Source organism: Hippopotamus amphibius, chromosome 11 (genome assembly GCF_030028045.1).
Source record: "Hippopotamus amphibius kiboko isolate mHipAmp2 chromosome 11, mHipAmp2.hap2, whole genome shotgun sequence".
In the NCBI taxonomy this organism is placed as follows: Eukaryota; Metazoa; Chordata; class Mammalia; order Artiodactyla; family Hippopotamidae; genus Hippopotamus; species Hippopotamus amphibius.
The window spans coordinates 75,674,636-75,962,993 of NC_080196.1; the positions used below are offsets into that span (position 1 = coordinate 75,674,636).

At 38.0% G+C, this 288,358-nt stretch overlaps 3 protein-coding genes and 1 non-coding gene across 15 annotated transcripts; 2 read left to right on the forward strand and 2 right to left on the reverse strand.

The window, feature by feature from the left end:
- Positions 1-1,732: 1,732 nt before the first annotated feature.
- On the reverse strand, positions 1,733-15,057 carry SNRPD1 (small nuclear ribonucleoprotein D1 polypeptide). Of its 6 annotated transcripts, XM_057698567.1 has the most exons (6): positions 12,422-12,523; positions 7,721-7,802; positions 7,126-7,202; positions 5,054-5,245; positions 2,127-2,235; positions 1,733-1,947 (listed from the first exon to the last, which is right to left on the reverse strand). In XM_057698567.1, the coding sequence occupies exons 3-5, from the start codon at positions 7,193-7,195 to the stop codon at positions 2,159-2,161; spliced, it is 339 nt and encodes a 112-aa protein (XP_057554550.1). In that variant the 5' UTR covers positions 7,196-7,202; positions 7,721-7,802; positions 12,422-12,523; the 3' UTR covers positions 1,733-1,947; positions 2,127-2,158. The 6 variants fall into 6 exon arrangements, with proteins under 6 accessions (XP_057554550.1, XP_057554547.1, XP_057554551.1 ...); XM_057698564.1 differs by lacking the exons at positions 7,721-7,802; positions 12,422-12,523 and adding an exon at positions 15,029-15,057; XM_057698568.1 differs by lacking the exons at positions 7,721-7,802; positions 12,422-12,523 and adding an exon at positions 12,531-12,677.
- A 1,171-nt stretch (positions 15,058-16,228) lies between these two features.
- ESCO1 (establishment of sister chromatid cohesion N-acetyltransferase 1) lies at positions 16,229-81,860 on the forward strand. 5 transcript variants are annotated; one of them, XM_057698559.1, is made up of 13 exons: positions 16,263-16,367; positions 18,644-18,762; positions 37,724-37,826; positions 41,584-41,686; positions 41,923-44,046; positions 48,520-48,634; positions 49,910-49,970; positions 50,868-50,982; positions 53,801-53,932; positions 69,461-69,550; positions 72,081-72,224; positions 74,953-75,140; positions 80,706-81,860. In XM_057698559.1, exons 5-13 carry the CDS (start codon positions 42,502-42,504, stop codon positions 80,851-80,853), a joined length of 2,538 nt encoding a protein of 845 aa, XP_057554542.1. In that variant the 5' UTR covers positions 16,263-16,367; positions 18,644-18,762; positions 37,724-37,826; positions 41,584-41,686; positions 41,923-42,501; the 3' UTR covers positions 80,854-81,860. The 5 variants fall into 5 exon arrangements, 4 of the variants coding, with proteins under 4 accessions (XP_057554541.1, XP_057554545.1, XP_057554542.1 ...); XM_057698558.1 differs by lacking the exon at positions 18,644-18,762 and having other exon boundaries at positions 16,229-16,367; XM_057698561.1 differs by lacking the exons at positions 16,263-16,367; positions 18,644-18,762 and adding an exon at positions 16,558-16,656.
- Positions 81,861-85,168: 3,308 nt separating this feature from the next.
- Positions 85,169-215,585, reverse strand: GREB1L (GREB1 like retinoic acid receptor coactivator). 3 transcript variants are annotated; one of them, XM_057699869.1, is made up of 32 exons: positions 215,429-215,585; positions 215,015-215,212; positions 205,185-205,361; positions 190,356-190,532; positions 188,039-188,161; positions 159,159-159,287; positions 156,074-156,190; positions 155,346-155,465; positions 154,189-154,326; positions 152,383-152,568; positions 147,697-148,023; positions 146,537-146,665; positions 145,867-146,001; positions 143,267-143,464; positions 123,600-123,780; positions 121,676-121,868; positions 114,680-114,813; positions 111,342-111,681; positions 107,453-107,568; positions 106,538-106,782; positions 103,621-104,192; positions 103,398-103,500; positions 100,341-100,496; positions 99,926-100,065; positions 97,925-98,086; positions 97,590-97,794; positions 92,730-92,895; positions 91,520-91,747; positions 90,452-90,593; positions 89,391-89,591; positions 88,928-89,066; positions 85,169-87,931 (listed from the first exon to the last, which is right to left on the reverse strand). In XM_057699869.1, the coding sequence occupies exons 1-32, from the start codon at positions 215,583-215,585 to the stop codon at positions 87,768-87,770; spliced, it is 5,898 nt and encodes a 1,965-aa protein (XP_057555852.1). In that variant the 3' UTR covers positions 85,169-87,767. The 3 variants fall into 3 exon arrangements, with proteins under 3 accessions (XP_057555852.1, XP_057555853.1, XP_057555854.1); XM_057699870.1 differs by lacking the exon at positions 159,159-159,287; XM_057699871.1 differs by lacking the exons at positions 147,697-148,023; positions 159,159-159,287.
- On the forward strand, positions 207,550-207,655 carry LOC130832195 (U6 spliceosomal RNA). Its single transcript, XR_009048267.1, has one exon. It is a non-coding gene; the product is annotated as a U6 spliceosomal RNA (small nuclear RNA).
- Positions 215,586-288,358: the final 72,773 nt, after the last annotated feature.

The window sequence follows — 288,358 nt, forward strand, 5'->3', positions numbered from 1 at the left end:
AGCCCGTGTGCCAAAAAAAAAAAAAAAAAAAAGCCTGTTATTGCCATTTGACTTAAAACCAATATGAGCTTCCATTGCTTTTAAAACAGACAATACAAAGTATTCTTTATGACTACTCACAATGTGCAATTACGTATCAATGTATATGTAGCTCTGTTTCCCTTTTAGCCTGTAAGCCTGTAAACTCCCTTTCTCATGAGGCAGGAGTCAACTTGTTTATTCACTGCTTGTGCTTTTTCGTCTATCCCCTTCAAATTTCTTCACCTTGATGTATCACTGGGTTCCCTTGCCTTCTACTTGCATTTAATTAATAGGAGCACCAAAAGAGGATGGGAAAGAATGAGACACACACACACCACACACAAATGCTCTTGTTATCTCAATTTACCTACCTTCCCTATGAGATCTAAACTTCCTTTTTCAATAACAATCTTTGCAGAACATTTCCTCATTATACAGACAAACCCACATACATGATTAAATGAAAATACAGATCTAGTTCACGCCAATCCTCAGGGTTTTTTCCTTAGTATATAAACAAACAGTAGTAAGCTTTATAAGAAACTATATACTGAGAGGCATTTTTCTCTAAATCTAACCAATTAAAACAATTTAAATAAAACCTTATTGGGACTTCCCTGGTAGCGCAGTGGTTAAGGATCTGCCTGCCAGTGCAAGGGACACAGGTTCGATCCCTGGCCCAGCAAGATTCCCACATGCTGCAGAGCAACTAAGCCCATGCGCCTCAATCAGAGCCTCTGCCCTAGAGCCCATGAGTCACAACTACTGAACTTGCATGCCTAGAGCCCATGCTCTGCAACAAGAGAAGCCCCTGCAATAAGCCCACGCACCGCAAGAAAGAGTAGTCCCCACTTGCTGCAACTAGAGAAAGCCTGTCTGCAGCAAAGACCCCAACACAGCCAACAAATTAATTAAAAATTCCTTATTAATGATCAGAAAGAATCCAGTTTTGTTGGCAAATAAGTAGGTCTTCTTCCTTTTCTTCTTAAAGGAGTACTGGTAAAAGTATTTGTTAAAGGAGCCAATGATAGGTACATTTCACTTTTATAGGTTTCAAAACTGCTCACAACAAATAATCTAGTGAACTTTATTCAGTTTCAACTTGGGAGAATGTAAAACTATATTCTATTCAGAACCTATTAAAAAAGTAAAACGGGGACTTCCCTTGTGGTCCAGTGGTTAAGACTCCATGCTTCGAATACATGGGCCATAGGTTTGATCCCTGGTTGGGGAACTAGGAATCCCACATGCTGTGTGGCACAGCCAAAAAAAAGTAAAACAAAACCATAAAAACCATTAAGAATGACAACAAAATCAACAACTCCTTAATTTAGAAGATGATCATCCCCTTTTACTAAGAACCTAAGTCTCCATGGAACAAAACTCAGGAAAGGAGAATCAATTTTAGACCTCATTCCACACGACTTTAGTTTCTGAAGTACTAAAAAGAACTTATTTTGCTTGCAGGAAGGTTCCACAGAACGGAGTCAAAGTAAAACAATAAAATGCATAGTCAGTGCATGTGAAAAAAAAGTGTACAATCTATATATATTCATAAAAGAAATATTTTAGTTCAAAAAAATTAAAAGCCTGATCTAAGATTGGAATTATTCTGGGACTACCTAGTAGTAATGCTTAGCTCTTATTGTGTTGATATCATGAATATATACATGAACTATTAAAATTTAATATGATATAGTCAATAGACAACTCTGTTCTATATTTATGTTTATTAAAAACTGCCAGAAACAAAGAAAGCCTGTACAAAAAACCCCAACATCCTCAGTTTGAGACAGTAATTTCCACCCTTTATCCGCTAAAGCTGCATAGCCGTATAATTGCTGAAGTAGTTCCATGCTGTGTCTCCTGTTGCCATGTCCTCAGTGTTGTATTTATTCTCCATCCGCCATGTCTTCTCCTTCTTCCCTACCTGCCATAAACAAACAAAACCTGTAAAAAAAAATTCTATAATACCTATTACTCTGAAACAGTATTCTTTAGAGACATTATCGTTTAGGACCCCCCCCACTCCGTGGCCATGTCCTCTTCCTCTGCCTCGCCGGCCATAAACAAATAAAATCTGTTCAAAAAATAACCCATAATACCTACTACTTTGAAATAGTAGTCTTCAGAGACATTATCGCCTAGGACCCCCTCTTCCTCTGCCTCGGCCACGTCCTCTTCCCCTTCCTCGGCCTCGGCCTCTTCCTGCAACTGAGGGAAAAGAAAAACAAAGTAAGGTAAATTCTCTTCTATGATGATGTTACCTGGCCACCACAAACAGCACCTGCAGTAAAGAAAACATTCATTCAGCTTCTCTCAAATGTAACTTCAGAGTCACCCTTTACAACAGTTTATCATGCAGAACAAAGAATTGCTGGCCTACTAATACCTTAATATTTATTTCATTTGACTTTATTTACTGAGAAATTTCATCAAGTTTAAAAATAACCTTTCTTTGTATTGTGCCTCAAATTCACCACAAAATGAAATACAAGTGATCTGAACCTCACACAAGATGAAAGAGATATACTAATGGAACAGAACACAAACACTATGTGCCACATTTTTTTGTTACTGAATAGAATCCAAGGAAGTTAATTCATGCCAAGAACGTTTAAAACATATTCTCATATCAGGGGCTTCCTATGTGGCTCAGTGGTTAAGAATCCACCTGCCAATGCAGGGGACACGGGTTCTATCCCTGCTACAGGAAGATCCCACATGCTGAGGAGCAACTAAGCCCGTGTGCCACAACTACTGAGCCCATGTGCCGCAAATACTGAAGCCCACGCACGTAGAGCCCGTACTCCACAAGAGAAGCCACGGCAATAAAGAACACCCGTACCACAATGAAGAGCAGCCCCTGCTTGCTGCAACTAGAGAAAGACCGTGTGCAGCAACGAAGACCCAACACAGCCAATAAATAAATAAATAAATAAATAATAAAATATATTACATCAAATAATAACTTAATGACTTTTCAGAATCTTAAGTCATCTGATCCAATCATAATCTAGTACTTTAATCCAGTTGTAATATCCCTGTTACTTGGTCATCCTAGCTTTGAATTTTACATTTGCAGACACCTATGAATATTTAGAAAATCCTGACGTTTCTACTCACTGTTCCTAGTCTTATCTTCAAAGCAGTAGAGTAAGTCTGGCAATTCTCTTAAAATAAGGCAGATTAACCACAATTACATCCAATTCCTTCCAAAGTACTATTCACGATAGAAAAGGAATAAAAATGGCAAATACCCATAAGATGGGGAAAAAATGCAGAGAAAACAAAGTAATTGAAAGAGTTCAACAAATTTTTAAGTCAGAAAATAGACTGAGAACTACAAATGCTTAGTAAAGGAAGAATAACTTTTAAAAGACCTAGGACCTTGGAAGCCAGGGGTGAGATGATGAGGCAGGGGCGTGAAAACAAGGGTGGGGAGGGGGGTGACTGTTGACAATCCCTTGTGTTGAGCAGTAGACCAGCTAGTCCTCTTCCACACCTTCCAATGCTAATGATTATCTCCCTGACAGGTAGGTAGGAGAGAAAAGATAAAAGTGACCTCAAGACCTTGAAGCAGAAAGGCTTTGGATTGAAAACTCGTGAAGTGGATGGCAGCAGAAGTCACAGAGCTGGAGGGAAGGAAGAGGGGGATCAAGTCAGTGTTTTTCAGGCTATGTGTTGTGTCACAACCTGAATTTTTTTAACTCAAAGAGAATAAGATAGGAAACTTCAGGGCGTCTATAACGTATTAAGACTAAATAATTCTTCCTGAAACTTTTGCTTCATTTATATATATGAATGTCAGGTCATGACGTGAAGTACAATGTATTTCTTAGTATGGGTGGAAGGAAAAGTCTCAAAATCATTGTGTTAAGTTTAATATCCACCCCGTTCACCCACCCTTCTCTATAATGCTGGCTGCCAGACATATGTCTCCCATGGTAGGTGACTAGAGTCTTTTTCTGAGAAAATCAGCTCCAGAAAAGACTTCCGGATCCTGAAATTTTGGGTCCCTTCGAGAAGCCAACTTACTTTGAACCCACCAGTTAAGGAGTCCAGCCTCCCTTCCCAGTTCTCTTTTCATGGTCCTTCTTAAGCAATAGATGGCCAAAGTGCAAGATACTACAGTAAAACCTTCAACATAAAGACCAAGAGATCAAATAAAAAGAGAAACCAGAGAAAACAACACCAAGTACAGAATAAAAGACAAAGAGAACAATAAGAAAAAAGACTCAGAAAGAATCAGTCAAAAGACCCAATTACTTAGAATTCCAAGAAGAACAGAACAAGCAAAACAGAAGAAATTTATCAAAATTATGTAAGTAAATTTCTTAGCTCTAAAAGGCAAGACTATCTATACTGAAAGGGTCCACCAAATTACCCAGAATAACAAAATGGACAAAATGCTAAGTCATTAAGAAATTTCAGAATAGCAAGAATAAAGAGTTAATGTCCAAATCTTCCAAAGTTTGCAGGGATTGGGGGGACCAGGCCATGCACAATGGGACAGGAAGTAAGAATGACATCAGTCTTTTGAATAACAACAACAGGAACTATAAGAAACACTATAGGGACTTCCCTGGTGGCACAGTGGTTAAGAATCTGCCTGCCAATGCAGGGGACGCCAGTCTGATCCCTGGTCTGGGAAGAACCCACATGGAGTGGAGGAACTAAGCCCGTGTGCCACAACTACTGAGCCTGCACGCCACAACTACTGAAGCCCACATGCCCTAAACCCCATGCTCCGCAACAAGAGAAGCCACTACAATGAGAAGCCTAAGCACTGCAATGAAGAACAGCCCCTGCTCACCACAACTAGAGAAAGCTCACACGCAGCAATGAAGACACAACGCAGCCCAAAAAAAAAGGAAAAGAAAAGAAAAAAGAAACACTGGAAGTACTCATGGCAAGTATAGGAAATTAAAACAAACCAACCAACATATGTTGTCTGCAAATATAAATATATATAGTGGATTAGGGTATAAATACGCTATACACAAAAATGTTTATAATCCTTCAAACTTACCAGCTTCCCTTTTCTTAGACTTCACCTTCGGTTCAACATCCACGAGTAGTGTATCCAGAGGTAAGCTGTCTGGCAGAATAAAATATCGAATGTTATTTCCTCGAATACTCAATGTTTCCAGCTGTACAGGTTCTCTGTTCTTCAGGGTCATTTTCACAGCTTTCAGATGTGTATTCATGCTGACATCTACACCTGGAGGGAAAAAAGAGGGCAATTATTAGGAAGGCAGCCAATTAATCTATCAAGCCACTGCTAGTACCATATCACTGAACAGTTCTGCTACAATGCAAGTTTCTATGACATAATTTAGTACAATTTATTACAACAGGTAATGATGTCAGTATAAACCAGAAGTCTTTCCTTCCTATCTAGCTTGTTTACTAATCTTTTGTACAATTTATTACAACTGGTACTGATGTCCAGTATAAACCAGAAATCTTTCCTTCCTACCTAGCTTGTTGTTTACTAATCTTTTGTCCTCTTCTTTCCCCAAATTAATATACTCTTGATACATTCCATCTCGTTGGGGAACTTGATACGATGAGGGACAGGGAGAAAGAAATAAGATTTATGAGCTCTTTCTATGTTCCAGGAGCTGCATGCTAAGGCATTTTACTTTACTCCTCAATGTCCCTATAGTATATAGTATGATTATCCCTATTGTGAAGACTAAAATATACCCAGGATATAAGAAATTTGAAACAGTGGTTGTCAGTGGGGGAGGGAATTGTATTTTTACTAGATTTTGCTCCCCCAATTTACTAAATTGTCCTCCTGGGACATCATTTATTAAATGCCTACTGTATGTGAGGCAAACTTTTATGAGTGTCTTCCATCACTAGATTTTGAATTCCTAAAAAGCAGGAATATTCTCTTCCTCTACAACATGTAACAGAGCTCAGAAGACAGCAGACTAAATCACTGTTATAAATCATGGAATTTTAACAGGACAGAAATTACATTTCCTCAGACACAATCAGACTGTATCAAAACCTTATATTATACAGATTTCCTTTCATAGCAATTGTTGCAAAGTTCTAGCACACTCACAAATATTATCAGTTTAATACTACATATTCCTCTTGTTTACTCAGATGCCGGATCTGCATGTTAAAGAATTATTTATAAATTTACAATTTAAATATTTTAGACAGCAGAATGGGACCATATGCTAAGATAGCATTTTCTTCCATCAGTTCTTTTAAAAATTTGCCCTTTTCGGGGGGAGTAGCTACTATAGTGAAGAATCACACTGGCTACAAATATAAAACTACATATCATACATATATCATCAAAGAATTAGACATTAAGAAAAATGACAAAGAAAATACTCTAAAATGTTATGCTTAGGTAAAATTATGGTCCTCACCACCCTCTCCCCATTTCCCACATATTTTTACCCAAGATAATCAGACATGGAAACCTCACTCTCTATCTTCAAGGACTTTACAATCCAACAGGAGACACAAAATTCCTTTTTTTTTCTTTTCCGTTTTTTAAATTTTTGGCTGCACTGGCTCTTCACTGCTGCACACGGGCTTTCTCTAGTTGTGGCGAGTGGGGGCTATTCTTCATTGTGGTGCTCGGGCTTCTCAGTACAGTGGCTTCTCTAGTTGTGGAGCACAGGCTCTAGGCAAGCAGGCTTCAGTAGTTGCAGCACATGGACTCAGTAGTTGTGGCTCACGGGCTTAAGTTGCTCCGTGGCATATGCGATCTTCCCTGACCTGGGATCAAACCTATCTCCCCTGCATTGGCAGGCGAATTCTTAACCACTGCACCACCAGGAAGTCCCAGGGACACAAAATTCTAATAAAAGTAGTATGTGTTTTGGAAGATGCAACATTCCAGGGGACACGTACAGGCAAAAGTAGAGAAGGCATAAAGCAGGAAAACAGTGGTCACACATAGGATAAACTGGGGAATGCAGTCTGGTCTTAGCACAAGAACTTAAGGTGAGGCTTAAATAAGAAGGTCAATGAAATAATGCAGACAAAAGGAACAAAGAATCCTGGCCTGCAGGTGAAAGAGATAAGAAAAAAAGAAGTGTTATAAATACAGTCCAACCTCCATACCTGTGATTGTTCCATGGACCTGGGTTCCGTTCTTTAATTCAATGGTTACAGTTTCGTGACTCAATTTCATCAAAAATCTATAAAGACGATAGTAATAAAATGATAAATTTTCACTTTTAACACTTCAAAAACATGTTTACTAAGCCAAAGGGTGAAATTTCTAGGTGCTAAAAACCTACTATGGATGCTATTTGCACCAATTCCTGTTAATAGTTTGCATAACAATCGCAGCTTTCCCTGAATGATACCCTTAACATTAATGAGAAATTGTCACCTGGACATTTTTGATTCTCTAATCCATTATACAGCTTAACGTCTGATCCATGCATATAGATCCTGAAGTCAGTATAAGGCACAAAATTGAAATCAAGAAATTATACGAATAAAGATGCTCAAAAAATACAAGTTTCTAGTTATAAGACAATAAGTATTGGGGATGTAATGTACAACATGATGGCTGTAGTTAATACTGCTGTATGGTATATTTGAACACTGCTAAGAGACTTGATCCTAAAAGTTCTCATCATGAGGAAAAAAAACCCCCATTTTTTTCTTTTCTTTTGTATACATATGAGATGATGGATGTTAAACTTACTGTGCTAATCATTTCACAGCATATGTAACTCAAGTCATTATGCTGTATACCTTAAACTTACAGTGTTGTACGTCAATTATATCTGAATGAAACAAAAAAAATGACAAATTATAATTGGTATTAAAAGATCATATACTTATCATATGTGTATAAATAAGGTAAAAGTCTCCTTTTCTAACCTTCCTCCATACATGTGGGAATATTCTAGACTATTTTGTATGCAAACGAGCATTTACATAAAATTTACTTTTACAGAAACTGGGCCATACTTTAATGGCTTCTGTTCTCATTCAGCAGTTTAGAGACATTTATGCAACCCCCACCAAATTCATTTATGCAAATCCTCACCAACACTAATTGTCAGCAATCTTGTTTTGGTCAATTTGATAGGGGGAAAAAGACAATTTGCTTTTCCCTATTGCTTACTGAATAACTCTTCATGAATACAGGAAATCCATTTCTTCTGTTAATTTCCTATTCACGTTATTCACAACTCCAATTAGGTCAAATTCTTCTTTTATTTTCTATCAGTTTGCCACAGCAATTCAAGTTCATGGTTTTCTTTAGTCATACACTCTTTTCATTTTTATGTTGTTAAATTGATGAATCCTTCTTGGCTATGTAATTTGTTTAGAGAGATGATTCCCATCCCAAGATTATAAAAAACCTCTTATTTTCTTTTATTTTTATATTTAGAGTTTTAATCCACCTGGAATTCATCTCTTTTCTGTGCAATGTGAGGTAGGAATCTGCATTTATGATTTCCCCTAGTTGGATAGCCAGGTGCCACAATAATGTTTACTTAATAGTCATCCACTCCCCACTTCACACATTGCTCTGTTTTCCAACTTTTTATTATGAAATATTGCAGAGGAAGTTGAAGGGTTCACAAAGTATTAAAATGTTACCATTTGTGTGCATCTCCCCCCAACTTACACTTTCACCATATTATCTGAAAGTAAACTGCAGTCCTTCAGCATGCATTTTCTCATGAGGACATTCTCCCACATAACCATAACATCAAAATCACATCTAGGAAAATGAACAATAATTCTACAATATGATCTAATATACAACTCATATTCAAAATTTCTCATCTATAGTATGTACTTTGTATACCCTACCATAGCATCTATCACACTAAATGTAGGAATACCTACTTCCCCTCCCCAACTAGTCTACTGTTGAAGGTAAGGATTATGAGCTTTATATCTAGTCCTGAATTGTACCAGGCACTGAATAAGAGCTGGCTAAAATGTTTCAATGATTAAAGGGAAGTCAGCCTTAAAATATCACTTTTTAAGTGGTATAGACAGCTATCAAAAAAGGGGAAATTACTTGGTCTTGCATAAAGCAAGTCCCAAACTTGTTCTCATATAAAGAAAAAATCACGTGTTGAGTCCCTTCCCTTTCCATATGTGCTGTCAAGGAAAAAAGTCTCTCTTACAAGAATTCTTGAACTTAGCTCAAACTTAATAATCATGTATAACTACATAAGCACAGAATTTTCACCTAATGGTTTCTTCCCATTATCAATTAAAAAAAATCTTTAACTGTCCCATCCAGTAATAACTTTTACTTTTATAAAATCTCTCAAATCATTTTTAGAAAGAGATATGACTTAAGTAAAAATAAAATACTTTATTAATCAAGCAGTCTACCATACAGAAATAAAAGGAAAACCAGTAAGTAAGAAAACCTCTGAAACAATCAAAATACACTTTATCAAGTCCAAGGGTTTTTTTTTTGATAAATAATATTTATCATTATGTATTCTCTAGTAGTCCTTGTCCCTGGCGATGAGGATTAAAAATTAGCAAGATTAGGCCCCCAAGGAGCTCAAACTCCAGAAGGAAGAAGAGACACATGAAAGATTTTTTAAAAATATTTACGTAAATTTAAATCACAATAGAGATAGGCGCACGTTTTTACCGTGACTATAATGTAGCACGGATAGGAAGGAGTCAGATCTTAGTGGACTTCTAGTAAGAAGCTTGAAAAGTTGGAAATATGAAGCAAAGAGAGACAAGAGCAAAGATATAGTAACAAACAGCACAATGTACACAGAAATTATAGGTATTACTGATGTAATATTAAGTCCAAGAAAATGAGTAAGGAAGAGGTTCCTTTCACGGAACGCCCAAGCGCTGTTAAAGAATTCCCCTAGGAGAACTACTGAAAGGTTTTCATTAGTGGAGTGGAGTGTCATATTGGAAGACAAATTAAGTGGCTAGAGCAATACACAGATTAAAGTAAAAGTAATCAAGACATAGGAACAACAAACAGATCACTGAAACAGAAGAGTCCAGAAGTTCACTATACAGATAGCAGTTTGGGTTTTACAGGTGTGTACATTTTTCAAAATTGGGAAATGCAAACTGAATTTCATTGTATGAGATATTTACCTTAAAAAGTGAGATTAAATAATATGAGTGGGGAAAAAAAGGGGAGCTTGAACAGCTTAGTGGTGTCGACTGGAGTGGCAGGGAGGGTGTATTGAGGGCAGGAGAAAAAAAAACACAAGTTTTCCAGATTATCAAGAGAAAGAGGTCAACGATGACTCCCAGGTTTTTGGTTAGGGTGACAGTAAGATAATAGTGTCACCAACTGAGATATAGAAATAAGAAGGTCAACCGAAACTGCAAACCAGTTAAACACCCATTTTTCCTGGAGCAAAATACATTCTCCAGTTATTAGAAATTTTGTTTCTATAGTCTAAGACACAGAACAGGATTCAGTACAGCCATTAAAATTTACAGGAAAATTCTGTCATGACACGGACTATATTTAAATGAGACAAACTGATTCCAAAGGGTATTATGTAAAACTTAACTACAGATTCAGACTCGTAGGTATTGAGAAATTGAAAAAATAAACTAAATTCTGAGACATTTTTCTCCAAAGTTAAACTTCAAATAAAAATGGACAGTCTTCCAATTATAAGAAAAATAAGTACAAGGGATATAATGTACAACATGATAAATATAATTAACACTGCTGTACATTACATAAGAAAGTTAAGAGAATAAATCTTTTTTTTTGTTTTTTTTAAAAAATTTTTTTTTTGGGGGTACACCAGGTTCAATCATCTGTTTTTATACACATATCCCCGTATTCCCTCCCTTCCTTGACTCCCCCCCCCCGAGTCCCCCCCACCCTCCCCGCCCCAGTCCTCTAAGGCATCTTCCATCCTCGAGTTGGACTCCCTTTGTTATATAACAACTTCCCACTGACTATTTTACAGTTGGTAGTATATATATGTCTGTGCTACAGAGAGTAAATCTTAAAGTCCTCACCACAAGAAAATTTTTTTTGTCTATTTCTTTACTTTTGTATCTATATGAGATGATGGATGTTCACTAAACTTACTCTGATAATCACTTCGTGACCTGTGTAGATCAGATAACTATGCTGTACATCTAAAAGTTAATATTAGTGCCGTAGGCCAATTATATCTCAATAAAACTGGAAGAAAAAAAATGGACAAAAAGTTACCCTTAAATGCCTTCTCTACAAATACCACCCTGAATATAACAATAAGGATTTTATATGTTATTTCAAACATACTAGAAACTATCTACGGGTCTACCTTCACCACAAAACACATAAAGCTCCAACATGGCAGAGACTCTGCCCTTGAAAAAAAAAGAAAAAAATAATCCATTACCAGAGCACAGTGTAACAGGTGCCCAATAATTGGTCGACAATGACAATCCTTGACTGAACAGACAAGAAACTAGCCAATCTAGTTTATAACTACCAGCTGAGTTATCAGAAACCTCTCAGCTACAAGGAAAAACACCAAAACCCAATCAATTTGCAGGTACTTTACAATGAATTACTCCACTCAGTAAACAAGTCTTCAGTAGGCTCAACAAACCAGCCAAATTTAAACACAGAAATAAAGCAGAAGAAATCTCGATTACCTGCGTAATCAGTCAAAAAATACAGAAAAGAGATTCTGTCCCACGTTGGGAGATTTTTTCCTAAATCAAAGGCCTATTTTAAAGGGAAATGTAGGTTGAATAACGTTAAATCTAAGGAGTAAGAACGGGGCGGCGGGGGAGGGAGAGGGAGGAACACACTAAAAAAGAAACGACTTACGGAGCCAGAAGTCCATCCCTGATTTGAAACATTTCGGAACTGGGTTTCATTATTTCCAGATACACTCCTGCAGCTTCTAAGCACTCTTTCAAGCGCTACGGTAGTGTCATCGCGAAAAACGCTTTAATTGAAACTACTTACGCAGTATTATTTTTATGCCTCCCACGTTCTCAGGGAGCGTGGACCTAGTTATATTTGCCGGCTCCTGAGTGCTAAGACGAGCCAGGAAAGTACCCTACACTAGAGTACAACTTCTACTCGAAAAGAAAATCGGTAAGTCACCGAGAGTTAAGAGCTCGTATGCCTTGCGCCGCACCTCTAAGGCCTCTAAGACTCCAGGTGGGAAAACACGGCTCGGCCTTTACTTCCACCTCTTGGAGGCCACGCGGGATCCCCGCGCAACCCACTTTGGAGTCCGGGCCCGAGCGCCTGCGGCAGGACAGCCAAGATGGAGCGGGAGCGGCGGGCGCCGGAGGCCGTTAGCTGACCGCGCGCACACGCGGCTTTCGCGCCTCCAGCATCTGGGGCAGCCCAGCCTCCCGCTCACGGTTCAGACCGTCCCCGTACAGTCCCCACCCTGCTTGGTCACCTCCTCACCTCACGAGCTTCATCTTAGCGGCGCCGCCACCCTCTTGGTGCGATAGCGCACAAACCCCGACAACCGAGCGCCGACCGATTGCGGGTATGAATGGCCGGAAACACTTACGCCCGGGGCTCCGACGTAAGGAGCGCGCGGAGCGCTGCGGACGCACGGCGGAAATGCTGACGCCACGCTTGGGCCACTTTCCCTTCCGGCTGCGAGGAGCGCCATCGCGGCCTCTGGCGGCTGGAGGTGTGCCTTGCAACTGCTGAGAGCGTTCAGGGTTGGTTTAAGAGGAAACTTCCTGTAAGAGGGAGATCTGAGGAGATTAAATCCCATCAGCGGGCATGGCAGGGCTCCGTGTATTACTCAGCACCAAATTTACTCGTTAATGAAAGGAAATTCTAGGAGAAGTTCAGAGGATTATGCTAATTCTGCTCCAACATCAGGAACCTCAACATTACTTAATGCCCCTGAAGAAAATCACACAATTTAACTGATTATTTTCACTTTAAATTCTGGTCACAAATCTCAAGAGTTCCCTACCCTACCCAGAGATCGTGTTATCCTTCTCTAATGGATATTTTCTCCTTTAGCCTAGGTGATCTTCAAAACTACGGCTTTAATTTGCATCTCCAGCTTGGACTTCATTCCTGGTCATCAGAATTCCTAAAGGTTGTGAGGCAATGCTCATCAAACATTAATGTGCATAGGACTCACCTGCAGGAAACTTTAGTATGAAAATTCTAATTCCACTGGTATGAGGTCTGAAATTCTGCACTTCTAACAAGATGTTCGGTTGATGAAGATGCCCCTAGTCCATGGATCTCAATTTGAGTAGCAAGACTGTAATGGACATACGTGTGCTGCCTTCTCAACATCTATCCCCTGTCTTCCCAGCAGTTCCTGATAATCTCCTGGTGATCCGATGTGGACCAAATCGCTATAATTTTTCTTCGTTTTTATTTTCTAGCTTGGAATTTTCTTTTAGGATTTTTACTCTCTCATAGTATAAAACTGTCAAGAGTCCTGAAATAAAGTCAGCGAGAACGGAGCAACAAAGAAAAAGCCTTTATTTGCTGCTAGCAGGAGGGTCAGTCTGAAAGTGAGACTACTCTGTCTTTTTGGAGTTGGCCTAGGTTTTATGTTACAGCCATTTAGATTGGTCATAAGAAAGAAAAGGAACAAGGAAATGAGAAAGCAACATGTGGGGCAATACAACTATTCCATTATTAGTTTTTACAGTATTGCTTCTGTTTTATGTTTTGGCTTTTTGGCCATGGGGCATGTGGGATCTTAGCTCCCCAACTAGCAATTGAATCTGCACCCCCTGCACTGGAAGGCGAAGTCTTAACCACTGGACCGCCAGGGAAGTCTCATTATTAGCTTTTAGAAGTAGATGTCTTAATGATAAACGTGCACAAAAAAGCACATTCTGCAATTTGGACTGAGCAAGGAAAACAAACGATTTAAACAAATCCAGGAGATTACATTCACAATTTTAAGTTTGGCAAAAAGAATTTACAAGTAGGGGCTTATGTTTCTTGCTGTAGGGTTCTGAAAAAGAACTTCACAAATTTACAGAACCATAATATTGAGCACCAAGATGCATCATCTAGGCCGCAGCATTTGTTTTTAGCATGTGCGCATGGCAAAAGATGAACCAATCACAATTCTCCCCCCAGACTTTCTCAGGAGCCCTCAGGAATGGAGGCCTCTCTTTTAACTAGGATAAATTCGCTGTGAGCTTATATGATCTTTGAAAGCTCAGTCAAGCAAGATAATTTATTCAGTGGATCATGATTAGTTTTTAGTAGACAACAAAATCAAATGAACCAACTTTCAAGTGTCTAATACACTATTGTAAAAGCAAACTATATTTTCACAGGGTGCTTAAACATCTGACTATAGTTTTAGAAAATAAAATCTAGAACAAACTGCAGACATAAATTATACATCGAATATGAATTCCTTATGTATCGAAAATAAATATGTATATTTTCATATGGTGTGACATTTGTAAGGATTCCCCTGCTCCTGACTGTGGTGAATACATGCATAGTGGAATAGATCACTCAGAAGCAGAGACCCGGTGACTTCCCTGGCAGTCCAGTGGTTCAGACTCCCGCTCCCAATGCAGGGGGCCCGGGTTCCATCTCTGGCCAGGGTACTAGATCTTGCATGGAGCAACTAAAAGATCACACATGCCGCAACTAAAGATCCCACATGCAGCAAAGAAAAGAAGATCCCATATGCTATAACTAAGACCTGGTGCAAATAAATAAATAAATATTAAAAAAAAAAAGCAGAGGCCCATTTTTGGGGAATGGAAACTTATATGGTTTGTGTATATGTGTATGTCAGAATTGAGTTACTACAGATAAAGTGGTTTACACACAAAAAGAAATCCCATCATCTGACAATCTAAGGTGAAGGCAAATATAGGTCAGATATTCTCTCAATAGCAGATAATCAGCTTTAATCAGGCTGGCAGTCTACTCCTGAGTTTTTCCCCAATTTAAGCCTTTTGTTATATGCCATTCAAGTATATTGTTGACCCTTGAACAACTCTGGTGTTAGGGGCACAGACCCTCTGCTCAGTGGAAAATCCATGCATAACTTACATTCCTCTGTCCATATCGCCAGTCTGATTCAACCAATTGATGATAACTGCTTAGTATCCTAGTATTTACTATTGGAAAAAAAAAATTCCCGTATAAGTGGACTTGTTTAAACTTGTGTTTATCAAGGGACAAATGAATGTATCAGGGACTGGGGATGGGTGTGGGGGGGCGGGCGGTAGACAAGTTTTTGCCAAGTAACACAAGGTATGGTGATGTGGCCAGTGGCTTCACCCACCAATACCTCTTATTTTGGTTTTTAAACCATTGAACGTGCCCAGACTAAACTGACAGGCAGCTCAATAAAGTTTTGTGGAAGATGTATTCTCAGAAAAACATCAGGCTTCACAAAGTTAGAGCACAGTTTGGCTGGACTTGGCTCCCAAAAAAGGAGGGCCGGAAGAGGGGAACTCACCTATATGATCACCTCTCTTCAGATTCTCAAGGGCAAAAGTATCCATTTACCCATTCTCACAGTTCTGCAAATAAGGAAAGAGTAGCACAGAGGGTGTGTTCAAAAGCAGAGTAGAACAAAGAATCCTAGTGAGAGAACCCTGGATTCTATCTTTAGAGGCTTCTAAGAGCCAAAGCTTTATCTGAACACCCGCCACGACTAAACCTGGTGGAACTTTCTACAATTTCTTGTAGACTCCTGTGCTCTGATGCCCAAAGAGGAAAGTGTGCAAGGAGACGCTGAAGCCCTGTATTTTGGGGAGGCGCTGGAATGCAGTGCCGGGAAGGAGAGAGAAGGATCAATCACCTCCCCTTTTCATTACATTAGCCCGCGACGAAGATCAGAGGTATCTGAACTGGAAGTCGCAGAGAGCAGTACCTGCAACCAACAGAGGAACCGGTGGCGAAGGATTTTCAAGACAAACCACCACCGCTGGGGGCGTGGGTGGCTTTATTCCAAGAGACCACCGCGGGAAAGGGAAGCTGCCGCCGCTGTGCGGCGAGGCGCCCACCCGCGGTGTGCGCACGCGAGGCCTCCCACCGCGCCTGCGCTGCGGTCGGATGCTGGCTCGCCTTTCCCCGACGCCCAGCCGTCAGGGCCCGGGTGAAAAACTGCGTGACACGCAGCGAGCGTGGCGGCCATCTTCATCTTCTGGGCGCGTCCTCTGAGAGGGTTCGGATAGAAGAGGAGCGTTGCGCAAGCGCGCCCAACACGGTCCCAGGTAACTCCCATCTGACGGGCGAGGCGTCGCCGTCGTCGCCGGAAGTTTGGCGTTTCTGCGCCGCGGGAGAGGCGGCGGTGGCGGCAGAAGCAGCCGAGTGTCTCCCGATACCCGGATGTGAGGCGGTTTGCTGGTTCGCGTCGGACCCTCGGCCGGGAGCGAGGAAGGTACGCAAGCGTCCCGGCCGCCCGCTGTCGCGTCGGCGGCGTCCTCGTCTCCCTGCTGCTAGCCCCTCCGGAGAGCCGGACGCTTCTCCCCCTTCCTGTCCTCCCCCACCCCCCCGCCCCGGGTCGTGTTGCCTCGCGCGCCCTTCCTAGTCCTCGGGTGCAGGTTCCTGGCGCTCCTGGGAGGGAGTGGGCGTCTCGGAGACACGGTCGCTTGAGGCAGGCAACCAACCTGCGCGGCTTGGCTGCCCGGTCTCTGCGTCACCTGCCGCGGCCCGCTGGGCCGTCAGAGGTAATAAGGAGCCGTGGGCGAGGACGGGGTCCAGCCGGGGCTCCCAGGCGACCGCGCGGGCTTCCGGAGCCCCGAGGTGGCGTGCGGCCATTGCGGCGGCCGGGGTGGTGTCTGCGCCAGCCCGCAGGTAGCCCGGCCTCGTCCCCGCCCCCGGCGTCTTTTCTTCCCCGCGTCTCCCCCGAACCAGCTGCTCCAACCCTGGCGGAGCTGCGGTCCTGCGGCTGGTTCCCCTGCCCTCCGCCACCCGCTGACCCGGCGTGAACCCTGAGGCCTCTGCAGTCCGCAGGGAGGGATGTGGGGATCCTGGCTTCATGGTCCTTAGCCTGGGAGAGGAGCGATGGCCCGGGTCCAAGGTCATAGAGTGATTCTGGTTGGACAGCAGGGTCTGGTCGCAGGCAGGCTGCTCTGGAGTAGAAATTGGGTGCGTTGAGGGCCATAGTGAAGTTTGTAGAGATAGATGCGAGCAGAAGGAAATTGGGTCCTGGATTTTGATCACTATTCCTAAGATTATTTCACAACGCGGGTTTGTTTTCCTCGGGCAAAATGGGAGAGATATCAAGCCCGAAAATTGGAGGCCGTTCCCACTCCCACGCCCTCAACAGCCCCCTTCCCTTCCCCCATCCCCAAGTGTTTTGTTTTGAAAACCTGGCACGTAATGTATTTTCCTGGAGAGGGGGTAGAGGAGGCAGGAGTTGAATCCTTGAGGTTTGAGAAGTACTGTGAATCTTGTTTTCGGGTGGCTTTTGGGTAGCTGGAAAGGGATTCTTTAGCAGAAAGTAATTGCAGCACACAGCACTTGAATAGTATTATCAAATGATGTTTCAGTAAATATCATCTGCAGAAACTAATAAAAGAATGCTACTTAATGGAAGAGTAGGATGTGGGTGTGCTTTTTCCCCCCACCTAAACATTTTTTTAAAAACTGGGTAAAACACGATTTCAATTTAAAACATTTTGGATACCGTGAATTATGCTACGAGGATGAGTCAAAAATTATCCGCACTCCGTTTATAGTAAAACTTCTATAAATTCTCCAACCAGAGTGTGGATTATTTTTGGCTCACTCTCGTATATTCAGCTTCTTCTGATTAGGTCCTTAGTTTCTGTTTTACACAGGGCACCAATACCAATGGAACTTTTTATAATTTAAAAAAGTTAAAAAATCTCACCGTGGAATTAGATATAAGAGAAGGATGAAAAGTGCTTAAAAAGTGCTTAATTTGGAAGCTGCAATTTCAGGCCTAGAGCATGTGCGGAAATGAGAGAGCTGTAACAGAGACACTTCCCCTTTTTAGGCAGAATGCAGTATATGCTCCTTAGGTCAGGTGTGTGACTTTGAAATTACCCTTGTTAGAACAAAACTTGCTCTGCTTTATGAGCTTCTGCCCACCTTACTAATTCCTGGGTAAAGAAACTATGCTGTCATTTTTCATTGATTAGTATTATAATTCTGTAGTGAAAAAGTAATTTTTTTAACATCAGACCCAAACAAGATTTTGTTCTAGGCCTTTAAATCTTTAGATTATGCTTCCAGAAGAACTGAAAAAGGACCCTGATTGATGAATGTCATTAACCTCTTTTGCTGGTTGGCCCTTTTTAGTTTGGTAATTCGTTACAGCACAAAGCTGGCTGTAATTATTCTAATAATGAAGGAGACTAGCATTGCACAATGGATTTTTTAATAGTTAAAAATATTTTTTCATGAGTTTTGTTAGCAGATTTATGTTACATGTTGAATAATTTGAATAACCTTAACTGAAGGTGATCAGAAGTTTAGAAGGTGGTTAGAAACCAACTGCAGTAAGATTGTTACCATACATAAGGACTCTGTTAACCACTCTGAAGCCCAGACTTTAATGTTTTTCTGTGCATCCTTTTTTCTTGGCACAGTGAAAGTTCTTTGCCTCTCTTTCGGCATAAGTTCTGTATATTAGCTTTTAACAACGTCATTCTGTTTACCTGAGCATCCTGTCTTTTTTTTTTTGAGGGCACTACATCTGATGCTTAACTGAATTATAGTTCACCTGAAGAAATCAAGATTTATATCATCTGCTGTCTTCAGCTTACTTTAAAGATTTATGGTTGCATATGTGAAATTCACAAGAGGTAAAACTCAGAATATAAATGAAAAATGGGGTTTTGAGTATTATTTTATTTTTTTAATTTTTGTTTTATTTTTTTATTTTTGGCCTCGAGTCGCAGCTTGCGGGATCTTAGTTGCCTGACCTGGGATTGAACCCTGGCTCTGGCAGTGAAAGGGTGGAGTCTTAACCACTGGACCACCAGGGAATTCTCTTAAGTGTTGCTTTAATATAGTAGTCTCAAACTTTTTGGTCAGGATCCCTTTACATTCTTAAAATTATGTAGGACTCCAAATAGCTTTTGTTTTATGTGAGTTATATCTATTGACAGTTATTGTACTTGAAATTAATTTAAATATATATATTCATTGAAAAATAAATAATAAACTAATCGCAGGTTAATATAAATGACTTTTTAATGGAAAACAACTATTTTCCAAAACAAAAAAAATTAATGAAAGGATGGCAACAGTTTTACATTTTTGTAAATCTCTTTGTTTGGCCTGATAGAAGACAGCTGGATTCTCCTATCAGCTTCTGCATTCAATCTTTATATGTTGTTCTGATTGAAGCATGTGAAGAAAATCCAACTTCACACCAGTGTGTTGGGAGGAGTACTTTAATAACATTTTCAGATAATTGTGATACTCTTCTTTGACTCATAACAAAACTCAAATCATAATTTTTTTTAAGTAAAGGTGATTTTTTAAAAAAATACTTATTTATTTTGGCTGTGCTGGGTCTTAGTTATGGCATGCAGGATCTTCATTGAGGCATTTGGCCTTCTTCATTGTGGCATGGGGACTCTTAGTTGTGGCATGCATGCGGGATCTAGTTCCCCAAGCAGGGATCCAACTCAGGGCTCTTCCATTGGGAGCTCGGAGTCCTATCCACTGGACCACCAGGGAAGTCCCAACAAGTGGTAATTTCTTAAAGGTTAGTTGTAGTGTGGAATCTGAAACCATATCTATATACTTTTCATACCATGTTGCATTAAATTTCATTGGTCTGTTTGCACTTTGAATTGATCTTTTACCTGTGTATGATTTTGGTCTCATGAACCCCCTGAAAGGGTCTCTGGAATCCCCACAATCCCTGTACCACACTTTGAGCACTACTGCTTTAATGTAAATAAGTTAATAGTTTAGAATTAATGTAATTATTGAAGCTGAAAGGGATAGTGGTAATATGGAAATAGAGTTGTTAGGTAGTTAAGTGAAATGAGTAACTGAGGTAAACATTTTCTTTTTCATGTTTTCTTTTCACCAAAAATATATCAGTATATTAATTATTATAGCTAATTATTTTGCGGGTGAGTCAAAAATTATCCGCACTACGGTTATATTAAAACTTATGTAAATTCTGCAGCCAGAGTGCAGGTAATTTTTGACTCACCCTTGTATTACAGCTAATAATTAATAATTGCTTATGATGTGCTAGAAACTGTTCTAAAGACTTTATATTAGGAAGTATTTCTATTGTACCATCTTTAGTGATAGTTAAGAGAAAGACGAATATAATTTAACTTACGTTTTTCCCTGCAGATAGTACAGTCTTTCTGACGTGTTATCTTTTATAATGCAGATATAGGTCCATTTTAGAAGATATATAATACCTAGATAATTTCTCTGTAAGGTATTGGAGATAGGGAATATGCTGATCCCCAGTTTTAGACTGTATTAACTCATCAGAAAATTGAGTTATTGAATAAAAAAATACTAGTAGTTTTTAAGAAGATAATCCTGTTAAAATGGAAATTTGTTTTATTTTGTTAAATCATTTCAACTAGTATTTGAAACTTTGTTGTGACCATGGTCACTAAATGAAATTTTTCTTCAAAAACAAAAATAGATAATTTTCGTAAGACAAATTTAGACTTATATTTAAAAAGCCTGATGCATATTAAAGTCTGTATCATTTGAGATTCACTTTTTTGGTAATAGCTTTATGGAGATACACTCAATCCTTAAAGAATACAACTCTGGGCTTTTCAGTATATTTCAGAGTTGTGCAACCATTACCACTGTCTAATTTTAGCATATTTTCATCATTCCAAAAAAGAAGCCCCATGCCTATACTGACATGTTATTGCTTATTTCCTTTCTTCCCTACCCCCTTACTACTATTAATCTACTTTCTGTTTTTGTAGATTTGTTTGTTCTGGACATTTTAGATAAATGGAATCAAGCAACATTTGGCATTTTGTGACTGGCTTCTTTTACTTAGCATAATGTTTTTATGGTTCAACCATGTTGTAGCATGTATCTGTACTTCATTCCTGTTTATGACTATATATAGTATTCCATTGTGTAGACATACCACGTTTTATTTATCCACTCATTAGGTCATAAACAGTTGGGTTATGCCCACTTCTTGGCTATTATGAATAATGCTGCTTTGCACATTTGTGTGTAGGTTGCTGTGTAGATAGCCAGATTCATTTTTGAGCTTTCCCAATATATTTTACATAGATATAAACACTGTATAGTTATTTATTTCACAACTGATAAGTACATTCTTTTTTGATGTGAAAGATTCAACCATTACATAAATATATAAGTAAAATGGGAAGGTATTTAAAAAAATTCTTTGTATACCCTTTCATCTCCATCTTTTACCACTCTACAGGTAACTACTGCTGATCTTTTAGGGTGTATTCTTTCAGTGTGTTTTCTATGTGTTAGTATACTTATATATGACATGTTAATTTATCTCTTTTTTACAAAATTACTTTATGCAATTTACATACCTCTTATTTCTAATGACTATCAAAATTCTACCTTGGCATTTTGTTTTTTTTCTCTTATGGGCATTTGGGCTGTTTTGGATATTTTTGCTACTATAAATGCTACTGATGTTATTGTTGCTGTCATATAATTTTTTTTTTTGGCTTTATTTTCTTGATGTGGGTGGATGGTAGTATAATAAGTTGTGGAGAACGAACATAGTGGGATGACTTGACTGTTTGACAGTTGAGTTTAAGGTGCCTTTAAGACATCAGGATGGAGATGTCCAGTTTGTTGTTGGATATCTGAGTAGCACTAGGAATGGAAATAGTGTTGGGGATATTCATTTGTATGTTAACGGCGTTACAGGTGGTAATTGGAAGTATTAGTATAGATGAAATCTAGTGTGTGTCTTTTGTGGTAAGAGAACAAACCTTGAGGAATGTTAATTTTTAAGAGGCCAGTGGAGGAAGAGAACTTTAAAAATTAAATTGTCCATGTCTGTCTTTTTTAGAGTTTTAACTAATAATGTTGAGTTTTACTGAATATCTGTTATAAATATAGTGTAATAGAGAGATTTTGTCTTGAATGCTTGAAAAAATTTATTAGGGTCAATACCTTGTATTACTGTGTGTGTGTTTCTGTTGCATTCTCTGTTAATGGTTTAGTTGCTTCAGTTGTGACTTTTTAACATGTCTTTGGTTAGTGGTAGTTTATGTTGTTTAAAATGCTTTTTAATCTCTAAGTATTTATTGGGCATTTTAGAATGTGAGAAATATTTGGATTACCCTAAATAGTGGGTGAATGGATTGGCAGGATACAGAGAAATAAGCAAGAGATGACTCTGTAGAGCCAGATCTTGTGGAAGGAGAAAATAGGAATCACCAAACACTAGGCCTTAGAGAAACCTGAAGTTAGTTGAGGACTCAGAAGGTTGCTGAGAAATAGTGCAGCTCTAGCATTTGGCTTACCTTGTTTTAATTACTCTGGGGGAATTAAAATGAGGTAAGCCAGATGTTCAATCAGGGGTGATTTTTGCCTCCCAGGGGACATTTGGCATTGTCTAAAGATATATTTGATTGTCAGAACTGAGGGCAAGGTGCTACTGGTATCTAGTAGGTATAGATCAGGGATGCTGCTGTTAAACATCCTTCATGCTCAGGACAAACTGCCCCTGCCCCCCAAAGATTTTATTTGCTCCAAAATGTTAATAGTGACGAGACTGGAAACCTTGCATTATAGTGACTTTGTGTTGGCTGCTCTTGGGTCAGTAATCTGTTAGGGAGCACAGGGGCAGGAGAATATAACTATTTATGAACTCCCTAGGACCCCCCCCCCCCCCCCCGGCTTTTTTTTAAAGCAGATACCTGTGGGCATCGTGAATTTTCAGAAACGGGTTATGAACTTGACAAGCCACCAGACTCAGATTTTCAGTGACTATGTTTCTTATCTCTTGAATGTGGCAAAAGGATTGTGTAGTTGAAATGGACTAAGAATTGGTAGGTTATCAGAGTTAAGGAGATTAAGGACCTGTGGTCATTTACATGAATTTTGTAGCCTATGATGTTTGTAATAGTTTGGTTTGAGAAGAAGATTATGCTTGAAGAGTTTTTGGTGATCAGTAGATTACTACTGTGAAGGAAGATAGAAGGTATAAGAGCAGAATGATGTAATCTTTAAGAGAAAAGTAGGAAGAATTTTGCATGTGAGATGAAAAACTGCTGTGCTGGGAACATGGTAGGTCCCTTGATGTGAAACAGCCTGCTTAGGAGGTGTATTAGTTTCCTGTGTCTGCTGTAACAGATTATCACAAACCAAATGGCTTCAAACAACCAAAATTTATTTTCTCACAGTTCTAGATCCCCAGAGTCAGAAAGCAAGGTATAAGCATGGCTATGCTCTCTTTATAGGCTTAGAGGGGAATTTGCGTTTTGCCTTGTCAAACTTCTGGTGGCTGTCCTTGCATTCTTGGGCTTGTGAGCACAGAACTCCAATCTCTGCCTGTTTTCACATTGTTTTCTACTTTCTGTGTTTGTCTCTTTATGAGTGTCTCTTATAAGGATACTTGTCACTGTTTTAGGACCCACCTGAATAATCCATGATGGCCTCAAGATTCATATTTTCACTGGGAAAGGGTTTATGTGGGCTTCCAAAGGAAAGAGTTAAGAAAGAGGGAGCTCAGTAGTGGAAATAGAATCAGAAGGAAGATAATAAAGGAAAGGAAAGCCGATATGAGGAGCTTGCATCTGGTTGGTGGATGTGCATGACTTGTAGGGCCTTTACGACTGGATCTATGCAGATTGAAGGTTTTCAGTGTGAGACTTCTGATGCTATTGGTAGACCTTTTAGTCTGCTTTGTGCCAGGTTCAAACTGAGTATTGCTGAAAAGTTATCCTGTGATCTCAGAAGCAAATCTTTTTCCAGCTGGTTGGATGGCTCTCTGAATTTGCACCAATGTTTTATGGAACTGAAGAGTCTTTTGAAGTAGTTGGGGAAATACACCTTAAGTAAATTAGTTTGGAATTGAGAGGTATACTGAGCTGGATTCTGCAGTAAATATTTTGACAGAATTACTATACCTTGAGATGGCTAGACGTTTCCAGTGTTATATGAAATACCAAAAACACGTTGGTCAAAATACTCCTAGGGTTGTGTAGAAAAAGGCTGTTTGATTTTAAGAAATGTTTTTCTGGTGGGCATGGGGTGGGGGTTACATTGAGGTGATAGGGTAATTGTTTTTATTTGACTGGTTGATGTCATGTTTTAATAGAATCCCTGAAATTCCATCATCTCTGTGTTCCTTTTATCAATTTTGAAAGTGTGTGTATACACGTGTGCACACTAGTTTTGTAATCAAAACAAATTTTGTATTATTTTGGGTAACTTGGTTTTTTGCTGCATTCTGGAACAAAAAAGTTATCAGTTATTTGAAAGTAGAGCTGTTCCCTCTGCCTGGAACACTTTTTAGTCTCAGGTGGGAATATGCTTAATGCATTCATGGAATGGCAAGGGGGCCAAGATAACTGGAACAGGGTGAGAAGGAGAAAACTAGGAAGTAGTTAATAGTTAATATAAGCCTTTGCTTTTTCTCTGATTGAGATGGGAAGTCACTGGAATATTTTGAGCAGAGAAGTAATAGAGCCTGACTTAAATTTTAAAAGGACTACCTTGACTGTTTTGTGTAAGAAGCTTTGAAGGGGGGATGGAGGAGAGGGAGGGACAAGGCTGAAGGCAGAGTTACCAGTTAGGAAGGTGTTGCAAAAATCCAGGTGAGGAATAGTGGTAGCTTGGACCAGGGTGGTAGTGGTAGAGATGCTAAGTGGTCAGATTTTGGACATGGTAGATGGGTTAATGATGGCTTGAGTGGATATGAAGTTTAAGAGAAAAATTGGGGATGACTCTAAGGTTTTGTTCTAAACAATTGATGAATATATCATTTACTGAGATGAGGGGGAAAATCCTTTGGAAGTTTTAGGTTTAGGAGGCAAGATTAGGGTTTCAGTTATTGACATGTTAAAGTTTCAGGTGTTTAGTAGTTCAGTAAAAATCTCTATAAATAGTATTCCTGTGAGTTTAAAGTTTTTGTATCTCAGGTTATATTCTCCTGCATTTCTAGATTCTGTATTCTTTTTGTTCTCATTTTCTTTGACCTATTGAGTCAATTGAGGTAAATAATTTTCAGAACTTCCATTTTGATGAGATTTTAAAATGCATTGTATGTACATTTTAAATTTTAAAAAATGGTTAAAACCTTTATATGCCAGTAAAGCAGACCTGTTGAATGTCAGGATAAATGCACAGAAATGCAATAAAAATGAAGTTTCTCAAAAATGTCAAAGTAATAAATGTGCATTGTTATTATAGTCAAATTGCACTAAAAGCCTTACAGTGATGAATATTATCCTGCTCCTCACCTCACTATTTCTTTAAAAAATCTGTTTTCCCAGGGATAGAACACGGGCCCCCTGCATTGGGAGTGGGGCATCTTAGCCACTGGACCACCAGGGAAGTCCCTGGGCACTCTATTTTGTGTCATTGTTCTGTCCTATTGGTCTATTTGTCTATCCCTGAACCAATATCACACATTACTATGGTTTTATACTGTGTTGATATCTGGTAGGACAGGTTCACCCACCTTGTGGTTTTCTTAAGTGTGATTTCTTATGGCTTATGTAAAATAGGTTTTTTAAATTTCCAAACATCTGGGCATTTTCTACTTAGAGTTTTGTGGGTTTTTCATTTCTAGCATAATTGCATTGTGATCAGAGAGCACTTGTGGTATCATTCCTTAGATGTTTGTGGAGACTTGCTTTAGGTCTTGTATTTAGGGACGCTTTTGTAAATGTTCTGTGTGTGCCTGAGAAGAGTATATTTTGCACTTGTTGGGATAATATTGTGTGTATATTTATTAGGTCAAATTTAAAATTGTCTTGTTCATAATTCTGTATTAGTTCATAATTCTGTATAATGAATTTTTTGTTCGTTTTGTGTTTTGTCCATTTGTTTTGTGTTTTGTCTGTTTGTCCTATCAGTTGCTGAGAGGAGTGTTTCCAGATATCTAAGTTACAATTTTGGATTTATATATTTTTCTTTGTAGTTCTTTTAATTAGAGGACTGTTTATGTCAATTTGGAAATTATGTATTTTCAGACTATGTTTTTAGGTATGTGCAGTTTGGAATTGTTATATCTTCTTGTTGAATTGAAGCTTTTATCATTATGATATGACTCTTTAATATTGCTTTTTGTCTTAAGGTTCTTGTTTTGTTTTGGGGTGTTTGTTTGTTTGTTTGTTTTCCCATACCACATGGCTTGTGGGATCTTAGTTCCCTGACCAGGGATTGAACCCAGGACCTCAGCAGTGAGAGCATGCAGTCTTAACCACTGGACTGCTAGGGAATTCCCATTAAGGTTCTTGTTTGGGTATTAATATAGATGTACCAACTTTCTTTCAGTTAATATTTGTATGGTTTATTTCTTTCCCTCATTGTCCTTTAAATCTTTCTGTATCCTTATGTTCTAAGTGTGTCTCATAATCTTGGCTTATCTAGAGGATTTGATCCATGGATTTTTATCCATTACTCATAATGTAATTTCTGATATATTTGGGATTAAATGTCTTCTTTTGTGCTATTTGTACTGTCTGCTGTACATTTATTTTTCTATTTTTATTGTTAACATCATATCATTGTTAAACATATTGTGGGTATGGGTATGTGTGATTTGAATTCAGTCATTTTTTTCACCTGCAACTTAAAACATTACCACGACCTTTTCCCTTCATACATGGTGGAGCCGGAGGAGCTGCTGGTGGCTATGGGCCTCCCTTCTGCAAGTGGTCATGAAGCCTAAACTAATCATAATGGTTATCTTCTTCATCTACGTAGTTCACGTGGGTTTATGCCAACACTAGACTGGATGAGTTGTTGTTGTTTTGTTTGTTTGTTTTTTGGCCACACTGTGCAGCTTGTGGGATCTTAGTTCCCCAATCAGGGAATCAAACCCATGCCCCTGCAGTGGAAGCACAAAGCCCTAACTACTGGACTGCCAGGGAATTCCCAAGAGTTGTTCTTAATTTGGTGGGGATAGTCATTCTGTGGAATCTGAGTGCTTGGTGGTCCTCTCTTTGTTGTCCATTGACCAAGATACTGGACAGGGGAGCTCCAGAAGATGCCCCAGTGAATCTCCTGAGTCCCAGAAATAGTCCTCCTTGCTGTCATTGTGTAGCAGTAACCTAGGTCTCAGCATGCATGGCTGCCTTCTCTGCCTTTTAGTATAGTGGCTTGAGGAGCCCTAAGTGACCAGGGCTCAGTATCCAGTTATCAGAACCATGATGATGTTTGCAGAACTGCTCAGGAGTATGAGTTAGGGTATGGCTAAGCAGAGTGAATAGAGTAAATTGAATCTAGCAATCCCATCTTCCTAACCTTTTGGACTCCTCCTTCAGTATACCTGGGAAATGTGGACATTTCAGCCTCACTGACTACCCTATTGAGTCTAGGCTCCAATTAACTTAACAGATTATTTATCTTAAATATTTATTTATTTGGCTGTGCTGAGGCTTAGTTGCGGTATGCAGATCCTTGTTGCTGCATGCAGGATCTTTAGTTGTGGTGTGAGGGCTCTTAGTTGCAGCATGTGGGATCTGGTTCCCTGACCAGGTATTGAAACTGGGCCCCCTGCATTGGGACCGTGAAGTCTTAGCCACTGGACCACCAGGGAAGTCCCTTAACAGACTGCTTAATGCTTTGATGTGCTCTAGAACAGTGATAAACTGTCTTGTCCCTTGGGCCAAATTTAGTCAGTTCTGCTCCCTTCCTTCTTTCCTCAAAATGGTTTTACATTTTTTTAAGGGTTGCAAAAAATAAAAAATAAACAAAAAACCAAAGAAGAATACGTAAGCATGATTGTATGTGAGCTACAAAGCCTAAAATATTTGCTATTTGGCTCCTTGAAGAAAGAGAATATCATGTGAGTCCACCCATGACAATAAATGGTCTTATCAAGCCTTATATTCCATCTTTGTTGGTTTATTACCTTTAGAATTCACTCTTGTTCTCCAGACTCCTGTTGATGGTTAGTACAGAGACTGTTTGCTCCTAGGCCTGGTCTCTTATTTCTCTGGACTGTGTTGGGATCTAATTTTCATATGACTGGGGAGAATTGGTACTTTTTTCCTTTTGAGGCACCTGCTTCAGATACAGTAGCTGAAAGGTTTTAACTCAGAAGGCTGGTTGGGGGTGCGTGTACCTTTGCAGGCAAGGGATTTGGGGGTTTATAGAGTTTTCAGTCTCCTGTGTCTGCCCTAGATGTCCCTGCATCTTTGTCTTGAGTTCCCACTTACTATCCACCTTGTCAAAAAATAGGAGCCCACTGGTAGTCCTCAACAGGATGGGAACCTGTATCATTTCTAATCAGAACTAATACTAATTTTTTATTCTAGGGTCCTTAAATTTGCTAATATTTGTTTGTCCTAAAGCTTTGGATGATTTAAGGAACATTCTAGTCTATACATGAATGTAGATGGATGAATGCTGCTGCCCGTTTACTTCCTGCTTTTGAGACCTGTAGCAGAAGTGATCATGGCCCATCAAATGCTGGGCACGAATCCAAGAAGGAGGCTGTCAGTGGAGGACACTAATTTTTTTTTTTCCTACTGTGAAAATTCCACTTCTTTCAGGTGCATCTTGTATTGCATAGGTGTACTGCACTGCCTGGTCTGTGTTCTGCCTGTTTTAAGGATACAGAAATTATAGTTGGATGGTCAAGCATAAAGTTCTCAAAACATTATAAATACAGGTCACTGTGGTTAGAACCCCACCCCAGCCCCCCCTTTTTGTGTATCTGGAGAAACCGAGTAAAAATGAAGAATAAGTGGAAGGCTTGGGTTGATAATCAATTCCTTCTTTGGAAGCTACCCCATATGGGGCAGCTGGTTCACAGAGATTTTGCTTCTCAAGAATGAGAGATGGGATTAGAAGGAAGGAAGCAGCTGCTGCTTAAGGTCAGTGTTTTTCTTGTCTCTGTGTAATTTGGAGCAGTATATAGAATTGACAGTTTGCTATAGAGCAGTTAAAGAAACTTCTGATTTGCTGTTGGCCTAGAAATTAAAGGTAGCCTAGTTTGCTTTTCTCTTATTTTAAAAATAGCTTTAACAAGAAAAAAAGGACTCAGGTTACTAATGTGAGGAATGAAAGGGGATACTACTAACAACCTCACAGAAGTAAAAGAGGATTATAAGGGAATACTGTGAACAACTGAATACTAACAATTTTGATAACCTAGATAAAATGAAGAAATTCCTAGAGGGACATTGAGTCAAGAAAAAAATCTGAATAATAGATTCATAACAAATGAAGAGATTGAATTAGTAATCAAAAAATCATCCAAAAAGAAAAACCGAGGCCCAGATGGCTTTACCGCTGAATTCTATCAAGTGTTTAAAGAAATAATACCAAGCTTTCCTAAACTCTTCCAAAAATAGAAAAGGAGGGAATACTTCTTAGCTAATTCTGTGAGGCCACTATAACCCTGATAACCAAAGTTAGACAAAGACATCACAAGAAAAGAAACTATAGTTCAATATTTTTTGTAAATATACACATAAGGAAGTCCTCAACTAAATACACACAAATTGAATTCAGCAACATGTAAAAAGGATTATACACCATGACCAAATGGGATTTATCCTAGCAGTGCAAAGTTCGTTCAACATATGAAAATTGATCAAGATGATGTACCATGTTAATAGAATAAAGAGGGAAAAATCACACGATCACCTCAATAGATGCAGAAAAAGCATTTAACAAAATTTAACAATTTCCATGGTAAAAACACTCAACAAAGTAGGAATAGAAGGGCATCTGTAAAAAGTCTATATCTAACTTTATGCTTACTGGTGAAGGATTGAAGTCTTTCTTCCTAAGATCAGCAGTAAGACAAGGATATCTGCCTTTGTCACTTCTATTCAATATTGTACTGGAGGTTCTAGCCAGGGCAATTTGACAAGAAAAAGAAATAAAGGCATCCAGATTGGAAAGGAGTAAGTTAAAACTGTATCTGTTTGCAGATGATGTGATTTTATATGGAGAAAATCCTAAGGAATCCACAAAAAAACTGATTAGAACTAGTAATTGAATTCAACAGGGTTATAAGGTACAAAAACAACATAGAAAAAGCAACTGTATTTCTCTCTACTAGTGATGAACCATCCAAAAAAGGAAATTAAGAAAACAATTCCTTTTATAATAGAATAAAAAAGAATAAAGTACTTAAGAATAAATGTAACAAAAGAAGTGCAAGGCTTGTACACTGATAATTACAAAACATTATTTAAAATTATTAAAGATGACCTAAAAAAGTGAAAAAGATAAGTATTCAAGAATTGAAAGACATAAAGATGGCAGTATGCCTCAGATTGATCCTCAGGTTCAGTGCGATTCTTTATCAAAACCCTAGCTGACATTTTGGGCAGAAATTGACAAACTGATCTTAAAATTAATATCAAAAAGCCAAAATAATCTTGAAAAAGAAAAATAAAGTTGGAGTCACATTTCCTCATTTAAAAACTCACCAAAAAAAAGAGCCAGTGGGAGTGCCCTGATGGCCTAATGGTTAGGATTCCAGGCTTTTACAATACTGCGTGGCCCAGGTACTGAGATCCCACAAGCCATGTGGCGTGACCAAAAAAAAAAAGAGATTGGGATTGCCATGTATACATTACTAATAAGAAAAAGTATCAAATTGTACACTTTAAATATATGTAGATCATTGTATGTCAATTACATCTCAATAAAGTTTCTTAAAAAAGAGAGAAAGAGAGCGAGCCAAGAATATACAGGGGAAAGGACAGCCTCTTCAGTAAACGGTATTGGGAAAACTGGACAGCCACATGTAAAAGAATGAAACTGGAACACTATCATACACCATACACAAAAATTAACTCAAAATAGATTAAAAACTTGAACATAAGACCTGAAACCGTAAACTCTTTAGAAGAAAACATAGGCAGTTAGCTCCTAAGTCTTGGTGATGATTTTTTCAGTATGACACTAAAAGCAAAAGCAACAAAAGCAAAAATAAACAAGTGGGACTGTATCAATCTAAACAGCTTCTGCACAGCAAAGGAAACCAACAAAATGAAAAGACAACCTACTGATTGGGAGAAAATATTTGCAAATCACATATCTGAAAATACATGATGAATTCATATAGCTCAATAGGAAAAAAAACAATTCAATTAAAAAATAGGCAGAAAATGTGAATGGAATTTTTCCAAGGAAGACATACAGAGGGCCAACAGGAACATGAAAAGATGCTCAAAATCACTAATCATCAGGGAAGCGCAAATCAAAATTACAATGTGATATCACCTCAAACCTGTTAGAATGGCTGATATAAAAAAGACAAGAAATAAAGTGTTGGCAAGGGTGTGGAGAAAAGGGGGAACCCTTGTGTACTGTTAGTGGGAGTGGAAATTGGTGTAGCTACTATGGAAAACAGTATGGAGTTTCCTTAAAAAAGTTAAAAATAGAACTACCATTTGATCCAGCAATTCCACTTCTAGATACTTACCTGAAGAAAATGAAAAACACGACCTCAGAAAGATATGTGTACCTCCATGTTCACTGCAGTGTTATTTGCAGTAGCCAAGATATGGAAACAATCTAAGTGTTTATCCATGGATGAATGGATAAAGATGTGTTATGTGTACACAATAGAATATTATTCGGCCATACAAAGAATGAAGTTTTGCTGTTTAAGAAAACATGGTTGGACGTGGAGAGCATTATGTTAAGTAAAATAAGGCAGAGTAAGACAAATATCATACAAATTAGGTCCCTGGACCCACTTCTGTGTGTGTGTGTGTGTGTGTAGTGTGTCTCACACAACACCAAGCAATCCTTAAGACACCAGCAGGGTGTAATTCAATTCAGTTCTGACACTATCTGCTTAGAGATACCATCAGGTCCCACAGGTTATGGGTTCAGTCTACAAGACTTCCCCTCCTTCCACCAACACTTTAGAAGCCTGGGTGGTTACTTGGGGTTCTTACTGACCAGCTACAGAAGGTTCCAGCAGTCCCCTCCAATTTGTTACCTGTACTTCCCACCAACTAACTGTAAATCAGAGGTTCCCACGCCCCTTCTCTGATTGTTAATGTGGTAAAGCAGCTCACTAAACTCAGAGAAACATTTTACTTAGATGACTGATTTGTTATAAAAGGATATAACTCAGGAACAGGCAGATGGGAGAGATGCACAGTGCAAGATATGGGAGAAAGGGCTCAGAGCTTCCGTGCTCTGAGTACACCACTCTCACCAAATCTCCATGTGTTCACCAGTCCAGAAGCTCTCCAGAATCGTATCCTTTTGGGTTTTTATGGTGGCCTCATTACATAGGCAGGATTAATGAAATCACTGGAGATTGATTCAACCTCCAGCCCTTCTCTTCTCCCCAGATGTTAGGGGATAGGACTTGAAAGTTCCAACCCTCTAATCCAACCCTCTAGTTGCCAGTGGAGCCAGTCACATGGTTGGCTCCACTGGCAACTAGCTCCTATCCTTAGGTGCTTTCCAAAGCCACTCCATTAACATAACAAAAGACACTTAGATTGCTCTCTACAGTTAATTCTACAAATTCCAAGGGCTTTGTGAGCTGTGAGCCAGGAACCTTGGACGAAGACCAAAGCGTGGTGACTGTAGGTTAATAATGCTATATTGCATGTTTGAAAGTTGCTAAGAGAGATCTTAAAAGTTTTCATCACAAAAAAATTTTTTTGTAACTGTGTAAGGTGACATATATTTAGATTTGTGATAATTTCGCAGTGTATACAAATATCAAAATGATTATGTTGTAAACCAGAAACTAGTAAAATATATCAATTCTACCTCAATAAAAAAACCCCAAACCAGAAGCTGCTGTAATCAAGACTGTGGTACTGGCATAAGATCATCTAGATCAGTGGACCAGAACTTTGAGTCCAGAAATAATCCCATATATTTATGGGCAATTGATTTTCAACAAGAGTGCCAAGGCAATTCAATGAGTAAAGAATGATCTTTTTAACAAGTGGCACTGATTCAATTGGACATCTACGTGCAAAAGAATAAAGGTTTTACTCTTATCTTGCACCAAATAGAACTCAAGATGGATCAAAGATCTAAATGTAAGCTAGAACTGTAAAACTCATAGAAAATATAGGTGTAAATTTTCATGGTCTTGGAATAGATAATAGTTTCTGAGATGTGACACCTAAATCCCAAGCAGCCAAAGAAAGAGATTGATTGGACTTCATCAAAATTAAAAACTTTTGTACATCGAAGGACTCTATCAAAAATGTGAAAAGACAGCCAATAGAATTGGAGAAAAATATTTGTGATTCATACATCTGATGAGAGTCTAATATCCAGGTAAAAAAACTGTTTCAACTCAGTGATAAAAGGAAAAATGACCAAATTTTAAAAATAAGGAAAAGATTCGTAGACATTTTTCCAGAGAAAAAATGTAGGTGACCAATAAGCACATGAAAAGATGCTCAACATAATTAGGCATTAGGAAAATACAAATTAAAACTGCAGTGAGATACTATTTTATACCTAAAAGGATGACTAAAATTTTAAAAATTAATAATAAATTCTAACAAGGATGTAGAGAAATGGGAACTGTCACACACAGCTGGTGGGAATGTAAAATGATGTAGCTGATTTGGATAATAGTCCCTCATAAGTTAAACATAGAGTTTCCATATGGCCCAACAGTTATATTTTTAGGTATATACTCAAGAAACTTATGAAATGTATGTTCACATAAAAACTCATTCAGGATTATTCAGAGCATTATTTATTCATGATAGCCAAAAAGTAGAAACAACCCATCAAACAGTCTATAAACTGATGGATAGGTAAACAAAATGTGATATATTTATACAGTGGAATAGTATTTAGCCATAAAGCACAAAATATTACTGATACATGCTGCAGCCCTATTTGAACCTTGAAAACATTATGTTAAGTAAAAGAAGCCAACCACAAAAGGCCACAACTATTTATCATTTAATTTATATGAAACATCCAGAATGGTGAAATCCATAGAGACAGAAAGTAGATCTGTAATTGCCAGGGGGTGGGGAATAGGGAATGACTCCTAAATGGTTTGGGTGGTGAAAATATTCTGGAGTTAGTGGCAATTGTTGTACAACTTTGAATATACTAAACCCCACTAAATTGTACACTATAAATAGGTGAATTTTATTGTCTTATCTCAAACTATATCTCAATTATAAATTTTTTTTTTCTGGCCATGCCATGTGGCTTGTGGGATTTTAGTTCCCTGACCGGGGGTTGAACCTGGGCCCTCCGGCAATGAGAGCGTGGAATCTTAACCACTGGACTGCCAGGGAATTCCTAATTATAAAATGGTTTTTTTTTTTTTAATTTTTTAATTTTTTTTATTTTTTTACTGAGTAATTTTTTTTTCTTTTTTTTTTTTTTATTATTTTTTGGGGGGTACACCAAGTTCAATCATCTGTTTTTATACATATATCCCCGTATTCCCTCCCTTCCTTGACTCCCCCCCCCTCGAGTCCCCCCCACCCTCCCCGCCCCAGTCCTCTAAGGCATCTTCCATCCTCGAGTTGGACTCCCTTTGTTATACAACAACTTCCCACTGACTATCTATTTTACAGTTGGTAGTATATATATGTCTGTGCTACTCTCTCACCTCGTCTCAGTTTCCCCTTCACCCCCTGCCCCCTCCCATACCTCAAGTTCTCCAGTCCATTCTCTGTACCTGCGTCCTTGTTCTTGTCACTGAGTTCATCAGTACCATTTTTAGATTCCATATATGTGAGTTAGCATACAATATTTGTCCTTCTCTTTCTGACTTACTTCACTCTGTATGACAGACTGTAGTTCTATCCACCTCATTACATATAGCTCCATCTCATCCCTTTTTATAGCTGAGTAATATTCCATTGTGTATATATGCCACATCTTCTTTATCCATTCATTTGTTGATGGGCATTTAGGTTGCTTCCATGTCCTGGCTATTGTAAATAGTGCTGCAATAAACATTATGGTACATGTTTCTTTTGGGATTATGGTTTTCTTTGGGTATATGCCCAGGAGTGGGATTACTGGATCATATGGTAGTTCTACTTGTAGTTTTTTAAGGAACGTCCAAATTGTTTTCCATAGTGGCTGTACCAACTTACAGTCCCACCAACAGTGCAGGAGAGTTCCCTTTTCTCCACACCCTCTCCAACATTTGTTGTTTCCAGATTTTGTGATGATGGCCATTGTGATCGGTGTGAGGTGATACCTCATTGTGGCTTTGACTTGCATTTCTCTGATGATTATGGATGTTGAGCATCTTTTCATGTGTGTGTTGGCCATCTGTATGTCTTCTTTGGAGAAATGTCTGTTTAGGTCTTCTGCCCATTTGTGGATTGGGTTATTTGCTTTTTTGGTATTAAGCTTCATGAGCTGTTTGTATATTTTGGAGGTTAATCTTTTGTCCATTGTTTCATAGGCAACTATGCCATGTGGCTTGTGGGATTTTAGTTCCCTGACCGGGGGTTGAACCTGGGCCCTCCGGCAATGAGAGCGTGGAATCTTAACCACTGGACTGCCAGGGAATTCCTAATTATAAAATGGTTTTTAAAAAATCACTTTAAACTTAAAATATATTGGGTGATTTCAGCTAAATATTTTAATGATTAAAATTTGAGTATATTTTATTATAATGTACTGTTGGGAAGTTGGGTGTACTGTTAAATTCTCAGGTACTTTTTAACCTGTATCTTGTCAATTATCTTTCTATATAAATGTTATTGTGGGTTTTCCAAAGTGATCATTTTATGTTGTTTGATTATTGTTTTTTGACCCCAATATTGATTTTTTAGAATTCTAGTAATAAGCTGGCCTTTGATGGTAGAGGGATCTTGTCAATTTGTTAACAGGTTAGAGAATGCATTTTGGCCCTTGATTGAAAGATTTTATTTACTAGAAAGGAATGTTATTAAGTTGCATAATGCTAGGTTAGTAATGATTTAACATTTAGGGCAAACTAAAGTGAAGTGATCACAGGTGAGTGGCAAGCACTGTAGATTTGTGTATCCATTAAGCTTTTTATTATGATAGGTCCCAGCTGCCAAATGTTAAATTAAAATTAGAATTCTTGGCACTAAAGTGATAAAGGAAATTAAGTGAGTTTTCTGATTTTTCAAGTTATTGTACCTCTGAGGCTTAATCTTGGGTAAATCTGGGGCTCCTCAGAAAATATAACTGCAGTTATGTGTTAGTCAGTTATTGCTGTAATAGAAACTGCCCTACAACTCAGAGGTTTTTTGATTTTTTTGTTTCTTTGCTTTTTAAGTTTTGATACTTTTTAATTTAATTTTTTTGGCAGCCTTGGGTCTTCATTGCTGTGCACGGGCTTTCTCTAGTTGTGGCAAGCGGGGGCTACTCTTTGTTGCAATGTGCAGGCTTCTCATTGTGGTGGCTTCTCTTGTTGCAGAGCAGGGGCTCTAGGCATGCAGGCTTCAGTAGTTGTAGCTCATGGGCTTAGTTGCTCTGAGCCATGTGGGCTCTTCTCAGACCAGGGATTGAACCCGTGTCACCTGCGTTGGCAGGTGGATTCTTAACCACTGTGCCACCAGGGAAGTCCCCAACTCAGTGGTTTAAAACAGCAGTTATTTTTGCTTATACATCTGTAGAGCTGCTGTGGGTAAGGTGACTTAGGTTAGGCTTAGCTATGGGTGTCGGTGGGCTTTACTTCTCACTGTGGGGTGGGCTTGGCACCCCATTTGGGGTTTGGCTCAGTTTTACTGTCTGTGTTTCTTCTGGGGCCTAGGCTAAAGGGGCAGCATCTACCTGCTGAAGCTCTTCTTATGGTGATGGCAGAGGTAACAAGAGGGCAAGACCAACTACACAAAGACATTTCAAATGTCTCTTTGCATCATTTCTGCTAACATCCCTTTGGCCAAATCATCAGATGGCAAGGCTGTGGGAAGTAGGCTTTGTCCACCATGTGGTCAAAGTAAGACATATGGTCAAGCTAAGTATCTGATGGAAAGGAAAACCCGCCTTCCTGGTGGTGGGTTTGGGGTAAAAGGTAGTGGTTATTTTTAAAGAAAAACCAAATCTATTATATGGTATAAAAAAATGAGATGGTGACCATATTGGGTTGCATGGTTTTTGTATGTCAAGTGAAAAATCGTCACTAGGCCATTGTTTAGTTAGTCTAGATTAGTCTAAACTGTTTTAGTAGTTAATAGACAGTTAATAGACAGTACTGTTTTTTGTATTCTTTTTTTTTTATTCAACAAATTTTTATTATGTACCTATGACGTGACAGGCACTTTGCTACATGTTGGGCATACAACATCAACAAAATAAAACATCATCAACAAAATAGAAGTCTGGGCCCTTGTAGAGCTTACATTCTAGTTGATATGTCAAAATACATTTAAAAATTGAGTCCAAAAACCCAATGTGATGTAGTAGTGGAACTGATCACTAGTTGTCTGTCAAAATCTATTTCTTCCTTGTTTCTTTTTTGAGAACTTTTATTGAGGTGTAATTGACATACAATAAACTGCATGTATTTAAAGTGTACAATTTGATATTTTTTTCTTATTAGTAATATATATATGGCAGTCCTAATCTCCCAGTTCATCCCACCCCGACTCCCCCGTATTCTCATGTTTTTTAAGTGATTGTTTTACTTTAGCTATAGAATTCTTTTTTTTTTTCTCTAAGATTAACAACCAGTCACACAGGAAGTTATTGGAAGCATCATTCATTACAAGCATTATCCATCAACTTGAAGAAAAAAGTTATATGTGATTTTCATTTCAGTAAGGTAAGTGTCTTATACTGTTACAATTTAGTGCCTTCAAAAATAATTGGTCAGTATGCCAAATATACTTAATATGTTCAGAGAAATGTAACTTTTTTTGACAAGGTTATATGTTTACATAATAAAATGGAGTATATAGTGAAAAATAAGCTTTTTTTTTTTTCGCACTTCTCACACTTGGTCCTGTAGTTCTCTTTCCCAGAAGTCTTCACTATTACTAGTTTCTTGTGTATCCTTCCATACCTGTTGTGTGCATAAATAGCATATGTTTCTGTACCTTTCCTTCCTCCCACTGTCTCACTTTTTTCTTTTTGCACAAAGGGAAGTACACCCTGTTATGCATCTTGCTTTATTCGGTTTAACAGTGTTTCTCGATTGTAGGTCCATATCAGTTACTTACAGTTCTATTTTTTTAGACAGATTTATTAAAGCAAAATTTATGTATAATAAACTGCACCCTTTTTAAGTGTACAATTTGGTGGATTTTGACAGATTTACACACTCTTAGAACCACCGTCACAATCAAGATAGAGATCATTTCCATTACCCCAAAAGTCTGTCTCTCCCTCCACTCCTGACCCCAGGCAATGGCTCATCTGCTTTCTGTCACCATAGATAAGTTTGCCTTTTCTAGAATTTCAAAAAAGCAGAATCATACTTTATTTGCTCTTTGTGTCTAGCCTTTTTCATTCAGCAGCATGATTGTGAAGTTCATTTATGTGATTCCAGTAGTTTGTTCTTTTTGATTGCTGAGTGTTCTGTTACATTGATACACCACATTTTTGTTTATCATTCACCCGACTTTTGGGTTCTTTTCAAATTTTGGTTATTTATACACTATGCTGCTTTCAAGGTTTTTGGACAAGTTTTTATGTGGAGTGGATAGGATTCCTTCCTAAAAAAATCTTTGTGTACCTCAGAGTCTCAAAGATTTTTGCCTTTTTTTCTTCTAGAGTTTTATAGTTTTACCTTATGTCTGTGATCAGTCTCAAATTATTTTTGTGTGTTGTGTGAAGTAAGGGTTGATTTTTTTTTTTGCTCTTTTTTCTACTTGGATATCCAACACTTTTTTTTTTCCAGACTTTTCTTTTCCCCATGGACATGCTGTAGAGCTTTGACTGAAAATCAACTGACCATAAACGTATGGGTCTGTTTCTGGATTTTCTCCCATTGATCTCTGTGTGCCTTTGTCTTGCTTTCTGTAGCTTTTTAGTAAGTCTTGAAATTGGATAGTGTATTTCAGGTTTTTTTTTAAAGGGCTTTGACTATTGTACGTGATTTTTTTGCTTTTCCATATTGTTTTAAAATCAGGTTGTCAATTTCTGTATAAAAAGCCTGTGGGAGTTTTGCCTGGAATTGAGTTGAATCTCCTCTCTGTTTTGACATGATTGCATGATATCATATGCATGTATCATTAATTATAAAGTAGTTTATAATGATGGATGTTGTGGATTTTCACTCTGTTGATGCAGTGTTCCAATGAATTTTGTACTTACTTGTGTCTTTGTGCACTTGTGCAAGTGTATCTGTAAGATAAAGTCTTGGAAATGAAATTGTTTGAAATTTAGCATTTATAATATATTGATTTATACTGACAAACTGTCCTGCATAGACATTGAGTCACAGGCAATAATGTAAGAGTAACCTGTCACAAATCCTTGCTAAGAATGTGTTGTTAAACTGCTTGATCTTTTGCCAGTCTGATAGGTGAAAAATAGTATTTTGATTTGGCTCTGCAGCATGTGGGATCTTCCTGGCCCAGGGATCAAACTGATTTGGTTCTAATTTATGTTATTCTGCTATTATTTCACCAGCCATCTGTGGTTTATTTCCAGTGAATATATGATGGTGATAAGCTTATGGTATTTCTTGTCAGTATTTCTTCCTCCAGTTTTATCCCTCAAATTTGACTTCTGGATTTTGTGACTAGGCTTGAAAGCCTTTCCCACTCTGAAAACAAATACTAAAATTCTCCCAAATTTTAATTTGTTTTTTTAATGGGATTTTTTTTTTTTTTTTTTTTTGGTTTCACCAAAGCAGCTTATGGGATCTTAGTTCCCCAATCCTCTCCCTCATCAGTGAAAGCTCAGAGTCCTAACCGCTGGACCACCAGGGAGTTCCCATGACAAACTTTTTAAAATCTTTTTTTATTCATGTGCTAGATGCTCTTGACCCTTTTAATCTGGAAACTCGTGTCTTACAATTCTAGGAAAATTCCTTGAATTCTTGATTTTTTTTCAGTGTTTTTTTCTCTGTTTTCTAAAACCCCAATTACTGGGCTGTCTCCATGGATGGTCCTTTTTCTTTTCTTTTGTCTCCTATTTTGCCACCTTGCTGTTTCTGTTCTACTTTATAGCATTTACCTTTATCTTCTGTTGCTTCTATTGACTTTTTAATTTCTTGAATATCATTTTTAATTTTCAAGAGTTCCTTTTTGTACTGTGAATGTTCTTATATATTTGTTTCGTGGATGAATTTAACTTATTTTTAGTTTTTGTCTGTGCATTGTTTTTTTCTTCCAAGCTACTTCTTTCCTGTTTTTTTAAGATTTTCCTTTTGTATGTGGCGATTCTTGTTTATTTGCTCATGATTACAAGTGAGACACTGAAAACTGATTGGAAACTGTGTTTGGGTGGTGGGTGAGCTGGTAGTCTCCTGCCTGTAGGGTGTGAGTAAGTGAGTGAGTAAGCGAACGAGCGTATATGTGTGTGTCTGTGTGTCTATGCTTAATGTCTGTGGGGTACTATCAGCACTTTTTAGGTCTTTTCTCTAGTTTTGTCAAATTCATTAGAAAGTGATCTTTCAGTTTCCTTCCTAGAAGGCATAGGCTAGGCTGCTGTCCTCTGGGAGTCTCTGAGTAGGCAAAGAGGGTTTGAGGTGGAAGGAGTGAATTTCAGCAATCAGTATGTGTACTGCGACTTACTCCCTCTGTTGTCAGTATGATACTTCTTCCCTCAGCTGTGACTGTTGAGCCCACAGGCCAAAGACCTTTTGTTTACTCCTTCCAAAGTTTTATACCAGTCTTTAGGAAGTGATGCAGGATAGTCTTCTGGGAGGTAGTAACTGGAATGTCTGTGTGAAAGTCTTTTCCCTTTTGTGAGTCCCATTTTCCTCCCCATCTCTTGATACTGCCAATTTCTGCTTCTTGAAGGATTCTGTGGTTTACGTAGAGCTGCTTCTCGCTTGGCTTTCCTCAGTTTCCAGTTTAGGATCAGGTTTTTCTTGGGTCTGGAGGTTAGTTATTTGTCCTTCGTAGCATCTGTACTTTTAATTTTTATCATTTACACTTTTGTTCTTTATCCTTAAGGTTTATAGTTTTGTCTCACTTTGTTTTAATCTATTGCTTTTTGATTTTAGTAGGTATTACGTAAGAGTAGAGGTAAATGTTTGTTCAAATCTGCCTTTTTAACTGTCACTGTTATTTATGTGCAGTTTTTCCTCAAAATAGAATTTTACTAGCTTAACCATTGTATGTCTGTTATGAATTTTTTTTGTATTTTAAAACTTTTTCTAAAACATAAAATGGATTTCATCAATGAAATAGAAAAGTTCATTCCATTGGATGCATGTCCTATAGTTTACTTCAGGTTCGAAATACTAAAATTAAGTGCTATGTGTAAATTGAGCTCTGAAGACTAATGGTAGGACAGGATAAAATCATGGAGTATAGACTAATATATTGATTAATGGATTTGATGAGATGTAAATGAAAGATTACATCTTTGTACCTTTTAAACATTTTAAAATATTTTACTTTTAGGTGCTGTGTAATGTGTTAAAAGGAAATTATAAGGAATGATTTTATCAAATTTTTATGAGTTATGGTGGCAGAAAGATCAGTTCTTTCTCGTGGGAAAGGAAATGTAAGTAACCTCAAGGAATAGATTGATTTTCAACTATTCTATGCTTATATAAAACAAGTTTTCAATTATTTTTAAGACTGTACTTGGGATACTTTGTTAGCCTTAAGTATACAGACTAAATAATTCAAAAATAGAAGTTAGAGTTTTTGTGAATCATGTATATTCTGTATATTTCTGTATTGCCAAAAATTTCTTGGATTGTACAAAATTTAATTTTTATTTTTTTATTTTTCCAGAAATGGCAGCACAAAAGAAAATCTATATTAATAGAGTATTTTATTAAACGGAAGTGGCTAGACAAGAACTTTAAACCAACAGACCCAGCAAACAAGGAAAGAAACTTGTTAACTGTAAGACATGTTTCCAGTGAATCAAAGTCCAATAACTGTAGACTTCAGAAGAAAAAAGTTGTCAAAAACTTTGTCAAAACAGACAGGTCAGTGATAAATAACTTCTCCAGTAACAGGGCTAGGCCTGAAAACTAATATTAATTGAAAAATTAACAAAACAGATCAACTTGAATTAAAATTTTTTCATAAAAAGTTCTGAAAATATCAGATTAGATTTAAATTTTCCTCATTTCTATTGCCTTGTCCAAAGTAAAGCAAATATCTTTCAGCCTTCATGCCAGCTTTTCTTATATCATAAGGATGACAGAAATTTTAGCAAAGTAGTATTTTTGTTGAAAATGTATATCAGTATCAGTTGATTTTTAAGACCTGCTGCTTAATAATAATACTGTACATTCAGCATTTACAACTACTGGGAAACAAAAATCTCAAAAGCTACTCAGAAAAGGAGGATCTTACTTAGGAATGATGTCCAGTCAGGAGAAATCAAAAGAAAATTCCTCCAGTGTTATTAAAAAGAGTGAAGATAAGAATCTAGAAACACAAATTCAAGGTTCTCAAAAGAATCTAGCAAAAAAATCAGGTCCAAAGGAAGCTATAAAATCACTGGTTAAATCTTCCAATGAAAGTAAAGCCAATCAGTCTGAATTAGGAACATGCATGAGCACAAGGTCATCATCCAGTGATAAAAAAGGTAGTAAATCTATTAATAAAAACATGGTGACTGTAAAGGGACATTCACAAGAATCTACAAAACAGAAGAAATTATCTCAGAAAAAGTCAGTGCATGAAACCCCCAAATCAAATGAACAGCTTAACCGGAGATCACAAAGACTACAGCAGTTAACAGACGTTTCAACAAGATCTCTGCGTAGTAGAGAAATTCAGGGTCAAGTTCAAGCAGTTAAACAGAGTTTGCCACCAACAAAAAAAGAGCACTGTAACAATACTCAGAATAAATCTAATAAGGTTAAAACAAATCAGAAACATGTGAAAAGAAAAGTACTGGAAATAAAATCTGATTCTAAAGAGGATGAAAATTCTGTAATTAATGAAGTAATAAATTCCCCAAAAGGAAAAAAACGCAAAGTAGAGCTTCAGACAGCTTATACTTGTAGTTCTCAGTGCATGAAAGGATCTGAAAAGTGTCTTCAGAAGAATATTAGAAAAGAGGAAACAAAGTCTGTGCCTGTAACTTCTTCTGAGATAAAAAGATCAAAAGTGGCTACTTCAGTGGTCTCTAAAAAGAATGAGTTGAAGAAGTCAGTTCATACACAAGTGAATACTAGTGCAAAATCCCAAAAAAGTCCACAGCCATCAGTGCCTGAACAAAGTGTAGATAATGAGCTGGAGCAAGCAGGAAAGAGCAAACGAGGGAGTATTCTCCAGCTCTGTGAAGAAATTGCTGGTGAAATTGAGTCAGATACTGTAGAGGTAAAAAAGGAATCTTCACAAGTGGAAAATGTAAAGGAGGAGAAGCCTACAGAAATAAAATTGGAAGAGACTGATATTGAAAGACAAATACTTCATCAGAAGGAAACAAATCAGGATGTTCAGTGTAATCGTTTCTTCCCCAGTAGAAAAACAAAGCCTGTGAAATGTATGCTAAATGGAATAAACAGTTCAACTAAAAAGAACTCCAACTGGACTAAAATTAAACTCTCAAAATTTAACTCTGTGCAGCAAAATAAATTAGACTCTCAATTTCCCCCTAAATTGGGCTTATTACGACCTAGTTTTTCACTACCTGCATTAGAAATGCATCATCCAGTGACTCAAAGTACATTATTAGGGTCAAAACCACCTGATGATAAAAATAGAGCTTGCCAGCAGGAAGAAATGAAAGAAATTAATTCCGAAGAAGTTAAACTTAATGATATTACAGTTGAAATTAATAAAAACCCCCAAAAGGCTCCTGAAAATTGTCATTTGGGTAATCAGATAAAACCACCTCCTGACCAACCATTGGATAACCAGAAGAAAGATTCTTTTGAATCGACACCAGATAAGGTAATCTATTTTCATTATGTACGTAGAGGTGTCTGAGTACTCTCTGATAAGAATGAAGTGTCTACAAGAGATTTTATTTTAGCTTAAGAAGCCGTAAAATGTGAAAGGAATTCTGTTTTATTAACCCAGTCTTGTAATGAGTGATAGAACTTACTGACGCCATTGTTTCCTTATTTTTACCCTTCATTTTTAATTTATGTGGAGCATAAACCTGTTGAATTCTAGCTTTTCTTTTTCATTTAACACAGTTTTGTTTCCTTTTTCTGTTAATTGTAACCAGAGAAACTTATGTTTCATAGTGATTGACTAAAATGTAGAACTTGAAGTTGGGCCCAATTCTGAGTTGTTAAATTTAATTTCAGCTGGCACAAATCAACTTTTCCTCACCTGGTAAAATTTAAAAATTAAACATTTCTAGTAGTAGAGATGCCTTTGTTTTGACTTGTGTGGCCATTTTGAACAATTGGCAAATAAAATGTCTGAAAGATGTGAATAATTCAATCCTCAGGCTAAGAATAAAATTGTAGTGACAAAGAATTTTCAAAATGGAAAAGTAAATTGAAACCCAGAATCTAAATAGCTGGAAGAAACTTGAATGTTTATCTGAGAAGTAGTTTTGAAACTTTATAAGAGCAGCTGAGCCCACTTCTTTCCAAATTAAATCGTAGGTAAAATACCAATATATAAAACCAATAAGCAGAAATTTTATGAGTCGAACTTTAGTGCTCTATAAACTTTTTAGAACTCCACCAATGTGTTTTATTTAATTCTATAATGAGAAAGCTGAGAACAATAGAGGAATGTAGGTTATGTCACATGTTTGGTGGCTAAAATAGATTTGAATTCAGGTGTTCTGATTCTCAGCCCATCATTCTACAGTGACATACTCTGAATATTAGAAGATCATTTGAGGAAAAAAAAATGGATAGAGAAAAAGTCAAGTTATTTAAAGTTTTAGGAGTGATTTAAAGTTCTCTTTCAAGGCATTTGAGTCTAGAAGCAAATTTGAGTAAGTAAGGAGTTAAGGCTTGTGTCAGAAGCCCTGAAAACAGATCATTGTCTGTTCTCGTGGACTAAAATTCAAAGTGAACTTAAAGGGAACAGATACCATGTGGTACTCTTAGATTTTATTTTCTGTGCAAATGGGAGTAAAAGCCTCAATTAGAAGACAGTTATTCAGACTTCCCTGGTGGTGCAGTGGTTAAGAATCTACCTGTCAGTTCAGGGGACATAGGTTTAATCCCTGGTCCGGGAAGATCCCACATGCCGGGGAGCAACTAAGCCCGTGTGCCACAAGTACTGAGCCTGCATGCCACAACTACTGAAGCCCATGTGCCTAGAGCCCATGCTCTGCAACAAGAGAAGCCACTGCAGGGAGAAGCCCGTGCACTGCAACTGGAGAAAACCCACATGCAGCAATGAAGACCCAATGCAGACAAATAAATTATTTATTAAAAAAAGAAATCAACTGTGAAAAAGTTGTAACATTTTAAGAAAAAAAGTTATTCAAATAGTGATAGTAACTTAAGTAGTGAGTGGTAGAATACATGTGTGACATCTTGCAGAGACAGGGTGGCTTTCTTTTCAGGATGTGTATCTTTTAATTCCTTGCTACATAAATGCCTATCAAAGTTCAAAAGGCAGATAGTTTTGAGTTTTTTTGGTTTATTTATTTATTCGCTGCATTGGGTCTTCGTTGCTGTGCACAGGCTTTCTCTAGTTGCGGTGAGCGGGAGCTACTCTTCCTTGTGGTGCACGGGCTTTTCATTGGGGTGGATTCTCTTGCTGCAGAGCACAGGCTGTAGACGCGCAGGCTTCAGTAGTTGTGGCTCACGTGCTTCAGAGCACAGGCTCAGTAGTTGTGGCACATAGGCTTAGTTGCTCCACGGCATGTTGGGATCTTCCTGGACCAGGGATCATACCCATGTCCTCTGCTTTGGCAGGCAGATTCTTAACCACTGCGCCACCAAGGAAGTCCCAAAAGGCAGATAGTTTATGGAGAATACATTGAAAGATAAGAAATCCATTCCTTTGGACTAAACTCCTAGAATAGAGATGTTTAGTTAGATTACATTATTTTGGTCTTCTATAATACTGCTTTTACTGAGATGTGCTTTGGATTAATGCAATACGTCTATTTTGAGGAATGTTATGAGAAACTATCCTATGAAGCTTGTGTTAAAATTTTTATTTACATACAAATTTACATGAAAATTCTTGTTTCAAACATTCAGAGTACTACAGAGAGACCAATATTATACTCGTGTCTACCACCCAAATTTGATAAACATTTTATTGACTTCAGGTCTTTTAAAATAAGAAAAGTACATTACAGATATAAAGACCATACTTGCTTCTACTTTCCATTTACCTCTATCCCCAGAGTTAAACATGGTCCTAAAGTTGGTATGAATCTTTTCTGTTTTTATTTTTGATTTTACTGTGTATGTGTGTATAAAGAATACTTAGGCATTGTTTGTATTTTAAACATTTACATAAGTGCTAGTAACATAGTTTGTGAGTATCTATACATATCTTTTGCAGCTTGATTTTGTGCAGTCAACATATTTTATATTTATTGATACATGGGTATTTTAATAGTTGTAAGGAAATATACCACAGTTTATTTGTTTTCCTCTGTTAAGGTATTTTTAGGTTGTTTCCAGGTTTTTCACTGATACCAACAGTGTGACTACTATCACAGCGTAGTCAGGAGATGTGATGGTGACCACATCATTTCAAGACATATTTGAGTGTCTGCTGCATCCAAGACACTGTGCTAATAAGGCTGTGGAAGATGATCTGTTTCCTGCCTTTAAGGAATTTACATTGTACTAGTCACTTAGAGATTTCTCTTCATCCCATAAACACTAAGATGTTTAGTTCAGCTATCATAATAGCTTTTGTTTAATGAACATTGCCTCTTTGTTAGGCATAGGAGAGCTTCATATAATTATCCCCACATTTTACAGCATGAGTTCTATTATTATCCACTTAACTGCAGGTGAGGAGAGTGAGGCTTAGAGATTTAAGTGAGGCTTAGAGATCTGAGTAACATTTAAGTGGTGGAATCAGGCTTTAAACTGAGATTGTCTGGCTTCAGAATCTAGCTGGATTTACACTTGGGGAAGTAGAAGAATGTAAAAAACAAACCTTACATCATTTGAAAACTTTTTCTGTGGCTGCTTGTAATTTTGCTCTTTTTATTATATGGTGTCAGTCTCAGCAGTACTGAAAAATGATGATGATTGATAAGCCTAAGCATCTGATAGGTCTTCTCTGAATTCTTTGGGCTGAATTTAAATTATTTGGGTTTATGAATTTTAAAGTTCAATTATTTTATGATTTGTTTTTAAAACTAGTAATTTACTAACTTTCTAATGGAGATTAATTAGTAACTTGTCATTGTTACTGTTTTTAATTTTTCTGCTTTTTAATGACAAAAATGTTCATTTTGCAAAAATGTAATGTTCAAAAATAGTTACATATTCTTTGTAGCAATCACAATACAGATATGCACACACATACACACACACAGAAAGTTCATTGTTCTCCTCCTCATTTCCATTTCTCTGAGATAGCTAATATTGATAGTTTGTAGTATTTTCCTTTGGTAGTTATTGAGTATCTGCTTTGACAGAGTTCTGATTTAGGGCTTCTTGGAAATACAGACATAAATATAATAATAGTTTTTGCTCTTAAGAGTTACAGGAGATTAATAAATAACTAATTCAAAGTAGTAAGTGATAAGGGCATGAAGTAGATAGACATGAAGTAGATAGACATCTTGGGGAAGGGGGATGGGAAAACTTGGAAGAGACTTCATGGAAGGGGTTAATATTTAAGTAATAACTTGAGTTTTTACAGGGGGTAAGGTGTTCTAGGTTAGTACTGTCCAGTAGAAATATAATGTGAGCCACATAAATCTTTTAAAAATTCCTGGTAGCCACATTTAAAAAAATTGGTAAAATTAATATATTTTATTTAACTTGTCATATAAAAATACTGTTATTTCAGTATGTCACGAATGTTAAAAATTGAGGTGTTTTACCTTTTTTTGTACTAACGCCTCAAAATCTGGTGTGTAATTTACATTTGTAGTACATCTCAAATCAGTGATACTAACCACATTGTAAGTGCTCAATAGTGAGATGTTGCAGTGGCTATTGTAATGGACAGTGAGGTTTAGGTAGATGGAACTCAGAAAAAGTATGGAGGCAGGCAAATATGGACTGTATCCATGGGAGAGGTAAATTTTTCAGTCTAGCCTGAAGGGAAATAATAGGAGTTGATGCTGAGAAGGTAGCTTGTAGGGAGATCATAAAGAGACTTTTAAGGTGTATCTGTGTGAATTACTCCATCTATTATCCTAAATTTTCTTAGTATAGTGCTAAAATTCACTGAAAGTATTGGGATAAGACCCAAAGGTTGATATAAAAGCAAATATTAACGTTTTGAATTATGTGTGCTTAGAATTGCAGCCTATGTTTGGAATCTAAGCTTGAAAACAATCCAGTGGAAAATACCACTACTGTTTCAACTCTGCTCAGTCAAGCAAAAATTGATACAGGGAAGAGTAAATTTCCAGGTAATACTTTGAAAATATTGTTTGGATTTCACAGTGGTCAGAGACATTTTTGTCAGCATAATGGGCGACTATATCCACTACCAAATAAGCCTGTTAAATTCTTCTTTTAACCATTGCTTATGTTTTTCAAATGTGTCCATTCTTTGAAGAGGGAGAATTGCTTCTGTAGATTGGCTTGTTTATGGTACTTAAGATGATTCTTTAATTCCCTACCAAAATTTTTTTTGATTTTAGATCTTTTGTTTGTGGACTTACTTTCTGGAGAAGAGTCACTTAATGAATTGCTTAAACTAGTGGTAGCAGTTTATTTCTCAAGTATAATGACTCTGCCTTTACCATTTCAGGTTTTTATTTTTAACCCTTAATTACTCAGTTTTTCATCTTAATAATTGTATCGTTGCATTAAGAATTTAATTAACTGCTGAATTTTGTCCACTTATGGCATAAAAAACTTTATTTTTGTAACCTCATGAAAATTTAGGGAGGAATTCCCTGGCGGTCCAGTGGTTAGGACTTGGTGTTTTCACTGCTGGGTCCTGAGTTTAATTTTTAATCCCATGAGCCACATGGCGTGGCCGAAAAAACCATGGCTGTAGAATTTACAGAAGTTTTTAATATAACCGGAGTGTGGATAATTTTTGACTCACCCTTGTATTATTTGAACTCTTAGATGGGGATTTGTTCACCTATATTAGATGAAGCACCAGGAGATACAGAAAAGAAATTCCTGATTTCTGTTGTTTCTCTTTGGTAAAAGAAAGGTATACTTGGAACAAAATATTGAGTTGAGATAATTGCTTCCATTGCATATCATTTAACCTTTTCTTAGTGGGGGAAGGGGAAGTATAATATGAATACGAGAAATGTATTTATTTGTTAGAAAATAGATCATTGCATTATTTGATTAGTAATGTGATTAAAACTCCAGAGACTGCAGGTTTTTTTGAACAGATGTTTTCATTTATTTCCATTTAGAGATTGTATAATTATTCAGGCATTTAAAGTTTCCTTTATTGTTCAGTGCTAGTAATTATTGGTGAAACTAGAGACAAACTATTATTAATCTACCATTAGATCTCTCTGTAGAGCCTTTTTGCCTCTTCTCTGAAGAATAATTTCTAGGAAGGGAGTTCTAATTTTATAAAATGGTGTTCATTAAAAAATAAAGCATTTAGTGCACTGAGGTTTTTGTCTGTCTTTATGATAATTTGTAACCGTTAGGTGGAGAGCTAGTACAAAGGTTAGTACATAACCCATCTTTTGATTAAATCACAGGTTCAGCTCCCAAACAGCACAGTATACTCACTAACCAAACATCTAAGAGCAGTGATAACAGGTAAGGTATTAGTTTAATATAAGTGTAAATATGAGAACTTAAGGATTTTATACTGTAAGTTTTGAGTTGAGGGATTTTTTTACCCTGAAAGTTTCTGCTAGTTAGTAGTAACTCTGTTTTTCACATAGAGGTGATACTCACAAATTCTCGTTCTGTTATACTTTTTTCTGTGTCTGTACATACTGTTTTGTAACTTTTATTTTCTTAGTGTATTATGGTCATCTTTTCTACCTTCCTTCATTCTTTTAAATTCTGCATTAGATTCCATTGTTTTAACAGTTCTCTCTAGAAACTTTGGTTGTTTGTAGTTTATTTCTATCAGAAAAAAACCTCCAATAAACACATGTATCTTTGTCCACTTATATGACTATATCTAGGATAAATTCATACCTATAGGACTTAACCTTCATTGCCAAATTTCCCTGCAAAGTGGTTGTCTTATACTCCCAGCAACAGTGTTTGAGAATGCTCCTTTTTTCCCCAAACCCTCATGATATGAGTATTAGCAACATGTAGAAGTGTTTTCAGTAGATTAAAAGCTTTTTGTTCTGTCTTTATTTTCAAAATTAATATTAGGATCACTTTTTTGCTTTACTGATTACTGAAAACAGTATTTAGGGCAAACTGTAGTGACTCAAATTGCTAAAACTATGAAATTTAAAGCTTACTCATACTATAGTTGGTGGTGCAGTTTTTTGTTTATATGTTGTAAATTAGTTGTTTCTTTGGGTTTCCTTCCCCCTTTTGGTTTTTAAAATGTTATTTTTCCCTCCTTGGAATTGATGTTTGTCTGTGTTATATAGGAAATAAGTTTTTTTTTCTATCAGTGATTTTGAAATGATATGAAGCTATAACATTTAATAGTTTTTGTTTGTTTGGTTGTTTGTTTTTTAAAAGGGAGATACCACCAAATCATTCTTGGCCTGAGTGTAATTCACATTTGGAGATAACAATTCCGAAAGACTTGAAACTAAAAGAAACAGAGAAAGCTGATGAAAAACAGTTGATCATAGTAAGTATACAACTTGACCTTTTTGGTGAAATGTTATCAGCATCTTATTTATGCATGTTATCAAGGAATAAATTCATATTTTCCCCCTAGGAAGCCTTTTTGTCACCGTAAGTCTTCATTATGGAAATATTCTGGGTATTATGATAGCCGCCCCCCCCCCCGCCATGATTCCATCCTGTAACAAATAATAAAAATTTAAATTTCCATACTTCGTTTTATGTACAACAGATTGACACTTTATTTCACATTTGTTATTTTCTTAAATGTGTCATTTGATCACTACCTTCTTTTAGTAGCTGATTTATGAGGGTGTGTCAAAAATTATCCGCACTCTGGCTGTAGAATTTCCAGAAGTTTTAATATAAAACTTCCAGAGTGCGGATAATTTTTGACTTGCCCTCGTAAATATTAAAATAATGTGAAGCTTAATAAATAAGATGATTTTAAATATTTATATTTTAGTATGTGTTATAATTTTAAAACTACATTTTACAGAAAGATAAACCAGTAGGTTATTTGAAATAGAAAATAAATACAATTTGGTGGCAAGGTGGAAAAGAGAAGGAGATATTTTGATTGATTAACGTAGTTCCAGTTGACCTAATTAATAGGATTTTTTGGTACCGGATGATTGATTCCAAGTTTAATATGGAGAATAACTTTGTAAGAATTGTCTAGAAATTTTTGAGAAGGGTTAGTGAGGGGAAAAAGTTGTTTTCATCGAATTTAATAATGTTTCTGTTGTCAAATCAGTATGATAGTGAAACAGGATTAGACAAGTAGAATCCAGAGCTGCACTGTCCAAGATGGTAGCCAGATGTGACTGCTGAGCACTTGAAATGTTACTGGTCAGAATTGAGGTGTGCTCTAAGTGTAAACATACTGCATTTCAAAGATTAATACAAAAAAAGCATGTAAAGTATCTCACTAATTTTTAAAAATATTTAATTCATGTTGAAATTAAAACATTTGGGATATGTTTTGTTAAATAAAATATATTATTAAAATTAATTTTACATTTGCTTCTGTAGTCTTTAATGTGTCTACTAGTAAATTTAAAATTACCTTTGTGGATCACATTTCTTTTGGATAGTGATGGTCAAGAGTTGATGGTAATGATGACGATGTTGATGATCATGATAGCAGCTAATATTTTTGAATGCATTGTTCCCTTTCTTCCCCTTATATTAATTAAACCTTATAAAAAAGTATGAGATAGGTAGTACTATTATTTGCCATTTACCAGTGAGGAAACTGAGGTAGATGCTTACTCATTACCATGAAAACTGCCTGCTTGAAGAGAGAATCTGTACACCTGTGTTCGTCATTCACAGTAGCCAAAAGGTACAAGGAACTAAAGTGTCCAACAGTGGATGAATGGCTGAACAAAATGTGGTGCGTATATATACAGTGGAATACTATTCAGCCTTAAAAGGAAGGAAGGAAATTCTGACACATGCTATATAATATGGTTGAACCTTGAGGACATTATCTGAGTGGAAAAAGTCAATCACAAAAAGACAAATACTGTATGATTCTACTACAAGGTACCTAGAATAGTCACATTCATAGAAGTGAAAGGAGAATGGTGGTTTCCAGGAGCTGGGGAGGAAGGAGGATTGGGGAGCTGTTGTTTAATGGGTATACAATTTCAGGGTTCTTTGTTTTTTTTTGTTGTTTGGCCGCTTGCTCTTCGTGGCAGGCATGTGGGATCTTACTTCCCTGACCAGGGATCAAACCTGTGCCCACTGCAGTGAAAACTCGAAGTCTTAACCACTGGACAACCAAGGAAATCCCTAAAGTTTCAGTTTTGCAAAATAAAAATAGTTCTGTACATTGGTTGCACAACAGTGTGAGTGTACTTAATACTACTGAACTGTAAACTTAAAAATGGTTAAGATGGTAAATACTATGTTTTATGTCTTAACCACAATTAAAAAAATTTTTTTTAAACTCCCTGAAATTTTGGATAACATTTCGTCAAAAGTTTGAATCTTTTAGAATGAACTTCCCTTTAGTTTTATATATAATCTTTTATTTACCATTTGGTTTCTCTTTGATCTATGATGCTGTAAGGCACTAAGATCTAGTTATCTTAGATCCTATTTTTTTTTCCACAATTAGTTGAAATTATACAGTTTTGGAGCAGAAAGAAAGGGATTATGCTTTTTTAGTTAATATATTATTCTTAAAGTTAGATCATATTGCTGTAATTTTTCTTGTTAAATAAGGACAAGAATAGAAAACCTTTTGTAAACCATTACTATTCTATAGCAGAAGTATGAATTACTGGAGTATAGGTGATTATAGTCAGTCTTTCATACTTATTCGATATAAAGAAAATAGAAAATGTTTGGTTTTACCTTTTCTCAAGAGTTTCTGGTGACATCAAATTAATCTTTTTAATATAACTAGAGTAAAACCATTAAAGAGAAAAGATTCTAAAAAGAAGTCTATGAAACACTATTTCTTCTGAACTTTAGCGGTGTAATTATCGCAGATACAAAATACATACTAGTTCTCATTTATGAAGTATTTGCTGTTTGGGGCTTTAGAACTAAGATTGTAGTGTTAAAGATACTTCTCAGTTCTTTTCAGTTGTTATTAAATGCTGTGGAAGTGACTACTAAAATGGAAAACAGTTCTTAATAAAATTACACATGAATTTCAAAGATCAGCGTCTTAGTTTTTGTAATCAACATTGAATATTATTTTACACACTTCTCACTCTGTGTTCATGTTATAGCTTTAGAGGCTGATATTCTGGAATTATTCTTTTAGGGGGAAAAAACCTTCTGTTTGTTTTTTTTATAAATAGGATGCAGGACAAAAAAGATTTGGAGCAGTTTCCTGTAATGTTTGTGGCATGCTTTACACAGCTTCAAATCCAGAAGATGAAACACAGCATCTGCTCTTTCACAACCAGTTTATAAGTGCTGTAAAATATGTGGTAAGTGCCATTCATGACTTCTAAAATGCAGAGTCAGATAATTAGAGATGAATTGCCAAATTTAAGTCATTAAAAAATTTTTGGGTCTAGGAAATGGTAATATATACAAAGCCCTTGTAGTATATATACAGGCTTATTTTAAAACAAAACCCATCATAAAGCCCAGCAAATTTATTCTGGCTGGTGTATGTTGTGGGATTTTTAAATTTAAGTTATATTTTTAGAGTGTTATTGGACCTCTTCTAACAAGTAATACTATTCAACTTGAGTATTTTTAAAATCTCCTTTGATTTTAATAATTATTAACTATTGATAAGCCTGTTTAATATTCAATATAGCTTGACCCAGCTTTTTATTTGGGGATTGATAGTGCTGTATATTATACCAAATAGATTGTTGGGGGATTTCCTTTACCTTCTTTTTGCTAACATGAGAATTTTTCTTAATAAAATTAAAAGAGGAAAATTCTTGATGGTTAAAACCTCAGGATTTGTAGTATACTTAAAAAAAAAAATCCCACAAAGTAAATATGTTTTAGTATATAATTTTTAATGTGTGTGCATTTGAGGCATAATGGGTATTTAATATTTGTTTTTGGGAGTACCAAAATTTTAAATAATTTTGAGCCATTTCAGATATCTTGTGAAAATAGTAATTTAATGTAATTGCTGTTTACCCATATCTGAAATGGAATTTATTTTTGTTTTATACATGTTACCTTCAGTACTGTACACTCAACATTAATAAGACCTCCAGGATATCTGAACTGAGATCACCAATTCATTTCATATAGGCACCAGATGTTGGGTTATTTAAAGATCTTTATTGGCTTCAGTTAAATTTGTATCCTTACCTTTGGTTGAAGCGTTCATATTCATGGTTTTATTTATCCAGTTACTTCTTCCCAAGATAGGTGGGGTTTTATTTTTTTGGTTCCCTTCTGTGGTGATCCTTTATATTCCTTATTTCATCTGCTTTCCCACACATACACCCTTCTACCACTTAACTAAATAAAATGTAAGGTGTGTGGACATAGAATATCTATAGCTAGATACTGATTTGTCATTTGAAATTTGTACTTTTCCAATTTGACTATATTCATATCCTTACAACTTGAAAAATAGTTCTATCAGCTAAATTATAGAATGCTTCTGGGGCAAAAATATTTGTTTATTTTACATATGTGAATCTGGTAGAAGTTAAAATGTGTTCTGCTCAAGTTACCATTGTTTGATTCTTGCAGCCTGTTTCCTAACATTATAAAAAGATTTGCTTTACAAGACTTAATTCTTTATTTTAAGGGACATTCTTAATTTCTGAGACAAACTGTAAAGAAATCAACCAGGAAATAATGTATTCTGCTCTTCTACAATACCAGAGGAAATTAGTTGATGGAACAAGGTGGAATCATCACCTTCTCAACAAATTGTGGCTCTTGCAAAACCGTAGAGCAGTGTATCAACTTAGGGGAGACTGGTTCCTGCCCCAGTCCCCCACCCCCACCCTCCTTGATGGGACAGAGCTATGGGTTATTTTGTTTACTTTTAAAATAAGCTCAAGAGAAGGAATTGAGTTTAGCAGTTGGCCATCCTTTGCTAACATCCAAGTTATTATTAAGTTATTATTATCTTTTGCTGTTTTCAGATGTAGGTATACATAGATTTTAAGGTAGAAACTCCTCCAGAACATTGTAGCATTCTATTCTAGTGAATGAAGAGAGGATAAAAACATACCTATATTAAAGATATTCTGCTGTGATCACAGCCCTGAATTTTGGGTTGTGACATGAATCATTTATTGGGCACCTAGTATTGTGCTTTTGCATTGAGTACTCTTTAAGTGTTTGATGAAACATTAAATTTTTAAAATGCTAGTTTTTTCTGTTGTATATGTTTCTTGGAGAGAAGCACATAGAAAAGAAGTCATTTTGTGATCTGGCTTTTACTTATTTTAAATGGGCAGTGTTCAGGGATTGGAAATAAAGGTTTGTTCTACTTAGAATAAATTAGGATGAGTTTTACTTTTTATATTTTAATCAAACATTCTTTAGAAAATAGGTAGTTTTATTTTAGGGTAAAAATTTTTCCTTAGACATAGTAATAACCTATGACAGGTAAAAATGGTTGAAGTCTTCTTTTCAAAAGATTAAAATATATAAGTTATATAGTCATAGTATCAATAGAAATTGATGCCACAGAGCGTACTTTTGGTGGACTAAAATATTTACTTATCCTCTTTGCTTTGGGGCAGGGGAGAGAGTGATGGTGCTCTCCTTCTCTATTCCTTCCTTGTATCCCATCTGCCTCATTGACTTCATTTGAGGAAATGTGTTTTATCTGACTTATTAGAAACCATTTAGGAAGGAGCCTCTTAAGGCTTCAAGGGGAGCCTGGATTCTGGTTTGGACCTAGGTTCCCTTCAGTTTCCCTTGGTGAACTATGATACTGTTTTCCTAAGGGTGTGAGGAGAAAGTAGGAAAGACTCCCCCAGGAGCATTGAGCTATGTTGCCAGGCAGGGAACCTACCCAGAACTCAGCTGTATTTTGAGCTTTTAGTAATGCAGAAGAGGAATAATGTTTGGATTCTTTGTAGGAAAACTCCTAACTTAATCCTTTTAACCTGTCTTTCCCTTATCTCCTTTGAATTGATTAACATCTAACTGAGTGCTTTGTGGAGGATCTTACTCTCAGGGTATTTGATATGCCCTTGCCTTCAAATATAGGAAGAAAGCCTGAAAGAAATGAAAAGTTAATAATAAAAGATTTAAGTAACTATTAAAGCAATAAATCAACACTAACTCTTTAAGTTATAAATTAGCTTTGCAATTTAGAAGTGCTAATTACTTTGGTAGAGCAGTGATCAGAAGAGGGGTTTGTTTTCATGTCTTAATGACAAGAAAAACTTTGAAGCAAAGATTTGATAGATCCCTGATTGGCTGTACAGCTGCACTATCCAGTATGGTAGCACTAAACTGCAGAAAATGAAAAATGCTGTTCCTCAGTCACACCAGCCATTGCTCAGTAGTCACATGTTGCTAGGGGCTACATGTTAATGTAGATGTAGAATATTTGTATTGTCACAGAAAGCTACAGAAAGCTGAGTCAGGGAAGCCAAGATCCAGTAATCTTCTTTCATGTGAAACTTGAATACATGTGAATTTATTTCTGTATACTTTTTCTGTACTCGTTTTGAAGATAATTAGGACAAAGAGGAAACTAGATGTAGAGCAGGAATAGAGATTTTTAAGTCTCGGGAATGAAATCGTGCACCTCAGATTGGAACTTGAACCGACGAGGCCGGGACTCAAACCCAGCCTATCCCCCACTGGGACTCGAACCCACGAGGCCGGGACTCAAACTGGGCCAAAACCCTGATTGGGACTTGAACCCATGCGGTCTGGACTCAAACCTAGCCAAAACCCAAGGTCTTCCAACTGAGAACACACACACTTGGTTTCAGGACTAAATGAAGCTCAAGTTCTTGATGTCTCATCACAGAAAGAATTCACTGAGAGAGAGTGATAGGTAAGAAGTTTATTCCGAGGTTTAGAGAGAAACACACTGCAGACAGAGTGTAGGCCATCTCAGAAGGTGAGAAAGGCACCAGGGCACGGGGGTTGTCAGTGTTTGTAAGGGTGGATAATTTCATAGGCTAATGAGTGGGAGGAGTATTCCAGACCTGGGCCACCATCCACTTTTTGATCCTTATGGTCCGCCTTGGAATGGTCATGGCACCTGGAAGTTGACTTGTCCGCCATCTTGGACCCATTTGGTTCTAATCAGTTTATGTTATGTCCTCGGGCTATGTCATTCTTTCAAAGGTTGTGCCCTGCCCCCTTCCCTCCTGTTTCAGGAATGGGAAAGGTATCTGAAGCAGAGTAGCCTTGGCTCTTAGAACTGTATTCCGGCATTGTTAGGGAATAGGGAGCACAGGTATATTTGTAGGAGGAACTCAGAGAGCTGAGTCAGAGAATTTGGTCTGAGTTTCATTGCATTTCCCTGCTTAAAGGTTGAAGGTTGAAAGTTAAGAAGTAGTTTCTTTGGAAACAGGAATTTGTTACATAAAAATTACCAAATATCTTATTTCAGGCATCTTATTTCAAGTTTTTGTTTCTCTCTTCCCTGACCCTGATTTTTAGTTTTTCTACTTCATTGCATCTTAAAAACTTAAAATATTGTGGTATATAAATGAAGAATGGGAGCAGTCAGAAAGTAATTTTCCTTTGGGATGTGAAGGCCATATATTGGAGAAACAATACCTTTAGAATGAATGTTACATGCAACAAAATGTTACATTTTTAATAAGTGTTCACAAACTCTGGAGAGGGAGATCACATCTAGTGGCAAATAATAACTTCAGTCTGTTCTTCCTCTACTTTTCTCTATTCCAGAGATGGTGCCACCATTTACTCATATCTGCAAGTGGAAATCTTTGGAACAGCCCTTAAGTTTTCTTTTTATTCTGCTTCTAACTCAATCCGTTAGTAAATTTCACCTTCCAGATAGATTCCAAATCCTCCCACTTTTGTCATGTCTACTGCTCCTGCTCTGAACCAGGCTGCCATCATTTTTTGCCTGGACCACTTGTGTAATCCTTTTTTGTTTTTAATTTTTTTAAAACATTTTTTTAAATTATAATCGCTGTAAACTTTTTTTAATATTTGTTTTAATTGATATACAGTTACATACAGTGAAATGCACAAGTCTTTTTTTTTTTATTTTTTTTATTTTATTGGCTGTGTTGGGTCTCTTTTTTGCAGTGCGCGGGCTTTCTTTAGTTGTAGTGAGTGGGGGCTACTCTTTGTTGTGGTGCACGGGCTCCTCATTTCCGTGGCTTCTCTTGTTGCGGAGCACGGCCTCTAGGCGCACGGACTTCAGTAGTTGCAGCACATGGGCTCAATAGTTGTGGCTCACGGGCTCTAAAGTGCAGGCTCAGTAGTTGTGGCACATGGGCTTAGTTGCTCCGCGGCATGTGGGATCTTCCTGGAGCAGGGATTGAACCCGTGTCACCTGCATTGGCAGGCGGATTCTCAACCACTGAGCCACCTAGGAAGCCCTGTAATGCTTTCTTTACTGGTCTCCCAGCTTCCATTTTTGTTTCCCTGCAGCCTTGAATCATATTATGTCCTTCCTTTCTTTAAAATTCTCCAGTGAATTTGTATCACACATAGAATAAAATTCAGAGTACTTAACTGTGGCATCAAGGCCCTACACACTCCACCTTCTCTCATCTCATCTCCTTACACTCTTGCCTTACTTGCTGTACTCCACTCATGCAGCTCTTCCTTCTGTTCTTAAACCACTTCAGTCACATTCCATTCTTAGTGTACTTGTGCTTACGTTACTTTTTCATGGAGCACTTTTCTCTCAGATCTTCACACACTGGCTCACTTCATTCAGGTCTTACAATCTCACCCTCCCTGACCACCCGGTACACAGTAGCTCCCCCGTCCTTCTTCTATCTGTATTAGTTTTATTTTCTTTAGGTAACTTATCACAGCCTGGATGTTTGTTGTGTATATCCCCCACTGGAGTAGAAACTTTGTCAAAGTCCTTTATAGTCTCTTTATCACGCTAAAGAGGACCTGCCAATGAGTAGTAGGAGCTCAACAAATGCATGGAATTAAAGAACAGATTTTGATTTGAAGCCACAGAATGAGAGTGGTGACTCTGTTTTCTCATTTAAAAATGAGATTAAACCAGAAGATTTCTCTGGACCTTGGCAACTCTGATATTTGTTGATGTTAAATCATTGGGAATTAATAGTATAAATTTATTTGGGGGACATGAAACATATTGTAAGTTAGAGAAAATAAAGTTAATAGTAATGTACTTCAAAATATGTAAAGCAGCCCAAATTTGGATTCGTTGTGGCAGTTAGAGATTTATTAACTAGGTTTGCATATTGAATTATATATCTGACTGAATTTAGGTGCTAAAATGGTTTGTTCTTTGTTTAGAGAAATAGTCAAAGTAATTTAACTTTTTTTTTTTTTAACTAAGATGTAGGAGATCATTATAGATCATTTTGTACCAGTAGTTTTTCTTCAGTTGTACTTAATTATAATTTTCTGTAAAAAAAATTTTCTTTTTATATAAAAATAATGCTTCTAATCCTTCTATCACAGGAATTACATCTTTGAGAGTTCTTGTTTTTCTCCTGAAATTCTTCTTTCACATAGTTTGTCCATCTTTTCCTTTAAAATCTCTAGCATACATATAATAGCAATTTTAAAGTTTTTTTCTGCTAATTCAAACATTTGGATCACACTGGGCCTGTTTCTATCAAGTTTTTCTCTCTTGATCTTGGATCATAATTTCCTGTTTCTGTCCATGGTCTTACTAAACTTTTTTTAAAATAGACTTTATTTTTTTAGAGCAGTTTAGGTTTATAGGGAAATTGAGCCTAAAGCAAAGAGAGTTCCTATATACTCCTGCCCCTACATATGCTTAACCTTCCACACCAGAGTGGTACATTTGTTACAATTGATGAACCTACATTGACACATTATTGACCCCAAATTCTGTAGTTTATATCAGGCTTCACTTTTGGTGTTGTATATTTCATGGGTTTAAAATATATATAATGACATGTATCTACTGATATCATACAATTGGTTTCTCTGTTTTCCACCTCTTCATCCTTGCCTACCCCTGCCCCAGCCCCTGGCAACCACAGATCTTTTTAACTGTTTCCAAAGTTTACCTTTTCCAGAATGTTATATAATTGGAATCATATAGTATGTAGCCTTTTCACATTAACTTCTTTCACTTAGTATGATACATTTTAAGTTATTCTGTATCTTTTCATGATAGCTCATTTCTTTTTAGTGATGAATAATATTTCATTATCCCAACGTATCATAGTTTATTTACCTGTTCAGCCACTAAAGAACATCTTGGTTGCTTCCACATTTTGCCAGTTGTAAATAAAGCTGCTATAAATGTCCATGTGTGGGTTTTTGTGTGGACATACATTTTCAACTCGTTTTTATAAATACTAAGGTAGTGCTAATGTGGGGTCGTGTGGTAGGAGTATGTCTAATTTTGTAAGAAACTGCCAAACTGGTTTTCAGAGTGGCTGTACCATTTTGCATTCCCACCAGCAATGAATGAGATTTCCTGTTGCTCCACGTTCTTGCCAACATTTGGTGTTGTCAGTGTTCTGGGTTTTGGCCATTCTAATAGTTGTATATTGTATCTTGTTTTAATTTGCATTTCCCTGGTGACAGAATAGGGGGCATCTTTTCATATGCTTATTTTCCATCTGTATGTCTTCTTTGGTGAGACATCTGTCTAGGTCTTTGGCCCATTTTTTAACAGGTTGTTTGTTTTCTTATTGTTGAGTTTTAAGAATCCTTTGTATATTTTGGATAACAGCCCTTTATCAGCTAGGTCTTTTGTAAATATCTCCTTGTCTGAGGCTTATCTACTCATTCTCTGGACAGTGTCTTTTGCAGAGCAGAAATTTTTAATTTTAAGTTTAATAAAGTCCATGTTATAAATTCTTTCTTTCATTTGTTGTGCTTTTGGTGTTATATGTAAAGAATTATTGCCATACCCACAGTCATCTGGATTTTTCCCTTTGTTATCTTCTAGGAGTTTTTATAGTTTTGCATTTTACATTTAGGTCTGTGGTCCATTTTGAGTTAATTTTTGTGAAGGGTGTAAGGTCTACGTTTAAATCCTTTTTTTTTTTTTTTTTTTTTTTTTTTTTTTTTGACTTTTGCACGTGGACATATAGTAGTTCCAGCACCTATTTGTTGAAAAGACTGTTTTTTCTCCATTGTATTGCTGTTGCTGTGTTATCAAAGATCAGTTGACTATATGTGGGTCTCTTTCTGGGCTTTTCTTTTTGATGTCCAATAGTGTTGGTTCTCTAACTTTCTTCATTTTCAATATTGTGTTATTCTGGCTTTTTTGCCTCTCTGTATAAACTTTAGAATCAGTTTGTCAATATCGACAAAATAGCTTGCTGGGATTTTGGTTGGGATTGTGTTGAATCTATAGATCAAGTTGGGAAGAACTGACCTGGCTGGCAGTATTGAATCTTCCTGTCTTGCCTTGTAAGTTTTTATTGGGCATTGGACATTGTATGTAAAAGAACATTAGAGACTAAAGTAGATAATCAGATAATATCCCCTCCCCAACCCCCGCCAAAGATTTCCCTTTCTGTTGGCTACTATGTTAAGGGGCTGATCTCTTATATTTAATTAGGAATTGAGTTGGGTTGAAATTTTAGTTAGTTTTTCTATCCATTTGGGTTTTTAATGTCTTAAAGTTGGAATCAGGTGCCTCTCTCCAGCAGAGGCTGAGGATCTAAACTTCACAGTACACAAATCTCTCTGTACCTCCTAGCCCCACTCAGCAGATGTCCCATGGGAGAGAATTGGTGATGAATTATCTCTGTGTTTGAAGCTCCTCCAGATTTCAGACTTCCGTGCCAGCTCACTTGTAACCATTAAGAATTTGATTTTTCCCTGTCCCAGCAGAAGACTCTTCTTGTCCTCTGTGGCAATCCTGCTCCCAGACTTGGTCAGTGTCTAATTGTTAAACAGCTAGTAGTAGCTTAAATCATAAGGATATATGTTTTCTTAACAAGAAGTCTGGAGGTACATAGTCTTGGGGTTGTTCCATTCAGTAGTTCAGTAATCAAAAACATCAAATCAAATTATCCGTCGTGAACACTGGGTATTTCTCCTTCAGTGCTCTCTTAGTGTGTTAACTTTTTAGCTTCATAGCTTAACTTCATGGTCCATAAAGTAGACTCCTGTAGTCCAGATACCATGTTCAGATTTAAAGCAGGAATGTTGGTTGGAGTGGGTATTCTTTTAAAAAGCGTCCTTCAAGTGGTTTTTCCCTTTTCTCAGTGAATAACAGCATTTTTCCAGAAGCTCTTTTGAAGTTCCCTTTGTCTCATGCACCAGAACTGGGCCTGGTAGCTACCCTTAGCTGCAAGAGAGCTGGGAATGCAACATTCTGTTAAAGGAGAAGTAAGATAGTATGATTGGTTTATGCCAGTGCTTATCAAGGTAGGGGAATGGGGTATTTATTACATAACTTCTGTTAGGTAGCATCTGGAAATATGTGGAAAATATTGACATTTAGTGGGCAGGGTTTAGGGGCACTAAACTCTTTGTTAAATTAATTAATTAATTAGGCTGCATTGGGCCTTCATAGTTGTGCGCAGGCTTTCTCTAGTTGCCACGAGCAGGGGCTACTCTTCATTGCTCCTCTTCATCTCTTGTTGTGGGGCACCAGCTCTAGGTGTACGGGCTTCAATAGTTGGGGGCTTCAGTAGTTGTGGCACGTGGGCTCAGTAGTTGTGGCTCAAGGGCTCTAGAGCACGGGCTCAGTAGTTGTGGCACACGAACTTAGTTGTTCTGTGGCATGTGGAAGACCAGGACTCAAACCCATGTCCCCTGCATTGGCAGGCGGATTCTTAACCACTGCACCACCAGGGAAGTCCCTAGATTTTTGTTTTTCTTAATTAGAAGCTGTTAAAGCTCCAAGTAGTTTTAAGATTCTACCATTTTAGTTTGCAAGGCAGAAATAGAGACACAGATGTAGAGAACAAACATATGGACACCAAGTGAGGAAAGCAGGGAGGGTTGGGGGGAATGAATTGGGAGATTGGGATACCAAATTGTACATTCTAAATATATGCAGTTTATTATATGTTAACTGTATCTCAATAAAAGTTCTTTAAAAAAAAAAAAAAAGATTCTGCCATTTTACCCATGAAAATGTTTTGCTATTCAGAGCATATTAAGCTCCTGTCATAAAAACCTATTTCTTAGAGCTCAGATTTTTTCTCAGGGATATGGTGAAAACTGTAATTTTGTAAAAATACATATATACGTCAGAATGTTAGAGAAATGGAAAATAACTGTTGAAAACAGATGTTGCTCTCTGAATCATTGAGTTCCTTCCAAAGTAATTTTAAAAATTATATTTTACAATCAGATGGCCTTTAGTTTTGAAAAGGCATTATTGAAAATTTTTTCTTGTATACCATTATTGTATTACTTGCAAGAAAGAGCATTTAAATACTTCTCTTTTAACATGTGCTTTTAAAAGGGCATTTGTTCTTCAAACCTCCATTGTGGAGAAAATTTTCCTCTCAAATTTTTTCCTTAAAAAGATTTTAATTTAGGTGAATTAAAGGGTGGCCTTGAAGGTTTTTATTCTTAACTGATCTTTTAAAAAAATTTTTATAAAAGCCATATGTGTACCTGGAAATGGAAATTTCCAGAATTGTTAGGTATAAGATGGGGGAAAAAAAGCCCTCTTTTTCCCTACCCTATTTCCAGTCTTATTCTCCACTGGTTAAGTACTTTTGTCTTTTTCAGTGTTTCCAACATAACTTAAACAAATCAAGCTATGTATATATAGCTTATGTGTGTGTGTGTATATATACACACACATATATATATATATACACATATATATATCTTAAGCTGTGTATAAATGTGTTTTAGTAATATCTTCTTTTCCCAGTTTCTGTTAGCTGTATTTTTATGTTTAGTTCTATGAATTGCCTTTAATTTTAATACTTATAAATGGTATTTGACTCCTTGGTGATTGCATTCTCCCCCACTCTACCTTCCAAATTCTGTCAGCTATTACTAAGTTTTGTAAGCGTTCAGTAAGTATTATTTAGTTCACGGGTAACTTAGTGAAGTAGTTTTCATTCCTCTTTTATTAGTTACAAAACTAAGACACAGAGAGGTTAAGTTCTTGATTTTATGAATAGAGGCTTTAATCCTTCAAGCACACTCCAGCCTTTCAAAAATGTGTATTGGATACTTAATTTTCCGTGCTATGGGCTTGGGCTATAGTGTGTGTCAAATGAAGTCTTGGTCCTTTTGGAGCTTATAGTCTATATTTATAGTAAGTCTCATTGTAGGCCTTGGCAGTCTAGTCATCCTAAAACTCCAGATCCCTGTAGCTTCATCCCTGGATCAAAGAAAATTGGTTATAGGGTACAGGATACAGGATTTATCAAAACAAATAGTTTTACTGGAGGAATAGAAGTTTTTAGGGGTTCTAGCTTCTGGTCAGTTCAAATTACAGAGAAGGAGAACAGTACACTGGAGATGCTGCTGTCATAGCATACCTACAAAATGAAAAGTCTGTAAAGCATCTTTAGAATTGTCAGATTTTTCTAAAATAGAACTTAAATTCTTGTGTATATCTTTGATTCCTGACTCACTTAATGATTGAAAAAAACGCTATGTCATGGGACTTTTGTTTTTCTGAATACCTTCTTTAAAACTATGAATAATTAACTTAAACAGGTTGGTTGGCTTTTAGTGGTTAAGTCATTTAAAATGGGAGACTATGAGTCTTGAAATACTCTAGTAATAATAAATATAGCTAACAGATTTGAAGGTTAACTTCAGACAGCATTGTGCTTAATTATGCTTTAATAGACTGATTATATCATTCATGCCTTGTTGACTGAACACGAATCAACATATATAAGATATCTTCATGTTTTTAAATTCCCAGAGGAGTTTTTTAGGGGTAAATAAGTTGATACAAATTAATTTATTTTACCTCTAGGAGGGGGAAAATGACATTAATTAAGGTCTTTCCGTGTACCAGGAAATCCTCTAAGCATTGTACTTATATTAAACTCCTCTTAGTTCTTTTAACAGATCACTAAGTAGTTATAATTAATTTATAACTGAGGAAACAGTAGAAAGAAGGATATGTATTTTGCCTGAAATCACATAGCTAGTAAGTGATGGAGTTGGCTCTAGGGTCTGTGAGTAATAGACTAGATTTTTATTATTTTACTTGAATTTCAACAAAATATATCGTGTGTACAATTAAATTTAGCTCAGAAATAATCGACCCCATCTTTGGTGCTTGTGATATTGTTATTTATAAGAAAAATATTTATTTGGTTCCTGGCTCACAGCTCCCAAAACCCTTGGAATTTCCTAAGTGATGGGAGAAAGTGTCTTGTTACATTAAAGGGATGACCTTTGGAACTTGCCTAAGAGTGGGGGTTGTTTGCCAGGGGAGCCAATTTCAGAGGATTGGAACTTTCAGTTCTCACACCCTGGGGCTGGAGATTGAATTCTGTTACCAATGGCCATTGATTTTACCAATCCTGCCTCTAATGAAGCCTCTAAAAAATCTAGAAGAACAGGGTTCAGAAAGCTTTTGGGTTGGTGAACACATGGAGATTCGGGGAAGGTGGTGTGCCTGGAGGAGGCATGGAAACAAACATCTTTATCAGTATTGTTGTTAATACAAGATTATTTTTTGCAAAGTATCTAAACATGAATTTAAAACCAGCTGCGTGGGGGTAAAGTACATTAATACTTCTATTATACCATTTTATTACAGTAGAAAGAAACAGGAAATACAGATAAGCTAAAAGGGAAAAAATTAAATCACTCAGATAACCTTGTTTATATTTTGGTGTATTATCCTTGCTGACTTTTAAAATATTCATAAGTACATATTTAGGTTTAAAATTCATTTCGACAAAATATTTTTATATATTTCAAGAGTCTATAATTTGTTTCTCTTATGCAGTTTTTCTGCAGTTTTTTTAATGCTTTCTGCCTTGAGTACTATCAAAAAGAGCATGTGACTGAATTTTGAATGAGCAAATTTTAACTTTTTTGTTTCTGAAGACTTAAAATTTTAAAAAGGTGGTATTTAGAATATATTTCAACATATAACAAGTATTAGACTTGCTATTGAACTAAAAATGTCTGTTTTTCACATTCCTTTAGTAATTTTAAGTAAAATTTTCATTGAAATATAACAGTACAATGTAAAGAAAAGTGCTCAGCTTTTGAGAGCTCAGCATAATGGTGTGTTTTTGCAAAGTGAACACCCACATGACAAGAAACAACCACTAGCATCTCAAAAGCTACTTTGTGACCTGCAGTCAGTGCTTTTCTCAACCTCAGGTCTAACTGCTCTGCTGACCAGATTCATTTTACATTCATTTTTTACTCCTGAATAAATGATACTCGAGCAAGCCTTTGGCACAGTTTTGACAATGGGTGATTTGAATTTTCCAAGATAGAGTTTACCCCTTGCCCCCATCAAATAGTGAATCCCCATGTACTCATCACTTAGCTTCAACAATTCACGGAAAATCTTCTTTCATCCAACCCTCCTAATTATTTTAAACTGAAACCCAGGTGTCACATTATCATTTTTGTAAATATTTTTAAATGTGTATTAGCGATGTAAAGCTTTCTGCTTTTCAGCAGCTGGATGGGTGAATTAAGAGTATTTGGGGCTTGGAAAATACTGCTTGCTAGCAGAGGGATATGTGTAGCATGTTAGAGCTAAAGGGAAGGGTATAAATGTTTAGTATCTTATTTGACAGATATCAGCCAACTTGGTTATTTCATCTTTGCCTTGTCCAAGATTTGAATTTATTGTTGTATTTAACTTTGGGGACTTTATTGTGTTTTATTTAAAGTAGTAGGTTGATTTTAGTTTGATACCATTAGGAAGGTAGAGTGGAAATTACTAAGAGTTACTGAGTGGCTACTCTGTGTGAGGAATCATCTTAAATGCAGTCTCTAAACTACTAAGTGATGGTGTGATGACAGCTATTTTGTCCATAGCTTAGGTAAGGAAACAGAATGAAAGCTCCAGTGACTTGCCCAAGACCATATAGCTAGTAACTAGCAAGAAGTGGGATTTAAACCCTGAACTTTTATTCCAGAACTCTTAAAAAGTTTTCGCTTAAATATGCTGTCTTCATGAATGTTAGAAAACTGAGCAGTAATAACTCTGCCCTTTGCAATTCCTGCTGCTTATTCATGTACATGAAAAAACAATCATTTTTAAAACATTTTTAAAAAACTGTATCAGGTCCAATTGTGATAACATTTTCTGCATGGAGATGTAAGTCTCAACTTGTTTCGAAAGAAAGTTTTGTACTAAAAAGTCAGTAAAGCAAAAATAATTTATCTAGTACCCATGGTGCAATATAATGACATTAGACCAGTATTGTTATTTTTAAAGACAGTAGGAAAATAGCTTATCAAATTATCTTTAGATAATTAAGCTCAGGAAGTATGACTTTGTTATGGAGTTAAATTCTAGCTTTTCGTTGAATTTGTAGTTTAGTTTTTAAAATGAGAAGTCTCCATTTTCATTTTATGTAAAATAGATTTATTTTAAAAGCTTTTCTTGAAAATAACATTAATGTAAATTTGTTTTTAAAGAAGGTGATATCTTTTATGCCTTTTAAAAATATTTACCTATATTCAGATCTGGTTATGATTCAGATTTCATTTCTAGTTTGAAAAAAATGACTTCTGTGACTATTGTTTCTGCTCCTTTTTTCTTTTCAAATCTTGGGAACGCATTACCATCATAATTATAATCATCTGAATTTTACTTTATCTGTGGGTGTTCTATTTTTAAATAAATTCTGATTTTAAATACTTTAATCCAAATTGTTTCTTATACCAAGTTTGTTTCTAGACTTTTTGTCCCCAACTAAGTTCCTCCCCTCTCCAAAAAGACCATTCTAGATTGTTTAAGAAAATCAACCTCCTTTCAGACTTGCCATAGTATTTTTAAAAATATAGTTGCCTTTTTCCTTGGTTTCATTGAGCTTTAATATTCTCAAATCTCAGAAAGAAGATGCTGATTTTCTTTAATAGAGGTACATATTGCTTCTCGAAAGGCCTTTTTTATTTAAAGTTGGTTGGGTAAGACAAATGGAACAACCAGTTAAGCTCATTCCTTCTGCACTTATTTTTAACTTCAAAGCTCCTAGTTTTAACCTCTGGTTCAGTCCCATCTTACTAGATTTAAGTGGCTTTTGTTTTGTTTTTTTTTTCATGCAGGTTCTGCTCATTAATCACCACGAGTGTGGATCTGAAGAAGAGTTTATTACCTCTCTTTTTTTGAGTATGTTTAACTTCAGATACACACAACGTAGCCTCTCCTTCCCTATTAGATTCTTAGAAGGTAGTTATATTTTTATAGTATCCTTCTTGTGCTTTGATAGTTGTGATCAATAAGATTAAGAACTACTCCTTACATATTGGGCTACTGCATGCAGATCAGTTCACTTAAAACCTCCTGGAGGTCTTTGGCATGCCAGACATAAAACCATGAGTGTTTGTTTGTGGAGGTAACCATGTTCCAAAGAAATTTAAGACTTTAATTCTCTTATCAAGAAGCTGGGAGAATTATTCTTTAGGTTCTGGGAATCACTGACTTTAAGGGGCTTGCTTTTGGTGTGTGATTTTCAAAATTAATTTAAAATGGGAAATGATAAATTAGAAATGCTCTTGTGGTATTAGATCTCTGAATGAATAGTAGATAGACATTAGCTTGTATTGTACCTATCATATGCTTAACAAATTAGCGGATTTATCATGTCTTATTAAACATTAATGAGCATATACTTTTCCATGTGTGTAAGTTTTAGACAAATTGATATATTTTTCTTATTGTACTTGAATATGATGTATGAAATGTGATAAATAAAATTCATTCCTTTTTTTTAAATGTATATATCTAGGGTTGGAAAAAAGAAAGAATTCTAGCTGAATATCCTGATGGCAGGATCATAATGGTTCTTCCTGAAGATCCAAAGTATGCCCTGAAAAAGGTAAATTTCCAGTGAAATTTCATGCAGAAAGGATAATATAGTTTTGCAGCTAATTTTAAGAGTATAACGTATTATTGGCAGAGCACATTTAAACACCAATTCTGAAAACAAGAAATAATCACTTAGTCATAGTCCAACTGAAAGTTAGTTATGCTTTAACTTTGTAGTGTGTCTAGCATTTGTGAAGTGAACTTTTAGTGGAGTGATTACTGTCTCATATTACCAATAATTTGAGTGATGGTATAGAAGGTCTAGTAATGAATAATGCCACATAAGTGATTTTAAGAATCAAAATTAGAATAAAAATCTGAATCATAATTTATAAAATTAACATTAATAAATGTTTTATTCTGAGAGTAATTTCTAAATAAAAGCTTATTGCAGAAAGGGATCTAGTAGTAGGTCACAGTTATCCTTAAGTTAAACATGAAGTAATCACAATGTTAAGGTAAGAAACAAGATATATTCTGATTTATAAATATAATATAGAAAACTTAAAATCTTCTTTTCTAGTGTGAGCCAGGTTTTAGTCCAATTTAGGGTTCAGAGAAATGAACCAGATAGATAATGAAGTCTGTGGAAACATTTTATAGTATAGAGTTTGCCCTAAAAGTCAGGAAACCATAGGACAAACTTATTTTTAATGAATATGCTAATTACATTTTCAAATATTATATTCAAAATGTTTTTCCTCCAAATGCTTTTTCGGAAGTACCTCATAACGTAAAATAGTGGGTCCAGTTGTTTATTTGAAAAACTTAAACTAGAGTGTTTTCAGCATGTCTAGAGACACAAGGAAAGTAGTTTATTGTATTTTTCTCGGGTTAATGGTTGAACCTCTTTAAATTTAGAAATATTTCACCTGAAAGGGAGGTTAAAGAAAAACACGTCTCTGAACCTGTTATTTGAAAATATAGCTAACGTTTCATTTACAGTACAGTTTATCCTTGAACAACGGTTAGCGGAAGGGGAATTCCGTCTGCTGGTTTCCTCTATATCTTTGAATTCAACCAACCAGGGACCATGTAGTACTGTAGTATTTACTGTTGAAAAATATCCATGTGAATGTGGACCCATCCTCTTCAAACCTGTTGTTCAAGGATCGTTTGTATAAGTTTATCCTATGATTCCTGACTTTTTAGATACCCTGGATATATAACTGAACAATCCCAGGTACTCAAATAACCCCCATACTACCACTGCTGAACAGTATAGACAGTATCATTGAGAATGGCTCATAAACCTGTCTTGTATTTGAAACACTGATCCTTGCACAAAAACAAATACTTGTTGAATTAATGTTGAATTAGTAATTGACTAAATGAAAATTAAATTATGGGAATTTTTGGAATTCCAACGATTATCATTTGGAAGTGCACAGTTGGTATTTTGCTTTACTATGTGGCGTCCAGATATTTCTTACCAAGACTCCTCAGTAAATTTTAATTTCCTTATTTTCATTTCTCAAAGTCTTAGTAACCTACAGTTCAGTATGTTACTGGTTAGTAACCCATAATAGGTTAAAAATTAAAATCTAAGAAATTGTGAGTCCTTTGCCTTTAGGAACTGAGTCAGGTATTGTATTGTGGAATATTGTTCTAGGATTAGGAGGACTCAAGTTTTCATCACTGAAGCAGGGATGTGTTACATGGTATTCTGCATGTCAGAGGTGTGAGTACTTAACCCTCTTAGGTGTTATTTGCACTTTAAACTTAGTGTCACAAATGAATGTTTATTGGACTGAATATTTGCAGGTTATTTTTTAACTGGGGAAGGAACTAATGTTTGAGTGCATACAAAAATCTTGTCCTTGAACACCTACAAAAGTTTGAGCTTACCGTATTTGACCTTGACCACAATTCTAGGAGGTAAACTGGAAGAAGCAGTTTGATGCCATGTTAACACTATGGGTTCAAATCCCAGAAATCCCAGCTCTTTGGTTCTAGATGTCCTATATCTGACATGGGAAAGTTACTTAAACTTTGAATTTTATTTCTTCCATATGCAAAATGAGAAACTATAAGCCTCTAAGAGGTGTTGGATTTAAATGAGATAATGTTCATAAAGCACTTTGCATAATGTCTGGCCTATAAATGGTTGATAAGGAATAAACATTTATGTCTTTCCTCTGCATTCACTTCCATTTTACTGAAGAGAGTACTAATTAACGCTTGTGAAGAAGAAAAGTGTGGCTTGCCTGGCTAAGATTCCAGTGAGGTTCTCTCCAGTGCTCAAACCCATGATCCTTCTAATGGGAAGCCTTAGTGTTCTTACTACCTATTGTAGGAACTCTTACTCCTCTTGTTCACAGACTGCTGGACTTGACATTACTCTCCGTTCTTTCCTCCTTTTGCAAATTGGTCCACAGGGCTTGAAAAATGTTTATTGGTCATGATAGTCATTCAGAAGCACTCTTCAGAGGATGTCCTGCTTGGAATAATATACTCAATTTATTGAACTGAAATAGTATATTTTTACATATATAAAACGCTTTTGTTGTTAAAAAAATATATTGTTCTTTATTTGGCAGGTTGACGAGATTAGAGAGATGGTTGATAATGATTTAGGTTTCCAGCAGGCTCCACTAATGTGCTATTCCAGAACAAAAACACTTCTATTTATTTCTAATGACAAAAAAGTAGTTGGTTGCCTAATTGCGGAGCATATCCAATGGGTAAGTAATTTTTAAAGAGTGGTCCTGTGTAGTATGGTGTTTAAAGAGTTACAAATAACATAATCCTGGTAAATTTTTCAACATTTTATGTAAGGAAGAATGTGAATGCAAGAATTCCTTTGTGTGATTCTTTATTACAGTGGAGTTGTATTTTGCATGGGAATTAGTTTCTCAAGTCAGTATAAAGTATAAGATAAAAATGCTATAAATCAAAAGTACTATTAAATTTTGTTTAGGAAGTTTCCTTGTTGGCTACTAATGTAATGTCTTTCTCAGTCCCTTCAGCACTGGAATAAATCAAGGGTTGGCAAACTATAGCCTGAAGGCAAAATCCAGCCTGTTTTTATTGTTTTATCATAACACAGCCATGCCCATTTGTTTATATATTGTCTGTGGCTGCTTTCACGCTACAAAGACTGAGTTAAGTAGTTGCAAAAGAGGCCAGGTATGCTGCAGTGCCTAAAATACTTATTGCCTGGCCCTTTGTGAAAAGTTGCCCACCCCTGCACTAGATTACCACTTCTTTGGTTGAGCTCTAGATGAGAACTTGGCTTGTACTTAAGAGCCAAATAGTGCAAAAAAATAATAGAACCACAGTAAAAGTATTATGTTCACATTGTAAGAGTTATGTAGAAACCAAGTTAGACCAACTTAAGAGAACAGAAGATTCTGGACTTCTAATCATGCTCATTTTGAGGCATACCCCATGTGAATTCTGCCTTTTTTTTCAGCTGAGTTCTTGCTCATGAATTCAGTGTGCAGTGGATTTGGCTTTTGTTTAGTTAGTATCTTTTAGTTGCCTGCAAGTGTATGCTTCATCATAAAATTTTCTAACAAAGTGCAAAGTCAAAACAAATCTGCATGAGTTCATTTCTGTATGTTAAGCTACATTTAAAAAAATTCAACCTGACGTTGTGTAGTTTATGAACCTTGCTATTTGTAGTTAAAAATTTGATTTAAATAGTTGACAAAGTAGTTTGAAGATATAAATTTGATATAAAATGACTAAGTCACAGAAGCTTGCCCTACTGTAATTGAGTTAATTTTTGCATAGTGCAAATCTTGAGTTTATTTTTTCATTGGATTTATTGTTTACTTTATCATTTATCCACTTGATAGGTCCCTGAGTCTTGATTGTCCCACTTTTAAGAGATATCAACAATGTTCTACTTGATTTACCTGAATGCAAAGTGCTTTCTGTGTGTATTGAATAACTGTGTTGTGTGTTTAAGGATTGTTAGCAACTCACCCCCCCTTAATTTCACTCCAGCCTAGCATGATTTATTACTCCCGAGGCGGGTTAATAGTAAGATATCCACTTGAGGGAAGTATCAATTTTTATGTGGGACATACTTTATATAAAATTGATGATTGAAACAAATGAAGTTTAATTAGATGAGGGAAATTTAATGAGATATTTGAAGTTAGATTTGCATAGAGTGACAAAGATTCGCAAATTTTAGGATAGAGCTTTTTTTTTTTTTTTTTTAGAACTTTTAAGATACAGTTAACATACAATAAACTGCATATGTTTAGAGTGTACAATTTCGTATCCCAATCTCCCAATTCATGAGCATTCTTAAATCTGTTTGGCAAATGACTAAGCGTTAAAAAAAAAAAATTGCAGATATCTGTCTGTTTTTGGCTGTTTCTTACAATGTTTTTTGTTTGGTTGTTTTTGTTTACAGTGAATTTTCTTTGGTAGACCTTTGCGTTTTTTGGGGGGGTGGTTTTTGGCTGCACTGTGTGCTTGTGGGATCTCAGTCCCTGACCAGGGATTGAATCTGGGCCACAGCAGTGAAAGCATTGAGTCCAAACCACTAGACTTACCAGGGAGCTCCCCACCCTTATGTGTTTTAAATTTCTATTCTACCTAGTTCCAAAAATGACTTGTAGTATTGTTTAGGTTAGAACATAGCTGTGTAATATTTGCTTGTTTGTTCTTTGTTAATTCTCAATTGTGTTGTTTAATTGTTTTAGCTTTTGTACCACATCCCATCAGAAGGCTAGCCATGTGCTTTTTGGCCACTAGACTGGCAGAAGAGATGTATGTTTTTTAAAGTATTTATTACTTTTTTTTTTTTAAGAGGAGTGTAGGGAAAGGACCTTTCTAAATTCTTGATTCCTCTGCCATCCCACATCCTAGTTCCTGCACAGCTGTGAGCCCCAGAACTATGGCAGCAATCCCAGAAACAATTGTTGTGACTGCTGAGTTCTTAACGTGTGCTTTTGCTGGCCCTAGAATATGGGAAGTAGAGAAAATTAACATTCAGTTCCTATTATGTGCCAGCCATGATGGCAAGCTGCTTTGTATACAATTTCCTTATTTAATCTCTCAGCAGTTCTCTGAAAGAGGTGGTGGAGAGTTTATAGGTAAGGAACCCAAAGCTTAACTAACTTCATCTCATGGTCACATAACTAGTTAAGTGAGTTAGAATGTAGATCCAGGTCTGTTTATTTCCTAAAATGAGAGTAAAAGCGTAAGTGGTGCCCATTGTTTGTTAAGAAGCCAGAGAAAATTAGTGACTTCCTCACTAAGGTCAGTACTAGACAATTGCTTAATAATATTCTCACTTTAAAATCACCCCCCCCTCCAAGAACATCTTTATGTGTATAGCGGAGTCACTTTGCTGTACAGCAGAGTTTGGCACAACACTGTAAATCAACTATACTTCAATTAAAAAAATAAATAGAATTTAAAATTTTCCTCTGATTTTGCTACCTATAGGGTTACAGAGTTATAGAAGAAAAACTTCCAGTCATCAGATCAGAAGAAGAAAAAGTCAGATTTGAAAGGCAGAAAGCCTGGTGCTGTTCCACACTGCCAGAGCCTGCAATCTGTGGGATCAGCCGCATATGGGTGTTCAGTATGATGCGTCGGAAGAAAATCGCTTCTCGCATGATTGAATGCCTAAGGTAACTTGAGTGTAATTCTTCAAGTCATTTTCAGTAGTTTAGGATTTAAGCAGAGTTTTATATAAAGATTGGCATTTAGTTAACAAATGTGTAACTTTTATATTCATTTAAAATTTGCATAAAATTGTCAGTATGTTTGATCTGTGAGTGCTTCTTATGTGAGGCTAATCTGAGGGGGAAGAAAACACTGCTGGTTAAATATTATTAAACAGTTTTAATTTTTTCATTTGCAACTATGATATAAGGCCAAAATAACCCACTTATTTCCAATTCCGTTCAATATTAGAGCATTTTAAAGAAAACCAAAGAAGTATGGAAAATTTCTTGGGAGTTTAACTTTTAGGAAAATGTGTCTTAATTTAAGAATATTATTTGTAAATAATCTAAATCTCTTAATAGTTTCTTGCTTTTATTGCTTGATTTTTAATCAGAGGTATAGAGAAGATTCAGAAAATTACGTTTGTTTTTTGCTCTTTAAAACATCTTTGCTAAAGGATTAATGAAAGGTTTAAATTCATCATGCAAATGAGATTTTTTTAGGTTGGTCTCTTGTTTTTTTGTTTATTCATAGAATCCCTGTCTACTGCTATTTATAGGTATAGCTTTCAAAGTAATCCATCATTGTTTTAAGTGAAATCCTAAGACTCTTAAGTATCTTAGAGCCTTACTGTGTTTCAGGTCTCTGTCCCTTATTTTTATTTTATCAATGAGTAGTGATCCAGAGGACTTAGATCTACCCACCTCTCTCTTGATAAGAAGCAGGTCTATTTTTAGCTCTTTCAGAACTAAATTTAGAAAATGCAGCTGGTTAAATAATAGCCCTAAGTGAGGATATTGTCCCTCCTTTAAATCTTGTAAAACTTAGGTCTTGTCACAACCATTAGATGATTCTAGTTTATAAAAACATGAAACAGTGTAGTCATTGTGTTTGTTCTGTGTGATAGATTGCCACTCTGAGCTTCCTGTTTAAACCATAGAGGTTTCTAACTAGTTCCTTCATTGTTCCTTTATGTACCCATCCCACCTTGTTAAGATTACAGTATAAAAATTCTACTAATAGTCTATATCCTGGCAAAATTTAAAACATTTAAAAATAACAGCTTTTTTTTAACTTTTTATTTTTTTATTTTTTACAGTAAACTGCATATATTTAGAGTGTACAATTTGGTATTCCAGTCTCCCAATTCGTTCCCCCCCCAACCCTCCCCACTTTCCCCACTTGGTGTCCATATGTTTGTTCTCTACATTTGTGTCTCTGTTTCTGCCTTGCAAACTGGCTGATTTGTACCATTTTTCTGTAATCCACATATATGTGTTAATATACAATATTTGTTTTTCTCTTTCTGACTCACTTCACTCTGTATGACATTCTCTAGGTCCATCCATGTTTCTAAAAATGTCCCAGTTTCATTGCTTTTTACAGCTGAGTAATATTCCATTATATGTATGTACCACATCTTCTTTATCCATTTAAAAATAACAGCTTTATTAGGATATAATTACATAGCACAAAATTTATCGTTTTTAATTAACCATTTTATTTTTTCTTCCAGTTTTATTGAGTTATGATTGACATAAAACACTGTATAAGTTTAAGGTGTACAACAAATGATTTCATTTACATACTTCATGAAATGATTATCAAATTAAGTTCAGTGAACATCCATCATCTCATATAGATAGAAAATTAAAGGAAAAATTTTTTCCTTGTGATGAGAAGATTTTAAGATTTCCTCTCTTAGAAACTTTCATGTATAACATACGGCAATGTTAATTATATTTATCATGTTATACATTACCTCCCTGGTACTTACTTATCTTATAACTGGAAGCTTGTACCTTTTGACTGCCTTCATCCAATTCCCCTTCCCCTCACCCCCCACCTCTGGTAACCACAAATCTGATCTCTTTTTCTATGAGTTTGTTTGTTGATTTGTTTCTGAAGTATAATTGACCTACAAAACTATGTTAGTTCCTGTTATACAACAGTGTTGCCATATTTCTATACATTTCAAAATGGTCACCACAATAGTCTAGATACAGATATATCACCATACAAAGATATTACATAGTTATTGACTATATTCTCCATACTATATTATAATTTCATACCAGTGACTCATTTATTTTACAACTGGAAGTTTGTGCCTTTTACTCTCCTGCACCTATTTCTCCCTCCCAGCTTCCCACCCCGCTCCCCTCTGGCAACCATCTGTTTGTTTTCTGTATCTATAATTATATTTGTTTTGTTATGTTTGTTCATTTGTTTTGCATTTTTATTTCTTTGACTTATTTCACCCTCTAGGTCCATCCGTGTTGTTGCAAATGGCAAGATTTCATTCTTCTTTATGGCTAATATTCCATTGTGTGCGTGTGTTTGTTTCTGTGTGGATGTCTACGTTTGCATGTATACACACCACATCTTTATCCATTTATCTATTGATGATATCTTTCATATCTTGTCTGTTGTAAATAATGCTACAGTGAGCATAGAGGTGCATATATTTTTTCCTAATGTGTATTTTTTTTCCTTTGGGTAAATACGCAGGAGTGGAATTGCTGGGTCATACATTTTTAATTTTTTTGAGGAATCTCCGTACTGTTTTCCATAGTGACTGCACCAGTTTACGTTTCTACCAACCGTGCATGAGTGTTCCCTTTTCTCCACATCCTTACCAACACTTGTTATTTTTTGTCTTTTTGAAATAGCCATTTCGGCAAAAATAGCCATTTTGGCAGGTGTGAGGTGATATCTCATTGTGGTTTTGAGATTGCATTTCCATGATGATTAGTGATGTTGGACATCTTTCCATGTGCCTGTTGGCCATATTTATGTCTTCCTTGGGAAAATGTCATTGCAGATTCTCTGTCCATGTTTTAATCAGGTTGTTTTTTCGATGTTGTTATATGAGTTCTTTGTATATTTTGGGTATTAACTCCTTATTGGATATATCATTTGCAAATATCTTCTCCCATTCAGTAGGTGGCCTTTTTGACCATCTTTTTTAAGTGACACTTCACTGGGTTTTAGTATATTCAAAAAGCTGTATGACCATCACTACTGTCTAATTCTAGGACATTTCCATCCCTCTCCTCAAAACCCAGTACCCAATATAGTCTCTCCACATTTCCTTCTCCCCCAGCTTCTGGTAACCACTAAGTCTACTTTTGTCTCAATAGATTTGCCTATCCTGAACATTTTTTATAAGTTGATGCCTATAATACGTGACCATTTGTGCCTGGTTTCATTCATTTAGCGTGTTTTCAAGGGTCATCCATGTTGTAATATGTATCAGTGTACTCCATTCCTTTTTTATTACCAAGTATGTATGGATATATATACCACACTTGACTTATCCACTTATCAGTTGATGAACATTTGGTTTGTTTCCACTTTTTGGCTATTGTGAATGATAGCGCTGTGAACATTCATGTGCAGATTGTGTATTTTTATTTCTCTTGGTAAATAGAGAAATATTTGCACATGTATATTTCTCTTGGTATATACCTAGGAGTAGAATTGGGCCATATGGTAACTGTATAACATTTTGAAGAACTGTCGAACTATCATCCAGAATGGCTGCACTATTTTACAACTCCATGAGCAATGTTACGAGGGTTGTAATTTCTCCTCATCCCACCAACATTTGTCATTATCTGTCTTTTTATTTTTAGCTATCCTAGGTATAAGGGGGGATTTCATTATGGTTTCGATTTACATTTCCCTAATGGGTAATTATGTGCTTAATTGGCCATTTATATATATCTTTAGGAAATGCCTATTCAATTAGTCCTATGTCCATTTTAAAATTGATTCATTTATCTTTCTCTTGTTGAGTTGTAGTAGTTCTTTATAAATTCTAGAGATGAGTCCTTATCAGATATATGATATGCAGATATTTTCTACCATTTTATGACTGTCTTTTCATCTTCTTAGTATTCTTTAAAGCACAAAAGTTTTTAATTTTTAATTTATTTATTTTATTTATTTATTGGCTGTGTTGGGTCTTCGTTGCTGCACACGGGCTTTCTCTAGTTGCTGCGAGCGGGGGCTGCTCTTCATTGTGGTGCGCAGGCTCCTCATTGTAGTGGTTTCTCCCGTTGTGGAGCACGGGCTCTAGGCGCGTGGGCTTCAGTAGTTGTGGCACATGGGCTCAGTAGCTGTGGCTCACGGGCTCTAGAGCACAGGCTCAATAGTTGTGGCACACGGGCTTAGTTGCTCCGCAGCATGTGGGATCTTCTGGAGCAGGCCTCGAACCCGTGTCCCTCTGCATTGGCAGGCGGATTCTTTACCACTGCGCCACCTAGGAAGTCCGAAAGTTTTTAATTTTGAACTCTAAAATTCATATATATATTTTTTTTCCTTGTCACTTGTGTTTTTAGTGTCACATCTGCAGGAAACAGTTTCCTCACCCAAGGCCACAAAGACTTAGGCCTGTATTTTCTTTTAAGAGTTTATAATTTTAGTCCTTATATTTAGATCTTTGATCCATTTTAAGTAAATTTTTGTGTATAATATGAGGCAGGAACCAACTTCATTCTTTGGAGTGGATATCCAATTGTTCCAGCACCATTTATTAAAAAGACTTTTCTTTCCCATTGAATGGTCTTGCCACCTTTGTCAAAAATGATTGATCATAAACGTGGGGGTTTATATCTGGACTCTAAGTTCTATTCCATTAGTCTCTTCTCATGTCACGGCCCACTGTCTGGCATACTGTAAGATTTGGAGTATGTTTTGAAATAAGGAAATGTGAGTTCTCTAAATTTGTTCTTTTTTAAGATTCTTTTCACTATTTGGTATCTCTTGCATTTTCATGTGAATTTTAGCACCAGCTTGTTAATTTTTGCAGAGAAGCCCACTATAGATCAGTTTGGGGAGTAATGCCGTTTTAGCAATATTAAATCTTATGATTCATAAATGTGGGATGTCTGTTTCCTTAAGTCCCCTTTAATTTCTTTCAACAATGCTCTATAGTTCTCATCTCTTAGGTCTTGCATGTCTTTGTTAAATTTAATCCTAAGTATTTATTCTTTCAGTGTTACTGCAAATGGACTTGTTTTCTAAATTCCATTTTGAATTGTTCATTGCAAGTGTATAGAAATACAATTAATTTTTTATCAACCTTATAGCCTACAAACTTGCTGAACTCATTTCTTATTAGATCTTATAGTTATTTTGTGAATTCCTTAAGATTTTTGTATATGAAAGATAATGTCATCTGTAAAAAGAGAGAATTTTACTTCCTTTCCAGCCTGGTTGCTTCTTAGTTCTTTACTTGTCTAATTGTCCTGTTTTAATAGAAGAGATGTGAGCAGACGTAGCCTTACCCTGTTCCTGATCTCTGAGGAACAGTTTTCAGTCTTTTTTTTTTTTTTAACCATTAACTTTGATGTCTTTTGACACTCTTTAATCAGGTTGAGGAATTAAAGTTTCTAGAGTATACAGCATTACCTACAAAGTGTTTTTATTCAAATTGTATTTGACAGGTTTTTCCAATTTTAATGATTAAAAATAATTACTTTTTTTTACCCTTCTATCCCTGCTCCCCTTTTTTTTAATAGGAGTAACTTTATATATGGCTCATACTTGAGTAAAGAAGAAATTGCTTTCTCAGATCCTACTCCTGATGGAAAACTGTTTGCAACACAGTACTGTGGCACTGGTCAGTTTCTGGTATATAATTTTATTAATGGACAAAATAGCACCTAAAATATGCCTACAGTACCAGAAGACATCTACTGAAGAGAATGGATTGGTTGCTGACTTTAACCAGGAACTAGGGCCATTTTTATTACAGTGAACTCAGGACTGGCAACAACCATAAGGTTGTTCCATTTTCATAAAATTGGAAAAAAAATGCAGTAATTGCTTATTGTTTTTTTGTTTTGTAAAGAAGATATTTTATTATCTTTTACAGAAATTTATGATTGATGTATTTTATCTATAGTTATTTAGACATGTTTACATGCAGCAGATAATTGTTCATAGTGGACTGAAAACTAATGCAAGGACTATGGTCTCAGTGATAAGTATATTTTGAAGTTCTTAATTAAGGAAATATACCAGTGTAGCTTGGTACTGTATTTTTTTATATTGATCTGCTGATACCAATTACAAAGATTGTATTTTCACAGAGTGGAAACCAATGTTTTTGCATTATTATTCAAGGAGGGTGTGATGTTATGTATTTAGGAATTCACAGCTAATTCTTATAATTTAAAAGGAATCTTTACAAAAAAGCAAAGCTCCATTAGCAAGAAGGAATGTGAAATGTTGAGTTTTTTCTTCCATTTCTCTCTTTCCGCTTCTTGATGATAGCAAGAAGAGAAGGTGGAGAAGAACTGAGGCTTTCCTTCTTAGAGAGCTATAAACGACTAGCGTTAGAATGGTACCCTCTCGTGTATTTTATTCTTTCATTCTGGTTTCACTTTTTAAAGTAAATGGCAACTTGGCACACTTCTGCTATTAACAATCCCAAAGAGGTTTATAAAAACTGGTGGAATAGTTGCAAGGTAACTGTGGATGACTCGGTATCTGCTTTGTTATTCCTCAGAAATACTACACTGGGTATATGGCCTCATTATTGGACTTCATTTTGATACTTGTCTATCCTTCATAGTGCCCTCTACTTTTAAAGGGTTTATATGTTGAAAAACTGCTGTGGCCTTTTATGACCTGTATATAATGTAGAATAAAATAATAAAATACTTGATAGCTTTTTCTAAGTGGTGATGATGTGTTGTTATTATGCTTTTTCAGGTAGTTTGTTTTGATACCTTGAAATAAGATTAAAACAGTGGCTTCTTAAAAGGTATTTTTCACCAGTTTGCCAAAGGATCAGTATGTCAGTAACATCTCCAAAAGACAAGATCCTAATGTGAGAATATTCTGGTCTTTCGAAGAAATAAAGAGCCATGGCCCAAGAGTGACACACCACTGTGATTTAACATAGATTAATTTTATGATCTGAAATTAAAACCACCTAAAAATTAGGGCTTTTAAACTAAGATTAACAGGTATATATTTCATCACCCACAGATGTGTGGTTTTAAAATTAATCGAGTGGTGTAAGGCTGTGTACTCTCTGTAGGGTGGGATGATAAAGCAGTATAAATATTTGCCTGTGATTCATCATCATGTCCAACTCTTGACGCTGCTTTTCCCTTTGGGCTTGAGACTCTTCTAGTCATCCCTGGTCTCAATGTTTGCCTGACAGGGACCGTAATTTTTTAAAAACAGGATGAAATTTTTGGGTGTAGTGTAGGTGTTCTAGTAACTGTTAATCTCATAACACAGGCCCAGTGTCCACGTAAGCAATAGTATGCTTCTTTGAGGAGCCAAACTTGATAGTTTCAAGGGGACTTGGGAGTAGAGAGGCTATATTTATTGGTTGGTTTAAGGGTTACCATTACTAGGAAAATGGTATCTTTTCATACTCATCTTAAAGGCACAGCCCCTCAGATGAGTTTCACAATCTAGCTGTTTCTCTTAGAATTAATGATATTTAACATTTGAATGTTTGCCATCTGTCCTACTTTGTGTTTAGTGATGCATCATTTTATTTAATTATCGTGACAACCCTGTGAGGTAGAGTTTACAAGTGAGGATCTACAACTTAGATAATAATTAAGAGCTTACAGTAGCACTCTTTGTGAAAGATGCTGAAAACTGAACTAAAGCTATGATGTGTGGATAAAGATGAGGAGACAGATAAACTGTGAGAAGATAAAATTGAGGAACTGATGGATGGAGTTGATAACTGACCAGAGAAGGATCATGACAGGGGAATCTAGGGTAATTTTGATTTCGGTAATTGAGTAGATGGATTGACTGAGAATGGCATACTGGAGAATTAGGTTGGGAAGACTGGATGGAGAAGGATTTTTGCTCACAATTTTAAGGTGGTTGCAGAGTCTCTAAATGGGGATGTCTATTTGGTATATAACTGAACACGTAGATCTAGAGTTTGGGAAAAGTTTGAACTAAGCAAATTTATTAATTCAGTTATTTGAAGGCTTCAAGAGATCACAACCCTGTTTATAAAATGAGAGGGTAGGAGAGAGTATGGAGGAACACCTGAGAATGCACGTGCAGGGGAAGAACCAGAAGAGAGTGACAGAAACCAAGATTCAAAGAACAGTTGACACTGTCACACCACAGTTGAAGGGTGAAGAGTGACAATAGAAACAGAGGAGCAGTCTCTACGGAGTGGTGGAGGCACTAGTGGACACAGTGAGTAAACACTAATCGCCACAGACATCAAAACAGGTTGATTCTGTAATTGCTGGTTATATAAAGGTACCTATAAATTTTTTCTCAGCTACCCTTGAATAGTTGTTGGTCCATTATAAAAATGTCTAGTATATAGATATTATAGGAACCACCAGTATAGACAGGAACTGTGAGCTCTTAAGGGTTACGCCTTTGTCTGCATGGACGTACAGTGGTTTTATTTCATTTTGTAAGCATTATAAAAATTAGTATTTTACCAGTTCATAATATGCAGGAGTGCATTGGGTATATCTGCTAAAAGCATGACTATCATAAGAACAGTAAGTGCAGTAGACATGCAGTGATATTTTAATTGTGGCATACTTTGCATAGCTGCCCAGCTAGGGCATCTGGGTAGGAACACAGCCACATTCCTGCCTAGCTGTAGTTCACCGGGAGTTAAGAAGGCTAAATTGATTTCTGAGGTAGTGACTGCAGACATACATACATACCTTCTACCTACCCTCATGGCTCTTGAACCTTCTGGCAGATAAAGGGAAGATTCTCTTATAACAACAAAGAAGTGGACAGAAGACTTATTGTTACTGGTTTTTCTTATTATTTATTCCACTTGCTGTCATAATCACTGAAGTACGGTTGATGATCGAACACCGTGGGGGTTAGGGCTGCTAACCCCCACGCAGTTGAAAATCAGGTATAACTTTACAGTTGACTCTTCATATCAGCGGTTTGCGCCTGTAGAGTCAACAAACTGTGGATCGTGTAATACTGTAGTACATGTTTTTTTGAAACAAATTTGTGTACAAGTAGACCCATGCAGTTCAAACCTGTGATGTTGAAGGGTCAACCGTAGATGCTTTCCTGAGCTAAATACTTGTTAAGACATAAGGAATTTATAGTGTGAATGGCTGTTTCCTTGGCCTCAGAGGTCCTTCCTGAAGTCCTCTTCAGTGACTTTTTTTTCCCCCGGGGAAGCCAGGATTTCATTATTTTATCAATATTAAGACCCAGAGGAAGCTTATGGGCCAGTTGCCATGACTGAAGACAAGCCTGAGAAATGTTTGTTCCCTGGATGTTGTTCAGCTCTACATAGTTGAATACAAAGGTACAGCAGTCAGAGTTTCACAGCTGTTAGTCTTTCTAAGGCAGCTGCTTTGGAGTATGTGGTGGAACACTGGCAGTTTCTACTTGATCCTGAATCTGTCATCATACTTAAAATAGTTATTGCCCCTCCTGAGGTAACAGTCAGGGGCCTCTGGCCCTGAAGAATGTTTTTATGGTTCTCTATCAGTCTATTATTTTAGCACTCTTGGTGTAATAGAACTGAAGGGCATTTTTTGCCCCATGGAATAACAAGTTAATTCTCAAAAGTTGGTGAATTTAGAGTTTTAGAAATAAATTGGAGAGTAACACCTTGGATCATACTACACAGTTCTACCAACCCAAAGTCTGCTTCTCAGGACATGAAAGTGAGTATAGTGACCATCTGTAAAATAAAAGATTGGGGATGTACCATGAATATTTCTAACATCTCTTTAATAATCATTTCTAGATCTGTTATTCATAATCATGTGGTACTCTGCAAATGAGCATGGTTTGTAGATACTTTCTATGTATCATCTTTGGATAAGCTACAGATTTTCAGTGAACAAATATTTACTTTCTTGGACTGTTATGCAGAACAGTAAAATCTTAGAATCATCCAACCTATGACATGTGGACTTCCAGCCTTTCTTGGACATTGCCAGAGTTAGCTCATTACATTTTTGAACATACCAGAACATTTAAAGAAAACAAACTTTCTTTTTTTGGGGGGGTGGGTGAGAATTTTAATACATTCACCAATTTAAATGAAAGGACAAGAACATGCTGTAGACACAACTTAAGACAATTCAGAATCATAAACAAAATGTGAGGTAGACTGACTAGTGAAATTCACCAAATTTTGGTTAAAGAAAATTTTACAGTAATAAAGTAACACAGGTGCCTCCTTTTCAAAAAATCACAAAAGGCAGTTGCATAAATTACAGCCCCCCAAAATTGAATACAACAATTCTCATTGTAATTTTAGTTTACATTCAGTATTAGCCTGTGTGAACTGTCATATATGGCAAGGTTCAACAGGTCTGTAGGTCAGTTATGCAGGCCTAGTGAACACACTCACACCACAGTATCCTAAGGGATGGCAGGGCTTGAAGTGGAACACACCAAGGTACGTGTTAACCAGTCATGGTGTCCTGTGCTTGTGCAATTTTATCCTTACAGGAGAACAGCCTAACATTCTCTAAAGAATTATACTGATAAGGTGATTTTAAAAGATCCAAATTTTAGTAAGATAGGCATTGAAAGTAATAGGCCAATTTGAATTCTCCATCATTGGGGTGACAGTCTTTTGGCTTTATTCTGGCCTTTCTCTTCCACAGAGTTAAATCATATTTATGAGATGACAGTCATTTGATTTTTCAGGGTGCAGTCCTAACTAATAGAGTCCCTGCAGCACAAGTTACTGCTTTAAAAAATTTTCCTTCGACTATGAAGCCGTAAAACCAGAGGAAACCCGGAGAGGCCAACTGCCCCAGGTACAACTGTTTTAGGATTATTTCAAGTATTTTATTTGCCCTATACAGTAAATATTACTGGAATATTGCACAAACAGTGGGTTTCTTGATATCATCTACATTAGGCCCTTTGAACAAAACAGGAACAACTGAAATACTTTCACATCTAAATCAACCTGCTTCAGAATGTACCTCTTTGCCAAAAATTCTGCTATACTAAAATTAAGGGGTATTTTTAAAGCATATTTAAGGCAGGTCCTCTTTAAAGGCCAATTAAAAATGGAATTTAAAGGAATTGTTCATTTCAAAACACATTTAAAGCATCATAAGTAGCTATATTAAAACCAAGAGATCTGAAACCATTTTCAGATTAGTACATTCCATCTTTTCACTAGCTGTAAACTCCTGTTATCACACACTAATAAAGCTGGTCAGTTAACACTTTGTTCTAAGTAAATGCAGGCTTCAGGCCATAAATAAGACATCAAGTTAAAAATGGCCATGTAAAGTGGGAATAAAGTGGTACATATGGGCTAATGAGAAACATGTCAAGAGATTGTTTAATGATGAGAATTGGGGTAATTTAGGAGTAAACTTCCAATAGACTTAGTTCTAGAACATTTTCTAAAAATCCATTTTTGATTAAAATATGTGCTAATAAAAGTCTATAGAAACATGCCTCCTACTGTTGATACTGAACAAAGACCCCCTGCTGATTTTAATGAGTCAAAGAGACTTAATGGAATCTTCTTTAACACACACATCACTGGTAGGATTAAGTAAAACAGTCTCTCGTTCTATGGCTCTGTTTCCCATTTCAGCAATTTCTGTAGTGTCAGTATAAGGCAGCTAATATTCAGTGTATCTTTTAAGGGAAACTTTGCTTTAGTCTTTGAAAGGAAACAAACTAGTTCCACTTCACACAGAAGCTTAGCCTGCCTGACATTTAGCTCTGCTGGTGCCAACTGCTTAATTCCAACCAAACAGGGTGGTTGTGGGGTGATTGCTGAAAGCTGCTTAATTGGCTCAACTACTGAATCAGGTTCTCCTTGTACAAGATTAATCACTGTTCATATTCTCACAGGTATGATGTGCTTAAGAGACTGGAAGCGTTTTTAAAGAATGGATAAAGCAAAAGAATTTAAGCCAGGAGAAGCTGCATAAATACACACAGTGCCTGCTCTGCATTTACTAACTTGTTCAGTTTAAATAGTAAACTTTTAACTCCTGTGGAAATTTTGCCGAAAGTTTCAATACATACAAGATTATAAATCTTAAACTAACACTGCACAGAGAAAGACAAAGCTACTTTTTTTTTTAAATACAAATATCTTCTACATTCTATCATTTCAGACCCCTGAGTAATACTGTACCAAAGTACAGATCTGAAGAGAAACTGAGGGTTCAGGCCTCAAACGTTAATCTTCAATTAATTCCACACCAGCCTGAGTCTCACATAACACATTCAGGCTAGCTAATGCTGAGTCAGTTTTCCCCTGACGTAGCGTAGTAGAAAAAACAATGCAGACTCCATGTGGCTTCTCCAAAGCGTATCCTCCTCAGGCTCCCGTGGGCAGACCACGTCTTAAGTAATTGCATAACTACCTAGGGTGGAGTTAACCTGAATTTAAGGTCCTGAAATTGGAACTGAAGGAGAGTGATACCCCCAAAGATCTGGGTCAGATGGGGTGGGGGTGTTCTTTGGAAAACAGACAAGGCTGTTGCACTTTGCTCCACAGTGATTGTACTTTAAAGGAAAAAAAAATCCCAAGTAATTGTTACTGCCCCACCCCACCTAGGCATCCCTTTGCTAGTTTTGGTCTCTTCAAAAGCTCATACATGACGTCCGGTAAGAAAGTAGAGGGGCTTGTCATCACTGCTGTTAGCAGTTTGAAACTCATCCCGGAGGCGGAACTGCCACTCGTCCTCTAGCTCCAAGCGGACAATCGTTTGGCGTAAGGAACTTCTGTCTTGGCAGATGACACAAAGGGTAGCACCTTCAGGAAAAAAGCAGAAATGTGTCTTAGGCTCAGGGATTGAAATGATAAAGAATCTTACTACTTCCCTCTGATGATATCCCCTAAGCTAACACGTGTGAGAACCAACACATAAAAGTAACCTATCAGAATTGTTCATTTTATTATTTACTTTGAATAAAGTAGTTATTGCAAATTCAAAAGTTTAAAGGAGTGTAAAGTGAAAGCCCTCCCAGCCACATCCCCGCTTCCCATGTGGGTAACCAGTTTTAAAACCCACGTCATAACGTTTCACGTGTTCCCCTAGAGCAGATGTTCTCAACCTCGGCACCGTGGGCCAGAGAACCCTATTGCGGGGGCTGTTCTGTTCTTGTAGGATGTTTAGCAGCATGCTTAGCTTCTACCCAGTCTATGACAGCAGCACCCCACCCTGTGACAACATAAAATGTCTCCAGATGTTCCCGAATGTCCCCTGGGACGCTCCCTTCTACCCTAACACACACACAGCTCCAGATGTATTTTATACACATATGAGTAAATATAGTTTCCCTTGTTCTCATAAAAATGCTGTACACATTCTGAACCTTACTTTTCTCACCAACCTCAGAGGTCACCTTATCAGGAGTATTTCTGATGCTCAATCTGCAGTATGTTCTTAGGCAAATCTAACTGTATGGTGGATACCTATTAAAGCAACTTTAGCTTCTATACCAGAACCATAACTCATTAACCTGATTTTTATTAAAATTAGATTATATGAGAAGCATAACTTTTCTTACATTGCATCATTCTAAAATTAATAGTGGCAAACATTTAATATGGTCACAAGCCTGACTATATTTATCTGCATTTAGTCTCACTCTCCCCCGTTTAAAAAATCTGTGGCCCGGTTTAAAAGGAAGGTGTGTAATTCACTGGCAGAATGATTGTTAACATGCTCTTTGATATCTTTCACCTCTGTATTTTGTCCAGTGGGCGCTAACAGCATTCACAAGCAAGATGCTAAATTTGATTTACCTTTTAGAAACTTAAATTTCTTAAGAAGGTCAGCACCTACAAAAGAGTCACAGAGGTACAAGAGGAGTCCACTGAAACACACCCCTTCACAGTTGACATTGCTGGAGTGGGGTCTGGAGCTGACGTAGCACATGGCCACCTGGAATCATCAAGCAGAAGCATTTCAAAAGCAAGCGAAACCTGCATCTTTAGCGAGGAGCCTAGTTCCCCGAGCAAGGATCAAACCTGTGCCCCCTGCAGTGGAAGCACGGAGTCCTAACCACTGAACCGCAGGGAATTCCCATATTTTTTACTGAAACTTCAATGAGCTGGTTAATTACGCTTCGTGTACTCCCTTTATGTTGTGTCAAGTTTCAACTTATTTAAAGCTTCGTTATTTCTCATAGTAAAGGACAGTTAGGAGAGAAATTAATAGAAGCAAAATAAGCCCTCTATCTAAGAGTACCAGCCCCTTCCCCTTTACCTCTGGTCCGACGTTAAGGTAGCAGTCGATGGCCAACACAGGACTCCTGAAGTTATGGATCGCTCTAGGGAAGAGTTTGTATGAGGCGTGCTGAAGGAACTTCTCCAGGAGAAACTGTGCAGGGGCTGCCAGCAGTGTGTGCTCACTGTCGGGAGCACAGACATACTGAAGGGGCAAGATGGGCGCTAAGCTCTCTGACACCTGAAACGAGAGCCAAGGTGATCGTGGGAAATGTGTCTGTCACTATGTGGAAGTGGCAAAGAAAGCACTGCATTGCATCCTAACAGTTTGCAAGTAATGGTAGCACAGGGACAGATGTCAGGCTCAAATATAAGTCTTTCATTCTGGGGTTCTGAAATTTTTTTCCCTTGGAAATAGCACAGTTGGATTTAACGTAATTTATACACAGCAAGGGTAGGAGCAAATGCAAAAGTAGGCTTTGAAAGTTAGTGCATTTAGCATATACACTATAAGGACCAACAGGAAGCCTTTTACAGCACTGCTGGGTGTGGGCGGATTAAATCCCATCCCGTCAGCACCAAAAAATAATAAAAAGCAAAGATGTTTCCAAGCTGCACTGGGGAGTCCACATGATAAAAATGATTAGATACCAGTAAATCTCTTAAACAGAAAAGGGTAGGCCCATGGAATTAACCCTTCACAGGTTTTGATCTGCCCTACTTTAAAAAAAAAAAAAAAGACTGGCAAAGGAGCACACAAGCGGCTTGATTTATATTTCTCTTATGTGGTACACAAAGAATGTAAAAATGTTAACTTTGCCAGTTTAAGCATATAGAATACGTCTGAAACTAAAGCTTTGATGGAGTTAAGCCTTAAATCTAAAGAAAGGTAATTATGTTGAATTTTCAAAACTTATATTTGGCTCTAGATAAGCGCTCAGTAAAGGAAACGAGACTGCAGATTCGACGTTAAGAACGGACTCCCTTGTGTTACCTCACCTTCCAATCAAGTGGCAAGTGTTTAATGCCAGTGCCTGATGACAAGGATATTAATGAGAGATTGTCTTGTTTTCAACAGTAGACTCAAGCTTGCAAACTTACCATGATCTTTGGTTTAATGATAAAGTCCCTTTGCCCTCCAACCTGAACATGTTTCTTCATGAGACTGAAGTTATTAAAGCGGCAGATGAGCAGACCACTACTGTTCGTTCTCAGGTTAAAGTCAACATCTTCACAGAAATACCTAAGTTATAATCACAGTGATAGGTTTCCTTGACCACCTGTCACATCTCAACCATGATAATTACACACAGAGCAAAGTGTGGCAGATGTCAGAAGACAGCCTCAAACAGAATAAACCTTTCCCCCTCGTGGAGCTGGCTCTTTTAACACTGGCCTGTGAACCTCTTGATTTGGGCATTACAGCCATTAAGGAAGGAGGAAGTGAAGTGACTGGTCCCAGACATTCCACAGTGCCTTAGGCATTCCTGAACTGAAACAGGACCATTCATTCTGTATACTCTTGTGGGACAGGAGTGCAGAGAGCTGCTCCTGGTTTTAAAACCTGGCTGCAAACAGGATGAAGCATCTGCGAAATTTAAAACACAGAAGTGAAATAGCTACAGAATATTCTAGTAGCTACAGGGGTGGGGGTTGACATAAGAGGGACTTTATGGTCTCTGACCTTCCTTGGCCATTTCAGTTTTCCAGGATATGGGCATAATTTGTTCAGGAAGCAAGGCCAGGGCTAGCTGGCTTTTACCTACAGGATCCAGCTCTCAGGGTCTTGCTAACACCTGGGGAAGAGATGACCTTCTGAGTTCTGAGGATGAATGAAAGGTTAATCTTGAATAGGTTTATGGGTCCACACACTGATTTCTGTTGATAAAAAGTTCTGTCCCTGTTTCAGTTCTTGTTGAATAATAAGATGGCCAAAATATGTTTTCTAAGCATTTCATGTTGCAGCACCTATTATTAAGGGTCTGGGTCAGTTTGGAGGGTGGTGAAGGGGCACTTCGGGGCTTGTGATCCCCCTTTCTCTGTCCATATAAAGAGAGTCTCAGTTTCTCAAAGACACAGAGACAGGAATAAAAACATTACCGAGGCTAGAGCTGGGCAGAAACAGTCAGTAAATGCTGGGGTTACGTGCGTCCAGGAGGTCTGACTTACCTGTTGAAGTCATACTGCACATTCTGAGTCAAGTCTATGTTGAGGAGAATGAAGTCGTGCACGTGGCATCTCGAGAACGGGGCCTTGAGGCTCTGAGAAGTCAGCTTGCTGCTCCATTTCTGGATGCCCAGGATGGCGTAGTGGATGATTTTCGGTGTCGCTTCAATATGCTGCAAGACACTCTTCAAGGACACATTCTTACTGGAAACTCCTGTTTCCATGGGCTGGCTATGAAATGCAGAGTTAGTTTACATGAGATATCACTTGGTATGACTGAAGAAAGGGTCACTTACGAAGAGCTAACACCGCTGCACAGTATTAATATCTGAAGGATACAATTAGCTGATTGACTTTATATGATCCTGGAATGGAGAAGGATGTCAAGCCCAGTTTTTGTGCTGCCTGTCACTGCCAACCTAGGGAAGCTGCCTTCTGGGGGCGGGGGGTGATCACTTAAAGGCAGAGAATGAAATCCAGCCCATTTCAAAATGAGTAATGAACAGGGAGTCATCAAAGAGAGGTCACCAGAGGTTAGAAGCACACAAGCATACTTTCCAGTTCTGGTAATTATGGAAAAATAAAGGGATACATGAAGGCTTCACTGGCTTCAAATCCACAGGGGAAACAAGGGCACAAAATTACAATGTCTGAACTGGAAGGGCCTAGAGCCCATCTGACACAGCGTTTCTTTGGGGCTGTGAACATTTGGGGCCGTTTACTGCCTAGGACTTCTCCAGGCTTTGGCATTTCATGGTCCCCATGGATCCCTGTCACCACTGCCCCAGGAGGAGAACCACTGATTTTGGCCCAGCCATAATTTTACATGTGATGGAATTGAGACAGAGGTGAAATAACTTTCCCCTTTCATCCAGATAGTTAGGAAGCAGAGCTGGGGCTAAAAAGCAGGTCTCCTGATTCAGAAGCCAGTGGTCTTTCTAAATAAATCTTAGTGTCTTTCAACAGACTTTTATGGCAAACCAAAGCTGTGATGCACAAATGGTCCAGGAATTTAACAGCATGCTGAGTGTCTAACTTAAAAAATTCCTACGCCACCACAAAATGTGCTAGTGAGAGTAGTCTCACGGGTGATTGTTTTGCTCTGGAAAGCTGTACCTTTCTCATTTACTTCCCTATGCAATGACAGCCATGGAAGGTATCTTCTCAATAGCACTGTGTCACACTCCTAGAACTGCGTAGGAAGTACCACTACCTGGTCTGCTCCTGAACACTGTGAATGTTCCACAGGACACACGAGTCGTCCATCACAACGATGAAAGGCCAGACACACTGGCGTTTAACTCCCAGCTCTTCCAGGCGGTTCCTTTCCAGTTCCAGGTTGTGATATGACAGCTCCTTAATGAGAAACCTGGCAGCACCTGGAAGGCAACACAACCAAGGCTTGTACATCCTTCGCTCAGGCTTGGCTGAGGCCCCGCAGACAGCTCACATTCTCTCCATAAGTGTGCGTATTCATGTGGTGACCATGCACGTGGATGGGGGTCAACCAGATGTTCAGAGCAGTGGCTCTCAAACATCAGTGTAGACAAGAATCACCCAGGATGTCTGTTTAAAATGCAGATTCCTGGAACCCACCACCAGAGATTCACTCTAGTAAATCTGATGAGGGGCCAGAAACCAGAGATGTCTTTGCAGGTGATTCATGGGCTACACTTTGAGGAGTACTGCAAGAATCCAGTTTCCCTGATAGGACAAAGGATACCACATAGAGGAAATACTTAATGCTGGTTCCTTAGAGCCATGATTAGAGTTTCAGCAGCAGCATGTCCTGCACTAGGGAGCAGCCAAGGCTGCAACAGTGGGATGCCACTTACACTAATGTGTCCCCTGCTTTAGGTACCTTTAGGATATTAGCAGCAGTGTCTGAAGAAGAACCTGGAAACTGGTATCCTTCCCCTAGGTCTACTTTTTTGTAAGAGGCATATGGTATAGTGAGTAAGAGAAAAGACTGGATCTGAGCTGCTTAGGTTTGAATTCTGATTCCACTACTTTCTAGCTGTGTGACAGTGAATAAGTCAGCTCCCCTGTGCCTAGGCTTCCCCACCTGTAAGAAGGCGATGATAATGTCTACTTCATAGGATTGTTGTATGGTGCTCAGGACAGTGCCTGGCACTTAGTAAGTACTCAGTGAGTGTTAACGATTATTAAGTGATGATCATCAGGAATTAGCCAGGTTTTATGAGTGGGCCACCCTAAAATGAAACAAAATGTAGATGATAATGAAATAAAGAGGCCAAAAAAAACCCATTAAGTCTATGGAGGAACCAGGCAAACAATTTGAATAGATCAAGGGTAATACTAGGATTTAGGAAAATCTACCTTTCAAGAGCACTGTGTATAAGAATTTGCATTTGCAACATAAGGGCCATATATGAAAAGCCCACAGCTAACATACTCAATGGTGAAAGACTGAAAACTTTTCCTTTAAGATCAAAAATAAGGCAAGGATGCCCACCTTTACCCCTTTTATTTATCATAGTACTGGGACTTCCCTGGTGGTGTGGTGGTTAAGACTCTACGCTCCCAATGCAGGGGGCCCAGGTTCGATCCCTGGTCAGGGAACTAGATCCCATGTGCATGCCACAAGTAAAAGAGTTCGCATGCCACAACTAAGGAGCCCATGTGCCACAACTAAGGAGCCATCGAGCTACAACTAAGGAGCCCTCAAACTGCAACTAAGGAGCCTGCCTGCTGCAACTAAGACCTGGTGCAACCAAAGAAATAAATTAATTAAAAAATAAACAAACAACATAGTACTGGAAATCCTAGCCAGAGAAATTACACAAGTAAAGTCACCCAAGTTGGAGAGTAAAATTATCTCTTTGCAAACATGATCCTTTATGTAGAAAACTCTAAAGATAACACACACACTGTTAGAATAAATGAATTCAGTAAAGTTGCAAACACAAAAACAACACAAATCAGTTGTGTTTCTATATACTAACAACAAACAAACAATCTAAAAGGGAAATTAAGAAAATTTCCATTTTGGTTGGGACTTCCCTGGTGGCACAGTGGTTAAGAATCTGCCTGCCATTTCAGGGGACACAGGTTCAAGCCCTGGGCCAGGAAGATTCCACATGCCACGGAGCAACTAAGCCTGTGTGCCACAATTATTGAGCCTGTGATCTAGAGCCTGTGAGCCACAACTATTGAGCCCATGTGCCACAACTACTGAAGCCCGTGCACCTAGGGCCTGTGCTCCGCAATAAGGGAAGCTACCACAATGAGAAGCCAGTGCACCGGAATGAAGAGTAGCCTGCACTCACCACAACTAGAGAAAAGCCCGCGCACAACAACAAAGACCCAATGTGGCCAAAAGTAAATAAATGAGAAGAAAAAAAGTTCCATTTTTAATAGCATCAAAAAAGAGTATAATACTTGGGAATAAATGTTAAACCAAGGAGGCAAAAGACTTGTACACTAAAAAGTACAAAACATTGCTGAAAGAAATAAAAGACACAAATAGATGGGAAGGCATCCCACGTTCATGGATTGGAAGATGTAATACTGTTAAGACATCAGTATCACACAAAGCAATCCACATATTTAATACAATTCCTGTTAAAATATTTTTTTTTTCAGAAATAGAAAAATCCACCTTTAAATTCACATGGAATCTCAAGGGGCTCTGGACAACCAAAACAACCTTGAAAAAGAACAACAAAGTTGGAGGTCTCACACTTGGCTGATTACAAAACTAGAGTAATCAAAACAGTGTAGTAGTGGCATAAAGACAGACATAGACCAATGGAGTAAGAATATAGAATAAGAAACATACCCTTGATATATGATCAAATGATTTTTGACAAGAATGTGAAGACCATTCAATGGATAAAGGATAGTCTCTTCAACAGATAGTGCTGGGAAAACTGGATATCCACATGCAAAAGAATGAAGTTGGACCCTTACCTTATATTAAAAAATCAAAATGGATCAAAGAGCTAAAACTATAAAACCCTTAAAAGAAAACATGAGGGAGAGCTTGATGATGTTGGTTTTGGCAGTGATTTCTTGGATATGACACCAAATGCACAGGCAACAAGAGAAAATAAATTGGACTACATAAAAATTTAAAACTTCTGTGCAAAGGATGCAATCAACAGTGAAAAGGCAACCTATGGAATGGGAGAAAATATTTACAAACCTTATCTGATAAGGGGTTAATATCTAGAATATATAAAGAACTCGTACAAGTCAACAACAGCAAAAACTTTACTAAAAAATAGATTCTCCAAAGAAGATATACAAATGGCCAACGAGCAAATGAAACGATGATCAACATTGCTAATCATTAGGAGAATGCAAATCAAATCACAATAAGAAACTCTCTCACACCCATTAGGATGGCTATAAACAGCAACAGCAAAAATTCCCAGAAAAAACAAGTGTTGGTGAAAACTTGTTAAAGCTGGAACCATTGTGCATTGTTGGTAGGAGTGTAATATTATGAAAGACATTTGAAAAAGAATAGGTCAATTCCTAAAAAATTTTAAATGGAATTACCATGTGATTAAGCAATTCTGCTTTTGGGTATATAGCAGAGTTTTGAAGAGATTTGTGTTCATGTTCACAGCAGCATTATTCCCAGCAGTCAAAGAGAAGCAGCCCAAGTGTCCATCAGTAGGTGAATGGATAACAAAAATGGGGAGTTAGCCTTTAATGGTACTGAGTTTTAGCTTTGCAAGATGAAGAGAGTTCTGGAGACTGGGTTGCACATTAATGTAAATATACTGAACACTACTGAGCCATACACTTAAAAATGGCTAAATTTTGTTTTTTACCACACTAAAAAAAATTTAATTTGCGTTTATTTGCATATATGTTGGCTTCTCTCCCCAGATTACAAAAATGGCAAAACTGGCACTAAACAAATTCAGTTAAATCTGGGATGAGGGAACTTTTCCTCCTAAAGGTCTATCAGGCACAGAAAGATGTAATGTGAGGGTCATATGCATATAAAAAATGATTTTAGTTAGTCTGGAGAAATGTGGTTTTGGGGAGGATAAAGGACCAGAAATATGTGAAAGTCCAAAGTCATTTGATATTGTGATAAACACATGGGAAGTAAAATTGAATTCAAAACAAACCAATTTTGGAAAATATTTTAATCCCATATTAAGGCTAAAGTTTAAGGACATGAAAAGGAGTGGAATGGAGAAAAAGAAAAGAGACCTAAGAAGAAAGAAAGAGACCTAAGAAGAAAGGAAGAGAGAAACCTGGAGAGAAGGCCCTGTGGACTCAGGGCACTACTCAGGTCTCTTCCGTGTTCATTCCAGCTCCGGCTGGATGTTCTTCCTTTAAAGCTCTTGATCCTCAGCCCTTCTGAGACTCTACACTGAGTAAGATACCCATAGAAGCCAGTGGGAAGTGAGTTAGATGCAGGGAGTAACCAGACAGTATAGCTCTAGAATGCTGGATCCAGTGGGAGGTTTCCTGCCTTCAGGAGGTAAATGAAGGAGCTCTAGACCACTCTTTCCCCGGGCTCTGTCAACACACTCAACAATTAGGTGCCCTCTTTGAGAAATCAGCCCATTGCTCTTAAACTCTGGGGAAAAGCAGGAGAGACTTCTCTCGGGCACTCTGACGATGCCTGCCGTAGGCGCTGATGATGCTTCCAGTCCCTAGGTGTACAGAACCCCCGAGAGCTTGCTGTGTGCCTTTAAGATTAGTGATGACCCTCAGAGATCCCTCCAGACTGGAGTGTGAACTACTAACTCCCCTCCTCCTCAGAGTATCCCCCTCGCTGTGACATTCCTGCTGCCAGCCTGCGGCAAGGAACGTTTGCGGCCTATCCTGGGAAGAGTCCTAAGCCTGCCCAGGGTGCTCAATGTACCAGTGACTTCTTTGGTTACCAATCCTCAGAAGTTAAAAATCCTGTAAAACTTCAGATAAAGAGAAACAAAAGCTCATTTAAAGAGGAGTGAAGAGTCCTTTGGTCTGCAGGGCAAGACACTTTCCAGGGGGCAGGGGAACCTTTGAAAGTTCATGCCTGGGGAATGAAGCTGAGTTTATCTTTCCAGCCCTTCCCCCCATCCCGGGGCCCCCTTACCCACGCCTGCATTATTGAACATGCCAGGGAGCACCAGCATGATGTGGTTGGGCCAGTACTTGCGGTACAGCGGCATCTCATACTCTTTGACCACCAGCAGGTGCAGGTGGCTAATGCCCTCCATGGCATGAAAGAGGTTTAAGAGTCCGTGCTCATGGCGTCCACTGGAAGGAGTGAAAATAGGGCTCTTGACTACATTCAAATTCTGCTGAAAAAGGGAAAAAAAGGACCAGAGACCAAAAACAGAAATTAGAACCCTCAGCTATAAGAAGTTTAGAAAACCTGATCTAGTACCTGAGGCCCGTCAGTCCTTGTGTCCAGACGCTATCACCCACCTTGTCTGAAACCAGGGGCAGCCGCATGCTCTCCAGGTGTTTGCCCTGCTTGCTGAAGACAAAATGACTCTCTTTGGATTTGGGAATGATGAAATAGAGCTGCACCTCTTCTCCCAGCATAGAGGAAGAGAATGTGAAGGCATGAAGGGTGGAGTCGGACATCTGCATGTGCAAAGAAGAAAGGGAGGAAGTAAGCTCATGGTTCACAAATTTCCAGGCCACTTGTTAAGGCTGTTATTGAGAGAGGCAGACTAACCTGCACTTCTACCTGCCGCCAGACCTGGCTGTGCGTGCAGTGTCAAAAGGGTCGGGAAGGCAGACACTTCATCTTTTAGTGGCTGCTGCTGACAAGAGAGCCAAGCATCTCTCTCCTACACAGCCTCTCCACAGGTGGAGAAGTACCTGTTGCTGGAAACTGTCCGCATTTCTCACATTCTTAGAACCACTGCTGCTCAGTCCTACAGAGGTCCAATATACCTAGGGGATGTCCTGGTATGTAAACATTCCAAAGATGCCCGGTGATGGGGGAAAACACTTCTGTGTGACAAGTCAGGTCAAATGAATATCATTTTTCTAAGTAAACTGACATTATTAAAATGCCTCTGTGGCTCCATCTTCCCTGGCTACAGCGGAAGCTGAAGATGTCTACACAGTCATTTAGCCTATGGCTTCCAGGAGAGACCTTTGACTCATCCAAGCCAAGTATAAATCTAACCTATTTTTCAAATTGCTGGTAAGTTCACACACTCTCTCAGTAGCCCATCTCAGTGAATAATTAAATAAAGGTCTTTACAATGCAGACAATATTTGGCTTAATGAAAAGATATCATCACTTTTCATCAGCCATTAGAATCCAGGTAGTTTTCCCAAGAGTTTTAACCTAAATACTACATTTCATAGAAAAATAATATTGTAATTTTCCCCTTAAATTCACTTTCATTCTGCTTCACAAGCATCAGAATATGCTACTTAGTGAGTACTGTAATCATACAAACTATTTAAATACAGGTTTTTAATAAATTTTCTAAAAACCAATGCTTTGTAGATCAGGGAACTTGAATCCTCTATATTCTATAAAGCATTGTGAGCTGATTTCAAACTAGTCCACCAAAAGTTTTCAATCACACAAGAAAACAAATGGGGTATTAAAGGTCACTTGTATCAGAAGAGCAGAATCATCAGTATATCCCTCATAGCACCCTGTGGGCAAAGAGTGAAGACCTGGTCCTCAAGAGCAGAAGCAAGTCTGGGGGGTATCCACTCAGCACATCCTATAGGGAGGAAGAGTTGTTCTAGGTGTTCAAAGCCAAGTAACAGAAGTCAAGAAGATAAAGTAGAGGAAAGCAACATGGAGCTTATCCCCCAAACAGGTGCTGGATACAATCATCAGTGGCTGCCTTTCCCATCTTTTGTGCTTAAAGATGCTCTGGCCAATATGAAGCTAAATGCTATGGGGTTATTTGCTCACTTTCTGTGTTGCTACCTCTTCAGTTCTCTCCAAATAAAAAAGCAAACGTTGACTCCTCTTTATGCCTAGTGAGCAAAGCCATCCCTTACTGGAGTAAGAGTGAGACTAGGTCTGTGCAAATCAACAGACTTGTTCACAGCTCAAAGGACATACCCTACAGATTTATAGATAATAGCACCATTTTCACCAATAACCCAAAGGAAGACCCTTTCACCAAACATACTGTAATATCCAGCCTTTTCAGGATCACAGATAAGACATCTCAGCTACTTTGTAATCTAAATATGACACATGTAACCATTCTGATGAAATGACTTAAGACACAAACTCAGTTTTTCTCTCCCGCTCTCCCCTGCCCATAATCCCAATAAACCCAAAGTCATTTTCATCAATGCTTCATGCATTTTGCTCACAAATGATGTGGCTCCATCTTATAAATAAGCCATCCTTTGTCTAGGACTTGAAACTAGGACTTTTCATCTCTTACATACAAAATCCACATTGGGTAACCGGCAAGGGCCAAGGGGCTGCACCTGGGAGGCAGAGGTGAAGTCCATGTACTGGTGGCACTGCTCACAGTGGTGGAAGGTGTTGTAGGCTGCATACTTGGTCAGCATCATGGACACAGTTTCTCGTTTCTGGGGGTCCTCAACTTTGGATTCCTTTATAGCTTCTGTGTATAAAGGGGCAAAAAGAACCTTCCCGTGATATGCCTGAGGCCCCTATGCCTGGGAAGAAAGTCTCCCACTCCCCAGAAGGGCTTTTCCCAGGATTCTGTAACTTAGGCCCTGAGAGGCAGCTATGAAAATTAAAAGATGACATGCATGTGTGTAAAACAAGAGAAAAGCAGAGGAGGATCAATTAAGCTACTCTCAAAGATTAAACTGCCTCAGGCCTCCCGCCCTCATTTAGGTGAACCCTTGACCTTCAGCCTCTGCTTGCACTGACCTTGTTTGACCCCTGCCAGCTTCTCAGTGTATACCAGGCTCATCAAACTGTACTTGGGGTCGTGCACACTGACGTCAAAGGGCATTTTACTGAAGCTCTCGATGTCAGGCCAGGGGTCTCCCTCTGACTGGCTCACTTCACTGCTTTCACTGTGATCTAGGCCAAGAAGAAAGAAAGTGCACAGAGCAGGCAGACCAGACTGACTGGTCTCCCTCCCTCCCTCCCTACCAAGTGTCAGGGATGAAAGGTTGTAGGAACATAAAGCCCAGGTGGGTGGAGAAAGGCCTTGCTGAAAAATGAGCTCCCGTGTCCAGGGTAGAGGGAAGCAGACTGTCCCTTCAGACCCCTGCTGGGTGGGAGGGATGCTTGCCCTCATTGGTCCCTGTCATTAGCCTCTACACACCCGGTCCCACATCTAGATCAGCTAGTCTCCCACCCCAGGCCCTTGAAGTCTTATTTAACTTTGGATGATCTGAATTCTGTCTTAGAGTTTTATTTTATTTTTTATTTATTTTTTGATATATTGGCTGCCTTAGGTCTTCATTGTTGCACTTGGGCTTCCTCTAGTTGATGCTAGCGGGGCTACTCTTTGTTGCAGGGCGTGGGCTTCTCATTGCAGTAGCTTCTCTTTTTGCAGAGCATGGGCTCTAGGCACGCAGGCTTCAGTAGTTGTGGCACACGGGCTTAGTTGCTCCACAGCACGTGGGATCTTCCCGGACCGGGGCTCAAACCCATGTCCCCTGCATTGGCAGGCAGATGCTTAACAACTGCACCACCAGGGAAGTCCCTGTCTTAGAGTTTTAGTTGTGGGGTTTTAAGGTGTTGACAGCTGAAGATTACAGGGGCGCATCAAGCAGGAGTCACTGCAGCTTATTAGAATCACCCAGAGCTTGTAAAATCCCTGTGCTCAGGGCACACTGCCCAGAACCTCTTTCATTACTAAGGTGCCTGTCATGGTGTTTAAAGTTCCTTAAGTAGTTTTAACATGCAGTCCAGCTTGAGAGCCTGGGGCCCTAGGTTTGAGTCCAGGCCCTACACCCCTTGTGACTTCACACCTGCAGGCACCTTCACCTCTCAGGGTCCCCTGATTGCTGTAAGGATTCCAGATGGTATATTGAAAGTGTTAAGACAGTGGCAGGCACATGGTGGGTGGCCAATAGATATGTTAATAATAAAAACTATGAGATCAAGCTTAAGACAACTCTCAAAGAGAGAAAAGAAAAAAACTGCAACAAGAAAGTCTAGAGACTAGAATTATAGCAATTATCTTTTAAACATAATATTGTTTATTTTTATATTCCTGAGCATTTTATTTCAGTTATTTTTCAAGTTAAAAGTATGCATTTTATTTAAAAGTTAAAGCTTATTCTAGTTTTTGTTTGTTTTTTTAAAAATAGCATCCCTGTGCCTCTCCAGAGCACCACTGCATTCACCTGCACTAAAACTGAGGGCCAAGGAATAAAGCCAAACTAACAGTGCTTCTTGTTACAAAGGCCAGCTTTGACTCTCACAGCTCCAGGCACTGTAGTGGGATCTGAGGTGAAAATTAAAGGCATCATTCATTCTCCTGTGGTGCCAAGGAGCTGGGGGAAAGTCAGCTGGGATGACGGCCCCCTCTTCTCCTAGGCTGCTTGGCTCTGCTTTTGCCCCTGTGGCCCAGCCCACTCCACGCAGCCAGGGGTGCTTCTGGTACAGCTCAGCTAGGGACACAAACACAGATGTGGACAGGAAGCAAGGACTCTGTGTGTCTGTGTCCGGAATCATGGATGTGAACTGGTGAAGATGGAAGAAGAGCCAAAAGCCATCATAAAATGATTAAATATGGCTGATTTAATCTGAACAAAACTAGTCCCTTGGGCTGGTCACAGAACGGGTCCAACTATTCAGAGAAAGCAAGTGAGGGGAGGGCTCTAAGGGCTAATTTGATGGAAGATGACAAGGCCTTTGCCTTTTCTGAACTCATCTCTGAGGGGCTTGGGAAGAACTGTGGATTCTCTCTCCTGCCCCCCCTCCTCCCCCTCAGCACATGGTCTCTCTGTTCTGAGATGTGAAGCCATAGTTTGAGGCCACACCCCCCTGGCTGCGGAGCTAATGCTGGCTGACCCCTGCTCACGCCCACTTTCTGGCCTTGCTGGACCGGCTGCAGAGTGGAACTGCCTTCCTCACAGGTAACAGCCGGCGTGGAAGGGCCAAGAAGCGGGGCAGGAAGCACAGGCTGAGGATGATCTGTCTGCATCTTACTGCCAGTAAGAAGGGGTTGTTTATGGCGCCAGGGTTCTGTTCTGCTCCTGGAAGTTTTCGTTTTGTCGCAGTAACCCACATACCTTCACTCGGACCCAGCAGGCAAAATATAAGGTCTACTCTGACAGACCAACAAAGGCTGGTATCCGGAGTATAAAGCATGCCCTGGGAGCTTAAGCAGTTGAACACCACTCGAATTTTAAAAGTGGATAGTTTCACCATCTGAGCAGTGAACCCACCTGACAGGGCTTTATAACATGCCTCTTTGGGGAGTTCCCTCGTGGCGCAGTGGTTAAGAATCCACCTGCCAATGCAGGGAACACGGGTTCCATCCCTGGCCTGGGAAGATCCCACATGCCGCGGAGCAACTAAGCCCGTGAGCCACAGCTACTGAAGCCCGCGTGCCTAGAGCCTGTGCTCGGCAACGAGAAGCCACGGCCAATGAGAAGCCTGGGCACCGCAATGGGGACTAGAGGGAGCCCGCGTGCAGCAACGAAGACCCAATGCAGCCAATAAAAATAAATACGTTTCCAAAGAAAAAAAGGGAAGAAAAAAAAAAAAAAAGAAAAAGAAAAAGATGCCTCTTAGCCAGCGTCTCGAGGGGCACAAATGGAATCGCGGGTCAAAAGTGCGGAAGACCCATCCTGACTTCAGGGAGCTGAATGTGGCCACGGTTGCACGGTTACTTACAACTCTTCGGTGGCTCATGGCCTTTAACCTCTCAAGAACCTGCACACGAGCGGGCGTAGACATCCGGGGGCCGCGGAAAGCCGCGGATGCGGCACTAAGGTGCGTGCTGCGAGGCGTGGAACTCACCGGTGTTGATCTCCGCCTCGTCGTACACGTCCACCTCCAGGAGCCGGATGAGCATGCGGAACAGGAGCCTCAGGAACTGCAGGTAGGAGCCAGTCTTCCCCACCTGGTGGGGAGGTGTTTAGGGAGGGGAGGGGAGGGACGGAAAAGAGAAAAGAGGTTTCACCCCTGGGCTCTTGCGCGTCTCCTCCCACCTCCGAGTGGGCGCCCGAGCCCCGGCCCCTACCTGGGGGGGCCCGGTCAGCAGCAGGCGGCGCGGGTGGCAGGGCCGCGCGCCCGAGGCGGGGTCGGGCTGGTTGCCGTGGTCGGCGTGGTGCGGCCGCGCGGCGGTCCAGCGGCGGTAGTAGAGGGACTGCTCCTCGGCGCTCGCCTGCGCGGGCAGCAGCGGCCGCAGCGGGCTGGCCCAGGCCACGTCGGGGTGCGGCAGCAGGGCCGCGGACGCCGGCAGCCTGCCGCCCCGCCGCGAGCCCAGGAGGCTGTAGGCCGCCTTGGACAGGATCACGACCGGGGGCAGCGCGGCGTGCGCGCCCCGGCAGCCCGGGCCCGGCCGGCCCGGCCACCGCGGCGCCCCGGGCCCCGACGAGGACGACGACGGCTTGGAGGTGGTGCTGCTCGCCATCTGGGGGCCCAGGGAGTCGCACTCCTGCTTCAGGGCCTCTCCGGCTCCCGCCAGGCCCGCCGAGACCCCTTCGTCCAGCCCCACGCTGTTGGCCGGGCTCCGGAAGCTGGGGGTCAGGGGCGGCTTCTGGGACTTGTCGGCCGTGCTGGACGAGCTCACCCCGTTCTCCATAATGGAGCCTGAAAGAGGACGGACACAGCCCGCCGCGCGCCCGCCCTGTCACCGCCGCCCCAGCCACGGGGGGACCGGCCGGGAGGCCCGGGGGCGGGGGGCGGCGGCGGCTGTGCGCGCGCTGCGGGGCGGCCTGCCTCCCTTTCCCCGCTTCTCCACCCCGGCCGCCGTGTGGGGTCGGCCAGCGGAGACAGCACAGGAAACGGGTCGTTTTCCCCCCGCTTCCTCGGGGCGGCCTTTCTCCGCGGCCCATGCCTGCCCCTCCCCGGCGCCTTCAGGCCTCGCGGTGGTCCGTGCGCCCCGGGGTCGACCACGCCACCGCCTACTCCTTTGCTACATCTGCCCGCGCCTTTGTCAGTCGCGGGTTGTTTCGCTCCGCTCAGGTTACCTCGTTTGCATAAGCCATCTGACTCATTCCAGGACCCTGACCGACAGGGGCTCCACATCCAAGTCCTGCTCCAGTGCCGCTCGCCTCCTTCTGGGGTCCCAGGGCCCCAGGCTTCTGGTTGTGGATACCTCCCCAGGGTGCAGTCCCTTCCACGGACGCCCAGACCAGCGTGGGAAGCGTCCGTGGAAAGAGGGGCCTTAATCTCCTCCCAGCCAGGTGATGCTCTTGCCCAGAGATCCCTGCACCTGCGGCCAATTCACTTCAAGCATGTTTTACCCTCTAATTCATCAGCCACTCTTTGGTTTGAGGACAAACCGGAAGCTCATTACATTCAAGATCGAAGTCCCTCTCTGGCTCAGAATGGTGCTTCCCAGGCCTGGGGGTCAAATCCCAACCTTAGAAGATCCTACATGAATAGCCAGTAAACGGAGGCTCGTGACACCGAGTCACTCCACTGCTCATCTGACTTTTGTGTGAGGGTTTTCCTCTCCCTTCACGGCTCTGGAGTCCACAGGCCTACACACCTTGGGCGGTGGGGCCCCCTGAGGAGCCTCAGAGCCAGCCCAAGGCCAGGGTGGTGCAGTGTGTGTGTGTGGGGGGGGGGGGGGAGGGGGCAGCACGAGGGTCCTCAAACGGGGAAACTCTAAACAGCAGAAGGCAAATCATTACCTTTGTGTGAGTTAATCAGAGCGAGGTCAGAATAGTGAGCCTTATGGTGCAGGGGGTGGACGGGGGCTGATTAAAGAGCCACAGGAAGGAAGGTGAACGCTCATCGCTAGCCCCCGCCCCCACCTTCCTCGCCTCTCCCTCACTGATGCTGGTACCCAAAAGCTTCTAGATGTGATAGTCCCCCTCTCTTCTGTTACCCTTTACTCTCCTCCCAACCACTCCCCTTTATTCTGAACTGTTCTAAGAGGCAGAACTGGGGAGCCTGTAGTGGATGGGGTGGAGGAGGTACAGCCCTGACCCTTGACTGAGGGGAGCAGCTGGGCAGAGCCCAAAAGACAGCCTTCATGCTCCTCCAGGCTGAGGGGCACCATGGAAAGTAAGAAAACCTCACAGATACCCACCTCTTCAGTTCCCATAGGGAGCCCATCCAACAGCAGCTGATGGAGTGAATAGAAAGACTGGTACTGCTTTTGGCCACGAAATTGTGTGTGGGTGTTTGCGTGTGTGTGCCAGGGAAGTGAGAGAAGGGAAACACGGGGCAGAAGGAACGTAAATGGTGGTTCCCTCTGTTGTGGGGTTTTCATTTTTCTTCTCTTCTCTATACTTCATTACATTCTCCAAGTTTTCTATATTAAGCTCTATTACAACTTCCACAATCAGGAAAAAAAAATGGAAATAGTGCTGTATTTGCTTAATACTATTTATCAGAAGAAAACTGATGCCAGGCACTGCCATCAGCCACACCGTAACACAATAAGAGAGCAGCTGGCAGGCTGCAGACTGGATCATCCCTGTCATCCAGTGGTCCCAGAGTAGCCTTCAGTACACAAACACTTGCAAGTAAGTAGTTAGAAAAGTCACTTATTCATTCATTCATTCAAACAAACACACACTGTGCCAAGTACTAGGCCAATTAGCACAGACTCACAACTTCAGGGTCTGGAAGGAAGAGATGGCCTTTGTGCAAATAGATGCGTAATATCTATGAGATATTAGGGTTGGAGAGCCTAGGGAAAATGGTGGCAGCTGGGGCTCATGAGATGTATTTATTGTATTTAGCCTACTAGGAAGCTCTTCATTAATGCTTCCCCAGGGAAGTATCTTGTGGCTGCTCACAAGTCATGTTTTCCCAGTATTTCTCCCGGAGTGGGGGGGAATGAAGGTCTGGACAGGATGCCTAAGTCACCCAAGGTTACTCTGGAAGCCTTGATGGGAGTCAGCAGATGCCTCTGCCTTTCATACTCCTAACGCCCTCCTCACTCCTGCCCCTGATCCCTTGAAAGAGAAAGTACTGACCTGAGGTCCCAGTGACGGCACTGCTGTTGCTCTGGGGCCTCTCCAGGTCGATCAGCAGCTCCTCGGCGTCGTTCTCGCTGACCGCGGCTCCCTCCTGCTCCTTGCCGCTAAGGTCCAGGGCAGCAGTGGGCCCCCGGATGACCTCTTTGGAGACGTAGCAGCACGCTAAACCCACCTCCTGCTCCAAGGCCGTACGAGTTAAATAGCTTGAATCAATTAACCGGAGGTCACAGTACTTCAAAGACCTGCACGAAAGTAATGCTGTCTTTGGTGAGTCTGTCCGGCCGTGTGTGCAACGTTTATGTGTGTCTGGGCAGCTGGATGTGACGCAGCGGTCAAAATCGTGAGCTTCGGTGCCAGGCAGTCCTTGATGTGAACCTCAGCTCTGCCACCTCCTAGCTGTTAGGACCTCGGGCTAGTCATTTCATTTTCTCCACATAGAAAATAGAATAACAGTGCCCAGCTGACCCAGTTACTGAAAGGAATGAATGGCATGACACGGGTAAGGCATTTAGGACAATGCCTGACAAGCTGTAAGTGTGCAGTGAATGCTATGATTATTGGTATTGCTGTTGCCTTCCAACCTCCAGGCCCTAGATCCTCGAGGGAACAGCAGACCAACTGAGACACTTCATCCCCAAAACCCCTCAACGGGGGCAGTGCTTTTGCTCCCTCCCTCTCTGGCTGCCCTGCTTTGATGCATAAACAGTTCTCATCTGTGGCTATCTCCCATTCCCCAAATTGCTCGGTGATCTCTGGAAAGTCAAAAGAAAGGCTCAAGGAAGGCTAAATTTCTTACATCCCCGAATAAAACAATTCTCTTCTCACTTGCCAAGTGAATGAATTGGGTGAGCATCAACCATCAGGTCAGGTGGGCAACTCATGGAAAATGAGAACTAATGATTCACAGTGTACCTGGGAAAGGTTTCTCCAAGGGGATCTTTGCCAGTTAATATCACAATACAAGGCAGACCTTCTAGATCTTGGTACGTCCGAGGGGTCCACTCCTCTGCTTCGTTTCCTCTCCAAGTCTGTAGAAAGGGACCCATACAATAAAATTAAAACCACTCATTTAAGTTTCCACCGTCTTAAAGGTTTCTACAGCCAGACTTTATATACATCTGTGCTTCCAAGTGACTCCCAATAAGTGTGTTTGTGTGTGGACATATATTTTAGTTGCTACTAAAAAGCATACCCAAAGCACTCTAGAAGAATGTGGCCTTCTGTTTTATCTCAATAGGATAAAACGGGAGATCTTGGTATATATCATACATTAATCGCAGAGGTCAAAGAAACATACACTGTGAAATATCCCACCAATGGTGCAAGCCTTACAGAAATCCTAAACTACCTGACTCAAGTCTCTTAAGTATACTTTCTTCTTATAATGGACAGACTCTTGGAACCGATTGACTGAAAAAGACTGTTTCACTTGTAAATGACTAATAAAAGAATCTCAACAAAACTCCTCATAGATAATCAACTTTTCATATATATTGACCCATATGTACATATACACACATATGTATATTTTTAATAAATGGAACATCAATCTTGAAAACATGAATATATCAAGAGGAAGAAAATCTCAACTTAAAAGATGTTCAAAAGTGAAAAGATCTTATAGATTGTTCTGTCTGTTTTAGAGCAAAAAGAAAATAAACCATCTCAAGTAGACAAGGTGGTTTCTACTACTTTTTATGAAGTATGTAGCATCTAACTGTGCTTTATATCAGCTTCCTAGCAGGAGTTACAAGAAATGAACTGGCATTTCTGATAATGCTTTTGGGAACAAGGACTAAGAAGTGAGGTATTAAATAATGCATGCAATTTTCTTTTAAAATAGGCTGGTACTTCCTTTGCTAAAGTCAAAATGGGATAAAAAGAAATACAGCAGGCAAGATATGATATGATATAACAGAGTTTGGTTACTGATTTGTTGATGTCTAGAAAAACCAGTCTTTAGAAATAAATATACCCACAATTACTTCAAATAAAATGCATATAATTTGTAAAACTGGAAGAATCACCTGAACCTTGTTGCTCAATCTTTTATCATATATTTGCATGCCAAGAACTCAGTGGATCTACATAACTGTTTACAAGTTTGAGAGACTGTCTTAGAAAATCAATCTGTTAAAATATTTTTTAAGACATTAGAAGAAAGCTTCTCCCCCCAAAGTCAGTTTTCCATATATTTTCATGTCAAAAAGAACCAGAACAGTACCTAATTCAAACCAAATAATTCAGCCAACAGGAATCACTTTACTCATAAGCCTTCACAATTGGACTTCTGATATCCCTGACACTGGGGTCTCTCCGAATATATTTCATGGTTCTAGCAAGAATGAGGTTGGGTTATAATGTATTATGTTTTATAAGGAGATTTATTTTCAAAAGATGATTAAACAAATTCCACTTTTACTCTTGATCAGTCAGAGCTAGCTAAGCCTCCTATAAAATACTCTTCTGTCACATTGTTACTTCTGATGAGTGGTGGCTGCCATTCTTCCATGGATCTACCATGCCCTCGGGATGATTTTCCTGCGGGGGGCAGTTAAGACAACACAAAAGACTGGGCAGGCATTGGCTTCAAGGATACTGTGGGGTTCAAGGCCAAGGAAGCTTCACAGGCCTTCTGGACAAACTGATTTATTTAGATATAAACCTTGTATGCTTCCAAAGCACTTGTTATCACTTATAAGTTAACCACAGTATCTAAAGGATGTCTTATCTAGAGGTGAGCACAAAAATAAGACTAGCTAATGGAAAAAAAGGGACTGAATTTTACCCAAGGCTAGAGAGAAAAGGCACACTTTTCTCTCTGCACACTGGCGAGGTGCTATCTTGTCAGTAGTAAAGTTGGTAACTTAGAAATAAACGGGTGAAACGGAGACCACCTGCCAAGTGGTCGTCTTGCTTAGGATGTGAACATCCCAAAGGGATTTCAAATTTCCACTTCCACCCAAATAGAGAATATAAAAAGGATGGATTGATGTGATTGAGGGGTTTTGAGCACGTGGAAATCTCTTTTGTGGCTGGTGTCTGGCAGCTACTCATGTGAACTGAGATATAACTGTTTTGAGAAGTAGTTAACTTGAGATGCCCTTCATGTACGAAGCTCTTGCAGCAGCCCTCTGGAAGCCCTGCAGGTGACTCTGATGTGCTAGCAGCCAGGCTAGGAACCTCAAGTCTTGTCTCTGGTTTTCAAACTATGGCCCAGAGGGGCAAATTGTTTAGGACTGCTGATTTATACTGACTTAGTGATTGACATATCTAAAGGGTCTGAACAAATGACCTAAGACTCTGCAAGTAGATACACTTGGTCAGGGTCAGTGGAGACCCAGAGAAGACCCTGCAGCCTCACATCCTTTTAGATGCTCTCCCTGCAGTAGGTGTGTGACGCTTCACAGAGCAGGGCTGATGACCTGCCTTTCCAGATTCCTCATCATTAGCATTATTCAAATTGTCTCACAAGCTATGCCTCAATGAGTTATACTGTAAGAAAGGTTTTTGGACTCTCGTTTGTTATTTATCCCAGGAATTCTGCTGTAATGTGGTCTATGACTAATTTAAAATTGTGAACATTATATATTCATATGTAAAATGTAAATGTCACAACTTCTACTAAATATAGGAACTTCTATTTTTAGACAGATTTATTTGTTCCAGCTGTGTATCAAGATAATACAAGACACTTGGTTTGCATTTTGGATTATTCAAGTTAGGTAACAGAATACAATACAAAGGTTTACATTTGCAAAATGCTTTATGAACACTAAATAGATTATAATCCTCAGATTAGAGCTCTTAGAGATCATACAGTCCAACGCTCTCATTTTGCAGATGGTAAACTGCAGCCCAGGATGGGACTGCAAATCCCCTAAGACTACGTGCTTTCTTTTCATACAATTTGTGTCAAACTAGGTTTTTCTCCACTCAGTTTTGCTCAGTGTTTAGTGTGCAAGGTGCAGAAACCATGTTGGTCTACCCCAGACATATAGTACCTAGCTCAGTACCATACCAATGTGTACGCAGGATTTTTTAAAATGCTGTCAAATGGCTACAGCACATTGGATTATAAAAGTCCCCAGAAAAATCGGAGCAGGGCGTGAGGTAGGGATTTAGGTTAGTTGATTAAGAAATTCTCCCCCGCCCCAGCCATGCCTGACAGGAGGGGTTCAAGAAAAGCAGTGCGTCCCTGGCCGTGCAGAGGGGCGGGGGCTTAGCCATGCACAAATCCCTCTGCAGCAGGCTTGGATGAGTCTCAGTCCAGCCCACGCTGTGGGGCCAAAGCAAGTTCAAAGAAACAGCAAACCATTGGGGAATCCACATGCAAGAGGGTGGGGAACAGTTCTCTATGAGCACTGAAGATGAAACAGGATACTTTACCAACTCTGAGTGGACAGATAGGCTGGATGGACAGAAAAGATTCAGTGAACGGATGATACTTAAAGGCGTGCCCCATGGAAGTCCAAGAGAACAACTTACCTTTTTTTCTGAGAAAACAGATGGCCGTGGGCTAGATGCATCTCGAACAAGGTCAATAAACATGGGGTGAAATTGGGTCATCTCATTTTTGCACCTGCAGTTGGAGAGCATGGAAGACCAACTGCATGCATGTGCTAAAAGGGGGGCCCGGACAGAATCTTAATAAACTAGGAAGGTGGTCACGTCCCTTAGTTTAGCCTTAACATTGTCATGAAGACCACATTGACACGTGCAAAACTCTATCAAACTCAGGCCTCTGAGCCACCTACACGGGAGTCCTAGAAAACGGAACAAACGTCTGACCATTGCTAACCTTTAATCTCGCCACAAAGTGCGCTGCAACACTGAGTTCAGAGGCGGGATTCCCGAGGATGATGTCGAAGCGGTACTGCAGCCCCAGCTTGTCGCGCACCTCCTGCAGCCGCTCCCTGGCCAGCATCGCCAGCTGCACAGAGGGCACCCTGAGAATGAGCATGTGTCCCCGCCCACTTTTGTTTTTTCCTGGGCAGTTGAGGAGGTCATCCATGATGCTGAGGGTTTCCGGTGTGCTGTGATCTCGGAGGGACGCCATGGTGGTGAGAGCCATCAGAGCCTCCGAGTACTGCTGGATGAGGAGGTAGCAGCGGACGACCATGCTGTGCAGCCTGGGGTACCTTCGACAGAACACAGGGAGCTAGCATTCGGGTGCGGGGCCCACTGGGACAGCGAGCTCTGTGCCAGTAGGAGTGCAGACCAAGCATGGGGTTGGGGGAAGGGGTTAGTGATGGGAGGTGGGGTGGAACTCTAGAAGGACCTTGGGGCCCACATCACTGGAAGGAAAAGGTGAGCTCACAACACCTGTTGGGATAGGTACAGCGAGTTCAAGAGGTTTAGGGACAGTCTAGCGGCCCTAGCTTCTCTCATTGCAGTCTCTGGACCGTAGCATCACCCAACAGCACCTAGGAGCTTGTTAGAACTGCCAAATCCTCCCACCCCACATGTACTGAATCAGAATCAGTCTGCACAAGGTCCCCAGGTGATTTGTATCACATTGCATTTTGAGAAGCAGTGGGCTGCTCAGATTGTCAACAGTCGTAACAGATCATCCCTAGATCCTAACCTCTTGCTGGTAGCTTGGGGTTAGAATGCTTGTTAGCTTTTTTCTCTGATATTTAAGATTTAAGTTAAGGAAACTGAGACATTAATGTAATGTCTGTGAAGTATCAGGAGTAAAAAGGGTAATTATTATTGCTAATTTGAGGTCAGTTCCACTGTAGCAATAACATTTCATAAACATGGCGAAAACGTGGAGCTGGCTGGAGAAATAGCACCCCCTAGTGGTGTGGCCTCCTATCCACTTGAGCCCCTGCTCAGTGAAGGGAGCCCAGCAAAAAGCAGGGGTGTCCTTGACTCACCCCATTCCCCTCCCTCCACCCTTCACTGGACTGCCAAATTGGTGGTTTTCACAACTACAAAGCAGGCAGAAAATAAATCTCTCATTAATGTGCTAGTCCTCAGAAAGCCAGGCCTGCAGACAGAATGAATACAAATGAGCAAAGAGGACCCACTTGCAGGCATGAAGAGGTGCGGGTCAAGAAACTAGACATGGGCAAAGCAAGGCCCTGGACCTGAGCTTGGCCAAGCCTCTTGCGGAGTCTGCAAAACGATGGCGAGTCTGTAAACTTTCTTTCTGGATGCCAGCTGGTAGCCCATGCAGCCACCTAGCAGCCGCCTAGCAGCTGGGTTGGCTAGTGGGGGATTTCACCTTTGCTCCACTTTATAATTCTATTTAAAGTGAAACAATCATCACCAGCCTTGCACAGAAAAGCCCAGGGTCAAATACCAGTTAGGGTCATCAAATGACTAGTGTGGTTTTGAAGTACTTAAAGCTGGAAAGGACCAAAGATGCCCTGGGTTCTGACGACTCCACCTTCTTTAGAAGGAGACTGAGTTAAGGGCTGGGAGAAGTTCAGCTACTTGCCCAAGATCATCCAACTGATCAGAGACAGAGTGTGAATTGTATTCAAGTCTCTGACAGCGTCTCCTTACGTGATAAGAATTTAGTAGACTGGGAAAAAGTAATGAAATCCTTCAGTTCAATCAATCCTGGGCCAATCCCTTCAAGTGTTCAATAAATCATAGCTATTATTAGCCTTGGGTGACTGGGCTGGAGGAATTGAGCACAGATGATCCAAGCTTAAGGCTTAATATTTTTTGCTGGGCCCTGTAGGAAAGCCAAAGTTAGATCAAAGGGTAACTTTGCCATATAGACATTTAAATTTCACACCAAAAGAGCTATGAATTTAGAAGTGAATAGTTTCCCCAGTTTGTTTTGTTTGTATTTAACTGTAATTGTGGTTCTGTAAGTATTACAAAGGTTGTATAGGAGTTAACGGGATCATCCATTAAAACTCCAAGTGACACCAGAAGAAAAGATAGGTTCCAAGCTGGCAGGTGGAACAGGAGGATGGGAAACAAAGGGGAGACTCATGGGATGATTTTGGAAATCTAAGATCACATGTGCTATGAAAGGATTAACATCACAGTGTCAGTTAAGTCTTCTCAAATCCAACAGCTGCAAAAATATAAAATCCTGCTCCAAGCCTGCTCCTTTTCCCGACACTGCATTATAACCCGCTGGGTAGGATATACCCACTGTCCTCATCTTTATTTCTCTTTCTTTTTTCTTAGCAAAGTTATAGGGCAGCTCGTTAAATAGATGGTTTGTGATCAATAAGAGCCAGTTTTAAGAACTAGAGCTACTAAAAATTAGACTGTGTCTCATCAAGTAGTGCCCAATTGCGCCCATCACTGGATGATCAGACAGAATATTGTAGTGGAGGGCAGGGAGGGACCACTATCAGGTTAAAATCTCTCTCTCTCTCTCTTTTTTTTTTTTGGCCACACCATGCATCTTGTGGGATCTTAGTTCCCCGACCAGGGATTGAACCCGCAGAGTCCTAACCACTGGACTGCCAGGGAATTCCCTATTAGGTTAAATTCTAATGTCTCTACCTATTTTTTGAGTCTGTGATTCAAGATCGGAGAAAAAAACAAACAGAAAAACGCTTTGCTCTTCCAGAGTTTCACCTGGAACTGGGGACAAAAAAGGAGACAGAGGAGTCATGAATCTTAACCCCAAGGTCGGGGACTGGAGGAGGGCCACTTGGAACTGAACTCACTTAAATGATCTGATTGTTCTTTAATTTTCTGCAGTTTACACTCCAAATCTTGCATAGTAAAGTTTTGTTTTTACTGAGGGTACTTGCCTGTGGTGGACAGAGAGAAAAGAGGGGAAAATGTAAAAGTGTAGGATGCATGGTAGGGGAGGCCAGACCTCAGAGGAATGGTCTTTAATAAGCAAATCCCTCTCTGCCCGCATGATCATCTCCGGGTGCAGCAATGAAACCTGCCTGGGAGATGATTCAGAGCATGGAAAGTGGTTCTACCTCCCACTGTGGGTCACTGGTTTCCTTTGTTGGTCTTGGATGATTGCAGAAAACCCGTATGAGTAAAAGGTCATCTTAGGAAAGGCTATTTTTATCCTGCCTTCACGTGTCATTTGCACAGCCTGAGCTCCACCAAAACTCCCTGTGACACTGACACAAAAGACGTTTGGCTATTTCAGACATGCAAGTACAGCTAAAGAAAAGGTTGAAAGTCCTCATTTACCTCTCCAGGAGCGTGTTCACCATTTTTTCAAAAGTCTCATCACATCTCAGAAGGGGGCTCGTGATTCCCCACTGAAGAGATTTACTGTACTCGTTCAGGCCAAAGTATAGCTTCTCCTCACAGCTCATGTCCTCCTGGTTCAAAACACAGAGCAAAACCCAGTGAGGGCAGGATAAAATGTGTCTTATTTTCTGGGGGTTGAGGGAGGAGGGACCTTTAATAAGTTACTGCCTGGAAGGTTAAAAAAATTGTGAATAAGCAAGTAGGACTACATCAAGCTAAAAAGCTTCTACACAGCAAAGGAAACAAAATGAAAAGGCGACCTACTGAATGGGAGAAAATATTTGCAAATCATCTATCTGATAAGGGGTTAATATCTGAAATCTATGAAAAGCTTATACAACTCAATAGCAACCCCCACCCCAGCTGCAATTTAAAAATGGGCAGAGGATCTGAATAGACATTTTTCTAAAGAAGACCTACAGGTAGCCAACAGGTACATGAATATGTGCTCAACGCACTAATTATCAGGGAAATGCAGATCAAAACCACAAGGAGATATCACCTCACACCTGTTAGAATGGCTATCATAAAAAAGATGAGAGAGAATGTGTCGGTAGATGTGGAGAAAAGGGAACCCTTGCGCATTGTTGGTGGGATGTAAACTGGTGTAGCCACTATGGAAAATAGTATGGAGGTTCCTCAAGAAATCACATATGTGTATGTGTGTGTGTGTATATACACATATATTTGGTGATGGAAGTGTTAATTAACTAGATAGAAGGAAACCTCGTCTTTTAAAAATGTATAGATATATCAAATCATCATGATGTATACTTTAAATATCTTTTATCGGTCAATTATACCTCAATAAAGCTGAAAAAAAATGTTTCCTTATATAACCTGATACCAACTCTACAGTCATTTCTGAAGCACTAGCTGAAATTTCTTTTCACTTCAAATGAACTTAATATGTGATTAGTGGAATGTTGATATGCTTTCTTAAGGCAGATTATAACTACATTCGTGGTTTGTTTTCTCTATCTTTTGTTCAGACGTTTTCAGAGGGAGAGCATTTTTTAGGCGGGTACAGTTAGAAGGTTAGGTTTTTTTTTTTCCTTCTCGAAGCAGCTCTGTAAATTGTTACATATGCTCTCTATAGAACTTGGAGACTGAAGAACTCAAAAATGCCTCTATTACAGAAAATTTAATTTTTCTGATGTTATTTAATGATGGTGATTCATAAAAGCTTACCCTTTTACAAACAAAATTTATTTTGAAGGTGGAATATATAGTTTTCTTCCTTATAAAATGGTTTTTAATCTATGCCCCTTCTTGATGATTCACTCATCACTATGAAAATGAATAACTATTTTGGGCTGTGACATTGAGATTTCCTCAGAGGAGCCTGATATGTGACAAACTGCTTGTCCTTTAAGTAGCCCCAGAATAATAAAAATTTTTGAGTTCATGTATCTGGTTTTTTTTTTTTTTTTTCATTTCTTGTGACCTCCTATAGGTAGAGAGAGATTTTTTTTTTATTTTTTTAATGTTTTTTATTTTTTTGGGGGGTACACCAGGTTCAATCATCTGTTTCCATACACACATCCCCGTACTCCCTCCCTTCCCCATAGTTTTTTTTTTTAAGAGTTTTCCTTCCTCTGTTGTATGCTACTTTTTCAGTCATTTCCTCTTGCTGCCATGTTGCCTGTGCATTTTATTCTCACTTTTATTTGTTATTTATTATGTACTGACATTTTTCTTTAAACACACTCCAACTCATAAAGGTTATAAAGCAGCTTAAAATGCTTAGGATAAAATTAGGCAATTAGAGTAAGAAAAAGCAAGGCTAAGAGAAAGGAGATTGGGCTAGGGATGAAGTTAGTACCCTCAAAAATGCATACTAGTACAATTAAAAAAAACTGGCAAATAAAGCAAGAAAACTGCAACATAAAAAAAAATGCATACCAGAAGTTTCTGCTGTTTTGTTAGAAGTGGAATACAAATTTGGTTCTGAGCTTTTAAGTAACCCATCCAAAGAGATGATCAATTGTGTGATTTATAAGGTCCATAAGATAAAAATAAAATACTATAATTGGCAGCTTTTAATTTTTTGAGGGCCCCCAAAACCAGTTGACCCCAAGTATTGGAACAGGGTCTTATTTGAGAGTAAACAGGCTTCAGGGGAGGACTAGAGTATGTTCTAATGCATATCAGAGCCTTACAGAAAAGACTGACATCTATAGTTTGCTTGTTTCTTTCTATATTCTCAGCTGTGTTCTGAATAGCTGTGTCAAATAAGTCATTTCAGGATGAAAGAAGTCATTCATCTGAGTTTCCCTCTTTATCTCAACTTGGCACAGAGTCAGGGGAAAAGCTTTATCTTACATGTATGTGGTTTTCACATTCCTTCTCATCGCAATCATGTTTCTTTGGGAAGATGTAAAATCCTACCCCAGGCCTGCTCCTTTTCCTGACAGCATTATAACCTGCTCAATAGGAGACATCCACCTGTTTTCATTTTTACTTCTCTTTCTTTTTCTTAGCAAAATGGTAGGGCGGCTTGTTAAATAGATGGCTTGTCATCAACTGGAGCCAGTATGATTTAAGAACTAGAGCTACGAAAAATAAGAAGTGAATAGTTTCTCCAATCTGTTATGTTTGCTTTAAACTGTAAGTGTAGTTTTGTAAGTTTTGTAAACAGAAGTTAATGGACACACACTAATATATATAAGACAGATGACCAACAAGGACCTACGGTATAGCACAGGGAACTCTACTCAATATTCTGTGATAACATATCTGAGAAAAGAATTTAAAAAATAACGAATATGTGTATATGAATCACTTTGCTGTACACCTGAAACTAACACACCTTTGTAAATCAACTATAGTCCAGTAAAATTAAAATATTTTAAAAAAGCAAAACAAAAAAAGAAGCTAATGGGATATTAAAATATGAGTTATCAAACTCTGAATGATGTTACTCTAAAGAAACACATCCCCAAATATCACAAATCATAAGTGATATGATTCATGGAATCCTTATATCTTTGGAGAAAATGTCCCTTCTCTTAAGAAAAATATCTCCCCTCACAAAGTCCTGCCCTCTCGGGAACCCGAGCTGCAGCCCTCCCTGTCCTTTTGCTGCTGTCTCTGCTTTTCCTCCAGCCAGACGCTCTGCTCTGTGGACGCTGTTCCCTGGAAGGTCACCAAGGACTCGAGGCCAAACCCTCAGTCCTTGGCCTCACTGCCCTCTCAGTTGTTTTCTTCATTATTTTCTTCCATGACTTTATCTACATCAGCTGCTTCAGTGATCAGCATTTCTGAAAACTATTCCAAATCCTCACTGTAAAGCCCTAATCCCAACTCCCTCTATGCATTTTTGACAGTGCACTCGTTCCCACCCTTAACTCAGTCCAAATTGTCTCATCTGTCCTCCACAGGTCCACCTTCCTCCTGACCTCCCTTTTCACACTAAAGGCATCACCTCAAAGATATCTCCCTCTTCCGTCTTCCCCAATAAACAAATCCTAGAAAATTTACCATTTCTTCCCTCCTTTTTATTGCCAGGACCACTATTCTGATTTAGGTACTTATTCATTCTAACCTGAATTATAAAAAACAGCCAGATGACTCACCTCCCCCTTTCTAATCACTTTGACTTGGCCTCTATGGTTAATAAATTGCCTTAAAATGTAGCCTCTTAGTAGTATCTACTAAAGCTGAACTCAGAACTCAGCAATTTCACTGCCAGATATATACCCAACGAAAATGCTTACATATGTCTACTAAAAGGCACAAGCTAGAATGCTTTAAGCAGCACTATTTGAAATGAGACTAGGGTGAATAAATGAATTGTGGTGAGTCATCCAGTGTAATCTATATACAGCAAAAAGAATTAATGTTTTATGACTCATGCAAAATATAGAAGAATCTCACAAACAATGTTGAGCAAAAGAAGCCAGATATAAGAGAGTGCCTAGTGCGTGATTCCATTTATACAATGTTCAAATGTGGCAAACCAAGACAGATGAGTGCTCCCCTCTGGTGAGAGAGTGCCTGGCTTCTGGGGTGGTGCTAGTGTTCTAGTTCTTCACCTGGGTGCTGGTCCCATGGGTGTGTTCAGTTTGTGAAAATGCATTGAGCTGTACATTAACATTGTGAATATATATACAAAAAAAGAAATATGTATATTCTGCTATTTCTAATAATACTATGCCTTTGCTAAAAAATTGTTCACACCTGTGTAATACCTGTAAGCTTTCCCAGCCTGGTCTCAAAGATTCCATATCTATATTTCCAGGTTTCTTTTCATCCCAGTAAAAAAATGCGATGCCTCCTCCTTCCGTGGCCCTGCCTGAGCTGTCTGCTGCCAGGAGTGCTGCTCCCCTGTCTGTCTGCTCTGTCCTTCCTCACCTTCAAGGCCCATCCTGAGTGCTCTGTCCTCCATGTCACTGTTTCTGATGCTCTCAAATGGGAGGGACATCCCCCTCCTTTCAATCCACAGAGCACTTTGGTTTTTTGTAAGTGTCTTATTCTACTTTGTTTTTATTTTGTTATATATTTTTTGTTTTGACAAATAAAAATTGTATATATTTAAGGTATACAACTTGATTTTTTCTCTTTTTTAAAAAAATTGAGATATAATTGACATATTAGTTTCAGGTGTACAACGTAATGATTAGCTATTTGCATATGTTGTGAAATGATCACCACAATAAGTTTAGTTAACATCCATCCATCACCACACATGGTTATAATTCCTTTTTTCTTATGGTGAGAACTTTTAAGATACACTTTCTTAGCAGCTTTCAAATATACCATGCAGTGTCACCTTGCTGTACATTACTTTCCCAGGACTTGTCTGTTTTATGACTGGAAGTTTATACCTTTTGACCACCTTCACCCATTTTATACACTCTCCAGCCCCCGCCTCTGACAACCACCAACCTGTTTTCTCTCTGTCTTATTCTACTTTGGAATAATACTGACTTTTATACGTACTTTGTTTTCTCCTTAAACACTCTGTGTGTTCTTGGAAGGATCTACCACAAGTCCACAAGTGCTCACTAATATGTTTTGAGTTTATGCTCTTTGCTTTTCCCTATCAGTCCTCCTTGAGGACAGGAGGCTATTCACTAGAGCTTCGCACCTAAATGTGTAAGGTTGTTGTTGTAAATTAGATTCAACGTTTTTACCTTTTCTCCATGTTGATCTCAATGCCATAGGGATGATTTTTTTTAAAACCTTCATTAGAATATAATAACTCCCCACCCCTCAATTATTTTGAATATGATCCTGGGTATTGTATCTCTAATGCATAAATACTTCACTAAGAGACCGCTAAGGTTAGAATCCTTTTAAAAAATATAATCAACAATACCATTATTATATGTAAAAAAATTAACCACAATCATAGGAATGACTTTTAAGAAAATTTATTTTAAGCCTGTTTATTATTTCACATCAGGAGAAGACAAAGGGCAGAAGCTATGAGCCTGTTCTCCTATCACTGTAGTGATTCTCTCTGGAAGAGACTAAACCAAAAGCTAAATTAGGATAGTTCTCATTTTCCCCCCAACAATATAGTAAACTTAACATTTAATAGGAGCACTATCTGTTGGATTAAAAACAATGTTTCCTTTCATCAGTTCTGTCAGCAATCCCATTCCCTCCGTGTCAGGACAACTCCTGGGGTAGCCCCTAGGCACACTATACGGTTTTGTTCAGAGGCAAAGGAACTCTGGCAGCCTCTTGTCTCACCCATAATTTGCCCACCCTATTCATGGACAGAGCTGAGGTGGAGAAGATATCAGCAAAGCAAAAGCTCAAAGCAACCTCTCTGTGACTGTCAACACTGCTGGACAGTTCTCACAAGGAAGGGACTGGTGATGCCCACGTGAGTCAGGGACCTGAGCTTGCCTGACTGCAAAGGACACACCGATACTCAGAGAAGAGCTCCAAGTCTTCTTACCTATTTCATAACAGAGTGAGATACACTGGGTTGAAAAAGAAATAGTTATTCTTATGTAAGACATTTCTGGCCTCTTTTCCTTAAACATGTTTATTTTAAAACATCTCATAGTTCAATATTTCTAAACAAAGGATCTAGTGCTTAATGACTGATCTTTGCTTTTATTAATAAAACTCTCATTTTTTCTTTGCTAATATATTTAGCATACAGTTTATAGGTCAAAGAAAATATCTTTTAAGTAGTAGGGACTGGACCAAAAAATATAAAGACCTGGATACGTACAATGTTGAGCTATTCTCAATGCATTAAATAATACTACTGAGTAATTCAGAGTTTCTGTTTTGTTTTGTCTGCAGAGTCCTAACCACTGGACCACCAGGGAATTCCCATTTAGAGTCTTTTTTTTTTTTTTTTCCTTTTTGGGTGCACCGCGGGGCACATGGAATCTTAGTTCCCTGACCAGGGATGGAACCTGAGCCCCTGCAGTGGAAGCGTGGAGTCTTAACCACTGGACCGCCAGGGAAGTCCCCTGAGTAATTTGGAGTAACAGTACCATCATCCTCTAGAAGTCTGTGAGAATTAAGAGGAAAAATCCAGTTGCTGGGGAAGCATGAGAGTGATTAACATCTAGATATAGATCTAGCTCAATAAGACTAAAACAAGAGGACAATAAAATTTCCAGGTTTTAGATTGGAATGAATCATTTAAAGGCACAAAGCTAATCCAGGATATTGATGATGGTGTCAGATGACATCACATTTTAGGGGGACAAACTATACGGGATGGATAATTTTGTATCTGCATGATAACCTAAAAAAGAACCACTGAATCAAATTTATAGAGGACACTATTCACTAATTTTTAGTGAATAATATTTGTAATTACATGGAACTTCTAGAAGAGAAAGCATTATGTCAGATTATTGAACTCTTTTGCTATGACCATATTTTATTACAAGATTCTGCTCCCCAGGGAACTAAGAACATGACTGTGTATCAGAGGGTAGAACAGAGACTCACTGTGCTGTCCAGCTGTATCCAGTGAACCTCGTTGCTGGCGCTGATTCGGGACTGTTGGGTCTGCAGAGTGTATGGGCAGGAGGTGACCTGGAGCACCAGGAGGTTGAAAGCTTCCAGAACCTCTCTGCAGTTAATGACTCTGTCAGCCAATCCATGGCCAGGTTCACCATGTGACAAAGAGCCCGAAATGACACTGTAGAAATATTGAAAGTCACATTAAAACCTCCTAATTTAACTGACTAGATGCAGAATCAGATATCAACATGGAGGTAATGTTTTAGCTCTTATTTTTCTAGCTCTTATTAACTGGGAGCAGGAGTAGAAGCAACCAACATTTGATTTGGAAGAGCAAGAATGAGCTGCCTTCTTACCCCTTTCAGACAGATTTCAGGGATTTTTTTTTCCTTTTCCAGTTTGTGGATCCTGATCCACCTCAAAGTGTAAACTCAGTTATCCAAGCCAAGGATATCCAAATTCATAGCTGAGGTGGATCAGTTCGGTTTGAAAGCCCACCTGAATGAGGGAGCTCCCCATCAAAATATGATGCTTATAACTGTGCAATCACCTGTACCCCCAGAGAGGCCCCAGAGCTACAAGGAATCCCTGCTGCGGTAATGCACTCTCCTTCCTCCCTTGAGGCTGCTAGACCATGGGGAGGGCTCCTCCCGCCTCCTCCCCATGACCAACACTTTCATATCTCTAAGTCATTTTCAGTTCTGTTCAGGGTGGATGTGTCAGGTTTCCATGTAGCCTCAAAACTACCCCTCTCTCACCCTCTCTCCCCAACACCCCCCCATATACATATTGAAAAAATATATATTCAAAAAGTAATCTCAAAGCCCATGAGAATTAAATGCAGAGAGATCCAATGTGTAATCCTCAGAGCTATTACCCCAAACTTTCAAATATGAGGTATGTAAGGTCAGTGAGCTATTTCTGCTCATAGAACACGAGCAGTAACTGAACAGGATGTGGACAAAATTTCTTTTATCTTTCCTTCCTTCCTTGCAAATCTAACAAGATGCCAGATCTCACTTACACCTACATATAGCTCTGGACTTCAGATTATGGAATACCAAACACATTCTGGCTTCTGAACAAGTGCTTTTGCAATTCTGACATTTTTACCACAGATCAAAAATATTCCAGATGCCTAACCTCAGTGTGTCCTGAGGAAAGAAAATCTATGCATGCTTGATGATGCCTGAAATTTAACTCCCTCTATCTGGTGAGGACAAACCACAATATCTAATATTTGACAACTATTTGCCCTTAAAAAATACTACTTGTTTTTTTCAATCCACAGGAACAAAGGTCCCCCTGCAAGATACTCTGATCTGATCTGACCCCATCACACCACACATACTGTTGTTTCACTAATAAGCCCATAAAGAGACAGGATGGTCTCTTGTTTAAACCGGTAAATTGCAGAAGGTTTTGGATTTGCTCTCAGATAATTGAAGTGGCATTTCTACTGCTGTTAAAGGTAAGAGGGAAGAGAGAAAGGCAAGGAAGAGGAGAAATAGCAGGAGAGGAAGGAAGAGAGGACAAGGAAAAGGAGAAAAGGAGAAGAACCAGGAGGAGGAGAGGTGTGGGCGTGAAAGCTCATGGCCCTTCTGGGAGCCCACCCACCGCAACCTCCTTGTTGCCACACTTTCCCTAAAGCAGTTGAGTTCCACAGTTCTCTTAAGACCAGATTTAAACAGAAATTTGTAAATCCACCCACAGTATAATTAAACAAAACCAGCATTAAAGTGGTAAGAAAAGTTGAGAGAGCAAGGAAAGGGTGGGAATAAGTTAACCATGAGAAGATGCCAACTGGTACGATCCCTGGGCTTTCAAATCTCCACCTTTTAAATAATTTAGTATACAACCATTACTGCTGTAGAAGAAATACTGTATTTGCTCACTCTGAAGCAATCACCTCGTTAGTTCCACATGGGAGTTGTCATGAACTAGCACAAACAGTGTGTATGGGTTCTGTTTCACCCTTCTCATAAAAACTTCAAACTTGGTTTGAATCTCATTGTCTAGACGAACAACATATTTCTCTGCTCTCTGATAGGCTGTCCCATTTTCCTCCAGACCCAAGTCTACAAGGACACCTGCCAAGAAGAAAAAAGAGTTTATCTTTTTTACAAACATATCTATGAGATAAACTTAAGTTCAGTGTCAACTGATATAGTGGGTACTAACCATATACAGAGATTTACGGAGCAGATAACTTTCCTTTTCCATATTCCCCATCACAGTTTTGAGGAGGAAATATCAGATTTCCTCTTCTTTAGAACGCCACACCCCACCTCCCATACCTCATGCAAATGACAACAGGGACTGACGGGATACATTAAGGAGAAGCTTGAATGTATGAGACCTCAGTCTAATTAAACTCTATTTATGGGTGAAGTGCTCTGCTAACAGCTACTGTAGGCCACTTGGAAAAAATGAAGCTTTGTACTACAGCTCTTAGCCAAACTGATATAATCATATAAGTCTTCCTTACCCCAAATTTAGCAACAAAACATATACAAGAAAAAAGAAAAATAAAATTTGATGTCTAAAGATACCACCACTAGATTGTGAGCTTTTTCAGGTAGTATTTTATTCATTTTATACAGTGACAATATTGCACAGTATCTAGAGTATGGGAAGCCCTCAATAAATATTATGTACCAAATTAATAGAGTGAACTGAATTACTCAAGATAATTATATCCTCAAAATGTTAAAAACTGTAAAACTTCAGTACTGTATCATTATCTCTGTCTATACAAAATTATTTCTACATACAAACATCTAAAATAGTTCTAGGCACGTTGCTGGATAATTAAAACACCAAATCCTGCTTTAAAATGAAGAGACAAAGTGGTAATTATGTGAGGTGAAAGATGTGTTAACTAATCTTATTGTGGTGAACATTTCACAATATCTACATGCATTAAAACATCATTGTATACCTTAAACTTACACAATATGTTAATTATAGCTCAATAAAGCTGGGAAAAAACACTGCCCTCAAACAAGGGTGCACAACACCCCTCAGCCCTCTGAGAGGAGAGCCTTGTGGCTCAAGCCCATGACCCTTTAAGCAGAAGGAACCAGAAGACTGATTAGGGTTAGATATGTCACATTTGGGGGTTAGGTATGGTCCTCCAAGGATATCTATTTAACATCCAATATCAGCCACATCCTCCAGCCTCAACTGTGTGGAAAAACAATTTAAATTAAAAAAGATAAACAAGTTAAGTGAAGAGACTTTTATGAATTACGTTGACTTAGTTTTGTTTATCTAGTTTTTCTTTTCATATAAAACCAGCTCAATTAACAACTACATGCAATTAGCATCTAGATGCCACAATACTAATAGCTCTAAATGGTATAAAAGAAAATAGGAAAAATGTTTTACCATATGAAAAATTCATTATACCAGAAGAGATAAACAGAAAGGTAATTTTGCTTTCAAACTTTTTTCATTAGGAGCCTTTACTCAGAGATTGTTTTTAATTTCCACCCACATGTAGTCAAATGCTGTGAATGTTATGAATATTTCCAAAAACAATTAATCAAACATTCAATTTGGCAAGTGGCCTGATTTTTTGGAACATGGATTGCTTATAAAATTTATTCAACATTCGACAGAGATTTACTGAACATCCATCATACATCAGGTCCTATGTCAGGTACTATGTTCAGCCTGGGGAACAAGAGGGCAGGACAAACAAAGATCTTAATCTCATGGAGCCCATGATGGAGAAGATGGATATTTTTGACAAGTATCACGATGAAAGACAAGTCCTTTGGGGTAGAGGAGGTGAGCAGAAGCACAGCAAGAGGACCTATTTAATCTCTGGGGGTTTCTGCTTCCTTATCTGTAAAATGGGGAGAGTAGAACCAGTTGAAAATTAGTCTATATTTCCTAAGTTTATCCTTAGGAAATAAGCAGTGCAAGTTAAGAGTCTCTTTTTTTTTTTTTAATTTTATTTATTTATTTATTATTTTTTTGGGGGTACACCAAGTTCAATCATCTGTTTTTATACACATATCCCCATATTCCCTCCCTCTCTTGACTCCCCCCCTACCCTCCCTCGAGTCCCCCCCACCCTCCCCACCCCAGTCCTCTAAGGCATCTTCCATCCTCGAGTTGAACTCCCTTTGTTATACAACAACTTCCCACTGGCTATTTTACAGTTGGTAGTATATATATGTCTGTGCTACTCTCTCGCTTCGTCTCAGCTTCCCCTTCACCCCCCGCCCCCTCCCAAACCTCGAGTTCTCCAGTCCATTCTCTGCACCTGCGTCCTTGTTCTTGTCACTGAGTTCATCAGTGCCATTTTTAGATTCCGTATATGTGAGTTAGCATACAATATTTGTCTTTCTCTTTCTGACTTACTTCACTCTGTATGACAGACTGTAGGTCTATCCACCTCATGACATATAGCTCCATCTCATCCCTTTTTATAGCTGAGTAATATTCCATTGTATATATATGCCATATCTTCTTTATCCATTCGTTTGTTGATGGGCATTTAGGTTGCTTCCATGTCCTGGCTATTGTAAATAGTGCTGCAATAAACATTATGGTACATGTTTCTTTTGGGATTATGGTTTTCTTTGGGTATATGCCTAGTAGTGGGATTACTGGATCATATGGTAGTTCTATTTGTAGTTTTTTAAGGAACCTCCAAATTGTTTTCCATAGTGGCTGTACCAACTTACATTCCCACCAACAGTGCAGGAAAGAGTCTCTTAATATGATAAGACCATAAATAATTCACAAAGAGGAAAAATATATCTTATTTAACTGAGTTGATCACATTTCAAAACAAACGAAATGAAGACCAATTGTATGCCTTTGACAGGTCAAGTCCATACATGCCCTTAATGGAAAGACAAAGTTCCATGAATCTTAGAGGTCCTGCTCTTAGACATAACATGGTATTTTAGTCTATGCAGCCAGCCGTCTCTGTGGTGTATTTGGGAGGGGAGGAGGCACATCAGAGGTACTTGATTGCTTTATTTCTAACTGGGCATTTTTAGTAGATCATCCTTACCTTTACATTTTGTTTTAGACTTGCTTTTAGTTTTAAATTTTGTTTCTTTCCTGGTTATGAAAGTGATAGATACTCATCTTGGGAAAACTGGAAAGTATAGAGATATATTAAAAAAGAAAAAATTATCCATGATTCTTTAACTCAAAATAAGCCACTGTGAACATTTTTGTGCATTCCTTCCTAGTTTTTTTTTAAATGGATACTCTGCTAACTAGCTCACATTTTATCACTGTATATCCTGACTGTTTTCACCTATAACTGCAAGAAACAAAACTATCCACAACCAGTCTAATGATACAGTATTCATCCTTCCATAGAAGCTGGTGGTCTTACATAGTGTATATTAAAATGTAAACAGAATACAATTTAATATTCCATTTTAATTCCTTTCTCCCTTCACAGCTTCTCTTTAGTAAATGTAAAATAAAAATGGATATGGTCTCTTCCTTCAGAGGGTCTCTTTCAAGAGGTGTTAATGGCATCATTACAAATGTTTTATTTCAACTCAATAAAAATTTCTTATTATATGCGTTTACAATATTTAGAAATAAATGGAACCACCGATTACTTAAAAAAAGAAAGAAACAAAACTATTACTATTTACTAATAATATGTCTTGGTAGAAAACACAATAATCCATAGGAAATCAATTAAATTAATAAGAATTTAGTTAAGTTGATGGATTCAAAGTCCATTTTTAAAAATTAGTTGTATTTCTATATACCAACAGCAAACAGGAAGTATGTTTTTAAAAAACTATTTACAATGACATCAAAAAATATTATCTAGGAATAAATCTTATAAAAGGTGTATAAGATTTTATGGAGAAAATGACAAAACTATTAATGACATTAAAGAAGACTTAAGTAGAACTATATCATAAACATATAGTTAAAATTTTAAATTGTTTTAAAAATGTATATGGCAGAGCAAAGAACCAAGGACAGTCAAGACAGCCCTGAAGTAGAAAAGGTGGGAGAGATCTGCCTTACCAGAGGCTAAGAATTATGCAGCTGTATTAACAAGACAGTGGTTTTGGCATGGAGCAAGCTCTGGAAACGCACCCCCATGCATATAAAACCGTGATTTATGATAAAGCTTGCAATGCAGATTAGTGGTAAAGGATGGGCTCTTCAATAATCAGCACTGAAGAACCAAGAAATTATATTGGATCTTACCTTACCTGATATGCAAAAAAAAAAAAAAAAAATTCAGATGGATTAAAAAATGTAGGGACTTCCCTGGTAGTCCAGTGGTTAAGAATCCACATTCCAATGCAGGGGATGTGGGTTCAATCCCTGGTCAGGGAACTAAGATCCCACATGTCACAGGGCAACTAAGCCCGTTCACCACAACTACTGAGACCGCACACTCTGGAGCCCTCACACCACAACTAGTGAGAAGCCCTCACACCTCACTGACAGATTCCATGTGCCACAACTAAGACCCAATGCAGCCAAGTAAATAAATAAATAAAATATGGAAAAAGAAAAAACCCTAAATGTAAAAGACAAAACTCTAAAACTTTTAGAAGATAATAAAGGAGAATAACTGTGTGATCTCATAGAGGATTTCTTAAACACAAAAGGCCAAAGGACAGATAAATTAAACCTAAGAAGGTCTAGTCATCAAAGATGTTATAAAGTAAAAGATGAGCCTTCCAAATCTGTAACTAGTATTACTAAAAGGATTAGTATTCAGAATACATAAGTTACTCCTACAAATCCAAGAGAAAGTTGGCAAAAAACAAAACCAAACCAAAAAACTTCAGCAGGCATTTCCTAGAAGAAACCCAAATGGCCAATAAACATCTGAAAAGATGTTCAACCTCATTAATAATAAGGGAAATGCAAATAAAAACCATAATAAAATGGAATCATACCACATTAATAACAAAATTAAAAAACGAGATAATTGTAAGAAAGAAGTGAATGAAAGAAAATACTTATGTATCTCATTTCTGCAAAATGAATTTAAGAAGGATAAACCAGAAACTAAAGAGACTGGTTACTAGTGGGGGTGGAGGGGGGGTGGGAAAAGGGTGTAAAGAAGGAAAAATGGGAATGGGTAGGTATGAGGAGGGAGAGATGCTCCTCTGAATATACCATTTTGTATAGCTTTGGCTCTTAGAACCACAGAACAAAGTTAATCAAGAATGGAGTCATGGGACTTCCCTGGTGCTCCAGCAGTTAAGACTCTGTGCTCTCAATGCAGGGGGCCTGGGTTCCATCCCTGGTCAGGGAACTAGATCCTGCATCCTGCAACAAAGATCCTGCATGCCGCAACTAAGACCCAGAGCAGCCAAATAAATAAATATTAAAAAAAAGAAAAGAATGGAGTGGAGCTTGGGGGGTCAGATGGGAGGAGAGGCAGACAACATCCAATCCAAATGGTAACAATGAAACCTAACATAACCATACTGAAGGGGGTGACCATGAAAAGAGCAAACCTCAGTAAAACAAATCAGTGTTTTGGCTGGATACCATAAGACTTAAGACAAAAAGAATTGTAGGGAAACACTTTAGCTGACAATCTGTTTCTCACAGGGGTGTGGGCTAGCAATTGTGTAACATCTAGAAAAAAATGAAAGAACTGAATGTGTACATTGTAGATAATGAGAATCAGATTTCTCCCCAGCAGAGAAAGAAGTTACAAATAAAAAAACAGGACGGACTAAAAGGAAACATGTAGTGTTCATATGGAATTGGAGATATCAGTATATAGAGATAGAGATAGAGATGCATGTGCATATATACACTTGGGTTAATATACATACATATATTTCCTACCTTTGTCTGCTGAGTGAGCCTAAAAGCAATGACACACCAGTAACATTAAATACACTTAACATTCAGATTTTGGTTTCTAAATAATATTCTTCAATAAAGGAATCAGAGTTCCTTGGAGAAGGGGTTAATTCAAAGTTTGAGGCAGGGAAATTAAAAATAATTCCAGAATGTCTTGTGGTTCCAGAAAATAAGGAAGTATGTGAAAAGGGATGGTGACATGTTAACACAAGCAATGCAGATTCATCAGTCATAACAAATGGACCACTCTGGTAGGGAATGTTGATAATGGGATGTGATGCATGTGTGGGGGCATGAAATCTCTGTACCTTACCTTCAATTTTTCTGTGAACTTAAAAATAGTCTTAAAAAAAATAAAGAATACAAGAGCCTACCCAAAGGAGCTCTTAATGGCCAAAGCTGGAAAATTTGAACAACAAAATAAATAATGATGGTGTTGGAAATGCCCACAGAATAAAAGAAGAGTTCGTGAATCCAGGCTGATATAAATAAACAAAGAAGGAGGAATAGCTCTTTCTTACAGAAGGATTCAAATGATAAATTCCTACTAATAAGTGTAGGAAAAATGATGGAAATGCAAAATCACTGTCGTGCAAATACCACAATAAGTTGCAGGTTAGATCCACTGATGGATGCTAAAATTACTGGTTGAAGGTTTAAGGCGAAACAGGATATTAAGCTCAGCCTCAAAGTATTTCCCCCAAGATTTTTATCAACTACAAAGAGGAAAATAGCAGTTTTACAATGGAGAAACCTGGCAGACACCACCTTAATCGAGTGATCAAGGTTAATATCACCAATAATAAGACATATAAACATCATGTACTCCCTGATACCATGCACTGAGAGGGACACAGCATCACTTTTGTGGTCCTCTTGCCAAAACACATAACCTCAATCTAATTGTGAGAAAATATCAGACATTCCCAAATTGAGAGACCTTAGACAAAACTACTGACCAGTATTTTATAAAACTGTTAAGGTCATGAAAAACAAGGTAAAAGTGAAGAATGTCCCAGATTGCAGGAGACTAAGAAGACACAACAACTGAATGCAATGTTTAATCCTAGATTGGATCCTGGAACGAAAAATGACATTAAGGGAAAACTAGTGAGGTCTTTAGTTGGTTAATAGTTTTGTTCCAGAATTGATTTTCTGTTTTAATCATTGTACTATGGTTATATAAGTTCTCAACTTTAAGAAAAGCTGGTGAAGGTTTTATGTGAACTACCTATTTTTTAACAGCCTTATTAAGATATAGCCTACATACATTTCACCCATATAATGTGCAATTCAATAGCTTTTAGTAAATTCACAGAGTTGTACAATAATCACTATAAGCAATTTCAGAACATTTTCATGAACCCCCAGACCCTTTAACCATCAACCCTCAATTCCCTCCTCAGTCCCCCAGCCCTAGACAGTCACCAATATATTTTCTTTCTCTATAGGTTTGCTTGTTCTGGACATTTAATATAAATGGAATCATAACAATATCTGCTCTTCTGTGACTGGCTTCTTTCATTTGGAATGCTGTTTTCAAGTTTCATCCATGTTTTAGCATTCATCAATACTTCATTTCTTTTCATTGCTGAATAATATTCCACTGTATAGATTACCACATTTTATATATCCATTCATTATGGACATGATAGACATTTGAACTGTTTCTACTCTTTGGTTATTATGAATAATGCTGCTATAAACTTTTGTGTACAGGTTTTTTGTGTGGACCTATATTTTCACTTCTCTCTCATTTCATTTGTGTAAGTGGAATGGCTGGATCATATGGTAACTCTTTGTTTAACCATTTGAGGAACTGCTAGACTGTTTTCTAAAGTAGCTAAGCCATTTACATTCCCACCAGCAGTGTATGAGCTTCCGGTTTCTCTACATGTTACTTGTTATTGTCTCTCTTTTTGCTTATAGCAATCTTCCTGGGTATGAAGTAGTATGCATTGTGGTTTCCATTTTTATTTCTCCAGCTGCCTAATGGTATTGAGCATCTTTTCATGTGCTCATTGGTCATCTGTATATCTTCTTTGGATATATGCCCATTCAGATCCTTTACCCATATCTTAATTAGGCTATTTGTCTTTTTATGATTGGGTTATAATAGGTCTGTAAATATAATAGATATAAGTCCCTTATCAGACATATGATTAGCAAATAATTTCTCCTATTCTGTGGGTTCTCTTTTCATTTTCTTGATTGTGTCCTTTGAAGCACAGATGTTTTTAATTTTGATGGTGTCCAGTTTTTTTTGCTATTTGTGGTGGTGGTGGTGGTGCTCTTGGACTTGTATCTAAGAAATCATTGCTTGATCCTCACGAAGATTTACACCTGTGTTTTCTTCTAAGAATTTTATTGTTTTAGGTCTTACATTTAGGTCTTTGATCCATCTTAAGTTACTTTTTGTTTGTGAGGTAAAGGTCCAACTTCATTCTTTTGCATGTGGATACCCAGTTGCTCCAGCACCTTACGTCAAAAAGATTACTTTCCCCATTGAATGGTCTTGGCAACCTGGTGAAAATTTAGTTGACCATAAATAGGAGGGTTTATTTCTGGACTCCCTCAATTCTACCTCATTGATTTATATGTCTGTCTTTATGCCAGTACCACAATGTCTAAATACTGTAGCTTTGTACTGTTTTAAAATGGGGCAGTGAGAGTCTTCCAACTTTGTTCTTCTTTTTAAATACTGTTTTGGGTACTCTGGGCCTCTTGAATTTCCACATGAATTTTAGGATCAGCTTGTTAATTTATGCAAAGAAGTCAGTTGGGCTTTTGATAGGGAATGCATAGAATCTGTAGATCAATTTGGGGAATATTGCCATCTTAAAAATATTAATGTCTTCCAATTCATGAATGTAGAATATCTTTCCATTTATTTAGGTTTTTAAAATTTCTTTCAACAATGTTTTCCAGTTTTCAGACTTTGTTTTACACTTCTTTCATCAATTATATTCCTAAATATTTTATTCCTTTGGATGCTATTATTAATGGAATTATTTTTAAATGTCATATTTGGATCTTTTGTACTGTTTCTGTGACTTTTCTGTAGGTATAAAATTATTTAAAAATTAAAAAAACTTAAAAGAAACATGACCACATCAAATATTTGCAACAGAAACACATACATTGCTGGTGGGAATGTAAATATAATCAACCATCTTGGAAAAAAATTAGCATTATTTAGTAAGGTTGAAAGTGTACATAACCTATGCCCCCACAATTCTACTCCCAGAGAAATTCTTGTACATGTGTACCAGCACTGTTTGAAACAGTAAAAAACTAGAAACAAACTGAATGCCCATCAGTAGTAGAAATGATTTTTTTAAATGTTGTTATATTCATATAATAGAATACTAAAATGCAGTAAAATTAGTGAATTATAGCTACACACAACAGCAGGATTAATCTCAGGAACGTAATGTTGAGTATAAAAAGTAAATTACAGACAAGTGCACTTACAAAAAGGTTTAAAGTATATGAGATTAAACAATGTGTTGTTTAGGAGTTATGCACTATGGCAAAACTATAAATAAAACCAGGGAATAATAAACACAAAATTCAGCGTAATAGTTACCTTTGAAAGAATATGAATGTTAGCATCAGGGAGGGGAACAAGAGTCTTCAGCGTAAATTATTTTGATGGGTACATGGGTGTTCACTATATTGTGATTTTTAATATCTCTTATAAAATCTATAAATTTCACCTATTCAATATTTAAAATTTCTTAAAGAGGGAAGGCAAATATATATCCATGGTTGAGAAACTTTTTAAGGATATTAATAACTACACTAAATTCTATTTGATGGATATAACAACAATGTACAGTGACTATTTTCCTGTCACTTTCCACTTTGAATACTTACAAAAGTTGAAAGACTAGTGCAATAAATACCTGCATACCTTTTAATTAGTTTCACCAATTGTTAATATTTTGCTACATTAGCTGTTTCTCTTTATTACTTTTTATTCATTGCTGTTATTAGAAGTAACATAATATTCACCCCTATATACCTCGATGTATATTTCTTAAGAGCAAAGGGATGCTCCTACAGAACTAAAATACCATTATTACATCCAAGGAATTGAACTAACATTGATATAATATCTCTAGTGCACAGCCTACATTTGTCTTTTTTAAATTAATTTTTATTGGAGTATAGCTGATTTACAATGTTGTGTTAGTTTCTGCTGTACAGCAAAGTGAATTAATTATATATATACATATATACACTCTTTTTTAGATTCTTTTCCCACGTAGGTCATTACAGAGTATTGAGTAGAGTTCCCTGTGCTATACAGTAGGTCCTAATGAGTTATCTATTTTATATATAGTAGTATATATGAGTTTTACTAAGCTGTGTGTTTTTATTTTTTATTTTCAGGTCTAAGATCCAATCAAGAATTAAACATTGCACTTGGTTGTCATGTCTCTTTATTCTGTATAATTAAAATAGCTCCCCTGGTTTTGCTTTTGTTTTTGTTTTGTTTTGGTCTTTTCATCAATACTTTAAAAAATGTAGGCTTGGACTTCCCTGATGGCGCAGTGGTTAAGAATCCACCTGCCAATGCAGGGGACACAAGTTCAATCCCTTGCCCGGGAAGATCCCACATGCCGCACAGCAACAAAGCCTGTGCACCACAACTACTGAGCCTGCGTTCTAGAGCCCATGAGCCACAACTATTGAGCCCACATGCCACAACAACTGAAGCCCCTGTGCCTAGAGCCCATGCTCCACAACAAGAGAAGCCACTGCAATGAGAAGCTCACGCACCGCAATGAAGAGTAGGCCCCACTCTCTGCAGCTAGAGAAAGCCCACATGCAGCAATGAAGACCCAATGCAGCCAATAAGTAAATAAATTAATCAGTTAAAAAAAATGCAGGCTAGTTGTTTTGCAGAATGTCACATAATCTGGATTTTTCTGAGAGTGTCCTTGTGATTAGATTCAGGTTAAACATTTTTGGCAATTATACTTCATAGAGGACATCATGTACTTACCCTTGTTCATAATGTCAATCTGTTCCATAGTGGGAGATGGCAAAGTTTGATTGCATGGATATGGTACTGTCTACTGCCAGATCTCTCCATTATAAAGACACCTTTTCCTCTCTGTAATCTCTAATATGTGGGCTGACACTTTGAGACTGTGAATATTTGTTCCTGAATACATTTTACCCAATGGTTTCAGTATCCATTGATGACAATTGCCAGAATCAATAATTACATTGGTAGTGCAAAACAGGGATTTCCTAATTCTGTCATTTTCTTATGTTGATTAGCTGGTACTCTTTTACAAAGGATAGCTTTCGCCCCACCCCTCACTGCTCCTGCCTTTATTTATTTATTTATTTATTTATTCATAGCATTACCGTGGACTCATGGGCTTTACAAAAATCCAATAGGTTACAATCCATTGTCATCATTCTTTTTGATACCCAAATTACCAAGTTTGGACAGCAAAATCTCCTTCAAGCAGGCTCCACTGATCTTTGAGTACTTTCTCACCGTCTGAAAGCCAAGATCCCAGACTGTTCCCACCTCAGAGCTGGTACAATGAGGAATGGTATTTATAAGCTAAGCTCTAGATGCTAAACTGCATACACACATTTGATACTAAAATATCACCGTTTTTAAAACCTTTCAGTGGCCAGAGCTAAGAGACATTCAATATTTTTCAAGTTATAAGTATATACTTCTATCTCCAATTTAAATCTAAAAGGAATATTTCTCCCTTCTTTCATGTAAGAACACTGGTTTTCAACATTAAAATATTTATCCATTTTCTATGATACACACAGAACAGCTTCTGATTGTCTATCACTTCCAAAAACATACTGATTAAAATTCAAGACTCATTTGCAATTCTTTTTGCCTTTAGGATATCATGTAGCACCTTGAGAATGTTCAATAAGAAAACTGTTTAAAAAAATCCTTGAATTAATTCTTTTTGGTGTGTGGTTATGTTATCAATTTGATATGCAGTTAGGTTCATATATTTCTGTTTGCATTTAATATTAAGTTTTTTCTCATTGTTTTAATTTAATTTTTTGACTATGTAACTCAATTATAAGGATCAAAAGTCAAAACTATATTAAAAGTTATACTCATTCCATCCGTATCTCTTCCACCCCATATAGAATAACTTTTTCATGAATTTCTGGCTTTACCCTCACGTTTTGTTTTGTTTTTCAAAAATATACTCAGAGATGTGGAATCTGAAAGTGGTCAGAAGTGCTGAGAAATGGCTGGTCTGAGAAAAGTGACTTTCTATATTCTTGATTATTTATCACAGTTGTATAGGATTAAATAAAAGTTTATGTTGTAATAAGTCATGAGCAAATCTCACATTTTTCTAACTCCACAATAAAAAATGGACATCAGCAGGGTCCACCTGGGATACTGATGGTAGCACCAAGAGATTCAGGGCCATGTCTACCTAAATAATAAATCTTACTTTTTTAACACGAGTGGGAACTTAGGAGGCATCAGTAACTCTTCTTCTTTTATGCCATTTTGCAACTCATTGAGTCCCAGAACAGAGCCAGTGGTGGTTGGGAATCACAGTGTTCTCCAAAGCTGATTAATCTGAATGTTGGGAGCTGCGATAGGTGGTGCCCCAGTTGTGGACATCTTCCATAGAAATAACCAACTCGAAAGGCCCCTGGAGAGTAATCTTCTTGGACGGCCAATGACTTCAAGCAGCTAGACTGTAGCTACTTGTGCCCCCTTTGGCTTTGCTGAAGGCTATGGAGCCAGATGTGTTTAAGCACTAGCCTGAATTCCCCTCTATGGAATTAGAGAAAAACAACATCCTGTCCTCCAAGGCCACTCCTGAAAAACCTTAAAGGTGAAACAACAATTTTTTGACCATCTAAGGGTCTTGAAGGGGAATAAAACCAAGAACACAGCACCAGGGTCAAAGCCATAGAAGTAGAAAGACTGAATGAGTGACCAGAACGCATCACTAGAAGGAGCTAATCAGCCTGAGTATCAGGTAAAACGGATAATGATCAGGGAAATCTACAATGTCCACGTATCAGTAAAAATGACCCAGTGCTCATCTCAATGCCCCATGGGACTGCCTGTTTATTTGGGGACAACAATGTGGTCTGGCTTGAATGTTATTATCCCTCGGTGTTTTTTTAATAAGGAAATTTATTTCCAAATTTTTAATTTCTAATTTTTTAGTTTTTGCTCTTCCCATCAAGAAGACATCCTAAAGAAAAATAAAACTACTCTCAATTTTAGCTGTTCATCTTCCCTTGGGATTGGATTAATTTCTCTGAAGTTTTGGTATGGATTTGTTGTATCTGCTTTTACTGATATCTCTTCAGATCTCTAATATAAAAAAGTAGACTATAAATAATAAATTGCTATTGTTTTTTTTTAAAAAAGGAAATGAATATCAAGAAACTATTAAATCATTAGAGCATGCTGAATTTTTAAGTATTATAATAATGGACATTCCTTCACCCTGGCTATCTCTTTTCAGCAAATAAATAACCTGGGAATTGAGGGACTTCCCTGGTGGTGCAGTGGTTAAGAGTCCACCTGCCAATGCAGGGGACATGGGTTTGATCCCTGGTCCAGGAAGACCCCACGTGCCATGGAGCAACTAAGCCCATGTGCCACAACTACTGAGCCCATGTGCTGCAACTACTGAAGCTCTCACGCCTACAGCCCATGCTCCGCAACAAGAGGAGCCACCGCAATGAGAAGCCTGCGCACTGCAACGAAGAGTAGACCCCACTTGCCACAACTAGAGAAAGCCCACGTGACAGCAACGAAGACCCAACGTAGCTAAATAACTAAATAAATAAGTAAATAAAAAAGAATGGGTTTCGTAAAAAGCAAAACAAACAAACAAGAAACCAATGCAGCCAAAAAAAAATTAAATTAAATAACCTGGGAATTGGTAATTCCTTCAGTGCCCACTGCATTGGTGGTCCCACTGTCTTCTGGTGGCCCAGCTGGCTCCCTTCTGTCCTCCCAGAGGGAGAGAACTCTCTAATTTGGGTGGTGAGACTTGTCTGTGTGAGTGTATATGACTATACTGTTTGTTTGGGTCAAGGAGGGAGACCGCACTAGATCTGCACAAGAACAGCATTCTGAACACTTCAGAGCCCTGTGTCACTGACAGATACAGCTGATACGTACCCATCTAAGGGATCTACTCTTGGCCAAAGTAGATTTGCAAAACATGGTTTTAATGACTAAAGTTGTTTTTTGCCAGATGACTGCTACATCTTAAATATTAATTACTTCTATGTCTTCCTTCCTTTATTTATTTATTTATTTAGGCTGTGCTGCATGGCTTGTGGGATCTTAGTTCCCCAACCAGGGATTGAACCCAGGACATGGCAGTGAAAGCACCAAGTCCTAACCACTGGATCACCAGGAAAGTCCCTATGTCTTCCTCTTAAAATAGATTTTAACTTAAAATTCAACAGAATGTTACAAAACTTCAGTTCAACACATAATTATTGTGTCTCCTGTACCACAGACAAGACAGATATGTACCCTGAATATCTGCTTTCTAGCTGAAGAGAAAGATCATCAACAAACACACAGGCACTATGCAGCTAGAAAGGGCTGGACCACCACAGTGTGCAGAGTAGCATGACTTGTAGAAGGAAGGCTGGGAAAGGATGTGTCTTGGAAGCCAAAGGAACTGCAGTGCTTAAAGGAAGGAATGGAGGTCACCTGCGCCATCAAGAGTTCAGATAAGGACAGAAAACGTCATTGGTGACATTGGTGAGAGTCCTAAGAGGGTGGGAGTGGGGAGTGGAGGCCAGTTTGCAGGGTGCTGAGTGACTGGGAGATGAGGAAACGGAGGTGACAAAAGACAACATCAGTAAGTTCGTCATTTAAGTCGAGGAGGATGAACTGGAGGGTTAGGTAGGAATAACAGAGGCTGGTTTTGTCTCTGAGAGAGTGGGGCAGGTTAAAACTGATGGAATGAGCTCCAGGAGGGGAGGAAATGGAAGGTGGCAATGAGAGAAGAGAGAATTAATAGTGTGAAGTCCATGAGAGTGAGGTGAGCATGGTGTCCATAGCAAGGTGAGAGAAGCAGGCTTACACAGAGGAGGGCAGCTCTTCATTGATTGGGAAGGAAGGGGGAAAGACGGGTGTGTATTCAGTTAGGTTTCCAGATTTGAAAGGAAGCATTTATGTGAAGTTTTCTTCTTTTGGGGGCAGGGGAGGGGAGAAGCAAGCAGCCTGGTCATTTGCTAAGAGACGGATGAGGTCAGAAGTGTGAGTGAAATGGAGTCTGCAATAGCCAGTTACTGTGGAGAGCAGGAAAGAGAGCCAACTAAAGAACCAGAAAGAATTCATGAGGGAACAATCGGAAAGGTTGATTTTTTCCCCCACAGGGCATGTTGCAAAGGAGTCTGTGGTCTGACGCTGGGGATGTCAGAATTTACAATTCCAGGATCCAGCAGGGTCTGGGATATGACTAGGGAGCAGTGACTGAGGAGGAGTAGAGGTGAAGGTGTTTGTGGATGAGAGCTTAAGGTAGAGAGGCTAAGATTTGGCGGGGTTGTCCACCTGGATGGGAGGTGACGACTGTGAGCCGGGTGCCAACATTGTCTATAAACTAGGAGTGGACACTGGACAGCTACTGCTTAGCCGGCAATTGACTTCACAGATGCTAACTTAGGTACTTGTTCAGTTATATTTGTACAGAGGACTCTCTGGTGTTTCCCCACTCCTCCTCAGGACAGGGTGGTTTCCTTGTACTTTCCTCCCTGGGATCCCATTCCCTGCTGCCTTTCTCATTGCCTTTTAAGGCATAAGGTTGATGAGACCAAGAAAGCATATTTTAGAAAGTGAAAAAAAAAATACAGTGAAATTGCCTTCTCTCTCTTCACCTCCCCTCTGAATCTCTACCACCACCTTAAAACTTCCTCATGTCCTTTCGGAGAGAATGACCTATCTATGTATCAGCAGATCAGACTGTCTCTATGGTTCTTCTATGATCAGGCATGTACTGAGGTGTCAAATTTATGTCATTCCTCTGAGCATAAAACTTCCTTGACTGGACCTCCCAGATCTGCTCCCATTTGCTGAAGCACCATTTTTTTTTTTAAATAAATTTACTTATTGGCTGCATTGGGTCTTTGTTGCTGCACTTGGGCTTTCTCTAGTTGTGGTGAGCGGGGGCTGCTCTTCGTTGTGGTGTGCGGGCTTCTCACTGCGATGGCTTCTCTTGTTGTGGAGCACAGGCTCCAGGATGGCAGGCTTCAGTAGCTGTGGCATGCAGGCTCAATACTTGTGGCTCACGGGGTCTAGTGTGCAGGCTCCGTAGTTGTGGTGCATGGGTTTCATTGCTCTGTGGCATGTGGGATCTTCCCGGACCAGGTATTGAACCCATGTTCCCTGCATTGGCAGGTGGATTCTTAACCATTGCACCACGAGGGAAGTCCCTGGAGCACCATTTAAAAAAGCAGGGAGGAGGAAAATATGGACAGTCAGTAATCCTTCCTGTTTTCATCCTACAAACCTTGAGTTGAAAGTGGCTTGCATTTTGAATGCATTTTGATATCATAGTATTCTAATTTATAGCATTTAGGGCTTCCTGAATTAGAAGAATTATGCTAAACATCAATTTGTAAAAAAAAAAAATGACACTAAAACAAAAGTATTTCCTATGGTCTAAAAATTCATTATGCTGCTTTTCTAATGATCACTGCAGCAGTTGCAAGTCCATTTGGCGCAAACGTAGAAACGTTTAACCCATTTCATTTCTTTTTTTTACCTTCCAATTCTTTCTGTAACATTTTCTTTTGTTTTCTTTTCCTCCCTGCTTCCCTTCCTTAATTAGAAAGTGAGTTGAGGTATCAAATGCTTCGCCTTAGTCCTGAGTCTTCAACAACACGATGGTTTCTATTTTCACCTTTTTCTTTCAGCCACACAAGGGCTGCCAATGATGTGGCCTTTCTGCATGGCCTGGCTGCTTCTTCCTGCCTGGTGCTCTTTTTGGCAGGCTGGCCGCTGAAATGCTTCCTTTAGGGAAAGGCAAATGGAACCAGAGAGCAAAGCACTTGGACACTGGTTCTCCCTCTGTCCATCCCCTCCCCTTCCTCCCTCCAGCCCCAGGTCTCCCTTCGAACCGTAGTTGAGTCTCTACTGGTGCCAGGTTCAAGAGAAGCAGAAATGAGGCATCACACACAGAGATGAGAAAATGGTCTTTGTCCCCAAAGCACTGCTCTCTGGACCTTAGGCAAATGATGCTCTCCTTGATTCACATGGCAAAATATGAGGAAACCAAGTCAGAGGACTTCTTGAGACTCCTTTATATTTTCATAGCAATGACTTTCAAGAGTTGTTTTAGTGGAGAATCTCTGCTCTGGACAATCTCTTTACACCTTAACATGCTTCTGGTCCTTCAGGTTCTATCAACTGTTATGTGTTCTAAGAATATGAAGGTATTCAAATAAAAAGCAAATAAATTTTGGTGTTGTTATGATATGGAATATCATATACATTCATTAAGAATGATTAATGACATGGAAAAATGATATGGAATATCATATACATTCATTAAGAATGATTAATGACATGGAAAAATGTGCCCACTATAATATCAGACACAGGCAGAGAAGAGAGCCTGGAACACTAGGTATTAAGACACTTTAACAGTGATTATTCTTCAGTGGTGGGATTATAAGTGTTTAAAATTTCCTACTTTATTTTTCAAAATAAAACCATAACTTTTTCTATAATAAAAATGAATACAGTTATTTTAAAACATATAGAAGTGACTTTTTGCAGCAAAAATTTTCAGTATGTATGCCAAGGCCAGATGTGAATAATTTTTAAAATATGCTTTGCCTTCAATTTTCTGACTGTCTATAACACTGATTTTCTTGGATTCTAAGCTTATGTAACTAGTCAAATTTCGGTACCTTTCTGAGGAATGATAATCTCAAAATACTCACTTTGGAAAAATCCGAGGGCATAGAGCAGGGACAAGGAAGGTACCAATAGAGTTTCTCTGTCAAAAATGCAGGGTTTTATTTAGGATCTTGCATTGATTAAGAAAGGTGAAAGTACAGGTCATCAAGAGGTAATTTGAGGAAAAGGCTCTGGGGAGAGCACAACTGCTGACCATGGATGATTTCACCTCTTGAAACAGGTGCTAAGATGCCTTGACTGGGTTGGGATATCAGATCACAAATGCAGAAAGGCCACAAATGCCATTTGGTATAAGCAGAAAACCTATAAAAGAAGGTGCTCCCTCCACGGCAAGGAAGTGGAAAAACCACAAGCAGCAGCAGCAAAAATCTGGTTAATGCCTGGTGTGATGAAAGCCCCTCCATTTCCTTCAATGGAGGGGAGGGGGCAGAAAGAAAATGCAGAATGGCCAGTAGCTGAAGATGCCTACTACTCACTCCGGTCTCTGGGAGAGCTGTGAGAGAAGGCATCTGACAGTCTCTGGCTAATTCACCTATAAGTCAGTATTTCCAACAGGCCACTTTGTAACTTGTCATTCAAAATTTTAGAGGCTAAAACGAAGATTGCGCTGTTAACCAGGCACTTGGGTCTTGAGAAGGCAAGGAAAGACTTTACATGACTCAGTCACAGCCACTAAGAGATGATAAAGAGGGAAAAGGCTATTGTTAGTCAGCTCATCTGGCCCGTGGAACTAATAACGGAAGATTTCTTGTAGAGCTGTGTTAATCAACGTGTGGTCCTCTGACCAGCAGCCCGGTTATCCCTTGGGAGCTTGTTGAAAATGCAGAATCTGGAGCCCACCCAGACCTGCTGACGGGGAATATGCATTTTAACAAGATCCCCAGTGATCTGCATGTACACTAAAGTTTAAGGAGCACTGAATGACAGGCATGGAACATATAAACCGTATTTCAAGATCTTGTGAATCTTTCCGCTTCCTACCAGTTTTCAGATATGTTGAAAATAAAATTTTTTACTGTGGCAAAGAGATTTATCCTCCAGTTAAAATCTGTGTGTGTGTGTGTACGTGTACGTGTGTGTGTATGTGTGTGTGTGTGTGTTTGTATGTGTTTTCCCCCAGCTAAGGTACTCAGAAGCAACTTGACATTTATAATTTCCTTCTCAAACCTAGTTTACAAAGGCAGGCATTTTTCAGCAGTCTCAATTTTCTAAATTCCTTATTGCTTCTTGTAATTCTAAGCAAATTTTATGTTTGAGAGGGATGTTATTTACCACAGACTTCTAAAATATTTGCTCCCTACCTTTTTACATTTTCTGGAAATACATTTTTTTTCCCTCTCTACTTATTCTTTTAAGGTTATTAGGAGAAATTCTAACATGAGGGATGGTGTTCTGGTTTCTAGGTTGAAAATCTGCTGCTCATGTGCGAAATGTATGAGAATCCTCCTAAGAGAATATGACTCACTGAGCCACAGAAGGAGTTCAGGTGGCACAGACCCCATCACCCCATGCACGGCTATCTTTGCCTTGAGGACATTTCTCTTCATACACACGAGTGGCCGGTTTCTAATCTACTGATGACATCACAGACTTAACAGAATCAAGCAAACATGCACATCATTTTGCCCTTGACCTAGAAGGGAGAAGGTCAGAGTACTCTGAGGGAATACTTACAGATAAATATGAAGTAATATTTAAGGATGGAATTGTCCAAAAACGTTTGGATTAAGCCAAAGAAAGAGGCAGAGGGAATCTAAGGCTGGGTCTAGGCAGGGCCCTCTCTGAAAGCTCCGTCTTACCTGATTGTCGAATCTGTTGAAGAGTTTGCTGGACCAGCACCTCTGACCTTGGGACAATGATGATGAAGTCCACTTTGCTGAAGTGGCCGAGGTCCAGGCTCTGGCTGCCGCTGTCTGCTATAGCACACACCTGGGACAAGAGTTTTCTGGCAACTGTAAGCTGCGGTTGATAAATCTGGAAGAGTTCATTATCTAAATCTAAAATTTAAAAAAGTCATAAGAACAATATTAATTCACGTCTGTGATGGCCGCTACAAATCCATGCAGGGACAAAGAATACACATGGGGTAAAGTGATGCTCTGGTGCCAAGAATCCTCATGTTCTATCCTCACTCCCTGTTGACTATAACAGATTTGCCCACTTTCCTTGACAACTTGGCTGAAAGGATGTGCTCAAGAGTGAATGTGGTAGTTTTACAAATGTATTATTTTAACATCAATTGTCTCACAAAGCACGAACTCACAAAGCACCCCTCCCCTGCCTAGAAATGAGGGGGACAGACCACACTCTTGCAGCTGGAGCCAGGACTCATATCTGGAAAGGGGAAGAGTTTCCTGGCTTCTTTAGGTCTATCACCACAGGTCAGGTGCCTGAGCCCAGACCCAGTTCAGAGGCAATGCCATAACCACAGTCATGCTGAGTTCCTTTGAGCTTCTCTGGACGGCACTTCAGTAAACATTTCCTCTCCAGCAAGTCAGCTGCAACATGGTTTGAAATTCCCCTCCCCATGACACTAACTTCACCTTTCTTCCCACTTGACTCCACTTTGCCAGTGCTTGTGACCTGGCAGGTCTGGGCGACTGTGGTCAACTCTAGTGCTGACGCCTGTACTATCTGAAGAGACCTGACTCATGACACGGCCTGCTGGCCGCTCAATAGGTGACGTATGAGAAAAACATTGCCCAGATACTCTGAACATGCCAGTAGCTTTTTATTACAAGTTATAACCTAGTGATCAATCTCTCTTACACGTGCATGCGTGCGTGTGCACACACACACACACACACCCCTAATGAGAGATAGCCTTAGTCAGCTAAACACCTGAGCAGGAAACATTTAATGCTTCTTGAAAGGGCTGCTTTTTATCAGGAACACATGTGGAAGTCTGACTGGAACACATAAGGGCCCAATTAACCTGTGCTAATGAATGTTTTCTAAAGTCAAGCTGCAAAGCAGCCCAGGCAAAGGCGGTAGTCACGGGACCCCAGCCACCATGGAACCCTGACAGTGAGTGGAAATTTATACAGGTGGGTCTCCCTACTGGCTGAGACAACCCACTAGAAAAGCCCCAAACTGCAAGTTTTAACAACAGCCCAAATAGTTTTTGGCCCACAAAGATTACCAATCAAAATAAAAATCTGTCTTTGGATAGTTACGCTGTGATTTCATTTCACAGGTTAGATGAATGGGGAGTAACACAGGGGATGGCATAACTTTGTAGAATTGAACTTAGCAAATTTTGAAGTTGAAGGAAACCTAAAAATATCTTTAAGCAATGTTTCTTTTCTTTTTCCTTTTTTTTTTTTTTTTTTTTGGCCACGCTGCACGGCTTGTGGGACCTTAATTCCCCGATCAGGGAACCAGGGATTGAACCCAGGGCCCTGGTAGTGACAGCACCAAGTCCTAACCACTGGAGCAGCAGGGAACTCCCAAGCAATGTGTCTTAAACAGGGAATCAAGGATTTGTATGTGGGCATCTGAGAATTTTAAAATTCTAACTTTGTTCATAAAACACATTTTAGATCATCTGGATGATCACTTTATTGCCATATAATGTCCAGAAGTCAGACTTTTATCACCTTTGAATTTGTTTTTATGCCTGAGCTGGTGCCAAGCCATGCTATTTTTCCAGCTGAGGCCATCCCAATGCATAAAGGATGCCTTCCGGTCAAGTGGAAGCCAAAAGGCTGTCAGCATCCACTCGTATGGATCTGCTTCGTGTCCATCCTGCTCCTGCTCTGTGTTCTGTCCTTTCTTACACTATCCCTATCAAAGAGGGAATTGGGGAAGGATGTGAACTTAAAGGAATCCAATCTAGCAATCTAACTCCTCACCCCTCATCCCACCATCCCCCTTGGCATCCCACAAGCTCGTTGTAGGGCAGATGATGTCAGTGTTTCGGCTCCAGCTGCCAGGAAGGCCTCGTTAACCCTGAGATTATGTGTTTTACATGTTGGAGGGTAATTGCAGGGAGCAGAAAGCCAGGGCCCTATACAGACTGTGGTCTAGATTCCCTCAAGTAGTTCTTTAAAACCCTACATGGGCACCCACAGTGGTGGGCACAACTGGTGGAGCTAAGGAAAGTACACCAAGGACCCCAGAATCTTTAGAGGAAAAAACAACAGGGAGAGGGACTGCTTAAAATAAAGTCTTTGGCTTTGATTTTAATTCTAGGAGACATTTACTAAGAACAAAGGCATTGGACCCAGGCCACAGGGTAAGGCATTGTAAACTTGAGCCAGATTTATCATGTAGATAATAAGGGAAGGCCTGTCACAGTCTGTGACTTGAAGACAAGACCTCAAAACCCTCAGAACGACTTAGCTTCTGTGTCTGTCCTGAGGACTGGCTTCCTCCTTCTGGCCTGAGGTGACATTACCCAGGTTCTGCGTGGGGACCATAGCAGCAGCCTCCTGAGGTGACACACACTCGTTAAGGTCTCCGTTGAAAGGGGTCACCACACTATTTCCTCTTCTCTGTTGCATTTTTTCTAGCAGCTTGTCTAGGTCATCACCTATTACAAAATAAAATGGAGATGAGAAAGTCACAAGGAATGACGTGTTTGTATGAGTCTCGAAGTTGGGCAGCTGAGCTGGGTTCCCGTCGAGATATGTTGGTCATCCCACTTTTCACGTCAGAATTTACACTCGGTCACCCCATAGCGGGATCTTGGTAGCCAGAGCTACCCTCATTTGTATCATGCTTACAGGTTTCATGCTTCCACACTCTCTCTCTCTCGGCCTCTGTAATACTTAGAGCAGGCAGGATGGGATCATTATATCTCCATTTGACATATTAGAAAACTGGGGAGGCAGAATGTTGCCCAAGGTCACACAACAAGGCAGGGGCTGAGCGGAGGCCTCCCATCTTAGTGCCTGGACCCCTTTGCTGTGTCAGTAACAAAATGCTTAAGAGAAACCATTCCAAATGAGGGAAAGACAGCGGGCAAGCTTAAGCTCCACACTCAGCTCCTTGACAGGCTAAGATTTAAATTCAGAAAATCACACAGCCGGGGGCCCCCAGCGCTGCTGAATCTGACAAGCACTCACCTAAGGATGTGGTTTTGAAATGTGATGCCAGGAAACTGACCTTTCCTGTGATGAGCTCATAACTAATTTCTTTCAAAAACTCACTTGTGGTGAGCATGCTCTCTGCCAGAGCTCTGGACTGATGCTGACCTGCAAACAGAGGGAGAGACGATGTGCCAGTGAACAAAGGTTCACCGGGACGTGATTTAGAACAGCAAGAACTGGAAAGACGACGCAAGTATGTAGCTAGAGGGACCTGGCCAAGAAAAGTATGGCACGTCAAACGATGGGTGATTACACAGCATTTGAAATGATGGTTTCAAAATTTCATTTGAAAAGTTTATAATATAAAGTTAGATGCTCGGGGGAAAAAATAACATAACTGTGAAAACATACCATGCATGTGTTTAAAGACTCTGGAGGAATGTGAAAAATCTTTAAAAAATTGTGTCTGCATGGCTATTATGAATATCAGTCTTAAAAATATAAACTTATGTTGTTGTTTTTACAAATGAAAATTAGGAAATGAATGTATTCCACTTTCTGATGAAGCTTTCTGAAAGAAATACATATCACAGAGAGATGAGCAGGTGGGTTTGGTCTAAGCAAGGGGGCTTGGCCACTTTGCTAGGAAGAGGTGAGAGCCATTCACAGAGAGGAGAAAAGCAAAATTTGGTCCAAATGGCAACTCAGGATGGTGCCTGATAGAAAATTAGCACCAGAAACAAAACTCCATCTTGTAATGTACCAACTTTCTGAACCTTTTCTTTAGGGTCAATGTTATAACATTAAATATCCTCTTCACTGAAGAGGCGAATATATGAGCTAAGTTCCTGGCAAATATGATTAACTGGCTTAAACCACCTGTGGCAATGGCTTTATCACATGCTAGAATGGTAACATTTTCAAAACCTTTTAAGGACAGAAGTTACATGAGACAAGGGTGTCTGTTACTAGGGTGTGCTTTGAAATAATGCTCCCACAACCAGCTGACGGGGACACCAGCCAAACTAAGGGCTATAAAAATCTGATCTGAGGAGCAAAGGAAAAGTTAAAATTAGGAGGAAGAACCCAAGTTGGAGCCCTTGACCAGAGATTAATGACACGGATGCCTGAAATACCCCGTTAGTATTTTTCAAATGGACAGACGATTGAATGAATGGATATTAAAAATCACTTACCTAATACGACCACACAAAACTCATTTCCTCTGATTTTCGATGCACAAATTGTCACAACATAATCTGGTAGTTTTTGATAGTGTCTCATTTCACTGAGAGTCCTCAATGTCTCTGAAATGCCCTCCGCCAAGGAGTTTTGGGTCACAATCACATGAACCAAGTCTTGAGATACACTGGCAATTAACCTAGCCAGCCAGGGAAGCTGTCCTGGTGACACGGGTGTGCACTGAGCACCCATCTGCAGGGCTCTCTCTCTCAGAGTAAATTCCTGCATAGCTTTCAGCATAATTTGCTCAAATTCTTCCCTGAGAGGTATCTGATCAGGACCTAAATTGAAGAGAATTACAGCTAGAATTTCTTTTTTAATTACAGCTAGCAAACACAGACACATGTACACACACAAATACACACATCAGTGCCGTCTATTCCAACTGGCAAATAAGCTCTTTTTCCTGTAGTGGCCTCAAGTATACTCCCTCTACTAACCATTTTCCGTTGTGAAATTACCTTCTCTCTTCTCTGCCTCAATATACATTTTTAAAAAAATGCAAACAGACTTCTGTTCTTGTTATCTTTAAAAGTAGATGTGCTCAGAGAGAGTATCTATCAATTCCATTGTATGCCTTGGGAGATGGTCACTGAAGGTGGTATTTTTGTTGATATATTAAGCTTGGCATTATGGAAATAGTTAATGACTAATGAAAGCAAGAGGCTAACCTACTGGTAAATAAGCAGCTTCAGGCTTCACGCATTTCTCATTTTATTCATACGTACTTTAGAAAAACATTTTAATGTATTGCCTCTATTCCTAATCCTGATAGTACTGTCCATGAGGAAAATTAAGTTTATTTTTTACTTCCAACTTATATTTAGGCAGTTTCACGCTTTCCTCAGATAGAGAATGCTCTCATCATCTAGTTATTCCCCAAAGTTCTAGGTTAAGTATGGAGTGTGGCCCTCCCTCCCTGGCCATGGTTATGGCTAAGTTTACATGGGTGATCTGTGGTCCCTGGAATTAGGGGGATTTTGTTTCTCTTTAGAAACTCAATTTTTTTCTTTGGCTGCACCACACGGCACGTGGGATCTTAGCTCCCCAACCAGGGATCGAATCTGTGCCCCCTGCATTGGAAGCGCAGAGTCTTAACCATTGGACCAACAGGGAAGTCCCTCAACCGGTCTTTAGGATAAAATAAGCAAGTCAATGTCTGGCATCCAAGTGACACAACGAATTCCTACACTTAGTTTAAATTGAAATCAGCAAGACTATGTTCACTCCTGCTGCTCAAGGTCCTTTATTTTGCTGTGCAGACCTGAGATTTGAAACTCAGGCTTCTGAAACAGATACAGACCCCCTCAATGTCTGTGATCTGAGACCAAGCAATAGCCTCAGAATCCAAAGCCCAAAGCCCCTTGCAAAGAATACAGGAATGAGGGGCTGGACTTGTATCTGGGAACGAGGCACCTGAGTGAGTTAGAAACCTTTCCTTCCTCTAACCAGGGTTCAAGTGGCCTCCCTGGCCCCTGCCCATCTTCTCTGGGAAAGTAAGAAAATGCAAGTTTAGTAATGTTTAGGATAAGGAAAATTAAATAAAATATTACACATTTTAAAAATAAATAATTTAAATTAGAAAAAAACCAGGGTTTTTTTCCAGGATTGGTTGGAGCCAGAGGGAAGTAGGAGAGTGAAGTCCTCACAGATTTTTCTCTTTTATACACAGAAAGAAGGCAAGAAAGTGGCAAAACTTACACTGTGTTTATGTTTCTGTGCCTTCCCCAATCCCTTACTAGGGTATGCCTTCTTATCACCTGGGAACCACCAAAGCTGCTGAGCTTCATTTAACTTTATCAAATTAGCACCATGGTTCATGGCCATTGAGTATGCACTTAGTAATGAGCTCAAAGTGCAAGATCTATGCTGACTGCATGAGGAGAAGGAAAGGTGGTTGTCTACTTAAAGCTTTCTTCCATCAGAGCAAGTGAAGGCTCAAAAGCATGACTGTCTCCAGTTTCCTCCTGCCTCTCATAGACAATTTGAGGAGGTTGGTTAATAGGTGTGTCCATAAGGTCCCCTCCAAACCACAATGGAGAAACATGTTCTATTAAGCAGCATAATTAATTCCAAATACAAAGCCATTCGGGGAAAATAAAATATCAAACATGTTCATAGCATTCTCGGTTGCCTTAAAACTCACTTTTATAGAGTTTTAACTGAATTACTGTTAGGAATTGAGAAATGGAGGAAATTGTATCAAAGTTTAAATGAGGCAGGAAACTTTTTAGAGTAAATTGCCTTGCTTCCAATCACCTCCCGTCATTTCTGCATCCTTAGCCTTAACAGCTAAACTGCAGGAGACTTTTCTCCACTTTTCACAAGCGTGATAATACATAGTAATTTTTTCCCTTCAAGTGCTGATCTCCAGTAACTCAGCATAGCCCAGGCACCAGGCTTTTCAGACAGAGCTACCATAATAGGAAAAGACAAGGTTCCAACAGACTCAGAGTCCTCCAAGAATCTCTGGATTTACTGATTTCATTATCTACTTCAAAAGATTTTCAGATTGTGAAATAACTGAGACTTCTGTTTTTAAAAAGTGACTGTAGTGGAAAGGCCTGTTCTTTCTGAAAAATCTTGCCTTTCTTCTTCTCTGTTACCTTCAGGTAACTGAGCCATGAAAGTATTAGACCTGTCCTTTTAGAAGTTTGGATTTATTTTTTCAAATGTCTATTTATAATCTTTAGCATATGTGAAAATATTCTTGCTGCCTTCTTTGAAACTTCTGAAGGCCAAAAAAAAAAAAAAAAATTAAGGACTCCAGAAGAGTTAGTTGTGGAGAAGAGATGTCTCAATGTACAAAATTTAGATTATGAAAAAGAAATAGCTATTTATGTTGGACATTGAGAAATGTAATTATCTGGTTGCAAGAAAAACTCTGGAGATAACCTGATCCTGCAGGGCAGAGAAGAGTTTTGTCTAATTGAATGGCGATTGTTCTATTTTTTAAGAAAAGAGCTTTTAGCAATTTAAGGGAAGACTTTTTTTTTTCTTATTTCTTTTTTTAAGCTCTTTATTGGAATATAATTGCTTTACACTCTTGTACCAGCTTTTGAGGTACACCAAAATGAATCAGCTGTATTTATACATATATCCCCATATCCCCTCCCTCCCACGACTCCCTCCTGCTCTCCCTGTCCTGGCCCTCTAAGGCATCACCCATCATCGAGTTGATCTCCCTTTGGGGAAGACATTTTGTTTTGACCATTTAGTTCATTTAATTAACTTGGACTCTATTTAAATTGTTATTGAGATTTTAAAAAATGCTATCGGCTTGGTTAGCTATAATAGCATTACTTTATGTGGCCTTGTTTTACTGATTCTGGATACATCTAGAAGCTGTTTTTTCATCTTGGAACACGGTTGAAAGTCAGTATGTATCAATTAAAATTATGACATCAAATGTCAGACCCAGGTGATTTTTATAATTTTACTACCTACTAACAAAAATGATTAGCAAGTCCTAGATTTATTATGAAAGTGGCTCATGAGATACCTGAAGCCTCACAAGTTTCAAAAGCCCATGTAAAAGCAGATCCCATGTCAAAGCAGGCCTTTGGGCTCTCAGGTACTAAGAATTACACCCATGATTGCTAGCTGATACTCCAAAGACGGAAACTGAAGTGCGCGCACACGTGTTTGTGTGTGTATGTATGTGTGTGTGTGTTTAACATTGTTTGGCCCCATGTTTTTTATTACTTAACACCAAAGTATTTTAAAACATTAAAAAGATTCGCAAGATGCAGATAAAATTTTTAATGTGTAATTTTACATGTTGAATATTTTCCTATGTAAATCACTGGTTTGAAGTCCTGGAGTAGGTATTTAATTAGGCTGCATGTTAGATGGCCTACTGCAGTTTGCAAAATAAAGGACATTGCAATGTAAATGCTGCGGAGCCACTACAGTGTTGTCAGAGCACCTGCATACACCCACTGTGGGGCTCAGGAGGAGATATCAAACAGAGGAAGCGAAGGGTTCATGACCTATGTATCCCCTTACCCTAAAGCCCAGAAAACCTTCCAGGGAGGTCCAAGTTACTACCTCAGTGAAGGGAAGCAGTTTGAGACTACATCAAAGGGATGGAGCTGGAGAAGAAAAAAATGGGTGTAGGGACAGTAGATAAACAAGATAAAAAGGCTAAGTGGAAAACTGGAAAAGGATTGTCTAAGGCAATGGCTAAATTTGCATTCCAGATGGTAGCTGCACTCAGAAAGGTGGCTTGACCTGACTCCCTAAGGGAGGTACCCATGCACAGCCCTTGGACAGTCTGCCTACATCAACTACTTTGGAGACCTTAGGACCATTATGGGACTGGACACTAGGTGGAGCAATTAATCTCTTCTAGGACCCAAAGAAGCAAAGTGAGGAGCAAGAGAGGCTAGATCTGAGAGAAATGGGGGGAAAAAACAAAGAAATAGGAAAGAAAAGGAAAGGAAAGGAGTAGGAAAGGAATGAAGGAGAAGAAAGGGAAAAGCCACAGAGAATGGGGTGGAAGAAAAAGAATGTTAGCAGTGAAAGAGGGAAAGTAAGAGGTGGATAAATGTGAGAAAGTTGGTAAGAAAGGGAAAAAAAGTATGTTACAAAAAAGAATAAAAATCATCACCATCAAATGATTATTGAAAATAGCTTACCCAGCCGCACGAGATACTGTATTGTCAGAAGGATCATGTTTTCCACGCTCAGGAGTTGGCTGCCAGTCAAACCTAACTGTTCCAAATCTTTGTTTTCCAACTGTGGAATCTTGTAGCAATTCACCAGCAGAGGACTCACAACAATGTCACCAACATTTCCATAGAAATAGGGTAAAGTGCCATAGCCTGCCCCAATAGAAGCAGGTCAATAAAGTTCAACATTTCTTTTTGAGGTCCAACCAGGTATATTTGCTCAACTAGGATCAATGATGCTTAACAAAGTCCCCTGCCCTCTGAGATGGCTACCAAATGAATCACTCAAATATATCAATCCTAGGGAATTCACTTGAATGCTCTAAATTCTACCCTTTTAGTATATTAGAAGAACAGGAAGCAAAATACTCAAATTATATTAATATTCAAATTATAGTATATAAGGGACATGTTAACATTACATCTCTGCCACAGAGGATTGATGAAAGTTTGCAAAAACATCTCTGTATCCTTTGTAAAACTGCCAGAATAAAATATTTTCAGATAAAATTCCTGATCAAGTTTCTTTTCAGATGAGAAATCAGAAAAGAAACAGACAAACTACAATAACATGTTTCACTTCTTGAGGTTTTCGTCTAAAAAAATTGAAGCTAAACTTATTGATCAACAGCAATATTCTGCCAGACGCAGATATGTGGAGTTTCTTACTCTTTTTGCCATCTTAGCTACTTCTGCTATGTTCTCTTCCGAAGTGTCAGTAAACAGTCTCAAATTATCTTAGAAGTAGATAGGACCAAAAAGTGTTGAAAATACACCCTGTTTTGGTGGTGTGGTGAAAAGAACAGTCCCTCTGTGAGTCTTTCTCAAAGGCAGGCACCAAAAGGTCCTCATGTTTTACGTATCTTTCCAAGGCTTAGTTGCACTATGCATACAACTCAAATGCTCAATAAGAACTTCCTGACTATATGGAATTTAAACAACTGGGACTCCCCTCCAGTGCCTGTAGGTCCAGGAGCAGTGGATGGGGCAGCCTGATAAAGAACAGGGCTCAAAGCAAAACCAGCCATGTCAGTAGGCTCAAGCCAACTGCAAGGAACAGATAACACTTCACATGGACATACCATAAAGACCTAGTGGGCTTAAACACCCTATCTGTTTAGTCCCGAAGGTAAAGCCAGCAGTCTTCTTCTTCTGGCCTAGGCTAGTCCCCCAGTGAGAGGACTCTCGATGTGGGTATGAAAGGTACTGTATTAGTCCTGGAATCTAGGGACTCCTAAATTTCTACACTTCCAATTATAGAGAGCTTGGAAAGGCTCTGACTCCTAAATGCTTCCCCACGGTTTAGATCTGCAGCTCTGCGGCCCCTTGGTTCTCCTGAGTGGGGCCTCTTCACTGGCTCAGCTTGCTCCTTTTCTCTGTGGTCTGGCTCCCTTTGACTGGAATGAGCCCTCTCCAGTCTCATCTCCTCTCATCGACCCCTCAGTTCCCCAGATGAAACATCACCTCTGAGAAGTCTTCTCAGACCCCTTCCAGGCAGAGTTAAGCTCCCTCTCCTCTGAGCTCTTGGAGTGCTCGGCTGTGAACCTCTAGACTCCCCCACTAAACAGTGCTCCTTGTGGGCCAAAAGGAGCCTTATTCCCAAATTCTAGTCACATGTTTCCTATAGCATGAAGGAGCTGACCAATAAAAGCTGAAAGAATTGATAGATGAATCAATGAATACATTCACGAACACATGCATGAATACACAGTGAAATGGAGAAGCATTCCTAGACTCCAGCCGACACAGGCAACTAGGAATTCCTTTCCTTACCTATCAGGATTACTGGTCTAACTCCTGAGTTACTCAGCAGATTTTCAGGAACAATTACAGTTTCCCCTGCAGGAATGGGTCGAGGTTGTAAAATTCCAGTTAATGGGGTCTGTGGAACCGGGGCAGATAAAAGGGACTCTGGAAAAAAAAGTTGTTTGACAAGAAGGATTAGATAGGAAGGCAAAGTGAAATACAGTTGAAATCAACACAGTGTTAATACTTTTAATATGCAAGTTTTATAAGCCTAATGGCTTTTTCATTAAAGTAATTTGTGTTTATTGTATAAAATAAGAAGTGAGAAAAATAAACAAAAATATCAACCATTATCAAATTGTCTGGAGATAACTACTATTTAGCATTTTGGTAGTTTTTCCTTCCAGTTGTTTTTCCACATCCAGTATTTTGGATTCTGTTTTGTATTTTATCTCTCCCCGCCCTAGATTATCAAGGTGCATCTACTCATTACAGAAAATGTGAAAAGTACAGAAAAATGAGAATAAGGATAAATTCATCATTAATCAGTACTACCTAGAGGCAACCACAGTAACACTGGCATAATTCTTTGTGTATATACCATTTCTATGCAGTCTTTAAAATTATTTTTTTAAACAAACAAAATTTTAAAGAACCCCACCTATGTCTTAGAATTGGTATATTTACATTTGTCTGTGTTTCATACAGCAAGGTAGATGGGCATTTGAACATTTAACTGTAGGCACCAAATGGCCACAGCTTGCGTATTATAAAGGAGAACAAGTCAGGATTCTAGTCACAGACTGAACCATCCAATTCAGAAATAATACGTATAGGTCACATAAGGAACCAGATCACAGGAGGATACAACTAATTCCACTACTGGCAAAGTGAGTTCATTTATGCTCTGTGATGGTGGATTGGTAGCATCAAGCTCTATGTAAAGAATGGTTCATCGATACTATGGGCTAAAACAAAGCCAGATGGTGAATCAAGATCTGTTGTGATGGCACATGTGCTTGTCGGGATGGCAGATGTGATGGGGACAAAATATTAGCTGCTATAATACTGGACACAATAGTTGGTTAAGGAAATTTATCTTCAAGTGTTCATGGAAAGAACGAGAGTAAGAGATACCTTTGCTAATTTAAGGAAACAAAACCCATCTTATGTTGAGATCTTACCAGTTCTTGAAAGAGGGCGAACTGTAGGAATAGGTACAACTAAACCAGGTTGGGGGACAGGTGACCCAGGATACCATCCTCGGTGTCGTTTCTTTGGTGGCCCAGAAATGAACATGGTAGCTGAATACAAAAAGAAAGATGAGCCTTGTCCTTAGTGATGGAAGAAAGGAAAGAAGCCAAAGTAGCATGGGACCTTTACTATGATTATACTTAGAAAGTCAAAGTCACTTTTCTAGAGGTAAAGTTAGAAAAAGTCATATACTAACAGTACTATCTAACAGCTGCAGGCTGTTTTACAATGTACAGTTTTACCAGATTATTTCATCTGAGTCTATCAACAACCCTGTGAAGTTGTAGGACAAATACATTGTTATACCCATTTCATAGATGGTGAAAGGAAGGCTCACATTTACCCAGGGTCACACAACAGAGAGGAGCTTTGAACCCTGTACTTTGGTCATCAAACTGTACTTTGGTCATCAAAGCCCACAGCCTTTCAAGACACTTCTTATGTATTTGCTTCAGTGTTATTTCCTAGATAGGAAATAGAATCACCAACATATGTAATCGTAATTGTTCATACCAATCATAAATTTTCAAAACATTGTATGAGAACCTAAGGAAAAACTGGGAGTGTGCTGCCAGATAATTCATCCTTCCAAACTCTCTGGACCACTTCTCCCATAATTCAGTTGCATTATTTCAAAACTCTAAGATGGGTATTGTACCTTGGTCTCCGGAGGCAAAGCTAGGTCTTGGTGACAAAGAGTAATTTGCTGGGCGGGCTGGAGTGGAGCTAGATGTGCTGCTCTTCCCTCCATGGCTACTGTTTCCATTAGCAGTGTCTGTGGTACACAAGAGGAGGCACTCAGAACAGTCTGGTCAGGACACTGCTTTCTGTGATGTTGCAACCATATGACAAACCTCACACTCTAGGTTTCAAAGAAATCCCACTGACAGGATAGCCCAGCTGCCTAAAGCCAACTACAACCATCAGAGTAGTTACCTTCACTAACATGAAATGTCACCCAAAATAATTTTCTAGGAATCCAAGAGATCTTTTTTATTGTTTTGGCCGTCCCACAGCATGCAGGATCTTAGTTCCCCGACCAGGGATTGAACCCAAGCCCTGTGCAGTGGAAGTGCAGAGTCTTAACCACTGGACCACCAGGGAAGTCCCCTGCAAGAGATCTCTTAGAATTATTTTCAGTGAAGTCTTTGGAGATGGTGGGTGGAAAGAAGAAAAACTATTTTTTAACCTTTGTATCACGGAAATTTTCAAACATATATAAAAGTAGAGATAATATATAAACTACATACCCATCACCCAGCTTCAACATTTATCAACACACAGCCACTCTTGTCTTATCTATACTCCCTATCTGTCCCCCCACCCGACATACACACATATGGGCTCTAGATTAATATGAAGTAAACTCATTTATTATATCATTTCATCCATAAATACTTTTGTATGTTTCTAAAATAAAAGGGCTCAAAAAAACATAACTGTATATTGTTTTATACTTAAAATTAACAATGATCAATAATTTCTTAATATCAAATATCCCATCGCAGTTTTGAAATTTCCCCCAATCAGCTCAGAAATGGTTTTTTACATTTCTTGTTTAAACTGGGGTTCAAAGAAAAATCTACACATTGTATTTAGTTGCTATGTGCCTTCAATCTCTTTTAATCTACAGGGTTCTCCTTTTTTTCCTTTCTTACAATTAATTTGCTGAAAACCTAGGAAAATTTCTCATTTTCTGTATTTTGCTGATTGGATATCCATGGTGTCATTTGATGTCTCCTCTAACTCCCAAACTAATCATTAGATATAGATGCTTGCTCAGGTTCAAGTTTGATTTTCTTTTGGCAAGAGTATCTCCTAAGTCCTGTTGTATACTTCCATTAAGAAGCACATAATGGCTGGTTTTCTCTCTTCCTGTGATATTAAGATTCATCAGTGGGTTTAAGAGTTGTTAGCCTAATCTTCAAGTTATAAAGTTGTTCATCGGCCTTTCATCTGATGGTATTAGCAATCATGATGATTACTGCCAAGATCCATACTTTCATTAATTTTTCTTTTACGCTGTAAAGACTTGGATTCAGTTAGTTTCAGTCTATAATCTAATCAGAGGGCAGATTCTGCAAGAATTGTTAGACCAGAGTAAGAACAAAAGAAGTCTGGATAAATTATGATACCTAACTGTTGGAAAGTTTCCAAGAATGATAGGTTCCCTTTATCCTTGTTTTTCTTCTACCTCTCTGACCATTTCTTTTTCTTAAACACTGAAATTTTCTAAGGGTTCTACCTTCAGTTCACAGCTTGCCTCACCCTACATTTCTCCTTGGCTGACACTATTTTCCCTGGTGATTTCAACCACATGCTGGTGCCTCAACTTTATACTATTAGTCCTGCTTTCCCCCTATGATAAATTAAATGACTGTTGAGCAGCTCCAGTTGGATGCCTCATGGGTATTTCAAACCCAAAATTGAACTTACAATCTCCTCCTGGGGAACGTGCTCCCCCTGTTGTATTCCCTATCTCAAGCCATGGGACCAACCATTAGCCCAGAAAGATGGACGTCAACCAAGACCCCTTCTTCTGCTTCACGCTCCCATTAATCAGTCAAGTCCGCTCATTTTACATCCTAAGTAGTTCTCCAATTTGTCTCCTCCTCTCCAACCTATTTTCACCCTGGTCAAGGACCTTGTCATTTCTCACCCAGACTATTGAATGACCTACAACCCACCTCTTTCTTTTTGCTGCCGAATGATCTAGCTTAAGTTAAAGTAAGACCATGTCACTCCCCTGTGCCATAAGTTATAGAGTAAAATCCATGCTTCTTAGCCTGACCTCCTATGACCCTTCCCTTGCCTGCCTCTTGCTCACCTCCTGCTAGTCCCTGAGTTTTACACTGTATGTTTCTGATGAGTCCAAACTGCTGGAAGTTTCTGCACACGTCCTGCTGCTTTCCTTTCCTTTCCTTTCCTTTCCTTTCCTTTCCTCTCCTCTCCTCTCCTCTCCTCTCCTCTCCTCTCCTCTCCTCTCCTCTCCTCTCCTCTCCTCTCCTCTCCTTTCCTTTCCTTCCCTTCCCTTCCCTTTCCTTTCCCTTTCAGGCTTTGCTCCTGATTTTTCCTGAATTTGAAATGTCTTTCCACTGCTCCTTTGTACAATGAATATCTTCTCCTAGCTAAAGACCAAGCTCCTACAAGAACTCGTTCTTTTGGGTATTTTTTCTGGCCACATGGCATGTGGGATCTTAGTTGCCCAACCAGGGTTCAAACCCACACCCCCTGCAGCATTGGAAGTGTAGCATCTTAACCACTAGACCACCAGGGAAGTCCCCAAGAACTCATTCTTGATTATTTCCTAAAATGCTGGGTTAAACCCCCTCCTCTGTGCTCCCCTAGGATATAATGTATTTACTGCAGTACACTGAAATATCTTCTTATAGGTCGATCTCCTTTACAAGGTTACAAGTACATTAGAGGTCAGGGATTGAGCCTTTTTTATCTTAGTATCCCCAGTGTCTCATCACAGCAGGTACCCAAGAAATGTTTATTAAAACAGAATCAACCTGCTTTGTCTCCCCTGTGTGCCAAATGTCATTCACTGACTCTTATGGGTGTAACATAGAAATACAAAGCTTTGTATAATAGTGCGTTATTGTAGACAGCCCCACTTTTGCCTTCAACTAGCAAAGAAGGAGCTTCTGTTTTCTTCTACCAAATTGTCAATTAAAGTTCACACAAGCCTTTTATAGACTATGTATTTACCAAAGCAATATAAGTGAGGAAAACATCACCTGCAGCAAAAGTCTTCCCTACAACCTGCAAAGACAAAGCCAGTGGCTTCACAACATTCTTATTCCGGGTCAGGTCCTGAGCTCCACTTAAATTGATTGCAGAATTAGCTGGACTGAGAACCGGCGAATCTTTAAAATGAAAGAGGTTGTTCAAATTAGAAACTACTTGTATATGCAGGAAGGAAGTTAATTCAACAAGAGTGAGATGAGAGACAGTAGATTGTAGAATTTCAGTTTCTCCCTTGATCTATTTTAAGAAAGTCCATTTCTCTGTACATAGGTTTTGTTTTCTTTTTTATGTATTTAACCAACACTCACTAGTGGGTACTATGTGCTGGGTGCTAGTCTAAGCACTTTAAATGTATCAATTCACCTAATTCCCATATGAATCCAATGAGGCTGGTACTATTAAAACTGTCTTCACAGTTTCCCTCAAAGCCATATTTTAATGAGATATATTTCATCTCTCCAGGTAAGTTCATCATTTGAAAAGTATCATGTAAGCTAAGTCATTGCAATATAGGGGAAAGAAATTTTCTCTGAAGAAAAGTTGCTTTAATATTTGGAATAAACTAGAATTTTTACCTACGTAATACCAGAGACATCCAAAAGAAAATTCCTATTTGGCTTCACAAAATAATTCAGTGCAGAAAAACCATATGCCATTTCAGAGGCAGGCTATGGGAGAGATAAAGACTCCAGCCAGCTAGAGTCTTCCAAAATGAACGATAGACCCCAAATCCCTGATTCTGCATCAGCAGAACAGCTTAATCAGATAACACAAGAAAGTGTCAAAGGGACTGTTAAAACACTGAGAGTTTGAAAAGCAAAGTGTTCTAAAGAGCAGGATACTGATGGTGCTACATTAGAAACTATCTAAAAAATTAGTGCTTGTACCATGATGTGATTCCTGATACATCTAATCAGTGCTTCTCATAAGAACTCAAAAGACTGAAATGGTCTCTTACTGGCTCAGAAGAGTTAATGTGCCTTTCTGAGGGCCTGACTTACACCAGGGAGTGCTTTTAAGGTCTACAGGAAGAATAGAGGCCAGCAACTACACATACAACGTTATAAAGTCACAGGAAACTGAAGACAGCCTGAGTTTTTCAGGTATTAACAGAAAACCTTACAGGACAGGAATCCCAGGTAAGTTTGATATGTCAGTGCACAGGTTGATCATTACGTTTCAGGCCACAAATATGTTGTTTGGTACAAGACCAACAGCTTACTTACTTAATAGCATATTTCTAACAGTCTAGGTAAGCATACAGGTAAAATGTGGTTAGCAGATTATAAAGGGTGGTAATTTTTTCAAGTCTGTGAATTCAAATTAGCACAGATCAATATTTAAATAATAACAAAAGGGTACAAAATCAATATACAGAAATGACCAACAGTTAGATAAAAGGCCTAGGAATAAGCTTAATAAAAAATGTACACAACTATATGAAGAAAAATTTATACTATTTCTTATGTAATGTTTGGGATTTGTTATAAAACATTGAGGGAGGGAGGGAGAGAGGCAGTAATATTGAATAATATGACCATGTGTTCATAATTATTGAAGCCAGGTGATAAGTACATGGTGATGGTCAATGATATTATTCTATTTTTATAACTATTTTAACTTTTCATATTAAAGATTTTTAAAAATTAAAAAATTTTTCTGAAGATCATGAAAATAGACCTGAACAAATGTCAAAACACATGATGTTTCAGAGCAGAAATATTCAGAGTCAAAAAGATGCCAATCAATCTAAGTTAATTCATAAATTTAATATGATCCTAGGAAAATACCAACAGGTTTAGATATTATTAGAATTACTATTAGAATTATTAGGATGTTAAGTAAGCAAACTGATGTAATGTTGATGTGAAGAAAATAAACACATAAGAATAGCCAGAAACATTCTGAAAAATAAAAGAAATGAGAAGAGGCTAACATGATGATATAATAAGACATCGTAAAACCTCAGCCTATAAAATACTGTAGTCTTAGTGCATTAGTAGACAAACTGAACAATGAAACAAAAAAGACAGTAAGAAGTAGATGCAAATACACATGAGAATTTAGTATAAGATAAATGTAGCAGCTCAAAGCAGCAATAAAGATGAACCATTCAATAAACTGTGCTATAGCAATTGAATATATGAGAAACAATTAAGCTGGATCTACATCTTACATCAAGTAAGAAACAAAATCAAGTGGACCAGGCTTTCCTGGTGGCACAGTGTTTAAGAATCCTCCTGCCAATGCAGGGGACATGGGTTCGAGCCTTGGTCTGGGAAGATCCCACATACTGTGGAGCAACTAAGCCTGTGCGCCGCAACTACTGAGCCTGCACTCTAGAGCCCTCGAGCCACAACTACTGAGCCTACGTGCCACAACTACTGAAGCCCACTCACCTAGAGCCTGTGCTCTGCAGCAGGAGAAGCCACCTCAATGAGAAGCCATGCATTGCGACAAAGAGTAGCCCCTGCTTGCCACAACTAGAGAAAGCCCACACACAGCAATGAAGACCCAACACAGTCAAAAATAAAATAAATAAAATAAATAAATAAATTTATAAAAAAATCAAATGGACAAAAGATATAAACTTAAAAACTGAAGATACAGAAATAATAGGAGAAAACATGGGAGAGTTAATTATCACCTTGAAATGGAAAACACCAAACTATTGTCCAAAATGCAGAAGCCATAAAACATTTATATATTCAGCTATGTAAAAATTTTTAAAATCTGTATGACAAAATACACTATAACTATGCAAACAGTAGCCAGAAGAGAGCTGGGGTGACTATACTAATATCAGAAAAAATAGACTTTCAGACAAAAAATATTACTAGAGAAGAAAAAGGGCATATTATAATGATAAAAGGGTCAATGCACCAGAAAGACATAACAATTATAAACATATATGCCTCCAAAGAGCCCCAAATTCATGAAGCAAATCCTGACAGAACTGAAGAGAGAAATAGGCAATTTGATAATAATAGTTTGAGATTTCAGTACCCCACTTTTAATAATGGATAGAATAACTAGGGAGACAGTCAAGAAGACTTGAGCGACACTATAAACCAATTAAACCTAACATATCAACAGAACATTCCCTCAAAAAAAGCAGAATACACATTCTTTTCTAGTGCATAGGGAACATTCTCCAGGATAGACAATATGTTAGGCGATAAAATAAGTGTCAATAAACCTAAAAGAATTAAAATCATACAAAATACATTCTCTAACCTCAGCGGAATCAAATGAGCAGTCAATAACAGAACGAAATTTGAGAATTCACAAATATGTGGCAATTAAACAATGCATTACTAAATAACCAGTGGACCAAAGAAATCATGAGGGAAATTAGATATCACTTTAAGATAATGAAAATGAAAACACAACAATTGAAAACTTAAGAGATGCTGTTAAAGAAGTGCTTAGAGGAAAATTGATGGCTATAAATGCCTATATTAAAAAAGGGGGACTTCCCTGGTGGTCCAGCGGTTAGGACTTGGTGCTTTCACTGACACGGCCCCAGGTTCTATCCCTGGTTGGGGAACTAAGATCCCACAAGCCACACAGTACAGCCAAAAAAAAAAAAAAGGAAGAAAGGGCAGAATATCTAAATAGACATTTCTCCAAAGAAGACATACAGATGGCCAAAAAAAAAGCACATGACAAGGTGCTCAACATCACTAATTATTAGAGGAATGCAAATCAAAACTATAATAAGGTACCATCTCACACCAGTCAGAATGGCCATCATCAAAAAGTCTACAAACAATAAACACTGGAGAGGGTGTGGAGAAAAGGGAACCCTCCTACACTGTTGGTGGGAATGTAAATTGGTACAGCCACTATGGAGAATGGTATGGAGGTCCCTTAAAAAAAACTAAAAATAGAGTCTCCATATGACCCAGCAATCCCACTCCTGGACAAATATCCAGAAAAAATCATAATTCGAAAAGATACATGCATCCCAATGTTTGTTGCAGCACTATTTACAATAGCCAAGACACAGAAACAACCTAAATATCCACTGATAGGTGACTGGATAAAGAAGGTGTGGTACATATATACAATGGAATATTACCCAGCCATAAAAAGGAATGAAATAATGCCATTTGCAGTAACATGGATGGACCTAGACATTATCATACTAAGTGAAGTAAATCAGAAGAGAAAGACAAATATCGTATGATATCACTTATATGTGGAACCTAAAAAAAATTACATAAATGAACTTATTTACAAAACAGAAACAGACTCACAGACTTAGAAAACAAATTCATGGTTATCAAAGGGGAAAGATGGCGGGGGGTGGGGGGAAGAATAAGTTAGGAGTTTGGGATTAACATATGCACACTACTACATGTAAAATAAATAATCAGCAAGGACCCACTATATAGCACAGAGAACTCTTCTTAATATTCTGTAACTACTTAAATGGGAAAAGAATCTGAAAAAGAATACACATATGTATATGTATAACTGAATCACTTTGCTGTACACCTGAAACTAACACGACATTATAAATCAGCTATACTCCAATATAAAGTAAAATTTTTTAAAATAAATAAATGAAAAGGGGGAAAATCTTAAATAAGTAACCTAACCTCTGCCTTAAAAAACTAGAAAAAGAAAAGCAAATTAAACCCAAAATAAGCAGAAGAAAGGAAATAATAAAGACTAGAGCAGAAATGAATGAAGTAGGGAATAGAGAAACAATAGTGAAAATCAACAAAACTGAAAGTTTGTTCTCTGAGTAGATCAACAAAATTGACAAAACTTTAGCTAGAATGAACATGAGAAAAGATGCAAATTACTAAAATCAGTGAAAAAGAGGGCATTGCTAGCAAACTTACAGAAATAAAAAGAATTATAGAAGAATACTATGTACAATTGTATGCTTTCATCATGGACTTAATTGTGCCCTTGTCCTCACAAATCATATGCTGAAGCCCTAATCCCTAGTACCTTAGAATGAGACAGCATTTGGAGACAGGGTCCTTAAAGAAGTAATTAAGATTAAATGAGGTCATAAGGGTGGGGCCTTAATCTAATATGACTGGTGTCCTTATAAAAAGAGGAAGAGACACCAGGGATATGCATGCACAGAGGAAAGGCCATGTGAGGACATAGCAAGAAGGCAGCTGGTTATCTGCAAGCCAAGGAAAGAGGCCTCAGGAAAAACCAACCCTGCTGCACCTTGATCTTGGACTTGTAACCTGCAAAACTGTGAGAAAATAAATTTCTGTTGTTTAAGCCACTTAGTCTGTGCTATTTTGTTATGGCAGCCTAACCTAACTCATAAAGACATCAAATTAGATGACTCAGATGAAATGGACAAAAAGGAAATACTAAGGAATACACTACAAAACTACTAAAGATAATAAATGAGTTCACCAAAGTTGCAGAATAGAAGATCAATATACAAAAGTCAATTGTATTTCTATGCATTTGCAATAAACAACACAAAAATGAAATTAAATAATCTTCCAAGGCTGAACCAGGAAGAAATAGAAAATATGAACAGACCAATCACAAGCACTGAAATTGAGACTGTGATTAAAAATCTCCCAACAAACAAAAGCCCAGAGCCAGATGGATTCACAGGCAAATTCTAGCAAACATTTAGAGAAAAGCTAACACGTATCCTTCTCAAACTCTTCTAAGATACAGCAGAAGGAGGAACACTCCCAAACTCATTCTAAGAGGCCACCATTACCCTGATACCAAAACCAGACAAAGATGTCATAAAAAAAGAAAATTACAGGCCAATATCACTGATGAATATAGATGCAAAAATTCTCAACAAAATACTAGCGAACAGCACATTAAAAAGATCATACACCATGATCATGTGGGGTTTATCCCTGGGATGCAAGGATTCTTCAATATATACAAATCAATCAATGTGATACATCATATTAACAAACTGAAGGATAAAAACCATATGATAATACATGCAGAAAAAGCTTTTGACAAAATTCAACAGCCATTTATGATAAAAACTCTCCAGAAAGTGGGTATAGAAGGAAGTTACCTCAACATAATAAAAGCCATATATGACAAACCAACAGTCAACATCATTCTAAATGGTGAAAAACTGGAAGCATTCCCTCTAAGAACAGGAACAAGACAAGGGTGCCCACTCTCACCACTATTATTAACGTAGTTTTGGAAGTTTTAGCCACAGCAATCAGAGAAGAAAAAGAAATAAAAGGAATACAAATTGGAAAAGAAGAAGTAAAATTGTCACTCTTTGCAGATAACATGATATTATACATAGAAAAACCTAAAGATGCTACCAGAAAAGTGCTAGCACTAATCGATGAATTTAGTAAAGTAGCAGGATACAAAATTAATGCACAGAAATCTCTTGCATTCCTATACACTAACAACGGAAGAGCAGAAAGAGAAATTAAGGAAACTCTCCCATTCACCATTGCAATAAAAAGAATAAAATACCTAGGAATAAACCTGCCTAAGGAGGCAAAAGATCTGTATGCAGAAAACTTTAAGACATTGATGAAAGAAATCAAAGATGACACAAACAGATGGAGGGACATACCATGTTCCTGGATTGGAAGAATCAACATCGTGAAAATGACTGTACTACCCAAAGCAATTTACAGATTCAATGCAATCCCGATCAAATTACCAATGGCATTTTTCACAGAACTAGAGCAAGAAATCTTACGATTTGTATGGAAACACAAAAGACCCCGAATAGCCAAAGCAATCTTGAGAAGGAAAAATGGAGTTGGTGGAATCAGGCTTCCTGACTTCAAACTATACTACAAGGCCATGGTGATCAAGACAGTATGGTACTGGCACAAAAATAGAAAGGAAGACCAATGGAATAGAATAGAGGACTCAGAGGTAAGCCCAAACACATATGGGCACCTTATCTTTGACAAAGGAGGCATGAATATACAATGGAAAAAAGACAGCCTCTTCAATAAGTGGTGCGGGGGAAATTGGACAGCAACATGTAAAAGAATGAACTTAGAACACTTCCTAACAGCATACACAAAAATAAACTCCAAATGGATTAAAGACCTACATGGAAGGCCAGACACTACAAAACTCCTAGAGGAAAACATAGGCAGAACACTCTATGACATCCATCAAAGCAAGATCCTTTTGGACCCACCTCCTAGAATCATGGAAATAAAATCAAGAATAAACAAATGGGACCTCATGAAACTTAAAAGTTTTGCACAGCGAAAGAAACCATAAACAAGACTAGAAGGCAACCCTCAGAACGGGAAAAAATAGTTGCCTATGAAACAATGGACAAAGGATTAACCTCCAAAATATACAAACAGCTCATGCAGCTTAATACCAAAAAAGCAAATAACCCAATCCACAAATGGGCAGAAGACCTAAACAGACATTTCTCCAAAGAAGACATACAGATGGCCAACAAACACATGAAAAGATGCTCAACATCCATAATCATCAGAGAAATGCAAGTCAAAGCCACAATGAGGTATCACCTCACACCAATCACAATGGCCATCATCACAAAATCTGGAAACAACAAATGTTGGAGAGGGTGTGGAGAAAAGGGAACTCTCCTGCACTGTTGGTGGGACTGTAAGTTGGTACAGCCACTATGGAAAACAATTTGGAGGTTCCTTAAAAAACTACAAATAGAACTACCATATGATCCAGTAATCCCACTCCTGGGCATATACCCAAAGAAAACCATAATCCCAAAAGAAACATGTACCATAATGTTTATTGCAGCACTATTTACAATAGCCAGGACATGGAAGCAACCTAAATGCCCATCAACAAATGAATGGATAAAGAAGATGTGGCATATATATACAATGGAATATTACTCAGCTATAAAAAGGGATGAGATGGAGCTATATGTCATGAGGTGGATAGACCTAGAGTGTGTCATACAGAGTGAAGTAAGTCAGAAAGAGAAAGACAAATATTGTATGCTAACCCACATATACGGAATCTAAAAATGGTACTGATGAACTCAGTGACAAGAATAAGGACGCAGATGCAGAGAATGGACTGGAGAACTCGAGGTTTGGGAGGGGGCAGGGGGTGAAGAGGAAGCTGAGACGAAGCGAGAGAGTAGCACAGACATATATATACTACCAACTGTAAAATAGATAGCCAGTGGGAAGTTGTTATATAACAAAGGGAGTTCAACTCGAGGATGGAAGATGCCTTAGAGAACTGGGATGGGGAGGGTGGGGGGGACTTGAGGGAGGGTGGGGGGGGGAGTTGATTGAGGGAGGGAATACAGGGAGATGTGTATAAAAACAGATGATTGAACTTGGTGTACCCCCTCAAAAAATAATAAATAAATTAAAAAAAAGGCATTTGGCATTCCTCAAAAAAAAAAAAAAAAAAAAAAACAAAACAAAAAAACAAAATTAATGCACAGAAATATCTTTCATTCCTATACACTAACAACAAAAGAGCAGAAAGAGAAATTAAGGAAACTCTCCCATTTACCATTGCAACAAAAAGAATAAAATACCTAAGAATAATCCTGCCTAAGGAGGCAAAAGACCTGTATGCAGAAAACTATAAGACACTGATGAAAGAAATCAAAGGCGATAAAAGCAGATGGAGAGACTTACCATGTTCTTGGATTGGAAGAATCAACATTGTGAAAATGACTATACTACCCAAAGCAATTTACAGATTCAACACAATCCCTATCAAATTACCAATGGCATTTTTCACAGAACTAGAACAAGAAATTTTATGATTTGTATGGAAACACAAAAGACCCTGAATAACCAAAGCAAACTTGAGAAGGAAAGATAAAGCTGGAGGAATCAGGCTTCCTGACTTCAAACTATACTACAAGGCTACAGTGATCAAGACTGTATGGTACTGGCACAAAAACAGAAATATAGATCAATGGAATAGAATAGAGAGCCCAGAGATAAACACACACACATATGGGACCTTATCTTTGACAAAGGAGGCAAGAATATACAATGGAGAAAAGATAGCCTCTTCAGTAACTGGTGCTGGCAAAACTGGACAGCTACATGTAAAAGAATGAAATTAGAACACTTCCTAACACCATACACAAAAATAAACTCCAAATGGATTAAAGAGCTAAATGTAAGGCCAGACACTATAAAACTCTTAGAAGAAAACATAGGCAGAACACTCTATGACATAAAGCAAGATCCTTTGTGACTCACTTCTGAGAATTATGGAAATAAAATTAAAAAATAAACAAATGGGACCAAATGAAACTTAAAAGCTTTTGCATAGCAAAAGAAACCATAAACAAGACAAGAAGACAACCCTCAGAATGGGAGAAAATATTTGCCAACAAAGCAACTGACAAAGGATTAACCTCCAAAATACAAAAGCAGCTCATGCAGCTCAATATCAAAAAAGCAAATAACCCAATCCAAAAATGGGCAGAAGACCTAAATAGACATTTCTCCAAAGAAGACATGCAGATGGCTAATAAGCACATGAAAAGATGCTCAACATCACTAATCATTAGAGAAATGCAAGTTAAAAGCCACAATGAGGTATCACCTCACGCCAGTCAGAAAGGCCATCATCAAAAAATCTAGAACACTGGAGAGGGTGTGGAGAAAAGGGAACGCTCTTGCACTGCTGGTGGGAATGTAAATTGATACAGGCACTATGGAGAACAGTATGGAGGTTCCTTGAAAAACTAAAAATAGAGTTACCATATGACCCAGCAATCCCACTGCTGGGCATATACCCAAAGAACACCATAATTCAAAAAGACACATGCACTCCAATGTTCATTGCAGCACTATTTACAATAGCCAGGACATGGAAGCAACCTAAATGTCCACCAACAGATAAATGCATAAAAAAGATGTGGTACATATATACAATGGAATATTACTCAGCTGTAAAAAGCAATGAAACTGGGACATTTGTAGAGACATGGATTGACCTAGAGATTGTCATACAGAGTGAAGTGAGTCAGAAAGAGAAAAACAAATATCATATATTAACACATATATGTGGAATATAGAAAAATGGTACAAATCAACCAGTTTGCAAGGCAGAAATAGAGACACAGATGTAGAGAACAAACATATGGACACCAAGTGGGGAAAGTGGGGAGGGTTGGGGGGAAATGAATTGGGAGACTGGATACCAAATAGTACACTCTAAATATATGCAGTTTATTGTATGTTAAAAAAAATAAACAAATGGATAAAGAAGATGTGGCACATATATACAATTCAATATTACTCAGCCACAGAAAGGAATTAAATTGAGTTATTTGTAGGGAGGTGGATAGACCTAGAGTCTGTCATACAGTGAAGTAAGCCAGAAAGAGGAAAACAAATGCTGTATGCTAACTTATATACATGGAATCTAAAAAAATGGTACTCATGAACCCAGTGACAGAGCAAGAATAAAGATGCATATGTAGAGAACAGACTTGAGGACATGGGGTGGGGGGGGGGCGAAGGGGAAGCTGGGACGAAGTGAGAGAGTAGCATTAACATATACACACTACCAAATGTAAAGTAGATAGCTAGTGGGAAGCTGCTGCATAACATAGGGAGATCAACTCAATGACTGGTGATGACTTAGAGGGGTGGGATAGGGAGGGTGGGAAGGAGTCGTGGGAGGGAGGGGATATGGGGATATATGTATAAATACAGCCGATTCACTTTGTTGTACAGTAAAAACTGGCACAACAGTGTAAAGCAATTACACTCCAATAAAGAGTTTAAAAAAAGAAAAATTTAAATAAAAATAAAAGTTCCATTTACATATCAAAAAATAACTACTTAGGAATAAATTTAATAAGAGAAATGTAAAGCTTATATTGTGAGAACTATAAAGCATTGTTAAAAGAAATTTTTAAAGATCTAAATAAATGGAAAGACATCCCATGATCCTGGAGCAGAAGACTTAATATTGTAAATACGGCAAATACTCTCCAAACTGTTCTAAAGATTCAGCACAAACTCTACCAAAATTCAAGCTGGTTTCTTTGTAGAAACTGACAAGTTAATCCTACAATTCATATGGAAATGCAAGGGGCCCATAATAGCCAAAATAATCTCAAAAAAGAAAAACAAAGCTAGAGGATTCATATTTACCTATTTCAGAACTTCATACAAAGCTACAATTATCAAACAGTGTGGCACTGGCATAAGGAAAGATGTACAGATCACTGGAATAGCACTGAGAGTCCAAAAATAAAAGCTTACATTTAACGGGCAACTGAATTTCAAAATGAATGCCAAGAAAATTAAAAAAATAGTCCTTTCAACAAATGTTTATTGGAAAACTGGATATTCACATGCACAAGAATGAAGTTGGACCTCTTCCTCAAACTATATACAGAAATTAACCAAAACTGGTTTATAGATCTAAATGTAAGAGCTAAAACTATAACACTCTTAGAAGAAAACACAGAAGTAAGTCTTCATGGCCTTGGATTATGCAATGGTTTCTTAGATGTGACACCGAAAGCACAAGCAACAAAAGAATAAAATAGATGAATTGGACTTCCTCAAGATAAAAAAATTTTGTGCTTCAAAGGACACCATCATGAGAATGAAGAGACAACTCTCAGTAAAGGACTTGTATCCAGAACCTATAAAGAGCTCTTACAACTCAATAATAGAGAGACAAATAACCCAACTGAAAAATGGGCAAATGATTTGGAATAGACATTTCTCTAAAGAAGATATACAGATAGCCAATTAGCACATGAAAACATGTTCAATGTGATTAGCCTCAGAGAAATACGTGTCAAAACCACAATGAGATAGATAAAACAAAACAAAACAGAACAAAACAAAACTGACAATAACAAGTGTTGACAAGGATATGGAGAAACTGGAACCTTCACATATTGCTGGTAGGAATGTAAAATGGTGCCGCCACTTTGGAAAAAAAGTTCCTCAAATGGATATACAGAGAGTTACAATATGACCCAGAAATTCCACTCCTAGATATAGAATGAAAGAGAAGTGAAAACATGTGTCCATACAAAAATCTGTACACAAATGTCCATAGCAGCATTATTCATAACAGCCCCAAAGCAGAAACAACCTAAATGTCCATCAACTAATAAATGGATAAATAAAATGTGGTATATCCATAAAATGGGATATTATTCAGCAACAAAAAGGAATGAAGTACTGATACATGCTACAACATCAATGAACCTTGAAAACATTGTGTCAGGTGAAAGAAACCAGTCACAAAAGGCCATAGGTTGTAGGTTTGTAGTCAGAGAGCACAGTTAAGCATTAGATAGGATCAGAGTGAACTTTCTAAATGTCAATTATTTTATGTTATTCCCTAATCTGTACCATATTGCACATGCTTCTATTCTTGCATTTATCAGGTATTGTGGCATTGGCATATTCAGCATTTAACATTGGTTTTGATTATTTGGGAGCAGCCCCAATGTCCAAAATGCGATAGCCTGTAATCTTGCTAGATGTGAATTTGAACTGTAGGCTGTTGTACAGAATCAGGTGCTTAGATAGTAAGCAGCTGATTGCCCAGCATCTGTATCTCACCAAGGCCTGATTATCTCTACTAGTGACCTTGTAAGCACTGGAGAATTTGTAAACTTGGAAAATTCCTTGAGCAAGTCACAGCTCTATGTTGTAGGACTTTGTAATTTCCCGTTGGGTCGTGAGCTCCTTGAGGGCATTCCTAGCTCCTGGCACAATGTCTGCCACATCATGGCTGAAGAAACAGAGTGGGAAAAAAAGAAGCCAGAACAATTTCCTTATCCTCTTTTGCAATAGTTCCATAATTCTCTGTTAGTGCAAAATCACTGTGTGTGTGTGTGTGGGGGGGGAGCTTTTTAAAAAAGGGAGCCATCTAAGTAGCAAGTTGAAAGAGTCTGAATTCTGATTTTGTCACTAATAACTTTTTTTTTTAAACCACACATTAAGCTTTCCTGAGAGTCTGTTTCATGATCTGCAAAATGGTCCTAAAACCTACCTCACGGTAGCAATTAACATATTTAGAAAGTGCCTAGAACACAGTAGATACCCAATAAATATTTGTCATGCTAAATCTTGTTAAGGGTTTTCCGGATGCTGGAGAGCTGAAATCTTTACAAGCTCGCTTTTTGCCCTTGGCACCTGTATTAAACTTAGACTACATAATTTGCTTTTTTCCCAAGTGAAGTACTCTGGATCTATTTTCACATTCAGGCTGCAATTAGAATAACGTCCTAATAATACACAATATTTGTATTAATGCATGCTGAGGCTGCATTTGTCAGCCATATTTTATTTTTGACTCAATGTGAGTAGCATTTATTTAAAACATGATAATTAAAATACAATTCCCCCTATAATTAATGTTAAATCAGATATCTTCCTAACCTGTTCTAACGCTATTCATTTTCAAACAGCTTTATTGACATAATTGACAATAAATTTCACATTCTTAAGGCAAACAATCTGATAAGTTTTGACATACGTATATACTTGTGAAACCATCACCACAGTCAAAATATGAACCCATTCATCACCTCCAAACCTTTTTGTGGCCTCTTGTCATCCCTCTTTCCTGTCTCTCTTGCTCCCCCATTTCTAAACATTCACTGATCTGCTTATTTATTTATTGCTTTGGCCATGAGGCTTGCGGGATCTTTTTTCCCTGACCAGGGATTGAACCCAACCCCCAGCAGTGGAAGCTCAGAGTCGTAACCACTGGACCATCAGAGAATTCCCTGAGCTGCTTTAGACTAGTTCTAGTTTGCATTTCCTAGAGTTTTATACAAATAGGATAATACTGTATTCTTTTTCTTTCATCTGGCTTCTTTCAAGTGAATTATTACCTTAATTACTTTGAAATCCATCCATGTTGTTATGAGTATCAATACCTCATCACTATTTATTGAATTGTATATAACAATTTATTTATCTGTTCAGCTGGATAAACATTCACCTGGATGGACATTTGGGTTGTTTCTAGTTTTTGCTTATTACAAATAAAGCTGCTATGAACATTTGTGCACAAATGTTTGTATGGGCATATATTCCTTTCCTCTTGGGTAAATATTTAGGAATGGAATGGCTAGACCATCTGGTAGGTATATGTTTAACTTTTTAAGAAAAAGTCAAACTGTTTCCCAAAGTGGCTTTACTATTTTACATTCTCAGCAGTTTACAAGAGTTCCAATTCCTCCACACCCTCATCAATACTTGGTATAGTCAGTCTTTTAATTTGAGACATTCTAAGTGTGTTGGAACATCTCATTGTTGTTTTAATTTGCATTTTTCCAATGACTAATGGTATTAAGCATGTTTTCATGTGCTTAATTGCCATCATATATCTTTTGCCCATTTTAAAAATTAGGTTGTTTTCTTATCATTGACTTTTTAAGTCTTTCTTCTGGATACAATTCCTGTATGTGCTTTGCAGAGTTTCACCCAGGCTGTGGCATGTGCTTTCATTCTCTTAACAGTGTCTTCTGAGGAGTAGCAGTTTTAAATTTCAGTAAAGTCCAATATATCAATTTGTTCTTTTATGGATTGTGCTTTTGGTATTGTATATAAGAAATCTTTGCCTAATTGAGGGCACAAGTATCTTTTTCTGTTTTCTTCTAGAAGTTTTATAGTTTTCAGTTTTACATTTAGATCTATGACCTGAGTTATTTTGTGTGTGGTATGAGATATGGACTGAAGTTTATGTTTTTTCATATCAGTATCCAATTGTTCCAGATCCACTTGTTAAAAGGTTATCCTTTTCTCACTGCATTGCCTTATGCCTTTGTTAAAGGAACATATATGTGTGTTTCTTTCTAGAGTTTCTACTCTGTCCCATTGATCTATTTGTAGTACATATTTACACAAGTACCATGCTGTTTTGACTATTGTCACTTTATAATGATCCTTGAAATCAGGTAGTGTTAGCCTTCCAACTTTTTTCTTCTTTTTTCAGAGTTGTTTTGGCTATTGTTTAAGTTGTTTGCATTTCCATATGAATTTTGGAATTACCTCCTCAACTTCTAACAAAAGAAAATAAATTCCTCTAAGATTTTTTGTTTGGATTATGTTGAAACTACAGGTCAATTTGGAGAGACCTGACATGTTAACAATATTAGTCTTTTTTTTTTTGGGGGGGTACTTCAGGTTCAATCATCTGTTTTTATACACATATCCCCGTATTCCCTCCCTTCCTTGACTCCCCCACCTCGAGTCCCCGCCACCCTCCCTGCCCCAGTCCTCTAAGGCATCTTCCATCCTCGAGTTGGACTCCCTTTGTTATACAACAACTTCCCACTGACTGTTTTACAGTTGGTAGTATATATATGTCTGTGCTACTCTCTCGCTTCATCTCAGCTTCCCCTTCACCCCCCAATATTAGTCTTTGAACCTACAAACAAGAGATGTCTCTCCAATTTATTTGTCTCCTTTACTTTCAGCTTTGTTTTCTAGTTTTCAGGGCACAGTTCTTTCATGCCTTTTGTAAGATTTATACCTAAATATTTCATGTTTTTATGCTATTATAAGTGGTAGTTATTTTTAAATCAATTTCTGATACTTTATTGCTGATATATAGAAATATAATTGATATTTGTACATTGATCTTGTATCCCACAATGTTGCTAAACACACTTATTAGTTCTAGTAGCATTTTTGTAGACTTCATTGGATTTTCTACATAGATAACCTACTGTCTACGAATAAAGATAGTTTTACTTCTTTTCCAAACTGGATATCATTTTTTTTCTCACCTGACTGTACTGGATAAAACCTGCAGTACAACATTGAATAGAAGTAGTAAGAGCAGATATGCCTTATTCTGATCTTAGGGAGAAAGGATTTGGTCTTTCATCACTAAGTATTTTAGCTGTGGGGTTTTTTTTTTTGGAGATGCTCATTATCAGGTTGAGGAAGTTTCTTTCTTTTCCTAGTTTGTTGAGTCTTTATTAGGAATAAATATTGGATTTTGTTAATGTTTTGTTCCGCATCTATTGAGATAATTATATGGTTTTAGTTTAGTTTGTTAATATGGCAAATTACATTAATTGGTATTCAAATGTTAAACCAATCATGCATTCCCAGGATAAATTCCACTTGGTCATGATATATTACCCTTTTAACATATTGTTGGGTTCAATATGCTAAACTTTTCTTAATAAATTTTCCATTTGTTTCATGAGGGATATTGGTTTGAACTTTTCTTATAATGTCTTTGATTTTGGCATCAAGGTAATGCTGGTTAGAATGTGTTAGGAAGTAGTCCATTCTCTTCCTAGAATGGACTAGAATTTGTGTAGAATTGGTATTATTTCTTCCTTAAAGGTGTAATCTATCAGTGAAGCCATCTGGGCCTGGAGTTTTTTGTTTTTGTTTTTGTTTTGTTTTGAGGAAAGATTTCAACCACATTTTCAATGTATTTAATATATATTGGGCTATTCATGTTGTCTATTTCTTCTTATGTAAGCTTTTATAATTTGTCTTTCAAGAAATTCATTTCATCTAAATTGTCACATTTATTGGTATAAAATTGTTCCTAACATTCCCTTATTATTCTTTTAATATCATTCAAATTTATAGTGATGTCACCTCTCTCATTCCCAATATAGGTAATTTGTATCTTCTATTTTCCTATCAGTCTGGTTAGAACTTTATCAATTTTATTGATTTTCTCATAGCAGTAGTTTCTGGTTTTATCAATTTTTTCTATCGTTTTTCTGTTTTCTGTTTCACTGACTGCCACTTTTTTTTTTTCACTGACTGCTACTTTGATCTTTATTATTTCCTTTCTTCTGCTTACTTTGGTTTTAATTTTGTCTTCTTTTTCCTAGTTTTTTAAGGTGGAAGCTGAGTTCATTGACTCAAGAGCTTTCTTCTTTTCTAATATAGGTTTAGTGCTGTAAATTTTCTTCTAAATACTGCTTTACTGGCATCCCACCAATTCTGATATGTTCTTTTTTCATTTCCATTCAATTCAAAGTATTGCTAATTTCCCTTTCAATTTCTCTTTTGATCCATGGATTATTTATAAGTGTGTTATTTAGTTTTCAAATATTTAGAGATTTTCCAGAAATCTTTCAGTTATTGATTTCTAGTACAATTTCATTTTGGGCAAAGAATACTCTCTGTATTATTTGAATACTTCCAAATGTATTCAGACTTGTTTTATGGCCCATAACCATAACATAATTATTTCTGTTCCTCTGTATGTAAAATGTCTTTTTTCTCTGACTTGGTAAATGTTCTATGTGAACTTGAGGAGAATGTGTATCTTGCTGTTGTTGGGTGGAGTGTTCTATAAATGTCAATTAGGTCAAGTTGGTTGATACTGTTGTTCAAATATTCTATATCCTTATTGATTTTCTATTTATCTGTTCTATCAATTGTTGAGAGAGAAGTATTGAAATACCCGGCTATAATTGTGGATTTATATATTTCTTAAAATAATTCTATCAGTTTTTGCTTCATGCATTTAAAAAAATTAATTTACTTATTTTTATTTATTTATTTGGCTGCATTGGGTCTTCATTGCTGCACGTGGGCTTTCTATAGGGCTTTCTCTAATTGTGGCAAGCAGGCACTACTCTTCATTGCAGTGTGTGGACTTCTCATTGTGGTGGATTCTCTTGTTGTGGAGCAGGGGCTCTAGGCACGTGGGCTTCAGTAGTTGTGGCATGCGGGCTCTAGAGCGCAGGCTCAGCAGTTGCGGTGCACAGGCTTAGGCTTAGTTGCTCCATGGCATGTGGGATCTTCCTGGACCAAGGATTGAACCTATGTCCCCTGCGTTGGCAGGCAGATTCTTAACCACTGCACCACAAGGGAAGTCCTGCTTCATGTATTTTGAAGCTCTGTTAGTAGGTACATAAATGTTTAGCATTGCTCTGTCCTCTTGATTAACTGACCCCTTTATCATTATATTACCTCTTTTAAGTTTTGGTAATATTCTTTGCCCTGAATCTATTGTGCCTGATACTAATATAGCCACTCAAGCTTTCTTTTGACTGCTGTTAGCATGGTAGATTTTTAAAATACTTTTACCTTTTACCTATTTATATTTTAACTGTATTTCATGTAAGCAGTATAGAGTTGGGTCTTACTTTTTTTTTTCCAATCTGATAATATTTGCCTTTGAGTGGGGGCTGTTTAGATCATTTACATTTAATGTGACCCTTGGTGTGGTTAGATCTCAGTCTTTCATCTTGCTATTCATTTTCTACTTCTTGCATCTATTCTTTGTCCCCCTTTTCTCTTTTCAGCCTTCTTTTGAGTTAAGTATTTTATGATTCCATTTTATCTTCCTTGTAGCTTATTAACTATAACTGTTAGGTTTTTTAGTGGTTGATTTAGGGTTTATAGTATATATCTTATCACATCTAACCTCAAGTGGCATTATATGACTTCGTGTATAGTACAAGAACTTTACAATAGTATACTTCCATATCTCCCCTCCTGGTCTTTTGCTATCATCATGCATTTTACTTTTCCATACATTATAAACCTCATAATATATTATTATATTTGTGTGAGTCAATTGTCCTTTAAATAGATTTAAATAATAAGAAAAAATGTATACATTTACCCATGTAGCTATCACTCTCAATGGTTTTCAATCCTTTGTAAAGATTCTGATTTTCTTCTGCTTGGTATTATTGTCCATCTATATGAGTGACTTCCTTTAGCATTTTTTTAATAGTGTAAATCTGCTAGTGGTGAATTCTTTCACATTTTGTATGTCTGAAAATATCTTTATTTCACCTTCATTTTTGAAATATATTTTTGTTGAGTGTGGAATTCTAGGTTGACAGTTCTTAGCTTGCAGTACTTTAAAGATGTTGCTCCTCCGTCTAATCTAGACTGTTTCCCACTAGAAATATAATGTCATGCTTATTTTAGTTTCTCTGTACACAGCACAGTTTTTTTTTCTCTTGATGTTTTTAAGATTTTCTCTTTAGTTGGCTTTAAGCAATTTTATTATGATGTGCTTTGTTGTGGTTTTCTACATGTTTCTGTGCTGGGGATTCATTGAACTCCTTGGATCTGTGTGTTTATAATTTTCATCAAGTTTGGGAAGTTTCTGTCCATTATTTTTTCAAATATTTTTTGTCTCCCTCACTCCCATTCTTCAGGCACTCCAGTTTCAGTATATTAGGCTGCCTGTAGTTGTCCCAGAGGTCACTAATGCTCTTTTCAGTTTCTTTTATTTATTTATTTTCTCTCTGTGCTTCACAGTGGACAGTTTCTATTACTATGTCTTCAAATTACTAATCTTTTCTTCTCTAATGACTAATCTGTTGTTAATCCCATCCAGTGTATTTTCTATTTCAGACATCATACTTGTCATTTTGAGAAGTTCATTTTGGGTCTTCTTAATATCTTCAACAACTACTTACCTTTTTGAACATAAGAGATATAGTTATAACTCGATCGATGTCCTTTTCTGCTAATTCTGACATCTGTGTCAGTTCTGGGTTGGTTTTGATTGATTAATGAGTCTCCTCAATATTAATATTGTGTTTCCCTGCCTCTGCATGCCTGGTAATCCTTGACTGAATGTCAGGCATTATAAATTTTATCTTGTAGGAAGCTGGGCATTCCTATAAGTACTTTTTTTTTCTTCTTCTAGTTTTATGGAGATATAATTGACATACAGCCTTGTATACGTTTAAGGTGTACAGCATAATATTTGACTTACATATATCATGAAATAATTACCACAAGAAGTCTAGTGAACATCCATCATCTCATATAGATACAAAATAAAAGAAAATTTTTTTTTCCTTGTAATAAAAACTCATAGGATTTACTGTCTTAACAACTTTCATATATATTATACAGCAGTGTTAATTATATTTATCATGTTGTACATTGCATCCCTAGTACTTATTTATCTTATAATTGGAAGTTTGCCTAGAAATATTCTTGAGCTTTATTCTGGAATGCAGTTAAATTAGTTGGAAGCAATTTGATCCTTTTGAATTTTTTTTTTTTTTTAGGCAGTTTTGAGGTAGTGCTCAGTCTAGGGCTAAGTATTCTCCAATACTGAGACAAGATGCTCCTAAGTACTCCATCCAATGCCTGAGAAATTGTGAGGTTTTGCTGTCTAGCTGGTGGGAACAGTCCCTGTCCTGGTCCTGTATGAATGCTCCTTCTCATTCTTTTGGATGCTATTTTTTACCAGCCTTGAGTAGTTTCCTCACGTGCATACATCAATCAGTACTTTATTGAACATTTCAGGGGACCTTCTACACAACTCTGGGGTTCTCTCTCTCTCTCTGCATCTCTCTCCCTTCTGGTACTTGGCCCAATGAACTTTAGCTGTCTTGGTGTCCCTATACTCTCAGTTTCTTCTACTCAACTTAGGGGACCTATTGGGCTCCCCCACAGTTCCCCCTCCTTCTATCGTGGTCTGGAAACTCTCCTGGAAGTAAGCTTGGGCAATGGTAAGACTCACATTATTAGCTTTCCATTGCTCAGGAATCAATGATTTTGTTGCCTGATGTACAGTGTCTTAAAAATGGTTTTTCATGTAGTTTTATCTTTTTTTGTTGTTGTTTCAGGTTGGAGGGTAAATTTAGTCCCTTTTTATTTATTTTGGCCAAAAGTTGATATTTAGTTGATCTCTACGGATTTTTCAACCTTAGTGCTCTTCTCTCCTCTTCCCATTCCTCTTGCCCCTTATTTTGTTCTTGAAATTTGAGACACATGAATATTTTACAGAATTCTAGGTAGAGATCAATATTATCTTTGTAGAACCCAGCAATTTCCTAATAAAATTGTCAATAGTGAGCAGAGCAAGTTCAAATTCTGATTTTGTTACCTTCTAGCTGTAGCTTGGATGCATCTATGTTAGGTATTGGTCCTTATTCCTATACCGCATTCCTACAAAGAATGCTGAAGAGATAGCAGTGAAAACCAGACCTTTTCTACTCACTTATACATTTGGCTTAATCCTGAGAATTTTACTGCTTAACTATGAAAAATACAACATAAAGGAAAATTCAGAAATAGAAACAAACATGTTAAAATCTCACTTCTCCCACAAACCATTGTTTATTCTCTAGTGTATGCCCTTGTATGTTTTATCCATGTTATATTTTTTACATGATATAACAAAAATATCCATAGAGTTTTAATATTACTTTTTTTACTTAACAGGGTTATTTCATATGTGGCTTCACAGTGTCCTAATCATTTTTTTTGACATCTTTGTCGTATGCGTATGCTATGATTTGATTGTTTCTATATCAAAAGGTTGCTTCTCCTTTTTTGCTAATATAAAGAATAACTGCAGTGATTATCTTGACTTCCTTTTAGGTTATTTTCTTGGCTAAGCCCTCGGGAAGTGAGATTGCTAGAGTAGAGGATATAAATATTTTTAATGGTCTTGTTACATATTGCCAAATTGCTTTCTTATAAGGTCATATTACTGGTTACCACCACCAGTCTGTCTGAGATTGTGAGTCTCACCATATCCTTACCAGCGCTGTATATTATCACTTAAAATGGAATATTGTGGCTAATGTAACTGGTGAAAATGACTTTTCATTGTTATTACTTGCAGTTTCTTCATTTCTACAAAGTGAGCCATTTCTCCTTATACTTGCTAACGAGTTGCATTTTCTCCTTTGTGGGCAGTAGGAGTCTCACAAGCACGTTCACTGCCGTGTCTTGGAGGAGTATGGTCATTGGCTTTCTTCCTTCTCCCTCCCATCCATTCATTCATCAGATGTTTATTGAGCCTCTTTGGCAGCCCAGATACTATGCTAGGCTCTGGGGACAGAACAGGGGAAGAAGGCAAAGATACGATCCCTGCCCAAGGAATATCAGTGTAAAGGAAGAGCCTACATGTTCTCAGTGCCTGGTTGAGAGTGGGCAAATTTGCCAGCCAAAGGGTTCCCAACACATTTGGAAAAAGAAGCCTGTGTTTTGGTAAAGTAATGAGTTGAATATTCACGAGGAACTAAGCTTAGAAAAACCTGCTAGAGGAACTTTTGATTATTCTGACCTCAAGGAAGTTCAGTGGCTAAAGGACAAATCAAAAGAGGAAAGGAACAAACATAACTACATTTTAGGGACAGTTAAATAATACATTCTAATGGGAACTGTTTTTTAAATGGCTGTCACCCTGCACAGAGGAATTGAACTGGGGGGCATATGGAGACAAAATAGTAAGGGCTTGGTTGGATGTGGTGTATCATGAAATATTCTGAACAGAGGGCAGCATGAGAGCTCTAAACTCTTGGAAGGTGAAGGAGAGAAGGCCAAGAGGTTGGAGGGAAGGAAAATATTGAGCACTTAGAGATTTCTGTTAGGGTTGGCTCTGTCCCTTCCCTTCTTGGAGACCAAAGTCAGCTGCGGGGCTGCATGCTGCAGCTCTACCACTTCGGTAACAACCCCACAGCAGATTCACCACAGTGGGAAAAAGAAAAACTCAAAAGGACTGAAACACTATTATTACACCATAGGATCCCTGGCCTATGATACCACCTGTTCTCAAAGTGTAACACTGTACCCCATACATGCATGTAGTTTGAAAGGGTAAATCTGTTCTTTTCCCCATTGAGATATATTGAAATACAAGAGAGTTCACAAAATATTTATGTATAGTTTAAAAAATAATTATAAAGCAAATACCTATGGAAGTTACCACCATCCAAGTCAAGAGAAAACAAAACAAAACAAAACAAAACAAAACACTGCCAGCAGCCAGTAGCCTCATTTGTGCTCTTCTGCTTCCCTTCTCCTTTCACCTCCCCAGAGACAACTACTGTGCTATGTATGTATTCCTAAAATAATTTAGTTTTGCCTATTTTTGAACATAATAGAAATAAAATTGTATTGGACTCTTTTGTAAGTAACTTTTTGTTCAACATTGTGGAAGATTCCTCCATCAGGCTGCATGTAGGTATAACTTGTTCATTCTCATTGCTGAATAATATTTCATTATATAAACATGTCATAATTTATTTATCCATTCTATTGTTGATGAACACTTGAGTTGTGTCCAGTTTGTTATTTGCGAAGAACACTACTCTGAACAGTCCTGTATGTATCTCTTGATGCACATGTACAAGAGTTTCCTTAGGGAGTGGAATAGCTAGATCATAGGATATGCATGTTTTCTACTTTTCTATGTATTGCTAATTATTTGCAAAGTGGTATCATCAATAGACACTCCACCAGCAGCATATGACAGTTCTTGTTGCTTGACATCTTTGCCATCATTTACTACTGTCATACTTCAAATCATTGCCAGTTTGGCATGTGCATAGTGGCATCTCATTGTATTTTTAATGTAATTTCCCTAATTACCAAAGTGGTTACTCATCTTTTCATGTATTTATTTGTCACTTGGATTTCCTCTTTTGTGAGGTGCTGTAAGTCTTTGTTCATTTTGTTCATTTTGGGGGTTTTTCTTTTTTCTTTTTTTCTTTTTTGCAACACCACGTGGCTTTCAGTATCTTAGTCCCCCAAACAGGGATTGAACCTGGGTCCCCGCAGTGAAAGAGCTGAGTCCTAACCACTGGACCACCAGGGAATTCCCTGATGCGTCTTTTTCTTACTGATTCATAGGCATTCTTTATACGTTCTTTGTACTAGTTCTTGGTTAATTTTAGTATTACATATCTTCCCTCAATTTATGGCTTGTTTTTTCACTCTATGGTACCTTCTAATAATTAGAAGTTTTAATTTTAATGTAGCGAAACATCTGTCTTTTCCTTCATGATCAGCACTCTTTGTCTCTACTTGTAAGATATCTACAATATCTAAGATAGTCTACAATATCTCCTTAAAGCTTGATGGTTTTGCCTATTGCATTTAGATCCTCCAGCTACCTAGAATTGATTTTTGTGTATAGAATGAAATAAGGGTCCAGTTTCATTGTTTTTCCACATAAGAAATCCAACTTTGAGCACCCTTTGTTGAAAGAAAAGGTTCTGCTGTTCTGGAAGTTACCACTATTAAGTAGGAAATACCCACATGTTATATGAATCTGTTTGGGGACTTTCTAATATGTTCCACTGCTCTCTGTCTATCCCTGTGCCAACTCCACTCTGTCTTTATTAGTAAAGCTTTATGAGCTTGCTATATGATAGGGCAAGTCCTTTCATTTGCTATTGTTCTTTCTTCTTTAATATACAAGCATTAGATAGCAAGGAGTTTACATTACTTCAAGCCTACGGTGGCTCATCAAAAGGAAAATCCCATTTCATGGACAATACATCCATCTCCAAAAACAGGGCCAACATTTCCATTAGGCAGAGAAGGTACAATGCCTCAGGTCCATAACACTTTAAGGGGTTCATGAAAATGTTTTAATTTCTTTTAAAATCAGAATTTATTTTAACATATAATATTAATATGTTCATCTTTATACCAACACAGTCATAAAATATAATTTTATATTTTATATATAAAATGTACTTAAAATATGATTTTAAATACTTTAAATGCCCAGGGCCTAAGAAAGTCATAAAGTCATATCAAGTCCTGCCTGATAGGACCTTCTTAAAAATAACACTGTTAGTCACAGGAGAAGAGCTTAGGTGGCTCACCTCTATCCTGCCCTACAAGCTAATTTTTCCTCCTAATGGTAGATCAGCACACCGTCTTCATTTCGGAAAAGAGTACACACCAGTCAATTAATAATCCTCCAAATGCTAATTTAAAATTTAAATAAAAATGGAATTCAAATAACATTTATTTCCAGGCATTTGCCAGGTACTAGGGGGTATAGGGATAAACAAAATGAACACATAGCTCCTAGCATATGAAAGAATATAGATGGTTAACAAAACATTATAATTGGGAGAATGGCATACAAGTAGAAGTATAGTAGCAAGGCTGAGTTAATTCTTAGCTGCAAAATAGGTATTATTATTTTCAGTTTTACAAATGAGAAAAATCCAGACAAAGAACAATTGAGTGGCTTATCCCAAGCCTCAGCCAATATACATGAGGGGCAGTACTTGAATACCAGGACTCTGACTCCAGACCCAGGTAGTTTACCATCTAGTCTGAAAGAGTGCTCATTCTGTAGCAGACACTCAGTAAATCAGACTGGATTCGGCCGAGGGAGAAATGTTGCCAGTCCAAAGGACTTCACCTTTCTCTTGGAGCAGCTTTTTAATCTTTTTTTCCCCACAGTTTTATTAAGGTATATTTTACACATCATGAAATTTACCCAATTCAAGCGTACCGTTAATGATTTCTAGTATCTTGACCAAATGGTGCCATCACCATAAATCAGCTTTAGAATATTCCCCGCCCCCTCCACACTGCCCCCCCTCCCCATCCCCCACACCACCAAGAAACCTCAAGCCCACTTTCAGTTAATTTTCATTCCTGCCCCTTGCCCTAGGCAACCACTAATCTATTTCCTGTCTCTATAAATTTGCCTTTTCTGGACATTTCATATAAATGAAATCATATAACATATGGGCCTTTTTGTCTAGTTTCTTTCACTTAGCACAATGTTTTTGAAGTTCATTCATGATGTAGCACATGTCAGTAGTTTGTTCCTTACTATTGCTGAATGATATTCCACTCTATGCATACACAATTTTGTCTATCCATTCATGAGTCGACTGACATTTAGGTTGTTTCCAGTTTTCAACTCTAATGAATATAATGCTGCCATGTGAACATTAGTGTGTAAGTTTAGTGAGGACACATGTCTTCATTTCTCCTAGGCAGATAGAAGTAATATCTCCTTACGATTTTGATTTGTATTTCCCTAATTACTAATGATGTTGAGCATCTTTTCACGTGATTATCAGCCATTTGTGTATGTTCTCTGAAGAAATGTCTATTCCAAATTTTTTGCCCATGTTTTGATTGGATTGTCATCTTATTACTGAGTTGTAAGAGTTCTTTGTAAATTCTGGATACAAATCCTCTACTAAATATGTGTTTGCCAGTATTTTTTCTAGTCCATCACTTGTCTTTTCATTTTCTTAATGTTGTCTTTTGAAGGGTAAAAGTTTTGAATTTTCATGAGGTCCATTTTATCAAAGTTTCCAGAAATAAATCCTTATATTAATGAAATTCACTGGCAAAAAGATAGCCTGTTCAATAAATGGTGTTGGACAATTGGATATCCACATGCAAAAAGACAAACTTAGACGCTCACCTCATACTACACACAAAAATTAACTCAACATGACTCATAGACTTTAATGTAAGAGATAAAATAATAAAACTTTTAGGAAAAAAGCATGGAAGAGAAACTTTCAAGATCTTGGGTTAGGCAAGGTTTTTTTCATCTATTCTTTTTTTTTTCCCTTTGGCTGCACCACACAGCTTGCAGGATCTTAGTTCCCTGACCAGGGATTGAACCTGGGCCCTCAGCAGTGAAAGCGTCTCAACCACTGGACTGCCAGGGAATTCCCATTTTTCCTCTATTCTTGAATTATTGTCCCTATTAAACACAATACATGTACGTATGTATGTTTGTATGTGGAATATATGTGTAATGTAGGTAGATAGCTGTGTAGTCACCTTCAGTCAAAATCATAAAATATTTTACCAGGATTGTTGGCTAAAATTTGAATTATCAATGACACAAATATGTTGAAAAAAAATATGCAGAATATAAGTGGCAAGCCAGCCAGAACAGAACATCCAGAGCTTGGCAGCTGAAATGTGAGACAAAGCTGTGTCAATAGTAAATTAATCCCCTCTTCAAATACCTTGCAACGTGTGTACCTACATTTTAGGCTAAGAAATGTTGATTATAGGCAGTCACTGATTGCAGATTAAGAAGGCAATCTCCTAGAGGAGGATGAATCTCTATCAGCTAAGGAGATGGAGTAAACATACTCCAATGTTTGCAGTGATATCATAGGCCAATGTAAAATTCTTACAGTCTGTTACTTTCAAAACACATAGGAAAAATTATTGTTGAAGACTCCATAAACATAATTTGTGAAGAAGAAAGTTTTAGACAAAAAGCTTTACTTTTAAAGGTACTATCTTCTATTAAATTCTCTGGATTGCACCTAAAATTAATAGCTAATTTCATGGTCAAATTACCATTCTCACCCCAACAAGGGATACACAAGAATATTGACATAGCACTTGGCCATTTGTGTTCACTGTGAGTCAGTCAGTGTCTTGCCTGCGTCTCTTCATGGCAACTGAAGGCATCTTTGCTAAATCCTGAACCTTGAAATCCTCTTTTCAGAGCAATATTAATTTCAAAATATAATTCTGCATAATTAAAACAACTTATTAACATTTCCCTACTTCTTATTAACATTTCAGTGTCTTTTCATTATTTTCAGGTACAACTGGTTATTTATAATATTCATCTCTCCCTCTTAGGAAAGGTAACACGTTTTATCATTCTTTTATCCCTTATATAAGTAGTTTTTAAATTATTGGAGCCAGCAGTCAAGTACTGGAACCCTGCCTTATAGCACCTGACAAGGGTCTGAGCACATTAATAAATACTTGGTAAGTTTTTGTTGGAATGAAGTAAATATTCATAAATAATACCATAGTTTTTAAATTGCATTTCATTACCCCCAAGTTCTAATGGCAGAAAATATACTACAGAATCAGTCAAATCTAGGAGAGATATCATTGTAATGAAAGCTAATCTTTCAATGCCAAGAGCCAAATGTCAATTTTTTCTTTTTTGAATACCTAGTGACATGATGTTCTCTCATTTATTCTAAATGAGAATTTAGAATATTCTCTTTCCTCTTAAATTACAGTCTCTATGTAAATCTCTTGAACAGTTTAAAAGTTAGACTTTAAAAATCCAGGATGAAATGGATTTAGCTAAGTGCAGACACATAGCAAGACGTACCCCAAATAAAGTTAGCTTTATTTTCACTGCAATTGTTGCTAACGTATTCTAATAATCACTTCCATCTTGAAAATAAGTGGAAACAATTCACCAGCTTATCAAAATTTCACATAAATTTGGAAGAGGAATGCTAAGTCTTGAAATGAATCAAGACAGCCTTTTTTCCAACTTGTGGTTGAGTGGACACTGGCAAAGCACATATGCTATGAAGTTTGTGGGTAAAATAGTACTTCTCAAAAAATAAGTGAACTGAAAAAAAAATCACAACTTTTTTTAGAGCACTTTTCTTCTTGCCTAAGATATAACCTAGACTGGTTTTGAGTAATTTTCTTAAATACTATATGCAGTGATTTTTTTCAGTTACAGCTCTCCAGCCCTTCGGCCTCCTGGAAACATTAAGTCCCCCTGGAGTCTTATCCTGACCTGAATTCAGGCCTCTATACTGGAGGAATTTTCAGAAGCTTTAGACTAGTAACTTATCTGTGCGGTATCAGATCAGCCACTCAGCTGATCCTGCTCTGATACTGTAACCTAGTTTCAGGCACTAAAATTTTATCTGGTTATTTGTAACCAAGCTCCTATCTTGTATTACCTGAAACTAGATCCTAGATTCTTCCATTGTGATCCTTAGTCCTACTTTGGGACTTTATACCCAAGTTGGTGCAATACTCCCTATAACGTTGAGCAAGCCTAGTTAGAGCCCTACCTTAGAGCTCCAGTCTTCATGAGTATGTTCCCACTACATGCCACCTGATGGCTATGATGCAGACTTCTCTCACGTCTGGATTTCTACTTATTGCCTCCTACCAGACTCCTCTAGAGACAGGCCCTATGCTTGAACTAAATTCCCTGCCAACTGTCAGTTCTCTTCTCCATGCCTCACCTGGCACTGGCAGGGCTGTTGGGATTTGGGGTCCTGCTTACCCACAGACCGATCCATCTCAATGCTGAGTTCTAATTCCAATAGTAACTCAAGTAACACCTCTATTTAAAAAATATCCCTGTTCAAGCCAGCCAACAGTAAGTTTAAAATGACTCATTAAATATACATCTGCTGCTTGAAATTCCGAAAGAAAATACCCCATACCTGTCTGAATGAGTCCTGATTTGTATCCGTTAGTTGTGCCATTTTCTGGGGTCACGGTTGATGACACTGAAGAGTTTGGTTTAATAGAGTGGCAAATGGTGGAGGATTGTCGGCTTCTACATTCTAGAAAGGAGTAAGAATCACACTATGTAAGGAGAATAATATTCTGTTAAAAAAGGTGATGGAGACACATCCCATAAAATCTCTAAGAGAAACTGCTGCTTCTCAAGTGGCAGCACTTTCTTTAACAGAGATCCCCACTTCCCCAATCTTGACTGCAACAGAATATTCAAGCTGGTGGACACAATTCATCTTCCTAGGGCCAAATGTCATGTTTGGAAGGCAAACAAATGGTTACGGAGAACAATTAGACTTTTGTTCCTCACAGACTACTTCCCAGGAGAAAAATTACTCACAACCAATACAGTCATGCTAGTTTAAGACTGAGGTTAAAATATCAATAATTTATAAAAACCCAATAAGCTTTCAAGCACCAGTTAATCTCCTGTTCAGGATTGATTTACGTGTAGAATAGTAACCCAGAGTCCTTCTAGGCTGCCTTCGACCTTCTCTATGCAACCTTAATTTATATCCAAAAACAGAAGCAAAGAAAATTTTATAAGCAGAGGAGAAAAGTTAGAAATTCTCAAATTCTTATTATTCTCAGCTCTTATTAGAGGAAATAGGTAGATAATATTCAAAGTAATTACTGATCATACAACACTAAGCTTCATTTTAAATGAGCCAATATTATTTGGGGCTTTGGTGTAATATTTTAATAATACTTTGTACTGATTCAGGTAGATCGCAAATACTGTGACAGCCTGTGGGCCTCTAACTTCCAGCCAAATTACACTATATGTTCTACTGTATTAGTCTTTGAAGGCAGCATGTGAAAAAGAAATATAAATGGTTGTAAATGACAAAGTTAATTATAGTGGGTCTTTAGAGAGTTTCCAAGTTTATTGAATACATGCAAAAGTTAGAGGCAGTTTTCTATAACCTTCTACATTATGACCTTCCTTAAAGAGCTACTGTATTTTGACTAAAAAGGATATCTCCATGTTATATATATTGTATGCAAATATGTAGTTTGATAAGCATATACAATTCCAATTCCAAGATAGCAATGGCTATAAATGTGAGGCTCCAGAAACCACCCAGGATCATTGTATCACAAACTATTTCACAAATGTTATTATTTACCAGAAAGATAGATTGTCACTGAGCACTAAAGAAGAACTTAAAAGTATTTTATGCAACCAAATCAAAAGCTAAAAAAGGCAATTAAAAGGCAGGGAGGTGATACCTATCCTATGTTTACTCTTTTATTAGGGTTCACGACATTTAAAATGATTTTTCTAGGGGAAAATACTTTAGATTTTATCAGGAGAAAGAGTTATCTATGATTCACCATGCTTACGATTTAGTGGTCACAGCATTAAGTTTTGATGATCTCTGGCTCAAAACATGTAGCCATTTCCTAAGGAGTTATATAATCTCTCCTCAAATGCAACCAAGAGTAATTATGGTAAAAGATTCAGAGACAAATCTGCAGTTGTAATTTGGATTTACTACCATTTTTTTCATGGTCAGGCCAAAATCTTGCACAAACAACAAATAGAAACATTAAAGACAATTATTCTATTGTCTTTAACAATATAATAATATTAATAATGGAGGGAAAATCTCAGCATCTAAGAAATTGCTCAAAAGAAAAAGAATTAGATGTCCCACTGCATTAAACAATGAACAGAACTTGTGGCAAATCCTATCAACCACAAGAAGATGTGAGGTTTCAACTGGATTCATTTCTAAAAATCAGTTGGTTAAGTTCTTCCTAACTGAAAAGAAACAAACCTTTGTCAACTTAATAATGCCTTTTCCCAGGTATTATGAAGAAAGCATCATTTATTCTAAAGTCTGCTGAGTTCTAATAGAAAAATAGAGACACTCGAGAATAACCAAAGACACTAAATAAAGTAGAAAGAGCATCTGACCAGGAAACTGACACTTTGAGGTCCTCTCTAAATGACAGAAGAGCTAGAAAGAGCCCACTTTTCCCCGAGAGCAGTATTCTACACCCCTAAGAGACAAATATAAGGAGAAATGCACTTTCCCAAATTTGAATAGTTTCTATTAAAAACAAAAAGGAACAAGTCAAATAACCTGCCAGAGGGCTTTACATTTTTGGATAGTCTTCTAAAGTTGGGATATTTATCTATTCCACACCTGGACTCTGAACCCTGTATGGGTCACTTGTCAATATCATCACATCCACATTCCCTTCCCGGTCCCTCTCGGAAGTTGACACTACCTTTCCAGCAGATAAGAGGTCCCTTTGACAGTACACCCTGGGAGCTTCTGACTAGGTAGTACTTTAAGTGCTTCTGCTTCTTTGGCTGGGTGGTGAGCTTCAAGTTAATGTGGTTGGAAAATTCCGTGAAATACCGAAATCCTCTTTCTCCACAGCCGATACAGTTTCCAGAAAACCCTGAAAGGAAGAAAAACAAAGTTACTGGTGGCTTTGTATGTTGTTACAACACTTTTACACATAAAAAGCATAGGAATATTCACTCTTTGGCCTGATAACTTTCTCATTTCAAGGAAATAATTCAAAGGCAAAAAACAGGTACAAAACATTTAGCAGTTATTTTATAACAGTGAAAGACTGAAAATAATTTAAAAACTTTAAAATGCTTTAAAAGGATAATGATTAAGGAAACAGAATGGATAGTATCATATGACAGAATTTATATAGTTGACATAAAATATGAAAAAATGTTGGTCCTAGAGATATCTATTATTTCTTCCTTACATATTCCCTTCTTAACCTACTGGCCCTGGTTCTCCATCCTAGCCCCCATGTGAACTTGACTCCATAGCCATAACTGATTAGACTGTGGACCAATTTGACCCAATCTTGGATAGTCAGAGTCTCTCTCCTAGAACTTTGAAATAAATACAAAAAGAATCAGATGGTACTGGACCCTGGATATGTAAGCTTTTGTAAAATTGGAACTCAAGTCAGGGCTATGCCAGCTAGGGTGTGGGAGAGAGCAAACTGAGAATTGTGAAGAGGAAGCTGGTCTCCAGATAGGAGAGCACAAACAGAGATGTATAAACTCAGGGCATTGTCAACTTCCTAGTTTCTATGAGATCTAGCTGTACCTTTTGACATAAGTTCCCTGAGATTCCCATTTCCTTTCTATTCAACCCCTCTTTATTCAAACTAGCTCGTTATTCCTTTAGACTTAACATCCAAACAATTCTCACTCAGATTAATCAAACAAAATAAGACTTTCAGTCATCTTCTTGGAAAAGAGGACATGGAAAGAAGAAGAAATGGGGAAGCCTGGGAGGATGAGAGGTCATGCTTTGCTTCACTGCAGATCAACTTTTTGATCTCCCTTATTACATAGAAGAAAAGTAGACAGTAATAGAGTGAGTTCCTCTGGTTGTGAGTTATGAGAACATCACATATGTATGGTCATACTGGCAAACAAGGGCATTCCAAATTGCATAAATACAGCATCTCTATATACAAATAACTAACTGAAAATAAATTCACTGATGCAATAACACACTTTTTAAACCCCCAAACTCACCTGTTTTATAATTAACAAAGATACATAAGGAGAGATGAGAAAGACTACAAGGATTAAAGACAGAATCTCACAATATCCCAATCTCAGAATGCTAACAATCAATTCAGAACATTGAGAAATGGGCAATCCAATTTATTATTATTCATTCAACAATTATTTATTGAGCACCTACCTATATGCCAGGCATTGTGCTAAACACTGGAAAAACAGTGGTGAACAAGAGATAGTCACAACCTCTGGTCAGTTACATAAAATTAATCATTCTATATAATTAGTTTATTACCCTCACTTTGTAGAAGTATAAACATTAATATAATTTCATAAAAATTATTTAAAACATATTCAGAGATGGATTGCATTCAAGAGCATTTGGCTATTTGTCTAATACCTTGGAGCTGTAGGCCAAAAAAAAAGAAAGAAAGATGTCAGTGGCTGCCTAGTTCACCAAATGCCTAAAGCCAACCATCCATCTAACGGTTCATCCATCCAACCACCCATCCACTAATCCACGTATCTATCCACCTGTCCATCCATCCATCCAACAAATATCTGTACTCTACTATGTGCTAGGCACTATTGTAGGTACCAGGTTTTTAGCATTGAACAAGGAAGAGAAAACCACTGCCTCCATCGAACTTACTTTCTGATGTGATCAGTATGCCTTGATAGAAAATTGGCTGACCTATGAGGCAGATGCAACACACCCAAAACACAATAAAAGTAAGAACCTTCAGCTGAAATAGAGAGTGCCAAAAAATGAGGCTTATCTGATAGAGCCAAGTAGTGCATAAAAGATTAATGTGGGAATTAGAATTAACAGGTTACTGGGGTTAGATTTTATCTCTTATCGTTTCCTCTACCTGATTTCTGAGGTGAAAAGCAAGAGAGTGTGAGGAGGAAGGAAAGCAATGGATCTGGATAATCTTCAAAGAAGAGAAATTTCACATTAATAATGAGAATTAACAATATAAAAGAGTAAGAACCATACAGTCCAATTTTAAAACTCTGTATGGTTTCTATATTAACTTTGGTTCAAGAGAGATTTTACCTGCTTGAAGTTCTTGCTGTCATTATCACAATAAATAATATTTCTTACAACCAAATTACCTTTCTAGTTTTTCTAGCAATCAGGTCTTCCAATTGCATGGCAGATTTGGGGCATATGCATAGCCAAGTGGATCAATTTATTTTAAAATCAATTCCCCCATAGCCTTTTGAATCTGCATAATTTATATAGAAATTTAGACAAATTGATATTGGAGTCCACAGGGATCCTAGAATATTTTAAGCTTAAAAAAATTTCCCATTATATATATATATATTTTAGAACTTTTATTGAGATACAATTGACATACAATAAACTGCATATATTTAAAGTGTACAATTTTACATTTTTTCCTATTAGTAATGTATATATGGCAAACCCAATCTATATCTTTTTAAAATTTTATATATTTTTATTTGTTTTTATTTTCTTGGCTGCAACACACAGCTTGTGGGATCGTAGTTCCCTGATTGGGGATTGAACCCAGGCACTCGGCAGTGAGAGTGTGGAGTGCTAACCACTGGACAACCAGGGAATTCCCCCTACTATATCTTAATGCATACTAAGATCATCCATCATAAGTAAGAAATGTTAGATGAATATTAACTTTTCGACAACAGAGTAATGAACATATAAAAATCTCATTGTGCTTGTTAAAGAGAAAACTTTTACCATTTTGTTGCACTACACTTTCACTTGGAGAAGTGGTTAATAAAAAATTATTAAACAAAGTTCCATGTCTATAAGGGTATTTAATAAATGACAGAATAGTAAAATAATTACCACTTAAAGAACAAGTACTATGTGCCAGGCACTGTGCTATTGGGTACCTTATAAACATCACCTCCTTGATCTTAATAACCCTGCAAGGTAGGCATTATTAGCTCCTTAATAGATGAGGATTCTGAGACTTCAAGAAGATAAATAGCTTGCCCAAGTTCTTAAAGTGCTAAATTGCAAATCTGGGATTTAAACCCAGTTCCAATTCCAAAGCCCATGGTCTGTGGTTTCATATTCCCGATTACAAAGGAGTATAAAATCTATTATTCTGATAGTGTTTTCTGTGTCCTTTCCATGACATATTCTATGAGGATCCCTCTAGTCATGAAGAATCATTGAGCAAAAAGGCATCATAAGAGATTTTTCTATGTCTGTAGTCAGAACCACATATGAAGTGTTCTATGTGATAAGACTTTGATGCTTTTAAAGTGCTAAAAAATAAGTTTCCCAAAGTTGTTCTACCAGATCCAACTAGGTTCTTTGCTCTGTGATGGAAAGGACTGGGTCTTATCATTCTCATGCACACATATCATTGCCTAAAGTGATTTTGGAACAAATATTGTTGAATGAATGAATAAACAAACAAATACTTGGATCTTTTTTGCTAATTTAGTCCAATGTATAAACTTAAACATTAGCTGTCTATAGTAAACCATCTGCTCAATTTCACTAAAAGAAAAAAATGGATATTTTAAAAAATGAGAGTCTATGAAAATGAAAATTACCACTTATTTTCCTATAAACCAAGAGAAGGCTTTGAACTGTAGTTTAAGGAACTTTTATAAAGCATGTGCAGGATCACTTTCTGACTCAGATATTGACCTATGTATTTCTTTTTTTTTTTTTAAGAACTTTTATTGAGATACAGTTAACAGACAATAAACAGCATATATCCCAATTCATTCCCCCCCAACCCTCTTCGCTTTCCCCACTTGATGTCCATATGTTTGTTCTCTACATTTGTGTCTCTATTTCTGCCTTGCATTTCCTCTTTCATAGTTGTTAGCATTTGCCTTATGTATTGAGGTGCTCCTATATTGGGTGCATATATATTTATAATTGTTATCTCCTCTTCTTGGATAGATCCCTCGATCTTCATGTAGTGTCCTTTCTTGTCTCTTGTAACATTTTTTATTTTAAAGTCTATTTGATCTGATATGAGTATCGCTACTCCAGCTTTCTTTTGATTTTCATTTGGATGGAATATCTTTTTCCATCCCCTCATTTTCCATCTGTATGTGTCCCTAGGTCTGAAGTGGGTCTCTTGGAGACAACATACATGGGTCTTGTTTTTGTATCCATTCAGCCAGTCTGTGTCTTTTGGTTGGTGCATTTAGTCCATTCACATTCAAGGTCATTATCGATATGTATGTTCCTATTACCATTTTCTTAATTGTTTTGTTTTTGTTTCTGTAGGTCCTTTTCTTCTCTTATGTTTCCTGCTTAGAGAAGTTCCTTTAGCATTTGTTGTAGGGCTGGTTTGGTGGTGCTGAATTCTCTTAGCTGTTGCTTGTCTGTAAAGCTTTTGATTTCTCCGTCAAATCTGAATGAGATCCTTGCTGGGTAGAGTATTCTTAGTTGTAGGTTCTTTCCTTTTATCACTTTAAATATGTCTTGCCACTCCCTTCTGGCTTGCAGAGTTTCTGCTGAGAAATCAGCTGTTAACCTTATGGGGGTTCCCTTGTATGTTATTTGTCATTTTTCCCTTGTTGCTTTTAATAACTTTTCTCTGTCTTTAATTTTCGTCAGTTTGACTACTATATGTCTTGGCGTGTTTCTCCTTGGGTTTATCTTGCCTGGGACTCTCTGTGCTTCCTGGACTTGGGTAGCTGTTTCCTTTCCCATGTTACGGAAGTTTTCAACTATAATCTCTTCCAAGATTTTCTTAGGTCGTCTCTCTCTCTCTTCTCCTTCTGGAACCCCTATAATGTGAATATTGGTGCGTTTAACATTGTCCCAGAGGTCTCTTAGGCTGTCTTCAGTTCTTTTCATTCTTTTTTCTTTATTCTTTTCCGCATCAGTGATTATTACCATTCTGTCTTCCAGGTCACTTATTCGCCTTTCTGCCTCAGTTAATCTGCTCTTGGTTCCTTCTAGTGTATTTTTCATTTCAGTTATTGTGTTGCATATCTCTGTTTGTTTGTTCTTTAATTCTTCTAGGTCTTTGGTAAACTTTTCAATCTTTGCATCCAGTCTTTTTTCAAAGTCCTGGATCATCTTCACCATCATTATTCTGAATTCTTTTTCTGGAAGGGTGCCTATCTCCTCTTCATTTAGCTGTTTTTCTGGGGTTTTATCCTGTCCCTTCACCTGGTACAAAGTCCTCTGCTTTTTCATTTTCTCTGTCTTTCTGTGGCTGTGGTTTTCAGTTCCACAAGACGAAATACTGTTGATACTGCTCGATACTGCTGTCTGCTCTCTTGTGGAGGAAGCTATCTAGGACTCTCGTGCTTGCTTCCTGATGGGAGGGACTGACCTATGTATTTCTATACTTTCTGATGACACTTTATAACTAGGAAGAATGCATCAAACTAAACAAAGACACAACTCACAATTAAATACAATTCTTGAATTCTTTGCCCTCTTCTCTCTTCTTCATTTTTGCTGATATTTGTGCTGAGGACACATACTTGATTCTATCTACTGTAACAAATTCTAAGACACAAAAGCAACTCCAGAGAAGGATAGAAGCAAAAAAAGTAACAAACCTCACATGCCCCCTTTCTTTCTCTTTCTTTCTTTCTTTCTTTCGGCCATACCACATGGCATGAGGGATCTTAGTTCCCCAACCATGGATCAAACCCATGCCCCCTACAGTGGAAGTGCAGAATCTTAACCACTGGACTGCCAGGGAAGTTGCCATGTGCCCTCTTATTTGCCTTTTTAATTATTAAAAGTATTTTAAGGGGTTTGAATCAAGATGGTGGAGTAAGAGGATGTGGGGCTCACCACCCCGCCTGAACACATCAAAAATACATCTACATATGGAACAATTCTCACTGAAAACTAACTGGAAACTGGCAGGACTCCTGTACAACCAAGGCTGTAATGATCAGGTTGAGACCTGTGCCCCTAGAAGAAGATTCAGAGAAAAAGAGAGATTACACAGGTGAACAGCCACCCTGTGGAGTGAGTGGTCTGAGCTGCAGATTGGATGCCCCAGTCTTGAGGTTCTACATGGAGAAGACAATACCCCTTGGCTTGTTGGAGGGCCACTGGGACTAACAGGAGGGCTGAGGGAAGCCTAGACTATGCTCATGAGAACACTATACACTAGTTTGACCCCAAGCAAGGTGGAGAGAGGTCTGCTCTAGCAGCTGTCGGGTTTCTCACAACGGCCTCGCCAGGTACCCCAGTCTAAGCTGAGAGAAAGCTCTGGTCCTGCTCACTCCATGTCACATTTTGTGGCACAGTGTGGGATGTAGAGGTGACCTGGTCCCACAGCGGCATCTGAGTGGGGTGGTAGCAGCCATCGCTTACTCAAGCAGCATGTCAGAAGTGTCCCAGATCTCTGACGCAGCTGTTCCACCATAGCCCAACCCCTGATACACACTGAGACTCCATGTGGGTCCCACTTGCACTGCATAGCCTGGGGGCAGTGACTGGCTATGAGGGACAAAGGAGACTTGCCCCTGAGGCTGCATTTGAGTGGAGCCGCAGGCACCTGCACAGGCAGTGCATCAGACCTCTGCCTGTGGCCAACATGAGCCAAGAGCCTGCACAAGCCCCACTTGTTTCAGCTCTCCACTCTCTTGGGCAATGATCCCGGTGCAGGGAGAGGAAAAACACACATTTAAAGGGAACAGAACCAGCATGGGCATGACCCTCAGGGCTTCTGCTCCAGCAACTTGGGGTCAGACTCTGCCCCTGATAGGGTGGTGATGGCCATTAAGCAGAGGGGAAGCCTCGTCTCACACCCAGCTTCAGCTCTAGCCCCTCTATCTCCAGCCCCACCTCCTGCCAATGTGACAGCTGCCAGCACACCCTGAGGAAGAACGTGACTTGCATCCATTTCAAATCCACCTCTGCCAGCAAAGACATAGGTCACATGCAGTCCATATAGGATGCTCCCACATAAGCACACCCCTTCAAGACCAAAATAGGTTTTTGTTTCACCTGAATTCATAGAGGCAGAGAAAGTTGAGCAGAACAAAAAGACAGAGGAACTACTCTTAATTGAAAGAGCTAGAGTAGACTCCTAAAAAAATAAATAACAAGACAGAAATAAACAATTTACCAGATAAAGAATTCAAAGCATTGGTAATAAAAATGTTAACTGAATTAGGGAAAATAATTGATGTATATGGTAAACACTTTAACAGGAACAAGAAAATATAAAAAAGACCCAATCAGAAATAAAGAACTCAATAGCTGAAATAAAAAACACACTAGAAGGAATGAATAGGAGACTAAGTGAAGCAGAAGAATGGATAAGTGATCTGGAAGTTAGAGCAATGGAAATCACACAGTCTGGACAGCAAAAAAAAAAAAAAAAAAAAAACAAATTTAAAAAAATGAAAACAATTTAAGAGATCTCTAGGATAACATTAAACATAGCAACATTCACATTATAGGGGTCCCAGAAGGAGAAGAGAGAAGGGGATTGAAAATGTGTTTGAAGAAATTATGAGTGAAAACTTCCCGAACCTGAAGACAGAAACACATAACCAGCGTCAGAAAACACAGAGGGTCCAAAAAAAGATGAACTCAAACAGACCCATAGCAAGACATGTAATTAATATGAAAAAAGTTAAAGACAGAAAATTGTAAAGGCAGCAAGAGAAAAACAAAAAGTCATAAACAAGGGAATCCCCATAAGGCTATCAGATGATTTCTCTGCAGAAACTTTTGCAGGCCAGAAGGAAGTTGGCATAATATATTCAAAGTGCTGAAAAGGAAAAATCTGCAACCTAGGATACCAGCAAGAATATCATTCAAAATAAAGGAGACATAAAGAACTGCTCAGACAAGCAAAATCTAAGAGTTCATCAATACTGAACATACCCTAAAAGAAATGTTAAAGGGTCTTCTCTAAGTAGAAAAGAAGTAAGAATCTATAGAAAATGGAAAATCCCACTAGAAAAGGCAAATATATAGTAAGAACTGAGGATCAATCACTTAAATAAGCCAATACAAAGATTAAAAGACAAAAAATTGTAAAAGTAACTATAACTACAATAATCAGTTAAAGGATAAACACATGAAGATGTAAAATATGACATTAAAAACACAAAATGTTGAGGAGAGGAGTAAAAAAAAATAGATCTTTTAGAATGTGTTTGAACTTAAATGACTACCAGTTTAAAACAGTAGATATAGGTCAACATATATGAAGTGGTAACCACAAATCAGAAAACTACTAAAGATACACAAAACTAAAAAGAAAGGAACTACTAAAGAAAATCATCAAACCACAAGGGAAGAACAAAAAGAAAAAGAAATGAACAGAAGAACTACAAAAACAACCAGAAAGCAAGTAATAAAATGGCAATAAGTACATACATATCAATAGTTACTTTAAATGTCAATAGACTAAATGCTCCAGTCAAAAAGACATAGGGTGACGACACAAACAGATGGAGGGACATACCATGTTCCTGGATTGGAAGAATCAACATCGTGAAAATGACTGTACTACCCAAAGCAATTTACAGATTCAATGCAATCCCGATCAAATTACCAATGGCATTTTTCACAGAACTAGAGCAAGAAATCTTACGATTTGTATAGAAACGCAAAAGACCCCGAATAGCCAAAGCAATCTTGAGAAGGAAAAATGGAGTTGGTGGAATCAGGCTTCCTGACTTCAAACTATACTACAAGGCCATAGTGATCAAGACAGTATGGTACTGGCACAAAAATAGAAAGGAAGATCAATGGAATGAAATAGAGAACTCAGAAGTAAGCCCAAACACATATGGGCACTTTATCTTTGACAAAGGAGGCACGAATATACAATGGAAAAAAGACAGCCTCTTCAATAAGTGGTGCTGGGAAAATTGGACAGCAACATGTAAAAGAATGAACTTAGAACACTTCCTAACAGCATACACAAAAATAAACTCCAAATGGATTAAAGACCTACATGGAAGGCCAGACACTATAAAACTCCTAGAGGAAAACATAGGCAGAACACTCTATGACATCCATCAAAGCAACATCCTTTTTGACCCACCTCCTAGAATCATGGAAATAAAATCAAGAATAAACAAATGCGGCCTCATGAAACTTAAAAGCTTTTGCACAGCGAAAGAAACCATAAACAAGACTAAAAGGCAACCCTCAGAGTGGGAAAAAATAATTGCCTATGAAACAACGGACAAAGGATTAACCTCCAAAATATACAAACAGCTCATGAAGCTTCATACCAAAAAAGCAAATAACCTAATCCACAAATGGGCGGAAGACCTAAATAGACATTTCTCCAAAGAAGACATATAGATGGCCAACAAACACATGAAAAGATGCTCAACATCCATAATCATCAGAGAAATGCAAGTCAAAGCCACAATGAGGTATCACCTCACACTGATCAGAATGGCCATCATCACAAAATCTGGAAACAACAAATGTTGGAGAGGGTGTGGAGAAAAGGGAACTCTCCTGCACTGTTGGTGGGACTGTAAGTTGGTACAGCCACTATGGAAAACAATTTGGAGGTTCCTTAAAAAACTACAAATAGAACTACCATATGATCCAGTAATCCCACTCCTGGGCATATACCCAAAGAAAACCATAATCCCAAAAGAAACATGTACCATAATGTTTATTGCAGCACTATTTACAATAGCCAGGACATGGAAGCAACCTAAATGCCCATCAACAAATGAATGGATACAGAAGATGTGGCATATATATACAATGGAATATTACTCAGCTATAAAAAGGGATGAGATGGAGCTATATGTCATGAGGTGGATAGACCTAAAGTCTGTCATACAGAGTGAAGTAAGTCAGAAAGAGAAAGACAAATATTGTATGCGAACTCACATATACGGAATCTAAAAATGGTACTGATGAACTCAGTGACAAGAACAAGGACGCAGATGCAGAGAATGGACTGGAGAACTCGAGGTTTGGGAGGGGGCGGGTGGTGAAGGGGAAGCTGAGATGAAGCGAGAGAGTAGCACAGACATATATATACTACCAACTGTAAAATAGTCAGTGGGAAGTTGTTGTATAACAAAGGGAGTTTAACTCGAGGATGGAAGATGCCTTAGAGGACTGGAGTGGGGAGGGTGGGGGGGATGTGAGGGGGGGAAGTCAAGGAAGGGAGGGAATATGGGAAAAAAATTAAAAAAAAAAAAGACATAGGGTAAAAAAATAATAATGAAATCCATACTCATAACAATAGAGAGTAGAATGGTGTTTACCAGAGGCTAAGGTGTGGGGGGAAAGGGTAGATTAAAAAAAATAAGGAAAAATGGCAGTTGCCAGGTGTTAGAGGGATGGAGGTTATGAGGAATTAATGTTTAATGGGTACAGAGTTTCAGTTTTGCATGTTAGAAAGAATTCTGTGGTTGGATGGTGGTGATAGTTGCACAGCAAGATGAATGTACTTACTACCAGTTAACTGTACACTTAAAATGGTTAAGATGATAAATTTTATGTTATGTGTATTTTACTACAATAAAAAATTGGACACACAAAAAAGACATAGGGTGACTAATTCGATTAAAAAACAAGACCTTTCTATATGCTGCTTACAAGAGACTCATTTCAGAGCTAAAGACACACAGAGTTTAAGTGAGGGGATGAGAAAAGATATTTCAGCAAACAAAACTGACAAGAAAGCAGGGGTAGCAATACTCACATTAGACAAAATAGACTAATACAAAGGCTATAACACACAAAAGACAAAGAAGGGCATTATAAAATAAAAGAATCAATACAAGAGGAGGATATTACACTAGTAAACATATATGTGCCCAATACAGGAGCACCTAAATATATAAACAAAATTCTAACAGGCATAAAAGGAGAAATTAACCATAATACAATAATCTTAAGGGACTTTAACACCCCACTTACATCAATGGACAGAACATCCAGAGAGAAAAATCAATAAGGCAACACAATAGACCTGTTGGACTTAGGAGATATCTATAGGACATTACATCCAAAAACAGCAGAATACACATTCTTTTCAAGTGCACATAAAATGTTCTCCAGGAAAGAGTATGTGCTAGGCCACAAAACAAGTCTCAACTAATTTAAGAGGACAGAAATTATATCAAGCATTTTTCCAAGCACAACAGTATAAAACTAGAAATCAACTACAGAAAGAAAAATGGGAAAAGAACAAACACATAAAAACTAAACAACAAGCTACTAAAAACCAATGGGTCAAAGAAGAAATCAAAGAGGAAATCAGAAAATACCTCGAGACAAATGAAAGTGGAAACACAACACTCTGAAATCTCTGGGATACAGCCTACAACCTAAAGGAATTAGAACAAACAAAGCCCAAAATCTGTAGAAGGAAGGAAATAATAAAGATTAGAAAGAAAGAAATAATACAGAGATTAAAAAAAAAAAACAATAGAAAAGATCAATGAAACCCAAGAGCTATTTTTTTGAAAAGATAAACAAAATTGATGAACCTGTAGCCAGGCTCACAAAGAAGAAAAAAGAGAGGACCCAAATAAACAAAATAAGAAATGAAAAAGGAGAAATAACAACTGATACCACAGAGATACAAAAAGTCCTAAGAGAATACTACAAACAGTTATATGCCAACAAACTGCACAACCTAGAAGAAATGGACAGATTTCCAAAAACATACAAACTGCCAAGACCGAATCAAGAAGAAACAGACAATTTGAACAGACTGATCACTAGCAATAAAATTGAATTTGTAATAAGAAAACTATCAGCAAACAAAAGTCCAGAATTGCACAGCTTCTCATGGGAATTCTACCAAACAATCCTCAACAAAATATTAGCAAACTGAATCCAACAATATATAAAAAGGATCATACACCATAATCAAGTTGGATTTATCCCAGGGATGAGAGGATGGTTCAATATCTGCAAATCAATCAGTGTGATACACCACACTAACAAAAGGAAGGATACAAAATCACATGATCATCTCAGTAGATGCAGAAAAAGCATTTGACAAAATTCAACATCCATTCATGATAAAAACTCTTATCAAAATGGGAACAGAGGGAACATATCTAAACATAATAAAGGCCATTTATGACAAATCCATAGCCAACATCATACTCAATGGGGAAAAGCTGAAAGCCTTTCCTTTAAATTCAGGAACAAGACAAAGATGCTCACTCTTGCTACTTCTAGTATTGAAAGACCTAGCCACAGCAATCAGACAAGACAAAGAAATAAATTCAAATTGGAAGGGAAGAAGTCAAACTGTTACTATTTACAGATGACATGATACTTCATATAGAAAAACCAAAAATCTCCACCCCAAAACTGTGAGAACTAATAAGTAAATTCAGCAAAGTTGCAGGATACAAGATTAACATACAAAAATCTGTTGCTTTTCTATACACTAATAATGAATTACCAGAAAGAGAGAATGAAAAAATCATCCCATTTAAGATCACATCAAAAAGAATAAAATACCTGGAATAAACTCAACCAAGGAAATGAAAAACCTATACTCTGAAAACTGTAAAACGTTGATGAACAAAATTGAAGATGATACCAAGAAATGGAAAGATATCCCATGCTCTTGGATTGGAAGAATTAATATTGATTAAATGGCCATACTACCCAAAGCAATCTACAGATTTAAAGCAATCTCTATCAAAATACCCATGACATTTTTCACAGAATTAGGACAAATAATCCTAAAATTCATATGGGACCACAAAAGACCCTGATTTGCCTAAACAATCTTGAGAAAAAAGAACAATGTGGGAGGTATCACCATCGCAGACTGCAGACTACACTACAAAGCTACAGTAATCAAAACAGCAGGTATTGGCACACAAACAGACACATAGATCAATGGAACAGAATAGAGAGTCCACACCTATGGTTAATTAATCTATGACAAAGGAGGCAAGAATATACAATGCAGAAAAGACAGCTATTCAATAAAAGGTGCTGGGAAAACTAGACAGCTACATGTAAAACAGTGAGATTAATTTCCTCATCATATACAAAGATAAACTCAAAATGGATTAAAGACCTAAATGTAAGACCTAAAACCATAAAACTCCTAAAAGAGAAAGAAGGTAGGCAGAACACTCTGACATAAATCGTAGCAATACTTTTTTGGATCTGTCTCCTAAAGTAAAAGAAATAAAAGCAAAAATAAACAAATAGGACAAATAGGACTTAATTAAACTTAAAAGCTTTTGCACAGCAAAGGAAACCGTAAACAAAATGAAAAGACAACCTATGGAATGGGAGAAAATATTTGCACATGATGTTACCAAAAAGGGGTTACTATCCAAAATACACAAACAGCTCATTACACTCAGTATCAAAAAAACAAACCACCCAATCAAAAAATGAGCAGAACACCTGAATAGACATTTTTACCAAGAAGACATACAGATGACTAATAGGCACATGAAAAGATGCTCAACATTGATGATTATTAGAGAAATGCAAACAAAGACAACAATGATATTTCACACCTGTCAGAATGACTGTTATCAAAAAGTCTACAAATAACAAATATTGGCAAGGATGTGGAGGAAAGGAAACCCTTGAACACTGTTGGTGAGAATGTAAACTGGAGCAGCCACTAAGGAAAAGAGTAATGGAGGTTCCTCAAAAAACCAAAAATAGAACCACTGTAGAATCCAATAATTCTAGTACTGGGTATATAGCAGAAGAAAATGAAAACACTAATTTGAAGAGATCCATGCACCCCAATGTTTATAGGAACATTATTTACAACAGCCAAGATATGGAAGCATTGAAATAATGCTAAATATAAAATGAGAATCACATCAATCAAGTGAAGTTAGAAAGAATGTGTGGTATAGAAAAATTACCAATAATTACAAAGTGGATAATCCACAGCTGAATAATTGAGAGCTGACTTGATATCAGATCCAGATCAATGACTCTACAGATAGTGAATCCTACTTTATTTCACAAAATATTTATTTTTGATAAATTGCATGGTGTTCTTTAATGCCTAGTTTTAAAATGTCTCTTCATTAAGGTGAATGTTTTAAGAGTTAATAAAAAAAGTGAAAGCTGGGACTTCCCTAATGATGCAGTGGTTAAGAATCCACCTGCCAATGCAGGGGACACAGGTTTCATCCCTGATCAAGGAAGATCCAATATGCCCGGGAGCAGCTAAGCCTGTGCACCACAACTACTGAGCCTATGCTCTAGAGCCCGTGAGCCACAGCTACTGAGCCCACATGCCACAACTACTGAACCCCGCATGCCTAGATCTCGCACTCTGCAACTAGAGAAGCCACCACACTGAGAAGCCCACGAACTGCAATGAAGAGTACCCCAGCTGGCTACAAGTAGAGAAAACCTGTGCCCAGTAAAGAAGACCCAATGCAGCCAATAAATAAATAAATAAATTTATTTTTTTTTAAAGTGAAAGATAATTTTTAAGAAGTTACTAAATGAAAAAATGTTTCTTACTTAAACTAAACTATATAATGCCCAGTTAATTCTGTGATTTTAAAAATTCCATGATAATTTAAACTTGTATTTTAACTCCTTTACCTCAGAGGGAATTTTATAGGTATGAATTACTCACCTAAAAGTGCATTTTTTCCATGATCATCTGGCAGAAATCGCTTGTCTACAGCACACACTAGGATGTGTTCAGGAAGATTGGGAGATTTGGCCCCTACTAGGAGGAATCCTGCTGGGATGTCGATTTGTTCCATACACAGAGATACCAAACGCAAATCCTTTCCCGCTTGACAAAAACCTAAAAACCAGTAAAAATGACACAGTGAAGTGTTTACAGAGGTTATAACTCCTCATCACTCATGTGGAGAGTATATTACCTCTGGGAATCACTGTTAAGCACTAAATTTAAAGTCCATGTACTTCAACCAAAAGACACATTTATCATGTGTCCTCCTCTGAGCAGAGCTAAAAAGACACTAAAAGGAGGTATTTCTAACTGTTTTAGCCAACACTAATGACTTTATATTTTCTGATCCACAAGTAAGCAAATGATAAATACACAGCAAACTCTGAAAACCACACGTAATTTTTATGCGCACATAATATAGTATTTTTACTCTCAATGCAAATTCACTTTTCTAAATGGGGACTATCATAGAAAACAGATGTTCTCCATTTCACATAGGAAGAGACTGAAGCTGAGAGTTTGGCGAATCATAAATGAATGGATCAGAACCAGAACTAGAACTGTTGAGGTTATTTTAGTATATTATAGATAAGACATGACAAAACCTTACATAACCACCTTGTAACCATAATGTATTACATCAATTCATTAGTTCCATCATTTATTAAAAATGATTTCCAACAGATGCTGTCCTAGGCCTGGGAATAGAGCTGAACAAAATATATCTTCCTCTAAGAACTCACTTGTAGTCAATTAGAAGAATGTATAAGGAACTGATAATTACAAAAGAATATTACAGAGGACAGCTATGTTCTGCTACAAGACACCAATCTCCACATCTTCTGGGAAATGATCCTCCCAGCACTCTAGTGATTCTGCTGGGCAACTGTGATATTCCAGATTGAGCTGGAGCTGGGATCCAGTCCAACTGGGTCCACTGGAATATCCCACCTCTCTGGCCATAGCTGATCAGTCCAGGTGTGGGTACCCGGATGTTAACCAGGACAATGGAGGATGGACACAACTCTCACTCACAAACCTGCAGAGACCACGATCATTATCGCCCCATACAAAGTGAGCCAGAACCATGCTAGGTTCATATTATGATGTTAACCAAATGCCAACAAACAATTTGGATGCCATCAGTTGGTACATGATAAATAAAAAGATCTAAACATTGTATGAAGCTATGGTGCATAGGAATCTACTGCATGGTCTGGATCATTAAACTTCAAGAGCAGACACAATGGAATTAAAAAACGCAAGAAATCAAAGACTAGAATGATAAAAACAATGGACTTCAACCATTTCAAGGTTGTAGATCCCCTTTTCACATTAAAAAATTCAAATATAACTTCTAGTGTTCACTATTTGAGAAAAATAATGTCAAAATGTTATTATAACTTCTTTGAGAATTTAAGTGAATCTGTATTTTATTACTCACAATATCATTTATATTTATTTGAACAATAGTCATTTATACATATGTCATATTATTTATTCAGTTTACAAACATATTTTGGAGCCTATAGATACACAGAACCCTTAAAAAAATCTGCTGTCCCCACCCCCATTAAAGGACAAAACTCACAGGTTTGAAAGTTGGGAATTGATGATGATGATGGTGATGATATTAAAGGCAATGAAAATTTATGGAGCACTTAACATAAGCCAGGTACAGTGCTAACCACTGCGGAGATTTTCCTATTTAAACCTCTCAGTGATGCTGGCTAGCTAGGTATTACTATCTCCTTTTCATATAAGGAGAAATTGAAGCTCAGAAAGGTGAGAGTATTTGTCCAAGGTTACATAATGAGTCCCATACGTTCCAGCTATTTGTAAGACATGGAAAGTTTACTATATAAAAACAGGTGAAAAAAAAAAAAACAGGTGAAAAGCGTATTATTCAACTTGGCAAAAAAAAAGCATGCTATGAATAGTTATAATCCAGAGCTAAAACCTGAAGGGGTGAACACAGACTTTTTCATGAAATTCTAAAATACTAAAGTCCTAAAAGGAGCACTAATTTTTTTTTTAATCAAAGGAATTATTAATTTGTATATAGACAGTAAAACCTAGAAACATATCTCCCTTAGGAGGTAGCACCTTTATTATAACTTTCTCCAAAAGGCAAAACATAAAATACCTTCCCACATGGTGTGGAAAATTCAATGATGAGAGGTTTTCGATTACCTAGTGATGGAAACAGGATGCTTGGGGAGCTTTCTCTGTTGTTAAGAAGTATGTTATAGTACTGCAACCTTTCTAAACTTTTAGTCACTCCATATTAAAAAGAATAGTGTTCGCTTCGGCAGCACATATACTAAAATTGGAACGATGAAGAGAAGATTAGCATGGCCCTGCGCAAGGATGACACGCAAATTCGTGAAGCGTTCCATATTTAAAAAAAAAAGAAAGAATAGACAAGTCTGTACCAATCTGTACCAATTTGTAAATTATTACAAGCTTTTTAGAACATCAGAGCTATATGGAACCTCAAGGTCATCTGATATGGGATGTTCCAACAAGTAGTTATCAAAATCTCAGGGATTCATAAAGGTATTCCATGATACCTAGCAACTATAAGTGAAACTAAAGTAGATAACATTACCAATTTCTAAAAACTAATAAATAATTATTCTAATATCCTACTTTTAAAACAGAATGTTCTAAGGGCTTTCCAGGCTACACATGTAGGGACAGTGGAAATGAGCTGAGTGAACTCATGACTTACTCGATTGAACCCCATATCAATGTGTGGTTTTGATTATTATATGTTTTAAAACTGATTTTATTATCAGTCACATGTATTGATATGTTGCTTAATTTATACTCATAATGGGTTAATAATGGGAAGCTTAGGGAATATGGATTGTGTTTGATGGACACAGTCATTTTACAAATGTGCCTAAGATGCTCTTTGCTAGATATGAAAGTTAGAGTCAACCCCATCCCCACTCATCAAAATATAAAATTATGTAAAATGCACCAATATGTTTCTAGGGTACCAAGAAAAAAAAAGCAATGTTAAGGTAAAATTTTAGTGATTATAATCCAGTTTGGCTTTTCATGTATGAGGGAAAAGCCTACCTCTTTCAGCAGCATGTTATTTGCAGAGAAATTCTGCTAACAGCAGCCTGAAACTTTTTCAGCACATAGAGCAAAAATTATGAAAATAAATTAGTACATCTTTTTAATCCTAAATGTAGAGATTCCAAAATTTGTGTATTAAAAATAGATTTGGGGGACTTCGCTGGTGGTATAGTGGTAAAGAATCCACCTGCCAATGCAGGGGACACAGGTTCGATCCCTGGTCCAGGAAGATCCAACATGCCACCAAGTAACTAAGCTTGTGTACCACAACTATTGAGCCTGTGCTCTAGAGCCCACGAGCCACAACTACTGAGCCCACGAGCCACAACTACTGAAGCCCGTGAGCCTAGAGCCCATGGTCTGCAACAAGAGAAGCCAACACAATGAGAAGCCTGAGCACCGCAATGACGAATAGCCCCCCACTCACCACTAGAGAAAGCCTAGGTGCAGCAGTGAAGACCCAACCCAGCCAATAAATAAATAAATAAATAAATAATTTTTTTTTTAAAGTACATTTCGACTCTTTTTGATGTTGGGAAACATTTAAATACACTTGGCTCCCCTCCTCCACCCCACCCCCCAAAGTATAACATTTTATTTTTGAATTTGTCAACAAAACATGCTTTTCCTTACACAACCAATTTAAAGTAAATTAAACAGCAATTACTGAATGACAAAATGTAGGCAATTTTTTTCTCATGCATGAATAATATTAGAGTATATTAATATACTGATCTAAAATAAATATTGTTTACTTAAAATCAATTCTTTATTACATGTCATATAGTGACAGAATTAGTTTTTAAATTTCTAAGGGTTCAAAAGATTATGTATTACTATAAAAGAGATTTTTAAGTCAAAGATTGGGTAACACCAATCTACTCCAATCCCTTTAGTATGTAGATGAGGAAACTAGGGCCCATAAAGGTTAAGAAAACAGCCCAAGGTCAAATACCCAGCAACCTGTGAAGTTGGGACCCAGGTCTCTTGACTCCTGGTTAGAGAGTTAACATCACTCTGATTCACAGAATGCTTCACCTTCCCTGGTCTGATGTAGGACCCTCTTCTATAAGCTTCTTCCTGGCCTGTCTTTGCTGAGTCTCATCACCCAACTTTCCAGGCTTCAGTCCTGGGGGGCACTTGACACAGCAGCCCCTGCCAGCCATGGGCTATGTCAGCATCTGCCTCTCCCACACCTGCTGATAAATCCTTAAAATTCATGGTTTTGCAAGCCACAAAGGTGTCCCTTGGTTAGAGAGTGGCATTTCTGGTGAGCTTTCTCAAAGCAATACATTGCAGCCAAAGGGAGATTAAGGGGGAAAAGTACAATTTCAGTTTTGGGCTAAACAGTCAGTGTGGAAAATATCTGAAGAAAGCAGGATTTTCTCTGGAAGAAAGATGATTTCAGAGTGATTTCTGTGGTATAATGAAAACTACACAGTCCATTCAAATTAAGAAGCACAAATAGCTTTCAGTGCTACAGCCTTTGAAGGTTTTCCCGTTTATGATATGAGGACACCTACAGGTGAAAAGTAATAATTATTAAACAATGACGATTCTAGGAGAAAAATGTTTTCTCATAGAAGGAGGAAGCAAACCTCCATCTCTTAAGATTTGTTTTCAAAAAGTGCTTGTGATAATGAAAAGAGAAAACATCCTATTTTATTATTAAAAACCCCCAAATGATGGGAGTATATAAAAGGGGCATAGGAGCCAACTGAAATTGCTACCAATGACCAAAATTGGAAAAAGTTGAGCAAGAAAACAAAATAAAATAGTACTGGATTATAACCCAAAATATAAAATAAGTATTCATGAGTGTATGATATAAATAAATGACTGTATAAGTTAATAAACGAGGGAGAAGAGACAAATTTCCATGCAGTAGAATTCCAAATAATTTATGTAGATATTCTGCCCTCAAGGATGTGGAGCATAACTCCCCATTCCTCAAGTGTGGGCTGAGTATAGAGACTCTCTTCCACAGTACAGTAACAGGGTGGGGGTGGGCAGAGTGGAGAGAACACTATCCAGGTGATCAAGGTCAACATCAATAGTCATAAATCATGCTGATAGCATGTACCCTTGATATGGTATGATGAAAATGGCACTTTACCTCTGTGATCTTCCTCCCCCAAACCCATAACCCCAGTATAATCAGGAGAAAAACATCAGACAAATTCCAATAGAAGGTCTCCTAGAATATATCTGACCTATAATCCCAAAACTGTCAGGATCATCAAAAACAAGGGAAGTCTGAGAAACTGTCACAGCCAAGAGGAGCCTAAGGAGACACAACAACTAAATCTAATGTAGTATCCCAGATGGGATTCTGGAACAGACAGAGGACATTAGGTAGAAACTAAAGAACCCAAATAAACTATGGACTGTCACTATTACTAGAATTACTAATAATGTAACATGCTAACAACAGGGCAAACTGTGGGGATATATAGAAACTCTGTACTATTTTCTCAATTTTTCTGTAAATCTAACATTGTTCTTAAAACTGTTCTTTAAAAAAAAAGTCTCATAAAGAACAGACTTGTGTTGCCAAGGCCGGGAGGTGGAGAGATGGATTGGGAGTTTGGGGTTAGCAGATGTAAACTATTGCATATAGAATGCATAAACAAGGTCCTACTGTATAGCACAGGGAACTATATAGTTCAACTATATATTGAACTATATTCAATATTCTGTGATAAGCCATAATGGAAAAGGATATAAAAAAGAATGTGTGTACACACACACACACACACACACACACACACACACACGTCAAAAATTATCCGCATTCCGGTTATATTAAAACTTCTGTTGGCTGCACTGTATTAGCAGCCCTTTCTGTTCAAGGCTACTGTCTCCCCAGTTACTGCTGTGCAGGTGCGATCATGTTACATCAGTTCATTTGTAACTGCAGTGTTGGCAAAAATGGATGCCCCACTTGTGATATGCATGAAAGAGCAGCGTGCAGTGATTCGTTTTCTGTGGTCTGAGGGTATACCTGGTGCCGTTATTTACTGAAGACTTTGTGTGCAGTATGGAGAAAGTGTTTTGTCGCAAAGTAGTGTGTATGAATGGATAGAGAAGTTCAAAGAAGGTCGCACAAGCGTTAGCCATCAAGAAGGAGCCGGACGCCCATCCACGTCCGCAGCTGATGACAACATTGAGCATACACGTGAAATGATTCTGTTTTCTGGGATTCTCAAGGGCCAGGATTGGAACATTATCAGGAAAAAGGTTCAACAATCAACAGTGCTCGTTACAGTGAGATGCATATTGAAGAGCTGAAGCCTAAACTTCAGTTAAACACAGAGGACTGCTATCCAAGGGTGTTGTGATCTTGCATGACAATGCACGTCCACACACTTCTGCCCACACTGTCGACACTCTACAAAAACTTCATTTTGAGGTGCTAAAGCATCCTCCCTATAGTCCTGATTTTGCGCCATCGGACTTTCACCTGTTTGGTGCCCTGAAAGCAGCCCTAAGAGGACAAAGATTCACTTCTGATGAAGAAGTGAAGACAGTGGTGCATTCATGGTTCGCAGCTCAGCCTAAAACATTGTTTAATGGGGAATACGAAAGCTTGTTGACAGATGCACAAAGTGTATTGAAAAGCTAGGAGAGTATGTCAAAAAATGATGTATTTGTCTTTTTTAAAAGTTAATTAAACTAAATTCTACAGCCAGAGTGTGGATAATTTTTGACTCACCCATATATATATATACACACACATACATACATATATATCTGAATCACTTTGCAGTACAGCAGAAATTAACACACTGTAAATCAACTATACTTAAATTTTTTAAAAGTCCATTTTTAAAATGTCCTATTTTATCTTCTTGCCTTCTTCAGTTAATCACGAACACATGACACACAGGCAATTTAATTAAGAGGAAAGAGAACAGAGAAGGCACGCCTGAGTCCAGGAACAGGGTCAGGAAGAAATCAATCCAAGGCCAGAAATGGTTGCAAAATCAAGGAAAAGTTCCTGAGTTCGGTTTGTAGATATTTTGAGAATATGCTCACAAGGGTCTGGACTGTTTCCTCCAAATCTTTATTCTTGGGATTCAGATCAGTTAATTATATACAAAATATATCATCAGGGATCCCCAATTAAGAAAAAAATATATTATGCAAAGAGCAATAGTTAATGTAGTTTTTTAAAGGTTGAAAATAAGCTTTGTGTATCTGTAAAGGAGTAGCTAAACAATCTATGAAATGTGATTATATTTCAAGACCTACAGGATCCAAATATCTGGTGTAACGGGTAGTTCTATTTCTCCACTATTAGAAATATGTCAGAATATAATACAATAAAGATGAAATATTAAATCTCAAAACCTCAAACAAAGTGAAAAAGAAAACTTGCTACTCCCCTCTAGGGTAATTTTAAATTACATCTGAACTAATCCTGAAAGAAAGATAGGATCTCTCTTTTAGAGGCTACTGGCAGACCTGGGAAAAAGTACCCTAAGGAGTGGTGTAAGCCTATTTACTGTAGGCAAAGAAAGATATGGTATGGGGCACACAGATAACACTTAATTTGACAAACTTGCCCCTAAATGGTTTCATTTTCTGAGAGTAATATTGACATAGTGCCTTAAAACCAAGACTCTTGCAGCAAATGATTTTAATTTTAAAGAAGAGTCATAGTACTGAGCGTTCCTTTGTAAAGCTCATCTGCATTTCCTTAAGAAAACAGCCAAGGTTTTCACTTCACAGAACCAGATTTGCATTCTCCAATTATCTCCAACTTGAAGGTTACAGAGTAATCTAAATGGGGGAGGGGAAAGTTTACTGAAAACAGCTGTAAACACAAACTAAAGTAATCAAAGCAGTATTTGGAGGCCTAAAATTTGGTGGCCCTTTACCCCTTATACAATCAACTGCCTCCCAGCAGGGTAGGAACCTACCAATAATTTACATAAGAAATTAGCAGCCAAAATTTACATCTGAATGGCAACCCCTAGAAGCCCATCAGGTGTTAAGTATCTGCTTATCTAAATTGCCTCTAAAAATAGCTTTACCTTCCTTTAAGTCTTAGGTAAATAGAGGATTTCCCATGAAGAGAAGATGGAATGCTGAAACAGATCCAGGCACTGTATTGCCCTATTTCACTGTCATTTTCATAAGGAAAATTTCAGGACTGTTCTGCTTTTGAGTGAGAGAACTCTTAGACCTACCGTAGAATGAGCCAAGCTGAAAGATCTATGGACAAACTATAAACTATCAAATTATGAACTAACTAGAAATCAGGCTGGGATGGCCAGAAAACAGCACCGTATATCACTAAACGGAGGGAAGAGGCTATAATTTGTTATATTACCAAAACCATGAAATACTAAAAATGTTTTATGTAGAATTTTCCTTTTAAAAGTGTGGTTAGCAGCTTCCCTGGTGGCGCAATGGTTAAGAATCCACCTGCCAGTGCAGGGGACATGGGTTTGAGCCATTGCCCAGGAAGATCCCACATGCTATGGAGAAACTAAGCCCGTGTGTCACAACTACTGAGCCTGCTCTCTAGAGCCTGCGTGCCACAACTACTGAAGCCCGCAAGCCTAGAGCCTGTGCTCTGCAACAAGAGAAGCCACCGCAATGAGAAGCCCACATACCACAACAAAGAGTAGCCCCCACTTGCCACAACTAGAGAAAGCCTGCTCGCAGCAGTGAAGACCCAATACAGCCAAAAAAAATTTTAATAAAAATAAATTTAAAAATTAAAAAAAATTAAAAAGATAAGTGTGGGTAAAGCCTTGGTAGAAGAGGAGGTTGACAAGATAAATAAAATGGGACTATCAAAATATGTTCATTTTAATCTTCTATCAATAACAATACACTGGATGAATATTCAAAATACATGGGAAAGGTAAATACTAAAACATTTGAGGGACTTCCCTGGTGGTGCAGTGGTTAAGAGTCCACCTGCTAATGCAGGGGACATGGGTTCGAGCCCTGGTCTGGGAAGATCCCAAATGCCATGGAGCAATTAAGCCCGTGTGCCATAACTACTAAGCCTGTGCTCTAGAGCCCAAAAGCCACAACTATTTAGCCCACGAGCTGCAACTACTGAAGCCCGCACACCTAGAGCCTGTGCTCCACAACAAGAGAAGCCACCACAATGAGAAGCCCGTGCGCTGCAACAAAGAGTAGCCCCCACTCACCACAACTAGAGAAAGCCTGTGTGCAGCAACAGACTCAACTCAACCAATGAGTAAATAAAAAACAAACAAACAAATTTATGACCAAAAAAACACACCTGATATCTCTGTTGTTGTTTTGAGAGTGGAAGAGAAAAAAGTAGAAAGAGAGACCACTAAAAGAAAAAAAAAGTTTCTAAAAGAGTAGCATTCTTGCAGGAAGCACCTGGAGCATTGAAAAAGTCCTGAGCTAGGTCTAGGCTTGCCTTTGCCACATACCATCTCAGAGAAGTCATTCAATTGCTGTGAATCTCAGTCTCTTCATCTATAAGATGGGGTGATAATGCTCGTCTTTCTTAATAGACACCTACTATGAAATCAGGCAATAATATGAGTGAGAGCATAATCATTCCTCATTCCTTTCTGTAATTACTGGTTTCCAGCCTTGAGCACCCCATGCAATGATTGGAAACTAGCCAGACAACATTAGAGGAACTGCAGGGGAAGGAAAAGGAAACTCACCATCTGTAGTGCAAGACCCTTCAGGGGCAGGTTTCTGAGAATAGGGAATTGGTGGGCTATTTGAATCAGACATTTCTTCTTCATCTTCGTCATCTTCCATTTCATTTACTGTTAGGTTGTTAGAAAAATCCAGGCTTCCATTTTGAGTGTAGCGGTGTACCAAATCTTTGTCCAGATCCTCCACCTTGGGTTTTACATCTGGGTAAGCAAATAAATCATAGCTAATTTAATAAAAAAAAAAGAGATGCTTATGGGAAAATAATCAAAAGAAAAATTCGTAGTTCTGAAACATATCTGAGGACAGGGAGACTGGCATTGGCTAACATTTAACCCATTTATTTCAGAGATCCCTAGGTTTGGAATTCCCACTTCTTTTAAAAGGAGTCTAGAAATGTGTGGCATTGAGACACTTACCTGCAGATGAGAAAGGATGCTGGTCAGGGTCCAAGTACAGCTGGGAAAAAATTGGTCGTGGTACCACACTACTACATCTGAGAGAGGCTTCTATGGAGTTGTGGAGAGCTTCTTCAAATCGAGCAGATTTCAGTTGCCCAGCATATGAATTCCCCATGGTCTATACCACCCCCCCGCCAAAGAAAAAGAGAAAGAAGAAAATTGATATAATTAGAGGGCCGTATGTCTGCAAAGTACACGTATAGCTGATATAAACTATACCCATATATTCTGTTAAGATCGGAATTATATGAACTTTACCTATGCTTCTTGAGACAATTTATCAATTTATCTGCTATATCACTTTTGCTTCTTGTCTTTAGAGTCCAAAGGGGCATTCAGAAAGCCCCTTTAAGGGATCTTGTATCTGAGGATCAAGCCATAATAAGTGCTTTAAGCGAAGGTTCTCCAACCAGTAAATCAAGACTGACCTATCAATCATGAAGCCCAGCACAGTGACAATGAGGCCACACTTTCTCCTTAAACTAGTGGGCAGCCATAACCTCATAGAAACACTATCAGTGGTTTCAGAGTAAATGTCAAATTACTTCTCTCTCTGCTAAGATGGTACTACCCTAGGAGGGGAAAAGATCCTTCTCTGGGGAAAAAAAAATGAAAGTTTTGCAATAATATATTTAATTGACAAATTCCTGAAAGCAAGATTTGAGCCTTTTAAAATTCAAAGAACTTGTTCATGTAATAATAGTATTTATTTGAAAAAAAACTATTATTTCTTTGGCTTAGTTTGAATCACAATCTTATTTGGACCCTTTAGGAAAGTATAGAAGAAGTTTTGAAGAAATCACCTTTACTTCTCATCACTAGTTACAAAATTTCCATATATATCAATAATAACTAAATTTATTGGGTGCTAACTCTTGGCTATGCTAATGATTGGGCTGAGGTCCCCAAGGCCCTTTCTGGGTTCCATGGGGTCAAAACTCTTTTTAAACTATTGCTAGGATATTATATGCCTTTTTCATTCTCATTCTCTCATACATTTACAGTGGAATTTTCCAGGGGCTATATGATGTGTGATATTGCAACAGACTGAATGCAGAAGCAGGCAGACTACACTTTTCACTAACTTTTTTAGGGAGAAATACAGTGTTTTTCATAAAATGTTATTTATGTTGATATATAATATCAACAAAGGTTTATTGTTAATGTATTAAATTAATAAATATTTTGAAATTTTCTTAGTTTTAATTTCTAATAAATATAATGCACATAAAGAAAATAACTGTTTTTAAGAGTATAAAGGGGTTGAGATGAAAAGTCTGAGAACTGTTGGACTAGACATTATACCAAGCACTTCCTAAAATTATTTTATTTAATTCTCAGTATGCTGAAGTAGGTATGACCTCTTCCCACTTCACAGATGAAAAAACTGAGGCTTGGAGAAGCCAAGTGACTTGCCCACTATTACCCTGCTGGTAAAAGTCAGAACTAGGACTCAATATCCAGATGACAAATCCTGCACTCCTAGAGGATGGGCTCAACTTGGGTAAATCTCATTTCCAGAAAGGCAATTTTGAGAAAAATCTTAGCCCTACTTATCTCATCAAGGAGAGGGGTAGATATTAAATTTCATCTGTATCTCCAACTCTGACTCCCTGGAGAACTGGTTGAGAGGACCCTGACCACACATTGGGCTCAGCAGGAAAAGGAAGCCAAGATCCAGTGGTGATGCAGAGAAGGGGTGATGCATAGCACATCACAACCCCCCTCTCAGGTTTCCTAGACTCACATGAATGAGCTCCATAGGAGATTTTGGCTGCCCTGAACTGCTTCTATACATAGCAAAGAAAGCTTCTATATGATTCCCGGTAGCAGTGAATAGTATACAGAGATTTCCATCAGAGTGTCTCAGTTTATCAAAGCTTTGTTGAAGATTCCTATGATTTAGAGGAAAAACTGGAATCATATTTTGGCAATCTTTCTCAGAGTAGGTAATAAGAAACCAAATGCCATGGAGTTAAATTACTAGGTTCCTCTTCACAAGAAAAAAAATTTTGTAACTATGTGAGGTGATGGATGTTAACAAAACTAATCTTAGTGATAATTTTGTAATATATACGCAAATCAAACAGTTATGTTGTACACCTAAAACTAATACAATGTTATATATCAATTATATCTCAATAAAACTGGAAAAAATTACTAGATTTTCTTACAATAAGTACAAACCCAAAAGTATATGTACAATACTCAACTAAAAGTTGTAAGTAGAAGAAAATCAACACAGCCTGTCATGAAATTTTCCTGAAACACCAAGTTTTTGTGCAAGCTTCTAAAACCCTACTAGTAAAACTATAAACGCTGAATTTTTCTAAAGCAATTTATTTTTCAAGAGAACCACACATAATCAAAACAGGGTAGGGATTGGAAAAGAAATACTCATCTAAGTCAAAATCAAATAGCCATTTCACCTTTCTTCCTCACTGAAGGGAGAAAAATACCAGGAATTAGCACAGTCAACCATGGGAATTTTTATCCGTGAAGAACAATGGAATAACTTCAAAGGTGGACCTTTAGCCTTTCTCCAGAGCACCAAATGCCTGGAAATCTTGCCTCTTCTTAATCTATTACCTGCTCAACAAGTTATCTTCCTTTCATCATTGAAAACCTACATTCTCCAAGAGATTGTTTTAGTTGAATAAAGAAGTGCCCAGGGGCTTCCTAGATGGCGCAGTGGTTGAGAATCCACCTGCCAATGCAGGGGACACGGGTTTGATCCCTGCTCCAGGAAGATCCCACATGCCGCGGAGCAACTAAGCCCATGCGCCACAACTATTGAGCCTGTGCTTTAGAGCCCGTGAGCCACAACTATTGAGCCCATGTGCTGCAACTACTGGGGCCCACGTGCCTGGAGCTCATGCTCCGCAACAAGAGAAGCCACGGCAATCAGGAGCCCGCGCACCGCAGCGAAGAGTGGCCCCCACTCACCACAACTAAAAGAAAGCCTGCACACAGCAAAAAAGACCCAACACAGCCAGTAAAATAAATAAATTAATTAAAAAAAAAGTGCCCAGTTATACATGGAAGACTGCATGATCTCAATTCTTTCAATTTAAATATAGTTTAAGGAGTAATATGACAGATATATCAAATATTGTGCTGATTAAAATATTAAATCAACATAAACAAGGGCGATCCAGTTGCACCATCACAGAAGATACACATAATCCTACAAGAGCATAATCCTGAACAATACTCAGATGAAGACAATGGGAAGTATCCACGGAACAGCCCTGGGAGAGTAAAAAGAAGGGGCTGACTACTCCAGATGAAAACATAACTGGGCAGTTTAAAAAGTGATAATGATAAGGTGAAGGATGACAAAACTGACCCCAAACTTTTTTGGTGCTGAGTATGGAGTTCTTCACTGACAGTTCAACGCTACCCAAAGAAGGGCAGAGTTCAAAGGAAGAAGCTTTTTTAGTGCAATGTATTCTTAATACCATATGCTGTAATATTTAGGGTCACTGAAATTGTTGGCCTTATCCACCTGGATTACCAGCCTTCCTTTCCTCTGAAATCTCAAAGAGCTCCCAGGGCCTGTGATGACATAACATTCCACTGAAAGTCAGTGTGAATAAATCTAACTCAGTTCAGAAAATGGAGAAATACTTTTTAGAATCAATTGTTAAATGAAATACAAAAAGACTTGTGAATTCCGTATATATGCACATATTCTATGTCTCTGGCTGACATTAAGTTTGTGAGACTGTACCATATTGCTTTTCCATGTTTTCTTTTATTATTGTGAAATTACACAGGGAAAACTATATAGAATGTTTTGTTATAGCACTACAGACTTCTGAGATGCAAATGGGCACTCGTGGGGTACTGAGGAAATCTCTAAGGGATGGTACCCAATATGAGCTCTTTCTGTACCACTAATTAAATGCTCAAAATACAAGTGGAATCAAGTACAAACCACCGTGCCAATGTGGTTTGCTGCCTTTCTGCTCTAGCCTTTTCCCTTCTCTACAGAAAGACAGACAAAAGAAGGGGAGAATAGAACAGGCAGCTTCTATCACTGGTGGCTTTAGGAATCGGGGCTGGAGCGGTAAGGAAAAGAGTAGCTTTGGAAATAGATGCCTGATAACATCTCCATCACCTTTGCTCAACTCTTCTTGTGTTGACAGTGGAAAGGAGATATCAATACACACTGTGGGAGGCTACAACTTGATCAGTAATGTTTTTATTCCCTTTTTTTAAAATTAATTAATTAATTAATTAATTATTTTTTGGGGGGTACACCAAGTTCAATCATCTGTTTTTATACACATATCCCTGTATTCCCTCCCTCCCTTGACTCCCCCCCACACCCTCCCTCGAGTCCCTCCACCCTCCCCGTCCCAGTCCTCTAAGGCACCTTCCATCCTCAAGTTGAACTCCCTTTGTTATACAACAACTTCCCACTGGCTATCTGTTTTACAGTTGGTAGTATATATATGTCTGTGCTACTTTTTGTCAATGATTTCATGGTTAATAATTACTGTATTATTAATGCAGTAATTACTTTTACAGTAGTTATTAAGTACACAGGAGACAAGGAGAAAATTCTCCTTTAACTTAACTCTCCAAAGGCTTTTTTAAAGCAACATCAGATTTCAGAATATATATATATATTCTGATTTTTCAAACAGTTATATGTGAAGCCCATATCACAGTGGTAGACAGCTAGCAGGCAGATATATTATTATTATTATTATTATTATTATTATTATTACTGGTGATGGTCATACTGGTGATGGCAGTAGCAGTAGTTGTCATCATTGTCATTGTCAAGAAATATGAAAGGAAACATTCTTTGTTGAACCCTTATAGTAACAGTAACATGGGGAACTTACTAACCACCAGGAAAATACTATCACTGCCCCCATTTTTAGGAGTACCGAGACCTCAAGAAGTTAAGGAAACTGCCCACGGTCATACTATGAGGAAATGGCCAAGACAGGAGTGGAATATAATCAGTTTGTCTACTGCAGCAGCTGTCTTAGGCTATCTAATCACGTGTGCCATTTGATTGTTAAAACACCTACAATAATGACCCAATTGGGAAAATGGATACTCTGTAAAGTACTCCTCAATTGCTAAGCCAAGCCAAGCCAAAATTAATAAATAAAAATCAAGGAAGAAGATTTTTGTTTGCTGATTTGTCCTTGTCTACATATATCCCAGCTGCAAGACAAGGCTGAAAGGAAGTCTTAATGTAGGATATGGGACAAATAGGCACAAGGCCAGGCGACAATTTAAAAAATTGAAGCAAAATAAAAACATCACCTCTCTCTTCAATTAAAAAAAAAAAAACCAAACCTCACTGTAAATGTTAGATGAAAGGTAAAGACAGATTACTTCACAAAGAATAACTAAATTGCCCCTTGGTACCTTCAGGGGTTTGGTTCTAGGACTCTGATGGATACCAAACTCTGAAGATGCTCGAGCCCCTTATATAAAACGGTCAGTACAGTCAGCCCTCCGAATAGGCGGGTGGATTGAATCCGTGAATGCAGAACCCTTGGATACAGAGGGCTGGCTGTGCACACATATAGGAGAGTAAGCACAGGCCTGCCCTAGACTCCAAAGCATCAGATCAATTGGCATCATGTCCCCTGACTTTGGGAATTCTCTTGCAGATACCCTTTCTCCCCATTGTTTTCAACTTCAGAAGATGCAGTCATGTTTCATTAACTCATTATGTGGCAAATCTAGAAAGCAAAAACATTCTTATCACTCCCTAAAATATTAGGAATGTTTATGTAACTCTTCCTATTTTCCTACAATCTTTTCCCTCTCTAAAAGAAATTTTAAGTTTTCTAGTAAAGACAAGATAAAGTTTTCTAAAGCTCAAATGATAAAAAGAAATGAATTTGACGTTGTATCTTCCTTGTCTTTCTTCTCACACAGTGTAAAAAGAAGTTGCAGATTTCAGATATTGCCCAATCTGTTACTGTTAAAAAGTTAACACAATTTAATTTCAATTTCCCTCCTTCATCCATGGCAGGACACAATTTAGGTAGGTAGAAGTCACAAGAAAAAGATTATGGTATTGATAATATGATATCAATTTACTAGGAGTTTCATAAGTACATTTTTCTTCTTGTAAAGATAATATCAGCAAAAGCAGGAAAAAAAGTCCAGAAGTATATACAATAAACTTTTAATATTTATCTATTGGTAGTGGAGTTGCTTTCAAATGATCTCTATTTTCTTATTGGTATTTCCAATTTTTAAAGTAGTGAACAATATTATAACAATAAATGAAAAGGAAAATATCATATGGCAACTGAGTTAATCCTAACTCTATGACTATCCCTGAAGAAGTAATCTTAAAAATACACGTATTACTCAAAATGACAGTAAGCACAATGGAATTTGCAATGTGAATATCTCTCCCTCCCCCCTTGCTGGTACTTCGGGATTCCAGGGGAAATAAAATTCATTCCAGTGTTTAGACTAAGAACCTCCCATTAAGAGTTGGCATTTCTCCTACCATCTTGTAGCATAAGACTCTCAAGTATTTTCCCCCGTTTATGTTACACATACTGACCAAACCATCTCCTTCAACAAGTTCTTTTGACCAAGTAAAAATATTTTCAAGGTACTGCATTTGGGCTAGTAATAAAAGTTGACTTTTAATACCAATTATCTGGAGAAGGTAAGCATTAATTTTTTAAAGTATTTTTTAAAAGGTTTCATCACAGTTAGTGACTAGTAAGAACAAGAAGAACTCTGATTTTTTTTTTTTAAATCATGTACAGTTGGCCTTTGATAGTGACAGGTTTCTGTATCTAACCACAAAATCAATCCTTAGTTGATTAAATCTGAGGATGCAGAACCCAGCGGATGTGAAGGACCAACTGTCCTAGCCATTTTGAATAAGGGACTTGAGCATCCATGGATTTTGGTATCTGCGGGGTCCTGGAACCAATTTCCTGTCAATACCAAGGGAGGGCTGTAGGTGGTAAAAGAAAAAGAACTGAATCTAAGACACTAGGGTTGCCTGATTTTAACAGCAAATTAGGTTATGGAGCAGGCAGATGGGGAGATATATATAGGTAGTAATTCACCTTTTAGAAGGTTTCAAATTTGCAGTTCCAACTTTGTCTACTGAAAAGTCCCAGAAGCAATGACAATTCAATTACAACAAGCACTTCCTAGTACCCTGTGGTTTCCTAATATCATTCCCACTGAAAAGAATCAAGGCTCCCCGAAGTCTCCAATTCCAGATCTGGGGCAGGAAATACCACATTCAGAACTACACACTACGTGGTTGGTTGAATCTGCGGATGTGGAACCAAAGATACCAAGGACTGACTATGGGACTCAAGCATTCGAGGATTTTGGTGTCTGTGGCAGGTCATGGAACTGACCTCCCCTCCCCCCCACCCCACCAGCGGATACCAAGGGACCACTGTACACACAATGATCCTTGAACATCCTGTGCCAGAAAGCAAAAAAGCTTTGTGAGACTAATGGGTCATGTCAAAAGACATAGGAATCAACATGAAGGGTTCCCTCGGGCCAAAGATTAGAGAAATTGAACATAAAAGAGAATAAAAGCAATGGACTGAAGCACATTTAAAATATAAAAACGCACAGATTAATTTGCCACTCAAGAAGCAAAAGAGAACTCCTCTTGGGAAAAAAACCCAAACAAAGCACCTGATTTAATGCTACTAAAAGGAAATTGAAAGAGTGAAGCATTTATCCTGCTCTTCCTGTACTTTAAAGAAGTCAAACAGTCCTGGTTCTTGAGGTTTTTTTTTTAAATGAAGAATTCCAATTAATAAATGTAGAAAGAATGACAGAATTTTAAAATTATCACTTTGCAACCGTTAATGCAAAATTCATTTAGGCAATGAGAATAAGTGAAACCATTAGATGAAAGATTGATGGGGAGGGATCAGGCTGTCTGTCACCTCCTGAACCACTGATCAAGTTTAGCATCACTAAACGTGAGGCAATGAGACACTGTGTGCCTCCCCATGGGAGACAATATGAAGCACACACACCGCCTAGACGTATTCCTGCTGAAGGGTGTAAAGAATGTAGTCAAACTCTAGAGCTAACTTCCATCTATAGGATGGGGGACCAAGTTAAATGAAACCACATGGAAACAAGCAGATTCAGAAAGAAGGACAGGTGGGCAGAGCAACTGGTGCAGTTTCTGCAAGGAACCAAGGTTATCTAGTTTGTAAGTGATGGAACTAGAATTCAAATTTGGACTCAAAAGCCCATGTTTTTCCCCCCACTAAACCAAGCTATCTGAAATAGAAAAAAAGGTGAGAGTGAAAATGATACACTGTATGTGTGTGTGTGTGTGTGTGTAGCTGTCTTTGGCTTGAATTTTTTTTAAGGCACAATTCAGTGAGTGTGTGCCAGACATAGTACTAAATAGACACCTTTGTATAACTTGTCAGTTGTTTGTTATCTTTTTCTCTATAGATGTTGTCACCTACTTTCCAAAGTTTAAAAGTCCTCCACCCAGCCGGACAGCATTTATAGAAATCCTACTATTGAAGTGGTTAAGCACACAGGCTCTGGAGTCACATGACCTTAATGCAAATCCTGCACCCACGACCCTGTATGATATTGGGCAAGTTACTTAATCTCTCATCTGTAAAATGGGGCAGTACAATCAATATCATAGGTTTCTCTGAGAATAAATGAGATTTTATACACATATTTTTAGAATAGTTCCTGGCACAAAATTAATGTGCAGAAAATGTTAGAAGTAATATGTAAGTTTTTTTTTAAGCTTGTGCTCCATTAAGGATACTAAGAAAAGTTAAGATGCACCTCCTTGCAGGTGTTGGGCACAGCAGCAGATGTGGGGGCATTGTTCTAGGAACAAATGACCAGCAATGTAAAAGTTCCAAAAGCTGGCATTTGGTGATATACACAATTCACTCATTAAGAAATTTTACATTTGGTAGTGTATATATGTCAATGCTACTCTCTCACTTCGTCCCAGCTTCCCCTTTGCCCCCCCACCCCGTGTCCTCAAGTTCGTCCTCGACATCTGCATCTTTATTCTTGCCCTGTCACTGGGTTCATCAGTACCATTTTTTTAGATTCCATACATATGAGTTAGCATACAGTATTTGTTTTTCTCTTTCTGGCTTACTTCACTCCGTACCATAGCTAGTGGAAGCTGCTGCATAACATAGGGAGATTAGCTCGATGATGAGTGATGACTTAGAGGAGTGGGATAGGGAGGGTGGGACGGAGTCGAGGGAGGGAGGGGATATGGGGATATGTGTATAAATACAGCTGATTCACTTTGTTGTACAGCAGAAACTGGCATAACAGTGTAAAGCAATTATACTCCAATAAAGAGCTTAAAAAAAAGAAATTTGACAATCATACGTACAAATCATTATTGTCCCTTATAGCTATCAGATTTTTTGACTTCGTATCAGAAAATTACTTGTTATAAGGATTACTACTTACACATCCTTTCTCTGTTAAAAACATTTACTGATGAGAGTGATGTGTGACTACTACAGCAAGAAATCAAACATGCTTCTTGCAAGTTCTCAAAGAGTCTATAATTCAAAATTAAAAACAAACATATATTTACAATTCTCTCTTTTGTGCTCTTTTTGCATTTTATTTATTCTTTAAATTGATATTTGTAGTTAATTAAAATTAGTCAGGTCTAATATTTGTATGACTCCCCCATTAAATTGCAATCACCTGGGGGAAAATATTGTGTTTACAACTGGAGTTGAGTAAAAAAAAAAAAAATACATTGAGCTTTTTTGTGTCTTATCCAATTATACATTAAACAGGTTTGAAGAGATATTATCTCTTCCCAAGCACATTCCAAAAAAAGCACAAAATTAATGATGTATTTAAAACAAAAGCGTTCTATTTCATTTTTATTCATCCTCCTTGCTAAAAATCTTTAGAAAATGCAAACAGATTAAAAGACAAAATTTCCAATCTCTTTTACTAGTTCTGTACATTTAAATCTGAGTGACTCTCTTTTGATGGTTTCTGAAGCCAAAAGTATTTTAAGTACTGAAATAAAAACCTAGCCCTAGAAACCTTATTCTAAAATTAACTGTTTTTACCAATATACTTATAGATAGGTAATATGTCTTAAATTGCCATAGAAATAATTACTGTTATATGTGAACTAATTTCATAATGATTATATAAAAACTGTCATATTAAAAGATAAAGGACAATGCTATTTTTCCTTTGTGACAAGGAGTTACATGTTACTACTGGAAATTTTTACTTTCTTCCTTGAAATACCAGAAATTCTTCTGTAAAATAAACACATCTCGTCAAGACTCTCTGGAACTAGTATAATTACCAGAGGCAATCGCTGTGTTAGATCAAAGAAGCAAAACAATAATAGGCAACGTGTGACCTCTACCATGTCACCAGAGACCAATTTTTCAACAGGGAGAAGAGTCAATAATCCAGAACAGAAAACATTAAATAACCAGAAATGCTTCCAAAGTGTGGCTTACCACATCCATCAAGGCTGCCACACTCAGAGTTCAGAGTCTCTACGGTTTCTGAGAACAAACTTCTGGGGATTTATCACAACAATCATTAAAATCTGCATAAAACACCACAGGCAAAAACCAATTTCCCAAATGCAGGGTAGAATTTCAAAAGATACTACAACGATTTTCCAAATTTCATAGAATTCTTTAACAAGTATAATGGGAAGAACACAGATGATTAAATATTTTTCATATAACACACCTAATTTTTCTTGTTTACCTATCCCCCTTTAATTTTCCTAAGAAGTTGTTTGGAAAGCAGGCTATGAACATTAAACAGATAAATATAATTAGTAAGAACACAGATTAAAGACTTCTGCAGAATTTTTGTTTTGTTTTGCTAATACTGGGTCACTAAATCCAGAAACAGGGCTTTGGTCTCCTTTGTAATGTATGTAATTGACTAATAAGAATTATAACGGTGCAAAGAGGGGTAAAGAAATTCCCACTCACAGTAGTTACAAATAGAAATACATTTAAAATTGACTTTTAGAAAGCACCACGAATAAAACTGTGCCTTGGAATCAGCAAAATCTGATTGATTTTCTCAGCTGCTACTGCTGTCTTCTTTCAAAATCAGATGTAAGTTAGGGACTGAACACACGTATCTGAATTATTTAACTTGCAAACACCCTTTCTGCTGGTAATTCAGAGAGGAGTAAAAGAGGGGCTTAGCTTAAACGGAAAAGCACTGGAAATTCAAAGCAACTGTGAACATTCTGTTCTTATATGGATGTGTTACTCCTGCTACCCTCATCTTTCCACTCTGTCATCTGCCCCTGTCTTTCCATCTTCTTATCTTATTAACATTGCTAATTGTATTTGTCAGTTTTGCCACAATTTCAGTGCTACTTAAACAGCTGTGGGTTTTCTCTAGGCAATTATCAGTCACTACACTTAAGTTTCTAAATTAGTTGTTGAAAGGCACTTTAACCTTGGAAAAATAGACACAGAGCACGCTGCACCGTTAAGCCTTACATTTATGTACATGTGGATTTCAAATGAATAATTATTTAAAAGGATTAAAAAAATCATACACACAAGTAATTCAAACTTGTAAAGTTATAAATTAGCAAGAAAATGCTTAACAAAGCCTATTCTATACTACTCATCATATTATCTTTCCCCGTTTATTATACATATTGCAATACACACATTCTATGTCTGTGTAGAGGTACATAGCATATAAACGGGGATATCAAAATACTGCCAAATTCCTCTACCTTTTACTTATCTGCCAGGTGGCAATACCTTTCGGAAGTCTCCACAATCACAGAAGTGGTATCTTGAGGTCATGCGCTGCATGGCAGAGAGTTCTCACCACATGCACATTTCCCCCCCTTGCTCCATTTCCTTTCAAAGAGAAGATTCTTTATTCTATTTGCTTTTCTTATTCTCTATTATTGACTCTGACATTGATTTTCTTCTTACTACTACAAAATGGACAAGAAGCACAGTCAGGGAGAAACTCAAGGTTTAAGGTTATCATCAACTGATACCCACTTCTATGAAATACAACTAAATTAAAAAACCAAAACTTCTGTAATCCATTTATTTCCTTTTTGTGTTAAAGTCAAAGAACTTTTAGAGTTACGTTTTGGTGTTTTTAAAGGTTTATGTTATTCTGCTTTGAGGTCAGTCAACAGCTTGTTAGCATAATTTTAAAATTAATGTAAGCTCATTCCTTATCCACCTACCGCCCCCACCCCCCCCCCCCCCAGCGCCGCTCCAATTCCTGCCACTTTCTGCTCCAAGGAAAGAAAATATACACTGTGATATTTCAACAGTGTAAAATTCTTCAGTGAGAGACAAACATTAAAATGATAAACATTTTGGAAAGCAAAGTACACTTCAAACCCTAACTGTTCTTTCAGACCTATATTCACTCTTATAGCAGTTGCCAACATTTGGTAAGGATTATCCTTCCATTAGACAAAAGCAAGCATTCCTTAGATAAATCAGGAGTTTTTGCCATGAGACTCATAAAACCTTTTCACAACACAGATTTTCAAGAGAATCCTTTAAGGTTTTAGGAGGCTGCTCCTTTTACTCAGTAACAAAATACACCCCATGGTGTCTCACTGACCCCACTCAGCTGTCCTTTGACCTCTTCAATTGTTGAAGCCTAACTCCAGGGCCCACAGAATTTGCCTCCCATATCAAAAAGGCGAATGTTGCTTCCTCCTAGCACCTGGTGTAACAAAACGCAACAGTTCTCCCTCTCTCTGTCCCTCTGCTCCCTCTCGGACCATTTTCCAGATGTTCCAGGCCCAAATGTTAAGCCAATACTAGGTTTCAGAATCTGCGTGGTCACCATGAAGGAACAAACAGGGACCGAGCTGAAGTGGCAATGACCCTCTTGTTCTTTTTGGCCTCAGAAGGATACGACGGGTCATAAAAGAGGAAAAGATCTTTGGCCTCTCTTGGAACTGCCCGGCTATTTAAGCAAGTTGTAACTTCCAAAAGGTGGAAGCCGGTCTTGGGTTATGCCCTGACACAAGAGTTACCTAAACAGTATCCCTAAATTCTCAATTCTAAGCAAACTTTTTATTTCCTTTGACATAGGAGGGAAAAAAGGACAGTATCACCTTTTTTCTTTTCTAAATTAAAAGGCTTCCAAAAATAGAAAAAGAAAACTTTTATAAAGCTTGTAAAACATACATCTCAGGATACTATTCTATGACAAAATGTTTAAATATATGCGGTCACTAGATATGGTTTGAGTTTTTCTGCAGAGGCCAATAATCTAGATATGTCTCTTGTTAGACAACTTGAAAGATAAAACCACAATCAACAAAGAAGAATCAAGAACTGAATTCTTATTGTCTTAATTTAGGTATACAGGAAATATAACACAGAGACTGTTGTAAGAAGAAAAAAAAGACCTTAAAGCTGAGAAAGTGTTTTGTTTGGGGTTTTTTGGTTTTTTTGTTTGTTTGTTTTTTGTTTTGGTGGAGAGGATGGGGGAGGGGAGAGGAGAGCAGGGAGAAGAGGAAACAGAAGGAGAGGAGCTCATAGAAATATCTGCTTCATCAGTTTAAGTACCAAAGATAGTAGCTTTATTTAAATTCTAAATATATTCCAAAAAAAATTTGATCTTGAAAAATTTGGAAAGGGGGGCATATTATAATTGTACAATACCTTGGTTTATTTATTAACATTTTTGAATCACGTTCATGATCAAGTTGGGCTGTCAACACTTCAGGGAGCCTGTTGCCTAGATTTTACTTGTTTAAAGCTTTTTTGTACCTGCAAAAACAGAAAAAATAATATATATGTAAAGACATAAGTTAATTTCCAAAAGCATTATATTCCACAATACAGTAATTTAAATATTTACAATTCAACAAAAATGCCAATAAGAAATGAATTATCAGTCTTACACAACTTCATATACGTCATAAATGGCAAATACAGATATTTCTTTTTCTTAAATACTCCCCAATAATCATTCTTTATTCCATACACTCAAAAATAATTTCTGTTCTTAAGAGCTCCCCCTACTAAATGTAAGTTGAAAAATCTGTTAAGTCTGCATTTTGGACAGGTGTTACCATAGTGCTGAAAGCCCAGAGACTATTTTTATTTTCAGAAGTGAAATTAGTGAAAGGTAATTTCCTTACCCTAATGAGTTTGAGTTTTATAATCTCTAGTTCCTGACCAAAATTTATCTTCTCAAAGAAGTATCAAAAATCTAAGACATAACTAATATTGATTGAAATTATTTTTCTACTTTTTGAAATGAATGCTTTAATAATTTCCAAGGAAGAAAGCCTGCAAGAATAAAAAGAGCTGTTTCCTACCCTTTTGAGTAGTGTATTCCTAGAAGAAATTAAAGTAAATAATTATAATTACATATAACAGGTTGAAAATTACAGTGTGCATATTGTTCTCTCTGCTAAGTAGATTACAGTCAATATAAACTATTGCATGGGAAAATAGGAAATACAGTCATAAAGCATTAAGTAAAATAAAAACTACTTGTTTTTTACATAACTTAGAAGTGTTTCTATTTTGTTACTGTGTCTAAAAAGAAAACAAAAGGATTTTCCTAAGAATGTACTAATTTCAAAATGCATATACATGGTACTAAAACATTTAAAGTAATATTAACGTATATTTCTAAAAAAAAAGGCTTTCACTTTATTCTCCTTTTATGCCAACTTGAAAGAGAGAAAAGAACCATTTTAGATTTTGAAATAAAAATATCTTACCTCTCTTATTGTCAGAAGAATGTCTTCAGGCAAAAGAACAATTTAAAATGCAAGTCTCAGATTTTCAATCTCCTGTATTTCACACCCACCCACCCACAAATAGACATCTTTTTGTAAGTCAGGAGTCTTTCTCCCTCCATCCAAACCCAAGATTACCCCATATGGTCAACAAGGTCAAACTGCATTACTGCCAATGAAACTATACGACTCCACAAGGACCTTAATGATTTTAAAAAAAGGTCAGTAATCCAATTCCAATGCCTTCAGAGTCTAAAATTGCTAATTTTTGGCCACGTGCTGCACACTTCACCTGCTAGTAATGACATTTTTGTATTTTCTTCTAATTACACTCAAAGCTAAGACCTTTGGCCCCGGGCCACAGACCCCTATTCAGGCTGCACACATTCTCTTAAACGACCTGATCCTTTGTTGTCACTCTTACTCTTTCATCTATTATTTACACCCATAGAGAAGGAAGATACTCCACCATTTGTATAGCTTAAAGCTTCTAATCATCTTAATTTCTTTGCCTTTCAACCTATGGTCTTTTTCATAGACGAATGCCAAAAAGTTTGACAAAATCATTTTTTTCAACCACATACACCCCCCCCGCCCCCACCCCCTCCCCATCCCCTTTCTTACTCCCCAGCCAACCTCCTTCCTGTTCTTTCTCTACCACAGAAGGGACTTTGTATCAGCTGGGATTCACAAATTTTTACTTTCACCAACAAAATGAATTTCTAAATATAATACAAAAATATCCACCTTCACAGATCAATAACGATTATATTTCTCTCATCAAAGAGCCTATTAAATTAAGTGGAAGGTTACTTAAAATTACTTAATATCTGCCCCCAGCCTCCCTCAGGCATGAGCATAGAATTTTCAGAATTCCGCTGCAAAAATGTCAACGAACCTTCAGTTATGTAGCTGGAACTTTTCAAACATTTTATTATTTACAGATGCTCAAATGCTTACAAGAAAAGGAAAAAAAAGAGGAAGGAAGGCATAACGAAAAATACATATAAAGAAAATTTTACAGGTAAAAGAATTTGTAAATCTTTACCACATTTTAAAAGACTAATTCTCCAAACAGCAAAATCCTTACATAAAACAGTCTATGTTTTTGTAATTTCCCAACACTTTTCCCACACTTAAAAACAAAATGTCCAAACACATTTTGAAAATCCAAAGCACAGAATTGTTTACCATGATGTAGATGATACCTTCAGATCACGGCAGCCACCCCAAGACTCTGACTTCCAAGATGTTTATAAAAGGACATACGATCCATCTTTGCTCTCTCTTCCTCTATTGCTCAGCTTACTCTTGATTTCTAACAGTATTTCCTTGTTGTCTGTCCTCTCTGCAGACCCTGAAACCCCTTGTCTTTTCTTATTTTCACCATTTGCTTCAACCAGCAGTTCACCGGAGACCCATCCATCTTGTAATGCCTAAAGTGACAGATGCTCTCAGGAACCACCACACTGCTGAGTGAACAAAAGATAACATCACCTCTAGGAACTCCAGAGAGAAATACAACTGCAACCTTAAGACAGGGGCTGACTTGACAGACATTGGACCATAAACCTCTTCTAAGCGAAAAAGAAAACAATTGCCACACACACAAAAAAATCTGACACAATCAAAGGCAGAAAAGAGTGATTATTTGTGGATTGCCTTTTCACTCTGTGGCTCACTTTTCCCCCCTTCAACGCTTTTATATTGGGGCAATTCACTTGCCAAGAGGCAAGAGAAGTTCTCGGGGTGGGGGGGGGAGCCTTTCTCAAGTATCTTCTTTCATTCAACAATATTCAAAGTGAAATTCATTCACATGTGTGTTTCAGTAAATCTAAGGCTTGTGATACAGCATCCTTAAGCCTGACCCATCTCGTTTGCATAAAGCAATATTTAGACTCAGAAATGCTGGCTCAGTTCTACTGCTGTGAAAGGCATATGCATACTTTGCAAATTAAAAACACATTAGAAATTAAAAAGCAATGTGTGACACAATGTCAGCAATATGTGTAGCTCATAAAAAAAAGCTCACCATTCATCCATCAGACAACCTCCAATTTGGGTTAAAGAGACGGTTAACAAGAGGATTCTGGGAAGGACTACAGCTCTCTTTTTTAACAAAGAAAAGGTCATATTAACATCTCCCAGCAACAAACTAATGGCATGGATGCTGTAGATGCAGGGGACTCTGCTTGAACCATCTAGGTTTTTTGGGGTTTTGGTTTTCATTTTTTAAAGCATCTTACTTAAAATCTTCATGCAGCAAAAGGCAATTTTAAACTCTAACATTGAAATTTAATTTTCGATTAACTCTAACATTTAGATAAATACAGTGAAGGGAAACTTTAGAAGAACAGGAAAACAAAAACTGACTTGGAGGGCACTTAAGAACATTGTGATCGATGTTAACTATGAAGATTAAGGACTCGTGTTTATGACAGAGATCAAGCAACATAGAACCCTGCTGCAGCTACACGTGTTACCATTTTCAAACAGGGTAAAGGATACAAATATCTTTGTCAAATCTAAAGCAAAGAGCCAGGTGCTCAAGAAAAGTTCTGTCAACCTTATTTCTAAGAAGAAATGTCAGCGTTTAAAATGGCACCTCTTTAATACAACTGTTTTAATTTTTTTTTTTAATTTGCACAAAAACCCTTTAAGTTACACTTATTTTTCTTTGGAGTCACCAATGACTCCTCTCATCCCTATTTTACAAAAAAAAATATAAAATTAAAAAAATACTTTTATCTCTTGCACTTGGATTATTTGTGGGGTAAAAGAAAAATTTTCAGCTTGATAAATCAACATCTTTTTCTTAAACATTATTTTATATCTCCCTTATTTTCTCTAACACTTCAGTGTATCTGTACAAATAAGATAATACAAATATTTCACAACCTCAGAATTTTCTGATTTTTATTTTAATACTGGCAAAACAATGCATATAAAATAATTAAATGAATATATACAATTAGGTAACTCAATGGGAAAAAGATTAAGTAATTATAGACTGCTTATCAATATATAAAGGACTTGTTCTAATATGGACTTGATCTTTAACTAGACAACTTTGTTGAACACATACTGACCCTCAGTAATCCCCCCAAAACTCCTGGTCCAAAAGCACCATGTCATTCAACACTCTCAAACTTTGGCATTAATATCAAGAGAGAGACGTGACCTTGAAATGACAGTTCCATTGCAGAAACTCAAAAAAAGACCCAATTAAAAGACCTACTTTATAACACAATAGGATCGATATTGCATGCAGGAAAAGTACACCCCGGTGGAAAGTTCTTATTGCCTGATTGATCAAAAGCAAAACAAAACTTTTCTTTTCTCAGGGCCTCTTCCAGATCACAGTCAGTGCCAGAAATCCACACAGGAAAAAAATCCATCAAAATGAAACCCTAAAAGGGTTTACCCTTCACCATCCTATTTGCACTTCAAAACCCTGTAAGGCCTTCAGTTAAACCCCAGGGCCGAACCATTTCAATAATAAGAGAGGTGGCCAGAAGTGATTTATCTCCCATTTGGCCTCTGGACAGAGCTGTAATGTCTAGGAAGCTTCCCTTCCCTGACTCGAACCCTCCCCCAATTCTTCAACCTTCATGTGTACAGCTTTGGATCTGCAATACCTTACAAACAACTCATAAACCCCTTCCAATCAGATGCAAGAACAGTTTGTAACTCAAGATTTGAGTACATTTTCTTGGCAATGCTTTCACAAAATGGAATGCTGCTAAGGTAATCAGAGCATTGAAAATACCAGGTTAAATTTCAGGTTCTCTTTGTTGTAATAAGTTGGAGAAGAAAGAAACTTCCTTAACTTCAGCCTTTTTCTTCTCACACACGTTGACTGTTGTCAGAACTTCGACTATTTTCCAATTTATACTTTGATATCTTTTACATTTTGGGCCACATCTGCCAGCTTCCTGCAGTGATGTTCATGTGAATTTAAATCCCTGCATTTTGAAATATCTTAACAAATCCAAAAAAGTGGAGATTTCACAGGTCACAGACTCCTGGGTCAAAAAGACCTTAAAAACAGATATCAGACCACTATGACTCAACTGATTTATTCTACATTTGTTATCAAATTTGTACTATAACTGTCATCACATGCACTCATACAATTTCCCCTAGTAAAATTAGCACTAATGTCAACAGTTATTTAAATTGAAATATAGATCCCAGAAGTCATCATATGGGAAACATTTGAAATTAGTCCTTGAAAAATGGAGAATATTTTGCCACTAGGCATGAATTTTCTATTTCAAAATTATGTTCAAATGCTCACTTGTATACAAAGAAGATGAAAAACATATGCACCTTTTCCCCTACCTGTTCATTGTTTTCTGTTTTCATTTAAATGAGCGGAGTTTGTTTTTCTAATTGATTCTGATAAATTCCATTTGAATTCCACATTAACTTGCCCTAAATGATTCCACTATAGTGATTTTTGTTTTATGAGATGAAAACTTATCAAGCTATTTCATGAACTTTATAAATTTAGAGACTCCACAGGCAAATACAAGTGTATTTCATTTAAACCTAATATCAGTTAAGAGAAGTTTAAAAGAATTAAATTAAATATATGGCTGATAGTTAAAAATACAAGAAATACAAATTTTTGTTAATTAAAAGAAAAGAATTATTTATGTTTGGGCAATATTTATCAATAAAAAATATTTTCTTCCATTAAAAATGTACAACTAACTATCCTTACAGCTCATTAGCAAATATTTTTCTTCTTCAGAGCTCCAGATACCACTAATTCAAAAAAAAAAAAACACCAACTCTTACAGCAAATGGCTTTATTGCATGCTACCACATCAATGAATCTCAGATTTGTGTATGAGATAACATAAAAATTCAAACTGCATATATAAACCAAGAAAAATAGATAACTGAAAAAACCTAAGGGACATGAATTTCTATATCTCTGAAACAAACTTTGTCACTAATAACAATATTCAGAAAAACAAATTTCTTAACCTACCACATGACCTTAAAAAAAAAAATCTTTCCTCAGAGAGTCAACAAGAGTAATTGATCTACCACAGAGGAAATATTCAATCTTCATTAAATATTTATTCAGTGCAATAGGTTGTTAGGTCTATTTAGACCTCAAAGAAGGAATAGTTCCTGTCTGGTAGGAATCAGGTCTTGGGAAAATGGAATGGAGATGAGAGACAGTTCCTCAAGTCATGACACTATATTTCAAAATGACAATGCTAAAAATTGGAGATGTGCTACAAAATGTATGCTACTACTTTGAAATCTGATACAAAGAAACTGACACTTAAGCAAATATTAATTTTAACAAGGTTTGACTGGGTAAGTAAGCAAGTTGATTTCCTATTAATGTAGCACAACAAAATATGGATGTTCAAGATCTGTGGTTCTCAACCCTCCCAACTTAGCCAAGTTGCCTCTCTTCTCTGCGCCTGTTTCCTAATTCATAAAATGAAGGATAAAAGTAATAAATTTCCAGATTGAAAATGCTATTGTTGTAATGGCAGAAGGGAAAAGATCCCATTCACAACGGCAACAAAAAAATAACACTCAGGAATCATCTTGATGACAGATCTGTGATAACATCATTTTTTAAATTGCCAAAGTTGATTTGGGTGATTTAAGTGAAAATTTATCTACACAGAGAAATATGCTGAGTTTCTTAAAGAGAAGCCTAGTTGTAAAAATACTTGTTTCTGAAACAAAATTATAAACAACACAATTCTGATCAAAATAACTGTACAATTTGGGGAGAACATTATGAAAACATCCATAAATTCATAAGGAAGATTATCAAGGAAAAGATGGGAAAAACATCTTTTAAAAAAGGTCATAAGGGGAAGTGAGTCAAAATAAATGTTAAATTGTACTATGAAGAAAGAGCTCTTGGCCATTAAACCCATGCTGCTAAATCCAATGAACATTTTTCGGTTCTCATCTAACATTCCGTCTGAGTATATTTCTTGAAATTTTCTTTCCTTCTGCTGGACTTCATTTCACAACTTTCCGGTTTTCCTCCTTCCCTAGGCTGCTTCTCAATTTCTTTTGCACTCCCATATTACACTACCCAGCAATGAAATGTTGGCGTTCTACAGGGTCTAGCCTGTGGTAGCCATCTTCCAAGATAGCCCCAATGATTCCCGCCTCCTGTGTAATCTCCTCCCACATCAAATCAGGGCTGACTTATATGATCAACAAAATATGGAACAAGTGACAGCATATGATTTCCAAGGTCATAAAAGATATTGCAGTTTCTGCCTTGACCTCTTGGATCACTTGCTCTAAGAGAGGGCAACTACTGTATTGTAAGGACACCCAAGCAGCTCTGCAGAGAGTTCCTCATGGGTAGGAACTGAGGCCTCCTGCCAACAGCCATGATCAACTTCCCTAGCTGCTTTCCTTGCCTCCTCTCTGGCACCCTCCAATCACTTCCCTGCATCACAGTGCAAATATAATCATGTCAACTCTTTGCTAAAGACCTTAGAAGCTTTATATTGCTGAGGATAAAAATCAATATTGGAGGGGCTTCCCCCATGGTGCAGTGGTTAAGAATCCGTCTGCCAATGCAGGGGACACAGGTTCGATCCCTGGTCTGGGAAGATCCCACATGCCATGGAGCAACTAAGCCCGTGTGCCACAACTACTGAGCCTGTGCGCTAGAGCCTGCAAGCCACAACTGCTGAGCCCACGTGCTGCAACTATTGAAGCTCACACACCTAGAGCCCGTGCTCCACAACAAGAGAAGCCACCACAAAGAAGAGTAGCCCCTGCTCGCCACAACTAGAGAAAGCCTATGCACAGCAAGGAAGACCCAATGCAGCCATAAACCAATCAATCAATCTTTAAAAAAAATCAATATTAGAAATATCCCTGCCTATCTCTCCAGCCTTATCTTGCACTGTTCTCTTCCTAAAGGCTGTGCTCCAACAGCACTGACCAACTTTTAGACACTTACGTTCCCTCTGCCTGTGATACCACCCATCCTTTAATTTTTGCCTTGTTAAATTCCCTCATCCTTTAGACTCCAAATGAAGCATCACTTCCCTAATCCCCTCAGCCCTTTGCTGAAAGCTCTCATATAAACTTATTCATCTTTTTAACTTTTAATTCACTTTTGAGCTATATAATTTGTACGATCAATTGTTTTAATGTTTGTCTTTCTTCCTAAATTCTAAGCTACATTGAAAGTAGGGACAGTGTTTTTTGGGTTTTGCCTATTATTGAAATCACAGGGTGATTTCAATAGGTGTCCTCCTACATAGTAGGCACTCAAAAATGTTGTTTGAATAACTTAATAATTTAAAATATAGGGCTGACTCATTGGTAACAGTTCAAAAAAACTTTAGTATCTATAAGAACTATTATATGATAATTAAAGTATTATCAAACAATAAAGGGAAGGAAGAATTGTTCACTTAATTATACTGAGGTAATGAGCAACCATTTAAAAAGTAACAGCTAGCAAACAGCTTTGATTAGACACTAAAAATAAATACCAGACAGACAAAAAATTAAATTTAAATATCAATACCTAAATACATTTATGTGCCCAACCACATCAGACCATATAAAAGCTAAGAGGAAACAGAATTAAATATCTTTTACACTGATATTTATCATGTATCCAGATTTATTATGGTGTCATAGTGAGAATTTTTAGCTTTCTAAGCCTGGAAATCACAAAGGATAAGATTGACAGATTTGACTAGTGAACACATAAAACTTCCATATATTTTACACCAAAGACAAATAAACAGAAAAAATTTCTAGCTAATGAAAAGAGTTAATGTCTATTATGTATATATTTAAAGTAAAACATTAATACCCCACTCCTGGGCAAAACCTACTATTCCACCCATAGGGGAAGAGTTAAGCACATTAAAGTAACAGCAACAGCCAATACCACTTACTGAGTACTTACCATGTACCTCACGTACATTGTCTCATTTAACCTCACAAATCCACCCATAAATGCAATTCTACAAAGCTACGAAAAGTACATTTTTGACACAGAAATATATTCGTAATATGTAAAATGGAAAATATAAAACAATATGTTCCCATTTCTACAAGGAAAAAAAACACAGAAGTAACCTATTAAGATAAAGAGTTAAAGATATAAATCCAAACAATGTGATATAAATTTTATATAAATTTGCATAAAATATATAAACACTGGGTGATGTGATTATAGGATATAATTTTTTTCTTCATGCTTATCTTTATTTTCCAATTTTCTACAAGAAGTGATTTAAAATTTTACGCATGCTGCAAACTTAATTAAGCCCCATATCCTTTTACTATCATCAACATCATTTGTATCTTTATTGACTTGACTGAACATTTGACATTTGCAAAATACTGACTTTCTTATTTGACAAGTAATACCTTTTCACATTATAGGTTTCTTGTAGGCAAATGGACAGTGACAAATACAGTTTTATGAACGTACACATAGTAAAGACTATAAATAAATACAACTTGTCCTAATACCCCATCAGATATTATTTTTTACTATCATAAGCCATTGAATTTGTTAAACTTATTCATAATAGCTTGCTTATGTGGAACTTTGAAAAAATTTTCCATGACAATATAGGAAATAGTCCAAAACTGAAAATCCCTAAGATGAAAGACAATTTTCACAGGAAAAGGCGTCGATTAGGTTTTTCTTCCAGTACAGATGCTTTTAGATTTTCTCCCTTCATATCCCAAATTCCCACTCCTAAGCCTTCCTCCACTTCCTATAAATGTTCTACCTTTCTTTAGTTCATACTTGAAAAACATGGGATCCAATCAGTTGTTAATTATTGTCTTTGCTGGTGACTCTTGCATTTAAATCATTGGCCATAAAGTCTTTTCTGAGTTGCTGCTCTCTCTTCAACCTCAGTATGACCATTCAGTATATCTAAAATTAATGTCTAAAACAAAACTCATTAAAGTAAAAGCTATTCCTATTTTCCAATTTCATTATTTTCATTTATTCACCTAGAAAGTACTGTGAACTGTGCAAGAAAGAATGATAAAGGCAGTCCCTAATCTCAAAGAGATCCCAATTTAACGGTGAAGACAGATCTGTACGTGTGCATATGTTCAGTAGCAGTAAGAACAAAGTACTATGAAAGCACAGTGAATGTAGCAATTCTGTTTAGAGAAATGAAGAAAATATCAGAGAAGAGATAACAATTGACGGCCTTTAAAGGATAAAGTAGGAATTCACCAAACAGAGTTGGGAGGATGTCCCAGGGGGATAGAACAGAATGTTAAAGCCATGACTGGTGGGTGCTGAGTGGCAAAAGAGAATAAAAAAGCAGGTGGGACCAGTCTGTAAGGGATCTTATATGCCAAGTTAGGAATTTGAATTTAATCCCAGAAGCAAGAGAATGACAATGGAAGTTTTCAAAAAAAGGAATTAAATTAACATAATTGGACTTTTTTTTTTTTAAATAGAAGGTAACTCTGGTGGTAGTGTGAAAGTTGGATTAGAGACCAGGAAAGCTGGATTGGAGACCAGATAAAAGGTTTCAGCAAGAGTCTAGCAAGTGGTGATGGAGACTGCCCACAATCAGGGCAGAAGGAACAGAGAGGAGGGGCCCTTTTAGTAGACAGAAATCTGGGACTCAGGAGTGGGGACTGAACAGACAGACAGACCCTGGAGACAGACAGCCACACAGATAACTGCAAGCAGTACTGGTGAGATTTCCTAAGGACTGCTGCTAGAGAAAGCGTGTGGAATAAGAAGGTCATCAGGGGAAGCCCAAGAAACATCATCATTTCAGTGTCAAGCAAAAAAGGGGAAAACCCAGTAAAGCAGGTGGAGAAAGAGCAGTAGGAAGGAACCAACAGGGTTGTGAAACCAAGGTACAAGAAGGTTTGGAGAAATGGGAGGTGGTCAACAGTTTCAACAGGTAGGAGAGGTCGAATAGGATCAAGAATGAAAATGTTCCACGGCACGTAGCAATGACTCTTCCAAGAAGTGTGGTGAACTAGGATGGAAATAAGTTGGCAGCTGTAGGAAAGGTAAAATGTCAGGGAAGAGTGATTAGAAGGAGGGATGCTTGCAGAAGGAGAGTCTTCCCTCAAAGAAAAGGGAAAGGTGACGGTACAGAAGAGAGATGATTAGTGGAATAAGGTTCTAGACGGGGTAGAGAAGGGAGACAGGAACAGGATGGAAGCCACCCACACATGGCAGAACCACTAGGCAGGAGCCTGGGTCCCTGATGACAGCAGAGATGCTTTATCAGCCTTAGACAATCACCTCCAAACTTTATATGGGAAAGAAAGAAACTTCTAACTTGCTGTTTAGTGTTTCTTGTCATTTGCAGACAAATGTAATCCTAACTGATATAGGAGAGAGGGTGTTGAAAAAATAAGCAAGCCCTCTCAAAAGCATGAAATAGCACAGTGTATTCAGAAGACAAGACCAATCTGGCATTACTAGACTACCAACTGGGAGAAAGAAAGGGGTAGGAAAGGAAACCATGTCTTTAATCACTTGATCATATTATCTTTCATGCAATTACATACAATGTATTGAAGGCCCAAGTGTGAGGAGTTGAGACTGGATCCTGTAGATAAAAAATAGCCACACAAAAGAGTGTTAAGCAAAGGAATGACATGTTCCACATTTCAGCTTTGAATAGATTCCTCAAGTGTCAGGCTGGAAGGGGACCATGAGGATGAGAAACAGCATGCAGTGAGAGTGCTGAGGAACCTCTGCTATAGTCCTGGGGAGAGGGCATGATGCCTGCATGGGTGCAGTTATGATAGGGTTACAGAGGATGGATAGACCTGCGAAATACTTAGGAAATCAATCATTAGGAATTGGTGACTCAGGCAAGCAAACCAGGATGAAGCCTTGGTCTCTACCTTGCATTGCTTTTCTCCGTCACCACCGTTAGTACTTCAATTCAGGCATCCCACGACCTTGTGTATTCATTTAACAAATATTTATTGAGTGTCTTCTCTGCGTCAGGTCCTGCAGATGCAATGGTGAACGAGCTAGAAATGGTCTTTGACTCATAGATCTTAGGGATACCAGTGCTGAAAGCTTCATAAGTGATATTTCATCCTCGAAATACCCTAAGTTATTAGTATTACTGTCTCCCGTTTTTCAGGTGAGGTAACCCAGTCTTTAATCATTGCTCAAGGTCACATGGCTAGTTGCTAAATGGTGGTGTCAGGAATCAGACTCAGAACCACCTTACTTCAAAGCTATGTTTTTAATCGCTTAACTAGGTTATCTTTCATGCAATTACATACAATGTATTAAATAGTGTGACAAGCCGTACCATGGTTTGGATTATTGCAGACTCCTAACTAGACATTCTTTCAGCATTTGGCATGTTCTGGTCAAAATAGTTTTTCTAAAATGCAAATTGGGGAAGATGGTTGTGTCTTCTCTGATTGACAGCACTCTGAGGAGGAAGATGAGGTTTTGAATGGAAGGGGATGCACTCAGGTCTTACATATATTGATTTTGAGATGGCTGTGAAATATCCAAATGGAGATATCCAGCAGAAATGTGATAGGTGAATCTGAAATTTAGGGGGAAGCAGGCTGGAGATAAAGCACTTGGCATCTCTAGTTCTTAGAGGTCAGCTAAAGTCAAGGCAATTACTGGGACTCTTCAGGGGCTCCTAGAAGTGAGAGGAGCAGCCTGCTGAGAAAAGGGCAGTTGGGTACAGGCTTGAAGAGAATGGAGTAGATTTGAAATAATTACTGAAGAAAAAGGAGATGGACTCAGTCAAGGATAGTCAAAGATATAATTAGGTTGTATTTAGGGTTAGGGAAAACAAATTTATAGGGATATCAATCTGAATGGTGGGAGGATTTTCTACCATAGCAATCAGTAATTCAAGAATAGGAAAACTTGCCAAAATGTCATTATTTTACTAGTTCTTTTCTTTTCTCCTAATTTGAGTTCCCAGAGCACCCTGAATTGACCTGCTAATGAACACTTGACCTATCAGGTTCTATTTAAGTCCATCTCCCCTTTGGACTTTGAATTCTCCAAAAAGCCCTTCGAGACTTTGAAAACCTTTTTTAAAAACCATTTTTATTCCCAGCAACTTGCACAGCATTATCTGTGTACATGTTTTATCTCCAGGTTAGACTGTAAAGTCTCTAAGGGCAGGAACTGTCTCCCACACAGCATGTCCTCATTAACCATTTGTGAGGTTGGATTGACTTTAACCTGTAAACCTCGATATAGAAACTAACCAACTATCTAATACTATGAAGCAGTGATTATTAAGTTTTCAGACGTGGAATAAACAGTCTCTCCTTTAAAATTTTCATGCCCTGTTTTTCATCAGGACGTAATTAGGACAACTACACCCTAGTACGTGCCATTTTGTTTTTGGAGTTTGGGTAGGCCCTGCTGGCAGCTCTTTAGGCTCTGTGACCATGGATGAGTTACTAAGCATTTCTTGGCCTCCTGAATCCTCGTTAGTAAAACTCCAGTGACTGGACCTGATGATTGCTGATGTCCCTTCTCATTCTAAAATCCAGAGATTCCATGACCCCTGGAAGACCTTTAAGCTACACCTGAGAACCACTGCCTTATAAAGAGCAGTTAAAACATGAGCTCCATGTTTCACTACTGGAAAATGGGCAAGTAAATCCCTCTCCTTACAAAACTGGGTTATAATCTACAATGCATATTACTTCTAAAATGAAGACACTGACACTTTATTTTTAATTATTGATTTGACTGCAAGTTTGTTTTTCAATGTAGGTTTACCCAAAAAATCAAATGAAAGGGCACTTTGGTAGTAAAAAGAGAAGGAAGCTGGAAGAATATGACACATCATCTTGGATCTCGTGTGTACTTTGGTAACACTTCCCTTTTTTTCAGATAAGAAATCAAAGAGTATAAGTGACAAGATTATAGATGTACTAAATGGCAAGGCTGGTACTAGAATCCAAGGCCCCCAATCACATACTTTTTTTTTTTTTTTTTTAAACAACCAAATTGGTCAAAAATCCCTGAAAGACAAAAACAGATGAAGCTGAAATGTCAGTTGGTTGAGTTTAAACAGAGGCCCCTCTTTGTTCTTTCCAGGTTCGATAATAAACAATTCTAGTGATTAGCATGAAGGGCTGGCAGATGAAACATTCTGACTCCTAAACAAAAATATTCGTATTTTTGCACCACAATTAGTAAATCAATTGTAAAAATTAAAGTAAATGGAAAATAAAGAGAATTAGCAAACCCAGAACACAATTTTCCTTCACTCTTTGGGAAGACAGATTGAAAAAAACAAAACAAAATCCCTGTGGCTCTCTTCATTAGCAGCCAGGGTGATGAGTCCCATTGTAAATCCCACATATAAAGGCTCAGGGCTACCTGCAGAGCCTAGGAGTACCAATCACATTAGTGAAGACACCAGATGACCAAAGGAAGCCGAGAGGGTCTGGGAAAGCTGGTAAACAAAAGGCAGCATTCCAAATGAATGCCATTGCTAGTGCCTGCATTGTAAAATGCCTGGATTTAAGAACCCTAAAGCAGATTAGCTTAAGGCAACAAAAGATTCAAGTAAGATACAAAGAACTCATTTTGACACATTAAGAAATTGTCTTCATTAGATCATCAGGTACTTAAGTGCAATTATTAAAAAAAAATAATTCCACCTAAATTGCATTTGAGGCAGTGAGGCCTAGAAGAACGGGTTCAAAAAATGGTTCTTGAATACGTGCTTATGACCAAAATTCATGAACCAGGCACATGGGTCTTTTTGCTTTTACTCTTCCTGACGTTTTAAAGGCCTATAATGACTTTACAATTTGTCGTACACATCATTTCAATTTTACCACTCTACTTACGAGTGCTACTTTAAATACCAACTAGAAAAGCTCAAATCTCTCCAACTGTAAGTGACTTTTCTTCCATATTTTCCTCATTTACAAAGGAAATAAGTAACACTTTTGGGGGTATAAATGGCCAACAAGAAAGCAAGCAAAATAGGCCATGGTGTAATTTCCTGAACATCTTCCATCACTTCACTTGCTTGTTTTGCTCTTGTTGCAAAGTTTAAACTCAGACACAATTTAGATAATTAAATTTGAAAATGTGGGAGGAAAACTTACTTCCACGTGGAGAAGGCTGAGATTTGTTATTTGTTTTCTTATTGGGGGGGCAATTAAGAAATTATGTTAAATAAATTTAATAATTTCCACTATTGTCTGCCATTTTATTCACTAAAGAATCCATAGTGCTAAGACTAATAACACTGATGTCAAATAGAAACAATTACTTATTGAAAGCCGTGTAAAAAGACATGGTCACATATGTGTAAGGTTAGATAAACGGCCTTCCACTCAACATTTTCAGGTGTTCAGACCATCAATCAGTCTGAAATTGTACAAATGTTTTAGAGACCCCTTTTATCAGTAACAGATAAGCAGATGGGCAAAAGCAGTTCTGATCATTTAAATAGTCCTAAAATCCTAAAGCCAAAATTAAGATGTAATAATGATAACTTTTCCCTGTAAATTTTATTTTTCAAAAATTAATTTCTCATATTGGTTTTATTTGATTATAATAATCGCCCCTCACCAAGAACAAAAAGAGCTCAGCTCCCACTTTCCAACTTTCCCTTTGAGAGGTGCTCCCATTGTTTTATCAAATCCTAATAGGGTCATAAGCAAGGCCGCACAGACACAGAAGGAAACCGTTTACACCTAATGGGCTGGTGTCACCTGAGGCTTTTAGGTCAGGTGAAAACTTTTGACTTCATTTGTGTTCAAGTGGAAAAACAATGGAAAAGGTCCATGAGTGAATTCCAAAAAGCTTTGTGGCTTCCTCACTCTTCTAGGTTTAAACATTATATAATCATCATAATAAAATTGTAATAAGGTTTAAAATTCCTATGATATTGATACAAATAAATAATCAGCCAATCACCCTTACCTGACAGAGGTAAAAAGAAGCAGGAAGATAAAGGTACTTGTGGTTAAGCCACATTCCACATTGGTTGTAGTAGCTGAGGACCTCCCTCCCATCCCACCACAAGCCCTCAGCTGAAGAAACCCTCATCAGTGCTGAGGGCTCTCTGCCCTTTGCGGTTTTGGCACATAGACAGTGGCAGAAATATGCCCTGTCAGGTCAGTGACAGTGTACTTTCTCAGCTGGCTCCTTATTTGCTGACTGCATACATGGAGAGTTTCCTTCATTTTCTCATCTACTCTTTCCCTCTCTCCTTGATACTGAGGAGGCAGAACCAAGAATGGCCTGACCTGTGCTGCTCCTAAAGCAATAAAGAGAGGCAATGTGGTAAGCAATAAATCTGATTCAAATCATGCTCTGCTACTTTGCAATCATGTGGCTTGAGGCTAGTTATCTGCAAAATGGGAATAATACCTCCTACCTCAAAGGGTTAAAACAGAGAAGATAATATATGTGAAGCACCTGGCATATATTAGGCATACAATAAATGTTAATATCCTTCCTTATATAAACCCCTAATCATAGGAAGAATACTGCCTCAGAGTACTTTCACGCGTGTATATTATTTCAGTTAATCTCTGTACGATCACCACACTCGTAAATAGCCAAATTAATGGATGTGCTCAAATGCACGTCCTCTGGCTCCAGAACTAATGTGTTTATCTATTGTGCTACTACGTGAGGGGTTGTGCTGGTGGAGGCCACATTACATTCCTTTATCATCAGCGCCTGTGGGCGGGTTAAGGAACATGGGCTGAACTGGAGATCTTAGAAGCAAGCAAAGGAAATTAAAAAATTACAGTCAAACACGTGCCACTTAGGGTAACTGCCAGAGGGATATGCTGCCCTTGGAGCTCATCAATAAAATATCTTTTACTGGTAAAAAAAGGCAATGAGAACAAAAGTGAAACACAATTGTAATGTCCTAGGTACTAGATCTTTATAAGAACGTGATTATTTTAGGTTGGTCAAAGAAAAACTCATGAAAATAAGACCTACAAAATCCTGTCTTAGTCTCAGGTTGAGAAAGGTTTCCTAATTGTCATTAGATGCAACCAACAACTAAATTAACAAAAAATTTCTAAACAACACCTCAGAAGTCTACAGGGAACTTGGATACACTATTTCACTTAATTCTTACAGTAATGTTCTAAGACACATATTGTATTCATTACATGAGAATACAGACTCCAAAAGATCGAGTAACTTGTTTGAGAAAATTTACAGTGCTGAGATACAAACCTACAACCTTGAAGCCCCCTATGTTGTGCTCTTCAAGCTAAGTCACACTATGTTCTCTACAGCAACAGAAAGGATATGTGAAATGGTCCAAACTGTCGCCAAAATTGTTAATTCTCAAAAGAGAATTAACAAAGCTAGGTTGGATAAACATGAGTTTACTTATAGAAAATGTAAAAATCTCTAATTAGAGAATTCTGAGGTTATAATGACATCCATAAAGAGTTGCTTTAGATTTTAAAACAATTTAAAAAGTTATTCCTGGTTTACTACAGAAGCAGAGTAAAGGAAAATGGGATTCCTACCTCACTCTTATATGATTCTACACAATTAAATACATCTTGACTTTACTAGTTGCATTTTTAAACACTGAATTTCTAATAAGATAAATTTAAAACAACTCAGACTGACAGTTTTTCATCCAGGAATATGATCTTCACTCTCCCTCATAACCTTTCATTCTCTTACCTACCCAAGAAAATCTTTGTTGACAGGTAATATAGATGGAACTTCCTAATGAACTTGAGGGATGTGGACCAATGCCTTAGTTGGAAGGCAAAGTGCTCTTTATTTTTTATATAAAGTAAAGAAACCATGGAGAATCCTAGGAAGAAACAGCATAGAGAAAAGTGATCACAGCTGTGGATGGAAGCAACCAAGAGCCAAGTGAGATAGGATGAATCAGTCCTGCTGACCTGGGGGCCCAGAGAGGCCCTGAAGGTCATCCTGCAGGTCAGATGGTGATGGTGGTGGTGGTAGAAAGTGCTGAATGAGAAATCAGGAGTCCCAGTGAGAAAGAACAGAACAGACGTTCCCTTTTGTTTCAGCAACTGCTGCAGCATGGGCTATATTTGACCTGAATATAGCAAAATAGAAAACCTGGTTGGACTGACTACTGATTTTTCCTGATGAATCCAATGTGGCCATGGAGACACCATTTAAGCTCAGTGTTTTAGGTCAGTGTTTTTCACGAAGTCTAGTTCAAGGACTGCAACAGAATCACCTGAAGAACATGTTTACTGTGTACATTCCTTACTTTTCCCTCAGAGATTTATGAGTCACTGGTTCTAGGGAAGGACCGAGGAATATGAATTTTGAATACCCCAGAAAACGTTGCCAGAGTTAGCAAATAGGCAAACCTAACCCCACATGATTCTATGACATTAGAGTTTGAAAACCACTTATTTGAATAAGGAAGGAGATCAAAAGTGTGTATGATTGTTAAACAGGATGCTTTCTTGTGACAGTTAGCCAAAGACATTAATAAGAACATTTAAAACTTTGCTGCCTGATCTTAGGGCTGAATATTAGTCTGCTTTGTGCTTCAATCTCCTCCTTTGGAAAATGGAAACAAATCTATGATGGTGCCTGCTAAGCCCCCTGCCATTCTGTGGTTATGCTCGGAGGAGGTACCTGAGGGCAGAAGAGAGTTAGAAAAGGCCATTTTGCCAGGATAATAAAAACCTGCCCCAGGGAGAAGCATCAGGTCCACCCACCCACCATTTCTTGGATGTCAGTGGCATTTGACCTTTACTGTTTCCTCTCAGGCTGGCCCTAGCAGGGAACAAGAGCCTTAAAAATAAAAATTATAAACATTGTTTATCCACTAGGTTTTTAACTATAAAACCTAAAAAAAAAAAAATCAATCAATTGGAACACTGAAAATAAAAGAATCCCAGCAACGTTCTGGGAAATATTGTTCTCATAAAACTTCATAAAAATCATTGGGATGGGCTTCCTAGGTGGCTCAGTGCTTAAGAATCCGCCTGCCAATGCAGGGGACACGGGTTCAAGCCCTGCTCCAGAAAGATCCCACATGCTTCGGAGCAACTAAGCCTGTGAGCCACAACTATTGAGCCCATGTGCTGCAACTACTGAAGCCCATGTGCCTAGAGCCCGTGCTCCACAACAAGAGAAGCCATGGCAATGAGGAGCCCGTGCACCACAAAGAAGAGTAGCCCCCCACTCACCGCAACTAAAGAAAGCCCGTGCACAGCAAAAAAGACCCAACACAGCCAATAAAATTAATTAATTAATTAATTTAAAAAATCATTGGGATGAAATATTATGCTTAGGAGCCAAAGGAAAAAAAATCCAACTCCTTTAGGTTTTGTATTCCACTTTTCCTTCCAACATGGCTTCTAACCAAACTTTATTTTTTAAAAATTATTTATTTACTTATTGGCTGTGTTGGGTCTTCATTGCTGTGCACGGGCTTTCTCCAGTTGCAGCGAGCAGGGGCTACTCTTTGTTGTGGTGCACAGGCTCCTCATTGCGGTGGCAGAGCATGGGCTCTAGGCTTGAGGGCTTCAGTAGTTGCGGCACATGGGCTTAGTAGCTCCGTGGCATGTGGGATCTTCCCGGAACAGGGCTCGAACCCATGTCCCCTGCATTGGTAGGTGGATTCTTAACCACTGTGCCACCAGGGAAGCCCGTAACCAAACTTTAAGTAATGATGACTGGATACTGCATTAGATGAAGGGTACGTTTCTAAAGAACGCTGTGGAATGTTCAACTATGAAATAAGAGGCATCAAGTCTGTGGCATTCTGAGGTAAAGGAGTCTGCAAATGATACTCCCATTTCATGGAAAAGTTAAACCAAAAAACTGCAATATTATTAAATACCAATTATTAAAGTCTTTCATTAGAGAAAGGAAGCCAGAAAGAAGGGGAGTTCTCAGAAAGTGATCCAGGAGCATAGGAGGGTGGAGGTGAGAGTAAAAAGATATATGGGGAGTGTGCAAAGACAAATCTTGACCACCTGCAGTATCCTGGGGGTTAGTAAACACCAGTGTGCCTGAGAAATCATGGTACTGCTGCCAGTGACATCTCGCTCACCACAGCCAGTGTATGCCATAACGGGAAACAAATTGAAAAATTAGTCACATTAATCTGAGCTCATGAACACAAATAAGTGTAATCTGATTCCATGTAAGGGGTCCCCAGCAGACTTTGTTTGCTTACTTGAGACTTCTGGCCGTATCACAGTCATAAGGTCCTGTCATTTTGCGACTAACAGGTATGTGGAAGGCTGGGTAGAACATCATCTGATGTCATTCCCAGTGCCGAGGGCTTTATTTTCTTTGTTTCTGTGTAATGATGTTCTTGGACTGTGAGAGCAGCCAGGAACATCATTTTTATATCGACACAAGTCATTTTACAGAAGGAAGGAAGACACCTGATTCATACAACTAGTCATAGCAAAGGGAGCATGCGAACTTTCAGCAAAGAGGAAGCTTTGCATCAGATGTGAAGTTAAGTTTATTTTTCCATTTAGCTTGTTTATTTAAGTAAGAAGGAAGGAGACAGTGGCTGCTTCCCATGTCAAAGTGCTCAGGGAATGACTTCTCTTTTTTTTCTTAATAAATGAACAAAGTTGGCTATTGCAGTTTCCAGAGGGATCTGGAAAGGAGCCAAGCCACTAACGTCACTAATGATTACGTTTCATCTATAGCTAGTTTAACCTTTGAAACCTGCCATTCAACAGAGAAGACCAAGAGGGAAGGTCAAGGCAGCCTTGCTCATCTAGTATTCTCTGTTTAAATGGAAAACGACTTACTAAGGAAATTATTTTAGGAAATGCAAAGCACATTATAGAGACTTAAGGCCTCACAAGATTCATTTAAACATCTAACAGCTGAGAAACTCTTAAGTTTTGGTCTATTTTCCCTTTTAATCATTGTGTACAAGAAGCAAAATGATAGAGCTTTTACATTTAAAGCAAAATAACCAGACAAAAACATCTTTTGGCCTTGATTCATCTATCTTTTCACAGTAATTTGGTCTGGCACATCATTTGTTTCTAAACTGAAGATCTTCTTTGGTGTATATGCAAAGACAAACACTATCTTTTTCACAAATTGTTGAAACATTCCTCCTAATGCTGAAGTAAGATATGCTACTAATAAATAATATAAAATACACCACAAAACATGGTATCAATCATGTATTTATCATCAAAAAAGGCCAGGCTACAAAATACTAAGTGACTTTCCCCTATTATCTATTTACATATCCATTTCTTAAAAAGCTGACCTCCTCTCCTTCCACCGTAGTATCCCTTCATCCCACTTCTTGCAGGAAAAGAAAGAACATCAACACAAAGATTAATGGAGCATCAGTAAAGTATTTTAGGTACAAATGACCTACTTTTATGTACTGCCAGAACAACTCAGCAAGGGTTTAGGAAGGAGAAAACCTGAAGTTTTTGTCCATTGAATTCATGCAGCTGGTGGTGATGAATTGACTGTTCTCCTTTAATGGCAAGGCCAGAAAGACAGAGTGAAACATAACTAGCTATATTTTTTATTAATTAGTAAACTGGTTTCTTTTCTTCCAATGTTCTATGTCATTGAGATGAATTATCTCTAGTTTTAATTAAAGCCCTCTCAAAGGTTAACTTATCCTGCTAAAAGAGAGGGCAAGAGTGGCATAACAGAAAGATTTTTCTTTCAGAAAGACAAAACAAAAAATGTTCTCTCTTCATAAAGGAAGGAGAAAAGGTATTACATCTACTCCCCAGATTTTTATTTCTTGGAATTGTTTCTTAAACATATGTGTTCAAGAAAATTACCACTTTATCAGCTTCAAAAACACAAATTGAAAATAGACTAGTAATACATCAAATTTTACATCCTGCCTGAGAGTCAAGAATCCCAAATTTTGAACTTAAATCTATTCATCTAAGTATCACTGTCAAGTGTGAATTAAAATAAAACTCACTTAGGCTTCGCTATAAACTCTCACAAAGATCTGAATCTGGTCCTGCAATTACTAGTTACTACAAAACTTACAGTTACTAACATCAGCTAATATTTAATGCTCCGTTTAAAGATGTTTTCACCATGCAATCTAGTAGTTGATTTTTATTTAAAACCATGGTATAGCTACCATTTTACAGCATTAGTGTTGGGGCCACAGGAAGGGTAGGGAAGAAGTGTCTACAGTGAGATGGTCACTGCAAATCTATCTTAAGGCTCGGATATAAAAGCCCCCACTGGGGACTTCCCCAGTGGTTAAGAATCCACCTTCCAACGCAGGGGACCTGGGTTCCATCCCCGGTCAGGGAATTAAGATCCCACATGCAGCGGGGCCACGCGAGCCACTATGGGAGAGAAGTCCATGTGCCGCGAGGAAAGATCCCACTTGACACTAAGTGTCAACTAAGACCTGACGCAGCCAAATAAATAGTTTTAAAAAAGCCTGCCACTAGTGCTACACATTCACAGAGCCTCTAAAACTCAGTATCAATATTTGATACAATTAGTAAATAAACATCTATATGTGCATGTATATGCCTGTGTGTACATGTGTGTACCTGCATGTGTGTGTGCATGTATATATACATGTGTGTACCTGCATGTGTGTGTGCATGTACCTGCATGTGTGTGTGCATGTGTGTGTACATGTATATACCTGCATGTGTGTGTGCACGCCTCCTTCCAGACATCAGACTTCTGGGAATCCTCAACCACTCAGCTGAGAACCAGTCATGTACCCAGAAAGAAGAAAAAAATAAAAACTTACAGCAATGTAAGAAAGGAACGTAACTGGTCTGTATTGTAGGCACAGTCTACCCTCAGGTATGAAGTCAAATCACAGTATACCAGCCACATGACGCACAGATTCCAAGGAGAAGTGATAATTTACCTGAAGGGAAGAGACTCCATATCTATTAAAAGTAGACAATAAAAATAAAAATATGGCTACTCAGGCCATCTAGTGTAGAGGCAAACAACCCTACACTAAATACTTGATCAGTCACTGAGGACATCATTGTATTTCAGTGCAGCACAACTGTGGGACTTCATCATCAGGACCCTGAGTGAGTGAATATGTATTATTTAAAAGACAGAGTATTAAGCAATGTATTTAAGAAAGATCTTTCACTGAAACAATTTTTTCAGTTTCAAGGCTCCAGTTATCTGGAAAATAAATTTATCCGAAACAACTTTACTATTGTGATATTTTATGCAATGTATTTTGTCTCTAACTTTCACAGGTTTTTCTGAATACTGATTTGTCATGCTCAGAGAGGTTTCAAGGAAGGTAAATATCTTAAAGACTATCACTATTTACAAGCAGATTAAATTATACAATAAGGAGTTGATTTTTTTAAGGATACCTTTTCAGATTACAGAATTATTTGGCCTGTTAAAAACCGTGTTTATTAATCTGTTGTACAAGTTTTACACTGTACTGCAGGGTCTCTTTGTCTACATTACTATAACAAGGTGCCATTCCTAACTTGTAATAAGTTACCACTTATATTATTATTATGTTATTTTAAAATCTGACACACAAATTGGTGTTAAGGCCTCTGAAGAGATTTGCATGAGGAACGGGAGGAGGAGGTGCTTGAAACAAAAATTCCCAATTCATTAATTACTTGTTGAGCATCACAATGTCATGGATGTAATCCAACGGTCCTGGAGGATGCTTAGAAGACAACAGAATAAGAAGATTTCAGAGTGGCTGAAATCTTTAACTTTCTTTCTTTGAAAATCTTCTGTCACAAGTCAGGATAATGTCTCTTTTCACCCAATGAGAAAGCTGTTCTCACACGAGCATAATTAATCTTCTGACACCATGACAAAGAAATTCCTTAAAAGGATTTCTCCGATTTCCTCTCAAGACAGAAGATTGTCTTTATCCATCATCTGTTCTTCCTGATCCCTTCTTTTTGAATATCCACATCAGCAGAATTGTCCATCAGAAAGGACAGCAGGAGGGAAATCTCTGCATGATTGATAGGGCCCCAATGCTCCACAGGCCTATTTAAGTGTGAGCATCTATTGTTGCAAACTTACTTTACAGCAGTTAAACAAATATAATAGTCACCAATTCAACCATTGTGCAGCTTAGACTTGACTAAAACTAGTAAGTGAAGTTTGCTAATGACAAGGCATTGATTTGGAAGCCAGATAAAACTTTGCAGTTAGCCTGATGGCTACTTAGAAAAAAGAAAATTCTCAAAGTTACACAATAGCATACATGTATTAGAAAGCATTATATACTATACTATATGTAAATGGACATTCCCATTAAAAAACAAGAAAACTCTGATACTTCTTACCCTAACAGTCACTCAGTACCTCTCACCTACATCATGGTTATCTGGAAAGAACTCCCCCAAAACAGCATGTGTTGTCATCCAAAAAAATCAGGTGTGGCAAAGAAAAAAGTAATACAAACACACCCTTAAAACTTTTTTTCAGACTCATCCTAGTAAAATTTTTTCAAAGAGAGATGTAGGTATGTCTACGTGTTCTTACTCCCATCTGTGAAAGAAAACCAAAGGTCATTTGGGCTCCCTGTGTGTACCTGCTACTTCCTTGGGTAGAACTAATGAACCAAAGCACCATGGGTCACTTCCAAGTAGTGGAGCAAGGCATCTTGGGCAAAGGCCCTACCAAGGACAATGCAAGCAGGGCTCCACTTACAAAGCAACCTACATGAAGTGGAAACAGGTCTAAAAATCTCACTAAGCTGTAAGAGGACACCCACTATCAATAGCAGAGGTTACAGCATGCTCTGTGTTCTTTATAGATGCTGCCAAGAAAGGCCACTTAAGCCCAGACACCAGGACACACTGACACCATGTGTTCTGCTTGCACCACAAGGACCTCAACTACTCAGTTCTGGACGCACCCTGTGAAAATATTTGTTTATCCTTCCAATCCCCAAACAGTGAGGCCAGCCATAGGCCAGCGCCCCAGCTCATTGGTGCTCTGCTGGGCACGGTTTGAAGGACAGGCTGCCATTGCCTGACCCACCATGAGGCTTCTTCTCCAGCTGACCTGTCTCCTCCATCAAAAAGAGCAACTGACAGCTGGCCCAAAACCAGGACCCACATGTTCTGCAAAGAGTGACTTAGTTTCGGTTTCTTAAATTAAAGGGTTATGTTCAGGACTGGTTATCCTTTTGAAGATCTAAGAAAAAAGAGTTCTATCCAGGATAGAGACCTAGGATAATTCTTGTGGATAAAGACTCTAAGCAATCTGAATGTAGAATATAGCCCAGAGTCTGAGTGTAGAGAAGCTGGAAGCCAACAGAGAATGAGCTGGTAGTGAAAGTCACCCAGGTGAGAGGGCCCGATGGGGAAGGGAGGCGAGCAGCCCAGAGGGGACTCTGAAATGTTCCCTCACCAGCCGAGGACCCACAACTCTCTCAAGGGCTCATATCACCAACAGCTAGCTCCACTTTGCTGGTTAGTAGTTCTTTGGTGAACAACTTGTCTTTGCAATAAGATTGTGTGTGTTGGATCTGGGGTTGGAGGGCAAGGAGGGTAGCCAAGAATCAATCCCTATCGCTTGTGTTTGCTAATTATATATCGTACAGCATCTTGTCAAGATCAATAAACACTAACTGGTTAGAATGGAATTTGAGTAACAGGCCATTAGTGCTGCCCAAGACCAGGTGTGTAGGACCCAGGAACAGGACAGACAAATCTTCCCATACACTCTGGGCGAAAAAGCAATGAGGTCCTTGAGCTTAAGTCCAAGTTCTAGATAGAGAAAACAAACAAGTGGTTACCAAAGGGTCGAGGGAAGGTGTGGGACAAATTAGGGGTATAGGATTAAGAGATACAAACTAACATGCATAAAGTAAATAAGCAACAAGGATATACTATACAGCACAGGGAATTATACCTATTATCTTGTAATAACTTTTAATGGAGTGTAATCTACAAAAATACTGAATCACTATGCTGTACACCTGAAATAAATATAATGTTGTAAATCATCTATACTTAAATTTTAAAAACTCCAAAATCAATAGGAATATCCTCTTCCCTACAATAAACCTTGGAGTTAAATCCTTGATAAGAAAACCTACCAATGTATATGGGAAATCTCTGTGCCTTCCTCTTAATTTTGCCGTGAACCTAAAACTGCTCTAAAAAAATGAAGTCTTTTAAAAAAAAGCCAAAATCAAAAAAACCAAACCCACCAGTGTTCACAAAAACTAAGGGGAAAACAAACATTTCATTTTTTTGCTCTTGAGATCTATCTTTGTAAGATGAGGATCAATTGTAATGTGGTCCATTACAAATATTTAAGACTAATTATGTTCCCAGAACTGCCTTTAGATTAAGACATGCATTGACTGGATTTGAGCTCCCACTTCCAAGGATGCACACAATTCAGTCTCTCTTAGCCTCAGTTACCTCATCTGTAAAGTAGGAATAATAATGGTGTCTATACCTTACAGGGTGGTGTTGTGAGGATTAAATGTAAATCCTGATATTCGGCAAACATTTATTACAAAACAATGGATTATTTGACAGTCTCTGTTGCACTTTTTCTCCCCTCATTCACACAGCTCTCCAAGTGGGCACACCTACTTCTGGGAGTTTATCTTCACACACACACACACACACACACACACACACACACACATACACACACACACATGATATAGTGGTCTTTAGTGCTAAGGAAGGAGCAGACCCAATATATTGAGCTAAATGGACACTTTGGAGCTATTAAGAGAAAGGAATGAGGAAATTAGGCAGAACAAGCAAAGAAGAACAAAGCTGGGTGGGGTGGCAACAATTTCTCAGGACTCTGAACTCCTGCAGGCCTCTGTGTGCCTCGTCCTGCTTCATCCAGCTCAGCCTCACCACCTGGTTTCCTGATTATCTTGGCACCATTCTCAGGTTGAGGTCTTACTGGGATACACATAGCACATTCTGTGCTGGTTTTTATTTCCACTCAGTTCTACGAATACTACTTATTTTGTTCCTGTAGTTGCCAAGCATTGTGACAGATGCCGAGGATACATCTGGGAATAAAACTGTACCATCCAGAAATTCATGGCTCAGAAGGACTGACGTGACAATTACATACAGTATTAGAGAGAATATGCATAGTTTTCAAGAAACCTGGAGTGAGGGTAGGGGCAGCACATGGTTAGGACCTCAAAGACGAGCAGGAGTTTGCATGACAGGGAAGGTCGCATGGCTGGGGTGGAGGTGGAGGTGGGGTCTCACATAAAGGAACTGTGGGGTGAGAGAACTAGATGTCACGTTGTATGTCTGCCGGAGTCATAGAGCGCATGAAGGCAAAATGCTGAGAAGTTAAGCTAGAGAGTAAAGTTAGGTCAAGAAAGGCAATTAGGCTTTTAAAGAAAAAAAAATTTAACAGATACAGGGTGTCCCTAAAGACTGGAGGCAAAACAGTGACACGATCAAATTTGTTTTTTGAAAAGATAATTCATGGAACAAAAATGGAAGACACTGGAATGGCAATAGGAAGAGAAACAGTCAAAAAAGTAGAGAGCTTGGAAAGGACAAGATTAGAATGGTCTAGCAGTAGACAGTGACGGGCTAACAAGGAGAGTGCAGATGGGATGTCATTTATTCAAGACTTATGTAGGACGTTGAATTGATGGGGTTCAGTGCCTCACTGGACACAGAATGTGAGGAGGAGAGAAGTCTTGGATAACTGGGAAGTTTCTAATTTGAGCACTTGAGTAAATACCATGCTGTTAATCTGGAGGGGGTGGTAAAGGAAGAGTTGCCCTGTTTCTGTGTGTGTGAATTTGTAGAATAAACACCTGAAGGCCTTTTATTTTTCTTAACATCATGCTGCATATTAATTTATTGGTTAGTTTTTTTGTGTGTGTTTTTATGAAATTAATGTGGATTCAGTTTTTTTAGTTAATTTTTAATTGAATATATTTGACAAAACTGTAAATTTAAGGTGTACAATATGTTAATTTGATATATCTATAGACTATTGTATGATTGTCTGAAGGCCTTTTGTTTGTCCTATGTCACTAATACCTGGACTTCACAGGAAAGAATCTAAGGATAGATTAAAGTAATTATACTCCAATTAAAAAAAAAACAGAAAAAAGAGATTGAAACTTTAGGAAAATAACATTTTCAATTTGTCTTTAATAAGGTATTCCTTTACTTCTACTTCCTTTCCAAAGGAATCCTATAAATTTATAGAATTTATAGGATTCCCTCTATAAATTCTAATTTTAATGGTTACCTCAGAAATTCAAAGTTTCACATTTTATTTCATAAACTGAATGGTTCGATGGGTTTTGTGGCTAGACCAGTCTTTAAGGATGAGACAGTTAGGTGAAAAAAGAAAAAAAGAAGAGCAGACACTTGCCAAAAGGCTACATGTGCCAAATGGAAAATGAGAGGACGTTTGGAGAAAGAGGAAGAAGGAACAACAGGCCAGTGGATACATGCATTTTATGCTAGGGGAGTTTCTAAATGGGGAGAACTTGCTTAATGATCAGTTTCAGCCGCTAGAGGTCCAGGCCAAAGAAAACACAGGTACTTTTCAGAAAGTAGCAGCAGGCTTAGTCTCCCTATTGTTTTATGAGCACCTATATCAGATTAAAAGATAATTTGTATTAACAATTAACTAAAGTGTTACCAATGTAAACAAAATGAATTACATTTTAATGAAAACCAATTTGGTTTACTCACTATGCTACATGATTACCCAGCACATTCATTTGGATAAAAAGAATATATAATTACTACTGAGAGTGGGGAAGGATTGTGGACCAGATGGTTGGAGCTCCAGCACTCAGGTATCTTGGACCATGAGATGCCTTTAGAAATGGAAGACATGCATAGTACAGGAAAAGACAGGAAGGGCCTGGGACCATCTCAGGCCTATATGGTCTCCCCTGGGAGCTCCTAACAGTGAGAAAGAAATTCTATTGTATTTAAGCCACTGTTTCTCAGTTCTTGTTGCTCATTGTCAAACCTAATTTCAGCAGAAGCAACTCCTTTTAACATTCTTCTTATGTTATCTTAGGGTTTGGGGTTTCTTTTGTTTGTTTGTTTGGTTTAGTTTTTGTGTATATGTGCATAATTTCTCTCACAAAAAAGTAGGTATTATATTGTACACAATGCTTTTTTAAAATCAATTTATAATGTTACACTAAAGAATAATCTATGACACAATCTTTCAAGATTATCATAGAATTCTACCATATGAATGTACCATTATTTATATAACCAATTCCCTGTTTGAGGACATTTAGGAAGTAGTTTAACTTATCAATAGACTCTCTCAATTTATTAAGTTCCTTGAGGACCAAAAATTATATGGCTATATCTTCACAACAAGCCGGAATCATAAATATTCCCTGCTATATAGTGTTGAGCTGTGTGGCCATTGTTACTCAATTCAATTGTTACTCACTTCAACTTCTGTCTAAGTTGAATTCAAGAATAGAAGAGAAGTACAGAGAGAAATCTAGCAGATATTTGGTTATTTGTTCACCAAAGATGAAGAACAGCACATACTGCTGGCCATCTGTATAAACTTATGATAATTAATATTTTATCAAAAAGCTTCAGACTAGAAGGTTCAGCCTCACAAAAACACTATCTTTATAAGCTCCTTTATGACAACTTCCCTGGGCTAATTGGACAGAAATAGATAAGACTTAGATGGAATTTCTCTACTAATTAGGTGACATTAGGAAGCTCAAAAACTATAAAATCATGTCTAAACTGGACATAAAGATCAATAAGACACACCCTTACCAATATTTTTATTTAAAATCATTCTCAAATCCCAGTGAGTGTCCTAAGAGTGATGAAAAATCAGTCTTGTGTATTAAGTCATCAGAATCTACAACTCTACCACGATGTAGAGACAAGTGCTATTGAGAACTGTAACCCTAGGAGCCCCAGGGAATCCTCATATGCATGAACTAGCTTATGTAAGGTATGGTCCCCTTCTAGAGCTGGAGAGTGGACTAATTGCCCTTGGATACATTTTCAATAGTAAGAATTAAAACAAAAATTATCTTCTGGTTGATTTTTATACAAAAATTGCCAGTTACCTAAAATTTCCAGTTACCTGTTATTTTAGCATATGAACAATACCTTTTCTATTTAATCAAAATTTAACTTTCCCCTAGCACACTGTAGAACTAGGCATGCACCTGCACTCAACCTCTCACAAACCAAGCTCTCTAATGCAGCTTTTACTCTTGTCCAGAATGGTAGGATAATACAGTGCTTCTTCAGTTAGGTTCAGTAAACATGAACTGAACATCTATGTGCTGAGTGTACAGTCATTTCATTAAATAGTATTTGAAAAAAGCATTAAGTAGGTACACATCCAAATTTTCCACCAATTCAAATACAGTAACAACTTCTCTCTCTAGGGGTCACTGACCCAGAATTATCAACTACTGGAAACACAGTCCAGTGTCTAAAAGTAAGCAAACAAGTATACAAACAGACACAACAGACAGCACAAAGTTCACATTCTGAAAGTATTTGCACTTCATTCAAGGGGAGCCACTCAGGTACTCACCCAAATTTGTTTCCTCTCATTTTAGACACAGTTGGAGGAAGTTTACTTATGTGATTCCTAGTTTTTGACAGATTAAAAGGAATGAGATGCCAGGGGCAAGGACAATGACAGTAAAACAAAACAAAACACAAAAAGTGAAGCTTTAAGTCTGATACTGACAGTGAAGACAGAAAAATAATTTTCAAAAGGAGACAAGGAGAACTTAAAATACACAACAATCTGGAGCCATTTAGTTTAGCAGTACATGGTTCTAGTCTATAGCATGGCCCAAAACTAAGATGTTGAAAATAACCAAAACAATTGATAAGGTTATACTTACTAAGTTATTAATAATATATAATAATATTTTGAAAGAGGTCTATACAATTGTTACTTTTAAAAACCTATGCATCTCAGAGAATAAATTCTAAAGGTCCTTTACAACTAAAAAATTCTATAAAAAAAAAAATATATATATATTCATTTTGCTGTGCACCAGAAACTAACACATTGTAAATCAGTTACACTTCAATAAAAAAAATTTAGAAAAAGAAAAAAAAACTCTATAGATTCATGATTCTCTGGAAAAATCAGGAACCCTTTATTTCCCAATGATGCAGGTTATGTACTTCTCTTAAAAATTAAAAAAAATACTGTTTTGGTAGGCAATGTTCACTCACAGCAATATACAGATATATAGATATATATATAAAATGAAAAGTAACTTTTCTTCCATTTAATACCTTCCATTTAATTTAATAGTGGACAACCACTATTACCAGTTTCTTATTTATTCTTCTAAGGGAAGATGGAATATAATTGTAATATAAATACACACGTACATATATCTATATATATATAATGTATGTATAAATTGACACACATGGTAGCATACTACAAACACTCTTTTGTTGGAAATCTTTACATACCAGAATATAAAGTGGGCTTCCCTGGTGGCACAGTGGTTAAGAATCTGCCTGCCAATGCAGGGGACACGGGTTTGAGCCCTGGTCTGGGAAGATCCCACATGCTGAGGAGCAACTAAGCCCGTGCGCCATAACTCCTGAGCCCATGTGCCACAACTACTGAAGCCTGTGAGCCTAGAGCCCATGCTCCACAAAAAGTGAAGCCTCCACTCACCAAAACTCAAGAAAGCTGGTGCAGCAGCAATGAAGACCCAGCAATGCTAATAAACAAGTAAATAAATAAATTTATATTTTTTAAAAAAAGAATATAAAGTGCTTCCACATACTTTTTTCTGGTTGAATAGCATTCCATGATTGATTAAACCAGTTCACTAGTGAGTATCCAATCTTTGGCTATTAACAAGAATGTTGCAATGATTAATTGTGTACACAACCATTTCAAACATGTATCAAAAGAGTACATGCATTTAAAATTTTGATAGATATTACCAGACTGCTCTTCACAGAAATTAGAATAATTTCCACCAATGATGTATGAAAGAGCCTGTATGTTCACCATACTTTCACCCACAGAATCATAACTTTTAGAACTCTGATTATTCAACTGAAATTGAATTGCAAAAAAATAGTGTTATTTCATTGGAAATTGAAATGAAAAAACATACTGGAAAAACAATAGCTCCCTGCAGTTTTAATTTGAATTCCTCTTATCACAAGTGAGGTTAAGCTTCCTCTCAAGTTTAAGAACCATTTAAGCTCCTTTCTATGAAATGTTTGTTCATATTCTTTACCCATTTTTTCCACTTTTTGTTGGCTGATGTGGAAGCACTCTTCACAAATTAAGAGAACTAGCCATTTTATCTGTCACAAGTTACATTCTTCCAGTTTATCATTTGTCTTCTGACTCTCAGCTATGTTGTTATACAATTTTTATTTCTATATAGTTGAACTTATTAATCTTTTATTTTCAAACTTAAAAAGTCCTTCCTAACTTAGGAAAATCCCATGTTTACTCCTATATTTTTTATACTTATATATTTAATTCATTTGTAATTTATTTTGGAATAAGATATAGAACATGGGTAATTTTCTTTTCCAATTGCATCCAATTAACTTAAGCCCATTTACTGAACAATGTAACTTTCTCACTCTGATTTGAAAGGTCTCCTTTATTATATCCTAAGTTCTACTGTATATTTGGGTCTCTTATAATGACTTCAATGTTATATTTGTCATAGCTTCATACAGAAGTTTCAATATCTCAGATTGTCCTCCACACCACTACTGTTCTTACTCAAAATGCTTTTTGACTTTCTCGCTTCATTTTACATATGAACTTTAGAATTAGCTTTCTGGTTCAAAAAAATCATTTTGTAATTTTTATTGAGATTTCATTAAATTTACATATTAATTTAGGGAAATTTTACATTTTGCCATTTGGAACTTCTAATCGAAGAACATGATTAACCTTTTTTTGTGGTTCTAAGTAACATTTCAAAGTTTTCTTCAACTAGATCAGGGTTTCTCAACCTCAGCACTGACACTGGACATTCAAAAATGTCTCTAGATAGTGCCAGATGTCCCTGGGGGGAAAAATTGGCTAGGTTGAGAACTACTGATCTACATCAAGCATACTTCTCTTTAGATTTAATACCAAGTATCTTTGTTTTTTTCCTTTTCTTGTTAATCTGAATGGTATCTTTTCTTCTGGTATGTCATCTCGTTAGTTGCTTGCATATATACATAAACACTACTTATTTCCACTTTTAAATTATATATCCAGCAACTTTCTGAATTCTTGTTTATAATAGCTTTTCAGTTGATTCTCATAAGCTTATGAGGTAATCACATCATCTGAAAAATGAGAGTTTCATCTCTTTTTTAAAATTTTATTTATTTATTTATTTATTTATTTATTGGCTGCGTTGGGTCTTTGTTGCTGCGGGTGGGCTTTCTCCAGTTGCGGGCAAGCAGGGGCTACTCTTCCTTGCGGTGCACAGGCTTCTTATTGCGGTGGCTTCTCTTGTTGCAGAGCACAGGCTCTAGGTGCATGGGCTTCAGCAGTTGTGCCACATGGGCTCAGTAGTTGTGGCTCACAGGCTCTAGAGCACAGGTTCAGTAGTTGTGGTGCACAGGCTTAGCTACTCTGCAACATGTGGGATCTTCCCAGACCAGGGCTTGAACCCCCGTCCCCTGCATTGGCAGGCGGATTCTTAACCACTGCACAACCTGAGAAGTCCCTCCTCTTTTTCTATTTTAAAAATATTTTTCCCTTTTTCTTTTCCAGCTGCATTATCTAGAGGCCCACAATGATGATAAATCAAGTTCATAATAGTGAACATCTTTATTTTTAATGCTTCCAATATTTCCCCATTAAGCATGATGCTGGCTTGCGGTTGGACCCATAGTATATCGTGCAAAGGCATAGTGTATCATGCAATGGAAGTATCCATCTTTTATTATTTTTTTATGAGTATTCAACCAAAGGCATCTGTTGAATTCACAAACTGCCCTTTCAACATCTGTAGAGAAAATTATATGCTATTTCTTTGATGTAGAAAATTTTTTGAATAATTTTAGAATTTCTAGAATAAGTCCCACTTGGTAATATTATCTCATTCTTTTAGAATGCCTTTGAATTATCTGTAGTTATCCATTTTGTGCTATCTTTGTTGGTTTTTGATACCACTGTCATGATAATATCATAAAAATAATTTTAAAGCTTTTCTTCTTTCAAATAGTTTAGATGTAACTGAAATTTTTATTTCTCAGAAGTTTAATAGAATTGTCCCATGAAAACATCTGGGCTCTGTGCTCTTTTGAAGAGCTCTTCAACAATTTTCTCTATTTTATTTATTGTGATTGGTGAGTTTACACACTCTCTGTCTTCTGAGGTCAGTTTTGATGATTATATTTGCCTATAAGTTGTCTCTTCCATTCACATTCTAAAATTTATTTGTATAGTTGATCAACATTATCTTTTAGGGTTCTAGTAACCACTCTTTTTTTGTGTGTGATTATTTCCTTATTAGCATGTACTTTGTGGTTTATACTTTCTTCCTCTTTTTGCATTAAATTTTGTACCAAAAATCTTAATCCCCCACCCCCACCAAAGATCAAGTTCTTGCATTACTTTATTATTGTTGCCTTTCATTGTTTTCAAATTTATTTCTGCTTCTACCTTTATTATGCTTTGATATACTGTCCTTTGATTTATTTTGTTGTTGTTCTAACTTCAGTTGGTTGCTCAATTCTCTTATTTTCATTCTATTTTGTTTACTAATTTATGCATTTGATACAATAAATGTTTCTGTGAAAGCTGCTTCAACTGCATCTAGGACTGTCCTGCATAGCGATTAAGAACTAAAGCACTGGAGCTAGACTACGTGAACACAAATCCTATTTATTTCATTTACCAGTGGTAAAATTAGCAAGCAAGTCATTATTCCTTGCTGTGGCTCTATTTTCTTATCTATAAATTGTAGATAACAATAGTTCCTTTACTGAATAGTTATCATGAGGATCAAATGGGTCAATACTTAGAGCAATGCCTGATGCATAGTAGGGGTGTTAAAAATAGTTCTTGCATGAATTAATTACATGATGGATAGACAATCTCAACTTTAAATCATCTTTTATATTATGCCTTCTATTTCTATTGTCTCTTTTAAAAATACTCTTTTACAGTGTGAGCTGTATTTGCTTTCTGTATGTATGTGTTTTTTTCTGGTAATTTTGAAGTGTTTTTGTGTTTGGTTTTTTATAACTTTATAGATTACATTTAACCTTCTATTTCCTTATACATTATCTAACTGACTCCATACTGTGAGTAATGACAAGTTTAGTATATTTCTACTCTTTTCTTCCACTCTTTACTCTTCCATCTGGTTTAATTATAATATTTTTGCTGAGTTTTTATCTTCATAGTTTAAATGACACTTATACTTCTATTCTTTATTTTTGTTTTAGAAAGAGTTTTATTGAGATATAATTGACATACAATAAACTGCATATATTTAAAGTGTACAATGATTTTTTTTATTATACCTCTATTCTTGATTTAAATCATATCTTTTGACCATTGGCTATAAAAGATGAGGAAATCAGTATTCTTCAACTGTCTGCAACATTCCTTCCCTGTTTCCCCTGAATTTTTTTTTTAATATCAGTTAGGTTTTAAAATTTTATTTCTGTTCCCAGATATTTTAAAGTCTTATTTCCAGAGTTACACATGGGTTCAATATACTCCTTCAGTTCATCCTGTGACAGTTTATTCAATAGTCACAAAGAATCATGGGAGCTATGGTCCAGAGTTCTTACATGTTAAAAAATGTTTGTCTATTACCTTTAAAGGTTAAATGATAGTTTGCCTCAGGGTGAAATTTGGGGGTAGGGAGACATACTTTTTCCCAGCCGATCTAAATATATCATCTATCTGTTAGAATTGAATACTGCTATACAGAAGTCGCAGGCTGGACTGATTGTCCCCTTTACAGATGAGTTGATCCTTTTGCCTTTATCTCTGAAATTCATTCAGTTTATTAGGATATGTCTTTATGTTGATTATTGTGCTATAATTTTTCAGACGCTGGGAAATAACATTTTCAATCTGTTGATCAAAGATTTCTTTAGCTGCTGATAAGGTTTCTTAAGTTATATCTTTAAATATTATTTTTCACTCTTTACAAAAAAAAACTTCTTTATGGACTGTAGTTATACAGTTCCAGATGAGATCTGGCAGATGTGGAGGACACTGGTGTGAGATTTGGGAGGTGGAATGAAGAAACAGCCATTACCAGAGTCCAGAATACTTCTAGATTTTTAGGGTCCTCCCTATCCCTATTTTACAACACTTTCAGCACACCTATTTCAATAGGAATTGTTTTTGGCAACTCAGCTTTACCAAGTCTGTCCAAACTGCTTAACATAGTTTTCACAGAAACAATAACTGTGTTTTTTTTTAATCTATATTTCATTGGTTATTTAATGTCTCATTGAAATGTGCATTTCTAGTAACAACTGGCAAATGCATGTTTGGGAACAAACAAATAACTCCTGGGAGGAGAAATGCGGGGGCTACTAGATACCAGCCATGATTATTCAGCTACCGGTGTGCTACCCGTGGGTATCTGGTGAGCATGTTTTACATGTGTGATGGAGAACCCTGGTTACTCCTATGTGGTTAAAACAATTATCACTATTAACTGAATCTGACACATCCCACAAATCATTTTTGGAATAAATCTCTGTCATGTTTACTTATCATTTACTCCCTCTTTAAGAAAGCAAAAAGTAGAATATGCACAAAAATGTATCCAAGTTTCATTAGACTTACATTGTTTTGAGTTTTCTAAATTTTAGGTATTGGAAGGTGGAGAGCAATTACGACTGCGTTTTGACCCATAGATGTGGCCTTGTTAAGGTCACACTAGTTCTTTGGAAGAATCTTGACCAGATTCTTTTAAGAGGCGCGTAATTAAAAGAATGTAGAAAGGACAAGGTAGAACTTCTAAGGTCATTTTGCTGTCTACATTTGTGGAGAAAAAAAGCAAAAAAACATACAAAACACCCTAAGGACTGTGGAATCTTCATCTCAATTTAAGGAGTAGTCCACTATTACTTACTTTCAGTGTTTATTTCCTTTTTGCTGAGGCTTGATCAAACAGACAAATCTGAAGTTTCTCTAAACATTGTTGAATACTTATTATATATACTATATACTAAGTTCTGAAATGGCTATTTTCACAGGTACAATCTCATTTAACCCTCACACCAATCCTGGAGGACATGATTTATTCCCATTTTCTATATGAGGAAACAGATCAGCAGGGTCGGGGACTTAATCAAGATTACTCAGATATAAGCAGTCAAGTTGAAACCAACTCCGGGTCAGCTCAATGGCTTTTCACTTCAGAGCTCGAAAGAATATGAGTAGGAGATCATACTTCTTAGTCCCACAAAATACAATTGCTAAACTTATGTTTGTTTCACAACTAGAAAATTATTGTGTAATGAGTTTGCGATTATTATTTTTAAACATTATATAACTTGGGATGGGGGATTTTAAAAAGGTATTAGGAAAGAAGGGTCCTATCTCAATAAACTGTCTAGTTGCCAAGAAATGGTAATAAGAAGATAAAATTTTAAGAGTCATAGTAACAAGTGATGTAAGTATAACTTGGTATTTCTATTCTCCCTTTTCAGCAACTTGAAACAACTTCTGGAGACATTGCCTGCTATCTTCCACAAGAGCCCAATAGCAAGAGGTTGTTGTTACTGCCAGTTAACATGGGAGAAAGCAAGCTCAGAAAGTCCCAAGAACATAAAAAGTGTGTGGCTAAAGCAGGAATAATCATCTCTGTGCCTGGTGTTCTGTGCATTAATGCTGGCTATACCTCTTCAGCCACTATCAAAATGAGTCACTACCATTTGGCAGAGACAAAAAGACCTAGGAGACAAATTTCGGCTGTAATCTTAAGAGTATTCTAAACATAATATTGCACCTTTTCTGATTTTCTGTAATTTGAGCCAGACCTCTCTCTTCCATCACTTAGACAATGACTGGAACAAAAGGAAATTGCTCATGTCCTAGTTTTGCTGAAGCTTTCAATAACACAAATGCTAAAGGTAGAGGATTTGCTTTTTGCTTGTCACAAATACATGTTTCCCTGGTTTAGTGCAATAAGCAGGCTATAGCTAGGAACTTGCTCTGCAGTAAAATTAATAGCTACTTTCTCCACCCAACCTCTCAATGAATTTTGAAGAGGTGGGTCTGGATGGAAAGAGATGTGGCTTTCTATCCAGTTAACAAATATATCCAAGATCATGGAAAGTCTAGTCACAGTCTCTGCGTTTAAATATTCTGGTTTAAGTTATATTAACTTCTATGCATAAACATCATTTATTTGGGTGAAACTCTCACCAGAACCAGAAAAAATAAATTGCCAGTGGTTCCCACCACCTCCAAACATGTTCATCTTAGTCTCCTTCTTTATACTTATTTAGATTTTGTTTGGAGACTGTTCTCTAGTTGATCATTCTATGTGTTCTCTTTCCCATTAATTTGCAAACATCCCAAGAGAAGAGCACTTCCATCTCTGTTCTATTCCTGGCTCACAAGTCATCGGAAGGGGGAGGGGCTGGTACAGATAGCAAAGTAATACCAATGGCCCACTGCACACCAAGTCTTCAGATGCTATTACTTTGACTCCCCACGAACATCTTATGTTTAGCTATTATTATCTCCATTTTACAAAAAAAGGAACTTGAGGTTCAGAGGAGTTAAAAGATTTCCCCAGTGTTACAGAGCTAGTAAACAGTCAGGATAAGATCCAAACCAAGATCTGCCCTCTCCTCCCACTGTTCCATGCTGCCTTCCTCTAAACATTTTCAAGGGGTCTTTCATGGTAAGACTTCCATCACAACAAAGGCAACATCTTTTATTTTAAAGATAAAAAGGAGCGTAAAAATAACTTTTTCCAGCTTTCTGAGAACTATGATAAAGCAAACCAGTTATTCTACTAGTATGCTGCACTTATGAACACTCTTGGTCAAAATTCTTAAAATTGTTTTATGTTTTTGTTTTGTTTTGTTTTTGGTATTCTGTTTCTTTTTCTTTTCAATTTTAGTTTTATATAAGTACATTACTGATATATATTTTTAAAATTTGTTTATTTTATTTATTGGTTGTGTTGGGTCTACATTGCTGTGCTCGGGCTTTCTCTAGTTGCGGTGAGCAGGGGCTCCTCATTGCAGTGGCTTCTCTTGTTGCGGAGCACAGGCTCTAGCTGAGTGGGTTTCAGTAGTTGTGGCATGCAGCCTCAATAGTTGTGGCTCATAGGCTGTAGAGCGCAGGCTCAGTAGTTGTGGTGCATGGGCTTAGTTGCTCTGTGGCATGTGGGATCTTCCCAGACCAGGGATCAACCTGTGTCCCTTACACTGGCAGGCGGATTCTTAACGACTGTGCCACCAGGGAAGTCCCTTTGTTTCTTTTTAATTATCATTATAGAAAACCATTAGAAAGTCTTTTATGTTATGTTTCTCCTGTTATCAACACAACAGCATGCTCATTGCAGGAAATACAGATGGTCCCTGACTTATGATGGTTCCACTTATGATCTTTTGACTTTATGATGGTGAAAAAGGGATAGTCACTAGGTAGAAACCATACTTCGAATTTTGATCTTTTCCCAGGCTAGCAGTAGCCCCAGCATGCTCTTTTGTGATGCTGGGCAGCAGCAGTGAGTGTGGCTCCCAGTTGGCCATGTGATCACAAGGGTAAACACCAATACGCTTACGACCATTCTGCACCCAGACAACCATCCTGTTTTTCACTTTCAGTACAGTATTCAATAAATTACATGAGACAGGCAAAGTAGGAGGGTGAAACATAGACTGTGAGCTTGATTTATAGCTTTTAAATATTTAGACATGTTATGTGAGCATCCATTTTCCCTCCTGCCCTGGGCTCCAGAAATGTTATGGCAAATATATTTTTTTATGTGTATATATCATGATACACCTAATCATTCTCCTAATGTTGAACATTTAAGTGGTTCCTAAATTTTCATTTAAAATGACATATTAAACTTCTGAATATAAATATTTGCCTTCATTACTGATTGCTTCTTATGATACACTCTGAGAAGAAAAATTACTGGGTCAAAGGGTATAAATTCTTAATATCCAATATCTTAAACTAATGGTTAGATTCATGGGAGATTTCACTGAATGCAACCCCTACCTCTCTCTCTACCCTCTACCTACATATCAATTCCACTGACCTACATTAATGGTTATAGAGACTATGCCTATTTTTAAAGACTTTTATACATGGTCATTTTGTCTCAAGATAGGAAGCTGACTCACAAAGTATCTTTTTTTAAAATTGAAGAATAATTGACAAATAATATATTACCTTCAGATGTACAACATAATGACTTAATATTTGTATAAATTGTGAAATGATCATCACAATAAGTCTAGTTAACATCCACAAAATATCTTTTGATATTCTTTAGAAGTCCATTAAATTTCAATCCTTAAAATCAGGAATGGGCAAACCATGGCCCTTGGGCCAAATCCAGACTGCACCTATTTTTGTAAATAAAGTATCATTGGAGCACAGTCCTGTGCATTCATTTCCATATTGTGTACATCTGCTTTCACACTACAATGGCAGAGTTAAGTCACTGCAACAGAGACCATATACGGCAGGGCTACAACGCCTAAAATATTTCTATCTGACTCTTTAGAGAAAAAGTTTGCAGACCCCTGATCTAAGAATACAAACCATGAAACAGAAAATTAGAGAATGCTGAGTAGTCATAAACCTACAATAGGTTCTTCCCCATTTCACAAATCATGTGCCCTGGCCTTAGCAGGCATGATTTTTGTTTTGGTGTTCCCACTGACATCTTGATCAAGCTGCTGCTATTTCCTCTGTTTCATAAACATTTATCAGGTACGTATTATGTGTCAATCAGACTTTGTACCAGGTGCTGAGGGCTCATGGAAGAATAATTCACCATTTTGGGGCTGCAGGATTACTGGTTTTCCAAGTACATGTGTCCAAGCTTTCATAAAGCCAGAGGAATCATTTCAATCTCCCTAGACCATCTCCTGTCACCTCTGAGGTTCTAAGAATGAGTTGTGTAAAGAGCAAGTGTTATAAAGAAACTGTGATAGAGAGCAGAAGAGCCTTCACTGTAGCAACTTGGAGTTTGAACTGCAATAATTAAGCCATCTTGGTGAAAAATCACTATTAGTAGACATAGGAAGAGCAAGCAAACAGGCAAAACAAATAACTCCTGTGTACCAAGTAATTACTCCTGCAGAAATTCCTTTGATGTTTCTGCTTCAGCCAGTCAGGGAAAAGAACTGCCCACTTTTTGACATCAGGATGAACAAGAGATTGGTAAACGTATTTTCTTAACTTAAAAAATTAAAATTCCTACTTATGAGAAAAAGCCCACACATGTGTAGTGAAAAAAGAGAGAAATAAAAGAGGCCAGGTGCTTCCCTGGTGGCACAGTGGTTAAGAATCTGCCTGCCAATGCAGAGGACACAAGTTTGATCCCTCGGCTGGGAAGATCCCACATGCCGCGGAGCAACTAAGCCCGTGCACCACAACTACTGAGCCTATGAGCCGCAACTACTGAAGCCCACACACCTAGAGTCCTTGCTCCACAACAAAAGAAGCCACCGCAACTAGAAACTGGCGCACCACAATGAAGAGTAGCCCCCACTCGCCACAACTGTGTGCCTGTGCACAGCAACGAAGACCCAACGCAGCCATAAATAAATAAATAATAAAATAAATCTTAAAAAATAAACTAAAATAATAAAAGAAGCCAGTAATATGTTTTACTCTCCATAAAGATGGGGGCAATAACAGAGTAATTTGGCTTTGGGAAAAGACAAAAACCTGAGCCAAGTATTTCAGAGGATTCTAAGAAATGTGGTTTGGATCCAAGTTTGAGGGAAATATTTTTTGAGTTTTAAGGAAGAAATAAATGGGAGAAATTATTTACAACCCAGATACTTTCTCACTTTTTGTTGGTACAATTAATTTGACATAAAATTACACTAGAAAACTACAAACCAAAGAGCAAATGTCTTGAGGGACTTCCCTGGTAGTCCAGTGGTTAGGATTCCACACTTCTACTGCAGGGGGCCCTGGTTTGATCCCTGGTTGGGGAACTAAGATCTTGTAAGCAGTGTGGTATAGCCAAAACAAAAAGGCAAATCCCTTGAATGTTGTGTTGTCTTGGATCATCGCTGGTAGAGCTATCCTGTATCACTGGGGTAAAAGAGAGAAGAGTCTGTGTCTGTGGACTTGCTCTCCTCTGCCTCTTATTAGCTGGTCAACCTTGTGTAAGTTTCCTCACTTCTCAGAGCCTAGTCCTCTGCAAAATGTTGATAATAATACTTAACCTTGCTGGGTTCTCTCACCGACTAAGAAAGGTAACATGAGTCAGCTCATGACATAGTTACTAGCACTTATTTCATGAATAAAATATATTTCTGATGTGTTCATCATAATTTACAGTATATGTTAAAGCCCCCAAAACAGACTTCCCAGAGTTTGTGAGGTAGACACTTGCCTCCATGGTTTTCCTTGGCAATTAACTGCCTGGCTCCCATTTTTCTTTTTTAGTCGCTAAAATTCTACTAACAAAGATGTCTTCCTTTGGCTATTGAAATCTTCTCTCCCATTGTGAGTGTTCAGCAAAAATGCGTATGCCTCCTCACACTTGACATCTTGACATGTTATCGGCTGAGCCATCTCTGGGGGTTAGGTGGTGTCTGGTTGAGCATAACGTCTTCAGGATAAAGTTCCCTTGTAAAGCAGCATATGTGCCTCGAGAAGGGCAAAAAATATTTAGCAGGCAGGTGGGTGGGTGCCACTTGGGCATAATTTATCATTTTGCCAAGGATTTCTCTCCAATGGCTTATCTGTGGAAATATGCTCATTTGCGAAGAGGAATACCTATCTGCAAAAGGAAAGACCAGTCCTCCAGGTTCATGGCAATTCAGAACCATTAGAATGACTTGTTCTGACCTACTTAGAATAAACAAAGCTCCATGCAACTATTAACTATTTGCATTGCCCGACTCTGTTATAAAAACACAGTTCTCAGAATATCTCCAAATTCTCTGCCAAGGTCTTTGTCTTGTTTATTTTGCTCTTGTGAGAGAAGTCAGAGATAACTAATACTTGCATTGTTAATTGGCTTCTGTAAAGTGTCTTATTACATTCTTTTTCAAGTGCTTCAAATGTCCTTTCTACCTAGTCTTTGCCTGGTCAAGAAAAATCAATTATTTTCCTTCTGTCCCTCGCCACGTATTAGAGCAGGTTGTCTCAACTTCCTCACCCTCCACCACTCCCCCTTCGCTCCTTGTAAATGTTACTTGTATATTCATAACTTTGTGGATTTTGCTTTCTCAAAGTTTGCCCATACAGGCCCTCTACTCACCAAACCCAAAGGCTTTATGTCCATCTTCATCCTCTACAACGATGGGTCTCTAATAAGACATGTGCTGTGCGAGACAATACTTGGGGTGCAGAAAGAAAATAAAATTTAACTTTTATTAACATTTAAAATTTTAACCTTAAAATTTTGATTTTGTGTATTTTTTTACAGAGACTCATGGAGGCATCTGAGATTCTTTCAGGGCATCTGCAAGATCAAAACTGTGTTCACGATATCACTAGGATGGAATTTATCTTTTTCACTCATTCTCTCATGAGTATAAAGTGGAGTTTTCCAGAGGCTCCATGACATGGGATACTCCAACAGATTGAATGAGGAAGCAGGTATGAGAACCCAGTTGTTTCTATCAAGCCAGATATTAAAAGGATTTGTAAAAATGTAAAACACTGATGTTCTTGTCATTAAATTTCTTTCTGTTTTAGAAAAGTTGTTTTTCATAAAAATGTTGTTTATATTAATATAATGAATGGTTATAGCTATCTTTAAGTGAAATATTTTAAAATCTTAGCTTTAAATATCAATATGGTAAATATCACTAGACATATTGATACAATGATGTGCTGGAGCTGGCTCCTACCAGTTTGCAACAGAGCTATTCATAGCTTTAAATAGTCCATGGTGAGAGTTTACACCACAGAAATTGGCAAATGCCACAAATCAAGGCCCTTGTTTTGAAGAACTGGTTTACCAGCACACCACTGGATATAACTCACTTAAAAATTCTTTGGGATCCTCAATAATTTTTAAGAATATAAAGAGTTCCTAAAACCAAAAAAGTTGGGAACCTCTGCTCCACAGCATTCTACTTCTTGATACTCTTTCCACACACCCACCTCCCTTTTCACACTGGGCACAGCACAGAATCCCCTTCTGCTCATCTCATCCTTATTCTCCACTCCTCCCATTTCCCTCTCACCTGATAGAGCACCAGTCATCCTCCTAATTTAGTCTCTGAAACGTCTCTCTGCTAAAATACATTGCTTTCCAAAGGGCAACAAAATCATTTGGGGTGCTCGTTAAAATGAATATTTTTAGGACAACTGTATTGACCCAAACCCACTGAAACACAAATCTCTGGAGAGGGTAGGGTAGTCCACTTTTTAATATCCAGGGGTGATTCTTAGGATGACTCTATTTTGAGAGGCCTCTAGTCCTCTCCCCTTTGGGGATCTCACCCATTTCCATATCCTAAACACCTCTTCTTTGTTTTCTAGCCTTAGGCACTCTCTTGAGCTCCAGACATACATCTTTAAATGCCAAGGATTTGGCATTTATAACAACTCCATAGATTGTTTTGCCACCACTTCAACATGCCGTACACATAACTCCTCAACTTCCCAAGCAAATCTGCTACTCATTCTGTCATCTTTCCTTAGTCAATGACACCATGGTTATCTCAACTACTCAGATCTGGACTACTGAAATGATGGTTACATTTTGCTTCTTCTCCACTGCTCTCACATCTAATGAGGTCCCCAGGCCTATACATTCCATCTCTGAAACATCACTTGCTTCTCTCCCATCCATTTCCAACCTAGTCTTGGCCTTCTTAATTCTGCCCTAGATGATTAAAACACTTTCCTTTTTTGTCAAGAAGTTCAAGCTCTCAGTGACTTGAAAACCCACACCTTTTAGTGCCCGTATGACTTCTAATGCCACCTACTGCCAGGTAAATACTGTATAACACTCTTAGAAACTTCTTTTGGAGATGGTTGTGTGGCCATTCATCATTCACTCTATTACTGGGTACAGGTGCACGGCTGCTTCCAGCACAGAAAACCGACCTCAAGATGGACAGAAGCAAGGCTTTGGTATGGGAGAGAGCCTGAGACTCTGCTGCTAGGCAGGCAGAGCAGAGATACTAAGGAGTCATCCCAAAGAGTTATAACACCGATACTACACATGCACTTGTGGAAAGGATAGACTGGAGTTAATGAGAGAAGGCTGAGTAACAGTGGGAGAAAAAGTTACATGTTAGGCCAGTGAGAAGGGAAAAAGGTTGAAGGAGAAAGAGCAGGCAAGGTGTGCTGGATATTTCCTGTTCATCCCTTTGACCCCACCTGTCCCCATCTCCGCCTGCTTCATGCTAGGAGGCTGACCAGCATGCACCACATCCACCGAGGTTACCTGTGCTCTGGCTCCTGGTTGGGGTTGGCCTAGGAGAGCCCCGGAGAGAGGGAGAGGGTAAGGAAGGGGGAGAGTGAAGTCAGAGTTTTTTCCTATTAGCCAGCTCACCTGTGGCTGCCTGAATCCTCTGCTGAAGTTTGCAGCACCTGCCAGGCAACCCTGTCCTCAGTCCTCTGGTGCTGGGTCCCAGTAGTGGCTCCCTCCCTAGCACCCCAGCCCAGGGTGGTAAGCACACCCTGCTGTTACCAGTCCTGGGGTCCTTACTGCCCCTTGTGCTGCTCTACCTCCTGCCTACACCTTCATAAACACTCTATGAACCCCTCAAACCATTCCAACTTGAGTAAATCGTGTGTTACCTGCTGGACCCTCATTGATACTCTGATTGCTGTCCGTGGTACAGGAAAAAAAAATCAGTGAAACTAAATAAAGAGCAGGAGGAACAGGAGAGTTGATAACTAATTTTCTTCTATAAACATGCCTTTCACCTGTCTTGGCCACATTCTTCCTCCAGCCTCCTCCCATCTTAAGTTACCTTCTCCTCCTTCCCTGTTTTTTTTAATCCATCTTCCTTATTACCTCATCCACCATCATCTCTTCTTTCCATATCCTATTCCTTTTTTTTTTTTTTTTTTTTTTTTTTGGCACACGGGCTTAGTTGCTCCGCGGCATGTGGGATCTTCCTGGAGCTGGGATCGAACCCGTGACCTCTGCATTGGCAGGCGGATTCTTAACCACTGTGCCACCTAGGAAGCCCATATCCTATTCCTTTTAATTCACTAATTTAAGCTTATTCTTCCTCGTGGACAGTTTATTCAACTCTTTGTCCATTCTGAAATAAATATGGGGCTTCATCTGTCTACACAAAGCACCACATGGCTTTCTGGGCCCTGCTTCATATAAGCGTCCTGATGATGCGGCCCCACCAAACCTCTGTCTTCACAGGAAACGAGCACTGCATCCAGTCTCATGGCTTCTTTGAAGACGTTCCCACCCCCACCGCCACCCCCTTATTGATTCCTCTGTATTTCCTCTAAGGTACCAACTTTTTATGCCCGTTATTTTTGTAAGCCAAGGCTTGGACAGGGAACCCTAGACTTGCACTGTCTAGTGTGGTAGCATCTAGCTACAGTGTGGCTATTAAAATTAAAAATTCAGTTCCACAGTTGCATTAGTCACGTTTCAAGTGCTCAATAGCCACACATAGTAATAACAGCTATATGGAATATTTCCATCATCACAGAAGGTCCTGTTGGACACACTAGGGTTTCTCAACCTCAGAAATATTGACATTTGGGGTCAGATAAGTCTTTGTTGAGGGGTGGGGAGGGGCTGTCCTGTGTACTGTAGGATGTTTAGCAGCATCCTTTTCCTCTACCCACCAATGCCAGTAGCATTCTCCCCGTTGTGACAACCAAAAATATCTCCAGATGTTCCCAGACTCTGGTTTAGATGAAACCATTCAACTATAGATTGTGTTTTGCTCACCCACACAGAAGGGCACGATAAGCGAAAGAAGAAAAAAAAAAAATTAACTTACACTTGGAGCAGGAGATAGAGTAAGGAACGGAGGCCAAAGAGTAGAAGGTTTCCATAAAACCCTTGTGCAGTTTATTACACCTTTTTAGTAACAAGTCCTAGACCTTCAGTAAAGTGCAGTGAATTTTCTCTGGCTGCTCCCACGGCACTTGGAACACTCACACAAGGTCATCATAAGATACAGTGCCTCCACCCCACACCCTGAAAATATCAGGGAGAGTTCTGGCTGATGTGTAGATTGATGATGTCTCCCGCTGGGAGCATGAAGTGCAGGGCTGCCAAACATCATCACATAACGATGTTAAAGACAACCAGGAGGCCCTGCTTACTGGACAGGGTCCCTCGCACACATTCCTCCATGCAACAGAGGAAGGGAGTGTCACATCCTCTTTGACCTGCCCAATTCTGTGTCTTCTGACTTTTACAGCTCTTCAGGGTTAGCAGGCATTGAGAGCGACGTAGGGAAAAGTTACCACAGTCTGGGGTTCTAGTGGCTACAACTCAACTATGCAAAAAAAAGGTTTCCCAAAAGGTACCCACCAGTCCTAAAGGATGTCCTGCAGTGAAAACACTTTTTAAAGCAATTGCCCATATTTATTTAACCATAGGCCGCTTCTTCTGAAATACACCTATTGAATATGTTTTACCCAACGCTAACACAAAGAAGAGAAGACCTGTGTTCAACCTGAAATCTTCCATCTGCCCAGAAGGGTTTCCTTGACACTCTAAAAGATTTCCATCCAGCAAGATGAAGGCACAAAAGAGGTCCTGTTATGGGCTCAGGAAATGGTCACGCTTGAGAATCACAGAGGTCACTGTATGGAACCAGGAGTTGTGAACGAAGAACAGAACAGGCTAGGATCAAGCAACAGGCACAACCAGACAGGCTGGTGATTTTCTGCTTTCTTATCAAGCTTTCAAGGCAGGAGACCATTGAAGATTAATAAGGCCAACAGCACCTGGGCTGTAGGGACACAGAAATCAGGCTGACACCTGCCCACTCAGTCCAGGGCCACAAAGAGCAGTGACAGAGGTTCAGGAACTAGGCATTAGAGAGGTTTAGAGAACTAGTGGGATAACGCAACAAAACAAAATAAATCACGGTTGAAAGTCTTGCAGGTTCAAGCAAGGCACTGTGTGGTGCTAATACTCTAAAGATGAATAAAGCAAAGCCCACGCCCTCCATGTGCTCACAATCAGCTCCTATGGACTGATGCTGATGGTGGTGGTGATACTCTTAACCTATTGTTTAATCCTGGCAAAGATGTGAGACTGAGATGAAGGGACTGCCTGGTCCAGGAGTGTGAATTATAATTATCTGAACACCAGAATGTTCTGTAAATACACTGTTAAAATAAAGATATAAAATGGCAGGGACTAAATAGTGCTCCCCTTTGTTTTCACCTCCATACACCATGTCTGGTTTACAGAAGCCATTCAATAAACACTGACTGAGTACTGAATTGAGGTAAAGAAAAGGTTTGTCAATCTCACATGATAGATTCCCCCCAGAAAGCAGTGACTTTTTCTTTTATTTTGTACCCACTCCATAGATTATTCAGGTGATATGTATATAGTGAATACTTAGACAAGATTGGTTGATAGTATCCCAAATCCAAGAAATGATAACATTTGCATCAGACAGGATCCCAACAGGAAACAGACAGCACATTTAAATTAGGATAGTTTGCGGAGACTTATTTGGAAGGGACTATTTACAAAGTTGTAGACACAGTGCTGGGGATACTTTTGAAACTCAGGATTGTAGCAGCAGCACTGTTACCAATCCTGGAGGAAAGAGATGAGAGGAACGATTGATTACAGGAACCCAAAAGGAGAAAGTCTCAGAGTGAAGAACCATGACCTTAGGTCGAGGGCCACAGGCAGCCCAAGGCAACCCTGCAAGGAGGGAGCAGGGAGAATAATTAGCCTGACCTCGCTCTCCCTCTCTGGATCTCCTACAGGGGACTCTGCCATTAGCAGAAGGCAGGGGGCACAGGAGCCCTTGTGTAGTCCTCACAGGCAGCCTGCCGGGTACAGGGAGGGAGAGAAGAGAAGGGTAGAGAGCAGAACAGCAGCAGCAAAAGGAAGATTTCCTTAACAATAGGTGATTGCTTTCCCTGAACTGGTGGTGTCTGGAAATGTTTAAGATGCCAATTCATGATCATGTTTTCCATGATGTAATGAGAAAGAATCACTTTAAAACTCTTATTCTGACAATACACTGTGGTGACCTGAATGGGAAGGAAGTCCAAAAGGGAGGGGATATATGTATATGTATGACTGATTCATTTTGCTGTACAGTAGAAACTAACACAACATTGTAAAGCAACTATACTCCAATAAAAATTAATTTTAAGAAAACTGAGTGTTAGGAGTACCACTCTAATTTAAAAATGGGATTTCATCCAGGCCAAAAATCAAATCCCAGTTAAGAGGAAAGTTAAGTTCAAACATCAGGGAAATTATGAACCTTAATTATGCCAGACCTGAAGGTCAGCCACAAATACACCAACTCTGGATTCCTTGTTAGAGGTGAAAGTGTGGTGCTTCCCATCAGGAAAACTGATCAAGGGATAATACACTGCTGCATATAACTAAAGATTCTACTATTAGAAAATACAGCGGAACTCAGTGACTGGAGATCTGTCAGTGGAAGAGGGGGGAGGAAAGGTGCCCAAAGATCCTAAGGAAAAATTCCTACCATGCAGTAGAACACAGACAGTTGAGGACTGGGAAATTCATGAAGAAAGTCAATGAGAAAAACTCTACCTTGAAGAATGCTACTTTTCCTAAGAAAGTGGAAAGGAAAATATTATCCACCAAATGATAGAAAATAACACAATGGAGTACTGAAAAGAAGAGGCTAAGAAGAATTCTGATGTGGTCTCAGCAGTAGAAGAAACAAAACAAAACATCTTTATCATCTTTGGTGAGTTTATGGTCTGCAGCTTATTGACATTTATTAGCAAACCACAGCAAGGGAAAGAAAAAGATCATTTGATTTTCTCCTCTCTTCTGCCTTAATAATCATAGCCATACAGCCAATGTATTATACTTGATTTGCAAAGACTTACAGTCACAAAATAAATATGTGTGTCCATTATCTACATGTTCATTAATTCCTGGAAAAGCATAATATATTCAGAATCTTTACAGTTAAATTAATTGCTGCTTACCACACTCAGTCTGGAATTTGATGTTTTCTTTCTCAAGAGAGACATATGAAAAGAAAGCTGGAGTAGCAATATTCATATCAGACAAATTAGACTTTAAAGTAAAGACTATTACAAGAGACAAGGAAGGACACTACATAATGATCAAGGGATCAATCCAGGAAGAACATATAACAATTGTAAATATCTATGCACCTGACATAGGAGCACCTCAATACATAAGGCAAATGCTAACAGCCATAAAAGGAGAAATCGACTGTAACACAATAATAGTAGGAGACTTTAACACCCCACTTACATCAACGCACATATCATCCAAACAGAAAATAAATAAGGACACACAAGCTTTAAATGACACATTAGACCATCTCGACTTCACTGATATTTATAGGACATTCCATCCAAAAACTACAGAATACACTTTCTTCTCAAGTGCACATGGAACATTTTCCAGGACAGAGCACATCTTCGGTCACAAATGAAGCCTCGGTAAACTCAAAAAAATTGAAATCATATCAAGCATCTTCTCTGACCACAATGCCATGAGACTAGGTATCAATTACAGGAAAAAAAACTGTAAAAAATACAAATACATGGAGGCTAAACAATACGCTATTAAACAACCAAGAAATCACTAAAGAAATCAAAGAGGAAATCAAAAAATATCGACAAACAAATGACAATGAAAACACAACAACCCAAAACCTATGGGACGCAGCAAAAGCAGTCCTAAGAGGGAAGTTTATAGCAATACAATCCTACCTCAAGAAACAAGAAAAATATCAATAAACAACCTAACCTTACATCTAAAACAATTAGAGAAAGAGGAACAAAAAAACCCCAAAGTGAGCAGAAGGAAAGATCATAAAGATCAAATCAGAAATAAATGAAAAAGAAATGAAGGGAACAACAGCAAAGATCAATGAAACTAAAAGCTGGTTCTTTGAGAAGATTAACAAAATTGATAAACCATTAGCCAGACTCATCAGGAAAAAAAGGGAGAAGACGCACATCAACAGAATTAGAAATGAAAAAGAAGTAATGACACCACAGAAATACAAAAGATCATGAGAGACTACCACAAGCAACTATATGCCAATAAATTGGATAACCTGGAAGAAATGGATAAACTCTTAGAAAAGTACAATCTTGTAATACTGAACCAGGAAGAAATAGAAAATATGAACAGACCAATCACAAGTACAGAAATTGAGGCTGTGATTTAAAATCTCCCAACAAACAAAAGCCCAGGGCCAGAAGGATTCACAGGTGAATTCTATTAAACATTTTGAGAAGAGTTAACACCTATCCTTCTCAAATGCTTCCAAAATATTGCAGAAGGAGGAACACTCCCAAACTCATCCTAAGAAGCCACCATCACCCTGATACCAAAGCCAGGCAAAGATGTCACAAAAAAAGAAAATTACAGGCCAATATCACTGATGAATATAGATGCAAAAATCCTCAACAAAGTACTAGCTAACAGAATCCAACAGCACATTAAAAAGATCATACAGCATGATCAAGAGGGGTTTATCCCTGGAATGCAAGGATTCTTCAATATACACAAATCAATCAATGTGATACATCAAACTAACAAACTGAAGGATAAAAACCATAGGATCATCTCAATAGATGCAGAAAAAGATTCTGACAAAATTCAACATCCATTTATGATAAAAACTCTCCAGAAAATGGGCATAGAAGGAAATTACCTCAACATAATAAAAGCCATATATGAGAAACCAACAGCCAACATCATTCTAAATGGTGAAAAACTGAAAGAATTCCCCCTAAGAACAGGAACAAGACAAGGGTTCCCACTCTCACCATTATTATTCAACATAGTTTTGGAAGTTTTAGTCACAGCAATCAGAGAAGAAAAAGAAATAAAAGGAATCCAAATTGGAAAAGAAGAAGTAAAATTGTCACTCTTTGCAGATGACATGATATTATACATAGAAAACCCTAAAGATTCTACCAGAAAAGTGCTAGCATTAATTGATGAATTTAGTAAAGTAGCAGGATACAAAATTAATGCACAGAAATCTCTTGCATTCCTATACACTAACAACAAAAAAGCAGAAAGAGAAATTAAGGAAACTCTCCCATTTACCATTGCAACAAAAAGAATAAAATACCTAGGAATAAACCTGCCCAAGGAGGCAAAAGACCTATATGCAGAAAACTATAAGACACTGATAAAAGAAATCAAAGATGACACAAACAAATGGAGAGACATACCATGTTCTTGGATTGCAAGAATCAACATTGTGCAAATGCCTTCACTACCCAAAGCAATTTACAGATTCAATGCAATCCCGATCAAATTACCAATGGCATTTTTCACAGAACTAGAGCAAGAAATCTTACGATTTGTATGGAAACACAGAAAACACTGAGTAGCCAAAGCAATCTTGAGAAGGAAAGATGGAGTTGGTGGAATTAGGCTTCCTGACTTCAAACTATACTACAAGGCCACAGTGATCAAGACAGTATGGTCCTGGCACAAAAATAGAAAGGAAGATCAATGGAACAGAATAGAGAACTCAGAAGTAAGCCCAAACACATATGGGCACCTTATCTTTGACAAAGGAGGCACGAATATACAATGGAAAAAAGACAGCCTCTTCAATAAGTGGTGCTGGGAACACTGGACAGCAACATGTAAAAGAATGAAATTAGAACACTTCCTAACACCATACACAAAAATAAACTCCAAATGGATTAAAGACCTACATGGAAGGCCAGACACTATAAAACTCCTAGAGGAAAACATAGGCAGAACACTCTATGACATCCATCAAAGCAAGATCCTTTTTGACCCACCTCCTAGAATCATGGAAATAAAATCAAGAATAAACAAATGGGACCTCATGAAACTTAAAAGCTTTTGCACAGTGAAAGAAACCATAAACAAGACTAAAAGGCAACCCTCAGAGTGGGAAAAAATAATTGCCTGTGAAACAATGGACAAAGGATTAACCTCCAAAATATACAAGCAGCTCATGCAGCTTAATACCAAAAAAGCAAATAACCTAATCCACAAATGGGCGGAAGACCTAAACAGACATTTCTCCAAAGAAGACATACAGATGGCCAACACACACATGAAAAGATGCTCAACATCCATAATCATCAGAGAAATGCAAGTCAAAGCCACAATGAGGTATCACCTCACACCAATCACAATGGCCATCATCACAAAATCTGGAAACAACAAATGTTGGAGAGGGTGTGGAGAAAAGGGAACTCTCCTGCACTGTTGGTGGGACTGTAAGTTGGTACAGCCACTATGGAAAACAATTTGGAGGTTCCTTAAAAAACTACAAATAGAACTACCATATGATCCAGTAATCCCACTACTGGGCATATACCCAAAGAAAACCATAATCCCCAAAGAAACATGTACCATAATGTTTATTGCAGCACTATTTACAATAGCCAGGACATGGAAGCAACCTAAATGCCCATCAACAAATGAATGGATACAGAAGATGTGGCATATATATACAATGGAATATTACTCAGCTATAAAAAGGGATGAGATGGAGCTATATGTCATGAGGTGGATAGAACTACAATCTGTCATACAGAGTGAAGTAAGTCAGAAAGAGAAGGACAAATATTGTATGCGAACTCACATATACGGAATCTAAAAATGGTACTGATGAACTCAGTGACAAGAACAAGGATGCAGATACAGAGAATGGACTGGAGAACTCGAGGTATGGGAGGGGGCGGGGGGTGAAGGGGAAACTGAGACGAAGCGAGAGAGTAGCACAGACATATATATACTACCAACTGTAAAATAGTCAGTGGGAAGTTGTATAAAAAAGGCAGTCCAACTCGAGGATGGAAGATGCCTTAGAGGACTGGGGCGGGGAGGGTGGGGGGGACTCGAGGCAGGGGGAGTCAAGGAAGGGAGGGAATACGGGGATATGTGTATAAAAACAGATGATTGAACCTGGTGTACCCCCGAAAAAATAAATAAATAAATAAATAAAATAAAATAAATAAATAAAAAAATAAAATAAATTAAAAAAAAAAAACAGATGATTGAACCTGGTGTACCCCCCCCCCCAAAAAAAAACAGTTTGGTACTGGCACAAAAACAGAAAGGAAGATCAATGGAACAGAATAGAGAACCCATAGGTAAACCCACACACATATGGGCACCTTATCTTTGACAAAGGAGGCAAAAATATACAATGGAAAAAAGACAGCCTCTTCAATAAGTGGTGCTGGGAAAATTGGACAGCTACATGTAAAAGAATGAAATTAGAACACTTCCTAACACCATACACAAAAGTAAACTCCATATGGATTAAAGACCTACATGGAAGACCAGACACTATAAAACTCCTAGAGGAAAACATAGGTAGAACACTCTATGACATACATCAAAGCAAGATCCTTTTGGACCCACCTCCTAGAATCATGGAAATAAAATCAAGAATAAACAAATGGGACCTCATGAAACTTAAAAGCTTTTGCACAGTGAAAGAAACCATAAATAAGACAAGAAGACAACCCTCAGAATGGGAGAAAATACTGGCAAATGAAGCAATGGACAAAGGATTAATCTCCAAAATAAACAAGCAGCTCATGCACCTTAACACCCAAGAAGCAAATAACCCAATCCAGAAATGGGCGGAAGACCTAAATAGACATTTCTCCAAAGAAGACATACAGATGGCCAACAAACACATGAAAAGATGCTCAACATCACTAATCATTAGAGAAATGCAAGTCAAAGCCACAATGAGGTAACACCTCACACTGGTCAGAATGGCCATCATCACAAAATCTGGAAACAACAAACGTTGGAGAGGGTGTGGAGAAAAGGGAACTCTCCTGCACTGTTGGTGGGAATGTAAGTTAGTACAGTCACTATGAAAAACAGTTTGGAGGTTCCTTAAAAAACTACAAATAGAACTACCATATGATCCAGTAATCCCACTACTGGGCATATACCCAAAGAAAACCATAATCCCAAAAGAAACATGTACCATAATGTTTATTGCAGCACTATCTACAATAGCCAGGGCATGGAAGCAACCTAAATGCCCATCAACGGATGAATGGATAAAGAAGAATTGGCACCTATATACAATGGAATATTAGCCATAAAAAGGAATGAAATGGAGCTATATGTAATGAGGTGGATAGACCTAGAGTCTGTCATACATAGTGAAGTAAGCCAGAAAGAGAAAAACAAATACTGTATGCTAACTCATATATATGGTATCTAAAATAAAAATGGTACTGATGAACCCAGTGACAGGGCAAGAATAAGGATGCAGATGCAGAGAATGGACTGGAGGACATGGGGATGGGGGTGGGGCAGGGGGCGCGAAGGGGAAGCTGGGACGAAGTGAGAGAGTAGCATAGACATACATACACTACCAACTGTAAAACAGATAGCTAGTGGGAAGTTGCTGTATAACAAAGGGAGATCAACTCGATGATGGGTGATGCCTTAGAGGGCCAGGACAGGGAGGGTGGGAGGGAGTTGAGGGAGGGAGAGGATATAGGGATATATGTATATATACAGCTGATTTACTTTGGTGTACCTCAAAAGCTGGTTAAAAAGTGTAAAGCAATTATATTCCAATAAAGAGCTTAAAAAAGAGAGAGACAGACATATGCATGGCTACTGCCTGTTCAGTGCAAGTTGTACTCATCATAATGAGCACTTATCAAAATTTCAGACTCTTATCTGCAAGGAGTACACTTTGTACCGTTGTTCAAGCATATAAAACTTACAGCAAGTTGCAAATACAAGATATGCACAACTGATAAATGATGACTAGTTTATATGCACACATACTACAAGAGGAAAAGCCAACTGACTAAAATTGGCAATCTCATTTGCCTTGCCACAGAAGAGAAAAGTCTATTCCCTTGCCTTTGGGCCATTTAGTTATCATGAACAATTGGCAGGAGTATTTTAACTAAAATACAGTCTATACTCACCTTTATGGATTCAGTAGTTTATATTCTTCATGGACCTAAATATTCTTATTCACTAATTCAATCGCAAGTATTAATTGAGCACCTACTGCACATATCAAGCAGCATTGCAAGTACTGGGGACACATCAGCAAATAAGATAGGCAAGTTCCTGTCCTCATTGAGCTTATATTCTAGGGGAGATGGCAAATTACAATAAATAGGAAATAAGTAAATAAGAATAAAATAAAATAGGTAATGGGATGAAGAGAAACAGGGGAGGAAGAATTTAGGTGAAATATTCAGGGAAGGCCACTCTGAGGAGTTGACAGGTAAGGAGTTGATAGGCAAGTCTTGAACAGAAGGAATAAATCAGCCAAGTGGAGCTATGGGGAAAGAACATTCCAGACAAAGAAGAGCTAAGGTATAAGGCCCGGGGGGTGGGGGGGGAATGAGCTGGGGATGCTTGAGTAAGAAGGTCAGTAAGTGAGAGGGAAATGATAGGAGATAAGACAGCACGAGGAGCCAGATACCAGACCATGAAGTGCCTTGTAGGGCAAGGAATTTGGATTTTGTTCCAGGAGTGATGGGAGGTTGCCGTAGGGTTTTGGGACAGAAAGGTATGATCTCTGTTAAAAGGATAACTGAATGGAGAAGAGATTGTAGGAGGGAGAAGGCCATTGCAGTCATTCAAGTAAGAGAAGATGGTGGCTGGAACTATGGTGGAAAAATGAACAGACTGAGGACTTATTTTGGAGACAGGCCTGCTGGCAGACTGAATGGGGATGTGCTTAAGGAAAGAAAAGCATTAAAAAAATAACCCCTAGGTTTTTGACCTAAGCAACTAGGTATTGCCATTAGCTGAAAGGGGGAAGAAAAGGAGAAAAGCAGATATGAGGTAGGGCAAGTGGTTATGCAGGGGAATCAAAAGTTGCATTTTACACATATTGTATTTGAGATACCTGTTAGATATCCGAATGGAGGTATAAAGCAGACAGCTGTATGTATGTATCTGGAGTTCTGGGGAAAGGTCAGACATTCTTTTTCATCTAAATGAAAAATATTATTAGAAAAATAAACTCAAGAGCGGTGGGGACTGCGTCTTTAAATTTACTCTGGAGGCAACTGTACTTCAAATACTGAAGTGTTGAAAAAATACACGATGGTGTGAAGTAGTAACTATAAAACCCCAAACTGAAATATCATTTTTGATTTGTCTTCTTGATGTTCCTACCAACTCAGCTTAAGTATTCCTCCAGCAAAAAACATATGACTGACAACTCCTTGTAGCAGAGAATCACCACAATCAAAAAAATAATAATATGGGTTTAGCTAATGAAGATTTGAAATACTATACTGATTTGGAAGCAGATGTGTCGATTTGCTAGCTCAAGCCTAAACACAAACAGTCCCTCACCGATGGTATCTAGGAAGAGGCAACCTCAGGAAAGATCCGTTGGTGCTGCTACATCAAAAGAAGAGCAAATTCTACGAGGGGCAACTGACTAAAAGGTGTTAATAATGCCTTTGGGGGGTGCAGGTTGTAGGTCAATAGAATTTCATAGAGATATGAACACCTTCTGACTGATTGTTCCTCAACACAATCTCAGCTCCTGCTTGACTGGCTTTCTTACTCAACTACACATTCATCCATTTATCTTAATGCAAGATTCATCGTGGATTCAGAAAGGGAGAAAAGAAATGCAAAAAGCATTTCAGCTCTTATAAGTAGAACTCTTAAAGTCCCAGTAAGTATTACCCTATAAATTATACAATAAAACAGGTTCAAATAAAAAGTCAATGTGTTGAATTTAATAGACATGCAAATATCAAGAATTTTTACTTGGGCTGATTTCTTTACAGTAAGGTCTAACCCCTCCAAACCCCTTTGTAAGATCAATAGGGCAGGAAGTGGCAAAGTCATAATCAGTGACCTTAGATCTTTTTGAAGTGCAAAGAAGCAAAGTAACAGCCTACAGGGTAAAACTAACATCACACCTTTGAATCGGTAAGTGAAGAGAGAAGATCATTAACAGCTAACCTATTCTTTAGTGAGACTTTCAGAACCAATTAGAAAGTCTCTGAAAAAAGCTATATTTATACTTAATAGTTTAGTCCTTCTAAGAATTCCTCCCTCCCCCCTCCCCCCAATACATTTCAGAATGAAAAAAAAAAAAAAAAAAACCCTCCCAAAGCATAGTAATTTTCCATTTGGGAATTTCTTTTTCTACTTTTAGTGTAAATCTGAGAGATTATTTGGTGGTTTCTGTGCAAGTCTAATTAATGACAGTAACTGCACCTAAGGGGTAAGAATGCAGTGTATATACATTTCAAGTTTTACCTTTAAAGTGCCCATGGGAAGACCTAGACTTTAAGAACATGTTGCATTCAAAAGGCTTGGCAACATAGACTGAAAGAGATCATTAAAACCCTCTGAATATGGAATACCACCTCCTTCCAAAAAGTATATTACTGCAATTCAATCCTGAGGCATCCTTTGGGCAGTGAGATATGCTTCTCCAATCTACCAGCCCCTCCTCAAAAAATCTTGTGCATCTTAGATCTTAGTCTGCTTTTCCTTAGTTTCCACATATTTATACCCACATAGAGAGAATGGGGGAAAAAAGAGAAGAAAATGAAGAGAGAAGGAAGAAAGCAAAAGGCCATCAATGTTCACTGTAATGTGGCAGAGTTAAGAAGTGGTAAATGCTGTCAAAATAATATGGTCTACCAGGGTGTCCATGCTCTCAGCCTCTCTTCTCAAAGTTTCCTCCTCTTCTGTCTCCCTTCCTCTGTTCTCCTCCCTTTAGCAACCTCCTCCTGCCCCGGTCTCTATGCCACCGGTGGCCACATCGTGCAGAAGCATGCCAAAAATTAAATAATGTATGTTTCAACAGTCATAATG

Bases quoted from the DNA above. Each gene is read 5' to 3' on its own strand.
- SNRPD1 (XM_057698564.1), bottom strand. The intron at 5,246-7,125 runs GTATGGAGGTTG...TTTTCCCTCCAG, and splicing joins GGTCCATGGAACAATCACAG to GTGTAGATGTCAGCATGAAT. The intron at 2,236-5,053 runs GTAAGTTTGAAG...CTTTTCCCTCAG, and splicing joins GTCTAAGAAAAGGGAAGCTG to TTGCAGGAAGAGGCCGAGGC.
- ESCO1 (XM_057698558.1), top strand. From the start codon at position 42,502: ATGATGTCCAGTCAGGAGAAATCAAAAGAAAATTCCTCCAGTGTTATT. The intron at 44,047-48,519 runs GTAATCTATTTT...ATGTGTGCTTAG, and splicing joins TTGAATCGACACCAGATAAG to AATTGCAGCCTATGTTTGGA. The intron at 49,971-50,867 runs GTAAGGTATTAG...GTTTTTTAAAAG, and splicing joins TCTAAGAGCAGTGATAACAG to GGAGATACCACCAAATCATT.
- GREB1L (XM_057699869.1), bottom strand. From the start codon at position 215,585: ATGGGGAATTCATATGCTGGGCAACTGAAATCTGCTCGATTTGAAGAA. The intron at 146,666-147,696 runs GTAAGTGATTTT...CTCTGTTTGCAG, and splicing joins GTTTTGTGTGGTCGTATTAG to GTCAGCATCAGTCCAGAGCT. The intron at 107,569-111,341 runs GTTAGCAATGGT...CCCTTTCTACAG, and splicing joins ACTTTGTGGCGAGATTAAAG to ACTTGGAGAGGAAACGAAGC.